We start from the raw sequence: 218297 nt of genomic DNA on the forward strand, positions 1-218297 counted from the left end.
TTCCGGTTTCCAGGAAGCACAAACTGGACTCCAACCTGCTGCTGATCTTCTACTACTTGTCCATTGACAGCCTGCTGACATACTGCCTATAAGTAAGGTACGGCAGCTGACCAGATGGGAACAGAGTGAAGCTTCACAGTGTAATCAAGGCAGCACAGAAGATTATTGGCTGCCCTCTCCCCTCCTTGGCGGACATTTATTTCACCCGCTGCCTCAACAGAGCAACAAACATCATCAAGGGCAGCTCCCACCCAGGTTTTGACCTGTTTGACCTGCTTCCCTCAGGGAAGCGCTACAGGTGCATCAGCACAAACACTGACAGACTTAGGAACAGTTCCTTTGCAAAAGCCATGAGCACCCTGAACTCACACATGAACCGACGACACAGTTTCACCCCCCAATTCAAGCCTCCCCTCTATACACAGAATATACAAAAACTACCACTACTGTGCAATATTTAATTTATGTCAAATACCCCACTGTAAAAATAGATATTGACCTGCTCATATGTATACAGTGCCACAGAACTGTGGACCTCACCCCCCTTTCTTCTTTTCCACATGTCTGCACTGGGTACGAGATGCTCTCAATCTCTTTGTACATGTGTATAGTGACAATAAAAGGCATTCTAGTCAATCAGTTTAGAGGGTCAAGAACAGCAGGGAGAGAACACGCCTATTGGGGAGGCCTTTGCTGGTAGTTTGTGTGTGGGATGTGGTGCTTCTTGGCCTCACCTGCTGCTGAGAAATGAGCTACCAGATTTTTATTTTATTTTTTTGCAACTGTACACATTTATTTCTTACTATTTAACAGATTTCTCATTTCTTTTTACTTAATACAGTAAAAAGAAACATTTTGTCATGTAGAAAAACTGATTTGCACTGTACATCTTCAGCTTCAACTTTCAATCCTTCAAACAATGGAAAAGCCATTTAATTGTACAAGTGTTAAGTAAAAACGGATTTCATGTTTGATTAAGCAGAAATTCAAAAACTGGTCCAGTTGCTAAAACCTCTGACTGTTTCAATAAGTGTTAAAGAAAAAGAGGATAAAACTGAGAAAACTACTAAAACTGCTTCACATCCATGTGGTTGTGGATCAGATTTATAAGACAGCATAATATGGCGCGGCTGCCCCTCTGTTGGTCTTCCTTGGTCTCTTGTGTTCTGGGGGCCTCTGGATGTCTGGAGTTTTGATCTCCTCCATACCTGCTTCATACCCTGGAGGACGGGGCTGTGGCTCCCCCACACTCCCTAGCAGATCGTTACATGGAGAAACCTTTGGAATGCAAGCATGCTGATCCACACAGGTATGCACACAGGTGTACACACGGGTATTCACAGATGCGGACTACAGCTTTCTTGGCTGCTGCCTCAAAGCACATTGTGCGCTGTCTATCTTGCGTGCTGCACAATATCGTTTATTATTTAGTATCTACTGATATCTACTGCTAGCTAGTTTATTGTGATGGTGCCGTTTTTTTTATTATGTTGCTCTTTGTTGTTTGCTTTCTCTTCTGTTTTTTTTCTCCATACAGGTGACCCAGGTGTTTTGTTTCTTTGTTTGTTTGCTTTTTTCTTTCTTCCCCCCTTCTCACCGTCTCTTCTCCCCTTTGGTTTTCTTTCTCTCCCTCTCTTTCTTTCATTCTTTCCCCCTGTCCTATCCCCCAGTCATGTCTGTCCCGTTTGTAGCAACTGAAAATAAAATAAATTCATAATTATAATAAAGGTCAATCAAATGGACCAATATGGCAAGGCCATGATGATCCACTTGGTAAAATAAATCCGCTTGGCATCTTTCTTGGCCTTAAGACAACAATTCTGATGGCTAAAGATCCAAACGGGACACAAAAAAAACAAAACAAAAAAAAAAACAGCATAATATCAAAATAGATTGACACTCTGATAGTGCTGCCACATCTAAAACAGTTTGTCTTTTAATCCTTTTCACATGTGCAGTCTCGACGGTGCCAGTTATTTCCTTGAACAGTAATGAGAAGAAAGAGAGTGAAATTTACAGCCTTTCTACATATCAGTGGGGTTTGTTTTGGTAATTAGGCAGGTGACCATCAAAAATACATTTAGTGCAAAGACATCTACAAAATGTAAATCATCTGGGAAATGCAGATAAATAATAAAACTTCATATCCGCTCACATCAATAGACATGTTTTCAGACAACTCCAAATAAAACACAAATTTCAGTAAAAATTAAACATTTTTTTTGGACTTATTTTAAAATGGATGTCAAACAATGGGTGTGACACTTAGCTGTGTGTGAAGCTATTTTCTGATCGAATAAAACAAAAAATAGTTCCTTTTAAAATAACAACACTATGAAATTTTTTTCTAATTTTGGTCAGTTTGAAACCGTAAATTAGAGGATTCATAATAGGAGGAATGACAAGAAATTCTATTGCTACAAAGTTTTGAAGGGTCCAAGGCAACTCTTTCGAACCCAGTCGCATACTTATAATATTAGTAAGTATTGCCACAACAAAAGTAAATAATGAGACGAGATGTGGGACACATGTTTGCATGAACTTTGCTCTGTTTTCTATAGACTTTACACATGTTTGAATGATATACATATAGGACCAAACTATAAAAACACCATGAAGCAAATAAATAATTATTGTAATATTTGCAAATATGCCATTAACTATAGTTTGTGCTGGAAAACAAGCGAGTTGAACAATAATCCAGTTCACACAGAAGAGTCTGGAAATATACGGGCTGCATAACTTCAGTCTGGATGTTAGAAAGGCATTCACAGTCATAATGCAGAAATTTGTGAACCACAAAAAACATGCAAACCTAATGACTCTTTGCTTTGACATGATAGAGTGGTACTTCAGTGGCTGACATATGGCCACATATCTGTCATATGCCATGAGTGCAAGAATCGACAGTTCGCCGCAGACAAAAGAATTAATCACCTGAGACTGAATAAGGCAACCGTAATATGAGATGAGATGAACATCAGAGAGGAGATCCCAGAGAATTTTGGGAAAGAAACCTGCTGTTCCATAAAGTGCATTGATGCAAAAGACACAGAGCAGAATATACATTGATTCCTGGAGGTTGCTGTCCAAGATGATGATCACAATGAGAGAAACACTGACGAGGCAAATGAAGCAGTAGCAAAACAAACTGAGGAAAAAGAGAACAAACCTGTGACTGACTGTTTCATTGAAACCTGAAAGAAAAAACATTGTTATTACAGAAACATTATTCATTGTGATTGAGAGATCTAAGTGAAGCCTAGTCTCTCACTGTATCTGTTCTCCTCTCTCCTCTATCAGGTACAGATAACAGCAACACGTGAGCTGGGATTTCAAACCAGCCAATCATTGATGTGGAATGAAAGCTCACAGCTTTGGAAAATCACAGGGGATTTAATATGTATCATGTACTAAACACTAGGGGTGCAACGATACACAAAATTCACGGTTCGGTTTGATGCTTTGTTATCACAGTTCGATATTTTTTCGATACAAAAAAAAATGTTCATGCCTTTTTAATTTGTCATTTATTAAAATTATAAATATATATTTTAACTCAAAAGTACAGTTTTTAAATTTAACCCTAACCCTTGTGCGTGTTTTTTATTTTGACAGCGAATGCGCACCTGCGGACCACTTATGTGCAGCCCTGGTTATTTAGCTCGTCATATTGCAGCCACAGAAATTCTTTTGTCCATGAAACCATAAAGCTGCACTTTCTTTTTGCCTTATAGTCTGATTTGTCATAACTTTTCCGTTTTGCGGTAAGCTTTTTTTGGCTGTCACTTCTTCACCCTGACCTGTCTTATTTGGCTCAGCAGAACTGAAATATATATCCTGCTGCTTTTACACACGCACTCACATAAGCTCAGCGATTCTCTGTGCGATCAACCTCTCACATGTTTAAGCTTACTGCGGGAGATTTCACTTGTCATGTTTGCATAGTAAGCTAACGATTGATAAGACGATGTCAGAGGAATTGGTGCACAAATTATCATCACTCACCAATCAGTACTGTCGCTCTCTATACACAGTTCGCGCGATTGCAAAGTGAAAGCAAAAAAACAAGCGCAAATTCAAACTCGATTTCAATATGTCACATATTGACAGTGGCTCACCGATGCCAATGACATAATTACCCAGCTACATTTCTGAAAGAATGCAAAAGCATTGATTTTTCCTTCCTACAATAGCCCGACGGGCAGGGCAGAGATAGATTTTGGTAGCCCGACTGGAAAAATCGCTAGCCCTGGGACGTCGATGTGCAGTCATATTCGTTGTGTTCCCACTAGTGCTTTCAGGTTAACCTCGTTAAAATGACCTTAACGCCACAACACGGCAAATCTCCGTTAACGAGCTACCCCCGATAGCCCCGTGCATGGGGCTAGACGGCCAACATGTTAATGAGCTAACTGCGCTAACACACTAGCTCCCACCCATGTAATTGAGCATTGCGTGGCACATCCAACATACTGTTTTACTTTAGTCCATGACGCGCTTACCTTCAGGGTCATACGTCACATGAAAACCAAAATAATTCCAAACGCCAGATCTGAATGAGGGTGGGGGAGGTTCAATTTGCCATGTTGCAAGGAGAGCTTAACTTCTGTCTCGCTAGCTTGCCCTGCGCTCTTCCTTCTGACTATGCTGTCTGTGTGGAGCGCTCAGTGGATCTGCGCTCGACAGTGCAGCCTAGGCGGAGTAGTCGAACGCAGATTCACTGAGCGCTCCACACAGACAGCATCGTCAGAAGGAAAGTTGATAAAATAAATTACAAATGTTGTATTGTTCGATACATATGCGTACCGAACCGAAAGCACTGTATCGAACGGTTCAATATCGATACGAATATCGTTGCACCCCTACTAAACACATAATAAAACAAACCTGCAGGTTCTTGAAAAAGAAATATTAAAACGTTTTACAACTTTATTTAAAAAATGCTTTCTTCATAATACTGTTAGGAATTTCTTACATTTATGCCAATTAAACATAATTGTCTAGGACTTGTTGTGGTTTTCTTCTGTTTTTCATTGTAGTCTTTCGTAGTCCAGTCAGATCATTGTTGCTTCAGTGATAAGGATCAGGCTCTCTGACGTTTGCTGAAGTCACTAGTAAGACAGTAAGAAGTTCTTGTGAATGTTGCTTTGTCTTTGCCTCTTAGTAACTCTGTGGAAAAAAGAATTGTTTGCACCTGTTACCTGCTACTTACCTGTTACTCTGCCGCCTGCTCACTCTCTACCTTTCCTATTCCACAATGGAAAGATTCCATCCCAGGTGCTTTTCCAATTTTCTGCAGAGTGATGTAACCTTATTGTTGCACCACGATCACCCCCTTTTCCTCCAGCCCAGAAATGAGTAAATCAAAGGGTTTTTTTTTGCATAAAACCATGGTCTCAGAGATCAGGTTGTAAATTCTGAGTTGCTGCAGGAACCACAACCTCTGCTGGGCCTTCTTCTGGATAGAGTCTATATGTGGGGACCACTTCAGATCATGTGGAAAGGTGGATCCTAGGAATCTGAAGTTATCCACGGTAAGTACTCTATTTTTGAGGATAGTTAGGGTGAGTCTGAAGGTTCACTGCCACCTCCACGGTTGGGTCTGGGTGGTTCTGACTGCAACAGTGGAACAGCTGGTCCACATCCTGTTTCTATGCGGACTCATCTTCATTGTGGATCAGACCAGTGATTACCAGTTTGCAAATCATGCGAACAGATCCATAGAAGATGCCATCAACGTAGCTCTCCACTCTGTGCTGAGCCACCTGGAGCAGCGGCAAAGCTACGTCAGAAAGCTCTTTGTGGGTGTTCTCAGAATCTCATCTCTACTTTGTGGTTCTGTTGGCTTCATCAGGTGATGGCCTTCTGCTCGCTTTGGAACGGTTCAAAGCTGAGTTTGAAGCAGTGGGAATGAGAATCTGCACCTCCAAATCTGAGGGCACGGTCCTCAGCTGGAAAAGGGTGGAGGGCCCACTTCAAGTCAGGGACGAGTTCCTGCCCCAAGTTTAAGTATCTCAGGGTCTTGTTCATGAGTGACGAGAGACAGACGGATTGGTGCTGCGGCTGCAGTGATATGGATGCAATACCAGTCTGTTGTGGTGAAGAGAGAGCTGAGTGTAAAAGCGAAGCTCTCAATTTACTGGTCGATCTACGTCCCTCCCCTCCCCTATGGTCATGAGCTGTGGGTAGTGATCGAAAGAACGAGATTGCGGATACAAGCGGCAGAAATGGGCTTCCTCCGAAGGGTGGCTGGCCTCTTCCTTAGAGATAGGGTGAGATCTGGGACTCTCCTCAGCTCTTACTGGAACAGTGGCGCGGCTGCCCCTCTGTTGGTCTTCCATGGTCTCTTGTGTTCTGGGGGCCTCTGGATGTCTGGAGTTTTGATCTCCTCCATACCCGCTTCACACCCTGGAGGACGGGGCTGTGGCCCCCCCACACTCCCTAGCAGATCATTACATGGAGAAACCTTTGGAATGCAAGCATGCTGATCCACACAGGTATGCACACATGGGTATTCACAGACGCGGACTAAAGCTTTCTTGGCTGCTGCCTCAAAGCACACTGTGCGCTGTCTATCTTGCGTGCTGCACAATATCGTTTATTATTTAGTAAATATTGATATCTATGACTAGCTAGTTTATTGTGATGGTGCTTTGTTTTCTCTATTATTATGTTGCTCTTTGTTGTTTGCTGTCTCCTCTGTTTGTTTTTTTTGTTTGTTTGTTTTTTTTCTCCATACAGGTGACCCAGGAGTTCTTTTTTTTTCTCTCTCTCTTCCCCCCCCTTCTCACCGTCTCTTCTCCCCTTTGGTTTTCTTTCTTTCTCTCCCCCTCTTTCTCTCATTCATTCCCCCTGTCCTATTTATTAAAAAAAAAAAAAAAAAAAAAAAAAGACAAAGGATGAACTGAAGCTCTGCCATCACGTAATGCCGCATACTGCTGTTTCTGATGTCATTTAGAAAAAAAAAAAAAAAAAAAAAAAAAAAGAAAAAAAAAAAAAAAAGAGATAGGGTGAGAAGTTCAGTCTTCCGGGAGGGGCTCAGATCAGAGCAGCTGCTCCTCCACATTGAATTGAGCCATTTGAGGTTGTTCAAGCATCCTGGGCACCCCCTGAATGAGGTGTTTCGGGCATGTCCCACCAGGAGGAGGCCCCGAGGCAGACCTGGGACACACTAGAGAGATTTTATCTCTCAGCTGGCTTGGGAACTCCTTGGTGTTCCCCCAGATAAGCTGGAGGAGGTGGCTGAGGAGAGGGTGGTCTGGGCTTCTCTGCTAGGGCTGCGGCCCCTGTGACCCAGCCCCGGATAAGCAGATGGATGGATGGATGCTCTTTGTGGATTACAGCTCAGCTTTCTATAGAATCATCCCGGATATCCTCTTCACCAAACTGGTCACTCTTGGCCTTTGACTTTCTCACCAACCGGCCCCAGACTGTAAGACTTGGCCCCCATCTCTCCTCCACTCGCATGCTGAGCACTGGCTCCCCACAAGGCTGTGTGCTGAGCCCCCTCCTGTATTGTCTCTAAACCTAAGACTGCAGTTCGACCCACAACAACAACATCATCATCAAGTTTGCTGAAGACACCACATTAGTCAGACTTATCTCAAAGATGGGAACAGAGTGAAGTTTCACAGTGTAATCAAGGCAGCATAGAAGATTATTGGCTGCCCTCTCCCCTCCTTGGCGGACAATTGTTTCACCCGCTGCCTCAACAGAGCAACAAACATCATCAAGGGCAGCTGCCACCCAGGTTTTGACCTGTTTGATCTACTTCCCTCAGGGAAGCGCTACAGGTGCATCAGCACAAACACTGACAGACTTAGGAACAGTTCCTTTGCAAAAGCCATGAGCACCCTGAACTCACACATGAACCGACGACACAGTTTCACCCCCCAATTCAAGCCTCTCCTCTATACACAGAATATACAAACACTACCACCACTGTGCAATATTTAATTTATGTCAAATACCTCACTGTAAATATAAACTATTTATTTCTTTCCAATATTTGTATATTTGATATTTTTTGATATTGACCTGCTCATATGACTGGGCGATCGTGGCTCAAGAGTTTTTTCCAATGGATAACAGGGTTATGTTGATGCAACCACGGGTAACCCAGAACTAGTAACGTGAGTGTAGCTTGAAACACATACAGGGAGTGCAGAATTATTAGGCAAATGAGTATTTTGTCCACATCATCCTCTTCATGCATGTTGTCTTACTCCAAGCTGTATAGGCTCGAAAGCCTACTACCAATTAAGCATATTAGGTGATGTGCAACTCTGTAATGAGAAGGGGTGTGGTCTAATGACATCAACACCCTATATCAGGTGTGCATAATTATTAGGCAACTTCCTTTCCTTTGGCAAAATGGGTCAAAAGAAGGACTTGACAGGCTCAGAAAAGTCAAAAATAGTGAGATATCTTGCAGAGGGATGCAGCAGTCTCAAAATTGCAAAGCTTCTGAAGCGTGATCATTGAACAATCAAGCGTTTCATTCAAAATAGTCAACAGGGTCGCAAGAAGCGTGTGGAAAAACCAAGGCTCAAAATAACTGCCCATGAACTGAGAAAAGTCAAGCGTGCAGCTGCCAAGATGCCACATGCCACCAGTTTGGCCATATTTCAGAGCTGCAACATCACTGGAGTGCCCAAAAGCACAAGGTGTGCAATACTCAGCGACATGGCCAAGGTAAGAAAGGCTGAAAGACGACCACCACTGAACAAGACACACAAGCTGAAACGTCAAGACTGGGCCAAGAAATATCTCAAGACTGGTTTTTCTAAGGTTTTATGGACTGATGAAATGAGAGTGAGTCTTGATGGGCCAGATGGATGGGCCCGTGGCTGGATTGGTAAAGGGCAGAGAGCTCCAGTCCGACTCAGACGCCAGCAAGGTGGAGGTGGAGTACTGGTTTGGGCTGGTATCATCAAAGATGAGCTTGTGGGGCCTTTTCGGGTTGAGGATGGAGTCAAGCTCAACTCCCAGTCCTACTGCCAGTTTCTGGAAGACACCTTCTTCAAGCAGTGGTACAGAAGGAAGTCTGCATCCTTCAAGAAAAACATGATTTTCATGCAGGACAATGCTCCATCACACGTGTCCAAGTACTCCACAGCGTGGCTGGCAAGAAAGGGTATAAAAGAAGAAAAACGAATGACATGGCCACCTTGTTCACCTGATCTGAACCCCATTGAGAACCTGTGGTCCATCATCAAATGTGAGATTTACAAGGAGGGAAAACAGTACACCTCTCTGAACAGTGTCTGGGAGGCTGTGGTTGCTGCTGCACGCAATGTTGATGGTGAACAGATCAAAACACTGACAGAATCCATGGATGGCAGGCTTTTGAGTGTCCTTGCAAAGAAAGGTGGCTATATTGGTCGCTGATTTGTTTTTGTTTTGTTTTTGAATGTCAGAAATGTATATTTGTGAATGTGGAGATGTTATATTGGTTTCACTGGTAAAAATAAATAATTGAAATGGGTATATATTTGTTTTTTGTCAAGTTGCCTAATAATTATGCACAGTAATTGTCACCTGCACACACAGATATCCCCCTAAAATAGCTAAAACTAAAAACAAACTAAAAACTACTTCCAAAAACATTCAGCTTTGATATTAATGAGTTTTTTGGGTTCATTGAGAACATGGTTGTTGTTCAATAATAACATTATTCCTCAAAAATACAACTTGCCTAATAATTCTGCACTCCCTGTACAGCTGTATAGTCTGGGAATGATTGCCAGAGAGAGTCAGTGGAACGGGCTCAGTGATATGAGTGATGTTAGGAAGCTGCTGGCCACTGAGGGCGGGGACTTGGAGTGGGACGATCGTGGCTCAAGAGTTGGGAGTTCGTCTTGTAATCGGACGGTTGCCGGTTCGAGCCCCGGCTTGGACAGTCTCGGTCTTTGTGTCCTTGGGCAAGACACTTCACCCGTTGCCTACTGGTGGTGGTCAGAGGGCCCGGTGGCGCAGGTGTCCAGCAGCCTCGCCTCTGTCAGTGCGCCCCAGGGTGGCTGTGGCTACAATGTAGCTGCCATCACCAGTGTGTGAATATGGGTGGATGACTGAATGTGTAAAGTGCTTTGGGGTCCTTAGGGACTAAGTAAAGCGCTTTACAAAATACAGGCCATTTACAATATGTATACAGTGCCACAGTATACACTGTGCACCTCACCCCCCTTTCTTCTTTTCCCACATGTCTGCACTGGGTAGGAGTGTTTATAGTGACAATAAAAGGCATTCTAGTCAATCAGTTTAGAGGGTCAAGAACAGCAGGGAGAGAACACGCCTATTGGGGAGGCCTTTGCTGGTAGTTTGTGTGTGGTATGTGGTGCTTCTTGGCCTCACCTGCTGCTGAGAAATGAGCTACCAGATCTTTTTTTTTTTTTTGCAACTGTACATATTTATTTCTTACTATTTAACAGATTTCTCATTTCTTTTTACTTAATACAGTAAAAAGAAACATTTTGTCATGTAGAAAAACTGATTTGCACTGTACATCTTCAGCTTCAACTTTCAATCCTTCAAACAATGGAAAAGCCATTTAATTGTACAAGTGTTAAGTAAAAACAGACTTTCATGTTTGATTAAGCAGAAATTCAAAAACTGGTCCAGTTGCTAAAACCTCTGACTGTTTCAATAAGTGTTGAAGAGAAAGAGGATAAAACTGAGAAAACTACTAAAACTGCTTCACATCCATGTGGTTGTGGATCAGATTTATAAGACAGCATAATATCAAAATAGATTGACACTCTGATAGTGCTGCCACATCTAAAACAGTTTGTCTTTTAATCCTTTTCACATGTGCAGTCTCCATGGTGCCTGTTATTTCCTTGAACAGTAATGAGAAGAAAGACAGTGAAATTTACAGCCTTTGTACATATCAGTGTTTTTTTGGTAATTAGGCAGGTGACCATCAAAAATACATTTAGTGCAAAGACATCTACAAAATGTAAATCATCTGGGAAATGCAGATAAATAATAAAACGTCATATCCGCTTACATCAATAGACATGTTTTCAGACGACTCCAAATAAAACACAAATTTCAGTAAAAATTAAACATTTTTTTGGACTTATTTTAAAATGGATGTCAAACAATGGGTGTGACACTTAGCTGTGTGTGAAACTATTTTCTGATCGAATAAAACAAAAATTAGTTCTTTTTAAAATAACAACACTATACAATTTTTTCCGAATTTTGGTCAGTTTGAAACCGTAAATCAGAGGATTCATAATAGGAGGAATGACAAGAAATTCTATTGCTACAAAGTTTTGAAGGGTCCGAGGCAACTCTTTCGAACCCAGTCGCATACTTATAACATCAGTAAGTACTGCCACAACAAAAGTAAATAATGAGACGAGATGTGGGACACATGTTTGCATGAACTTTGCTCTGTTTTCTATAGACCTGAGACATGTTTGAATGATATACATATAGGACCAAACTATAAAAGCACCATGAAGCAAATAAATAATTATTGTAATATTTGCAGATATAGCATTGATTGCAGTTTGTGCTGGGAAACAAGCGAGTTGAACAATACTCCAGTTCACACAGAAGAGTCTGGAAATATACGGGCTGCATAACTTCAATCTAAATGTTAGAAAGGTATTCACAGCCATAATGCAGAAAGTTGTGAACCACAAAAAACATGCAAACCTTATGACTCTTTGCTTTGTCATGATAGAGTGGTACTTCAGTGGCTGACATATGGCCACATATCTGTCATATGCCATGAGTGCAAGAATCGACAGTTCACCACAGATAAAAGAGTAAACTACCTGATTCTGAATAAGGCAACCGTAATATGAGATGAGATGAACATCAGAGAGGAGATCCCAGAGAAATCTGGGGTAGAAACCTGCTGTTCCATAAAGTGCATTGATGCAAAAGACACAGAGCAGAATATACATTGATTCATGGAGGTTGCTGTCCAAGATGATGATCACAATGAGAGAAACATTGACGAGGCAAATGAAGCAGTAGCAAAACAAACTGAGGAAAAAGAGAACAAACCTGTGACTGACTGTTTCATTGAAACCTGAAAGAAAAAACATTGATATTACAGAAACATTATTCATTGTGATTGAGAGAAGTGAAGCCTAGTCGCTCACTGTATCTGTTCTCCTCTCTCCTCTATCAGGTACAGATAACAGCAACACGTGAGCTGGGATTTCAAACCAGCCAATCATTGATGTGGAATGAAAGCTCACAGCTTTGGAAAATCACAGGGGATTTAATATGTATCATGTACTAAACACATAATAAAACAAACCTGCAGGTTCTTGAAAAAGAAATATTAAAACGTTTTAAAATTTTTGTTCTGATATCAAAAGTTTTTAAGGTAGACTGTTTTCTTGGATTTGGTAAATGTTTAAATATGCAATTGTAACTCTCTGGTGCCACCTTAAAACCTGTAGTCTGTAATAGGACATGATGTCGTCGGTAAACAGGATGTAAGTCTGTGAATTAAGGAGAAGGCATTTGCAGCATGGTGGCCTTAGCCAGATAAATCCAGTGGCATCCACATACATCCTATGCCTTTGGTAGCATTGTGGGTATGTATAGACTTGTTTTATATTTTATGTGCATGTATAGACCACTTTCTTTCAAGTAAGTTCATTTTTCTGTAAGTTTAATGATAAAACCTATCTTGTGCAGTTTAAGCTAGCAATCGCTTATGGAGCTAGTTAAAGGGGAATGACAAACGAATTGGAGGCATTCATTATAGTAAGACTTGTTAAAATCATAATTTGATGTTTGTATTTGACTTAAAAAGGGAAGTAATTCATATGAACATTGCATGTTGACATATTAAAAAACTGGGTTAATATATTTTCATCGTTATATATGTACATGGTGAATAAGTACAGTGATTATGCCTTGTACTGTTTGTTACAGTTTCACCTTTCCCTGTGTCAATAAACCTGTGAACCGGAAATCGTGTCATCAGAGTCTTGATGTGGGGAAGGAGTTTAGCTGACTGCCCAACCATAGCAGAGGCAGTACAGTGAAACCACACTTCCTAGCGGGCAAGATAACGTGGAAACGCCGACAGATGGTAGGGAGACCATCATCACAATCAACTAATGGACAATTAGCACATCTAAGCAGAGATTCGCTGAGAAATTGTTCAGTCCCAGTCAGAAGAAACAACCATGTCAAAAACGCATTCGCACGCTCCTTCTGTGCACTCCTATGCATCATCAACTGGGTCTGCTGCAGCCAAGGCACGAGCACGTGCAGAAGCAGCAAAGGCTCGTCTTTCTTATGCTGAGGAGGAAATAAACCTAAAACTAGAAAAGGCTAAATTGGAAGCCTCAATGCAAATGCTAGAATATAAGAAAGAAACTGCTGCAGCCATTGCGGAGGCAGAAGTGCTAGAAGCTGCAGCTAATATCAATAGTGAAAGACGTAGTTGTGACCGTGTACTAGATTCTGACCCTCTAGAAACTATTCAACGAACACAACAGTATGTTGCGGACCAAGGCAAAGTATCAGAGACAGAGCATCAGCGGCATGAAAGTGTTACGCCAACAAAATCACAGCCGTTCCCCAGCTCACATGGAGTTCAGATCTGTAAGGAAGATGATGTTCACGAGCCACGACAAGTAAGATTTGAACACAGTTCTGCTACTCCAACCCAGAATCTCAGATCTCAAAATGACTATAGTGGTGCATTTCCCTCAGCCTATCCCATATCTCCTAACGCCAACTATGGCAGCCCCAACCCAAATGATTTTGTGAGATATCTTGCACGCCGTGAACTTGTGTCTACAGGCTTACTTCAATTTAATGACAAGCCACAGAACTACAGAGCCTGGAAACGCTCATTTCTATCTGCAACCAGTGGCTTAGATTTGACTGCGAGTGAAGAGATGGATCTTCTTTTAAAGTGGCTTGGCAAGGAGTCAAAAGAACACGCAGAGCAGATCAGAGCAATTCATGTTAATCATCCAGGAGCTGGGCTGGATATGATATGGGAAAGACTTGATAGAACCTACGGCTCAACAGAGGCAATACAGGATTCTCTCTTCAAGCGCATTGACACATTTCCAAAGGTAGGAAATCGAGACTATGCTAAGTTAACAAAGTTGAGTGATCTTCTGATGGAACTTCTTTCGGCTAAGGATGAAGGAGACCTACCTGGACTTTCATTCCTCGACACAGCAAGAGGTGTCAACCCAATCGTGCAGAAGCTCCCCTTTCGTCTGCAAGAAAAGTGGGCTTCAACTGGCGCATCGTACAAGCGGCGAGAGCATGTGCCGTATCCGTCCTTTACCTTTTTTGTAGAGTTTGTTAGCCAGGAGGCTAGCATTGCCAACGATCCAAGCTTCAACTTCATCACTCAGACAGACATCAGCCCCAGGACTGAAAAGTTAGCGTGGCAGCCAAACAAGCATAGAGGAATCTCAGTCTGTAAAACGGACGTATCCTCCAGAGCTAGTTCTGATTCTAGTAAGTTCTCATCAAAGCTTGATGATTGTGATAAAGTATGCCCCATTCATGGGAAACCACACCCATTACGCAAATGTCGTGCATTCAGAGAAAAACCGATTGATGAGCGCAAGATGTTCTTGAAGGAGCACAATTTGTGTTTCAAATGCTGTTCAGCATCATCACACCTTGCTAGGGATTGCAAGGTCAAAGTGCAGTGTTCTGAGTGCAAAAGTGAAAGGCACAACACAGCTCTACATCCAGGGCCTGCACCTTGGATAGAAGTGAAGGACCCTGCTCCAGACCATGGCGGGGAGGAAGTTGAAACTTTGCCTCAATCGGACATCACAGCCAAATGCACAAAGGTTTGCGGGGGAGATCTGATGGACCGATCCTGTTCCAAAATATGCCTTGTGAAGGTATATCCAGCTGGGAACAGAGAAAAAGCAGTGAAGCTGTATGCAATTTTGGATGAGCAAAGCAACAGGTCGTTAGTTCGCTCACAGTTTTTTGAAGTGTTTGGTGACAAAAGCCCATGTGCGCCATACATACTGAGAACATGTGCAGGAGTAAAAGAATCATCAGGTAGGAGGGCAAGTGGTTATGAGGTGGAATCTCTTGATGGGACTGTCCGCATTCCATTACCCAGTCTCACAGAATGCAATGAAATTCCCAACCCCTGATGTCGCTATTCATCATGCACATTTAAAGTCACTGGCACACCTCATCCCAGATCTGGACCCAAATGCCCAGATCATGCTTCTTCTAGGGCGGGACGTTATCAGAGTACATAAAGTCCGCAAACAGGTGAATGGTTCACACAACCAGCCCTATGCTCAGAAGTTAGATCTGGGGTGGGTTGTTGTGGGCAACGTGTGTCTTGGCAGTGTCCATAGGCCATCAGCAATCAGCTCCTTCTATACAAATACCACAGAGCTGCGAAGGCCATCTATCTTTAACCCATGCCCTAATGTGTTTTGTGTTAAAGAAAGGTACAGCGCCATCCAGGTTGCAGACCATCTTCCAACATGTCCTGAGCAAGAGTCCATCTGCGATGTTGACCATCTTGGATGCAATGTGTTCAAGAGGACCAAAGAGGATAACCAAGTTGCTCCTTCAATTCAGGACGCTTCATTCATGAAAATAATGAAGGCTGGACTACAGAAAGACACAAATAACAGCTGGGTAGCCCCTTTACCCTTCAAAAGTCCACGTCAGCAGCTTCCTAACAACAGGCCTCAGGCACTGAAGCGTCTCAAGTCTCTCATTCACAACTTTGAGAGGAAGCCTGAAATGAGGGAACACTTCCTTAGCTTCATGGAACAGATGTTCAAAAATGGTCATGCAGAGTTGGCTCCTCCGTTGGGTGAGGAGGAAGAGCAATGGTATTTACCAACATTCGGTGTGTACCATCCCAAGAAACCAAAGAAGATCAGAATAGTTTTTGACTCCAGTGCTCGATTCAATGGTGTGTCACTCAACGATGTGCTGTTGACGGGGCCTGATCTGAACAACACACTGCTGGGTGTATTGATTCGCTTTAGAAAGGAAGCTGTTGCATTCTCAGCAGACATAGAACAAATGTTCTACTCTTTCTTGGTCAGAGAAGAGGACAGAAACTTCTTGAGGTTTCTATGGTTCCGTGATAATGACCTCTCCAAAGATATCGTGGACTACCGCATGACAGTCCACGTGTTCGGGAATAGCCCCTCGCCTGCAGTGGATATTTACGGCCTGCATCAATCCGTTCAGGTCAGTGAGTTCCATGCTGACCCTGATGTAAAGCATTTTGTGATGCGAGACTTTTATGTAGATGATGGACTGAAGTCTCTGCCTACAGTCGAAGCAGCTATCAACTTGTTAAAGAAGACACAGGATGTCCTCTCCAGGTCTAACCTGAGGCTGCATAAGATCGCAGCAAACAAGAAGGAGGTCATGAGAGCCTTTCCTTCAAGAGACTATGCAAGTGACCTTAAAGATCTTGACCTTGATGCAGACACAGTACCGATGCAGCGCAGTCTCGGGCTCAACTGGAACCTTCAAACAGATTGCTTTGTCTTCAGTGTCTCCCAGGAGACAAAACCTTATACTCGCCAGGGAGTCTTATCTATCATTAACAGTCTCTACGACCCTCTTGGGTTTGTAGCACCAGTTGTCATACAAGGCAAGGCCATTCTGCGAGAGCTCACTGCTGAGAATGGTGACTGGGATGCGCCATTACCTCGAGACAAGGAGGAAGCTTGGGCCTCGTGGAGAGCTTCACTGACAGAGTTGTCAAGTCTGACGATACCCAGACCCTACACTGAAACTTCACCATCGACAGCTGTCAACAGAGAATTGTGTGTTTTCTCTGACCCTTCAACAAAAGCTATTGCTGCAGTAGCATATCTTAGAGTCACAGACACTGCTGGAAACCAGCATGTGGGGTTTGTCATGGGAAAGGCCAAGCTGGCTCCTCGTCCAGAGCACACAATCCCGAGATTAGAGCTCTGTGCAGCAGTACTGGCTGTGGAGTTGTCAGACCTGATCTCAGCAGAACTTGATCTTCAGCTTAATGCTGTGACTTATTACACAGATAGTAAGGTGGTTCTGGGCTACATTTGTAATGAGACCAGGCGTTTTTATGTGTACGTAAGTAATCGGGTCCTGCGCATTCGAAGATCCTCCAGTCCACGCCAGTGGCGCTACGTGGCCACAAACCAGAACCCTGCAGACCATGCAACACGTTCGGTTGCTGCAGGCACTTTAAAAGACATCAACTGGCTTAGTGGACCCAGGTTTCTGTCCAAACCAGAGCAAGACGTCCCTGACATCACCTTTGATCTTGTGGACCCAGGTTCAGATCCAGACATCCGACCGCTTGTGTCCACATTAAGCTCTGCCACAGCATCCAAGCAACTTGGGTCCCAACGATTCACCAAGTTTTCTTCGTGGCAGTCACTGACTCGGGCAATCGCCCATCTGAAACATATTGCCAGTTGTTACAACATGATCACAACAAACAAACCTTGTAAGGGCTGGCATCTTTGTAAGACAGGATTTAGTGTTGAGGAATCCACCCAAGCCTCAGACATCATCATTCGAACAGTCCAAGAAGAGGTTTATGGCGAGGAGATCAAATGTATCATAATACACAAAGAGGTTCCCAGAAGTAGTCCTCTGAAAAGTCTCGATCCCTTTATTGATGCACATGGCCTACTAAGAGTCGGAGGTCGTCTTCACTATTCGAGTCTTGCTCAGAGTGAGAAGACTCCTGTGATTATTCCAGGGAATCATCATATTGCAACCCTGCTCATTAGACAGTACCACGAACAAGTTCACCATCAAGGGCGTCTCTTTACGGAAGGGGCCGTCCGTGCAGCTGGATTTTGGATAGTTGGTGGAAAGAGAAAAGTGAGCAGCATCATCTACCGATGTGTGACATGCAGAAGACTTAGAGCTCCAGTAAGCTGCTAAAAATTGGCCAGCCTTCCAGCAGATCGTCTCTCAACAGACCCTCCCTTCACAAATGTTGGCCTTGATGTGTTTGGTCCTTGGAGTGTTTCTGCACGCCGGACTAGAGGAGGCCTCTCACACAGCAAAAGGTGGGCCGTGATTTTTACATGTATGAGCGTAAGAGCCGTACATATTGAAGTCATAGAATCCCTCGACACATCCAGCTTTATCAACGCATTAAGGCGGTTTCTAGCAGTTAGAGGGCCGGTCAAAAGTATTCGATCAGACAGAGGCACTAACTTTGTGGGTGCTTGTCAGTCCTTGAAGATACCCTCTAACATCGACCACAATGGCGTCAAGTCTTATCTGTCAGCCCAAGGATGCTCTTGGACATTCAACCCTCCACATGCCTCCCACTTTGGTGGAACGTGGGAAAGGATGATTGGTCTGGATAGAAGGATTCTTGACTCCATGTTCCTCCAGCTCAAGGGGAAGCTTACCCATGAAGTGTTGGTAACTTTCATGGCAGAAGTAGCAGGCATCATTAATGCCCGGCCTCTTGTTCCTGTAACAACTGACCCCGACAACTCATTCATTCTTACGCCAGCTGCTCTTCTAACACAGAAGGTAAACTGTGTTCCTGCTCCTCCAGGAGAGTTTGGAGCTGCTGACCTCTACAAGCATCAGTGGAGACAAGTCCAGCACCTGTCCAACACCTTCTGGGACAGGTGGCGCAAGCAGTTCCTTCCAACATTGCAATCACGTAGGAAGTGGCAGTCATCTAACCCAAACATTAAGCCAGGGGATGTTGTTCTCCTCAAGGACAGTCAAGTACAAAGAAATAAGTGGCCACTTGGTCTGGTAACACAAACCTTCCAAAGCAAAGATGGTAAAGTTCGCCAGGTCAAGGTCAAGGTCATCAAGCCAGGAGGAGAAACATTGTTTGTGAGACCCATTACAGAAATAGTACTTCTTCTGGCTTCAGATGTCTAGGTGTTGAACTGTCATTGACAAAGTGTGGTGGCGTTAATCACGCCAGGCGGGGAGTGTTCTGATATCAAAAGTTTTTAAGGTAGACTGTTTTCTTGGATTTGGTAAATGTTTAAATATGCAATTGTAACTCTCTGGTGCCACCTTAAAACCTGTAGTCTGTAATAGGACATGATGTCGTCGGTAAACAGGAAGTAAGTCTGTGAATTAAGGAGAAGGCATTTGCAGCATGGTGGCCTTAGCCAGATAAATCCAGTGGCATCCACATACATCCTATGCCTTTGGTAGCATTGTGGGTATGTATAGACTTGTTTTATATTTTATGTGCATGTATAGACCACTTTCTTTCAAGTAAGTTCATTTTTCTGTAAGTTTAATGATAAAACCTATCTTGTGCAGTTTAAGCTAGCAATCGCTTATGGAGCTAGTTAAAGGGGAATGACAAACGAATTGGAGGCATTCATTATAGTAAGACTTGTTAAAATCATAATTTGATGTTTGTATTTGACTTAAAAAGGGAAGTAATTCATATGAACATTGCATGTTGACATATTAAAAAACTGGGTTAATATATTTTCATCGTTATATATGTACATGGTGAATAAGTACAGTGATTATGCCTTGTACTGTTTGTTACAGTTTCACCTTTCCCTGTGTCAATAAACCTGTGAACCGGGAATCGTGTCATCAGAGTCTTGATGTGGGGAAGGAGTTTAGCTGACTGCCCAACCATAGCAGAGGCAGTACAATTTTATTAAAAAAATGCTTTCTTCATAATACTGTTAGGAATTTCTTACACATATGCCAATTAAACATAATTGTCCAGGGCTTGTTGTGGTTTTCTTTTGTTTTTTGTTTGTAGTCTTTCGTAGTCCAGTCAGATCGTTGTTGCTTCAGTGATAATGATCAGGCTCTCTGCCGTTTGCTGAAGTCACTAGAAAGACAGTAGAAGTTCTTGTGAATGTTGCTTTGTCTTTGCCTCTTAGTAACTCTGTGGAAAAAAGACTTGTTTGCACCTGTTACCTGTTACTTACCTGTTACTCTGCCATCTGCTCACTCTCTACCTTTCCTATTCCATAAGGGAAAGATTCCAGCCTGCACTCCCTCCTTAGTCCATTCTGGAAAAGTGATCAAGCTCCTCAAAGCAGAAGTCCACTCATGAAGCCTCAACAACCCAGCTATTTCTCCAATTTTCTGCAGTGGGATGTAACCTTACCCTTACACAAAACACATGTTGACTGGTTGGTCAGTCACCCATGAAACCTCCAATAGTTCCATAAGAATGGAGACCTGGTCCAATGTTTTGTAGACTTTTGTAGAATCTACAAATTCTTCTTTCCAGCAATGTGATACTGTTTTTGATGCAATGATTGACTGGAAGTTTTTTCACATTTCCTAAATCTTTGTTGATAAGCTTCCAGGATAAGCTCCTATGTTTGTAACACAGTTTTCTTTACAATTTCATAATTAAACAACCGACAAACTGGTATAAACCTCCTGGGCTTTACCAACCAGTTTACGGTATAATAAAAGCAGCCAAAACTCCTTGGGACAACTTGCAGTTGTTGAAATATGAACCAACTTTGTCTTCACGAAATGGAAGGACTAGTTGAATGTGCTTTGTGATGTCAAAACATATAGAAATAGTGGTGGATGTGCTGGGATGACCACACACAGGCATGGAAACAACACGTGAGCTTTTCTCTAAGTCCAAAGCCCGAGATGCATAGCTTGCATCTCAAGTTGTTTAGTGCGGGCCTCCATCTGTTTTACACAGAGGGTTAAGCAGAGATCCTCAGTGGACAAAGCTGTTTGAGGGTCCCCAGCTGCATCATTCAATAGAAGGCACTTAGATAGAAAGCGCATAGAAAAGAGTGCCTCTGCGAATATGTGTAAATGAATGAATGTGGCAAGTTGTGTAAAGCGCTTTGAGTGCTCAGACTAGAAAAGCGCTATGTAAGAACCAGTCCATTTACCATCAGCCTGCACGCTAGCAGGGAGCATGTCAGTAGCCTCCGGCACTTTGGCATCCGGTCCCAGTTTAGTCCTGTCTGGGGGTCAGGTCATAGCAGGAATGAGGCACCTGCTCCAAGCAGGACCCAAGCAGCCACAGGAGACAATCTTCTGTCACTACATGGTTTTATTTATAGAAAGGGAAAAAAACAACAACCACACAGGACAGTCAGCACTTCAGGGTGAGCCGAGGCCAAAATAATAAACAAATAGACAAAATAATAAACACGGGGAAGCAAGTAAACCTCTGTCACAGGCAGTTCTCCAGGTACCGCAAAAACAAGTATATATGACAACGGCTATAACACTATGCCTTTATGGTATACTCTGAAATAAATATTTTTCATTGCGATTTACGATTATCCCCCTTTGTTCTTCAGACACTTTAAATGATCTTGCACATATATAAAACTGGTCAGAAAATCCAGTAAAATCACCGAAAACTTTTACAGGTAAATCTGAACAAGCAGAACAAAGATGATATCAGGTTTTTCCTCTTTTATTTTACTTATGAACATAAAATGTCAGTGAAGTTTCCACACAGAGTGCATTTTGTAATGGGTGTTAATCATTTGCCTTAGACGAATTCTCTGAGATATATAATTTGTAAATTACATGTAAAAATAAAATTTTTTTTATTTTTTAGTGCCAAAAAACTTGAAATATAAAAAGATTTAAGGCACAAAAAGCAACTTCCTATCACTCAGTGTCATGGTGATGCAACAGTTCAATAATAGTTTCTTACCAATTTAAAAAAAAACAAAAAATATGTTCTCTCTCTGTGAAATGCTCTTAAACGGTCAATGTTTAATTTTTAATTTACAGTGCATATTGGAGTCGGCCTGCATAAAATTGTTTTAGATGATTTTATATCATTTGGTCTGAAATTTAACTTTGACTCTACCAAAAGTGAACATGTGTGTGATAAATGTGGAGCTGTATGAATTCTATGTGACAGAGCTGTTAAAGTGTGTAAAATTAACAAAATGCTAATTTTATCATTTGCTGGAGAACATCACATTTATTAATTATTCCCTTTTAAAAGTAATATGTTGTCCATAAACAAGAAAACACATATAATGAATTTACACATTTTTATTAATAATATGTATGAAGCACATCACAAATGTTTGTTGTTGTTGTTTTTAACTCAACTCTTTATTTCAGTTTGTTTTTCTGAAACAGTCACAGCACAGGAACATGCGTTAATATAAATGCTGAAACATGAATCTATTCGCATTTACTCACATATTAAAATAAAGTCATTCTTAGCAGAACCATAATCCCTATTTAATTCTTTTAAGTTGATAATAAAATAACCTTTTTATTAGAAACGGCACAGATTCTTTTACACTATTTTCTTTGTCATATGATATTTATCTAATTAGGCATGATAAGTTTCTTAGGATACACTTTCTAATTTCTGCTAACTTTAAACCATACATGAGAGGATTTAAAATGGGGGGAATCACAACAAACTCCAGTGACAGAATGATGCCCAGAAATGGATTCAGCTCTTCAAGGTCAATTCTGCTGAGGGCAACATCACAAAACACAGTAATGGAATAATTGACAAAAGTAACAATGTGTGGCAGGCAGCTCTGTATGACTTTGCTCTTGAACAGTGACGAGCGCTTCCTACAAACCAGGAAAATTTGCATATATGTATACAAGACAAAAGCAAGTGGCAGAAACACTGTGGTTACGCTCACAAACATGCCAATAATATTATTGATCACTGTAGGGACACATGACAATTTTACAACAGGCCAGTTGGCACAAAATACCTTAGGTATCTTATTGCCACACAGTGGAAGTCTGGAAGCCAAATAAACACAGGCTGCAACTGAAAAGGCTGGATAGATCCATGCAAAAGCGAGCAACTTGGAGATCACCCTTGAAGTTAGTTTGCTGTGGTAATGCAAAGGCTGGCATATAGCAACAAAGCGATCATATGCCATTATGCCTAAAATAGTAAGCTCATAGGATGCATAGGTGTAAATGATATAGATCTGAGTGTAACAAGCCGAATGTGCAATCAAGTTTGAGTCAGACAGAAGATCTCTTAGAAATCTGAAGAAAAATCCACCAGAGCCATACAGAGAGTTAATTGAGAGGCACATAATAAAAATATACATAGGCTCGTGTAAGGTTTTCTCTCTTGATATTACCACTATTATGACAAGATTCGCTGAGATAATAAACGTATACAAGAGTAAAAACAAAACAAATGCCGGATAGCGGAACTTTCCTATGTACACAAACATCGTCAGATTAAAATATAGTGGATGGGAATTGTTTTCCATTTACCCCATAGGCAATGGGCAGTACCACAGATGAGCAACAGAGAACAACACAATTTAACAGAAATATTTTCAAACCAACCAATTATGTAAAACAACAGGTTAAAAATATTTGTAATAAATCTGGACAAGTTAGAAAATAAACAACTTTTAGTCTCAGTTATATTTAAAATATAAATTCAGCGTTTCTAAGCCTCACCACAACTGAAAGTCCTTTGTGTTGTCAGTGTGTGTGGTCTGTGGAACAGCAGGTAACCACTGAGGATTAAGAGCAGTGCTGAGCGCCTCTTTATGATGGCAGCTGACAGTCATCATTCCATGGAGAATCTAAAACAATGATAGTTTACTTTATTGATGATTGCACTTGTGTACAAAAATACAAATAAGTACACAGTATTATCATGATTCACTCACCAGACACTTTCTCAGTTACACCATGTTCATATCCAGTTTGAGCCTTTTTTTAACTTCAAAAATGCCTTAATTCTTTATTTTTGAGGTTCCATATTAATATGATAGCATCACAGAGTTACTGCAGGTTTGTCTGCTGCACGTCCATGATGCAGAACCTGCCATTCCACTGCATCTGAACAGTGCTCTTATGGACTGCAATCTAGTCACTGTGGAGGAAACCAACATGATCCCGTCTTTGTGACATGGCATGTTAACCTGTTGGAAATACCCATCAGAACATGAGCACACTATGGTCATAAAGGGACGGACATGGTCAGCAACAATTTGCTTGGTAAGTTATGATGGTATCAACCCTGGTCCAAGTTCCCACTGCATTAAGACTGTTTGTGACAAGGATGACGCATGACAGGTCCAGAGGTTTGATTTGAGAGCCAACTTTATTCACACAGTGCGGCCTGCAGCTCTCAGCAGCAGGCCGCACACCACACACACCAACAACCCTGAATCCCCGTGTCTCTAACTCTCCGGCCAGATTGCGGATGCCGTGCAGGTGTGTCCGCATGGCACCGCAGACCACGCCCCACCACACTGTTGTCTTTTTCTGTGTTTTGATCTTGTTTAATTAAATATAAACAAGCCTCTAAAAATAATCAGTGGTGATTGTCAGCTCGCTGGGGTTTTTGTTGTTGTTGTTGTTGTTTTTTTTAGCAATATTCGTTTGTGTCTTTAAGCTAAATTTTTAAGACCAGGGCCCTATTTCAGGAAGCCGGTTTAGTGCAGACTCTGAGTAAGTATACCCTGAGTTAACGAAAACTCTGGGTTTCCGGTTTCACAAAGCGAGTTTAGATAAATTCTGAGTGAGTCACTATGACGACACACTCCGTGAAGCTAACCTGCCCCCTAGCAGGTTTACTTCAACTAACCCTGACTTTCCCCGCCTCTTTGTCGGAAACCTGACTGTAGGAAGTGTCAGACATGGCGTGCTCCTTCCTTGAAGAGCCAGTAGATGTTGAAGCCCAAATTCTCCGCAGAGCTCTCCGCCGAGAGAGAGTGATTAGAGCGTGTTTGGACATTTTATCATTTCCTGATGATTTCCTGTGTGAACGTTACCGTTTTTCAGCACAATCTATAATTTATTTGAATAACATCCTCAGGCCTAATATTGCTCATGTGACACATCGCGGACATCCTCTCAGTTCTGTACATATTATTTGTATGGCACTTCGGTTTTTTGCAAACGGGAGCTTTCTGTACAATATTGGTGACGCTGAGCACGTTTCCAAGGCTACCGTCTGTCGGGCAGTCAGGAATGTTACAGTTGCACTGAAACGTCTCCTGTACTCGTTTGTGGTGTTCCCCGGTCATAGACCCACAAGATTTATCAAAGAGGGATGCCACAAAATTGCAGGTAGCACGATGAACAAAACTTAATTCATGATGTGGTGATACTTGAACTACTACTTAAATTTTACATTTATTTTCAGGGTTCCCAGGCGTGATTGGCTGTATAGATGGCACTCACATTCCAATCATTGCTCCTTCAGTAAATGAAGGAGACTATGTGAACAGGAAGTCTTTCCACAGCATTAATGTACAGGTACATAGTTCCCTGTAGCATTTCAAACTAACAAATTATTTCAATATAGTAATGGATGCTAATTTGTGTTCCTTGCACTGTGAAGATCATATGTGATGCTGCCAACATTATCACAAATGTGGAAGCCAACTGCTCAGCCTCTGTGAGTGGTGGTGGTGGAGGACCCCCACCTGTTTTTCGGGCCTCCGCTTTTTTTCTGTTGGCTATAACGGGTCACATTTGAGCATACAGAGTAAGCAAATATGTACTTGTAATGCTCAGATAATTTCAATAAGTGCTTACAGAGGGGAAATTAATGTAGCCTCTAACTGCAATTGATTTACATCGGACAAACAGACCAAGCACTATGGCTCATAATACAATTACACCTTACCTGTTTGGACTATATTTTTATATTTCATTTTTACTTGCTGCCAGGAACGTTTGGGGCCTGTTGGGTTGCACCTGCGCTCAAATCACATCACAAAATAAAATGTATAAAATAAAAAATAAAATAAAATATAATAAAACAACGTGTTAAATGGGTGGAAATCCCTAGATCAATGTTTAAATTAACACTCACGCATTGACTCTATGTTTTGCCATGCATGCTCCCTTTCTTTTGCAGCTGAGGCTGTGTTACTTTTTTTCCGCGGAATTTGCATGTTATCGGCATATGCTGCCATCAGTATTTTGGCCTCAAGCGCTGTGAAATACATTGACCGCGCCTTCTTTCCCTCCATCTCCATGGTGACTCGCTTAATCTGTGCTCCACTAATCAGGGCTTTATGTATCCTCGTGCGCGCGCTTAACTTGGGGTTAAAGCAACTCCGCATTGACTGAACTAATTGTTATCAGCCTTTCTGAAACCGAATATTCCGAGTTGGACAGTTTGGGGTTACTCAACCCTGAGTATCGTTTTTCACTCTGAGTTTTCTAAACCGACTTCCTGAAATAGGGCCCAGGGGTCCGTTCTTCGTACCTCGCTAAGTAAATTAGCTGGATTTGATTGTTGACGATTTCGCATGATCCTGGATCGTTCGGTTCCCCGAAGCTCATCCGGGACTTGCTGCCATAGCAACAGAGCCGTAAGCGTAAACCTGCTCGGGAGCAGGTTTACTTTATGTAAACAGGATTAGATCGCGGCCACGCAGGTATGTCCGCTTCATGTATACGAAAGCAACAGCGATATTCCACCACTGTTTCACCATAAATAAATATTATCAATGTAACTAAAGATAATGCAGCACTTGATCCATTTATTGATTTCACACAGATACATACAGGTCATTTCCTAAAAAAGGGAAATGTACTATTAACATTCTATTACATGTATGTGATTATTACAGATGTAATTCATATTTCAGAGTAGTAATTGCAAATTACTTCGTGTAATCAAGATGAGAGACCTCGGCTATAAAAGCGAAGGTGGATTTGGGAAGTCTGTCGCAGTCATATCCTGTCCGTATACGCGAGCCACCCATTGCGGAAGGTGCAAGATTGATAAGGAGAGTTTTCAGAATTCAGCGTATATTGCGGGACAGACAGGATCCTTTAGCTCAGCACGACAGTGTGCTCATAGAGAGATATCGATATTCCCGTGAGGGTATTATTTACTTAACCAACTTGTTGACGAGGGGGTGCAGGACCACCACCTGTCTTTTTTTGCTCTGCCCTTTTCTTGGTTGTTGTTATAAACAAACAAACAGATTATTTCAGGGTCTCTTTTCAAGAGACTAAAGGCAATATAAGTGATAAATATTACCATTCTGTAGAATATTCTTATGTTTCACTTTTACCTGTTCCCATGTTCTAGTGGGTCCTGTTGTGGCTCTAATGTGAAAGGGGATATAATATAACATAATAAAATATAATGTAATATAATATTGGATAATATAGTGTAATATAATAGATTTACCCTACCGCCTACTGGTGTTGGCCAGAGGGGCCGATGGCGCGATATGGCAGCCTCGCTTCTGTCAGTCTGCCCCAGGGCAGCTGTGGCTACAACCGTAGCTGCCTCCACCAGTGTGTGAATGTGAGAGTGACTGAATAGTGGCATTGTAAAGCGCTTTGGGTGCCTTGAAAAGCGCTATATAAATCCACTCCATTATTATTGTTATTATTAAATTACTTACGAGTTTAATTTGTCAGCAACTTTCTGCAACTTTCTCTCTCCTTGCTTTTGCAGCCTTTGCAGTGTTCCCTTGCGTTTTAATTAAACTCTGAAACTCCTGAAATCCCTCAATCAAGAGTTCTTGCTCTGCTGCCGAAAAATACCGAGCGCGCTCCTTCGACATTTTCGCCGACCAATCAGAGGGTTGCCGATCAATGTTTCTACTATCGATGCTGTTAGGTATTTTAGTACCATGGGAGCATTTACTGGATATTGTTTTATAGTGACATTATGCAGGAAAACTCTGTCATTCAATAAGGCCCCTTTGTTTTAGTTATTTTTCTCTTTGACCCAAGAATTGATGTGTGAGAATCACAGGCTGGTACAAGGTTGAAATACCACAGAGATCACTCCCTCAGCTACATTAGTTTCTTAATCTTTTAGGAGATGCCTGTTGAAGACCAAATGGTTTGTTTCAGATTTCACTAATGTAAGAACTCTTTGTTTTGTGCCTTGAAAATATGTCGCTGAGATAATCACAATTGTAGCTGAACTGATACACTACACAAAGGATGCTTCTTCACCCAAGGGCAGGAAGACGCTCCCTTATCTTGGTCTGTACTGGTTTAAACTGATAATCTGCTGTCTCATGAATTTTACCCTCTATATAAACTGTTGTACTTGTGAATAAAGTTGAGTCAATTTGGGAAGACAACCTGAAGCAGTCTCTGTTTTCTTGTTCTCCCAAGCTGCTCCCGAGCTCGTACTAACACGCTGAATGGCATGCTTGAATATTACTTGAGAATATATTTGACTGTGTTACAGACTAAGGGACATTCTCTGCTGATAGGTGAAGGTACATTCTCTGCTGATAGACGTCCACACCTCGAAGGAAGTCGATCCACGGATTAGGCCCTGGAAACCGTTTCCTTCAGATGCGTAGCCCCTTTTACGACACCCAGTGATCTCACATTACTTCATCCAGCTGTACTGATCGTCAACAGCAGGTGTGTTCGGGGAACCGGATTAGCGAGCTCACGGTTAGCGCGATGGTTTGGTCTTGGATGTGTCATTTGATCTTGGATGTAGTAAGCGACGTACGAAGAACGGGTCCCAGGGCCCTATTTCAGGAAGCCGGTTTAGTGCAAACTCTGAGTAAATATACCCTGAGTTAATGAAAACTCTGGGTTTTCTAAACCCGCTTTCTGAAACAGACTCCTAATGATGAAACTGCAGCCCATGGGCTCATGGATTGGAAGACATCAAATAGCTCAATGCTTCACTCTGAGGCAAAGATTTGAATTTGTACATGAAGCTTAGGATCAGGAATTTTTTATAGCAAGTAATCCAAACAACACAGCAACATATTAATGGCTAACCTCGTTCAGTCAGATGTTCTCTTGACTAAAGTTTGGTTCATTTTCAGCGACTTTTTTTGCCATATGATTGCATTTAGGCAGCACGGTGGCATGGTGGTTAGCACTGTTGCCGCACAGCAAGAAGGTCCTGAATTCAATTCCACCATCAGGCCGGGGTCTTTCTGTGTGGAGTTTGCTTGTTCTCCCCGTGTTTGTGTGGGTTCCCTCCGGGTACTCCGGCTTCCTCCCACTGTCCAAAGACATGCAGCTTGTGGGGATAGGTTAATTGGATAATCCAAATTGTCACTAGGTGCAAATGAATGTGAGCGCGAATGGTTGTCTGTCCCTGTGTGTTGGCCCTGCGACAGACTGGCGACCTGTCCAGGGTGTACCCTGCCTCTCGCCCTATGACAGCTGGGATGGGCTCCAGCACCCCCCGCGACCCTGAAAAGGATAAGCGGAAGCGAATGGATGGATGGATGATTGCATTTGTCTCTGACCATCAGGGACCCTGAAATTGACTTTTATTCAGTGGAAAGGAGATAACACTCATCCTCCATCTTTGCTGTCCTAATGTATTTATATTATCCTTAACACAGCTTTGTAGCTAGCCACCAGGTAGCACACCATTATATGCCAGCAAGCCCAACTTTAATAACCCTTCAAACATTGCTGCTGTTTAGTTTTTCCATCTTCATTTATGCATAAAGTGATTGCAGAACAGTACATGTTAGTCTCTTAGAAATCCATTAGTCAGAACATGGTACATCATCTTTAGATGGAGACCAGCGAGCTAACTTCCTGCTAACTTCTAATCAGTTAAGTCTCATAAATCCTCTTTTCATGGTTGTCTGGAGGTTCAACTTTGTTGTCACACCTGGGAGAGCAGCCAAACAGAATATTTTATTAAAGACGAAAGATTTTAGGCTGTTTAACTCACTGTTTGTTTAGGTTTGGGAACTGAAGAAGAGTTTGAACCTGGAAATGACCAATGACGTCAGAGGCCGCTGTATTTAAACACTGCCTCTGATTGGCTGACTAGAGATTTGTGTTAAAGAGACAGATTTGTGAGCGTGGGTAGCTAACTGCTGGTGATAGAAGCTGTTAAGTCAAACATGACTTTCAATAGCACCAGTTAACTTTTGAAAGGCCCAAGAGGGGGGGAAATAAGAGAGAAATATCCTGCGAAGATGACGTCACTTCCTGTTTTGCTGATGTGTGCTGTCACAATGCGATGACGTTTATTCCAATGTAGGAAGTGCCATGAGCAGCTGATCAAATCAGCAAAACGTGTTTGTGGATTGTAATGTTTTTGTTGTTGCCAGCGGTTTTTATGCGATTTTTCCAAAGTGGAAGGAAACCGCGGCCTGGGACAAGTTGAGTGCGTGATGTGTAAGTAAAACCCTCCGTTTTCATATGCAAAAAATTATTGCTTTAGCACGTTTTGGTTTCAATTCTGAAACCAAGATGAATTTATACATGATTGAAAAAAGAAAAATGTAGACAAAGGAAGGAACAGCTCATGATCTCAGCAGGATAAGCGTTTACAGACTATACTATATGCATACTGTGAAAGTAAATAATAGATGTTTTTCAATGGCCAAGTCAGTCACCTGAACTCAACCTCACAGAACATTTTCAGGTATTAAAACAAAAGTAAAGGCCTGACAGAGCCTCTCAAGGCTGATGTTCAGTAATCTTTGTCTGGGACTTTATTCCACATTTTAAAAACACAACTACTATTTAAACACAACTACAGTAAACAATTACTTTTGATCTTCTGAAATGGTGGACAGCAGTAAACATATATTATGTTGTTTTGGGATAACTGGGCTGAAATAACTGATGATGCTTATTTGGGAAGGACTTATCGGGTTCAATATTCCAAATCACATTTGAGGTCTCAGGTCCTTACTTTTAACTCCCTGTATGTGTATTTAGGTGGATAGAGTGATGCATAATGGAATACTAAAGATGGATTCACATGCATGAAGGATTTATAGGACAGACAAAATCTGTTTAATTTCAAACGTTTAAAACAACTTATCAAAAACACACACAGGGGCATGAATGATGCAAGGACACTGAAAAGAATTGCGTGAGTCCCTCGGCCCTTCTAGATGCCCATCACGGCCATGAACCCCCACGTGTATCTGCCTTAGGTGCCAAAACACAGAGCTTGGGTGATTAGTGTCAGTAAAGTGAACTTGGGTGAGCTGTAGTCAAATAACGTTTAATTCATCTCCTGGTTCAATGTTTGATGAGGCTGAAAGTAATGAGAACCCATGGGATGGCTCACTGCTCAAGTTGGAAATGGTCAACAGGTCATTACCTTCATTATCCCACAAGAGCAATTATACACACTTTGCAACGCCCAGAGGGCTGTGCTGGGTTACCAAATCAAAACAAAGATGTTTTTCAGTGTAAGTGGTCAAGAGAAGATCGCAAACTATGACAAACATAGAGTGAAACCAGCTGACTGACCTAATGAACATGTTTGTGAGACTCTATGATGGCAGCAGTCATAAACTCTATTCCATACGTTTATGCTACACTGTATATGCATAAAAGGGCCCATAGCAGTATTTACCTTTAAGGGAACAGTGTTACTACTACTAATACTGTATATGTTCCTTTTGTTTTGTTTTGTTTGTAGTGTAGTAAATGTCAGATAAAGGAAGCATGACAGATGTTTACTTTGACTATATGAACATTATATCGGCGTTGGTAATGGGTATTAATTTTTAAATAACTGAATATGAATAACTTGTATAATATCTTACTGTACTGTGCAATACTTTCTATGAAGATATAGCACATTTTGGGGTAGAAACAAAATTCCCAAATAAGATTCTAAAGTCCTAAATGTTGCCAGCACAAACAAAGTTAGTAGAATTTTAAGCAAAGCAAAAGACATTTTCTGAAAGTTTGACCTTATGTGATCTTGAAGAAGAGGTCAGAGGTCCAAAGTTATATTTAGAATCCTCATATATCATTCCCTACATATCAATATGTTGTTAATGCAAATAATGACAGTAAGAAACATAGTCTTAAATACCTTTTATAATGCATTTTTCTCACTTTGACCATCAGATGAATCTATTGACCTTAAAGCAGAGGTCAGAGGTCAAATGTGACATGATATTTTTACGAGGCCTTTTGGCAATTTTTAACCAATAAATCATTAACTGGAGCTTGAACACACTGATGAATTATTACTGGATTGTTAACATAACTTTACACTCCTACAAAGTTTCATTCAAAACTATCCTGTATGACACAGACACTCAAAAACATAACCTGCTTGGTCGAGGTTATGACAAAGCATTTTATCACAGCAGTCGGCTATAATATAATCATAGCCAGGTGTCCTTTGCTAAGATAAACCTTTTTTTTAACTGTATATCTTGAAGACATACTGTAAGGAATTTGGGGTATTAAGTGCCATCGTACAGTAAAATGGGTGACAGGAAAAATAATAATAAAAATCATAAGTATGTTTTGCGTTCTCACTTGAAATCATGCAATACAGTGACTAAAACTGTAGTGTGTTCTCCACTTTTCTATTTTGTTAATGTTCCAGTATGAGACAGTACAGTCTGTAGAAATTGTCCCATGAAAGGGTTAAGTAAGAGGCCCTGCCCCTGTTGTGCACTGTTAGCAAATCTGCAGCTGAGTTTAGTTCCTGGCTTCAGAGACACCTTTCAACTCGTAAGAAGCATTTTTTCTTCATCGGTTTTACTTTCTGCTTTTCTTCCCTCAGTGTTTTAAACGTATCTCTGCTCTCATGTTTGAGACTGCAGCTTCAGTTCAGTGATTTTTTTTCCTGTTAATGCTTTGATTAATGTGGAAAAACGTCAGTGCAGGAAAAAACAGGAGTCCAGTGTGTGTCCGGACAGAAAGCAGCTCTAACAGAGACTGTAGCAAGAAGACAAGAGAAGACATGCAGAAGCTTTATTAACAGAAAAGCAATTAAAGTCAAACAGGAGGCTGAAGGGCAATACGGGCGAACTTTGCTCCACAAAGAAGGCTGCTTTACAGCCCAGATTAAAAGGCCGCAGTTGTAAAGAGAAGAGTGAAAAGGCAACTCCATGGCATACCGGCTCTTTGAAGGGAAGGATCATGCTTCCATCTACCAAAAGTATCGCTTTACACCTCCAGCAGGGCTCAAGGATATTATTATTCAGTACTTAGATAAAAAGGTATGCTTAAAATATAATGTGCAAATTATCTTCACATATGAAGGCCTTTCCTGAGGAAAGACATTAACAAGTAGCAAACTCCTTTCTGCAACTCCAGAAGGGACAGCCACATGAGCTGGCGGTGGATCTGGGATGTGGAACGGGACAGAATTCACGTCTACTGGCACCGCACTTCAAGGAAGTAGTGGGTCTTGACATCAGTGAGTGTCAAGTGGAAGAGGCTAGAGCTGTGCCAGGGCACCCCAACATCACGTACAGGTAGGAGAGCTTCCGGGCTGCAGCCTGTAGGAGTGTGTACAGTAAAGTACTTCGAGCAAGTGATTTGCAATATCATGCCATGGGCGGTATCTGCCTTCTTATCTGGCTCACAGCAAGAAAGTAAATAAAAGTTTTCTTAATGTCAAACTGTTCTTTCAAGACCATGTCCACATTTCTCTTATAACTGCCAAGTCCACAGCTTGAGGAACATTTCTATTGTAAATCACTTGTTGAGTACTTCCTTCATGTTTCACCGCAATATATTTTCCTGAGTATTATCAAGCTGATCAGCTTTTAGCTGACTAGGTAGAAGGATCCCTTTACATGGGCAGGTTGTGTATTGTGTCTGTTGCATTTGCAGAAAGGGGACAGCAGAGGAGCTTCCATTTTCAGATGGATCTGTAGACCTGCTGACGGCAGCTTCAGCAGCGCACTGGTTTGATCAGTCGAGGTTTCTGGCAGAGGCAGCTCGGGTCTTGAAACCCAGAGGCTGCATGGCTCTGCTGGGCTTCAGCGATTATAACACCAAACCCACCTACCAGAACTGTGGAGACAGGCTCAAAAACATCTATGAAGAGGTAGGTGCAGACTGATAATCAGAGTAGTGTTAGTCCATTCCCATGTGCACCGTTGGATTCCTTTCAGTGCTCCTGGATCTCTCCCTGAAAGTGTCCTGTTCTACTCAAACATCCATGTGTGCATGAGCATCATCACCTTGGCAATCAAACATCGACTTTGCCAAAGAGCCTGCAGCGTCTGAGACAGAATCAGCTCATGAATGTGACAAAGAACACTTTTTTGCAAAATGCCAGTTCTTTTCACGTCATACAAAGCGTCATTTGTAAATTTTCTTGAAGTTTAATTACTTCAGCTGCAGTTTTTCAGTATATTTTCATGTTCAGTGAGAGAAATCTGGTCTGTTTAGAGTCAGATTCAGTGCTGTGACTGAGGATCTGTGTCTAGTTTTGTTAAACGTCATCACTGACAGTGTTTGTTCACATGTGAAGGTGGATTCAAACATCTTCCGAGCACGTGTCTTTATGTGAGAGAAGAATAAAACTCGAGCAGTGATACTGTCCTGAAGTAATCTATCTGTAGCGAATCAAAGTGCAACAAACTGTCTGTGAAGTTAATTATCTCAGTTTCAACATCAGCAACGTGGTTAATTTTTAGCGCTGACAAAACCTGGTGCAAAAACGCTGCTTTTGTTGCTTTCCAAGAAGAGTTTCAGATCCCTGTTCCTGCTCGGCTTCCATGAAGTTCTTGTATTTCACTGTGTTTCACATGATGATTCAAACTGTAATCTTTCACCACAGAAATCTGCTTTCCACAAACGAACCACACAGCTTTACTTCTGACTTCAGTAAATACTTAGAAGTATTTACATCAGTCTTTCTTTTGTCACTGTGACATCTCTCGGGGCTAGAAACTTTCAGGAACAGTGACGGTGCATTCCTTTGTGCACATCTACATACATTTTTAAAAAAAGTAGTTACTTAAAAATAAAAGCAGCAAAGTTGTGTTGTGATTTGTGACCCGTGTGCCACATGATTGCATCCACTCAGAGGCAAACACAAACATATATAGATCTATAAATAGAGATGTACAGATAGATAAGATGTATAATAACAATAAAAGTGAAGTGTACAGCAATTTAAAATTAAAGACAAAAATGATAAACACCAAGACAAACACAGCAGCCAGCACTGGACTGGCTTTTAAGGTGGAACACCCAACTAAATATAGTTTGCCTAATGTAGCGTTGACTAAAGGCTTGGGGAAAGAGCCAGCAATTCTGTCTCTTAACAAAATCGAACACTACAGCTAAGCTTTCTCTCTGTTATAAAATGCATAACTTTTTATTTTAAAATGTTTGTACTTTGGTAAATGTCTCTTGTTGAAGAATAATACTGGGCACTGACTGTTTTGAGAATCTCATATTTTTGTAAAGTCACTATTTGCAGCAGTTCCACCATTCACTGCTTTAATGTATCATTTGTTTGTCTTTTTAGAGATTTACTACTTTGACAGCTTTTGCAGACAGTCACATAACAAATGGTGCAGTAACATCTCACACCTCTATGAACTCACTTCCAGGTGAAGCAGGCGCTGCAGCCGTACATGAGCAACCCAGTAGCTGTAGCTGACGGTAAGCTGGACCCGCTGTACTCTGCCATCCCCTTTCCAGATAAAGAGAGGTAAACACAAACACATCCCTGTCTTTATGCTACCTCTGTGATGGTTAAATAAAAACCGCTTAAGCACAAAAACAGCATTAACTTGTTACTTCAGAGGAAACTCACTGCCAACAATACAAACTTAGGCTGGAATGATTTTTTTCAGCTGTGTGTAAAACTAATCTTGTGCCTTATAGGAGACATTATTGGTGCTTTTTCATCAGATTCATTGTATTATTTTACTGATCCGACAGGATTGATTGTTTTCAAGCAAAGTCCTTGATCTCAGTGAGGCATCTGGTGGGTTTCATGCAAAGCTGGTCCATGTTCCAAGCCTACGCTCTGAAAGACCCCAAAGGTGCTGAAGAGCTGCTGTCCAACACTGAGAGGAGGTCACCTGCACACACAAATTCAGATATTTAACTGGCCCGTGCCTGTTATTGTGATCTGACTCACACTTTTTGGTGTCACTGATCTTCTTACAGGTTCCTTCAAGAGATGGGAGTCACGTCTCCTGACACTGAAGTGGAGCTTGAACTGGATTATTACTGCATCCTGGCCTGCAAACCACATTAATCAACACTTCAACATTCAGTGAATATCACTGTGAGATACATAAACCTGTTGTTCTAAATAAACCATGTTTTTATCAGCAGATTCTGTGTTTTACTGATTTTCTTGAACTGGACACGTTTCATTTTGAAGTGAATAACCGGTGTCTGACATGCACAGTCACAGGTTACATAAGTGGAAAGAAAGAATTGAAGATTAACCAGCTGTGTCACGTCAGGGGGTGGAGGTGGGTGGGTGCTTAGATGAGTCTGTCAACGGTCTTGATATTGTGGGTGGCCTGTCCTCTTATTGTAACCATATCAGTGCCCCTTCCTTAATATTTCCAATAGTTAATCTGATGTTCCAGCTGAAAGAATAGCTGTCATTATCACTCGGAAATCAATTTAAGAGATTTTTCACATAATGAACTGTCAGAATCAATAGATATGTCTTAGTGTAGGTATTATTTAGGTGTAGTGTAAAATCCATCCATCCCCTCGTTTCCACTTCTCATGGTGGGGTTGGAGCCTATCCCAGCGGGTACTCTTAAAACTTTACAACTTAAAGTGGCCGAATGGGGTCAAGATTAACTCTCTGTGCCAAATGTATTTTGCTAAGTAACTGTAAATCTCTCAAGAAAAGATATCGCTGAAGTTCATCATAATTACTTCCTTGGAGGTTTTTTCATGAACGTAATCCACACACACACACACACACACACACACACACACACACACACACACACACAGGAGTTTTTATTGGTTCTGACGGGAGCACATACCATCACATGACCCGTAATCTAACCCTTTTCTCACACAGCGCTTTTGAGCTTGACCCAGATTTCAGTTTAATGTTAATATCATGGCTTAATTTTGACATTTAGAATATTAGAAATCAGTATTATGTAGGGAAAGAAGAAAACAACAACATTATTATAACAACAAGCAAAAAATAGGAGTATAAAAAAAGACTGTCTCTTTAAAAGGCTCTAATTATGAAGCAAAGCAGGTTTTGGCAGGAGTGGGACCTCCCACTCCACTGTGTGTCTTTCTTTGTGTTTGTGACTTACTGCTGATTCTCACAGTGGAGTGTAGAGTTTCACTTCTCTTATCTGATCAAAAAGAAAGATACACAGACAAAAAAACAACAACACCACATTAGGTAACTTATTACTTAAACTGATGCTGGTTCAGCTGTTTGAGAAGGCTTCAGCTCACCATGGCCTACCGCCTGTTTGAAGGTAAGCAGCATGCTTCTTCCTACTGGAGGTACAGGATCTCTCCATCAGGTCATCTATTTCAACACGTGCTCGACTTCCTGGAAAAACATGTAAGTGTGACAAATGCTTCTCCTTCGAGAATCCTTTCAACTGTAAACTGCCATCAAACATTTACAGCGCGTTAACATGTTGAATATTTTGTCAGAAAGGTCGGCCCTTTGAGCTGGCAGTTGACGTGGGCTGCGGCTCAGGACAGGGCACTCTGCTGCTGGCCAGACACTTTGCCTCTGTGGTGGGCACTGACGTGAGTCCCGCCCAGCTGGAAGTGGCTTTGCAGCACGCCAAAGAGCCGAACATCACGTACAAGTAAGAAAAGACCAAACAAGTCAGAATTCATCAAAACTCGTGCCTGTAAAAAAATAAAATACCACAGTTAATGCCACATCATTTGTTCTGTTCTAGTAGGAGAATGTTCCTTAATGTAAGCCTCACAGCATGACCAGCCTTCACAGGACAGGGGTTACATTGTTCTGCCGCGAGCTACGTGTTTTCAGAAGTCCTGCATAAACACTCTGAAAAATGATCCTGCAGTCAGTCAAAAGTTTCACTTGGCCTTTGTTCCTCTTTCATCTTCAGACAGTGTGGTGCCGAGGAGCTGCCACTCGCTGACAGCTCAGTGGACCTGGTGACGGCCATGTCTGCCTTCCACTGGTTTGACAGGCCACGCTTTCTCGAAGAGGTCCACAGGGTCCTGAAGCCCCACGGCTGCTTAGCCTTGCTCAACTACACCATTGACATGGAGCTCAGCTACGCCGACTGCTGCTCACACTCACTAAATCAAGTCTGCAAAGAGGTGCTCGCATAATATCCACCTAGAATAGACTGCTGTGTTTTCATTACCACTGTTTATAGTCTAGTGGTTTTTAAAGTAATGCAGCAAAACCATTTCTGGAAAAATTCTTGAGTGCTCACTTATACACCACAAAGTCAATATGATTACTAAAATAACTCTTTTCTTTAAGACTAAACATTATTCAAGCCTCATATTCATGTCCAGGAAGGTGATTTCAGTTAAAATAGTTACATTTAAACTAAATAATTCTTACAGAAAAGATTTATGTAAAAAGGATTAGATGTTCCTGTGTTTAAAGTCTGTTTTAGAGGGTAAAAAAAAGTCCACCTTAACTAATAAATATATAAGGAAGGAGGGTTTGTGTGCCACTCAGATGTTATTTTATAGGAATGTGAGCGGTGAATAACGGCGCTTTCAAAAAACAGCCAAAAGATGATAAATAATAATAAAGGAAGCATCTCCTCTCTGCTTTCGGTGGAGTTTTATGCACCAGGTTCATTGCCACATCATCCAGAGAAACAGCACTTGGTGCAGTGCAAACATAAGGACACAGAGTTTGGATTACTGTGTTGTTAAGAAACTAAGATGATGTGCGTTGCCATCTAGAGGGCGTTTCTGGTAAAACAGCCTGAGCTGAGGGGTGCAGTTGTTTGAGTTGATGAGTGAGGTGCACCAACTTTGAGTGGACTGTAACACACAGCTCATAGTTATCATAACTTGAATATTACCGAGTTATGTCTGATTGATGCTCTTTGTAATATTATTAACAAATTCATAATAAATACTTCTCATGGCCTTTTCTGTTGGATTTGCCAGTTTTATGCAGCGTTGCAGCCGTACCACAGCCCCCACCTTGGAGTGAGCTCTATTAACTTGTACCGGGAGGCCTTAGAAACTATTCCCTACCCTCACAAGGAATGGTAAATAATCCTAACTCTAATTGTTTCTTAATATGGAATTTTCGCAGCAGACCACCATTACTTATGTAACAGACATTTTAATTCTTTCCAGCATATACATGTTGTGTACTTTATAATTTGTAACATTTAAAAAATAAATAAATAAAAATATCACTTTAGCTATTTTAATGTTCAGCATCCACTTTAAAAAAAAAATCCCCTTGGCATGTCTGATGGGTATTTTATTTATCTCTCTCTCTCTCCACTGACTGCGTTCATGCCGCGAGTGTATTTTGTGTTACAGGCAGGAGTGTTTGTGGGACAGAAAGACCATGCCTCTGTCCAGCTACATGGGGCTGGTGGAGTCTTTCTCCAGCTATCAGGCTCTGCTGAGAGACGACCCGCAGGAGGCCTCCAGACTCTCCCAGGACATCTGTCAGAGGTGAACCGGGACCTTCACGGTGTATATGTGTCATAATGACAATAATGTGTTTTGACAGTTTAATGTTCCTCAGTGTTAAAATCTATTACATACAGTAACATGACAAACATGTCAGCAGGTTTTGTGGGTGATAATAATGTCAGTGGAAAAACCACAATTATAGGTGTAAGACTGGCATTCGTTGTTGTCTAAACGAGTCCCTCTAGCTGAATTATCATGCGCTCTGCTTCCTGTGTTTCTCTGCATAGGCTGATGTCTGTAATGAAGGTGACCTCTGCAGAGACAGAGGTGGTGGTGGCTGTCAAGTATTTCTACCTTTTGGCCTGCAAACCACAGGAAGCCTGACACCTGTCTCCTCCATTATTATTATTATTATTTTAAACAACAAAAATGAACCTAATTAAGGATCCAGTAGAAAACATGTCCTGTTTTTGTTTTCCCTTCAGTTTCTCTGTGCACAAATGTATCTCTTTGATACTCAAAATTTAGGACAAGCTCAGAAACAAATAGTGCTATATAATGCTTTAATTACATAATTTATTTCCTGTATTTTAACTAAAATTAGTCACGTGTGTACATTTACCGTACAAACATAAGAGTGATATTCATCATCACACTTAATAATCCAGCTTTTATAAAACCAGCCTTTTCATAGAGAAGTTGCACAGAAAGGTTGTGCAGATATTATCTGCTGAATACGCACTTTTCCCAATAAGCACAGAATTATATACTCAGTGTTTGCATCAGATTGCTTTAGTAAATTCTCAGAAACATGTGAAGCCTTCATGGTGTTTCATAAGTTGCCACTAGAGGGAGCCATTGATCAATGTTCTACTGATGACTGAGACCATTCCGATCAGGGTTTTGTAAGTCTGGCAAAGCACCACCATTAAAACCCGACTGCTGTGTCCTTGGTTTCTTCATCATCACCATTATCAGTGTCTGCTTGGCTTCATTGCCCAGGAGGAGATGTAAATGAAGCCCCTGTTACCTTAATGTCGGTGTGCTTGGGCCATTTTCAACCTTCAGTCTTTGAAAGTTCATCGCAGCTTCTCTTAAATTTGTTTGCTCAGAATCTCAGTGAAAAAAAATAGAATTTCCTTAACTATCACAAGGGGTTGGAGTTGCTATTGCTTCTTAACAGTTCTCTATGACCTTGTATCACTCTTGTCTACAGGGCTTTAGAAAACCTTTGAACTTCTCAGGGCCCTCATCCCATTACAGACCACAGTGGATTTATGGGCTTGTTCTCCAGACTAATCCTTTTGTATTCTTGTCTTTACTGAGCTAAGAGTAACTTTGTCATGTTTGTTATGCTTAAAATAGCCTCAATTTTGTTCTCAAACCCTGACTTTCTAACTGAGGGCCTTTATTATAAACACATTATAGTACTGGCAGTGCAGGAGTGTTAAACATTAGAGTGCCACTTGTTGCTGCTGGCATGACTTGAGATCATGGTTTGACTCAGGAGGGCCAAGTAAGCATGTTTGCCTAATCTGAAGTTGGTCTGCTTTAACCTTTAACCTCTTTAACCTGACAGGACATCCTCAAAATATGTAGTTACCTACATTTTGTTTCACTCTATATCATTTTATTTTTACAGTATCTTCTTGTCTTCCTCCTCTGACCAGGCAGAAGTATCTAACAAAATCTGTTAAATAGTGAAAAACATGACATTCTCACTTCCCGGTGCTTTTTGATTTTCTTCTTCCAATTTCTGGATTTTTAAATGATTTTTTTTACCTTTAACTTTTTAGTTTCCTTTGAACATTATTGCAGTTTTTTTACTGCTTAATGTAATTAATGTAGTGAAGGCTACAGCTGATTTAAACTATGATAGAATAATAGTTGTAAATAATATTACTTTCATGTATTAAATACAACAATTTACTACGGCACATCTGCGTCCTCCTTTCTCTCTGATGTTTCAAGTGCATGGGCTCCATTCAGATCTCATTATAAGCACCCTGCTATTATCTAAAGATATGGAAGGAAATCAATAGCTGTCTTGTCCTTTGAAATCACATCTGTTCTGTCAGGCTGCTGACAAAGCTTAGCAGAAAGTCAGCTTGAAGGGATTTATTTTTATTGATCTGCTTTTGAATTACATCTTTGCACAATGGGGTACTCTGTGCATGCATCTCTGCAGACTCCACATCTTTGGGCACAGTCGGTGTCTATGTAACAGTTTCTGATTTTAATGGGAAATGATTAAAAATAATGTGAAAGCTGAGAATAATTTGAGGACCACCTGGAAGTCAAGAACACAAACAAACCAAGATCAGAATCTTCAACTCTGATCTTAAATCAGTTTTGCTCTGTGGTGCAGAACATAGGAAGCTGAGAAAGGCTCACAGACCTTCATCAGCAGCTGTCTAAGGAACATTTTGAAGACTTACTGGTCTAACTTGATCTGCAATGACCTGTAGGAAAAAGCAAAACAAAGACCTGCAGAAGAAGAGGAGGATGAGATGGGTAGGACTCAAGGGAACACCACCACTAGACGAGCCTGAAGGAAAGGAAAAAAGAGGCAGCCCAGAGTTTGAATAAGCAAATATTTGAATATACAAATATGAGCTAGAGCTCATTTGCATCCTCCTCCATCCCTATACAATGATCAAACAGAAGCAAAGGGGCTCAAGGAGAGTTTTAGTTTCGTCAGCACACGTGTGCGGTGATTTGTGACTGAAAACTCTGTGCTTTACGTCAGAGACGCCAGGCTCTGATAGTAACTCTCATTGAATTCTGCAGAATGTGCTGGAGCAACTTCAAACCAACTGAGATATTCTGTCAAACAGTGAGCATGTCTGATGTGTCTGCTAAACACGTGTTTCCATCTGTGCAGTCTTCAATGTTATGCATTAAAAACCAAAGCAAGGATATTAATAACAGACAAATAATTTTGTAGAGCATACATCGTAAAATGAACACAAGCACAAACAGTCCTCTCGTGACTCAGTGTTTTCTGGTACTTGCAAACACTGCACATTACACATCAGCTTCCCGCATGCCCGAGGACAGCATGACCAAATACTTCCATCAGGGTCTACTTTTTGACACAATTCTTCTTTCAGCGCTTTGCCCTGTCACGTCGCATATTCCTAAAGCTCACCTACAACAATAACACCACATCTAATGGTACATGAGTAAAGGTGGATTGCTTGTAATGGGTTTGACACAAAAGGTATGCCTTTTTCTGACATGACAAATTTGAGCCTGATACACGTTCTCTGGTAGCACTAAGCTACATCTCTTACTCTGCTCAGGAATCACTACTGCAGGGAATTTCAGCTCATAACATTCTTCTACATTTCACACATAAATTAGTCTGAATGAAAAGGCAGCAAGGTTGATGGCTGTCTGTATTTACCATCAGGTATAAGCATGACTGATCTGCAGCTAAACTCTGATCTTCTGTGTGTTCAGACACTTTTCCATCAGAATCAGCACAAACGTTTTGTTTTTTGTTGTTGTTGTTTTTTTTTTAAACTTTGAGCTACAGAAGCTCGTCTGTCGGATCAGACCTTAAATCCTCATGTGCATCCATGAACCTTGGTGGTCCATGACCCGTCACTGGATTACCACTGTTCCTTCCGTGGACCACTTTTGATCGATCCCTATAAACCAGGAGCAGGGCTGTGGTTGTGATCCAGTCATCTAACATCACAGTTTGGCCTTTTGTCAAACTCAAAACTCACCGTTTTTCCAGCTTCCAACATCAACTTTGAAGACAAAATGTTCTCCTGCTCCCTGATATAGTCCACCCACTAACAGGTACCATGATGAAGAGATAATCAGTGTCATTCAGTTCACCTGCAGCGGTCAGAGCATTACACCTAATCGGTGTAAGTGTTAGCGCAGAGATGGACTGGCATCCTGTCTGCACTGTGCTCTGTAAAACCTCTGTTCCCTGAATCAAACAAGGATGGATTGTTTTGTCTCACACAATAGTAACAGATTTTTGATAGAACCTAGCTGATAATAGCAAGTTTGCAACAGACATAATAACGGTATAAAAATGATATCACAAGCATTACTCATGTTCTTGTGGATACATTTTCCTTTAAACTGAGTGGACACTGTGCCAACATCTGGGTCATTTGGTCCAGTGGGGAGAGCAAAGCCCCAAGTGTAACTTTTTGTTTCTGCATGATTAAGACTGGAGCCTCTGGGGCTGATGTCACTGCTGCTGCAGTCGCAGTGTGATCTAAATTGACAGCCAGACATGACTTTATTGTGCATTCAGAGTAACCAGGGGTACTTCTGGGGACATTTAAGAAAAATCTTTGTTAAAACTATTTTTTCTTTTTATTCTGTACTTTGGTTTCTGAAAAAATATGAGCAAATCTTTGGTTCACCCATAAACTACAGATGTTTATTGTGCCAGTTAGAAAATGAATTAGAAATAACAAAGAGCCGTTGTCCTTGGATACAAGCACATAACATACAGTGGTTTAATAAAGTACCAATAACAGTTTAACTGTATTTACATTATTTAGGTGACCTGCAAATTGTCACCAAAGAAATACTTAAAATATACAGTCATTTTAAGTGTTGCATAAATTTTGCAGAAAACAAGCAATATTTCCCCATCCTACATTATAAGTACACTGTGGAGCCATATTATTGAGTGACTTACCTTTTTACATCGTTATTTATTAAAATAGTTTTTAATCTTCCTTATATTGATGTGCATGATGGATATTCTATGTTTATTTGTTCTTTTTTGCTTACTCTGTACTTAGAAGCTGCTGAAATTGGCCGATAGTATAATAATTTCTTTGTGTTGTGTAAAAACTTGACTTTTTACTTATTGTAGGGTACTATCTGCACGTACTGGTAGGTAAATATAATCACGTTGTAATTTCAAATAAAATACACTGAAATTCCATTCAGCTGATTTTGTACTGTATGAACTTGCTTGTAAATTTTAGGAATAAATAAATAAATATAGCAGATTGTTTTTGTTTACTTTCAAGGCAGCTGTGTAATGAAGCTGGCTCGGAAGTGAATAATTACATGGAAATGTAATCCTGTGGTTTAAAGCTGGAACTCATTAGTTTTGCTGTAACTTGATAATAAAGTCACCAAAAGCGGTTAGCAGTCTCCACAGCTCGACTTAAAATGTCAAATTACTGTGACATTAAATCAAGTGAGTACTTCAAAATAGCACATGCACTGTGAGGAGCGCACACAGCTTCAGTCGGTTAGAGTTATAAAATAATAACTTGTGTAATATTTTCCAAGCAGCGTGACTGAATCTGAGTCACGGAAGGGAAACGAAGATTAAAGATCTGCCTTCAAGGACAATCCAGAGCCACCGGCTTGTAGACAACATAGCAGCAGAAGATAAATCCTAATACGTTTCTATGAGACTGTTTTTTTCACTTGGGCTGAATACTTTCCAAGGCACCGATGGGCTTCAGACATCAAAGCTGACAGAAGCTAATTAAACATTTCAATTTCAAGATGTTTCTGAAAAGATAAACAGAACTCAGAAATTCCTTAAGGGGCACTTCTGTCAGTTAATTTCCTCCTTTGGGTATGAAAGTAACAAACTTTGTTTTAAATCCCCCTCTTTAGTCTGTTTTGATCTCTGAGGCCCTGACGTGACAGTATACATAATTTTAGTAAATGTCTTGATTTTCAGTACTGGATTGGGGTCATTTAAGGACAGAAAGTCTAATTTGTCTATTTCTTTAGTCTGTGTTCTTGATCTCTCGCTCTCTCTTTAGGCTAAAACTCTCATTGATTTATGAGAGTATTTATTTGCTCGGGGTTCGAGTGTAATTTTTGCACTATTAATTATAAATATTTACTTATTTACTTTGGTTCTCGATCTCTACAATGAAGCACCAACACTCCCACAAATAAATACAGATGTACGCTTTGTTGTTACTGGACATCCTCCGAATAACAAACGCATTGTGTGAAGCGAGGAAGTGAACGTAACACAGTCACGGGGTTAGTCCTTTGGCCAGAAAGCCTGATGGCCAACACCTGTCTAAACACATGTAGATGAAAAACAGAATGCGCACCCGCTGCAAGATTAATACGCCCCTCCTGTTTTAAGACCCTTATCTAATCAGACGGGTCAGTCAAGAGCATGTGCTTGTTTACAGTGACAGCACCACCCTCGTTCCTTGTTCAACTGGCTGAGTGAATGAACAGTTTTGTCCAAATACTTTAGGGCGAACTGGGTTTGCTCCAAGAAGAATGTGCTGTTCTGTCAAACAGCAAATACTCCGGTTTATATTTCTGAGTGTGTTTGTGTGTCTTTGTGTAGACATGGCAAACAGGAGGTTTTCATTTCATACATAGATGCTTCTTCATCCTAACGTTTGAATTTATGAGCCTTTGCCCTGCACAGCAATGCAAGAGAACACCTTCACAGATAGATAGATAGATAGATAGATAGATAGATAGATAGATAGATAGATAGATAGATAGATAGATAGATAGATAGATAGATAGATAGATAGATAGATAGATAGATAGATAGATAGATAGATAGATAGATAGATAGATGTTTCATGTATATATCTATGTCTACAGAATGAGCATGCTCAGAGTAGGATGAAGTCTACACTTTTCCTGTTCCTACCCCCATATTTCAACTTTTATTGCTTACAAATCCATATTCAGAATTTGACATTATATGATCCATACATGTTTAACTATATACAAGTCTGCACTCATATACAACACATAAACATACACACATAAAACAATTTTAGCACTTAAACCAAAACAATAACAAACTACATTTTTACATAAACTAAGCACGCTGTGGTTAACACCTGCTTAATCTCTGAGCTTATTTTATATCTATGTTACAAATACCTTAATGAGCGCTTGAAGCTTGGGTTACTCTGGCTTTGATCTATAAAAAGGAGGTCAAGGCTTCAATAGAGCACAGTGAGACAACTCAGTCACTGAGAGGAATATTTCCTATATTCATGCAATTTATTATTTTTAAACAATCGTGTGAATTTGTGTATTGATGTACTTGTCTTGATTTCATCTGTACAGGTGTTCTACACACTAACTCATGTGACTGTAATGCTGTGATAGTTTACATTTGTCCCTACTGGCTTGCTGAACATAAGGATTCCTCTCAGGTCATGAGTATTTTGTCTTATTTGGAACAAGTTCTGGATGTTGTGGGGCAAAGATTTATTTGCTGCTTTGTACATTGTTTGCACAGTTCTTAAACATTAAAGTTCATTACATTAAAATTAGAAAAAGACCAAATAATATTTGAAAGGGTTACAAGGAGAAAGCCTCATCTTTCAGTTGCTTCTGAACAAACCCAAATTTGCTTTAGACAGATGAGATCAAAATGGAGATGTTTGCCTATAACATAACACCGCATGTGGAAAAACAAACACAACTCATCAGCACAAACACCTCATACCAAGTGTCAAGCCCAGTGCTGAGAGGGTGATGATTTGGGCTTGCTTTGCAAGGACAGTCCCTGGGAACCTTGCAGCAACTGATTTGACCACGAGCGCCTCCGTATGCTAAAGTATTCTAGAGTGAAAAGCGGGGCATCCAGTGCTGCAAAGTCCAGACTTCAACCAGATTAATACTGCAGAAGGACCTGTAGGTGTATTTAATTATCCACATGGCCCGAGTGTAAGTGATTCCAGCCTCCTCATAAAAAGACTGCAGCTGTTTGTATCAACAAACACATATTGAAACTATTCACTTGCACTCGTGTGTTTCTCCACTTTTGTTCAGTGTTTTCTTTTACTTACTGATATTTTACATATGTTGATCAAAGATGCTCCACTGTTTCACTCAATCCACAGAACTGCACCGTGTCCTAGTTTCCCATTGGTCACATGACTGCATTTACTCCTCTTTGTCTACAACATTTCTCCTTTTCTTTCTTCTCTTGAATTTACATTTTTCAAACCCTTTAAATGTATCTTGTACATGCAAGATACTTCAACTGTGAGAGACAGAATGTGAAAAAAAAAATCCATGAATCCACATGGTAGGATTTGTAAAGAATTTATTCGTAAATCAGGGTGGAAAATAAGTATTTGGTCAATAACAAAAATACAACTCAATACTTTGTAACATAACCTTTGTTGGCAATAACAGAGGTCAAACGTTTACTATAGGTCTTTACCAGGTTTGCACACACAGTAGCTGGTATTTTGGCCCATTCTTCCATGCAGATCTTCTCGAGAGCAGTGATGTTTTGGGGCTGTCGCCGAGCAACACGGACTTTCAACTCCCGCCACAGATTTTCTATGGGGTTGAGGTCTGGAGACTGGCTAGGCCACTCCAGGACTTTCAAATGCTTCTTACGGAGCCACTCCTTTGTTGCCCGGGCGGTGTGTTTTGGATCATTGTCATGTTGGAAGACCCAGCCTCGTTTCATCTTCAAAGTTCTCACTGATGGAAGGAGGTTTTCGCTCAAAATCTCACGATACATGGCCCCATTCATTCTGTCCTTAACACGGATCAGTCGTCCTGTCCCCTTGGCAGAAAAACAGCCCCATAGCATGATGTTTCCACCCCCATGCTTCACAGTAGGTATGGTGTTCTTGGGATGCAACTCAGTATTCGTCTTCCTCCAAACACGACGAGTTGAGTTTATACCAAAAAGTTCTACTTTGGTTTCATCTGACCACATGACATTCTCCCAATCCTCTGCTGTATCATCCATGTGCTCTCTGGCAAACTTCAGACGGGCCTGGACATGCACTGGCTTCAGCAGCGGAACACGTCTGGCACTGCGGGATTTGATTCCCTGCCGTTGTAGTGTGTTACTGATGGTGACCTTTGTTACTTTGGTCCCAGCTCTCTGCAGGTCATTCACCAGGTCCCCCCGTGTGGTTCTGGGATCTTTGCTCACCGTTCTCATGATCATTTTGACCCCACGGGATGAGATCTTGCGTGGAGCCCCAGATGGAGGGAGATTATCAGTGGTCTTGTATGTCTTCCATTTTCTGATGATTGCTCCCACAGTTGATTTTTTTCACACCAAGCTGCTTGCCTATTGTAGATTCACTCTTCCCAGTCTGGTGCAGGTCTACAATACTTTTCCTGGTGTCCTTCGAAAGCTCTTTGGTCTTGGCCATGGCGGAGTTTGGAGTCTGACTGTTTGAGGCTGTGGACAGGTGTCTTTTATACAGATGATGAGTTCAAACAGGTGCCATTCATACAGGTAACGAGTGGGGGACAGAAAAGCTTCTTACAGAAGACGTTACAGGTCTGTGAGAGCCAGAGATTTTCCTTGTTTGAGGTGACCAAATACTTATTTTCCACCCTGATTTACAAATAAATTCTTTACAAATCCTACCATGTGAATTCATGGATTTTTTTTCACATTCTGTCTCTCACAGTTGAAGTGTACCTCTGGTGCAAATTACTGACCTCTGTCATCATTTTAAGTGGGGGAACTTGCACAATCGGTGGCTGACTAAATACTTTTTTGCTCCACTGTATCTGGTTACATGCAGCTCATAATTATATATAAACATACATTATTTGTGTGTTTATATATAAGTGGAAACATTTTACTCATGTCCAAATCCTTTTAGAGAAACAGTATCAAACTCAAACTACAGCCCACTCTGATCTTTAGTTAATTGCACAATGAATCCCTGGACGATCTCAATATAAGAAAAAAGACATACACTTTTAAAATGTACGTCTCAGTTTTTCAACATGACAAAGAAATGCTGCTGTAGTTAATGACATAAATGAAATGGTAAATGGTAAATGGCCTGCATTTGTATAGCGCTTTTCTAGTCCATAGGACCCCAAAGCGCTTTACACTACATTCAGTCATTCACCCATTCACACACACATTCACACACTGGCACTGGCACGAAATGCACGTACAAATGTACAAATAATATACCAATGTAATGTTAAATTATTTCTGTAATTAATTTTTTAAATAATCATATCGTCTACTACCCATTTTAAACTGGAACTTACTAGAATGGACGAGAAGACGGCTGCTGCCCTGCGGAACTATTTATCAGCTGCACTGTCTACACGGACAGCAGTAAGGTAAACTACCCACTGCACTTCCGTTGCCCATGACACCGGAGCGAAGTTCTGACAGCTGATTCCTAAATCAGTTCATATCCATTTCGTGCCTCCAGGGCGTCATTTTTGAGGTTATTTACAGGCGCACGGAGCTGCTACGAGTCTCGGCTGGAGTTGCAGACTGCGGCCCGAGCAGAGGAGGGGCGGCTGATTATGGTGTAGCGCGGAGCGCTAGCTCTGAGACAGCAGGTAACACAGATCACACACAGGCTAACAGCAGTTAGCACACAGACTTTGCGGGCAACTTTCAGCTGTACAGCTGCTCCCATCTGCGTTTAGAGAGGAATAACCCCGAGCCGAGGCTGCGTATGAGCTTGGGCATAGTGTCCAGCTAGCCGTGCTGAGCGGTGTGAGCCATTTGTTGTTGTTATTTTACGGTAACACAGCAGCCCACAGCTCGGAGACGAGGCAGTGACTTCACTCTGAAAAGTTTTAGTACGAGTCCTGAATGTGTTTGAAGCACTTTCAGCTCTGCACAAAGGTTTAACTCGTGTACTACACCTCTGTTTGGTTTGGGTGTTATAAGAAGGGAGCCGACTCCTTCTAGTTTGGGTCACGTTGGGTTTGGGTTTTGGGGAAGTTTGGGATTTAGGGAACATTTTCAGTTGCGCTGATCGCTGGAACTGCGGTAGGCCTGACAGATGTGTCATATGTTGCCTGCTTACTGTTTGACCGGCATCCAGGTGCTATGTGTCAAGGAGGTGCAGCAGTGAGTGACAGCTGAGGCAGGTGGGCCTTGACTCAGGCGCAGTGACACACATTTCACGGTCCGATACCTTTAGTCTCTGCTTCCCACATCGCTCAGACTGGATTCACACTGACCGAGAGCTGCAGCCTGCGCTGTCTGTGAAGCAGTATCACAGTAAGAGCGCCGTGGCACATGATGTTTTCAAAAGACCATAAAGATTGAGTCTGATGTCAGATGAGAGCGGAGGACAAATCTTGCATGTGCAATGTCTCATGATGTTCCAGATAAAAAATGTAACCTGTCAGGAAAAAGGTAAGATAGACCAACTGACAGCAAGCCAGTGCTGTCCTCTGTATGCCCCACTGATGATATACCCTTAACAGTCAGGGTCACATTCGGTCTCAGACACTGTTTGTTTACAGTATATCTGTGTTCCTGGATTCAAGGTCCATCTGTTTTCTCGTCATGAAAACTTCCAGCCCTTGACTGACTGTGGACTGTACTGTACGAGTAGTGATCCTGCAAGAAATGTAACACTCCGTGATGTCTTGACTCAGCAACCTGCTTATCACACAGAAGGAATGTGTGCAGTGAGATTTCCTTCTGTTGATGGAAATGTTGTGTTGCGGTGCTCAATACTAGATCTTGTTTTTGAGTTACATTTGAATCCCCCCGCATTAAATTCACACTAAATTCACACCTTCTCTGCAACCAGATGATAGCTACGAGATCAAAAGCATGATTGTGCAGGAAATAATATTTAACATATCTATAATTCAAAACTTTTTCAGCACGTCTCTGCACATCATTTGGAATTGCAGATGAGTTGCTTATGAGTTGCAATTAAGATGGATTAAAAATGAACGAGTTTAAAATCATTTTTTCACAGTAGTTGTAGTAATGTATGTGATATGTAGTAGTACTAATTTTCTGTGAAAAAATAGAGACTTCTTACTGTTTGCCTTTGATGCAATTTACCTTGAAAGAGCTATGGTCTGTGTGTTTGCGCCTCTCTATTCTCTGTGTTACCTGTATGTGCATAATTGTAACAGCATTATGTTTTAAACCACAGTTACATGAGAAGTTTTGAATTTTTGTCCTCAATTTTAGATTGTGGGAGGAAACCAGTGTGAATGTTTGAATAACTGCAATTAACAAGTGACGTTACTACAGATGTGATACTTGTTTTGAGAGTGTTGATGGGGAAGTATAGATAAGGTCAGAAGGAGCTTCACTAAGTCTTTAATGTTCTACGTGAAGCATATGATAGGGTGTCCAGAGAGGAACTGTGGTGCTGCATGAGGAAGTGAGGATTGGCAAAGAAGGATATAAGGGTGGTGCAGGACCTGTATGAGGTCAGCGTGATGGTGGTGAGGTGTGCAGTAGGAGTGACAGATGGGTTCAAGGTCGGGTGAGTTTACTTCAGGGATCTTCTTGTTTGCAGTGGTGATGGACAGGCTGACCATCCACTGATGGACTGTGATGATTGCAGATGACTGTGGTCTGTAGTGAGAGTAGGGATCAAGTGGAAGAGAGCCTGGAGAGGTGAAGCTATGGTCTCAAGAGGAGGAATGAAAGTCAGTAGAAGCAAGACAGAATACATGTGAATGAGAGGTGAAGGAGCAGAGGTGATGAAGGTAGATGAGTTTAAACGGGGGGGTCAGCCATTCAGTGCAACAGACAGTCCACAAGAGAGATGAAGAAGTGAGTGCAGGTGGAGTGGAGTGGGTGGAGATGGATGTCAGGGGTAATTTGTGACAGGAGAGCTGCAGGAATAAAAGGGAAGTTTTACAAGATGGTAGTGAGACCTGCTAGGATGTGTAGCTTGACATGGTGGCACTGACAATTAGACAGAAGGCCAGCCTGGAGGTGGCAAATTTTTATTGCAGGTGACCAAAATGGACAAGATTAGAAATGAGTTCATGAGAGGCACACATCAGGTTGGAGTCAAAGTTGATGAGCTGATTTGGACATGTACAGAGGAGGGGCAATGGGTATATTGTCCAATGGATGTTAAATATGGAGCTGTGAGGTGGTTTATGGATGTATTGAAGGAAGACATGCAGAGGGTTGGTGTGACAGTGGAGGATGCTGGGATATGGGGAGGGAGATTATCTGCTGTGGCGACCCCTAATGAGAACAGTTAAAGGAAGTGGTAGAAATATCTATTTGTAATGAAAACACAGACTCCCTCGTGTAATTCAGGATTATTTGACTGCTGTATCACTACCTTATAATGCCTCTGCATCTGTGTGTTATGCAGTATGGTGTAACTGAGCATTTTATTCTGTATGCTCTGTGTTGTTTGCAGGCATTTGAGCAGCAGTGCATTGCAGCACGGTGCACCGTGGTTTTGACAGTCATATCACATCAGCGTAGCCATGCTCACGTTGGCCAGTAAGCTGAAGAAAGAAGACGGAGGAAAGACAGGCCGTGCCTCCGGAGCCTCAGACTCCACCCACAGGGTCTCAATCAGAGACCGCCTCCTTACCAAAGGTACCCGGGTATTTTATAATTTGGTCCATTTTTCAGTTTCAGTTTCCCTTTTTTATTACAGGAACAAAACTAGATTTCAACAAGGTTGCAACAGTTTTCCTCTTGTGAATATAATCCATCCTTCCTTCCTTCCTTCCTTCTTCTTAACTGTTTCTCCATCTTAGCTTGACGGAGTGGCTGGAGTCTGTCCCAGCATTTGTGCTCACTGGTTAGGGTGAGAGTCACTTCTATGTTAGCTCTCTCTCTCTGGCTCTGACCACAGAGACAAAACATTCACTGTGCAGAGCGCCATGAATATTAGGGATGCTCCTTGAGGCTAATTTACTAATGTTTTTAAATGGCAGCACACAGTCTGACTGACTCGTGTCATAGTAGTACACGCTCGGAAATCCGAGTCGAGCGTAATGGACGAGGTTAAATGCTGTCTCCTCTGATATTACGTGTGTATTCAAGAGTTGTTAGAAACACTTAATCATGTTCTTAAATAATCAAATCACATTTTACATTTTGGGTTGTAGCCCTTGAACTTGTAGCATCTCAGAAATAATGGGCAACAACAAGTGTTCAGTAATAAAATAGGAGAGAGGTACTTTAACTGATTAGCATTAGAATGTTGACTAGCGACAGCAGCAATTTTTAAACCTCTTGTTTAAACCTATAAGTGGGCATGCCCTGAGGTGAGACTGGCCACCTGCTCTGAGCTCTACAACTTCGTCTTCCTCCTCAACTTGAAACTCTGGTTGAATGCTTGTTTTAGACACAGTAAAGTAGATCCAGAACATCGTAGGACAAGAGTGCAAGTGGTTAAAATGGGGCTTCCAGTGAGGGCTCTGCAATAGCAGGACGCCGCCCAGAGGTGCGCACAGAGATGATCTCTCCAAAGGGATCTTTCTTTATTTCTTTATGTTACATGCATAGAATCATGGAAATCAACTTTATTAAAATATTAGTTGTAGGTAATACATCTAATTAGTCAGAATTTTTGTTTGAGCATCACGTGGAGAAATACCCAAATGCCATTCCCTTTGAGACTCCCAGCAGGTGACAGCTTTGCCAGTCAAACATGCATGAATAATGGCAGCAGCTGCAGCTCATGACAACACAATAAGACCCAAGAGATGTAAACAAATTGGTTTTTTGATCAATGAATAATTTTGTGTTTCAACACAGAAAATAGCCTCGAAATAACTTTCACACTCACATTTGTCTGACGTTATTATCAAACATGTAATCTTAGTCTTGGTCTTACACTCCTGAAGCTTTACCTCCACTAACAAAATGCTTTTCAGGCCAACTGTTGTAGTAAGACATCTCCCAGCCCTCCAACATAAAGGCTGCACATGTCCTTGTTGTATTATTGTTATTTTGGTATTTTATAGTGCAAGTATATCATGTTTACAGACGCAAAATAAAGTTGGTAAATTTTATGTTTAACTTTTGAATGCATGACCGTATAAGTTGGTGATTTAGAGCCAACCATCCCAAAAACATACTTCACACAAATGTTTTTACACGTATTAGTTTTATAGAGAGACCCACCTTCAGCCAGAAGGAAGGAGTCTCTTTTAGCTTTTCTTAGCTGGGGACAGGTGACCTAAATTGTAGGTGGTGGATTAAAAATTTTTCAAAATCTGAATAGGACTTTGCCTTTTGGCCAAAGTTTGTTACTGTGAGCTACTCTTAATCTGATAAAAGCCCATCGTTGGTCTCCTTAGGCAAAACAGTAAGCCGGCGTTATCTCCGAGGGAGCTGTTAAGTAGATTACTGTGTATGCACATTCTGTGTGGAGAAACAGATGAAACTCCAGCGACTTCCTTGAATTACCTAATTATTAGACTATGCACATCTCAAAGAGCATATTTACCAAAGTAAAAATTCTCAGCAGGCCACGTCCGACCAACAGCACCAGCTGCCCAGAGAAGAAAAATACAACGGGTATTTTTGTTGTGTATTTTTCTGGGAGGTAAAGGTGTTAAACCAGCTGACACGAATTAGGAGTGAAAAGTGTGTCAGTAGTGAGAAAACACAACAGACCCTGAACGCTTTTAAAAATTCAGCCCGACCTCGCCCTCTGGCAGCGAGAACAAAACAACCTTTTATCCTTCTTGCGTTGCTCTTCTCTCTCCCCGTCTCCTTTTTCCTACTTTGGCCCACCGTGTTACTCGCTGTGTGTCTCTGCTACACTGCGCTGTATGTAAAATACATTTTTTCGTGTATGAATTTCATATTAGACTTTATGTTTTATGCAGAGAAACTTTCCTGACAATGCAGCTACTAAAATATTACTTCATTATAAAAACACCAGTGTGGGAGTTTGAGTTCTTTGTGTATGAGGATATCACACTGTGCCTCATTCTTCAGCCTCTTTTTTTTGTGTTTTTGCTGCTGTCTCACTCGTTCTTATTTTCTGCCAACAGAAGTTGCCGAACTTGAAGCCAATCTTCCTAGTAAGTACTTCCACTTTCATACACACAGCATTTTTTTTTTCAGCTTCACGTTTTCCGCCAGTCAAAAGCGGCTGAAACTCTGACAACTGAGTAATTGGCCTAATTTGCCATAAATCCTCATAGTCTCCTTCTGGCTCTTAATTTCCTCAGTTATGGTATAAAGGAGGCAGGAAAGAAAACCAAGCCTCTGATGTGCTTCACGTTCTCTGTTTTTGACAAATTGCTTTGCTAATGTTAAGTGAAAGCTATTTGTAACCATACTTTAAGCCGTTATTACATTGCCACGAAGTTATTCAGCAACAACCAGTAACACGATCATTTTACTTCATGGTTAAAATGTTTGTTAAGTGAGTGATTCATGGAAGACTACTTAGTCCAAATGACTAGGGATGGGTACCGGTGTCCGGTGCCATGATGGCACCGGTTCTGACATAAACGGTAGTAACCAGACCGAAAAGCAGCGCACATTTCGGTGCTTTATTTCGGTGCTTTATTTCGGTGCTTTATTTCGGTGCTTTATTTCGGTGCTTTTTTTTTCCTGAGCTGTGATACACTTCTAGCCAATCATTTTACGTTTCCGAGGATAGTAGGCGGGGCCAGGTACGTACGTTCTGTTAGAGCAGAGCTACAGATTAAAAATGCCCAAGGCGAAGCGGTCAAAGTCTGGCTGTACTTCATAGCAAAATATGCAAACTCAGCAGCCTGCAACACGTGCTTTAAGCTGATACTGTCAAAGGAGGTAACACCAAGAATCCGATTAAACAGCTGGCGACGCATAGCGTTTTTTTTAAAAGCCGAGAAATGCGCCGTATTTGATAGCTTGCTGCGAGACCTCACACCGTGCACGTCGGGTGGGTTGCCAGTTATCGGACCCGGAGCAACATCCCCCAAAAACCCGAAGAGGAGAGTCCTGGCCCCTAGCCCTGCCAGTGTAGCAGAAATGATGAGGATGATGCAGCAGCAGCCGTTCTTCTCTGCGTGAGTAGCTTAATGTTGTTAGTGTGTAATTTACGTTGAGTAGGCTAACCACGTTATTACATTAATGCATGTAAGGTGAACTAGCAAACATCATCATAGCTACATGCGGCTGTCTTCTTGTTTGATGGCAGATACTCCCTTCACCCTGCCAAAAAGGCTAAAATGACCAAAGAAAAAGTGGAAAACAGTTAAACATGAGAGGTTTTTGGACAAAAATTGGTGTTTTTTCCATTGATTAAGCACTGCTTCCAGCCAAGAGTGATACCATATATGCCACATAGCTGCAGAAAAGACTAACATTGTTATCTTTTTACAAAAAAAACCAGCTGAACATGAGAGGTTTTTGGACAAAGTTTGTGTTCTCCATTCTTTAAGCACCGGTTCGAGCACCGTTTAAGCACCGGCACCGTTTCAAAAGTACCGATTTGGCACCGGTATCGGATAAAACCTAAACGATACCCATCCCTACAAATGACAGACTGGTGGATGTTTTTAAATGATAAGAGACAGCTTAGCATTATTTAGCTGCGCATTTTCAGCCAGCTCGTCGAGTTCGACCTCATAAATGTATCTGTGCTAAGCTGCAAGTGATTCATGTCTTTAAATATAAACAAAAGTGATGCAGGCCTGAAGACGTTTGCTGCTCGCTGTATTTCTGCCCTTAGGGGAGATATTTGTTTAAACAGACTTTACCCTTGGCTACTATTTTAGCACTTCCACCTCAGTATATCAGATCTTCTTTGGTCACTGCTATGCACAAGTGCAGAGTTCATCATGCTTGCTGTGGCTCAGACCAGGTTGCTTCTTTTTTTGGTTTTGTTTGTGGCCTGATGAAACTGATGTGTAGCTTGAGGGTCAATGAACAATGTGTCATGCACACGGAAACAGGAAAGTAACACCGCTGATTGGCTTTCTTAGAAGATGTTTTTGTGAGATTCAAATTTAAGACACAATTCAAAGAGTCCAAAAAAAGCACTAGTGAGTAGTTGCTGGAGGTAGGCGCTGCTGCAGCGGGTGTTCGCAGCTTATTTGATCTCTTCCTCATATGACAACCTGAGAGTTCTTCAAATTGCTTTTCAAACAATCACTACAGTTGCTGTGAGGTCATGCGGCTCTTAGATGAACAGCAGTGTGAAGCAGGAGGCGTTTATGTTTCTGCAACCTGTGCTGTACAATTAAAGAATGATAAAATAATGTTCTGTGCAAAGTGCTTTTTTTAAAGTAGTTTTTATTTATGGAAACCGGGCTTATGTGTAAAAACATATTAGGATTTAATATATGTTAGAGGTGGGAATCACCAGACTTCCCACTATACGATATTACCTCAATACTTCACTCGAGATACAATTTTATTGTGATTTTCCATCTCACTATTGGAATAACATATATTTCACTTTTTTATACTGCAAATTATTTCCCCAAGTTAAGCTTTTTCAGCATCTGTTTTGTCCAATAAGATTTTATCCAATCTGCTGATTACAAAGATCTAATTATTACATTTCCAATCAGCAACTTCAATTCAATGTAATTACATTTTATTTATTTATACAGTGCCAAATTACAACAACAGTCGCCTCAAGGTGCTTTATATTGTAAGGTAGACCCTACAATAATACTGTACATACAGAGAAAAACCCAACAATCATGTGACCCTTTGGGGACAGTGGGAAGGAAAAACTCCCTTTTAATAGGAAGAAACCTCCGGCAGAACGGAGCTTCCTGTTTTATAGGCTCCATGTTAGTATAACAGAAAAGGAAGGACCAGTCAAAACAAATCGAGGACCATATTTCTAAACGAGGGGCTACCTCTGTAGCATGGACATGGTTTGGTTATGAAAAGTCTGACACGGACCAGAAAACTGTACAAATTATGCCGAAAACCGGTCCCCACTACAGACTCAAACACGACAAACCTCTTCTACCACCTACTCAAGAGTCGCGTAAAAGAGTACGGAGCGAGTTTACGGATGAAAAGCAAAATTGAGCCGTCAGGTGCTCAAAATGCACCTTAGACTTAAACGTTAAAACAAGCTTTTCCCCGCAGCACGCCGTGTAATAAATACTCACAAAGAAAATGGCGGCCGTTACAACTTGTATCTAAAACTGTAGTTTCACGGATCGGTCAAAACACTCGACTTCAGGTACACGGCGCTCAGCTGAAAACACTTCAAGTCGAGTTGCCCGAGATTCACAGAATTTACAGAAAATTTAAAATGTTTGTGATTTATATCGTTGTCTGGATGATAAATGTTTTATCAAAACATATCAATGTTTTTTTTGTTTTTTTTTTTTGGTTTGGTTGGGTTTTTTTTTTTTTTTTTAGATGCAAAGTGCTGTTTGTTTTAGGAACTCCCGAGTGCTCAAACCTCATTTGTTAAATATGTATGGACCACTACGTATCCTTTCTTTACGTCCCAGTATGAACGCTAAGATACCTTGAAGAGTATGAATTCATTAAATACGTAAAAACAACCCTCCCGGCTGTGAACACAGTGAGAAACACCAGTGTGAAGAACAGTGACAGATTTGTGTGCACAGTCTTTCACTTTTATATTTGTGACTTTCTTGGAATCACTTAAAGCAGAGAGCTTTGCCTGTTAAAGGCAATATGTTAAACGTAGGGTGGATGGGGAAATAAGAAGCAAATCAGATGTAAAAAAAACAAGGAGCACTCGTGGCTGATGGACTTCACTGAGGGAAGTTTTGTTGTCCAGGTGAAAGCTGGGATTCATCCACCGTGCAGTGAAGACATTTTTATTCTCTATAGGTTTATGCTCATAAACATGTCTTAATTGTAGCTGTTTACTTCATCACATAATTATTATTATTATTGTTGTTATTGATCCATTTATGTAAGTTTTTATTTGCAGCTTTTAAGACATCATTTTCATGTTTTGAGGTGAAGAAAGGTTATAAAAAAATTGATGCTGTATTTAAATGCAATATGCAATCTTCTCATAGAGCAAGCAGAGCACTTTATTTCTCAAGGGCTCTTTAATGACACTGATTCAGACAACCAGGGTTTCATTAATTCTTTTCTAATCAGGGAGCAATGTGTGAAACACGTTATATTAACATTCTGATGCATTGACTGGCAGCCAGCCCGGTATAATTTGATCATCCTCTTCAGAATGAGTTTCTAGTTGGTGTGTGTGTGTGTGTCTGCATTACTCTGATATTATAACTTCCATTGTGCAGCACAGAGTAGTGTTACGGTGTGTGACCAAAGCCAATAGTGAGCACTGAGTATATATGCTAGAGCTGCTGGGGCTCATTTGCATATATATAATGTGAATGTGAAGATGGCAGTCTGGAGTCATTTTAAGACATAAAGGAATTATTTCTATCATTATTATTTAATCAAAAAGCTGGTAATTATGTAAGTAAAACAAATAAAAGGAGGAGTTATTTTATAGTTTTAAGTGTAGTACCTGTCCTTGAACACCAGGGGGGAATATGGTGCCACAGGGACTTTGAAATGCAAGGCAAAAACCCTGCACCAAATTAAGGCGGTATCAACATACCATGGTTAGAACAGATTGCAGTATGTCTTAGATTTTAATGCCTTTATTTGCCAGTAAGGCAAATATTCTTCTGTTTTTATTATCTGACTCTAATGACTCTTTTTTTCCTCTTTCCCCACATCGTTCGTGTCCAGGCACATGCAAAGCCAGTTTTCCAGATGAGGATAAGCTGCATCATTTTCAGCTGGCAGTGTCTCCTGGTAAGAAAATAAGAAAGCCTGTTTTGATCCCGCTCTAAAAACTGCTTTGGTACACCCTCAAAAAAAAAAAGTTGGTTCTTATTCTAGTTATAAAAGTTTTTAAATCTCTGTTTCACTTAAATTTACTTCACCAGCACATTTAAAGATGAAGTGGTGTAGTAAAAGAAGCTCTGACGGGGACGTTGTTGGGTTCAGGTGATTTAGTGTGAAGGAGAGGAGACTGCAAGTGTTTGCAATTTGTTTCTCAATCTCTGTGTGTCCTAAAGTATTCCTATTGAAAGGCACTTAAGCATTCTCTGTACTTTCACATTACCGCAGCACTGTCCTCACTCCCCAAGGCAGTTGTGCTTAATCAGCATTGTTTCAAGCTCAGCGGGCTACCTGTCGAATATTGTACAAACCAAACATAGTGGTGTGGGGTTACCTAAGTCTCCGGAGGCTCTCATGCGTCCCACTTCCTGCTTCCTCTCCATCACACACAAACTTTCTTCCAGCCCAAACCCAGTTTCTCCTTATCATTCTCCTCATGTAGCAATCTGTCTTCATTTTCATCAGTAAACATGCCAATCCATAGACTGAGAGAAATCTCAGTCATGTTGGAGCAATAGAAGGAGAGAAGCAAAGAAACAGAGCGGTAATAAATATATTATTTAAATATTTGTAGAATATTTCATCTAGCTAATAATTTAAGGAAGATGTCTTATTATGTTTTCACATTTCCCAACAACTACTCATCCAGTCCACATCAAAGCTGGCGGGTGTACGGCTTGGGAGTGAGTGGACTGAGGTCATGTGCATGAAGGATGGTCTCGGTTTGGAAGTTGTTTTGGAGAGTTCATTTCTGATGGTTTTTGTGAGCAAGGCTTTGTCCACATTTGCAACTTTACAAATACACGGTAACACAAGTCTTTGCATGAGTGACTCCACTGCAGCATCTCAAAGAACTCTTTATAGAAATTAATCAGATGATTATAACATTAATGACCGCGAGACTGCATGTTGTTCCTTGTATTCATAAAAATGACACCTCAGTGCATCAAAACATGGCAACAATGGGTTCTGAGTCCACCAAGCATCTGTGCATCAAAGGTCTTACTCCTACCTGTATAGTTTTAGTAACATGGGGGGTTTAACCCTAAGTGTTAAGTTTGGTCTAAGTGTTATGCTAAATTAGTTTTTTCATATGACAAGGCTTTTTTTCTTTTTCATTCACCATTCGTACATTATTCCTTAGATAAAATACATTTATTGCAGCAATCACAGACTAATAGAATAAATTGGAGGGACAAATAAATTTTGTATAAGTTAAAAAAAAAAATATTGGTGCGATTTGGTCTAATCGAAAGCATTTGAATTGAGTTTGTTAGTAGCAGTTTTAAGCTTAAACATGACTTTAGAGAACTGTTATTTAACTTTAGGAACTCATCAATATTTAAACTTTTTTCTTTTTTTTACAATGGAATTAATTGTTTAGGTTTTTGTTTTTTTTGTTTTTGTCGGGTCGGGCATTTAGAAATGAATTAATTTGAAAATTCTAAGCTGTCTCATCCTGTAATAAATGTGTGCCTTGTGTAATTGTGTGAAAGTGTAATTGTGTCTCGGTGATTCATCCACCTCTCCTCCACTGCAGTATGCACTGTAACGTTCAGGTTAACGTTCACAGAGGCCTTTGTAAGCAATATCTGCAGAGAAAAGCAAAGATCAGCAATTAGAGTAAAGCTTTGGTTTCGTGTTATTCTAAGAGGAGTTGATAAGGAGACTGAGTTCTCAGAAAAGGCTTGCTCAATTATTCAAAACCTTTGTCTCTTCTGGCGTGCACCACCTCGGCTCCACCCGCACCGCGCTCGGCTATCACATGCTCCCTTTTGCCATTTCTGTTTTCTGTCTTTGTTTAATCTTCCTTTTCCCTCCTCCTGTGCGGCTCCCTCAGCCGTCCTGCATTTCCTCAGTTGTAACCAATGTGGTGTTTAAGACAACAGCCCTGATCATTTGCTGGTCGTTTGTATTTCATCTGTGAGAACAAACAAAATATTGCCTCTCGTCAAAACACAAAATACTAATAGCCAAATCTAAAAGCATTTAAGCACAGGCACGATTACAGGAGTACATTTCTCTATAATGCATGTTAAAGGATGATACTATAATTTGTGTGAGTTTGGTTACTAAAAAAATAGCATCAAGCTTTTCAAATTAATAAATGAATAAATGGTGGATTTATAAAGACGTGTCATGTTACAGGTGTGTTTCTGGCAAAGCTGTATGAATATTTGTCTTATTTCCATTGTTAGATTTTTCCTTTAAGAATGGCAGTGTAAAAAGCTGACGTTACCCATGAAGCATCTTTAATTTGTGCTTCAGGGAAGGTAATTGTAGTCGGGCCGGAAAATGAAAAATCAAATGCAAGAGGAACTTGCCTCCGGATGCAGGCTGTCTAATATCTCTTAGCAGCGTAAGGTAAAATCAGCTTGACTTGCTATGTAGAGCATTTTTAGCTCTAGGCTAAGCGATCCTTTGTTTTGCTTTTTTGCTTTTTTCCTCATGTTCTTTCATATTTTCTTCTCTTGTTCTCTATGTTTCTCATAGACCGTGGCACCGTTTACTCTGGAACAGTTTTCATGCTACAAGGGTTAAAACGTTGTTCTATAAAACTCACTGCTTTGGTTAGAAATGCATGAATACATTGTTCTGAAGGTAGCAGAGTGTGCTCAATCACTTTTTGTACCAAATGTGGAAAAAATATTCCTGAATCCTGTATTCATTTAAATGTTGGACTCAAAGGTTGTGCATCTTGGGCTCTGTGGTCTTCATTTTAAAGTCAACTCTCTGATTTGATCAACCTGTAAAGAAGGTAAAAATATATATATATCAGTCAAGTGTTTAGGCAATGACACAACATTTGTAGGTTTGACTCTGTGTACTGTCCCTCATAGATTTTGAATCTTAGTCATTTGGTTCAAATTGCACTGTTAAACATCATTGGAGCATTTATCTGAATATGAGCAGAAAGTGGAGCCCCGTGCACTCCAGAATTCATCCTTCTGTTTCTGAAAGTGCTCACGTCATCAGTAAACTCTAATCGCAGCCATACAGTGGGGCAAAAAAGTATTTAGTCAGCCACCGATTGTGCAAGTTCCCCCACTTAAAATGATGACAGAGGTCAGTAATTTGCACCAGAGGTACACTTCAACTGTGAGAGACAGAATGTGAAAAAAAAAATCCATGAATTCACATGGTAGGATTTGTAAAGAATTTATTCGTAAATTAGGGTGGAAAATAAGTATTTGGTCACCTCAAACAAGGAAAATCTCTGGCTCTCACAGACCTGTAACGTCTTCTGTAAGAAGCTTTTCTGTCCCCCACTCGTTACCTGTATGAATGGCACCTGTTTGAACTCATCATCTGTATAAAAGACACCTGTCCACAGCCTCAAACAGTCAGACTCCAAACTCCGCCATGGCCAAGACCAAAGAGCTTTCGAAGGACACCAGGAAAAGTATTGTAGACCTGCACCAGACTGGGAAGAGTGAATCTACAATAGGCAAGCAGCTTGGTGTGAAAAAAATCAACTGTGGGAGCAATCATCAGAAAATGGAAGACATACAAGACCACTGATAATCTCCCTCGATCTGGGGCTCCACGCAAGATCTCATCCCGTGGGGTCAAAATGATCATGAGAACGGTGAGCAAAGATCCCAGAACCACACGGGGGGACCTGGTGAATGACCTGCAGAGAGCTGGGACCAAAGTAACAAAGGTCACCATCAGTAACACACTACAACGGCAGGGAATCAAATCCCGCAGTGCCAGACGTGTTCCGCTGCTGAAGCCAGTGCATGTCCAGGCCCGTCTGAAGTTTGCCAGAGAGCACATGGATGATACAGCAGAGGATTGGGAGAATGTCATGTGGTCAGATGACACCAAAGTAGAACTTTTTGGTATAAACTCAACTCGTCGTGTTTGGAGGAAGAAGAATACTGAGTTGCATCCCAAAAACACCATACCTACTGTGAAGCATGGGGGTGGAAACATCATGCTATGGGGCTGTTTTTCTGCCAAGGGGACAGGACGACTGATCCGTGTTAAGGACAGAATGAATGGGGCCATGTATCGTTAGATTTTGAGCGAAAACCTCCTTCCATCAGTGAGATCTTTGAAGATGAAACGAGGCTGGGTCTTCCAACATGACAATGATCCAAAACACACCGCCCGGGCAACAAAGGAGTGGCTCCGTAAGAAGCATTTGAAAGTCCTGGAGTGGCCTAGCCAGTCTCCAGACCTCAACCCCATAGAAAATCTGTGGCGGGAGTTGAAAGTCCGTGTTGCTCGGCGACAGCCCCAAAACATCACTGCTCTCGAGAAGATCTGCATGGAGGAATGGGCCAAAATACCAGCTACTGTGTGTGCAAACCTGGTAAAGACCTATAGTAAACGTTTGACCTCTGTTATTGCCAACAAAGGTTATGTTACAAAGTATTGAGTTGTATTTTTGTTATTGACCAAATACTTATTTTCCACCCTGATTTACGAATAAATTCTTTACAAATCCTACCATGTGGATTCATGGATTTTTTTTTTCACATTCTGTCTCTCACAGTTGAAGTGTACCTCTGGTGCAAATTACTGACCTCTGTCATCATTTTAGGTGGGGGAACTTGCACAATCGGTGGCTGACTAAATACTTTTTTGCCCCACTGTACATGCCTATACCATAACATTGATTCCACCATGTTTGATGTGATATGCTTCAGAGCGCTCTCCTTCTCCTTACATTTATCTCCCTGTCAATCTGGATAAGCCCTCATTGACTTGTCTAGGTTTCATGAAATATTTGCAATTTTCTTGACAGGTTAATTACTTTTTATTTTATTATATTTTGTTTTTATTGACAACTCTTTTGACTGTTTATTGAGTTGCAGTGAAAAGATCCCAAATGCAACACCCACAACTCCACAGCTGGCTTAACTTGTCATAAAATAACGAGGTAGCTGCCCTCACCTGATTGTGAAACTGCTCGTCATAGACTTGTCCAATTACTTTTGAGCCCCTGACAACAGGGAACTATGTACAAAAATGGCTCTTATTTCTAAACAGCTAATACAATACTTTTGTTAAGCCCCTGGATGTTTGACTTCAATCACATCTTGATTGTTTGTTTTAAAAGCCATCTGGCATGACTGGTTGGAGGCTGATGGGGAAAGAGAAAAGAAAGGAAAAGCGTAGAGACCAAGGACAAGATAAAAGTGTGTGTGAGAGAGAGGAGATGAAAGTTGATGACATACAGTGGTGGCACAAACTAAGCTGGCAATTTGACTCAGAGGGCTTTTGAAAATATTACTTTTATATATTTAAACGTGTTAAATGGTGTGATTTTTAACAAAGAAAAAAATTAAAAAGGAAAAAAGGAACTCTTGTTGGCGTTTTATTCACTTTGCTCACCCATGGTGAGGAAATGCTGCTGCACTGATACTAATAACTTATCAGGCAAAATCCTGTAGTGGGAATGTTTTAATGAATAGAGCTTTGTGAGTCCTCTGAAAAGGAGATTATTTGTAAAGATCTAACCTTCATCTGTAATTAGTTTTAAATCATCTAAATCAGCAGGGCAAAACATCAGAAAATCACCTTTCAGATAAAGTCCTTGACAGTCACATATAATAGATCTGTAGGTCATTCTGGGAATTAAGCTGTATTACTATTCACTGTTCTTTCTCATATTTTTAGTAAACAATTACTTGTAAAAACATTTTTTGAGCAGCTCAAATCATCTCATACATATCACACAAAGTAAACGACACAAAACCAAATTAAGAACACATGAATACTCATCAAAGGAAACATAGCTGGTGCTGGATTGGCTTCCCAGATCTAATTGAAACAAGGCAGGTGGTAGACAACACATTAGTTAGGTCTGTTGTTATTTAGTTGGAATGTCTGTGTACTTTTGTTTCTTTTCCCATGAAACACTCTGTGCTGTGACCCCGTGCTCTTAGACCCCTCAGTTTCTGAGGAATGGGGACACCAGCAACACGACGGGGTGAACGCATTCTCACATGTCACTGTTATTATTATTAGAACTACAATGATGAGAGAAAATTGATGTACCAATCGCCTTGTCTTTGTGCTGCATGGAAGCATAATTACAGTATTGTAATGCCCATTGTTGCTGCGTACAAAGTGTATGCGCAAGCCTGGAAGTGTGACTAAAGTTTGAATAAAGTAAAAGGGCCCAATCTTGATACAAAGTCAATTTTAAACATTTATTATGCTTTTCTAATTCGTTGCTAACTTCACTCACTTTTTGTTGCAGCCACGTCTTCAGATTTAGCCTCAGAATCACCACAGTTGGGTTTTTGTGTTTTCTGTTCTGTGATTTTTGGTTGTTAAGATGCTTGCCAGTGTTTGTTCCTTCCTGCTGTGAAGTTATTAGACTGATAAACACGGAGAACAAAAGTCCCAGCTAAGAGAGCAGTGAGAGGTGCTGTAGAGTAAACAACTGTTGTTTTTTTCCTGCTGAGACATGACCATAAGGAAGCTACAGCAGCTGCATAGTCATCAGAAGTTCAGTGATGTCCAGCTTGTGCACAGCTTTAAGTGGCGCCAGAACCATCTATAGTTTGGTGTCGCAAAGTGTCGCTCTGCTTTTCAGCATATTTTGAGTCATAGTCTCGTTCTTCGTATTACTATATTTATTTTATTTATTTATTTTTTACCGTCAGGTTTTCAACATTTAGATGATCCGTGTTTATGTCCTGTTTAAAATGCCTTTCAGTAAAACGGTAATTATCTGTAAACACAGACATGCACTGCAGAGATCACTTTTCCACACGCCGCCTTCCTAGGGGGAAAATCACAAATACAATAATTCGTCCGGGTAGGGCAATAAATTTTATGCTGCAATCAGCGAGTCAGAGGCTGTTGATCCCAATAAGGGTTGAATATTTGTATTGAGTAGGATACTCGGTGTGAAGGGCAAAGCAGACCGACCATGATGAAGGGCTGAGCTTTGTATCCCTTATTTAAATGTTAAGCTGTTTCTTGATGTAGGAAGAAAGCAATCTTCTCAGTGCCCTAAACAGGCAATAAGCAATATACATAATTATGTTAAATCATGTGATAATCATGGTTTACAGAAATTTGGAGTTCAGCTGTGAGATTATTTGTTTTAGTGTTCATGAGAAGTGTTTAGTCACAACAAATACTGATTGTTCCTGTGTACTGGAGACAGTCATGAATTATTTATGACCTCTGACTGCAGCTGTTAGAAAAAAAAAAATTCTGACTGTCATATTCTTACTCTTGTTTTTATGGGAGGCTGTGTGTTTAAAAAAAAAAAAAAAAAAAAAAAAATCTTTTTGTTACTTTGCCTTGTTGGTTTTGATTCCTTAGCTTTTTCTTTCTTTACTCCTTGCTAATGTTGAAGCTGCGTTTCTCTATGTCAGTTTCTCTGTTTGTGTCTTTTACCTTTTTAAAATACAGAGGAGGTTGTTTGCCGTCTAATTAAATTGCACCGCATTGTTGCATTGAATAGAATTTAACAATGTAATAATGTTTGAATAGAAACAAGTGATAAAAACTCTGTAAATAAAGCCAGACATGTTGACTATACTGATTTTTAGGAAGTATATTTCAGATCTCTCTTTGTTAGAATTGCATTGGGAAGGAAACTTATTGCTGATTACGTTTCTGGAACATCCCTAATTGTATTACAGTGGAGCTGATCCACAATATCAGAAAATCTTGAGTACACACACACACGCACACGCACACACACGGATCATTTAATGGTCAGTTACCAAGGGTTTTTTCCATCCCTTCTCTCTCTTACCTTAATTTCAGCAGGTTGTCAGGAGTGACAAGTCCACCTTTGTGACAGGCTCAGTAGCCATTTCTTTTTTTCTTTTTTTTCCCTTTTGTCTTTTTCCTTTTTCTTTTTTTTTTAAATTTTTTTTTATAACTTTGAATCTGACCCATGTCTCCATTTTTTTTTTTTTTTTTTTTCTCCTGTGATCCGTGATGGTACCATATTTAGTGCCTATCCTTTTCAAAGCATCTGGCCCCATAAGGTGAGAGCAGAAATGTAAATGTCATCCGGCTAATTAAAGACCCTTTAAACAGACCCTATGTCTGAACAAGCCTTTAATGAGCTTTGAAGGCTACATGAGGATGTGAGAGTGTGTGGAAAACTGGACCAAAAACTTTCCCCACCGTAGACCTCCCTGCATGTAGCTCAACTATATTTCACAGTAATTGGTCTTCCAAGAAGAAAAATCAGAATCAGAATACTCTATTGATCCCTGGGGGAAATTATTTTTTGTTACAGTGCTCCATTTTAAACCAACATTAAGACAAGACAGACAATACGCTAACTAAGAATAGTACAATATATACATATATATACATACATATATACATAAGTCACTTATAAATAAGTGTGAGATAAAGACATATGGGGAAGAAGAGCAGTGGAGTGAAAGATTGGGGGTGAAAGAGCCAAACTAAAGCAAAAGTGGACCTGGAATGTTAAACGCAGTGTGATTGCAGTCCAGGGGGTCGTGGAGGCATTCATGTGTTTCCACTGCTAAAGCTGGCATGCCCAGTATGAGGATGACCTAAGCGACTTTGAACGAGGGTTCATTGTAAGGGCATGGTTGAAATGAGCTTCAGTCATAAAAACTACTCGGCTGGATAGTTTTTCCATTAGCAGCTGTGACCGCAGAGGCCTCTGTATTTAGATTTACAGGAAGGATGTCAGTAAATGTGAACCAACTCCTATTTTTTTTGATGACCGTACCTAATTGATGTCAGAAATTGTGGTTTGGCACTGTGATCACATGTACACTGTGTCTGTGTGATGTGTTGAGGTCAGTGCAGTACGCTTCAGCAAAACTAGCCATCAAGAGTTAAATAGAGAAGGATATTTAATAAGGCTGCAATGCATAAACGTCTCATTACAAAGACAAATGCACATGTAAGAGTTTACTCCTCAGTGGAGATGTGGGGAAAGGAGATGTGGTCAGATACGTCATCCTTCACTGTGGTCCAGCATGTTTGGCCCCTACAGTGACGGGATGCTGATGGTATTTTGCTGCCATGTTTTAGTTTCCACTTGTCTCTTCAGAGAGAAGAGGTCACAGCAAATCGATACAGAGTTGCCCTGGGTGATCACCTTTATCCTATGATGAAACATTTCCATCAATGATAACTGTCCTTTTTAAATCTTTTTTTTATCACAAAGATGGTTCTCCCATCTCCAGGGCATCAGGGGTCAGGCAGTGGTTTGATGATAATGGCATGGATTGTTTGCTATATCTTCATGTTTCAAATCTGCCAGTTAAAGGTTAATGAGATTTTAGGCTGGTGTGTCAGGCAGAATTCTTAAGATCATCAAAACACCAAAGAAAGGATGTATTTTTGGAAGAATGGTTTTCTGTTAGCTCCAACCATTTAATGCAACTGTTTAATGCAAACATTGTCATGTTAAGTGTGGGCCTGTGAGAGAGAGAATCAAAATTATATCTCACCATTTCAAGGAAACTTGTGATAATAATATTTCTAATGGTCTAGGAGAAAAATACTGAGGGATTTATTAGTGATGGCAGCTTGCATTTAGCTGCATTTATTAGTGCAGATAGAATGAAGGGCATTTCCATCTTTCTTTTCCACTCCTGTCACTGATGACAGAGTCTAATGTGAAGAATGACATTATCAAGGTGGAGCAACATTAAAGTCCAATAGTACTGACACAGCATCAGTCAAGTGTGAGCACGGTAATCTGGGTAGTGTTATCCCTGGGAATTTGAAGTAAAATTATAAAATAATCGCTTAACAATACCTTACGTATCTTAACCTTAGTCTCTGCAAGAGCTGCTGCACAATATTCTCACATATTGAAATTGAAAAATATTTTTTTCCTGTTGTATTTTGGGTCAATCTTTTTAAACAGGTACTGAAAGCCCTCTTCTTTTTGTTTTTCTATCAGGATTCTCTGTCTGTCTGCTTTCCCTGGCATATGGTGCGCTGCTAGTGATGCTCGGTGGGGTCTTTTGTTTATGTTTGGGTTGCGCATCGCCAGCTGTTAGCATCTTGTTCTCGCATTCCTTCATAACCTGGTTCACTGACGCCACAAAATGTCACATAAAACTGACACTCTTATTATCGTGGACAGTGTGATGTGGCACAGCTCTTGTCACGTGTTTGCTAAAGTTCTTGTTTTCAAGGTCATTTTTACTGAAGTCTTTCTGAATTCAAATACTTCTGTTGTTGTTTTATTTTTAAGTCCTGATCACCAACACTGAATGAATGTGATCTCTTACCAAGAATCAGTATTCATGTAGATGACTGAAAATCTCCTTTCTTGTCATCCTCTTTCCAGATGAGGGTTACTACCAAAGTGGAAGGTTTCAATTTGAAATAGATGTCCCTGAAGCCTATAACATGGTGGTGAGTAGTCAAGTTTCTCTCCTGTGGGCTGGTTTGAAAAGCACATTTCTGTGCCCGTGGGTGTCTCTGTGTTAGCCTGCTCACCTCTTCCTTTTGTTTGTTCTTTCACTCATTCTTTTCCTACCAAGCATTTATTCTGATACTCTTCTGTGTAAGTGTATTTATTCTGTGTTGTTTTTCTCCCTTTGCTCTACATTTTTTCACACAATCATTATTTGCTCCACACAAGTATATGCAGCACTTCATAATAGCTTCACAAATCCTTCTGCATAAAAAAGCAATCATTTTAGATCATTTAGATCTTAATGTAAGGAATGTAGTAATAATAATAATAATGCATTTTATTTATAGGCGCCTTTAAAGACCCTCAAGGTCACCTTACATTAGTGCAACAAAATAAAAACACGAGGTAAATGAAAAATAAAAAATGTATGAAAATATAAAAGCTCAACAAGGTAAAAAGAGAATAAGACGGAATCATCATGAAGGGTATGCAATTTTGAATGGATGGGTTTTAAGAAGTGATTTAAAAGTAGAGAGTTTGTAGTCTGGGGGTCTGGTGGAAGTGCATTCCAACGTCTCAGGGCAGAATAACTAAAGGCTCTGACTCCCATGGTAGTCAGGTAAACAGGTGGAACAGATGGAAGGGAAGCTAAAGAAGAGCGGAGTGTACGAAGTGGTGAGTGCGTATGGAGAAGATCAGATAAATATGGAGGAGCGAGGTTATGAAGCGCTTTGAAAGTAAGAAGCAGGATCTTGAAATCGACACGGAGGTGAATTGGAAGCCAATGGAGTTGTTTAAGTCTAATTCTGAAAATAATACATGCAGCTGTATTTTGAACTAACTGCAGTTTAAGGAGAGATTTATGAGGTAGACCATAGAGAAGTACAGTAATCTAAACAAAATGTGACGAGCATTGGCAAGTATGGCAGTACTGTTTGGAGTGAGTGAAGGTCGAAGGCGGTTAATAATACGAAGATGAAAATAAGTTTTGATTTGGTTCCTGTTAGAATAAATTCTGGGAGCTTTTTGCCATTAAGTTTAAGAAAATTGTGAGTAAACCAAATCGAGATTTCTCTTAAACAATCAGAAATGGATGTGGGTGGGAGAGTAGCTGTGGGTGTGGAAGATAAGTAGAGCTGGGTAGGGCTGCCACAAACAATTATTTTGATCGTCGACTAGTCACCGATTATTTTTGCGATTAGTCGACTAATCAGATCATCATCCATTGGACATAAAACATACAGCTTATTGCACCAGCAGCATCTGCTCTTATATAACTATCATTAGCTTACAGCTTTAAGTGTTTAAGGTCTGTGCTAACTAAAAATAAAGACAAGATGATAGTTTATTAAATTTTAATGACATTTGCAGATTGTTTCGTTGGAGTTTAATAAACTCAGCCGTCTGCTCCTTGCTAACTAAAATATAACAGGACACTGGAGTAAATTCTCGAGTATCTCACACTTCTGATAATCAGTTGTCTGCTTGACGTTTATTTAGCTGTGTAAAAACTATAACTTTAATCTCAGCCAAACAGATTTACTCAGGAACAAATAAAATACTAAAAAAAAGCCAAACAATAACATTTTTCAGTTATCTAAGTGATTTTAATAATTGACATTATCATGACTAGTCGACTAATCGTGGCAGCCCTAGAGCTGGGTGTCGTCTGCATAGCAGTGAAATTGGATGTTATATTTCTTGAAAATATTACCTAAGGGTAGGAGATGGATAATAAAGGGTAAAGGACCCAGGACAGAGCCCTGGGGTACACCAGAGTTAACTGGAGTAGATGGGGATCTGTGAGTGAGTAATTGAACAAACTGTGAACGGAAACAGATATGAGGTAAACTAGGCGACTGTTAAGATGCAAAACTGTTGTTTTTTTTTTTGTTTGTTTGTTTTAAATGCCTACATTTATTACTGGCTTGACTCCAGCAGTTAAACTGAACTATCTTTACAAATGATATGATGCACTAAATTAATAATTGCTGTATCTTAGTAAGGTTAGCTGTGAGTCTGTGCTCGCAGGTTGTAAATATGGCTTTCTCCTCATGGTAGAGCCAGAATAAAGTCGGGGGTTAGAGACGGAATTAATGAACACATAAATACACTCATACATGCTGTTTATGGAGCAAATTACAATTCTCAAATAAAATCTTTACACATCAGTAGTATAAATTTCAAAACTTCTACGTTGCTCATTCTTGAGTTATCATGTTGACAAACTTGCATGTCCGCATCGCCCGCTCGGCAAGCTGACTATAATACTCTGTCAGCCTTTTACGGCTGAGGGCTAAACACCTGTTAATCATGGGGAAAAAAAAGCTTTTAATTTTGACATGTATCTCTGACCTGAAGCGAGGCTTTCTTATGAGCTGTGTAGCTGTAAAATCTTGCTCATGGACAGATCCTTCCTGAATAATCACCAAGAAAAATAATTTCCATGAACAGTTAATCAGATCGACTTTACGACTCAAAATGTCAGCTGTTAGGGGAATAATAAGTGGGTTTATTCATTATCAGACTGACACTCACGTCTTTTTAAAAACAAATTCTTTCTAATCTGAACTGATACAAATGCTCACCTTGCTGTTGAACAAGAAGTTCTTGATTATAGGTTTTTAAATGTAAAAAATAATCTGCTAATTTCAAATGGCCTAAAATGTTACATTAGTTGATCTATTGATAAACTTTAACTGAAACACAATCATAATTAATGGTCAGTCATTAAAGGACAGTCAGTTGCACTGTGCTTTTCTAGTCTTACTGACCAGTTAAACAGTATTACAACACAAGCAAAGAGAAGCATTTTCAATAACTGTTAGATTTGTTCCAGAAATACCCCCTCACTTTACTGTAATCCAGTTCCTGTTAGATGTGAAGTATCAATACTTGTTTATGTTTAATAGCTTTGTCGTCTCCAAATGCAATAGTTGGTTGTCACATGTAGGTACTCAAAATGTCAAGATGGGATTGACATCAGTGTAAGACTTAACTTCATGATATAGAAACAAGTAATTTGAGAAATTAAATCCATATAATTTAATTCTCATCAGAACCACATCACATAGCTGCTGGTATAAAGTTTTGCAGATATCAGGACATCAGAATGACTCTACAAAGACATAATTATAATTATCACTCAAGTCACTCCGACTTATCGGGGTGAAGTGAACAGTGTGTGTCATGCAACAGCGTTTCTTCATTTTCAAGTATTTATGAGTGCAATCTCTTTGTAATAAGCTGTTAGTCATAAAAAGTGCGATAAGAAATATTTCTTTTTTGGCTGTACTTGAAAATAGGGTGTTGTGACTTGCTGGGGGCTACTGTATATTACTCTTTTTTTCATAACAAAATGGCTCCAGACAAATAGCATTATAGGAAAAAGAAAGTAGCCATCAAGTCCAGAATGGGGAAGCTTAAAGCCGTTTAAAAAATCTGATTAGCAAAAAGTTTGTTTTTGTTTTGGACAGAAATAGAATCAACAGCAACATATTATTATTATTATTATTATTATTATTATTATTAACAACAACAACAACAAGTTTAAAAATAAGAACAACTGTGCAGGAGAGGTTAGGAAGACCATAAGGTTTTATAAGGCCACCTCCCCTATAACATTAACAGGTTAGCAGGAGAAACAGATAAGTGACATACAATAATTTACTAATATAATAAATATTCACATCATATACTATTAGAAATTAACATTGGTTTTTATTGTTTTTTGAAAGATTAAAATGCAGTTATCGACTGAAGAGCTGGTGGTGGCTTGTTCTCATATGAAGGTCCTCTGTATTTAAATCTATTTTGCCCAGTTAACGTTGTTCATAAGGGTAAACAAAAACCACCACAATGTCTTGTTGAATAAGTACGTGCATCTGAAGTTGAAAAGTAGACGATAGTGTCACAGGAAATTAGATTTATCTATGTTTTTTCTCATCATGCTGCAGTAGTGGGAGCTCTAAGCTAGAAACCTTCCTTACTGTCTTCTTTGGTTTTACTTACTTAATTCAAACACCATCTTTGAAACCACTCCTGTAAAGCTACAATAAAATTCTAATTACATGATTTTACTGTTTTTACAGTGGCCTATGTCACATTTGCTAACAAAAAAAAGAGGTCAGAAAAGTCAATAATGCTTTACTAGAAACAGCAGGATACGAGGCACGTGCACCAAAGGCTCAGACGCATCCTCGTTGCCCAGAAATGATGACTAGACCATTTTTGGACACTCTGCTGGGTTTTGTGTGCTCTGCTTTTTAACTGCTGTTTGCACAACACGATTCAAAAAAGAAACAATACTCATTTAACATGATTCCTCTGTTTTTATTTTCTGGTTGAGGGTTTTCTTTCTTGGACATTTCTCTGATTAATTAAGTTGGTTTAGAGCGTGTATGAAGTGATGCTCAGGTAACTTGGGAGACTAATAGGAAGTAGAAATGGACTGCTTTTAAAACATCACATAATGTTAAAATAATCAGATAACTTAAATGTGTCTCTTCCTAAATTGTTGGTTTGTTGGTTTCCAGCCTCCTAAAGTGAGATGTCTGACCAGAATATGGCATCCCAATATCACGGAGAATGGAGAAATCTGTTTGAGGTAAATTGTGTGTACCCTTCCCCAATATTACTTCTTCCTAGCGCGTGACATTTTATCTCATGTTGTCATTTTCTATTTAGCCTAGAAATTGATAGAAAACCAAAACTGAAAAATAATTTCTCTGAGCCCTCATTCTTTGAGAATCCTCGACAATGCATGCAAATGCAAAAAAAAATTAGTAGTCTACAGTAAAAAAAAAAACATTGTGCATTAAAAAGCTCACACAAAGCATCTTACATAAAGCGCAAGCGTTTACAGTATTGCAGATACTCTAGCTGTGTATCTCTTTTTTCTTCTGCAGCTTATTGCGGGAGCACTCTATTGATGGCACAGGCTGGGCCCCCACTAGAACATTAAAGGTAAAGTGTAACTTTTTCTTCAGTAGAATTTCCTTTTCTTTGTTTTTGCTGTGTAATTGAACTTTGGGGTCATCATCAGTGTTTTATCTGTGGGCTAGGGGTTCAATTCAAGTCCCGTTACAAAGATGTGGCTCAAAGGTGTGATGAAAGGTGCAGTTTGCTGATGTCGGCAGTCTTACTAGAATTGGACTCTATGATGAAAAAAAGTTTGGACCCTTCTAATTGCTACATCATAATATTTATGAATCTCTCCTTAGCTTTTGATACCATTGCAATGTACCCAAAACTCAACAAACTATCTGGATAACAGGTCAATTTTCTCCGTCAGAGACCAACATGTGGTGGTCATAGTCTGCCAAGCGTGTTTGAAACCCAAAGCTTTTGTTTTGCTCTGTTCCTGCTATGAAGCGCACAGATATCTTAATTTATATGTGAATCAAAATTAAACTTAATGCTATTATTTTTTTCAAGACTATTTCAACTAACTATATAACTTATATCGTGCTGAACCCTTGGAGGGAAATATTGATGCAATGCTAATTTTTAAGAAATGTGGACACTGTAACATGTAAATTAAAGCAAAATACAGTGATTTGCAAATCTCATAAAACCCATATTTTACTCGCAGTGAAATGTAGAAAACATCAGATGTTTAAACTGAAATAATGTCCCATTTTCAGAAAAAAATAAAGTCATTTTGAACTCTATGGGAGAATCGTGCGTCAAACATTAGGACGGACCCAGCATGTCTTTTTTTATTTAACAGTCTGTAAACATCTGGGAACTGAGGAGGGGCGCTGCTAGACTTTGGGGAGAAGGAGGTTGACGCAGTCTGAGCGAGGATTCTTGCTGCTCAGCCGTCCCTGGTCGTCCTTGTCCAATTTTATTTTTTTCATTTCATGACGAGCTAAATGTTTTTAAAAGGTAAAATGTCTGGAATGTAAGTTGGCCAGTTCATCGCCCAGACTCTTCTGTGAAGCCATGTTGTTGTAATAGATGTAATGCGCAGTTCTGCTTCCTCTTGCTGATTATCCTGAGTATGAATATGTAAGGTTTTGCTTAGATAAATGGGAGCATATGTTCCTCTAAAACCCATGTCACCCTATATCATCAAAGATCAAGAGTTTTGAACTGCAAGCCAGATGCCGTCAATTAATTTCAAGTCGCTTGACCACAGAACAGTTTTCCACTTTTCTTCAGTTCATTTTAAAAAGCCTTGTCCCAGAGAACATGGTAGTGTTTCTGGATCACGTTCACACATGGCTCCTTCTTTGTATCATAGAGCTTTAACCTGCATTTGTGGATTGCACGGTAAACTGTGTCCTGGACGTGTTCCTGAGCCCAGGCAGTAATTTCCATGACAGAATCAAGCCTGTTTTTAATGCAGTGCTGCCTGAGGGCCTGAAGACCACGTGTTTGCACGCAGATATTTCTTTTGAAGGCGTTACGTACTGCAGATAATAAGATATTCAAAGTCATCACAAATTTAAGTGGAGCATCGTTATTCTGAAATTGTTCTTCTATTTGTAGACACTGTGTTTTTACAGACTTGCAGACTGGTGAACCTCTGCCCATCTTTTCATAAACATGTTTTCTGTGCTCTATTGGGAGTAAAATATGGGTTCATGAGTTTTGCAAGTGATTGTTTTCTGTTTTTATTTACTTTACACAGGAGTTGGGGTTGTACATGATTTCAAACACAAAAGACACGAGCATCACACTCCTTGACACACGAGCATCACACTCCTTGACACACAGTGTCTTTCACTTTCTTAAACTAACAAAGAGGCAGAAAAAATACAGCTCAGAGCTTTGGCATTCTCTCAGGACACAATAAAGTGTTGCAGGGCCGTGGAAGATAAACTCCACAATAAAAAAGCTTTTCAGCTGCATGTAAAAGAAAGCCTTGACTTTTCATGCTTCACCCTTCACTCAATTTAGATTTTTTTTTTTTTTTTTTTTAATCTCTTAAGAAAGAGTTACTGAAGACTCGAGCAAGGACGTCCTCCTCTAGCCCAATTCAAGATTGTCTGAAATAATGTCTGATAGAAACTATGGACTGAAACATAATGTAGTTGTACTTTCTACGTTAAATAAGATTTCTCTGCAGAGATTCAAGAGTATATAAAAATTGCTGTCACAAACTGCATTGGTATGCTCTTGTAGCTTTAGAAATATGCAAATGTATGCATTTGAAGTACTGGGTGGGCTTTCTTCCTCCAGTGCAGGATTTCCGAGTTTAGAGGGTCATTCACTAAATCCTCTTTGAATACCCTCGAGTTTCCTGCAAAGGCGCTTGTCGGAAGTTACTGTCAGGATTTGTCTTACCCTTTATTCCTGTTTTAGGTTTTGTGTGTGTGTGTGTGTGTGTGTGTGTGTCAATCCAGACTAGCTGCCTTCCTTTGCCTTTTGTTTTGTTTTTTGCAGACATTGCTTTTATTCTTTACCTTCCTTCAAAGAAGACACATTCCTTTATTCTTGTACAAACACTTTGTTCATACTATTTGTCCTTGTACAATATGTCTCACATAGTTGAAACTCTCAGGCTGGTTATGTTTTCTTTTATTGGGTGATCATCATTACAGGTTTAGTATCCCCAGAGCATTGAATAAATGATGTTACATTATTTAGCATGCTCTCAGTCACAGTCGGTTAGGGGGGAAAATGTATAATGGGGTCCAATGACTGTTATGTGTCTGCAATCAGGTTTCTACTAAGGATTCATAAAGGGAAATTATAGAAATGTAGGCTTATAACTTGGAGAAAAATAACTGTACAAAAGAACTGAATTATCTACTATTCTTCCGTGTACAACATGATTGTACAAGAATTAAAGAATGTGTCAAATCTACTTTTAACATCTACGAAACAATGTACACTTTGGAAAAAAATGTGCATTATTTTATTTTATTTTTTTAGCTGCTTTTATGGCAGTAAAAGTCTGGTGGCCACCGCTGCTGTGATCCAAAAATGTCCAATGTTGATTTGCGGACAGCAGGACATCTTTAACTCCCACAATCTTAAATGAGCTGGGTCCAATAAATCCTTGTCATTGTTTCTTTGTAGAGTTATTACCTTGAATCCGTGAATGTCGTTCACTGAAAATAGTTAGCAGGATTCCTGAAAAGAGTTTCTGAGCGCACAGAGTGATTTCACCAACCACATCTTTTCCTTTTTTTTTCCCTTTATTGTAAATGCAGTGCTGCCTGAAGGCCTGGAGATCATGGCTATTCAACATTGGTTTTGTCCCTTATAACCAGGCATTTCTGTTGAATTTCTAAAACTTGAATTAGATTAGGTACCACAGTCAGTGAATTACTTGCAGTTTTAATGTTGCTTAACAATTTGAATATCTAATTCAATATTCCAGAAAGTAGTGAACACTTTCCATTCTTTACCTCTTCATATGCAGCCGTGTTACTTATGACCTGTGGTTGGTTTTAAAAAATGTTTCAGGTATTTTTTTCCACATTTGATAAAAAATAAACGTTGGGTCAGTTTTTCCACAAGCCCCGCTGGTTTAGAGACTTATTCATCATGAAGAAAACAAGACAGTCAGCGATCGATCGATTTACTTGCAAGGGAGGCCTCGTCGGTGTCTACCACGAAAATGACCCCAATGACGGCCTCCTCTCACTGCCTTTTATTGGGAAAGCAGTTCACACAATGCACATCACAGCAAGGCAACGCCCACATGTTTCTAAGACAAGGCATTGTATGTATATGTGTGAACTAGGGCTGCTCGATTATGGCAAAAATTATAATCACGATTATTTTCACGGAAATTGAGATCTCGATTATTCGACGATATTTATTTAACAACAACAATGTATTGAATAATGACTTTAAAGATTGTCAAAAAATAATATAAAATAGTGTGCAAATACTGATAACAGTGCAAATGTTTACAATATAAAAAATAAATGAAAAATGTAAACATCTGTGACAGCACTGAGCAGCTCCTTCAGTGGGAGACTGCGGCACCCACGGTGTGGGACGGAGAGATTTCGCAGGTCTTTCCTCCCCACTGCTGTCAGACTCCATAATAAAGACTTTAACTGATCAAGCACACACATCCATACATATGCAATAATACTTTCTGTCATCATTGTATTTTTACTCAGTTGTATATAGTATTTGTATTCTATTTTTATCTTATTGTATATTTATTTTATTTTATTCTACTGTATATAGTATTTTATTTTATTCTATTCTGTACAGTTGTGTACTGTATTTATTCTTATTGTATTCTAATTTTTGCCTCATAACTTTTGCACTGTCCACTTCCTGCTGTGACAAAACAAATTTCCCACGTGTGGGACTAATAAAGGTTATCTTATCTTATCTTATCTTATCTTATCTATGTTTAGTGAACTTTGCAGTGTTGCTCTGTGGAGCAGCTACAACACTGTGGCAAAGTTTACACACTATGTCTACTTGATCCACGTCTGACTCCGCGAACCCATAATGTTTCCACACCACTGAAGGTTTTTTTTACCTCCCTTTTCAACCAACGGCAGTCACTCTCCTCTCCAAATAACTTTGCTTAGCTTTCCGAGCTTCCCTCGGGTCCTCTTAATTGTTGTGACGCGAGTTCGAAATGCAGAGAGGTGCGCTCGATTTGCCACACGGAGCAGCGCGAGAGTAAAGCACGAGGGAGGTGCTAATAATCGGCGCAGTCATTTTTAATGATCGTTGAAAGCCCAGATCATAATTTAGATTAAAATTCGATTAATTGAGCAGCCCTAGTGTGAACATCTGTATGCATGTGTGTGTGTGTGTGTGTGTGTGTGTGTGTGTGTGTGTGTGTGTGTGTGTGACCTCCTGCTGACCAAAGGGGTCATAAAAGCAGGAGCAACATCACAAGAAACAGATCTTCCAGATAGGATGTATCTGCAATAAAACACTACAGCCCCCCCAGAACCTCGAGAGGCTGGGGAGGGGGACAAAAGAATGAATTCCTTTCATCACAGAGTTAAAACAATGTAGAAATGGTAAGCATAAAAATGACAACATTTAACAATTCACTCTAACATTTCCCTCCTGTTTTGTCATTTTTATGCTCCAAATTATTCCTGTGTAGTATATTCTAGCAATGCACCTCTTGCTTGACATTTTCAGCGCAGGCGTCATTTATACACAGGCTTCTCTCATGTCATTCATTTCAGTCATTTCATATTGTTGTAAAAGTACATAATTAACAAATGTATTAGACATCATTTTAGTTAGCATTGATCTTATACACGGTAAAATGCATCCTATACATAAGCAAATCAATGTCAACAGTCCAAAAACAGGAGTTAATATTTTCAAAAGAAGATGCCACCAAGGACCAGACAGTAACCAAGCTATCCAGCCTTGTGGTGCATCTACTCCTGTCGTGCGATTCATCATGCATTCCTGCAAGTAAACAACTGAATGTCAACAGTCAAACAAGAAGAATCAACATTCTCAAAAATCATATGTCACTACAATCCAACTGTATACAGACATAGGCATTCAAACATATCAGTTGACTTTATTGTCTGTCCATGTGGCTCTCAGCTAACTTTCAAAGCTGTAGCCTGGTCAACACCCTTCTTTATGACTCCTATCAACCCCCCAAATCTTCTCACTGTAGGCATCCTGTGGGGGTTAGAGTCAACTGGTGAATTATCTGCATTTACAACTCTTCTCCTGTCCTGTTGTCACCGCAGAAAAAGCTTTGTAAAGGAAATTGGATCAAGGTGTTTTGATCTTCTTGGCTCAAAACTCAAGTGTTCATGATGTAAATGTAGACAAAAGGCTTCTCTGTTTACATCCTTCTTGCAGAGGACAAAAAGAATAGGTGATGTCGCACAAATTCCATGATAAATCTCCAACTTGGACTAATCCACCAGAGCAGTTCACCTTCCCAGCTACTGGTGAATCAACCGTCCATTCAGGTTCAGAGGAGTTGAAAAGTTGGCAGTGTTCCAAGTACGTTTACTCCTGGATGTGTTGCTAAGGCAACCAAACAAACTGTCTCGCTCTCAGTGATGCTATATGGCCACAGTCCAGAAGAATGTGTAGTCAGTGGCATCACAAGCATAACAATTGGTCTCGTTGTTTATGCGAGCGGTTGTGTTCATTAACTGCCACCAGTAGTTGGTTGAAAACCCATGCGGGTACTGGGTGTGGTTTGCTCTGTCCCAGTGCGCTCCTGTCATCCCACTCAGGGTCCACAGGCTCAAGAAGGTGCACAGCACATTCCCAGCCATTCTGATGAGTACCTGTGGCTCAGTTGGTTTCTTCACCGGATTGAGACGAGGGGCCCTGGAGGCTCTCCCCCCCTTTGTACCCGGTCTTCCTGCCACTTACTCCGAGCTGGCCTTGATGTGTGTCACCTTTTAATAGTGCGCTTGATGTATCCAAGTGTTTCTTTCAGTAATCTTCACTGCTGTGGGTGTCGTCAGCAGCACCTGATAGGGACAGTATATCTCAAACTTTATTCATTTCTCCCCTGTAACATTCACATTTTCTCCAACATTACCTCAACAACACAGTGTAATTTCATCATCAACATATATCCTGTAACCACAGTTTTCTTCACACAATATCTCAGTAATCCTGTGGTAGAAAAACATCATTAAGTTGTGTCCTGCTCTAAATCACATGATCAAATCAATTGATTAACCATCTGCTGTAAAAAAAAGAAATGTAATTGTTAGCGCTGCGCAGGTGTATACACTCTTTTTCACAGTAATCTCTGTGAGCAACACAAGGTAGTGAATAACACACCCATGGTAAATTCACAGACACAGAAAATGTTAAACTAAAAAGGTTAAATTTGCATGTAGTTTTTGTATTATTTTCTAATAAATGTAGAATTGAAATAATTTCCAAATCCCTAAGTCAGTTTTTGATTACATTTTAGATGTTGTCACAATTTGTTAAGGTTATAGAGCTCATGAGTTGCTCAGCCTGTATATGCTGTGGTTATAAGCAGTTTTTCTTGTTGTGGTTTGGTGTACAATCACAGTTGATGTAGCGGACATGCACACATAGTCTTATTTTCATTTACCTTCCTCTGATTACTTCTATGGAACCCCACAAATCCTCCTCCGAAGCTCAAATCAATTACGTTACATTCGACTTTAATCTCATGTTGCTTGTTGGCACTAGTTTCCAGAACACAGTGGAAATGTATAAAGTATAAAAAATAAAACAAATCCTAATCTGTGCTGATTTTAAAAAAGCATTTTTATTTCTATAAAATGAAACTTAAAATGTTGAAAATCTGAGAAATGGAGAACACTTTACTCTGAAACCTCTTTGATAAAGTACTTCAGCTGCGGTTCCTCTGTCGTTTTCTTTTCCATGACTTTGATTATAAGAAGGCACTGCACAGAAAGCAACTTTGTATCCAGTGTGAGGACATAATTGGTTTTCTCTTTATCGTAATGTTAAAAAAAACAAGTCGTGGACAAATACATTTTTGCATATGTATTCCTTACACAATGTAATTTTTTTTTTTGAGAAGAGTATTTGAATGAATCATACAAATGGGATTTACCAAAGTTTGTGGCAGACTTGCATTTATTATACTTTAATTTGCATCTAAGGTGGTTTTGATAGTTGCTGCTCAGACTGTTAATTTACTTTGAATGACAGGAGATGTTATTAGAATGAGCCCATAATACGTATGGGTTACAGTCCTGTGGCTCCGTTCAGAACAATTAGAGGCTACTCTCACACAATCAGTCCTGTGAAAAACTTCACAAAGCTTCACAAAAATGCAGTAGAAGTGTGTGTGCAAAAAACGAGTACATCCCACAATTCGACTACTTGTAGAACTTTAAGAGTAATAACTTGAGATGATTGTTTGAGTCCACAGGGTTTCTCTCGACTTGAGGTCTGATCTTTGACTGGGCTGTTGCAACACCTCGATTCTTTTCTTTTGCAGCCATTCTGTTAGAGGTTTGCTGCTGTGTTTGGGATCATTGTCGAGATCAATTTCCTGATTTTGCCCAAGCTTTAGCTGTCAGACCTATTATACAGTAAGTAGTAGTGCTTGTTATTGACAAAAACATAATATAAGAATTAGGGCTGCCACAAACGATTATTTTGATAGTCGACTAGTCACCGATTATTTTTGCGATTAGTCGACTAATCAGATCATCATCCATTGGACGTACAGCATACAGCTTATTGCACCAACATGCATCTGCTCTTATATAACTATCAATAGCTTACAGCTTTAAGTGTTTAAGGTATGTGCTAAGTAAAAATAAAGACAAGATGATAGTTTATTAAATTTTAATGAAATTTGCAGATTGTTTCGGTGAAGTTTAATAAACTCCTTGCTATCTAAAATATAAAAGGACACCGGAGTAAATTCTCGAGCATCTCACATTTCTGATAATCAGCTGTCTGCTTGACGTTTATTCAGCTGTGTAAAAACTATAACTTTAATCTCAGCCAAACCGATTTACTCAGGAACAAATAAAACACTGAAAAAAGCCAAATAATAACATTTTTAAGTTATCTAAGTGACTTATATATCATGTTTAACCTGAGAAGTGAAAGACGGCGGTGGGTTTGAAAATGATTTGCCGGGGGTCCGGTGTTCTCACGGGCTCTAGTGAGCCTAGCCCCCGGCTAGCTATCGAGCTAGTGGGTAACAGACGTCTCCAAAAACGTCTGAGCGCTTTTGAAAATATGTGGTGTCTTGATAAACTGAGTTTATTTTGTGACCCAGAAAGAATAATAAGAGTAATATTAAGACTAACTAGCTGCCGCCATTGTTGGAAACTGAGCAGGGCCGCGCTATGAATTCTGGGACACAGCTACTTCTTCTTCGGGGTTTAACGGCAGCTGGCATCCTTGTACATGCAGTGCTGCCATCTTCTGTTTCAGTCCGTTATTACACTGTTAAATCCTGCTACTTATTCCTGCGTCTTTTGTGATCTTATAAAGCTTCAAACAACGCGTCGACTATTAAATCAGTCGTCGACGATTTTGATAGTCGACGATTTTTCGTGACTAGTCGACTAATCGTGGCAGCACTAATAAGAATAGAGAAAAATCAAGAGAATTCTGATTTAAAATAAATTTAAAAGCATAGATGTTAATGATTGCTGAATGTGTGATGATGTCTGTGCAAAGTTTCATATTGGCCCAGCTGCTAAGGAGGAGAGAGCGTACATGCCAAAGTACAAATGATTATAGTAAAATGCATAACTTTGTAATGAATAACCCCCAACACTGCTTTGGCCTTAAACTGGCTCTAAATCTGTCCAAATTACGATTGTACTTTGCATATCCAAAGCTAAGTGGTTGCTAGAACAGCTATTATAATTAAAAATGGCAACATTTAAACAGCCTTTCACTGATTATCTGGTGGAACGATTTATGAAGGACATAAAAGGCTTCGAGTGATGCTCACAGTCATATTGTTTAAGGTTTTTTGTGGCTGTCCCTTTCTATTCCTGGCCTGTCTCTCTGTGTGACCCCAGCTCAAGTTAAAACGTGGCCTGTGTTTGTTTACCTAAAGGTAGGTGTGAGTGTGATCATATGTGTGAGAGTGGTTGACTTTGGGTTGATGTGCGTCAGCAAGTGTCATCAGGTTCACAAAAGTGAAAAGAAAACACAACAAAAGGATTGTTGGTCACCGCTCTTCTGTACTTCAGCCCACACACTGCTACGTGAAATATCTTTGCTGTGTGTATTTGTATATAGTCATGCCATATTCAATATTTCATTGCTTTAAGGTTTATTTCAGCAGAAATATTGTGCCTACATGTATTTATTTTCAACTTATTCTATGTAAGTGTTTCTAATAGGTGCTTTATAGTCAGGTCCTATATCAGTAGTTCCAGTACTGAGAATCATCTTTGTGGTTTTATGAATTCACTTCAAACAAAACTATTTGCTGACTAATCAGAAATGCTGCCAGAGGTTCTTTTTGTTAAAGGATTAGAAAAAAAGCAATGTTTGTTTCACAGTTTAAATCCGATGTTTGTTTTTAAGGTGCACCATAGCTTTTAGAAAATTCTGGAAATGTTGATTGGAAAGGCGTCGTGACACTTTTCAAAGTCGTCCTTTCTCTTTTACTGACTTTTGCTGACTTCTGCTCACACTCGTGGCTCTGAGCACTGGGCTGCCGGGGTGTCCTTGCAGTGAAGTATGTAAAGTAAGTCAGTAGAGTGTAGTTTTTTGCTTCTAGGTTGATTGGAGTGGTAATAACATTGTTTTTGTTTTTCTTCAGGTAACCAGTTTCCTCACATTTTTTCCTTCTGTGTTTTGCGGATGTTTTCTCTAAAATGGTTTTTACCTACCTAACTTCTAGTTCACTCGGAGCTTGTGTTGACTTGTCTTTTTCCCTTTCTTTTTCTTGTTGCTCATAAACTTTCTTCTGCTTAGAAGGGCATATCACTGGCTGCAGTGCCTTACAGCTTTAAGAAAAAGTAAAGCAAAGTAAAAAATAATCTCTTACTTTAGACTGGCTTTAATAAAAGCTGGAAGGGATTTAGTTTTAGCTCACCATGATTTGGAAGAGAAAACTTTTGGTTTTAATATCATGAACATTGTACAACGAGAAGGCTTTGTGTTTACTTTTCTCACAAAGCATCCAGTGCACACCTTCAGAACTTTGAAAGACAAGCTAGTTGTTTGTCTTTTAAAATAATCATTACTCAGAACTTCATGTAATTATGTAAATTAACAAAATATTTTCTTATGGCATGAATGAAGGTAAACGAAACCTCTGAAAGCATTCAGTTAAATCAAAGTAATCCTTTAAAATGATCAGTATTGCAAGTTGTATTTAGCAAGTGAATGAAATGAAGATTATTTAGTCTTTTTGGTCTCTCACAATTTCTTCTGATGTACTTGTTGTCATTTCTAACTGTCTTTTTTTTCTTTACTGTAGCTATTGTGGGTGAAGATCACCCTTCAACCTTTTTACTGTGCATAATCCCAACATGAGACGGCACTGAAAAACATCTTTTTGCTTTTGAGGAAATTACTAGACGTGTAAAAATGTGTTTATGTAACAGGTTATGTATAAAAATGTTTGCTGTTTTTGACATTCTGGTCAAGGAAACAGTTTATCTTTAACGTGTTTTCAGATAGGGGAAATACACTTACACCAAAACAAAGAAAGGCTGGCCTTTAAGTGTTTTATTCAACAAACGTGTTGTTAGATGTCAGCTATTGAGGAATTCTCACGTTCTCTGCTAGTTTTGAGCACTTCAGCAGAAAATGACTTCTTATAAAAGTTTTGCATTGTGTTATAGATCTTATACATGTTGTGTTGAGCTGTTCATCAGTCTCTGACATCTGCTTGCCAAAAAGTTTGCCAGACTTATAAGATGTTTTTGTGCTGTCGTTTTGTACGTCATCTTTCATTCGCTTTTATAGAATTTAATAAATAAACAAAAATGTTTTTCTTCATTATCAGAAGTCAAAAATCAGAATGTTTTTAAAAACATAGTATAAATATGTTCATAGTATGCATATAATGTAGTAAGTGTAGTGTTTTTGTTAATGTTCTTTCATTTGTTTTTGTCTTCTAGGATGTGGTCTGGGGATTGAACTCCTTGTTTACTGTAAGTTTTTGCTAGTTTATGACCTAACGCGTGAACACATGCACAGTTTCATTGGAGAATTTTGTCATCTAAATCGGGGAAATCCAACGAAAGAGCTTCCTAAAGCCCTCCCTGAATTAAATCCCTTAACTGGAGAGTAAACCTTCACAAAGACATTCACACTATTGAAGCTGCTCGCTGTATGTAGGTTATACTAATGACATTACTCTTAATTCACATCAAATTAAACAAGGTCCTTGTTTTTTTTTTTTTATCCGCTTCTGCAGCGTAGAGAAATTATCTTTCTCCTCATGATGAACGCTTTGAGTTGATGGGGAATAAAAGCAGGAAAATTGGATTACGTATTACTTATCGAGATCCTGGGCCAGCTGGCTCTGGATGTCTCCTAGTTCCAGGTCTTATATGGAAAGATAAGGACTAATTGATTATAAATTCTTTAGGAAATGAATGAAATTGATAAGTAATCGAATTGAGGGTTATATTGAGGAAAAACATACAGTTATCTGAATGTCCTTTCAGAATTATGTTAAATGTTTAATTTTGTGAATCTAAACGTGAATTTTAAGTATGTCTGATTTTTTTTTTTTTTTTTTTTTAAATTAAATAAAAATAACTTTTAAAAAGTTATTTACTGCCATAGTAAGAAGAGATTAAGGAGCTTGAAGCATTTTGAATATTTAGTCCAGTCATTTAATGTGACCTTGAATAACCTCATCACATTTCGAACATGTCTAAACAGCATCTAACATCTTTAAATATCGGTGGCCATGCCCTAAGTCCTACCACTTTATAAGGAAACCACTTCCCAGGCGTCTGTTTTAGCTCAATTTTCTTTCTGTTTATCACAGTTGCTGCTTTCAGGGTGTCAATACAGAAAGGAAGTAATGTGAATGTGGGTTGTATTTCCCACACCAAAGTTTACAGAATTAACACATGTAGCTGATACTGAAATAAATGCCAGTTTTGAAGATGTGTGTGGTTTGATCCATCGAACGATGATGACCCCCTCCTTTGCCTCTTCCACAGGACCTTTTGAACTTTGATGACCCGCTGAACATTGATGCAGCAGAACATCATCTGAGAGACAAGGTGAGACATGTCGTTCAGGTCATCTGGTATAAATTCGGCACACTTGTTAATTATCTGCAGCATCCAAGATGTGCTCGTAGTCCTCATAATACTAGCCTGTGGCTATCGCTCACATATGTAAACACAGACTTTGTACTTTAATTTATCACATTGCCTTTTTAAAATCTTCATTATATCTCTGTATATATGAGACGGCAAAAAAAGCTTATTTACTCTTATTTACTGATATGCATGACAACACATTCCAGTTTAGTTTAACGAAAATGTATGTAAGTTTGCACGTAATGCACACAAAATGTGAACAATGTCTCCATTCATTTGAGATCAGCTACCACACATAACATATAATTCGTAGATGTGTGTTCTAAAAATAATAGTTGCATTGTTATATGTAGATGTTGATAATCCCAGTACGCTAGATTGATCTACGTGTCTTGGAGGAGAAACATACACACATTGCGATCATTACAGTGAGATTCTTACTGCTGCATATCCTGCTGCATATAAGCTATATTTAGAAACAAAATTTCTGCTGCTGTAGGTTCCAGAGGTGCTCTGTGCAAACCATTGCTTTTGTAGCTGGATTATGTGGTAACTCGGTGTGCTTTAATCTGGTATGGTGGGCTGAAGACAAAGAGCACACAGCAACCTTTTTGAGCAGACAGTGACGTTATGACTCCAGAACTGTCTGTACAGAGCAGGTGCATATGGTGTTTTTGTGCAAGACTACTGAATACACTGCCTCTGAAGCACGCTCTGCCATTTGTAAGTCAAATAACACACCATCAAACTGGATGTCTGGGTTTATATATGCTTCACTACCCTGATGGTTTGTAAGCTAATTATGTATTCTGACTATAACTTTAATATATTTAGTCAAGCTTATATTGGTAAGTGCCAGGGATTTACTGGGCTTTTTGCATATTGGGTAAGCTTTGAGCTAACATGAGAACAGTGGAATCCCAATAGAGAATAAATAAATAAATATATACACACAAGATCCCTGAAAAAATATGTTTATCCTGGCTGATTAATCTTTAAATTATTATTCCCGCTGCATCGCCTTACTTCCCTTCCATCTATGTTTAACTTGGCCATCAGTTACCTGCGATTTAGTGTCAAAACTGTTAAAACTGATCATTTGAGTATTTTGGTCACATAAGTTTAATTCATAGATTTCTGGCCAACATCTGCAGGGAGTCTGCTGACTGTTGAAATAATTATAAGGCTCAGCAGGGGCAAGCTGAAAGCATTTTGAAGTACATCACTGACCTTCTGCCCTGTGTACGTACAGTTTCCCGTGTTCACTGGAGTGTATCCAACAGTGTGTGATGATGGTTGCCATGTGAGCCCCCATTAGATATGCAGGTTTGACTGTGCGTGGGGTTTTAAAAGGCTGAGGGTTTAAAAAGTGTTTGTGGCAGAAGTTGCAGCTGTTAGGCTGTTGCAGGTAAATTTGCATGCAAATAGTTCATTTATTGACTGCTGTGTTTTGTCAAGCATCCACTGGATCTTTATTAACTGACTAAATAGGTGGAAACAAACGCCTGTAAACCATGTATAGACTTAATCTGTCATGTGAGTGTGGTTTACAGGTTCATGAAAGCCTTCTTTCTTTGTCTCTTAACTTCCGGTTTTCTATGACAAATATCTAACATGATGTAGCTGATGAATTCGTTCAATATACCCCTCTAAAAACATTATATGCTCTGCTGCCTTAATGGCTGCAGAGTTCCAGACCTCCTCTGGCATTAACAGCAGCACAAGATCTGTGCACCAGGAGCTTCATGGGATGGGCTTGCATGGCTTAGCAGCTCCTGTAGGTATAAATGTTTACTAACTATATGTCATTCTTTTCAGAATATGTGTTTGTGACCTGGGCAATGACCTTTTTAAATGTTTAACTATAAGTTATTAAAAATTCATTTCTGATTACAAAGGTAAAGGTTAATATGAATGATATTTTCTTGCATCCTGTATCACTCTGCACTATTCTCATATATTACTCATTTATTGTGCATTGTAATTTAATGCATTTTAATGCCGTTGGGATGAACACATTTCCACACAGTCTAGCCAGCTTGTGATAGGTAAGAAAATCTACTACTGGAAATGCACTTTTTATTATTCCCAGACCAGCTGACCACATGTGAGACTTAAACATTTAGGTGTCAGTTTAATTGCTAATTAACAGTCACACTAGTGGCAGTGTATGTGGTGCAGAATCTCTATATGAAGGTTTCTTGTAGTTAATGTGGTTGATGTACTGCTGTCTCAACAACCGCATCCTGTGGGGCACAGATAGAATAGCAGAAGCGCCTATGTTTGGCTGTGGCTACTTCATTCATTGCTGTTCACTTACAGCAATGAATGAATATGATAATTACACTGACAGAAAACTCTATGAGCTCACCCCCAACTGTTCCTCACTGAGCCTGTTTCTGCTGGAGGATTTTTCCTGTTAAAAGGGAGTTTTTCCTTCCCACTGTCACCAAGTGCTTGCTGATAGGGGTTGTCCATCTGTTGAGGTTTTCTCTGTGTTCTTTAGAAACTTGACCTTACAGTATATAGCAGTTTGAGGTGACTTGTGATTCGGTGCTTTATAATTAAACAAATAAACAAAATTTATTTCAAATTAAATTTTAAATTCTACTGCCCCAGTCTGTTATTTAGCACCTTTACCCGTTTCAGCTTTATAATGTGGCTTTAGTCAAATCAGTGTTCTTTTTCTAAACTTTGACTGATTACACACATTTATACTGAAACAGACTTTTGGTCGTTGAACTACAGATATATAATCAGATCAGTTGTGAAACTAAAAGCAGTTTGAATTGATAAGACTGACCAAAAGGCAGAATTTGTTTTTGTAGTGTATCCATTTAGTGTTTTCAGTTATAGTTCTGAGTTAACAAAGTTACTAATTTGATACATTAATGATAAAAATCTCTCATTTCGAAATGTGTTTCAGTAAGTTTTAGTGGTGCTTTACCGCCTGTTGTGGCTTTTCAGAGTCACAACATCTGAAAAGTCATCCAACCGTGACCCACTCCCACTGAGTCAAAGCCTGCTGTAATCAACTTCAGCAGCGAGTGGATAGAGATGTGGGAGTGCGAGTGTCAGTACACAAATATGCTTGTGAATGTGGATGCGTGTGCTACTTTGTGTTGAGGCATTTGAAGTGGGGCTCCTCCTGTGGCTGCTCTCTGAATACATTAGCTGGTTAAAGTGGCTAAAAGGAAGCATCCTCATGAGCAATGCAGTATGAGTGTGTGTAAATCTGTGTGTGTGTGTGCGTTGTTGGTTATAATGGTATTGTGCTATTATTAGTTGTGAGTGGGTTTTTGTCTGTGTACATGTGTAGACAGCGGTACAACAAACAGTTCGGAGATAACTCTAAATAGGACAGCAAGATTGTGTTAACATGTCCACTTCTTTAAAAATTATATTTATATATATTGTTCAAACTTTTTTTTTTACATAAACTGCTGTATTTGTAGTAGGTGATCAAAGCGTGGTAGAGTAGCTGACACTGAAAAAAGGAGATCATCCTATGACAGATGTTCAGGAGTCGCTGCCCAGAACAAAAAAAATTGTATTTCTCTGTATGAATCTCTCTGTGATTTATGAAGGAAGTGGATTAATAATGAGCTCTGCAATGCACACAGTCTCTGACATTTGAAGTCTTCAGCAAAGACTTGATCTATAAATACTAATTAGCTCCTTCCAGCTTAAAGAAGTGTGTGAAAGATGAGACTGACTGACTGTAATCCTTCTGAGATCTGTGTTTCAAACCAAGAACAGGGTGATTTGGGCGCTTGTTGTCAGTTACCTGTTTTTCTTGATGTGTAAACATTTTCTGTGCCCTAGTTACATAATACATGCTGACTCGAAGTAGGTTTTGCATGTGAAGAAAAAAGTAAATGTTGAATGGTGGAAAGACTTGAGGAAGGGCTATGGGGCTGGGTTGCATTCGATGATGCACCAACTATATTAGTTACTTTAAGAATATTTTGTACAGTACTGAATCTGTTAGCAAACTGAAAAGCATACAGGTCCACAAGTATCTAAACAATTACACATTTGTATTTTTTAGCTCTGTATGCCACCATGCTGGATTTTAAATAAAGCCATCACCTTGTGATGAAATGCAAATCTTCAGTTTTTAATCAAGGGTTTTAACAAGTTTTTAGGAATTACATTTTTAATTACAGAGTATCAACCAAAGATCCAGGAATCAAAATCATTGCATAAAAGTTATAATTTAAACTTTTAATAAAGTATTTGATTTCCAAGCAAAACATGGCTTAGTACTTGTTGGAGAAGTCCTTGTTGGTGATCACAGCGATAAGACGTTTCTTTAAGTTTGCACCTACAAGAAAGAGAAGTTGGATTCTATCTCATTTCTTTTTACTGAAATGCTTTAATTCAATAGAAGAAATGTAAAAACATCACATTGTTTAAAAATTGTCCTACATCTTACTTGTTCAGTTTTTTTCAACAGCAGTGGTGGAAATGTTCTGGACAGTGTGAACAGTGTACATTGGCTCTTACCATTAACACGCTACCAGAGATCACGAGCATGCTTCTATCATAAAATATCAAATGTTGTTAACATGTCAACAAGCTGAACCGTGAGCGAGCAGAAGGCTCAGAGGACTGTGTTACAGCACGTATACTTCGGTGGATATGAAATACAAACGGGAGCCTGTGTATTTGGGATACAAAGTAGACTCTCTGTCCTAAAGCGCACAGTGACCTTGTACCAGTCAGCCCTTGGAGGGTTCAAAGTTCATTCATACAATGCTAAATGTTCTGCACCTCCACTTATTGTTACTGACCAATTAAAGGGACTAACTCTCTCTAACTCTCCCAGATGCTCACTCCTGGGTCTCTCAAGTGGCTTTGCTTCTTCAGTCAATAGTCAGACGTGTCAAGTACAGACACACACTCTCTCACCTTTTGCTGCATCTCGATTGGGCTTCTCTTCTCCTCATCAGCTTTCTGTCCATGAATGACCCACAGGGTCTCGTTAAAGCACAAAAGGAGACCACATATCAAGGTTGTTTATTCTTGAGTCTCTCTTAAAAGAAGCAGTGTTCACTTCTTGTTTATAAAATACTAATATTTTTCTACTTTGTCACCCACTGAATGTCCTGAATTATCGGTACCATCCCAGTAGGCTTCAGCAGATGTTATTGCCCCTATATCTGACATGTAATAAGGTATTCCCTAAATTTGTCAAACTGCGGCACAGAAACAGAAAAAGATAAAATAACTGTCTCAACATATAAAGAACTGAATGACTGATGGATTTAGCTTGGAGTGAGTTCCATGCATAGACACGATTTCTCACTGTCTTTCAGTCCACAGTACAGGAAGTTGGGGATATGAGTGCATGTGGGAGTGTGTGGTGTAGAACAGGATCCCAAAATAATACCCCAACAACCTCTATAACAGTGAACAGTCCACTCATTTTGTGCCATCGACGTACACAACAGACTAGGTTTACTGGGGGGGGTTTAATGTCCACTCCCAAAGTCTTACAGGGGAGACTGTCCTTTGGATTTACACTGCAGGCTCTTACACGGGTTAACAAGCACACTGTCAGAGCCTTCAGCAGCTCCAGTCACCTTATTGTGTTGTGTACCTGTTCTATCAGTTTAGTGTCAGAGCTCTGCAGTGGCAGCCAGGCAGTGAACGACAACAGCATTGGACATGTCTGCTCTCTGCTGCTGTCTGTGTTTAGTCAGACCAAGTGCTGACTTAACAAGCATGTGATGTAAAGTGGTCTATAAAGGTCTTTAACTCCATTTGTTGTCATCTGAAAAGATGGTGCGTCCGGAGTGGCCAGACAAAGCGTAGGCCCTGCCTGTAGACACTGATGAACTGTAGCTGAAGTGGAAGCAAAGATTTGTGCAAATAATCAGAAAACAGTCACTGGAAGATAAAGTGAGGCACAAGTTGGCTCTAAATTTCAAAGTCAAAGCAGCAGTTGTATAATGAGCAGCCTGGCCTTTCTTAAGGTGAAAAAGCCGAGGGAATCCAGAGTGGTGACGAGTTCAGTGCTGCATGAGCCACGATGTCATCCATCGTGAGCGGCCAGAGCCTCCACCTCCTCCTTTCAGACTGTAGCAGAGTTGCTTTTGCATAGTGACACCTCCAGTATAGGTTTTTCAAACAAAAGGCTGTGGCCTCAGTATACCACTCTATGCACTCAATTAATGCAGAGCTATTCACCCGCAGCAGTGCTAATTAAGTTTCAGCTGAGCTGAGTAGGTGCAGAGAGAGGGGGGGGGATACCTGGGAGTTTATTTCACACTTCCAGGTTTTACCAGCGAGATATCAAATCACATTTACATGCAGCAAAGAATGATCCAGGGTACTGAAATCCTTGATTAGTGGACACAAGTGGATTGACTACAGAAGCTTAGAGCATGATTTTAACACGTGCCTGGTTCTTCATTCTGCTTTTCTTTCGTCTTTTTTGTATGTTTAAAAAGACGACTGGGAACAGTTGGCTAATTCGATGGATGTCATTTCTGTTTGCTGTCCTTTCTTTACTTTCCTGTTCACATCGCTCCTTACGCCGACATATTTTCCCTTCATAGTCTGCTTACCTGATATATCCCGAGGCCCTCAGTTGCTCAGTTTTTATATTTTAGCCGATTTTAAACCAACCATTTGAACCCACAGGGTTTAATTTACATTCCCCTCCCACTGATGGTGGTGCATATTTTGAGTACCTGTGCAGATCACTGGAGGAACAGAGTTAATTGCTTTCTCTAGGTGAAGCCAAGAAAAGTAAGCACCAGTCCAACAAACTTTTTAATCGACTGCAGAGTTCACTTGCAATATTAAATCTAATGAATCTCAGAGTAATTTGCAGTTCAGCCAATTTTCTTTTGTAAGAGAAAAATCGAGAACAAAGGAAGAGAAACGTATATGATCAAAGTATGTAAATGTACCCGTACTATTTTTTTGTGAGTCGTCTTTAATAGTTGCTGCTCTTATCCTGTTTCTCCTCATAGTTGTGTGATAGCTTAATTAAGGTTTTTTTGTTTTCTTATTCTGCCACTGAGAAACTTCCTAGTCTGTATTGACATCTTAATTGGACCCAATTGACAAAGAGTTTCTAGCTTAAAATCTGTGTGCACTCTATTGGTGTTTACTTCCACAGTTAATGTGTCATTTTGTCACCACATATTTGCCTTTTTTAATTCCCTCTGTGATGTCACGTCATCTGCCAAATGAGGAAGAAGAGCCACTAAGTGTCACAGGCAGGGTTTTATTATAACAGTAGTCAGAAGATGAACTGTGAGCTTAAAATTTTCAGCCTTTAGTGAATTCTCTCAGCAGTTCTTGGATAGATTGACATACTAATGTCTATACGCACGTCACTGGCCACTTCATTAAGTATATCTTACAGTACAGAGTTTGCCCCATCCTTTTTCCTTCAGAACTGTCTGAACTCTTTGTGGTACAGATTCAGCAAGATGCTGGAAACATCCCTCTGAGATTTTGAGATGATATTGACACAGTGGTGTCACACAGTTGCTGTCAGCTGCTCATCAGTGATGCAAACCTTCTATTCCACCACATCCCAAAGGTGCACTATTAGATCTGTTGACTGAGGGGGTCACAATGAACTCACGATGAGCTTTGTCCTGAAAGATGGGTACACTGAGGTCATAAAGGGGTGGACATGGTCAGTAACAACACTCGGACAGGCTGTGGTGTTTAGGCGCTGCCCAGCTGGTACTAAGGGGCCCAACGTGTGTAAATAAAATATCCCCCACAGGATTTCACCTCTACTACCAGCCCTAACAGTTTAAGTAGTTTAAGTACCATATTTTCTGCACTATGAGGCGCACTGAAAATCCTTTAATTTTCTCAAAAATCAACAGTGCGCCTTATGTATTCTGGTTGTGATACAGACCTCAAACCGATTTTATTTGGTACACGGCGCTCAAAAATCTGTCAAAAAATGCTTTAGTACGACTTTGGTAAGCTACGAAGCCGCACCGCTTTATGGATTGTCGGAGAATTACGGTTACTGTAGTCAAGAGCCTCGTGGAGTAATCTGGGTCCTAAATTCAGTTACTTCAGGTCCCAAAGTCAAACGAACACTGCAGCATCACTGAGAGTTAAAAACTGTCTAAATTCTTTCATCTTTAATAAGATGATCAGCGTTGCTGCTTTACCAGGTGTAACAATTAAGTTTAACATCCAGGCATCCATGAAAACAGAATTTATTAAATTTAACAGAGTTAGAAGTTAGCAGGAAGTTAGCTCGCTAGTTAGCTAAACATGATATAGCATGTTCTGACTGAGAGATTTGTTAAAAAATTCAAACGTACAGCTCTGCTGTCACTTCCAACATAAATGAAGACAGAAAACTAAACAGCAGTGACGTTTGTAGGGTTACTGAAGTTGGACTTGCTGGTATATAATGATGTGCTACGTGGTGGCTAGCGACACAGCTATGTTAGCATAACAAACACAGTGAAGCTGGAGGATGAACGCTAACTTTTTTCTACTCGTTAACTTGAGGGTTTCCAATGGTTAGAGACAAATGCAATCGCATGGCAGGATGCTGTAAACGGACCAAACTTCAGTCAGGAGAACAACTGAGATAATCCATCCACAATAGAAGGTTAGTCATTAATATACTGCAACAACATGGAAATAGAGCAGCTGTGAGAGAATTCAACATTAATGAATCAATGGTACGGAAGTGGAGGAAGCAAGAAGAATGAGTTGAGTAAAGTTTGACTTCTCTGACTGCTTTGTTTTGCTTAATGCGCCTTATAATCCGGTGCGCCTTATGGTCCGAAAAATACGATGCTTTCATATTATTTACACCAAATTCTGGCCCCATCATCCAAGCTCCTGCTCTTAGCTGACCAGAGTGCTGTCCAGTGAGGTCTTCTGCTGTTGTGGCCCATCTGCTTCGAGGTTTGGCATCCTGTGCAGTCTGAGCTGCTCTTAAACACCACAGCCCGTCCGAGTGCTGTTACTGACCATGTCCACCCATTTATGGCCTCAATGTACCAATATTTCAGGACAAAGCTCATTATGAGTTCATTGTGACCTCCACTCACCAGGTTGTACACCTTAGTTATAATGAGTACTACTTTGAGTTACTCTTGCCTTCATATTAGCCTGAAACAGTCCAGCACTTATCCTCTGACCTCTACCAGTGAACGGCCGCAAACTGGATATTTTCCCCTTTTCAGACCATTCTCTGTAAACACCAGTGATGGTTGTGTGGGAAAGTCCGAGCAGATCGGGAGTTTCTGGAATACTCAGATGAGCCCATTTGGCATCAACAACCATGTCACCTTCAACGTCTGTGGTGCTGTTTGGTTTTAACTTCTCCAGGCTGTCTTGACTGTGTCTACATGCCTCAATGTGCTGAATGGGACTGACTGGTTAAATAATTGCATTTAGCAAGTAGTTGATTAGGTATACTTGATGAAGCCTGGATCAAGCTGTTCAAATTTAATTAATGGAAGAGAAAAAGTTGTTTATAATTATTGTGCAGTAATTCTTCAAGTTACACCTTTTGTAATAGCAGCTTTGAAATATATTTGGCCCATTTTGATTTCCTCTTGGCTCAGTGTGTTTTGCCAGTTTTTTTTCTAATAACCAGAACTAAAAAAAAATCAAGAAAACATCAACGTTTCATGCAAAATACAAAACAGACACGAGGCTGAACAGATGTTCACCAATCAAGGATGATTCTGATCCCTGACTCATTGATTTGTGCATCACTAGGTGTATGTCTTCAGTTTCACCATTTTTACTGTAGTCTTGTCCATTCTCAGTAGCTCTCTTTGCTTTTTTTAAGCTGAGGTCACAAGCCAAGCAGTGTGACTGGCTGAGTATGTTAGTCAGTACGGTCTGATCTCTCTCTATATATATATCAATATAATAAACCAAAATAGTAGGTTCACTTAGAAACAAGCAGTTTGGGTACCCAGACTCCAGCACACTGCGCTCATTCCTCTTCTAGCATTAATTAAAGTCTTAAGGGAGTAATCTCTCAACAGAGAATAGCTGATCCATCATCCCTCCATGGACCAATTCTCAGACCGCTGTCATCAATTCTTTTATGGTTGCTGGCAACTTTTCAGCATTAATGCCGTCTCCCCTGTTTGTGCACAGACTCTCTCTTTCTCTTTCCCATTTACTCTTTATTTTCTCATGCTCTCCATTTCTTGTTCGTACTCCAGCGACCTCAGAGAAATGTGTGCGTAACCAACAGGCCGCTCGACCTGACGCATAAATAAGGGCGTTGTTGTCAATGCACGGCACATTTATGTGAAAGGTTGGACAAGAGGGGGGGACTCTGTGACAAGGGCAGGACCCTGTGGTAGTGGATGGGTTTTAAAAAAAAAAAAAAAAAAAAAAAGCAGAGGTATATTAAGAAGTGGGTCGACAGACGAGGATGCTTAGGAACCAAGGGTGCACAAATATTAATTTAGTCACAAATAAGCTAGCTAAATATTTATAGCAAAAAAAAAAAAGGCCAGTTGAAAGCACAGATGGATTAAATCCATCTGTTTGGAATGATTTGTGTGCTGTTCTTTGGGGAAAAGATCATTTACTCAAAATACATTCAGCAGAAGACCATGTGAGCCTGTAGCACATAGTTTCTCATTAGAAATTTAAATAAACAGAGTAGGATTAACCTGCTATTTAGGGCCTAAGTCAGATTCAACTCTTTTTGGGGGGCCTAACTTCTACCCCATGTCCGCATACTTGGGAAATGCTAGCAATCTGTGCAGAGTCATACCTGCATCATCATTAATACTAGTAAAAAATGTCCCCTGTGTTGTTGTTATGTGTGAGCAGCAACCTCAGTTACAGCACTTTCTATGATTTATAATGTGTGTAGCTAACAGCCTGACCTTGCATTTTCTAGTGTAGACCAAATAAAGGAAACCTTTTCACAACAGAGTAAAGCTGCTGCAGCTCAAATTAATAGCCTGTAGCCTCAAAGTGTGTGTGTGAGTGTGTGTGTGTATGTGAGAGAGTGTGTGAGTCTTGTAATGTCTCTGGACTGTCACAAAGTGCTTGCTGAAACATCTTTCTGTAATATTATAAGGTTTTTACTCTACAATGTAAAGCAAGTATAAGCTATCTGAATAAAATTGAATTGAAACAGTGTTTAAAGGAATAATGGGATTAAAAAGAAGTTAAGATGAAAAGGATGTTGGCAAGAAAAGCCAAATGGTTTTAAAAGATGGAAAACTTAAACCGTGACTAAAACTAGCGGGTAGCGGAGGAGGGGGAAAAAAGAGGATGGAAAGTGGAGGTCACACACAGCTTGGTTGGACCAGATGCCACCAGGAGATATGAGTCGAAGTAACGACAGAGGGGCGTTTACAGGACTCGTGCATGGTGGGTGGGGGTGGAACGATGTCAAGCATAACCTGAAGGGGCATGATCGAGTAGGGGGGGGGGGGGGGGGGGGACACATGGTAAGGAAAGAGGAAGACACTAAGGACCAGAAGGGATATGGCCAAGGAACGTCGACTCGATACAGACGTCGTTATTATCAAGATGTCAAGCACTCCACGTCTCGGGCACTAGATGTGCCCCGAGTGAGAAAAACTTGAAGAATTTCATTTTTAAACTATCAGACGTAAGAATTTAAACGTTTGTCTTTTTGTTTTGGGTTTTTGTGCTTGTAGATTTTACGTACATTTACTTGCAGTGTAACATCTGCATAGGACTGATACTGTGCATAGTACAGTTAAAAGAGATGTAATATTTGGTGAAATTAATATTCTAGTTTTGCAACAGTGGCTGTTATTTATCTTGTTGTTGTTGCTTGTTTAACAGTGTTTATGCATCATACTGTACCCCTATACATGTTGCATTTTTAGCAGGGTGCCTTCACTGTACATCAAGAAATTAATTGACAAATCTGCCGAAGGTCATTTGCATATTTTCAGTGTAGTAAAATTCAAATGACCCTTGATTTTTCTGGATCTACATTTGTGTAGTGTCGCCTCAGATTAGCCTAGTCCTCGTGCATACTTCTTACACTTGTTTGTCTTTTTGTTTTGTTTGTTTTGCTTCCAATTATTTGGCAAGAAGTTAACATGTGGAATGAAAAAGTGCCTTACAGCGTCTAATATGTCCAAAACTAGCATAGCGACCTAAAAAGTACATTAAAATATCTTCAGTTAGATCAGTGTTTGTGTTTTTTTGCCATTTTTGGTTTTAAATGGGGAAAAAGCAACACAGCAACATTTTTACTTCTAGTTTTCCCATCTAACTCTTTTCTTCTCTTTACCTTCTCTGTCCTCAGGAGGACTTTCGGAATAAGGTTCAAGATTACATCAAGCATTACGCCAGATGATAAAAGCATTGGTGACCCGCTGCAGCCTGCACCAACTAACCAAACTGCTCTACCTTGCCTCTGCTTCTCTTGGCCAACTCCCCTCCCACATGTGTGAATCAGCAGCTGACTCTTTGACTCGTACCACTCCCCTCCCTCTCGACACCACAGCTCTGGCGACGCCCCGCCTCTTCTGTTCACCCAATTGCAATAAACTTCACATCGCAGGAATGAAATAAAAAAAAAAAAAAAGTCACACGTTGAAGAGAGGACTTACATACACAAGAAAATAACGCTTTAGTTAATCGGCCGAGGGTTACAGTGACCACAGTGTCTGTCTGTTGTGGCAAGACACACGAATGACGCCACCCCGCTGACGAGCCCGTCGGACACGAGCCACGTGGCGATGGAATTGGATGCGATGTTTAACTGAAGAAGACAACAAGTCACGCTTGGCTATTTTTAAATTTGATGACTCAAGAGGAAGATTATCTGTTACTGTCAGTTCTCTGTTCCAGTGCCTGCCATGTTTGTGTCACTAAAGTGAAAATGCATGTGAGTTCACACACACACACACACGCAGTCACAGCCTGCAGTAAAAGGTGAGCACATGGAAAAACACACATTGGTTGGAAGTTGGAAAGCCTGCAGCCCCCAGCCCCATTAGACAGCATGTGAATGACCACACTGACCCATTTTAATGTCATTCTCTCTGCATGTGTACACACACACACACACACACACACACACACATGCACGCAGACACACACACACACACACACACACACACATGCACGCAGACACAGCTGTGTGTTTTCAGTTCCAGTGACATAAAATACTGCCACAAAAACAGCCAAATGCACCGTTCATTTTTCAACTTCATCTCTTGTCTCTGCACCACTGCCCTCTTCACTTCTTTGTCTTTTTTACTGCATCTGTCTCTGTTACGCACGCACGCGCACACACACAGCACAGGTGAGCGCACATGTGAAGTTCTGTGTTGCAGATGGAGAGGTTAAAACAGTACAGTCAAAACTTCTGGCATGCTGGCTCTTCATGTAAGCGAAACAACGACTGGTTTTAAAGAAGTGATGACATAAGAGTCTGATAACAGCACTAAGCAACAAAGTGCTAAACACGGTAAAGAATCTGTCAAAGAAAGAAAAGTTGGAGGAAACCTTAAACACGACTCCAAATGACCTCCTGGATGTACGTAGGCAACACTTGAAGAACGATCTTGAGTCATTTTGTCATCAACCACGTGCACTGCAGCTCCGAACTGTTCCAAAGATTATTGAGAGACGTGCAGCCACCTTTCAATGATCTTTAAAGTGAGCTGCGAAAAGAACAGGTGACTGTCAGGTGAATTCACAGCAAGCACTCCCTCCTGCCTGCTCTGGTAGCTGCAGAGTGTATCGTATCCCACCAGACAGTCCTGACATTCTCCAGAGTTCATGTGTGAAAATGTCTCCAATGAAGATCAATAGGTGCAAAGAAAGCCTTACAACTTTTAAACTCAGTCATTTTTTTTACTTTATAGTCACTGTTCAGTGCTGAGCCAAACTGATATTGAGGTTTTTGACTGATCTGCACAAACCCCCTCGTTCTGCTCCCTTAGGGAGATTTCCGAGCTGACTGTATCTTTCTAAAAATGGCGCTATTTCAGTCTCTCCCCCTTTGTAAGCAGACTGTATGATTTCACTATCTGAATGTGTGTGGAGAAAACAATAGCAGAGGTTCATAAAGACCACTCTGTAAATGATATCTGCATACAGACGTGCAGAGTCTGCTGTTATTGTTTGTAGCCAGAGTTCAACTGATCGGTGAGCAGGCTGTAGTTGCATGCAGGTGTAAGTCATAACTGGCCAAAAGAATATGAAAACTTGGCCCAAATATATCTCCACTGGGTGCATCAGAAGCCCAGAAGACTTGAACGCTGGTTCAAGCAGCTACTTTAAAAGGCAGGTTTCCAGATTGCATGAAAACAGATGGCAAGATGACATGCTAGCAGGATTACTAGCTAGCTAATGTAAGTGGCTTTAGATCTGTTAGAGACTGCAGGAAGGCGTCATTCTGGACATCTATGAAATCTATGAAAGTGCAGTACTTAACAAAGCCATTGGAACGCCTGTCATAAAAACAAGAATCACAAATATTTGAGAATTCTGTCAAAAATATGTTTTTTTTCTTTGTTTATGCAAAAACAAACCGATTTTACATTTTTATAGGTGAATTTGATCTGCAGCACTTCTCTGAGACATCACATTCAACAACTAAAACGAATTTTTCTATTCAGTAATGCAAGTTAACATGTAATTTGGCATCTTAATAAAAATAATAACAATAATTGCTAATAATTGTGATTTACTTTTTCAGCGTTTTTGTGAAACAGGAAATTTAAAATGTCAGGGATCATAACAATAACTATATTTTACCATTTAAAAATCCAATTTTGATTAAGAGCTTGTGTGTACTGCAGGATTAAGCATTACAGAAACATAAACAATGATTTTGGTCATTACTAATACTTTTGATTTAGGGCAGCAGTGGGGTAAACCTTACCCTGGGGGTGGGGGGATGGGGGGGTCTAATAAATGTGTGGAGCTCTGCAGGCTCGGTCACAGTCAAACACTGGGGAAAAGGGGAGGTTAAAAAAACTGCACAGATTTGGTGGGAAACACTCTTGAGGCAGTTGACATGTTTGACACTGGATTAAATTGCTACCTCGAGTGCTAGTTAACTAGTTAAACTATATTTGCGCCTCTCGGTTGACTAGAGCAGATTATGCTTTGTGGGATGGCCGCTAGGAATTCTGGACTAACTAGATAATGTCTCCATGAACCTCTGCTGCTGTGGGTTTTGGCTAGTGATTGTGTTTTTATGTGTGTGTGTGTGTGTGTGAGCGTGTGTCGTTTGCCCGGCCCTGGCTATTGCTGTGCCTCCGGTTTGAGTCTGTAAGTATCGCCTGTTTTCACCTGTTCAGCTTTGTTTTCACGTCTGCATGAGGAAAACGTCTGTGTGCGAGTGTTGCAGTCTACCGAGGATGTGGAAATGTAGAGGCAGAAGATTGAATTTTTGTGTAGGAAGTGTGCGTGTAAGATTAACAAAAATGACAGTTTGTGCTCCTGGAGTGTGTCTGTGTGTGTGTGGGCAGTTACAGTGTGACTTGTGGAGACGATGTGACTTGTTAGCATGCTCTGGTTTCCTCTTTCTTTTTTAAAATCTGGATTCATCAGCTCAGATCATTTTTATTTTCTTAGCAAACACAACAACACAAAGCACCCGACTCTGCCAAAATAAAAGACCCAGGACTTTAAAAACAGAGTGACAGCAGTCCCAGATCTGGCTACACGACACTTCATTAATTGGCAACAAATTGTCTCGGTAGTTTTTGCCTCAGCCCAACACTCAGTGCTTTTTCTTGGCCTTAATAATACTTTTGCTTGCTGTTGGAGATCTTGTTATCGGTGTCCTTTAGTTTGGCAGTTTGTGTTGTTGGAGGTAATTTGTTTTGTTTTCTCCTCTTCTTCGGATGTTTCTCTGGAAATGTCTTCGCTTCAGTTAAACTCCAGGGCCAGAGGAACGAGATTAACAATCTGTTCTTCTTCAGATCCTCGACATTTTCTTTCTCAGATTGTATATCCATTTTTTAAGATATATTAAAGAGTATATAAATGAAACTAACGTGTCTTGTTTCTTGTGTTGATCGAGCGTTTGGTGACGTGTGCTGTGTCTGTGTCACTTCACAAAGGATGATTATTTTAACTGTCTGCTGCCGCGCTGCTGTCTCCAACCATTGACTGTGACACTAGTTAAGTGGCTGCTTGAGGCTGACCGTTAACAAAGTAATTATATATGTACATAACAGCTTCTGTGTAGCGCCCATTCTGTGGTTGTAGTTCTGTTATCAGACTAATCCAAACTGAGCATGTCTGGAAATAAAGGAAGCTCTGAGGTGAGCTAAAACCAGGCTGAGAGTAGAAATTATGAGACACGGGTATCACAAGTAATTCTTCACTTTACCAATATGCAATTTTTTTTAAAGCATTGAAAGGTACTTTAAATGACTTTAAATAAAAATGTGGAGTAAATGATTAAAAGGAGTAACAAAATTTTTTGAGTGTTTACAAAAAATATTAAATGTTTGCTGCTTTTCTCCTTCTGTGCATTTGCTTCTCACACATTTGTGCATACGTGCACACGAAGTGTACATTCAGCACACAACCGTCAGCCTTTCAAAGCTTTGACTTGAATGGAAAAGGGACGCAGACAGTGCTGACGTCTGTCAGTCATCCCCACAGCCTGTCATTACGGCGGGTTTTGGAGGATGCGCAGTCGCACTGTTCCCGTGCCCTGTGGCTATGCAGCCTCGTGGATTTCCTGTGTGTGCAGTGACAGCTGACAGCCTCAACCAAATAATGAGAAGGCTGAGTGCTATAAATCATATTTCTCCAGTTCCCTGGGTATTCCAGGCCCCGCTCACCTACAGTGACTGTTCAGCCTGAATATAATCTAACCAATCGAGTCCTCTCCACCCACACTCAATTATCTTTAAGCAGATGTTTCCATATCCTTTAAAAGCAGGCTGTAAATAAATAAATACTAATGCAATAAAAACATAATGGGGAACTTGAAACCATGTGGACTCCACACCTGTCTGCTGCGTTAGGGAAGAGATTAATGGGCTCCAGTGATTGGTCGGTCTGATTCTTATTCAAAATACACTCACTGGACACTTTAACACTTTAACAGTGGTGGTAAAGTCCACAAGCAGCAGTTCTCTGGGAGAAAATGCCTTGTTGATGCCAGAGGTCAGAGGATGATGGTCAGCCTGCTTCGAGCTGGAATGCAACAGTAACTCAAATAACTGCTCATTACCACCAAGGTGCAACAAACCTTCAACAGATGGGCAAAAGCAGCAGAGGATCGCACCGGGTGCCGCTCCTGTCAGCTAAGAACAGGAAGCTGAGGCTACAATTTGTACAGGCTCACCAATTTTTGCTCCAACATTCGGATGGCAGGATCACAGTTAGGTCAGAACACCATAAAAGCACAGCTCCATCCTGTCTTACCTCAACAGTTCAGGCTGGTGGTATGGGGAAATGTTTCATTTGCACACTTTGGGGTCCTTAGTACCAACTGAGCATCACTGCTGATCATGTGCGCCTTTTATGACCACAGTGTGCCTGTCTTCTAATGGCTGATTGCAGGATAAAGCCACAAAGTGAACTCCTATCAAACTGGTTTAATTAACATGATAGGTTCACTGTACCTAAAATGCAGTAAAGCATGTGCATCAAATCAAAAATAAAGCATTACTAAGTACTGTCTGACTAAAATATCCTATAATATAACTTAACTGTACTAATTATAATTCAGTTTCAATCATTATCTCTTCCACAGTGCATCTTTTGTCCTGTCTTCCTCCCTTCAACCCAGAGATTCCTGTTAAATGGGAGTTTTTCATTCCCACTTTCACCAAGTATTTGCTCATAGGGAGGTCGTCTGATTGCTGCGGTTTTCTGTATTATTATTATTATTGCGGGGTCTTTACCTGATAACATTACCTGATATTGTGATTAAGTTCTATATAAATAAAATTATGTTGAATTAAATTTAAATACCTAACGTTTTATGAGGAAGTGAGTCGTAAAAGAACAACAAATCGGTTAATCAGCGTATAGGAAAATATATATTAATATAAATGTACACTACGTGTGAAATGAAATTCCAAATCAGAAATAATTTGTGCAGTTACTCTACTTTTAAAGATTAGAGATAACTTAAAGGATTAAACTGCATGCGTTCACTCCAGATCCAGATAATTTATAATTATCATCAATGTCTCTGTGGTACATTGGAGCGTTAAATCATTTTAGACACTTTTGAAATTATTTGTTTTTTACTCTGTGGCTTTTCAGCTGAGTGATGCTGTTGCATGTTATGTAATTGAACCTCACTACCTGAGCAGCAACTGTAGTTTTAAGGGCATTACATATTACCTAACAACTGCTCCATTTATAGTTAAAACCAGCACTGTAGAATTAAAAAGAAAAAAAAAACTTTGTCGGATGATCAGCAGTTAAACCAAGCGTCCATCACCCTTGTGTGTCTGAAGTAATTCACGCGTAAAGCCAGGAGTGCTCATGTTTATCTAAACTGAAAATCCTGTCAGAGCTTAAGTTTGATACCCTCTCTTTTCCTCCTCATCTTCAGGCATCTCTCACCCACACACACAATTACTTCCCATCTCTCCTCTTTTCCCCCTCTTCCAAACAACAACAACAGATGCAGCGATCCGATCCCGAGATGTGCAGTGAAACCAGTGTAGCAGACAAGATAATCAGAGGATGTAAATTGTATTTGCGCCCATCAGCATCCAGTGTGAGTTTCCTGTGTGTGCATTCGCTGAAGGGCACGGGAGGTTCAGGGGTTACATCAGAGCAACAGTGGTTTTTATTTTTAGGCACTCACTGAAGAACAGTCTGAACAGGATCATTATCTACCTACAGTATGTGCGCTCTCACTTCCTGCTGACATGCACATCAGGTTATCTTATGGTGGCTGTTACAGAACAAAATATCATGTTTCTCCCCTTTCAGTGGCAGTACCATTATTTTTTTACTTTTTGTTTTTTTTACCTTCTCATTTTTCTGGCTATCTGCAGCACATTACGTGCAGCAGAGTAAAAGTTTTGTCTAAATATGGAAGGCAGGTCAGTGCGGACACACTCGTATAGAGTGCGGGGAGAAAATTGCAGGTTATTGGAAATGTCAGTCAGCACCAACGCTGGAGATTAAGAGCCGATGTCAGAGAGTTGTGCAATTTTCTTTGTGTCTTAATTCTCTGTAAATGTGAGTGTTGTGCGTGTTTGTTTTCTCTGTCCATCTGTCTATTTGTGCGTTTGTGTTGGTGCCCTGGTGGGCGTTCGATGTCAGCTGCTTATTTCTCTGCTGCTTCTCTGTCTTTCCATCACTCAGCTGCGTGCAAACTTCCGTTCGTCGGCCACGCTCGCTGCTTCTAGCTGTTTCCAAGCTGTATCTCATTTCTTCAGCTATTTACCGCTCACTGGTTCTGAACAAAATTGCAGCGCTGGGCTGGAGCACTGTGAGGAAAACTCAAGTAAAAAGTCTCTGTGGCACAGACAGCCGTGATCCTCCACACCCATTAACACCCTATGTGACTTATTAGCAGTGTTGGTCAAGTTACTTGAAAAAAGTAATCAGTAGCTAATTACTGATTACTTCCCGGAAAAGTAATCCCGTTACTTTACTGATAACTTATTTTCAAAAGTAATTAGTTACTTAGTTACTTTTTAAAACATGATTTACACCCTGAATAGGTGATAAAGTGATAGATCTTTCATCCCAATTTTAATTTTTCTGCATAATCCATCATACAAAATGTAATCAAATGGAAAAGTCTCTTTTTAAAACTTGTTTTATTAGTTTTAATCTTTTAACTTTATGCATCAAGCAAAAATTAAATTATATGCAACATTCTCTGACTGGAAGAAATTTGTTTAACATTTAAACCTATTTTCTTCATATTCCATCACATAAAATAGTTCAGTTCATTTTTATTTCAAACATTTCAAACATGTGCCTTCACAATCATTACAAAATATCATTCCATTATTTGTTTGAAAAGGAGTAGGCAGAAGTATTTACTTATTTGTCCCTACCCCCTCAAGTTTTACCTCTCATTCATTTATTTTTTTTGTCTTAAATTAAACAAACAACATATGAAACATATGAAGTAAAGCAAATAAAATAGTTTTTTGTGTTTACACTCACTCTTTCAAATAGATGCAAGTAAAACAGAGCAGAAAATAAATAAAATCAAAGACTCAGCGGTCCTGTTGCTCTGTTTTCACCTGTTTAGCAGGAGTGGGGCAGGCGGAGGTTTGCCCTGGTGCAGGTGTGTCGCAGCGGTCAGTAGAAGGATCTGGGAGTTTCTCTATGAATTTCACATTCCAGCGATTATTATAGCTTTAGTAATAATAACTTGAAGTGATTTTCTGGTTGACTTGTTTATGGAAACCCTTCCTTAAAGTCCCACCACAGCATTTCAGGTGAGTCGTGTTATGAACTTTAGATCAGCAAACGTCACTTTAACACTTACCAACGATCAGTTAATCAGTCATCTGGCTGTTACTTTCCCTCCTCCTTAATATAGAAACAGTAAGGGGTGTGCTTAGTTTTTCACACATGAAAACAACAACTGTTTATCACAGCTGGTAATGAGAGAAAAAAACTGAAAGTTGCAGAGGTTTTACTTTCGACTTCCATCTTTGGGTTGAGAAGTTAACATGACAGACTGTGTTTGTGATGGAGGTCCTGTGTGAGCAAATGCATAATCCCAGTCTGAATATTAGTTAGGCTCTCATGTAGTGCTTGAGCTGAGGTCTGCATTTTCTTTCCTACTTTTCCTTTTTTAGATCAGGAATTTCCGCTTTTCTTAAGTCACACATGTTTCTGTAACTCCTGTCTCAGTAGTTTGAGCTGAGCTCGTTTTTATAAGTTGGAGGAATGACGTTCTCTGCGAAACGACATGCAGATAATACCGCATATTAATTATATGTTGCATTAGTATGTTTTTCAGTCTAGCAAATAACATACCATGCAAATCTAATTAAAGTGTAGATATAGAGTCACTGTCAAAAAAATGCATGGCTTTATTAGGCACGCTAGTACATTTTGTTATCAAGTTCAACATAGCCAGCCTCTTTTTGTATGATCTGTCTTACAAAACCTAAAACCCATCAGAGATGGTGTGAGAAAGTGTTTGCCCCCTTTCTGATTTCCTATATTTTTGTATGTTTGTCACACTTAAATGTTTCAGATCATCAAACAAAGTTAAATATGAGACAAAGATAACACAAGTAAACTCAAAATGCAGTTTCTAAATGAAAGTGTTTATGATTAAACCTAATAACCGATTGGGCCACCATTAGCAGTGTTACGGCCCTGGCCATAATTTGGATCAAGGTGGCTGTTTGGATTGTTTCACCCAGGCGCTCCTGTACCCCTAGACCAGGCTGTAACAACCAGCAACTGAGCAGCATGCTCTCATAAAAAGGACTTTTTGGCTCTTCTTTCATGCAAAATGGACCAATGGAGGGCTGCCTACTCCCATCACAGACCGATCAGATGAACAGGTGATGAAGGGCCTAGATAAAGAATATTAAAGAAATATAACAGTAAAACAGAACAGGGATGTTGCATGAAAGAACTGTTAATCCTGTGAATCCATAATCATTATAAGTGAAATGAGCTGAAAAGAAGGATGCTATATTTCTTTTACCGCTCTGCGCTGCTGTTTATTCAAACGTGACAGCTGAACATCAGGGCTCTGAAACCTTTGGCACATTTCAACGTGTTCACTGCTTACACTCTCCAACAGGCTGATGAAGGAGATGTGGAAAACACTTTCGTTTGTTGATGGCTCGAGTGTATGAATGATATATAGCTTACAAATGTAACTGATCGGTTTTCCAATCTGCGATCTATCAGCGGCAGTCCCAGCAAGTGAGAAAAACATTTTTTGTATTTCTACCTGCATACATTTAAATTCCAGTGATAACACAATGCAGTCAGGTTGTGCTGCTACAGTTTTTCAGCTGCCTTTAATGCACTGATTTTAATATGATGTGAAGTTGAATATAGAATAGAATAGAATAGAATAGAATAATCCTTTAATTGTCAAACAGGGGGAAATTTGGTTGTAACAGCAGAAAAAAAACACAAATACAAACAGAACAGGACATAGAACATCTTAAGCAGAAAATGTATTTAATATAAGCTAATTGTAAATAAAACAGCCCATTTAAAACCCAAATCTGAGCTCTGGAGTAGGTTATGTGCTCAGCAGTTGTTACCATGGTGATTTTGGTCCCAGTCACACACAGGTCTAAAAACCGGTTGGCAACCATTTGGAAACCACTGTCGTATTCGGTGACCAACTTGCAAGTGGATGCTGGTGGTTTGCTGTAAAATCAGTTGCTGAAGCATAAAGTCTGGTCAGTTACCCCGGTAACCACTGTTTGCAAGGGAAAAGCGTTTTTATTCCACAAGTGGCAGGAGAGCAGGGGAGGGGTTTCTGGAGGTTGCTGGCAGCTTGCTTTGTTAGCAGGTTGCCATGGTCACCAGTAGGTTGCATTGAAGAAATCAACTTATCCGCAAATGCAAACTACTCATCAAGCAGTACTGGGACTCTGAAAGATACAACGTGAACTGGAAACAAAGAACCTTCAATGTAAAAGTTGCAACTTTGGAAACGTGCTGTTTGCAGCAGTAACTTTGATTTGATAGTGATGTTCTCCATTTCAAGTTTGTGTCACACTTTTTTAACTTTCACTATACTTTAAAGAGTAAACAGTGAGTGTTTTTAATGCAAACTGTGGGCAGCTACGGAAATCTGCTAGCAACCAAAACAATCACAAAGAGGATTTTGGTGCAGTCGATTGCATCTGGAAAATGCCGGCAACCTCCAGCAACCACTCGCCAACTGGCCAGAGTACACAGATTTTTCCTGGAGATTCCCGTTTGTGTTGCTGACAACTCTGATTTTAATCTCAGCATAACCCACTAATGCATTAATCTTGCTTCTGCATGTAATCTGACAGGCAAAAAATCAGCAGAAAACAACATTTCACAGAATAAACTTGAACCTAAATAGGCGTGCAATCAATATGACTGATTCTGATTATAGATCAGATTATACATGAAGGAACTTGAGCTTCTCTTGATTGTAGAGTTGCAGTCACAGGGCAAATTGTTGTTGCTGCACAATCACACATTTGTGTCTAAAATGTGTGAATGGCACACATTTTAGACACCTTTGTTACACAGAGCAGTTTTCAGTGTCTGAGAAACGTCATGAAAGAACTGCATCTATTTTGAATGTAATTATGCACGTCCAGGTGTGTGTGTGTGTGTGTGTGTGTGTGTGTGAATGAGCAGATGCATATGGAGTCACACGTGTCTATGTGTGCTTCACAGTGTGTCTAAGAGTAAGTGCCTCTCTATTTCCTTTTGTTCTGTTTCAAAAGCTGCCCACACACTTGCTCCAGCTGTGGGAGGCATTTCATTGTGCTGTGAGATTAGCTTGGCAGACTGCAAAGAGTAATACATACAGCCATGCCAATTTAAACAGAAACAATGAACACATCACTGTAATTAAATAAAGCGCTATATCTCTGCTGCTTTGCTGAATCGGGACAACATTAATGTCAGATGAGCATGTACTTTTCACATTAGTGCTTAACTGCAGCTTTACAGTGATTTCCTGATCATGCAGATGCTTAAGTCATAAAAAACTGCAAAACTGATCCACTTAGTACAGGTTCATGAAATGCTGTCACACAAATGCACATCAAAGTGCTTTGTGCAGTGGGAGAAGATCAAAAAGTATGTGCCAACAAAACAAATCTGTGCAACAGCACCCACAAGCTGCACATGTGTTTATACCCATATGTGTGTTTTTTTCCGACACTGAATCATTAACTTCAGTGAGCACTGTGCAGGATTTTACATCTCTAACAAAGTATAATGATCACCCACAACATCATTAGGATCAAGCCAAACCACACTGCACACATGCTGCAGCGTGATGTGAAACCGACTGAGCTTATCTCTTGTAGGAAAAATGACTTTCAGCTGTCATTTAAATAAATCCAAACACAAAAGCTCCAGTCACAAAAACAAAATGAATCATGCCACATCGCCTGTATCTGCAGCTTGAATGCAATGTCTTTCTAATGCCGGGATATCGAGGGAGTATAATCTAAACTTTAAAGGCTGTCTGTCACTGACGTGTGCTGGAATTACAGGAATCAAGCATGTGCTCATAATTGCGTGAGCACAGCAGTTCCTATCAAGCAACGTAAATGTGAGGACAGAAAATGGCGTTATGACGGTGTCTCAAGTGAGAACACATTTCTTTCTTTACATATACATATAATTATACCATTAATTTGACTGTGCAGGGCTCAGTGAACTGTTATTATATTGTCAGCTTTAATATAAGGAAGCATAAAAAACTGTTCCTGTATTTTCTGGACTCTCTGTAAAACAGTGTTTTGCCTCAGTAAACATAATGTGGATAAACTGAAAAACCTCCCACTCTTCGCTGTTGTGTAAATTGTCAAAGACTGAAATATTTCTGCCAAGACTTTTCTTGCAAGTAGCATCCTACACCACTGACCTCAAGCATTTTCTGAATTTTCCTGTAATGTTTGGCTGCTAATTAGTTTCAAAGGGCACAAAGTTGTCTCAGCAGGTTTCTGTAAATGCAGGTGTTCATGCAGACTGGAGAAAATAAATGGATGCTAAGACGTTAGACTTATTAATTCTGTTCTCTACTACATTTTATTTCCCTGCTTCAGTTTTTGCAGTTAATTCAACCTCATCATAGAGAGTTAACCTAAAATAGAAATTAGGGGGGAACTTTAGAGGATGCCAGATAAAAATTAATGTGTCTTAAGGTGTACTCACACTGGCCAGTCTGCACCCCCTTTTCACCCCCAAAGCCCAGTTTGTGTGACTAGTGTGATGTTTGCCCCAAATAAGCCACAAAATGCATGAAATCATGAAACGTTTGCGCTGCAAGAGCGCTTTTCAAACCAGTGTTTAAAACATAGAAAGGGTAAACACGAGAGAGGAACTGAGATGTTGGAGCGTAGATCGTTAAGGGCAACATGAGCGCAGACGAGTGGTGAGGGGGACAGTGACGCTCAAGCAATCCCTGGTGTTAGCACTGCCTCACCCACAGAAAGATTTGGTGCTAATGACCGAGATGTTAAAAATGTGTTCTTCTTAATTTAAAATTCATTTTTTAAGTGATATAGTTCTCCAGGCTTGCTGAAGGTCTGTCAAAGTTTTCCTTTGGACGTTGGCTGTTTTATCCTCATTTTCTGTCCAGTCCTTGTCCCTGACAGAGGAATGTTAACTGACGTCTGAATCACTGAAGGATAAAAAAGGAGCCTAAATGATGAACCACTGTTATGTCTACACATAAGAGACAACTTAGACAAGAACTAGTTTGAAATCATGTCTTGAATTTACAAAAGAAATGCCAAAAATAACAGTTTGACAGGAAGAAAAGAGTATGAAACATGATGTATCTTTGCACAGCGTGTCATTAATAAGTTTTGAGGAACCTGGAGGACAATAAAACTAGCAGGCCTAAAAAACGATCTGCAGCAGTTGATAAATGCTGCTGTTTACTGATTCTGATCAGAAATGGTGTGCGGAGGAGTGACTCATTTTATAGCACGACAATGATGCCAATCACTGCTAATGCATTAAAAGCATAACTGGATAGAAAAACACACAGTGGAAGAATACCAGTGATGGACTGGCCTCCCCAGAGCAGCAGCATTACTGAAGCACTTTGGGAGCAAAATGCAGAAACATCCAAAGAAAACTTTGACTTTAACTTCATGAACTATTCCTGAAGATACTTGGGCAGCTTTCTGTAGTCTTTAACTCTAAGAAGGCTGAAGAATAAAGGTAGTCATACCAAATAAAGGGTGGCTCAATACTTATATATACATATACATCCTGTTTCACTTCCTCTCTCCCACCATTTTTCCTGTGCTCTACATCCGCCTTGCTGTCTCCTGCATCTCTAGAGACAGAACAGTGTAAGGCTTCAGAGAGCGGAGCGTGAGACTCGTATGATAACACTACTTAATCTTATGAGAAGACAAATTGGCAACGCATGACTTGCAGATGTACACATCAAGACCCCTACACCGAGAACACGCATTTACTGTTTCGTGTTTTCACGTTTTTCACAGCACATTCCAGATGGAGTAATTGCATCATGTACGGATTTTATACTACAGTACCCCAAGAAGTTAATTTCTTTCTTTTAGGCAGTGCTTTGTTAGGTTCAAATCTCCCAAGCTGCCTGCTGGCAGACTGAAACGTTGTATGAGGTTCCACTGGGAGGTTGCGAACAAGACAGAAATACACCAGAGCCACTTGGGAACAGACGAGCTGAGCTCCGAGCCATGAAAATGACATGCATTAACATCTCCAGCAGACATCTGTGAATGACATTAGGTGGTCTATTATCAACATGCGGGGACATCAGGAGGAGGCGAGTTGGAGCACTTCCTGACATGAGGCACTTATATACTTTTCTTTCCATCATTTCTCCTCCACGGTTCTCTTTTTCTTCTCGTTTCCTGTCCCACAGATATTTACTGGAATGGCTGCAGGAAAGTTTCTAATGAAACTGTGTTTGGCTCGAAGATGGAGAGATTCTTTGTGGTGTCATTATTTAAATGTTCGAAGCTCTGTTTGACTGGCGTTCACAACAAACCATAGTTCAGGTTCGATTACAGAGAAGTTTAATGACTGTTGACACAGTATTTCATAACTAGCACTGCCTGTGGTCACCTGCATGGCCACATGTAACTTGGTAGACTGGTACCAGTTTGGGGATGGTTTTGTTTGTGCCTCCACAGTAGCTGTGAGACACTGGATGTGACTGCACTGGCTTAGTTGAATTCAAGTGTACTTGATTACATTCATACTCAAGTCTAGTCAGTAGTTTTACTTTCTCTGCCTTGTTTGTGTCGCCGGTTCCTCGTGTTTGGTGTCTCTGACAACTGAAGCTTAAATAGCTTCAGTTGTCCTTAGTTCTTCAAACACCAGATGGATAAAAGGAAAAAAGCATCAAACAAACACGTTTTTTTTTCTTAGGGAGTTCAACCACAATCAGCTAGAAGAAAAATGGTGGAGCGGTCTCCAGCGGAGAGACCGGCGTCTACTTTTATTTTTACCAGAGCGTAACAGTAAAGTCAACTGTGTCCAGGACAGAAACATAACTTAGTAGAAACACGAAGAGTAGAATCAATTGTTTTAACGTCTGTCAACTTTTGTTCATACGTAAGTACTAAAAGAAAGCTTGTATGTGTGTCCTCATTAGGACAGGGCTTTGTGTGTGTGAGTGTGATGTAATAAGTAGTGTAATAAATTACTTTCTCCTTTTTTAATGTATCCTCTTTCATGACTGTATTTGGGTCCGCCTTCACGCTTGGTGTTGTTGTTGGTGCTTGGTGTGAAAACTGATAAAGCTCTAACATGAACAAAAAAACAAATGTGGTGAGAAACGTCTTTTTTTTATTTAGCTGAGGCAGCTCTCTAAACTTAAACTTTTATCTCTTTTAATAATAATAATGGATTGCATTTATATAGCGCTTTTCGAGACCCTCAAAGCGCTTTACAATTCCACTATTCATTCACTCTCACATTCACACACTGGTGGAGGCAGCTACAGTTGTAGCCACAGCTGCCCTGGGGCAGACTGACAGAAGCGAGGCTGTCATATCGCGCCATCGGCCCCTCTGGCCAACACCAGTAGGCGGTAGGTGAAGTGTCTTGCCCAAGGACACAACGACCGAGACTGTCCGAGCCGGGGCTCGAACTGGTAACCTTCTGATTACAAGATGAACTGCCAACTCTTGAGCCACGATCGCCCACATTTGACATGCATTAATGAACCAATTGCTTTCCAGGACCCCGAAAAGGTGAGCTTTCACCAAATTCACACGTCTTTATAAAGGCCACGTCTGTCTGACTTGGCAGGATGTTTTTATAAATACACCAATGGATATTTTCCTGTTTGTTACCTTCTGTGATGATGACAATGAGGTTTCAAGCATAGTTTTCTTGTTAATTAGTTTCAGCAGGCGCAGAAGTCCCACTTGGCGCCTAACAGCATCCTCCTATTGTACCCCTGCTCGTCAAGCATCCTGAAGTAGAAATAATGTTTCTGTGAGGAAATGAAATGGGCTGCTGAAGTCACTCAAGAGGAGGTGTCTAATATTTTCCCCAGTTTGATGACAAGGTTCACAGAAAGTCAAGGAAATAAGTTGGACTTTAGATGTCAGATAGTGATACCAGCATCGACTCAGGCTTTTTTACACACACAGTTCATTTTGCAGGGCAGAAAAACTGTTAGTTTGATCATTAGTATAATTAGTCTCGTACTATAAATGAAAGCTACAGAGTAATTTTTAATTACAGAATTAAAAGGAATAAATGAAGCTCTTCACTACAGTTATGAGAAACATCATGCATAGAAAAGCTATTCACAGTTATAGGAAGCACCTTTGCTCTCAGTGTGTTTACTTGAAATTCTTCACAGTAGCTCTCTTTCACATTTCCATGCTCATCTGCAATCGTGAATAATTGCAGGTGACATAAATGAATCGGGCATTCGGGAAGCATTCATGTCTTCATTCAAAACCTGCACCTGTTAAGTATTTACGTGCATTAAAATGTTTTTTGCAAGAAATCAGACCTAGATCTGTCTTCTTGAAAGGGTTACACAAATCTGATCTTTCTCTTCCACCTACAGCAGGTCAGCCACTCGCACTTCATTCGTGACGTTTCACTGTCCTGCAGTTACATATCTAAGTTAAAAAATGAAAGCTTTCGTGATCTGTATCAAAGACGAATGAAAATAACAAGAGAAAACTTTCACATATCACTGACATTAACTTTTAATGCTCATTTCAGCAATAGATGTACCTCAAACTCAAAAAATTGCTAGAGACCAGGTCCCTGCAGCATTCCTCGGCCAGCAGATTAACCCCAGCAGGACAGAAACAGCACAAGGAACACTTTGATACAGCTTCCACAGTCCCCAGATCCCAATCCAATCAAGAATTTGTGGGATGTGCCGGAAAAAGCCCAATCCACACGAGCTGAGGTGTGCTGCCAAACCCCCCCCCCCCCCCCCCCCCGAGGTTTCCCGTCCATGGCCCGACAAATGATGGGGACGAGGGGGAACCTGCACAATATTAGGCGGGTGGTTTTAATGTTGTGGCTGCTGGATATATGTTCCCCTCCAAGCAGAGCAATTTAACTGCAGACAGATGTTTACGTTCACCCAAACACCACACATCATGCTCAGCAGCAAACACAGAACGTTGTGTGGAGCTGTAATTTTCATCTACTGTAGATCGATTGTGTCCCGTCTTTGAAATACAGTCCACAGATCTCTAACCTCGTGGCTCATGTGCTTCTTTCTTTTGCAGCCACTCTGTTGTTGGAGTGCAAAATGTCTCTGCTGCAATTCACAAGAGCAGTTCTGTTTATATCAGGACAAGGAAAGTAAACGGAAGCCTCTCCAGCGTTGCACGTCTCTGGAGAGCAACTAAACTTTCTTGACAGAAGAGTGGCCCGAAGACTGAAGAGTGGCAAGCCCTCGTGAACTTTCAATATTTCCAGTAAGAGTTCAAACACGTCTTTTCTTTGCAACATCTGCTGGAAGACAAACCAATTTTGCAACTTTGAATATGAGCCTTCTGACCTCAACCCACTCAGTGTCCTTGGTCATTAAATAATCAAATCTGCACAGTACACATTTGTTAATGTAAGTGTATCTGCTGCTGTTGCACTCACGTGGATTTTGCACTTGAATCTCCTCAGGTTGCTATTCTCCTCCATAAATTATTCACCAGGGAGCTTTAACTCATTAATAAGGTCAGCTAGAGTGGGCGGAGAAGGTTATGTCTGATAGTGAGTCCTTGAAACTCTTAAACACATTTAAGTTTGTATTCCTGCATTATTCCATAAGAATGCACATTTGTTTGAATGTGTTTTAAAGTTAGCTTGCTAGCATTGGTTTCCTGGATCAGTATTAAATAATGCAGTAAACAAGCACAGATCCCTGTGAGACAGGAAAACAGCAGCTGCTGCAACAATGATTTCTTGGACCACACCATAAAGCTACCTCATTACAAATACATTACATATAAAGATTATAAGCCGGGGCTTTTGGTGCTCCTGCACTCGAGGATTTAACCATATCCATTTCTTCTTCCTGATTTCAATTAACCACTGACCGCATGACTACATCTCAGCACGATAATGAGCCACTCTGACAGACAGACTGCAGTTAAAAACGCACTCTCAACTACTTCATGTTTAATACAAGTGGAAGGATGCTGGTACATCAAAGAGACTTTACCTGAACACCATGTTTCTCAGTGTTAGATCGCTTAGCCAGAAATGATAATCAGGTGTTAATTAAAATAACAAAGAAGTCCTTTTATTCTTTTATTCCCAGCAACATTCTGGCTGATTAAACCTGGCTCAGGTCGAAGGTGGTTAGAACTAGAACTACTATGTGTAGTCGCTGCGTATGCACAGGGCGAGTCAAAAAGAATCATCTAATTGTAAAAGGCTGTATTTTTAAAGTAATGGACATGAAAGCTTACGAGAAATGTTTAAATACATGGCCGAATATAAAGTTTTACATACAAAACAATAGTCACGAGTGCTCAACGTGTACCCCTCTCACGGATTATGTCCATGCGCAGTCAAACTCCTCCCATACTTTTCCAGCATGTCTGGAGTCACTGCAGCTGCTGCTGGCAGCAGTCAGGTGAAAATGTGCTCTTTGATGTAGTTGCCAATTTAAACTAGTGTAAACCACAGAGATGGGGGGGTGAGAGGGGGACGTTAGCCTAGCTGATGTCCATTAAGGACTGCACTCCTCACCCCCTGCATAGTGCAGACTCTGGAGCTCCTTCAGCTGCAGACTGAGCAGCATCACAGGTCCTTCATCCCGACAGCAGTCAGACTGCACAATGCACGCATGCAAAAGTTACCTGCAACAATATACATGCAAATATTTTATATCAATCATTTATAAATAGTATATATATTACTCTTGCATAGTTTTGGGGTGTTTTCTAGTATTAAAGTCATTTTTTCTTATTTTTTAATTGTTTTTTAATCTTTTAAAGAAGTATACATCTGTAATTCACTTTTTCTCTCTGACCCTTTTGCTGCTTTTTGAATTTCCCTGGTGTGGAATTAACAAAGTCCATATCTATGTCTATGCCACGGAGTGTAGGTCTATAAAGTGTGACAGTTATCTCTCTGTGGCCAATACAGCTGCAGCAAGGAACCAAAAACACATTGTGTGTATTACTGGTGTTACTGGGATCACTTTCTGGACAAGGTCTTCAAAAGTTTCCTGTATAACAACAATGACGGGGGCACGAAGGGGAAAGCTTTTTCTTTTTTTCCCCTGTAAGTGGACAAATGAGATTCATGTGCTATTGTAAGATTCTGCTTACAGTTAAGTCGTGATGTGGCCTTAGCTATTTAGAGACTTGACTCTCAGAAAGTAAAAACTCCTCAGTCCTCACTACATGAAGAAAGCAGTAGTTTGCAGGCACCTGGAGTATTTACTTATCAGACAGAGTTGCAGTGCTAACAACTAACACAGGAAAATATCTTTCAACACTCAAAATTTTGACTTAAAGGCAGTGTGCACTTGAACAACACTCGACTTCCATTTGTCAAGCGTAGTTCAACTCGGTCTTTTGTTGATGAGATTGAATTAAGACTTGACTTGGATTTCTCTTGACCAGGTGTCTGTTATCTAATCAAGTTGCTGGACTGGAGTTGCCGTAGACGTCTCGAAACACTTGAGACTTGATTTGGTCTTTTTGTTAATTATTTGAGACTTGGTGCTGCCTCTAGTTACTCTCATCAAGCAAAAAGCCAAGTAAAGAACAAGATCTTGTGGCTGTCTTATTGGTTGGGCTTCAAGCACGCACCTGTGACAGCACCAATACAAACAATTCATATCTGGCATCTTCACAGGCTCATTTTATGTTTTCCCAGTGGTTTAGTGTGAAAACAAGATCTTGATGATATTTAATTGCTACATTTATCAGTAATTACTGAGTGAAAAACACTCTTTTCTATATAAACAGGAGCTTCTTGCTTTGTTTATACATTATTTAACAGTTTTTCCTTTTTCACGTTTCCTACTTCAGCAAATGACACATGCTTGAACCAAGTGCATTCATTATGACTCAGCATGGTGCACTAAGGCCTGCATATATTAATGCTGGATTCATGATTAATATTTAACACATCCAGGAGCATTTTGCACTATTTACATCTCATAAGAAACACAAGTGCAACTCCCAAGCGTATTAGACACATTAAGCAGACGTTTTATTGAACTTTGCTTCTTGGACATAGATATTTAAAACCAGTCAACAGAAGTCACTCCAACAGAAAATTAGACATTCCACAGGAAGCACCGCCCTTTATTTTTCCAAGAACTTTTGGCACAAGCAACAAGAAAAGATCGTGTCAGGAAAGTGTGGGTGTGTTTCTGACAGGTCAATGAATCTATAAAGGGAAGAGAGCATTCGAAAATATCAATGAGGAAACAGGTTGCACGGCACACTCTGCCACACTTGGAGATCATGAATCGATTGAAGCCTAAGATTCACGATACACAAACTCTGCTTTAGGCTATGGCAACATTTGGCAGGGGTGTTTGTTGGCTAACTTAACCCACTGCTTTATGTTCTCTGTGTAGTTAGAACTGTGAGTTTTCCACTGTGAGTTTGCAAGTCTTTGCTCCTGTTTTCATTTTTTTAATCCATGATGGAAGCTGCAAAACACAACATCATCAAAGTCCTCAACCACTGCAAGCGAAGAAAGACCGAGATGCAGTCCTGACATATGAGTCTGGATGTCTCTGCTCTTAATTGTGTTTCTTTAGCATATGCATGATTAATAAACTGTATATTATATATAAATATAATACACACGTCTGTTAAAGCGACTACAAGAAATCACAAAATTTAATATCTGACAGAAATAAATGTATTGACCTATAATTTGTTGTCTCGGTTATGTTACAAAGACAATCTCACATTGTATATAGTGTATATATTTATGGTATGCTGCATACACACACAGTTCATTTCCCTGGGTTCCCTAACAGAAGTCTAAACTTTGTCTCCTGCTGTATCCTCGTCGTTTGAGTCTCTGTTGATGCGTGAGGTGATGCTCATGGTTTCCAAGAATAGTTGTAAAATTCCTGTTCGCGTGTGTGTGTGTGTGTGTGTGTGTGTGTGTGTGTGTGTGTGTGTGTGTGTGTAAATTGATTAGCATCAGATCCAAAATGATTTGCAAGCAATTTCTCTCAGCAAAGAGATTTTGGTGTTTACGATGTCCTTTTAGCCGTTTCCTGTTCCTGGTCTGATGGAGGTGACCTTTGTGCTCTGTAAACTAAAGAAATGACTTCAATCCATGTGGAAGGAGCAGGAGCTGTAAAGCCTTCACTCTGGTGTGGATACAATGAAGCATCACTGAAGTAGTATATGGTTTTTAGTCTCATTTATTTCCTCTTCTGGGTCCATGATATAGCGATACTGGTCCTTTGTGTTTTACCCAGACACTGACACTCAGGAGAAGAGAGTCTTTGGTCACTGAAGGTGAGAGTGGCGTGACAAAAAGCACCTCTTGTCTTGAGTCTTGTGAACCGCCTCTTTCCTACACAATCCCCTCACTGCGCTTGCTCCTCCACACCACCAGCGCCGTCATGAGAAGGGTGACCAGGATGGGCACGACAATAAACGGACCCAGGATGCGGTTGGGAGGGTCCATGGGAAGCCGTCCGGTCAGAGAGCAGTCGTGAAAGTAGTGCCTGTGGACCCGGATGAAGAACTCATCCACCAGCCGGTTGGGCCAGAAGCAGTCCATCTTCAGCGCTACCAAGTACGTGCAGTTTGTCAGCTCCTCGTAGAGCCTGCAGAACAAAACAAAAAAAGAGAAGGCAGCAAAGTGAGACGCAGAACAAACTCGCTATACACTTACCCAACAGGAAGTGTCGCTACATCCTGTCAACACTCAAACTTCAATCATAAACTTCAGGCAAAAGCAGATCCCGATCATCGGTAGCCAAGCTAGCGCCCAGTTTTCTTGCTAACGTGATAGCTGATGCATGTAGATTTTATTGGCTGTGTCAAGTTAATTCGTTTAGCTAACAGCAGCTGTCACCAGGTTTTATAAAGAATGAGAAGGAAAAAAACGGATGGCATGGCTTTGCAGTGGTTAGCACCATCGCTTCACAGCAAGAAGGCCCAGACTCCAGTCTGGGGTCTCTCTGTGCCTGCCTGAGTACTCCTTCCTCCCACAATTCCTCCCAGTTAAAGAGTCACCAGTTAACCAAAATCCATACACAGTCAGGTTAATTCTGGGTTAACTGGCGATTCTAAATCACCCTACGACAGCTGGATGAAGCTCCACCCCTCTTTTGGATAAGTGGAAGAAAATGGATGGATGGAGAAGAAAAATCAAACTTTTATATTAGAATGTTTTTAATGAAAATGATTTATTATTATTGACTACTATAATTTACTTTGTGATTCAAATGAATTTTCTATAGTTGATTTAATCCAGTATGTTTCATTCATAATCATTTGTGCAAGGCCTGGAGACATCTGAGGATGGCGATGCCCTCAGCGAGGAGACAGGATGGCTAGACAGCCCAGACTGATAGTTAAGAGTGTTTCTACTCAGGAGTGACTCGGGGACATTTCTAGGGTAGAAGGAGGTTGTCATATCAAGTACAAAGCTGTTCTGTCTCTTTGTGCAAGCAGCCGTACTGACGCAGCCGGCCTCCCCACATCTTTGTGGAAATAAAGGAGCCCGTTAAACTTGAAAACAGCACAGCGCTGGTTCTGTGCGGGCTGCTCTGATTCCAAATCCATTACGCTTCTGAAACCACATCTAGGACCACCTTCCACACTGTGGGGAATTTACACAGATAAGATGTGCTGGTTTCTGTGCCAGGCATTTTACAAGATAACCTTCAACCCCCCCCAAGCTAATGGAATTATCCAATGGCATGCTAGCACTCAGGAGAGCCTCCTGTCAGAAGCTGGTTTGGGGAACATCTTTACAGGTGCGGCTTGTGTTAGTGCAGAAAAATATGACTGATCATTTTTTTTCTTACAATCAGAAAAATAGAAAGCACAGGCTAACATCTTTAAATGTTCCTGTCTACTTCTATCACTTTAGCATGTAATAAAATATAAAAACAACCTCTTACTGTATTTAGTCTCGGGAGTCAGGTCTCCTGTAGTTACTTCATTCATGTGTCTTTGTGCTTCCTGTTTAATTATTGCACTTCCTGTTTTACTTTGAAAGTCGCATTTAGTTTAGCTTCCCTTGTCTCATCTTCTGTGATTTGGTCCAGCTGTGTGTGAGACGCTGTCCAGTGTCAGTCTGTTCTTCCTGCCTCGGTTTTTTCTACATGTTTTGGTTTTATCAAATCAAATCAAATCAAATCACTTTTATTGTCACATCACATGTGCAGGCACACTGGCACAGCACATGCGAGTGAAATTCTTGTGTGCGAGCCCCACAAGCAACAGAGATGTGCAAACACAACAACACAATTTCCTGGTCACAATTTTATTTATACTTCTCAGTTTCCCTTTTTGTGTTTTGCCTTTTACCATCAGCCACAATAAACAGCTCGCTTTTAATGCTCCACCTGCTCCACCTTTGACCCCTCAGCGCTGTGAAAAAGCCAAACTGTGTGGCTTTATCTCATAAAGTAACTTTTTCCACTCATATATGAACCAAACCATAATATTTGTGTTTGCACATTTAGCCAACATTAGCATTCACCCAGAGTGGCCACCTTCCACTTTATTCTCCTTTTAGCTCTGTCTTTTAGCCTCCTCCTGAGGGAAACTTGCGGCAGCTTACTATTCCACTTTGTTCACTAACTAGTCGCTCACTGTTATTGCCATTTCATGCTGGGCGGGTAGCGTGCAGCAGCTTTATCTGAGGATTTTGCTGAAAACAGCTGTCGGCTGCGACAAGAAATTTGGTTAATGAGACCTCTGAGACTAAACTAAAAGAGTAAGGACCATAAAACAAGAAAGAGGCTTAAATGCGCTTACAGCTCTGCGGGGAATTAAAAGGTTAGATGATGATTTTCTGTGGATGGATCGCTACTTCTAATCAGCGCATCAAGTACTGAATATGTGCTCTCTGTTTTTAACGTGTTAGTTTAATATTGAAGCGCTTTTGCCGATGCAGCCCCAACACGAGATCTTATTTGTGGAAGGTTTGCTGATGCAAACAGCTCAGGGCAGCTTGGCACGGCACCAGCGCTACAAAGCACTGTGTGCTGCTGTAGGTAGCAAGTTCACTTTTTCTGGGTGTATACCTCCTTCCTCGACTGTTTCCTTGAAGTCCTGCAAATCATTTGCAGCAGAGATTAAAACAAAGAACATTGGTCCTGCTGCTGGCCTAATGAGCACTGGGGTTTTAGGGGATGCTTATGAGTCACTGAGCGAAAGAAAGCACAACAGAGTCGAGGCAGGCGCAGTGCACACACAGAGATGGAAGTGGTTACCAGTTCACCCCGCGTCGCTGAGGTTAGCGTCAAATTAAAGCCGACAGTATGGAGCGTGTGTGTTTGCATGTACGCGCTTCAGCAGGCTGCTAAATGCAGCTCTCGGTGTAATTTCTGTTAGGCACCATTTCATTTGATCATAAAATCTTATGCAACAGAGAAAAGAGTGATTCAGCCTGTGTGTCAGGAGGCCATTTGGCTGCTATACACACTGCACTTTGAAAGTAAATGGTATACTATTTCAGTTTCAGCACTATCTAAACTCGGCATACAGGCTGTGACATTTCAAACTGCTCTAATAGGGTAAGTGCAAGGTAAGTTTTGCAAGGTGCTTTGAACGCATTTATGCTTCTATTGCAGATTAAATGTTTTCCAACTCAAAAGGAAGAAAAGGTTATTATCTTGTGTCCACGGGAGCAGCTTAGGAGCCTCTGTTTTCTTGTAGGACTGACCAAAACTGCAGTTCCCTAGACGACCACTTGAGGCTGACTACAAAGTTAAAGTCTGTGAGGTCAAAGTTAAAATATCTCCATGTCCCCTTTAATCACAACTATACATCAATTTCAATTGTATTTTGAACCATATTAAGATTGTACTAAGATATGCGTTGTATATTGACATGGGCAACTTTCTCTCAATATATATTACTTTTGTGCAATATCTGTAAAAAAAACTGTCACAGAGTGACGCTGAAAAGCTAGTTCATGCATTTATTACTTCCAGGCTGGACGACTGTAATTCATTATTATCAGGATGTCCAAAAAACTCACTGAAAAGCCTTCAGCTAATCCAAAATGCTGCAGCAAGAGTCCTGACAGGGACTAGAAAGAGAGAGCAGATTTCTCCTGTTTTGGCTTCCTGTTAAATCCAGAATTCAAAATCCTGCTCCTCACATACAAGGTCTTAAATAATCAGGCCCCATCTTATCTTAATGACCTTGTAGTACCATATCACCCTATTAGAGCACTTCGCTCTCGCTCTGCAGGCCTACTTGTTGTTCCTAGAGTATTTAAAAGCAGAATGGGAGGCAGAGCCTTCAGTTTTCAGTGGAACCAGCTTCCAGTTTGGATTCAGGAGACAGACACTATCTCTACTTTCAAGATTAGGCTTCAAACTTTCCTTTTTGCTAAAGCATATAGTTAGGGCTGGACCAGGTGACCCTGAATCCTCCCTTAGTTATGCTACAATAGGCGTAGGCTGCTGGGGGACTCCCATGATGCACTGTTTCTCCTGCACTCACTGTGTATTTATACACCTGTCTGCATTTAACCATTAGTTAATATTAATCTCTGTCTCTCTTCCACAGCATGTCTTCTATCCTGTCTTCCTTCTCTCACCCTAACCAGTCGCAGCAGATGGCCCCGCCCCTCCCTGAGCCTGGTTCTGCTGGAGGTTTCTTCCTGTTAAAAGGGAGTTTTTCCTTCCCACTGTCACCAAAGTGCTTGCTCATAGGGGCTGTTCGATTCTGTATTTTTGTGGGATCTTTACAGTATAAAGTGCCTTAAGGCAACTGCTGCTATATAAATAAAATTGAATTTAACTGAACTGAACTGCTCACCTGTGTCTCAGGTGTTGATCATTCTTAATGCGATTATATAGCAAACATTATGGATTACCTTTTGGTTCATTGTAATAACAGTCAGTCCAAGAAGTACTGTGAGTTTCTTTCCTTTCAGTGACTGCAACTTTTGTATTTTCCTTATACATTAACACTAGTTAGCGGGCTCCTAACCTAGCTTGCTTTTACTTTCCCTCTAACCTTTTTTGGTAAATTTTGGTGACCAACCCTGGTCTGCTTTAAATAAAGCTTATGTGTGAGTTCAACATGGAAGATGTGCAATCTCTCATCTTTCTCCTTCCTTGGTGTTCAGCTGCTAATCTTTTCTTTACATCACTTTCATTTTCTTGCCCACTTTCTGCGAGCTAATCAGCCTGTGTGCTTTAACTCTCAGTGCTCCTCCGTCAGTCTGTACCTCCTCCTCATCTCCACCTCACCTGCTCACTCAGAGCTCCATCCAAGCCTCCATCTTCATCTTCACCACCACTGCTGGGATTCTGTTCTGCTGGGTCATCAGAGTGTAATTAGCAAGTAGCCTAATTTAATTCTCAATAAATCATATTCAGTTAGTAAACAGTATTCTTAAGAGTAGTCTAAGTACGGAGACACCGAGCTGAGGGCCTCTCGTCCTGGTCCTTGCTTACAGTGAATCACACATTTAAATTCAACCCAGAAACATAAGCTCCAAAATATGCATGTAAGAGTTTTGTTTTCAACACAGAGCTTAACCAATGTGAGGGTATCGAGTTTACTCAGAAAATTAAGAAACACAAAAATAGTCCGCTTCCTCGAATTCAATTTTCCATTTCAGCATATATCCCAGGACTGAGAGGAGAAGGTTTACAGAGATGGTTTGCCTCATTTAAACAAAGAATTAAGATAGCTTCATGCAAGGCTTGCTATTACAAACAGTAACGAAGCCTCTCGCTCTTGCTGCTATTTAAAAACCGCTTCACAATTGGCACTAATCACATGCTAAACTTGTACAGGCGGCATTTTTCTTTAAAGGTTAAAGTATTCTCTGAAGTCAAACGTGGGGAGGTGGATAAAAGAGAGAATGGAGTTCAGAAAAGGTTGTCACGTTTTATTTGTTGTTGTCTAAGACAAACAGATGATGAGACCGGAGCTTTAGTCGACATGCCTATCAGCAAAAACTGAATTCGTTAATATTGTCATTTAGTTTCTGTAACAACAAATTTCAAACACGGGTTTCCGAGGAGGAGAAATCAGCTTATGTAGGTTATCGACAACCTTTAATTCTTTGTGACGCCTCGAGCACGCGCACCCTCCGCAGCACTGCCACAAGCACAATCCTGCAGATACGACTTTGCTTCCTTTGCCAAACGTTACGCAACTTTTTAACCTCCCTACACATCGGTAAGGGGTTTATGTGGAACACAAACGAAGCACTGCACATCTAGATGTTTCACTTTGATCCGCGCTGTGTAGGTGTTGGTGTGTTGGTGTATAAAACAAGCCAGTTGTTTAGTTCATCAGCATAAATTAAAGTATGCATGGTCAAACCTCAAGTGGTTTTTTAAATTCATTTGATCCATTTGGATCCCCTGAATGTGTGAGACAGAGAGAGAGACAGACAATGTGTCCAATCTCACTCATAACAAAAGGGTGTGAGATTGGAAAAATATGTCTAAATGTACAATAATTTCACAGCTTGTGCTTATGTAACCTGCTTCGGTATGCAGAATCGTATTCTCTGAAACATCCCGCCACCGACCATCTGTGAACCACATGCAGGGAAAGGTGGAGAAAAGGCGAAGGACACAAGATGCAGACGGAGGGTCAGGCTGTTAAACCATGAGGGCGGCTGAATTAGACACGACTCTGCTGTTTCAACTAGTTTGATCCGCTGACAAAAGAGCAGTGTGAATAAATAAAACCAAAGATGATGAATAAGTAAAAAAAAAAAAACACACAGACGCTGCTCCGGTGACTTGCCGGCTCAAAACTGGTCCTTTATTCTGCTGACTGGAATACGAGGAGTCGGGCTGGCAAAATGTCCAGGTACGGCGGCAGATTGATGGGGCGTTTATGAAAAAATAATGGCGCACTGCACGCTTGTATTTTGTGAGGGACTCTGCTGTCATGTTGAGTTATTCACAGTAACTGGAACAACAAACATCGTTATCTCGACCATGGAAGTCATGCTGTCAGTGGAAAATTAATTATTAGCTGAGGAGACTTGTTGGTGGTGCAGATCTAGATGGATTATTAAAAACGAAATAGTGACAAAATAATGACACACAATCCAGGGAAAACCTCCCCTCAGTCTCACAGCGTGAGGTAAGGGGAGGGGTGATGCTTCCTGCAGAAACGCTCTTTTATTCTCTGCTGACTTTCTTTTTTTTTTTTTTTTTATCTCAAACTGAAAATGTCACTTGGGAAATCCAGTTAAAGTAAAAAATATACCCTTGGTTTCCTGTATAATGTTGCACTCCCCATGACCTCCGAGTTATATTATATTTAGGAGTAGTTTATATTTAGTGGCATTAAACCACTCTATGAAATTACAATCAGAGTGGCGAGGGTCCCTGGAGTCTCGCTGCTGTTAGTTCAGGTCGACTGTAACCACGCATGAAAGAAATGCAGCTCCGTTTTTCATGTCTGAAGCGAGTCCGGCCGGCAGTAGGTGTGTCAGCACAGCGGGGAGAAAAATAACTGAATCTGGCTAAACCTTGGCTGCAAATCAACTTGCTTCTCATCACCGAGCCACATGATGAATGGCTCGGCCAATCAAATCTGTAGAAAGGCACTTCCCTGGTATTACTTTGTAATGGGAATGCCATATTCTTTCTGCTTAAATTGCAATCATCACGACAAAAGATATAGCCTAATAACTGCTGAAGAAAATATTATGAAACCCTGTGCAGTGTTCAGCCCTTAAACTATAACAGGAAGTATCAGCCCACACCGCTGCAGCTGTATTAAAACGATGACACATCTCTCATGTGAAAGTCGACTCCTCACGAACAATTTTATAAACTCTAAAGAAAGCTGAATGCAGCTTTCTCACCACCGCAGGATTTGGGACATTTGTCTTAATGCTTGATGCTCCTCCTGATGCAGCTCTGAAGGGATTTTGTCTCCTGGGAATGAACTGAGGATCAGTCACTTGTCAAAACCACTGCACTAAGAAATCATACATTTTTTTAGCACTAAATTATCCAAACATGATCAATGGACACTTTGTTGCCATGCAGCATATCTAAAAAGCCAATCAGATGGCAGCAACTAGGCATGGTGAAGATCAGAATAGGAAAGAAGGTGATTTAATGAGCAGCAGACCAGTTGCCACTCCTGTCAGCGAGGGTCTGGAAACTGAGGCTGCAGTTTGGACCTGCTCACATAAATCGGACATCACAGGTTTGGAAATGTGTTTCTTGGTCTGATTCTGATGGTAGGATCATAATTTGGTGTAAACAGCATGAATGGATCCATCCAGCAGATGTTCAGGCTGTTGGTGTTGGTGTAATAGTGTGGGGAATCTTTTCTTGGCACTCTTTGGGCCTCTTAGTACCAACTGAGCATCATTCAGACTCCACCTCCTGCTTCCAGCAGGACGACGCACCAAGTCACAAAGCTAAAATCAACACAAACTACTTGAACGTTGAGTTCACTGCACTCAAATGGGCTCCACAGTCACCAGATCCCAATCCATTCGAGGCCCTTTGTGATGTGGTGGATAAAGAGATTCGCATTGTGGGCGTGCAGCTGACGAATCTGCAGCATCACGTCAGTGTGAACCAAAATCTCTGAACCATGTGCCACAAAGAATTAATGCAGTTCTAAAGGGAAAACAGTGTACCTAATAAAGTGTCTGGCGATTCAAATGAGACACCGTTCTGACTCCTGCCCTTATTCATCCCTTGCTAATCACATTATGAAAGTATTCAGATGTCGCTTGTGGGCAAAGATGTTAATAAAGTCAAGAATGAGCTTCTCTCTGCTCATCAGAGTCAGGCCGTTACTACGTTTTTAATTATTTATATTCAGAGAGTGTTTATCATCTGTTTCACTTCCATTTTGTGGAGACGAGTTAGTCGAGATGCCGTTGTGTTGTGAGGAGATCAAACAAAAAGAGCACGCTGCTGTAACAGTCTTGATCAACAGCGCCACGGTCACATCTGATGAGATATAAGAGATCCCTTGAAGAAAAACTGGGATGACAAGCATCAAAGAGCTAGAGCTGAAGCTGAGGACGGGGAAATTAAAGGTTTTACACACAGATACAAATCTATGAGGACCTCAAACTGTATAATCTCGGGAAAGGAGTCAGCTGTCAACCAGAAAAACCTCCTCATCACTCACACTCATTGTTGAAAATATTCCTGCTATGAATTCTTGGAGATATTGTCTTAGAGAAAAACGGAAGAAATCCATCCAAACCAAAGAAATCCAAAGAAAACAAGTCAAACACTCTACAAGGACATCTGACAAAAAGTCCTACTTTTTCTTCCTACTTTGTTATTTTGTGGACCTCCAGCGTCTTTCTTCCTCCTCTGTGTGTAATTTCTTTCCCTCCCAAGAGGAAAAGTGATAAATATTTAGCAACGTTTGAAAGGTGTGCTTTGTTCTGGTAGTGCAGTGTTTTCTGTTGCTTTTGGCACCTGAAATGCGCACATGCCGTCACATGGTTTCTCCCTCATTTATATATGTTTTTCACTTTTCTTTTCTCTCACCCGTCGTATACATTTCAAATCAAACATCATATCATGGGGTGAACAGATGGAGCTTTGAGTGTGTGAGGATGTTTATTTTTGACATGTGTGTGTGTGCATTTGTGTGTGCGTGTGTAGATAGAATCGCTGCATTTGTGTTTGTACTTGTGTATGTTTTCTGCTCAAGTATAAATTACTCTGTCAGCTCTGTTTGCGTGAAAGTCTGTGAGTTAACATTTGCATGCGTGCGTGTGTGTGTAGTATGTTTATAAATCTTTGTGGGGACCAAACGTTGGACGTTTACTACACTTGTGGGGACCAACAGCTGTTATGGGGACAAAATCCCCGTCCTCACCAGTGTAAAGGCATTTATGTGACTCCAAATGTGGTTTTAGTGTCAGGGTTACAGTTACGTTATGGTTAGGTTTAGGGTAAGGGTCAGGGTTAGGAATGAATCTTTGATGGTTAGGATAAGCGGCTAGGGAAAGCAATATGTCAATGAGATGTCCCCACAAGGATATGAATACACACATGTGTGTGTGCAGAGGTTCAGACATCACTGCTGGATTTGGACACATAAACAAAGTCAGATGCTACGAAGTGGTCATTGCACTCTGTGAAGTCAAGATACAAAAACCCAAAGAATTATTGCAAACAAGCATGAAACCTGCCGATGGTGCATGTGTTCATACACAGCTTACGCCTCAGGTCCAGTTCAACACTGCATTACAGTGAAGTTAAGCTAAAACACACACATGCAGTATAACCTGGGATTAAAGTGGATGTTTGGGATTGTTTGCTTTTTCAGTGGCAGTTACTGTACGTCCTGCGTTCCACACAGCTCACCAAACATCATCAAACACAGTTTTGTGCAGTTTGACCCCCAAAAATATAAAAAGCTAATCAAAGCTTCAGTTACTGCATTCACAGACTGGACATTTAACCCTTTAAAGGCTGAAATATGATATATAATTATATTTTAAATCTACAAAGTAAACGTCAGCTGATTGCAGCCTGTACACAAAGAGACAAATCTACTAAAGCGCACAACAAAAATGATGTGTTTAGTGAACCTTCTGACAAGTTTTTAAAATAATATTAATTTGCAAATATGAGTTTAATTTGTATTGCTTATAAATGTGCAATTATTTAGGTTTTGCACAGTAGGTCAGGGTCAATTTAAGCAGATGATGTTCTTTTCTAACGCGTGCTAAATTCCACCTTTTCATTTGGACAGAAGCCAAAACGGGTCACATAACATCTGCCTACATGCAGAATATTCCAGGAAGTATTTGGTTAAATCCACAAAGTAAACGTCAGCTGATCGCAGAAACAAATCTACTAAAGCTCACAACAAAAATGATGACATGAGTGAGTCATTTTCTTACACTACACTGCTCTGTCGTCCTTCGGGGTTCCCCCATCTGCCGAGTGCTGCTGAAAATCCTGAATATATCAATATGAAACAGGTTGGGATGGAGAGACACAAGTTCAGAAACAAGATAAATAAAATATATATATATAAAATTTATACTCTGCACCACTTCCACTTCCAGATTCTGTCTTTGTATAGTTCCATATGTGTGCTCACTCATATGGATTTAATCCACTCCTCAGAGGCTTTTTTTCAGCTAAATAAACCTGCAGCCATTGTTCACATGTTATAAATTTGCCATTGGGTTTAGTTTCCGGCAACGTTGCCTAATAAGTAGTCTTGTGATGGGAGGAAGCATCGGAGTTAACACAAAGTGTCAGAAGTCAAATTGGTATTCCAAGCTGAGAGAAGATTTCTCGACACTGAATCAAGACTAGATTGAAGGTTTCTAGGAGGGCGGTGCATGTAATCAAAGCACGTTCAGGCAGGTCAAAACTGAGCACACTGTTCAATACATCAGGCGTTGTTCACAGAAAGATAGAAAGTAACTTCACCACAGATGCAGAACTTATAAAAAACAAAGGAAACAAAAGTCAATCAGCAAAAGATCTGTGAGGAGACGTTTGGTTTGATGTGAGTCTCTGTAAATAAGGATTCTTACTGAAATCAGATCATGTCTCAAAACTCTGAAAGAACTACTTATTTAAACTAAATAAGCTCAAGGTGGCTATCAGATTTCCGTCTTATGGAGGCACTTTGATGATGCTGGGATAACAAATCTCAAGTATATGCTATCAATAAATCAATTTGTAATTACACATATTTACTAGTGAGTATGGAAAGAACTTGAAAATTAGTTACTTTGTTCCTTTGAATAATAGTCTGCAATAGACTGGTGTCTACTCCAGGTGGGTCCAGCCTCCTGTGACCAGCAATCCATCCATTTTATTGTCATAAACTTCTAGATGTCCACATAAAGGTGTGTAGTGATGGTTTATCTTCAGGGAAAGATCGATGTATTGCACTAAGGCCCAGTGCTTCCTCCAGCTTCCTTGCTGTGGATCTACAATTTCACTTTTCCACTCCTGTCACTCACATTTGCCTAAACCCACATGTGGCCGGCGCCACTATGAAATGTGAAAACTATGGACCATAACAAGCTGACTCTTACAGTCCATAGCTCACAGTGAAAAAATACAATACTATGCTTGAGAGCACGCTGTAACGTATTTGCAGTAATGACACAGATAGAGGTGAAGACTTCCTGTCATATAACTGCAATCTGATTTCTTTTTTACCTGCTTTTGTCGCAGGAGCAACAAAGGTAGCAGCAGGTGACCACAGTGAGTACATCAAAGCTTTTCTCCTTATAATGAGGCACAAACTTGTAAAGGCAGACGTGTTATTTATGATACCGTTAGAACGCAGATGAAAAACGTGGCAAATTAATTGATGGGCTGTATAAACAGGCATGGTGTGTTTGTGTTTGCTTATCTGAAAAGATAGTGTATCACTGAACAGCGCTATAACGACAGAACAGAGAGAATGAGAAGCAACGGTGCACAACAGCGGGAGGAAAATATTCTCATCTTTAATTCCTTTCCAGCTTCAGCAGAAACCTGGTGGGACCAGTGAATCGTCAAAGTGAATGTTTGCAGTATTGATGTGAAGGCACAGAACAAGAAGACGGCTCAATTAAAGCAGAAAACACCTTTTGTTGTGTGCTCCTCTAAGGGCTTCTATATATGCACATTATTAGCTTACACTATATTGGCATCTGCACACAGTGCAGTCCTAAGAACTCCTGAAATTACATTTCGAACTAAGCGAAGAAAAAGATTATAAAGATGCTGACTTAGAGCAACAATGGGAGAGAAAATGAAATTCTACGTGGGGTTTTTTTTCGGATTGCAAAGATTTCTTCTTCTCACAGCAAGATTTCTTTCTTCTTTTTTTACAGTGTGGATATGATGTGGTTTGACTTTTTTTCTTTATGGAAAATAAATCAGAGCTTAACAAAATGTAACTGGAGTTTTCTTCCTAAATTACAGTCTGCATAAATGATGCTACTGACAGGCTGCTTCCTGTTCTGTCCGTGTTTGTGTCCAGCTATCACATATCAGGCTAATGCGAATGAAAAACCACCCTTACTGAGGCAAGTATTCGAATCATCGTCCTAACGCTATTAAAGATTTATTGCATAACAGCTGCAATCATGCAGCAACGCAGCCACTGCTGGACGTTATCTAGTCATTAGAGTTATGAAAACATAAGCAATCCATTTCTAATCACCAAGTAATCAGCTGTTTAATCACACAGGTCCACAGAGAGGGAACTTCAGTAAGCTTTCCACACTACTGAGCTCACTAGATTTATCTGGCCCGGGTTTGTGCATAAACCAATATGAACTCAGCTCACCCACAAAAGGGTTTTTAAATTATTACAGACGGCTTACGAACATGCATGACTGACTGACCAAAATATCCTCTAACAAAAACACAGGCGGAAAAATCTCGCAGAATCACAGATGATGGTTATTTTCAAACGTGTGCAGTCTGAAAATGTATTTAAGGTCAAAGGCAGAAAACATCAAATCATTCTTTGTATTCTAACCCTTTACTTGTGTCCAGCTGGATGCTGAGTTCAAATAATGGCTTTTTCACCTGACAAACAGGTAACTGTAGCTGAAATGACACACATCAGATTATTTAGTAATTTTTAAAAAAGTGTTTCAACCCAGCAACTACACCCAAAGGCCATGTTTGATTCTTATAACATATTTCTGTTTACAATTCTCGACCTGGAATGGCTTAAAATGAAGTTTCTTTCATTTGGGATCATTAGCTGTGTCGGTACAGAGAAATTAGCTCCAGCAATCCAAATATTGGCAAGAAATTTTTAATTGAGTGAAGAAAACCAAAGTAACGACAAGCCGTTATTTCTAGTGTGTAGCAAACAAAGTCCAGAAAAACCTTCACAAATGCGGAAGTGGAGAAGTTGATCAAAGCTCCAGAAACCAGTCGTTAAGGGAAGATCAGAGATTTTATGAAATACTGCTGCTAAGAACCAGCAGTGATGGAGACTGATAGGAATAAGAGAACTGCATGAGCCAAGAAAGAGAAAAACTGCCGGCACAATGCACTTTGCTCTCATGCTTTTTGTTTTGAGAGCTGTTTGTGCAGAGAACATCAACATACGGTATCTGCACGCATGGTTCCCAACGTGGGGGAGAGCCCTTCATCCCACGGCCGGACCACCGCAGCCACCTTACCCAAACCCCACTCACATGACTTTGGATGAATTCGACCACAAAGTGAAAGAAAAGCAGTCAACAAGTGCTCAGCATATGTGTCCTGTTAGACTGTCTGACAGGCCAATGCCAAGTGTGCAAAGCTGCTATCATCCTCTGAAGGATCTAGAACACAGTTTTTCATTGTTTCTGGTGCATTTTTCTTTAATGAACAAACAGAAACAAAAAGAATTCCCATTTTTCATCACTAGTATCATTTTACACAGCATTTAAAAACCGAATCATGTGATATAGCATGCTGTAAAAGTAAAAATGAATACCTGTAATGAAAGCATGAATCCAGGCTATAATGATTTCTAATGAATCACCAGAATTGGCCTTTTGGGATTCTTTAAATCAGTTCACCTTTGAGGATTTCTAATTATTTCCTTTTCACAGCAAATCAAGACTAAAACAGAGCAAAGCTTAAGTGGATTTCAGAGCGTTTATGGACTAAAGCTGGAGAAGTGTGTCTGTGCATGTGTCGGGAGCTAGAATAAGCTACTTCCATAATGAGCGCAGTAATGTAATAATGTGCTACAATTAGCTGACTAACCCAACAGACGGTGTAGATAGATGAGCAGACACAGCCCTCAGTGTCTTGTGCTACTGAGGCTGGCAGATGGACTGACTAAAGCGAAAGCGTATCTAATAGACCCCATAAATATTTATAGGCACGCAATTATCTCGAGTTGTTGGTATTTTTAGAGGAAAAGATGCACCCAACAAAACCAAACTTCTCAGGATGATTCGGACTCAGCTTCTTATATCTGGTCACTGATTAGACGTTAGTGGGACTTAATTCACAAACACTGGCATGTTTTATGTCAGCAGTGCCTGAAAGAACCACTTTAAATGTCTTTACATGTTTACAGCAAATAAAGGGATATTAGGCTTTCAATTAGAGAGGAAGGACGTGGTTAGAACTGCGAAGCATTTAATTGAACTTTTCCATGATGTAACCTAGTCCTCACTGAAAGCTGCTACACGAGGAACATAGGAAGGAGTCTGAGTCAGCAAACTGGCTCAGACTTGGCAGTTACATCGATTGAAAAATTGCTAGCATTAGCAGGAAACTGTGGTGACTTTCCAGAGTGAATGTGAGGATGAGCCTGTTATTTCTTCTTGTAAAGGTTGAAAGGGTTTTAAAGTGGAAGCATATATTAAAACTTTCAAACTAGTGTTAATTCATGTTTAGATACTACCTTCGAGGTTTTGCTTTTTCATTAAATATATGTTTTTTCTTTTTAAACATGATTAGAATTCAGTTTATTACTCATTTTATCACAAAACATACACAAAATCCGAAATGCAGGATCCGGGACGCAGACAGCTAAATAAAACTCTAAATGAAAGTGAAGTGAAATGAAAGCAAAGCAAAAAAAATCCAAAGTGACAGGTGTACATGGATGAAAAAAATCTTGGTAAATTAACATACACTGTGACAAAGACAGAGGGAAGGACCATTTATACACATGGGAAAAACACATGTGTATAAATATCTATACACATTGTTTTTTCCCCACCTGTCTCCACTTCCCGATGAGGTGAGGTGATGAAAAATACTCAGCAAAAGCAAGGATGCAAACAATATTGTCAAACACAGGGGAGGAATTAAAACAAAGCAAAACACCAGAGACAGAAACTTTCAAAGTAAAACAGGAACTAAGCTGCAGGAACAGACTACACTGATCCAAAGGAACGCTGGGCAAACTAAACATAAAGGACAAGCTGCATAAAGAATAACTAGAAGTCAAGTAAAAGCTGAAACAAAAACCAACTGGGGTCACACTTATTATTTGGATTGATGCTTTTATGGCATTTCTCTACGCTTGCTGAGTGTACAAAGAGCTTTCTGCTACAAATTTCATATATACAACATTTATTTACCTTTACTGTGAAGCACTTTGTCTAAAATCTGTGCGAAAACATGCAGATGAGACAATCAAACCACTGACCTTCCAATTAGCAGGTGACTCTAGTACAGATTGTGTTTTTGAGCAACTATTACTGAATTTAATTTCATCACATTATCACTGGAAAAATTCACAACTGCCACGAAACACTTTATGGCCGGTATGGGGCTTGAACCCACAACCGTTTTAGTAGTAATAGTTGCATAGCTTCTTCAGCACTTTATTCTATTTAAATAGTTGTAGTCAATCATAAACTGAATCACTGTTTAACATATTTGGTTTGCTAATGTCGCTCAGTCCCAACTAAACATAGCACCATATAGTATGGAACTAGCTCAGTAATGTCTGCTACTCAAAGCAAAACCAGATGAGTGGGTAAAACAATGACTTCTGGTGTAGACAGGAGGATACATTTTTCTTCTTTAAAAACTTACACAGCAGTTTGGCTTAAAGTGCCAAGTTACATTTAAGCCTTCAGGCTAGTCTTAACATGATGATAAGTGTCTGTTTTGGCTGAAAATACAGTTTAACTGTGACAGTGAGCCACACGGATAATGAATTGTGGGCTGTGTAAGCAGTGACGTTCAAGAGTTTACCGGCCTCCCTAAAACCAAACCTTCATCATGCTTTACTTGACAAGGCCTGGAGGCTACATGGTGATTCCTTGATTCCTAGCTGAAGGAAATGAAAGCACTCAGAAATTATATGGTACTTGCAGATGGATTCATAGATGCGCAGTTTAAAAAAACAAGGGTGAGCTCAAAGACGGCCCTTCATATGTTGATTTAGATTAAGAGATAAAAACAGACTGCAGACGACAGATTAATACTTAATACTGCAGGTTGATCATAAACAACATGTTCTGTGTTTTCTACACAGAAAAGAAATATGCTAATCTGTCCTCCTCGTGTAACAGCATGGGCGCATACTTTGTCTTACATTTCAGCAAGCTCGTAAACAAACACATGGCGTCTGCCTCAGGTTGTGATTAATTAACCCTCCCTGCTCAGCTGTCACTCAAAACCATTTACTGTTCTCGCACTTAGACGCTTAGAGGATAAACACACTCGTATTTTTTAATTTGCCGCCAAAAGGCCTTTAAACGGTTCCTTCATTTGGTTTTGGACTGAGAAAAATGAACAGCTAATCCTGAGAGGGATGCTTGCATTCAACAACCAGCATTCTAGAAAACCTGTTATGGCACTCAGATGTCATTTATAAAAAAACGATTACAGTGTTTATACTGAGAAAGTGTGATGTGGATAGACATATACAGCTTCTAACAACACAATCTTGTTGTTAGTGTCTTTATTGCTGTAGTTACATTTCTTATATTGTTGTGAAATTTCCAAAAGGACAAATAAACATAAATTGCTTAAACTGTGTTGTAAAATCACTCTGGTCTTTGGATTAAAACACTTCTGTCATGCCTGCTGAGAAGATCAATGCCAAGTTATAGATGTTTAATAAAGAGTCGTCTGCCTTGTGACATTAAACAGTTCTTCTGTTTTCACTTGAGTAATTTATAACAATCCTATTATCATCGTAGTAACACGTCATTCTGATTAAATTGTTTAGGACGTGACAGACCAAACTCCACTAAATGGCTCTTTGGTGTGAAATACACAGAGTATAATCTGCAGCTTACAGTCCAGCCTTTACAGGTGAAGACCTCGTAGCTGCACATCTCCTCTGTGTAGGCAGTGACCGCTGTCATGTGTATTATTAAGGGGTCTGTGGTACTCTGACCTCACAGAGGCTCCGGGGCTCTAACAGCTATGAGAACTTTAGCGAGAGCTTTCACAGCTGAATGAGATGGAAGTGAAATATGAAAAATAACAGAATAAACCTTCGTGGCTCAGACTGGGCAGCAGTGTGGGATAATTGGAGCACATCTGGCTTTAAAGAGTTATCAGAGCAAACACTTACAAGTAGTGTGAGCTGCTTTCTCGTAGAGCATCTGTGAACAGCTGTTTTAGTTCTCCCGCCAGGAAGTGAAATACTCACCACTTGCATGTTGGATCATCGTGACCTTAAACTGGAGTTTAATTTTAGGGAGGAAGAAAAAGTTGCAGGAAGCAAAGTCTGGCAATTGAAAGATAAAGTTGTGACTAACATAAGCTGCCCTCGTGCGACAGCATGAGCTACAGTCCAGGTGGCTGATACAGCACAACTGTGCGACCCTGAGGGGACGAATCCACTGTGCATACTGTCATGAATGTGGGAAAAACAATGAAGAGGCTCCAAGTTATAATCTCAATTTCATGCAACATCTTTATTACTGCACACTGCAGACCTCCTCCTGTAAAAACAGCTGTTTGGTCTCTGGATGAAAGCCAGAGATCCAGCTCTCATCGCCAGTGACGATCCTCAGCATCAGTGTTTTGATCCGTGGTGAAATTACAGATGCTGACATGTAGGTGGTCAAGATGAGACTTCCATGGAGGGGTCTAAAAATAGCAGCTCTGCTGGAAGCAGTTCCGTGGCACACCGAGAGATGACCTCAAAGAGGCGAAATTTGAATCAGATATGGCTCTCAGTTTTTACAGATGCTGAGCCTTTTGATCGCAGCTCATATGATGGGACTGCTGTAAGTGTTTTCTGTGGAGACACAACAAGCAGCTCCAGCAGGGCCACAGGCTGAATAATTATAAAACGCTGTCATAGCTTTAATTTGATTTTTGTGCAAGGATTAATGAGAGAAAGAACAATGACATATGTAGTTTCATTTATCAGAGCACTCCAAATAATAATCAGAACGATTTGCTTTTTTTTTGCAGTTGTTTATAGCATTTAGAGAATCTTTTAGTGTCTAAATTTTTAAAGTGGTGTCATCAAAGTGTTTGAAAATGGAAAAAACTGAACATGGATGGTGACACGTTATCATTCGTGTCTTCCGCTGGTTGTCTGTCTTCCCATCAGCCTCCCATCTGCAATCGTGGACGTGTCATTTTTTTCCATCTGCTAAGTGTCTCATTCATACCTGAGTGCTGGCAGGCCAAATGATTCATTTCATCAGCATTCTGCTTTTCAGTTTGCCACAAAACCACCATGACAGCGACATGCACAAAACCACAGCAGGGCATCACGTAGCACAATAAGTTGATTAGTTTCAATTAAAGATCCCACTGCTGATAAACTGGCGGTGCCGCTGACACTTCCTCTAGTTGTGGGGACATTAAAAACGCATTGTTGTTTTTGCATCTTCCTGTTGTCGTTCTGGATGTACAAATAAGCATCGGCGTCTTTTCCTCTGCCTCTGAGGAACCAGGTTGCCTACTTTCCTTTTCCAATTCTTTGCTCTGTTTTATGCAAGCTGTAATTCTTTGGGGGCAAAGAGGCGTTACAGTTTTTTTGTTTGTGTTTTTAACTTTCAGCAGTGATGAGATGATTGTGTTCTTTTTCCTGTCCTCGCGCAGCGATGCTGAAAGTGTCTAAACAAGCTCGACAGCGGATGTTAAATGGACTCACTGAGCCACACGTCCTGCACTTAACATTTAAACGTCATTACCGTGCACAGGCTCGACGCTCACATTTGACCTCGTGAATTTCACTCGTGAAACTTGAGCTATAGATTCGATTAAACACGGTGAGCAGATCCAAATTATGAGGCAACATTTAAACTGCTGCACATGAATGCAGCATAGTCAAAAATTAGCACAGGCCCTGACGTACGCTGTGAGAGATTAGACAACTCTAGCAAAATAAATCAATTATCAGAGTGTTGCAGAACAAATGTCTGCACAGTGAAAGAAAGAGAGTGTGTGCACGCTGGGGGCTATGCTAAGCTACACTGAGCACAGCAATGCATCAACGTGTCACGATTAGCTGACTAACCCAAGAAACACAGCAGATGGATGGTAGGAAGAAAAAGAATATTAATGATGCTAAACATTAACAGCATTAATTCAAAAACTGTAAAATATTTACGATTTGCCAGCATGTAGATAAAACTTGTAGTTTTATCTCTAGTACACGGGAAAATCTCTTGAAATGCATGCAGAAGGTTTATCTGAACGCTACGATGCTGGAGGGGAAAAAAAGTAAAGGTCACATCATGCGAGCGCCTCAGATATTTCAATTATCTCGTTCTTTCTTGCAAAGGCTGCAAAAGCATTTTCTTGCTGATTGGCTCTGTGGCAGTGTTGTTATCGTCACTCTCACAGAATCAAACTGGCTCCTGTGGAAAATACGCTTATTTAAGCACACCTCCCTAAAAAGTCTTGTGTCAGGAGGTCATCTTATTTAAAATGATCACACGGTGACTGCTGCATCTCACACACTGCAGACCGATCAGGAATGCAAAGATGTGACTGGATTTTCTGCTGATGAGCTTTACAGCAGCTCGGTGATTAGTGCCGTCACCTGCGAGTCAAACTCATATCGGTGCAATGGATCGTGCAATGCACCTGTTTCCTCCACCAGCCTCAAAATGTCTCTAATTTATGGTGTGTTATTGAGCAATGATGCGGTATCTGCGCAGGGCGTCACTCTGGACGAGATGGGGGACGTTACAACACACTCTCTCGACAGGGGAACAAATAGTGCTGTGACACAAAAATAGCTGCACGAGGGACTCGGGGATACCAAATGTATTTGAGATGTTACTTAACCAAAAGAGGACGTGCAATATAGCATTAGCAACTTTGCAGAGGGAAATAATACAGCAGAGGGGAAAAGGGATGATAGGGAACAACGGAAAACACATTAAAATATGGAGCAGAAGGGATTGTGGAAGAAGCAGGGGAATGAAGGAAATAGAAAAACATTTGACTGTAGTTATGAGGGATAAAAAAAAAAAAAAAAAAAAAAAAAAAAAGAAGCTGTTCCCCTTTCCAGCAGATGAAAGAGGAGATAGCTGTAAAGATAAAATAAAGATGAAATACTGTATTTAATTAAATTTATGCCGTAATGCAGAAATAGATGGGCATGCAAAGTCAGTTAGGCGGCCTTTGAGCCTTTTTTTTTCCTGTGCGAAAGCTTCAGACATCTAATAGAAGTATTGTGAGGAAAATACGCAGAGGCATTTAATAATGTATGCTGCAGTGAACATAAGGACAGTGTTAAGTATTCGATGCGGTGGGAGCCGCGTATAAACCCCGGCTGATGTGATAGTTGTGACAGCAGAGGACAGAAGTGAGACAAGATAGCTGAGGAACGTTACTACTTTTAACAGCTGAGGCACACTGAGTGGTAGGAAGGAGCCCCATGCAACTGCCCCCACACACACACACAAAATGTCATTGGAACTGAATTAGAACTCTCCAGAGGAATCTTTGCCCGAACGCAGCACTTCCTCGAAGGGGAGCGACTGTCCTGATATTTGACCTTTCTTACTCAGCTGGACCGTTTTTGACATTTCGGTCCGTCATTCCCTTTTTTTCCTTTTCCTTTTTTTCTTTTCCCGCTTCCTGTTTTGTTTCAGACCAAAAAATATATATAAATTATGGAGAAATTAAATACTACATACATTTGATAAAACCTTTTTTTATTTGGGATTTACAAAGTTGTCCAGTATTTGTACACAAGCGTCAATGAACTGATAAACTGCACGTGTGGAAGTAACCTTTGAAGTGTATTTCTTGTAGAGCAGCAAGATGATGTTTAAATGAGCTCAGATAGTCTACTAAACACATCATGGTTCTCGAGTATGTGGAACAAGGTCTACAGATTAAAGAAATAAGGTTATTTTTTAACTTAAATTAAATGCTGACATGATATAACACATAAATCATTACTGGCAAATAAACCCTGCGTTTACCCTTGAAGGAAAAGTTATGCACATTTAATCACGACAGAGCAAACCTTTTGAAAAACAGAAGTTTGATAATTACATGCTTTTTATCTGGTTTTTAAGTCTCCCTGAGATCTTTGATAATGCACGCACTTAAACCCTACGGTTTAATGACTTCTACATCCAGATACATTTGACCAAATTTATTGCTAGGACCTTGGAAAGCAGTGATATCACTAAAAAGACCCTGCAGAAGGGTTAAACTAACATTTATCTGAATATATAAACATACAGCACTGCATAAAAGTCACCACGCATTTCTCTAAACTTTGCTAGAAAAGTGGCCAATAGGTGCAGCGATTTATTGAAACATTTGCAAACACATGGAATATAAGGTCAGTAAATATTTGCTGTGACCACTTTTATTGTCAAGTGTTCCTCTGACTGTGAGGTGTCCACACTTGAAAAAGACCAGACTTTGAATTTCACTCAACTTTATTTAGACCAACTAGTTTGATAGCTGGTAGGTAGCAGCAGGTAAAAAACCTTTCAACACAAAAATAAAGAACATTTCATTAACCATTCAGATAAATTACACAGAAGACAGATGAAATAACAAAATACACTTCAGTAAAGCCATTTACCATGTGGTTAACTGTTAATTTAACTGTGGTTCTTAAATAAATATACACAATGTGTCTTCTTTGCATTTAACACTTTTTTATAAACAATTGTATTTTAAAGTATACATTTTAGAGTTCACAAACATTTTAATAGACTTTAACTAAGGATTTTCTTTACAAAGAATTATTTTCTTTAAATCAAAACCAAACATTTATTCACTAGTTTTACGATCCACCCAAGGATTTGGGGTAACTATTTTTAATATTAATTAACATAAATATGTGGGAACACTAACTGCACAAACAATTTATTCAAACTTAAACATTCATTTTTGTCAATATAATTAAACTTAAATGCAGCAACTATTTCCCTAAGCGTAAAACATTTGCACAACTGAGCTTCCATAGTCCCAGATACATCTGCAAAAGCAAAATGTGAACTCAAGAGCTTACCGATAGCCTGTCTTGTTCAAAGTCTTCCTCACAGTGGAAAAGTGCTTTGTTTGCCGTCCTCTCAGTATGTTGCACCCGGGTTAAATGACTGCTGCATGCATTTAAAGGTTTACTCGGCACGCCCACCCTTGATTGCTCTAATGTGGCTCACCTGGCAGGGCGGCGCACACCAGGCCGTGCTTAGTTGTTGATTGCACCCAAGGTCTAATCAGCGGCCATGGGTAAGCAGCAGCACCGAACAGGTAGAGGGCAGGAGGAGGAAAAGAGGAATAACAGCCACACCTACTAGGTCAGCGCGACACCTCCCACTCGATCTTTGCTCAGCACTGTCTGGAAAGATCGCACTCAGGTGGGCTGGTCCCTCGCTTGATCTTCCACCAGTAAAAGGACCACAAGACGCTGGATGTCCCGATGTAAGGTGGTGCCCAGCTCAGGACTTGTGGTAGCAGGTTTTGGACTCTTGATCGCAATGCTGGAACTTGGAGTGACCCTCACATGCACATCTCGAACGATCCCTTTAGAATCAGGATTCATGCTGATGACTTTTGCGAGTCTGAACTGCCCTCTAAGGGCATTTTGGTCGCAGAGCCAAACTATGTCTCCAACAGCAATGTTTCTCTCTGCAGTATGCCATTTACTGCGGATGAACAGGTTTGGTCCAGCGAGTTGGCTCCAGGACCTCCAGAAGTTGTTGACTATGGTTTGTATTTCCTTCAGCCTTTTGAAAGGATAATTTGTGAAGTCAACAGTTTTGAAGTCCCCACTTTGTGTGGCTCGACCAAGCAACAGATTATTCGGCGTGATGTAGTCAATGCGATCTTCTCGGCTCTGAAATCTGGCATCAATGGGTCTCTCATTTGCAAGGTTGGCGGCTAGCTGGAGTGCTGTCAGAAACTCACTAAAGGTAAGAGCCTCTGTATTGCCGAGAGTATGGAGGGCTCTCTTGGTAACTCTGACAGCAGCTTCGGCGGCCCCATTTCGGTGAGGTGAGTCAGCGGGAAGAATCTTCCATGCCCAGATGGTCTCATTTTTGGCAGAGTATTCTTCAAGCGACTCCTTGTTTTGTCGTCTCAGGTAAGCATACATTTCTTCCAAGACAGGTTTGGCGCTGACCTACTAGGTCAGCGCGACATTTATACTTTTTATATGTCCAAAACTCCTTCACAAATCCTGGAGAACTATTACTCAAGACCATCAGAAGAAAGTCTGGCTCCTTGGAAGCAAAATCTAATGAAATGAGGGATTTTTCAAGACGTTTGCACAGTACTGAACATGTTCCTGGATGTGTTTAGTTTATTATTTTAATAAAAAACTACTTACAGCGTCCTGGCACAGTCTTCTCACTACATGTCGTGCAAGTGCAAATGAAAATGCAGCATCAGACACGTACTCAAATGTTATTCGAGATCTAATTGTTTGAAAAGTTTTTCCGTTGTTAAACTAAATTCTATTTCTAAGATGCCAGATCTCAGCAATTACTCAGTGTTATCGCAGGTACAGACGGATGAAGGTATGAAAATAGAGTTTATTTGTGCAAAGTAAGGTCAGACCTGATGGAGACAGCTGACCGTTTTAAATACAAACATGTTCTTAAAACACAGTCAGGTGGGAGGTGTGTGTGTGTGTGTGTGGGGGGGTATTTATGTGATTACTTAATTGTAATTTATGTTCTCAAATTGTAAAAGCAAATCTGAAAAGCTGTGACGATGCTGCCGTTTTTTGCAGCGAGCACAAAGATAATATTTGCTCACGCACAAAAAGATCTGTGTTTATGCCAGAGGCGTGCTGCTTTTGTTCAGACTGTTTCTCTGAATCCCTTCTACCCCCCTTTTTCCAACTCACTGTCTTTCTCTGTAGTCTCTCACTCAGTACATAATCAGCCTTTGGACTCTAACCAAAGCTGAAAAAAATGCAACAGCTCAAGTGAGGGATGAACAAATATACAGATTTTTTATGTAACGATGTATCGCTGCCTTATTGTTTCGATTAAAAAAAAAAACACAGGAGGATTATTAATTTAAAAAAATCATGTGTTTTGTGTGGTGATAACAGAATGAAACCAAGGCTTTTTGGAAGACATCACAGTGACAATTTAAGCATTTTTATTGCTCTAAGTGCATAAAACCTAACAAAAAAAGGATGAAATTGCTTTTTAATGCCTCACCAAAATGTCACCATGTCCTGTTCGTGTTAGTGTGAATATAAAACAGATTTCATTCATGTCTGGCTGCTTCTCTCTCTCTCTTTGTGTGCATGTGTGCATGAGACTGTGATTATCCCACTCACTCGACTGTGTCCTCCCAGTTACACCAGTGTCTCTGATCCAGCTCTTGCATGTCCAGTCTGAACTTGCCCAGGCAGAAATCCTCAATAGCGTATTCGTAGTGAGGTCCGCAGCCCAGCGCTGACACACACTGAGACGCTGCTGAGAGAAAGGGGAGGGAAGAAAAGGGAAGGACGGCGTTAGAATAATGAAGGAAAGTGGGCTGAATGTAAGTTGGATCGCAGCACAATGCATAATTCAGTGCAGGGCTAACAACTTTTTCCAACTTTTAAAAAGTGTAATGCAAAGAGCTCTGGCCGCAGCGGGATGACGGCAGAGGGCAACACTCAAGAGAGTGTCTGTAACTGCTGCCACCTTTTGTGGATCAATGCAAACTGATCCATTTCCCCATCTGTTGAAGATGACAGTCTGCTGACACAGTGTAAGCTTTATCACTGCCGTACAAGACCTCCAAAACCACAAACAGACAGATGAGAGACAGACGAGACAAACTGAACACCAACGTTTCCGGTAAATTCTTGGTGGACATGAGGGAGAGTGCTCCAGATGCTGAGAGGGACACTTTGACATATTAACAGAAGGACTGTGTGACAAATGATGTAACGCAGGTAAGAAAGTATGTGATGGCAAAGATGTTTGGTAACACCCATTCAAGATACAGTAGTATCGGTTAAAAACGACATGTCGTAAAAGAATAATGCGAGAAGACTGCAGCTGTGGTAAGCTCCACATAAAAGCTCTGGGCTTAAGGAAATTGGTAATTTCTCTGCATTCAGAGTATCAGTGCTTTTACACCTCACTAGTTAACTTTTCAACCTTTGTTTATTTCCCTGCCCGTGTGGGTGTAAATGCTCAGATTATTCAGCCAAATTACTCAGAAACAAACAGGGTGAAGAGTCACAAGGTCAAATATAAAACCTCTCCTGCAGTGACACGCTGCATTTCAGAAACGTTAGGCTGAAAATGCAAATGAGATGCTAAATATCAGCATTTTCACAGATTTGTAAATTTTTGTAATGCAAGAGTAAAAAAAAGAGTTTCAATTTGTTGCAACGTTGTTGCAACGTTGAAGCCCTAGCTTTTTATTTTTTTATCAGTCACAACAGAGACGAATAAAACTGGAAGGTTTGTTGAATGTAAGTATTAGGAATTAAAAACAGACTTTAGAGTTCGGGCGTAAAAGTAATTATGTATCGACCAATGAAGGCCATTAAAGGTAAAAAATGTAGAACCGACAATAAATCGATAACTACATTAATTTATAATATTATATTTTTAAGGTGTTCTTCTTACATATCTGACAGCTTCAGCTTTCTTTTTTCATCACAGTCATAAACTTGACAACTTGAACTCTTTCTGACCAGTGTTGTAATAGTAATTAGTTACTTATTACTGATTACTTCTAAAAGAAAGTTATCGTTGCTTTACTGATTTTCAAAAGCAGTTAGTTACTTTATTACTTAGTTGCTTTTTAAAAACATGACACACAACCTCAAGACATTTCAGGCCAATTCTAATTTTTTCAGCATAACCCATCATATAAAGTTGAATCAAAACTTGTTTTATTAGTTTTAATCTTTTAACTTTAAGCATCAAGCAAATTCTGCAAATTTTCCAGCAAACTTTCAAACAGATGCAAATAAAACACAGCAAAAATAAATAAAATCAAAGGCTCAGCAGCACTGAGTCCTGTCACTCTTAAATCTATTTCCACCTGTTTAGCAGGAGTGGGAGGTTTGCCCGGTGCCGCAGCGGTCATGTCAGTGGGGGGATCCGAGGGTTTCTCTGTGAATTTCACATTCCCGTGGCAGCGTGCATGGAGCTTGCTCAGATCTGAAGTTAAATTTTTCGTTGTAGAAAGAAGTTTTCTTCCCACGCAGAGTGAACAGGGGACTAATGTTTTTGTAGTAATGTCAGTACTTCCACACATTCGGCTTCCTCCATATTATCTATTGTTGATCTACACACGTCTGTTGCTGCCACGGACGTTGCACGCTCATACGTCATTGTCATGAGACACTCTCACAAACAACATCACGGTTTTCTAACGCAGCGTGCTTATGGGAGAGTAACAGTAATCTAATTATTTGCAATAGTAATCCCTTACTTTACTCGATACTCAAACGCATTACTTTTAACACGTTACTGCCCATCTCTTTTTCTGACACTCTCTACTGATCTTCCAACCTGTATGTGACACCCACATCACTCTAAAGCACATCTTACTCATAATTACTCATAATACTAATTATTAGTGCTCACTCCCCGAAAATAACAAATGCATAATTTAAACACGATAACCTTCTACTTTGACCAGCATATAGAGACGTCTCTTTTTTAAAGGTAGACACTACCAATGAAGTCATGTCTCAGGACGGAGATTTTCACATTAAAAGGTCTCCCACAAAACTGCACAACTAACTGTTAAAAAAGAGAAAACAATATATATTTCTACAATAAATTCCACGGCGGTATTTTGCTAAAAGGAAATACTGAATTATCACGACACAGAAATCAATCTCTTTCATCATTCTTCCTCTTCCTGTTTCCCTCCAGCGTTTACTCACTCCCTAAGCCTTTTATCACCTTTTGTCTTGTTTTGCGTTCTTATTACAACCGCCTTCATTTCTATTCAGCTGTTTTCCTTTTCCCAGTGAATCTTCTATATTCGTCTCTATTAATCCCTCCTTTGGCAGCTTGCTGAAATCTTATTACTTCTGGAGTCTTCTGGGAGTTTTGTGAAGTGGACAAACCATTTTGTGAATTTTAGTGTACTTATTAGGACTCATTAGTAACAACAATATAGAATCTTGAGATATATGCAAACACTTTTTGATCTTACATCGCTGTGTGCTTCAGAATATCTGAAATTAATAAATGGAAACTATATTAAGGTCAAGTCACAGCTTTAATTTACATCTAGTGTTAAAATATCAGAAAGTATCACAATTAAACACATGATGTTTTTGGGAAGCTGGTTGTTGTTTCGGTGCTAGTTAATGCAAAGGAGAGCCCACAGGTGATTTAGACTGGTGACTGGTTGTATTCTGCTAACACCAGGAGTGAAACTGGTTTATTTGTAAGAGAATAAGTTCCATTTTTTCAAAGCACTCAAACAAACACTGCCACAAAAATGAACAAAAAACATGAAGATGAGCACAAGCCTTGTTGCTTATCTTAAAGAAACACCTTGATGGCAGCACAACAAATCAGGATTGTTCTGTAGGAGAATTCACTGCATGATGCAAACCCCCAGCAACCCACACAAACAAACAGGCCAGTTGTACAGAACGTGTTGTAAAGAGGAACGTTGTGTGTCCTCAGAATATCCTCAAGTGGCAGATCTTTGGGGAAGCATTTGACTCAGCGTTCTCTTAACAAAGTCTCTTTGGAGCGTCTAAAGGTTGGTCACAACAGCGCTGCGAGTCGTCTCAGTATTCACAAATCACACCTTCGCTAATTCAGCTACCCTGGATCCCCATCGAGTTCAGGGTCCACTTTAAGATTCTTTGATTATTTGACTTTTAGAGCTCTGTGTAGCGGTGACAGGCCTGTTGCAACAGAGCCTTTCCCAAAATGTTACTACGGCAGAACAAAAATGTCTTTTTTCAACTATTTCAAGTTCCTTCCATCACAGGAGGAGCTGGGTTGACATGATTTAGTAAGCATCTGCCTCTGTAACAATGTAGGATGCTTTCTGGCTGTCTTTTTCCCAGTATAATATTAGCTCATCATCTGCATGAATGATATGAAGTGAAAATAAAAGAGGCTCAAATAAGAAACCCCTGTATGACTGTTTATCTTTAAAAGCCTTCAAGGTAAAAAGGTCTGATAATGGCAGTAAATACATGCTTTACACAGAGGCGATCTATTCCACAGAATAGCTTCTTCAGAAGAAACTAAGACTTGAGACTTTAATTATTTTCTATCAAAAATGAGCAAGTTTACAAATAAACTTAAAAAGTAAGTCAATTGATTGGTTGATTACTTCTTTGTTGTAACAATACTCTTGGGAATAAATCTTACACTGCTGTAAGGAAAATGCAACTGTGGGTTGCGCGCATGACATTTATTACAACTACACGTGTCAGTGTTTGTCTGTTGGTGCAGAGCAAAGGGACTTTGGGGCACTACACAGTATCATCATTAGGATGGTTTAAAAACAAATCTGTACAAAGTGGAGGAAATATGAGCAAACAGCTTGTGTACATTCACACTAAAAGTCCCGCTGTGAGGAAAGAGGATGAAAAGGCTCACACGACCGGATTCAAAGATGGTGATCAAAGAGTAGGATCAAGTGAACATGTTTGCGAGACAGAAATGGTGTAGAGAGAAGAAACGGAGGCTGAAACAGAGAAATAGAGATTTTTCCATATTTTTTTCTCTATCACATCCTGACAGTAATTCCAACACTTCAAACTGACCAGAACAGAACACAAGCATCAGAATGCAACCATTTCAGTATTTTCTGCACAGAGTTATTGCTAGGTTTATAAAACAAAACCAGTTTGTTATGGTTAAAAATAGATTAAGCACAAATATGCACTGGATCACAAAGTCCTGACTCCCACATGTTGGACTCCCTTATTTTCCACTATGATTAATAAAGGTGGCTCTACTCCCTACTCCCGTTATTAATGATGAATGCTTTCGTTGGCCATAAATTGTGTTTTCCACACTTGCCCAACATCTACATAATTCTTCATGATGCCGTACTGAGGACGGGGTTGCTACTGATTTCCACTGAGGAACTGGCACAACAAGCAAAACTGTGACCATTTACAGTGGCTGCCTTCATTGTTTAAACAAAAGTGAGGTGTGAATCCACACAAGTGCCTGTTGAGGATAACTAGTTTGAGTAAGTGCCCCAAAATGATTCACATCCAAGTGATGGGGAGTTTGAGTGTCTGTAGTAAATATGAAGGGATGAAAGGATGATTTTTGATGATGTTATTGTAGAATCAGGTCTGTGCAGGGAGAAGGGAAAATCATTTTTAATTTACAACACAAAAAATGATCCGTTACATCAGCCATTGGTTGGTTATTGTTTTCATCATAGCTGCCACTGAATTTTGAAACTGAGACAAACTGGACACTCGTGAGCTAAAGATGATGTTCCTTTTCTTCTCTGATGGCAGATGGCCCCGCCCCTCGCTGAGCCTGGTTCTGCCGGAGGTTTCTTCCTGTTTAAAGGAAGAATTTGCTTCTCACTGTCGCCAAGTGCTTGCTCATAGGGGTTCGTCTGATTTTGGGGGTTTTGACGCAACTGTTTTTGTGATTTGGCACCAGTAGCGTTGTATCCTGCAGAGAATGCAGCTTTAAGGGGCTTCTGCATTGGTGTTGTTAGCCTTTTAGCCTTCTCTTACATAAAATGTATGTTTCCACACTCCTCAAACCTTCACCTGAAAGCAAGCGTCTGCAAATACTGAGCACAATAAGCCTCATAGTGCATAAATTGGTTGGTCTCTCTGTTTAAATTTACATCCAGCAATCAGTAGTGGTTGCAAGACCCTAAGACCATGTTCACACGATAAATTCCACAGTGAGTGGGCTAACTGAGCTAACTGATTTGTGAGAAAGCCTAAGAGAAGCAAGAAATTACATACTGATGTGTACTAAATAAATTCTGTATGGATCACAAGTATAGTATGAGGTATTATTTGACCACTACAGCAAAATTAGCCAAATTTGCACACACAGTAAGAAAAGGGCCATATTGCACATTTGTCACATGCAGACTCATTTTCAGCGTAGACCTGTCACGTTTTCGACCCAGTTTTGCTTCATTCTACCAGTTAATTTATCGGGTATTTAAATACAGGAACTGCTGCCAGTATGAGACCTGGGGAGGCAGCAGCACTGTGGCCAAAAACCTTCCATTAGGTTGTCTTCAACCAGAAACAGAGTGGTTGGTAATGTAGCAACAGAAGATATCAGCATTTCCTGGTCGTGTGGAAACTCTACATTTATCTTCCAGTCCAATGGAAAAACAAACTCAACTTGGAATAACATTTATCTGCCTGATCTTTTCTTGGGTAACTTGACAAATAGTTGGACTGAAATATCCCAAAGTGTCTTTGATAAAAAGTTTTTTCTTTAACACGAGATGCCCTGTCCTGTTGCTCTAACATGTACCTCTTCTTGTCAAATCAATTTTATGTTCCAGACACACAGAGCAAAGGCAGAACATGATGAATCTGAAGGAAAGGTCGTGATTGACTGAAGGTTTTCCCATTTTCTCCCGCGACCACGTATTGATTTCGAGCTGCAACTAAAAATAATGCCACCTTTAGACTTTCACATCTGCACCTTATCCTCCATCCTCAGACAAGAAGCAGACGCTGGAGACAAATTTATTTCTAGAAATTGATTTTCTGATTGTAAAAAAGCTTTTTCTTCACCGTGTTGACTTGCCCTTCCTTCCTGTAATTTCCTCCTGTTTGATGGAGGTAATTACTTCCTTCAATCATTCCTCTTGTTTAAGGGGAAAAGTTTGTCTCTTCTGAGTTGGGATTATTTAAAGTGAAGCGGCCTGAAATGTCTTTTCCCATGAATTAAGGATGTTGTTATAGGTGCAAGTATGCTGTTGATCTTAATTAGTAAGGGTAACTAATACATACGAAGATGGCATAGTTTTCCATGTGCATGCCAGTGTCTTTGATCTTTAACACTCCACTATTTCTTCTTTGTCTCTAAGAATCCCATGCTGCTTCAGGAGGCTCTGTTTATGTGTGTTATTATGTGTGCGAGAGAGATAGCATTGAACTATCTATCTATTTATAATCTGTTTTGCGTGCTCATCATCATGCAAGCTAAATAAGTGACTAAATTCAGAAAGACACTAACAACAAGCCTTGCAGCGAGACAAAGGAGCTGCATCTCACAAACTGACTGCTGAAAGAATGTATCTGTTTGTGTTTGTGTTTGCGTGCTTCACAGTTATGATTTTGACCATCAGATTTCCTCAGAGCAGTGAATTTTCACATATGAAATGTTAGTGAATGCCCAAACACACAGGTCCTGACGTCTAGCTTCACAGTTCACAATCTGCTGTTGTTCCATCACACTGCAAAATATTTCAGTGTTTGAAGCTACGCAGAAACAATATGTGAGAATCAAGCAGGAAATTAATGCAACATTAAGGCAGATAGTTTAACACAGAGCAGAACATCAGTGAAAAATTCAGGTACTTCATTCAAAGCAAACACAGAAAGAGGAGTGCAGGAGCAGATGACGATATTCTAGTCAGATGAAGTAAATGTCTAAATATAGATGAAGCCACACTTCAAAACATGTTGTCTGTGGAATTGGACTTTTTTTTATTTCATTTTTCTGCTCTGACTCATTCCCAGAATGTAAAAGATGTTGAAGCTGTGGAAAATTTCCTTTTTGAAACATCTAATGAATGGGAGAAAGTGGAAGACTAGTTTTTCACTGGGATGTGAAAAATCTCCGTGCAGTGCAAGATGTTTCCAGAACATTACACAGAATCCTCTATGATCCCATTTTAGTTTTAGACACAGTTTGCAAATAGTTTTATAACAAACCACATTAGAAACCATGAACACCAGAAACCACCAGCCACGACAAATAAGCATGAATAAAAATGTAATCTGTAGCATTTTGTTAAGTCAGAGGTTGTTTTCTCATGAATTACTAACATGTTCCTCAGCAGCATCCGGCAGTGGTACACACAGCAGCAGAGCTTGGCAGAGGAAGCAGCTCCTGGGAGTAAAATGCAAATTCAGTGCAATGCTTGATGATGGCTTGATGAAGCAGATTGGGGGCATTTTCAAAAGTTTCAGCTGTGGCCTCTGCAGCAGACAATTTGATCTCCTGTGATTGGAAAGCATGCCTGTGAGCGTGGGAGGCAGACAATACTAGCCCCGCAATACTTCCTTCATCTTATCGCCATCCTGTGAATTTTATTTGTGACAGACCAAAAGTTACTTATGTATCTCTGTGTATTTGTCAGTAATAATGTGACTGTCATCATCAGCCTGTTAGAGCTAATGTTTCTGAAACTTTGTCTCAGGCTACGTCCACACGCATCGTTTTCTCTCCGTTTTGGCCTCTCGTCCACACTGAGACGGCGTTTTCCCCAAGGAAAAACGCAGCGTTTTGAAAACGCTCTTGAAAACGCATACATTTGAAGACGGTGCGTTTGTGTTGCAGCGTGGACAGTGAAAACGCAGACTTTCTAAAATGATGACGCATCATGTGATGCAGTCATGTGACCAATTAAAAAAAGATAGCGGAGGACATTATACAGCAGTTGTTTTGTTTGACAGTCCTATTAAAGATTAATATCAGTCTGTACATGCTGCAGAGAGCTTTTCTTCAAACTTATTTAATTCTCACTCACTTTTGCAACTTTGTACTTTTGTGTTACTCGCAGCAACAACTCCACCTCATTGTTAGTCCATTTAAAAAACTCGCTGCATGCTTTTCCTCAACATTCTGCAGCGACGTTTCAAAGAGCCGGAAAGTAAATAAGCAGCAGACAGAAATGAGGCAGGCCGAATCTTCTTGCGTTTCACGCATGCGTAGGACTGGAACGTAAGTGTTTTCGGCTGTTTCAATGTGGACGCACAACTCTCTGAAAACGACTAAAAAAGCGCTAGTGTGGACGCGGAGTGTTTTCAGACGAAAACGCCGTTTTCAAGTCTATCTGGCCTAGTGTGGATGTAGTCTCAGTCACCCCTCAGCTGTTCTGCAAGTTTTAGTAAGTGTTCCCACATGTTTGTGATGCAAATAAGAAACTACAGCTGACAGGAACAGTGCAGGTAAACCTGCGGTGTAAGAAATCAAGAATAATTATGAATTTATGGATTTTTTTTTTTTTTTAAATGAACCAAAACCCCAGTTTGGCTGCAGAAGAAATTTCACAACTGTGAAAGTTGAAGCAAATGGATGGATTAAACCAGCTTGTTTCAGACTCTGAATCAACTGAAAAGCTGCACAAAGGCTTGGTATAAGATAAATAATGATTATTTTTTAACTGTTAACCATGCAAAGCTACTATAAGGGTCAGCATTTTGGTTTTACTTCCAAATAATCTGTGCAAAGAACCTCTATATTTGATAGCTCTGTCACTTAATCGTTGCAGTCATCAATATTTTAAGTGACAGACGTGATGAGCACAGCTACAAGGACACAGGTGGTTTAAAGTCCAGCTAAAGCACTTTGTGAATGATGGACTCTTGATACACCGGCTATAGCAGATGTTCTGCAAAAGATTCCTCGAGGACAGAGTTGAGTCACGGATGAAGCCGTTTTCTTCCCGTGTGGAAGTGACAAACAGGCATGAGAGAGGCAGCCAGATGTTTGCTGTCAACAGCCTGAAGACTAATTAGATCGCGAGAGCTGATGTTCACAAATGGACGGGCATTCTTCTCTCTGTCACTCCTGTCTGCTTCCTCCTGTCTCATTTTCATCATTTTCTCAGCGATGATTCATGGAGAAGGAAGTCTTTATCTTTGGCCTCTGTTCAGAATTTTTGTTTTGACCAATGCTGCTTCATAACCCAGCTTAATAACAAAACACCCACTTCTTTGACTTTAAAGCACATTATATTCATGAATCATCTCAGTTCAAGGAGCAGTGGAGGATAAGAGGAAAACAGAAGCCTGTTTCTCTTCCCACCTATCTGACGGCTCAATTTAGATTTTATAAAGTTAACCAGGTTTTATACATATTTTTATAAAAGCACACACATTCAACGGCTCCTGTGCCTTTGTTCTCACTAGGAAAGTTTAGAGAATGTTTCTGGTAGCACAGTTCAGTAAACTTCTAAGAAAAATCAATGCGTGTTCCCTTTTCTGCAGGCAGAAACATGACCAGAACCACAGTGATACAGCAAATGGAAAAGTAATATTAAAATCACAAGCCAGTTTTTAACAGCTTTGAATGCAGGTCTCTGTATGTGGACGGTGAAAAGAATGTTTGCTGAGAGACTAAAATCCCACAGAGACGTCTCACACGTCACTAATTAGTTGTTTTATGGCCACCGTTCTGACATGCACATATTTTAAAAACAACCAGCTTATTTAATTAAGAATCATGTAAAAACATGTGAGCCCTGCTGTATTTGGACATGGAAGTCATGCATACACGGGTAAATGATAAGTAACCGAAAAAAAACCCCAAAACCTATTTAGTCAACAGTGATTGGGTATTAAAAGATGACTGTGACATCACTGATTAGAAAAGCAAAAATTACAAACTTTGTTTGATGTTTTGCAAAGTTTGAAATAGATGCCACTAATATATCTGGTTTTGCTTTGTTTGTTTTAGTCTCTATGTCTCTCAGTTAGTTACTGACCTCATCACAACTATCTGCAGCAATCTGCAATATGTTTGCACTGAAGCAGCAATTATTTCTCCTCCACTTCTTGATTTTTTTTTTACTTTGCCTGAAATACAGATAGTTGAACAGAAGTAGGCTAGTTTATGAACATGTACATAAACCCCCCCAAAGACAAACAAACATGTTCCCACAGGCCAAACTTGTGGGGGGGAAAAAATCCCCTTCCCAGTCATTAAATTAGCAGTGTGTGTGACAGATAAAGCATTGTATGGGTGGTGTGATGTTGTTGTATTAATGGCAGCCCATCTATAGCTTTACCACGCTTTCATATTTCCATTAAATGAATATGTGATACATCGTATGAAATTATATATACAACTAAGAAGTCCCACAGCTAAACTTACTTATCTCACCTCTACAACAGAAATACAGAAATGATCTACTTGATAATATGTTATACAGAACCAATGACTTGTGGAGTCCACAGTTTCATTACTGTATTCCTGTGATATAAATTATAGGTCTCAGAGAGCAACAATGAAATATGAAAGCAATTTTCCACACGTTGGCCACAGTGATGTGAAAATTCAAAATGCCAACCCTGAAGGTTGTGCGCTTATGTGCTACGAGGTGTGTAATTTCACCTACCACTTTATGTTCGACAGCTGATCAGCGAGTGCTTTTTGAGACCACACAATAGGGCGACAAAGCCAGCGGAGTACTTACATGTATAAAATTGGCTGTTTACCACAGCTGGATACAAATGATCTGGATGAAGTGAGTCATCGCTGCTTGCTTGTTTTCTGGCGAGCAGTGCGTGAAGTATGTGACGAATTAGCAGAAAGGAACGCCGGTAGCGATACATCAGCCGCCGTCATTACATCTTGTTACGGCCTCGCCTCTAGCCCTGTCACTCACACTCGCGTACACACAAATTAGTCCTTTCCTCCACCTCTCTGTCCTAATCAGACAGCTGGAGACCTCGAGGGTAGGAACTAACATCCTGGAAAGTTCTCAGATAATTGAAGTGAGAGACAGAGAGAACAACAGAGGAATGATTTCCTTCAGAGAAACCTCGAGCGTAGCGCAACGTACACACAACCCCATTCACAATGCAGTGACTTGAGATGACCGTGAAGCTCAACAAGCCCCTCTTTCTCTCCCAGGTACTCTTATCGTTATTATCAATGCTTGAAGCTGCCACAGCAGCAAAGAAAAAAAAAGAGCTGAAGAATCAGAAAAATAGATGCATACACACAATCTCACCCACTCCCACACCCTCCTACACACTCACACACACAAAGGCTACAAAAGTGGCTTCGTACAAAGTGCTTTCAATTTTCACATCAAACAATTACAGCTTTTCATGAGTGCTTTCAATTTAGGGGTTTAATAAAGGCTCTGGGTTTTTAACCTAAAGAGGCTGAAGTGCTTTTTTGTTTCTACTCTATTGTTAAGTTTGAAGATAATTTAAGAATTTTACGACTGGTTCTACTCATTATTTTGCATCAGTTGTTACATCATTACTTTATTTTATGCATTTTTATGGTTGTTAAAGTTCTTCTTATAGTATTAATCCAACATTTAGATACGACATTAAACCTGAACGTTTGAATTTAGATAAGAAAACTGACGCCACGATCATGGACGATATGTAGCAAACCAGTTAGCTGAGCATAGGAAAACAGAACATTTATGACAAAGAAAAGAATATAAATGACCATTGTCCATTTCCATATTCATATTTAAACTATTTTTCTGCAAAAGAAACAGGAAATCACTGAAGATCTGTTACTGTTAAGCATCACACTCAGCCTCCAGCTCCAGTAAAACACAGCGTGCTTGTGCTTCTCAGTCACTACTCTGTGTAGAGAGCTAACAGGACCCTACCCCGAACTTACTGTCAGAATAAAAATAAACAGCTCAAACACGTCGCCTGAATATTTTATTGGTGTTCTTTTCGGATGTAATAATACGGCATAAACAGGGGAAAACTAGCAGTAATAAATAAATGAAAATAATCAGACAAATGTGCTTGTTATCGTTACACTCGATGTGATTAATGTGATTAGATAACCCCTGCCTGGAGATCTATATGGATTTGTGGTTCATATGAGCGCCGATATAATGAAGTGGATTCAGGCTAAGCTCTCTGCATCACTGTTTTGAACATCATGAAAAGTGGTCAATAAATTAGATTTATTTGTATTTATGCTCCCTCACTGTAAATAATAGTCCCCCATAGATTTATCAAACCATATTAAATGCCCAGCAACAGGCCAGGCAACAAGGCACGGTGATAAATAACTGCATGGTTTCCCTCATAACAACACGATTTGTGAAGGCTAATGAGATTTTTATCACGGGGATTAGGCTTCAGGAATTGTTATCTATCCCATGTAAGAACCGCTTTGATTGCATTTAAAGTAGTCAGGTGTTGAATAAACACTAATGCGTGTACACACACGCACACACTCAGAGAGATGGAGGGAGAAATTGGTTCATATCCCTCTATCAGAGCAGGCCTTGTACGCTGCTTCCATGAAATGCTTATTGATTTTGCATCTTCTGCTTTTATAGATTTTAACAGTCTTGTTAGAGCATGTTCACAGTCTGCAATCAGGCCTACATCTGACTTCTTTGCCTATGATCATTGTCTTCTTTCATTTTGATGTTGAAATGTGTGATTAGCATCCACAGATGTAAAAAGGTGCTTTAAAACTACCAGATAGCTCCTGCCTGGTCCTTTAGACAGGCTCTGTGACCTGCTGGTTCATTTCTCGTGGTATCCGCTCTGGACTTACACTTGCTGTAAGGAAATATATCAGTTCTTCTTTCACGCTGCCAGCTTCAACACACTCTGTTACAAAGGGTTAGTAAGTGGGAAACTATTGGGGTTAAGTATCCATCCCCACACAGTTTTAAACACATTCTTGGTGTAATCGATGTAATGCCGACAGCTGGCTGAGTGCTCTGCCAGGTGTCAGGCTGACACCTTCATGCACACCTTGCAGTGTTGCAATTATTTAAAAGGCGTGCGTGTCCTTGTGTGTGTGTGTGTGTGTGTGTGTGTGTGTGTGTGTGTGTGTGCATTTGCCCATCACATTTAGCTCTGTCAACTTGAGTTCCATTTGTCACCAGCTAGTCATTACAGTGAGCCGGGCTTTCATCACAGATAAAGGGCTGCTCAGACTGGCCAGGCCTCTTCGGTAATAGCGCACAATAAATACTCTACATTAATGAAAAACGGCACACAACAATCGGATGAGCGGATGAATGCTACAGTAACACATTAACAAAAACAAAGGGCAGATAACAGGAAGACATAAGAATAAAGACATATTCTTCTTCCTTGGATCGACTTCTATTTACCAGAGCAGTTATACACAGTGCAGCAGTGCATGAGGGGTGTGGCGATCATTTTAAAGCATCCTGTAAGAGGTGGCTTTAAAATGAGTGGAATTTGGGGAAATTGAGTTTGAATTCATATCATTTTTGCTACATTTTGTATTCTGTGCATTTTATTACTCACAGTTTACTTATCTTAAACAAACGGTAACATATAAAGGGTTCAGGGCTGACAGATCACACTGATAATCATTCTGTACATACGATCATTTTTAATCCTACAACTGTTTATAACTTGCATAGTTCACATTTCTGCATAACTGTATATCTCATATTTCTGTATAGTTTTTTATTTCATATTTATATCCTGTACATAGCTTGTACTCACTACAGCCTGTACATACTTATAGTTATAGAATATTCATAACATACTTCATACCGTGTACATTTTAACATACCATAATAGACCCATTTCTGTAATATACTTACATATCTATATTATTGCTAATATATATTGTAATATATCTATATCATGGCTAAAGCACTTCTGGATGGATGCAAACTGCATTTTGTTGCCCTGTACCTGTGCATGTGCAATGACAATAAAGTTGAATTCTATTCTATTCTATAACATCAAATATGATACCACTGGTGCTCCAGTTACATATATCTGACACATTGCAAAGAAACTGAACTGAATTTAAGGGGAAAAAACTGCAAAAACACTGCAACATTGTAACCTCACTGCAGAGCACGCTGGGAAATATATGCACATAAGCTCACAATGATTGTAAAAACAATCTGTTTTGTCAGTGAAACTAATGAGCATATAATGAGTCACAGTTGAATATATTTATGAAATGTATTAAAGCTCCGGTTTGCTTGTTTATTTTCATTGAAGCAGTGGCCGCGGCTGATGAGCAACAAGCAGCCACACAAGGACATGTTTATAATGACCAAGGTCTCAGAGCGAGTAAGAGGAGAATCGGGAGTGTTAATCTGTGTTTTGAGCCTCGGGAGGAATCGTGCCACTGAGTATGAGCGAGAGCGAAGACTGCCTCTGATGCGCTCGAGAGGAAACGTTGACAGCAGACACTGATGTGACTGAAAAAACTCAAAAATGAAGCCCCTTTGAGTTACAGGTTAAAGAATAGATTATAGTTTGGGTTTTTGATTGAAAGCTCGGTGTGGCTGAATCTACACAGTGTGCATGTGTGTGCGTGCGTGTGTGTACTGTGGAGTGATTTAGAGAGGCTGTCAAGAGAAAGAGACACAAAAGGAAGCACCAAGAGGCAGAAAGCATTTAACAGCCAACAAACAAAAGAGAGCAGGCTTGTAGTGGATGAATGCAATTATACAACACATCAGAATGACTTTAGAGAGAAAGGTGATAAACACACACACACACCTACACACACACACACACACACAGTGAGTGTCAGAGAAGGTTTGATTAGAGGTGAGCAGCTGGTGAAGCCCCGAGGAGGAGATAAAGGCTGTAGCCCTGTCACGATAATTTAGAAGGAGGGGGCAACAAAAGAAATGAGCTTTTCTTTTTTAGCCATCAACACACGTTCATGCTACAGATCTCTGTGCGGTGTGAAGGTGTTGTAGCAGAAAGTTGTTGCAGGCTGCGAGCAACAGCCGCAGTTTTGGTAACCCTAGCCTTTTGTCCTCACATATTCTGGGAGCTGGTGGGTTAGGTTTAGGGCACGGCTTTGAGTGATTTCTCAGCAGGCAAGTCAACTTTGAATTTTCAATTTCAATTTCAATTTTATTTCTATAGCACATTTAAGAGTCACAGGTACAACAAAGTGCTTCACAGACGAGCCATATTTGCAGATTTACAACAAAATAACCTGACTCAGTGTAAAGTCGACCGTGCTTTCTCGCCGTCTAGTCTTGATCGAAACTAAAACTACTGTTTTGTATCATTCTTTAATAGATGAGGACAAAATCACACTGGGCTAAGCAATCGAAACTCTGAAAAGTCTCTCACAACAACAGGTTAATGGTGCTGACACGTCACTGTGACACTGCAGGCAAGTTTAACATGCAACAAAAAGACAGAAATTCACACACCAAACATACTGAAGCATAAAAAACATAAACTGACCCCGTGTGGGTGTCTGTTCACTGATAGTTAGCAATTAAATTAGATGACAATAAAATGTTCTTGTGTTTTAAAACATTAATAAAATGGAGAGCACCAGTGTTCCTCGTCCCGCGAGACGTGCGTAAAGCTCCAAACATTTAATAAGCTGATTAATACATCTTTGGACTTCTTAATAAGATCATGTAAATCTCATCATACACCGAGGTGACGGGTCCATAGTCGCATCTGGCTTAGCACACTTTTCCGTACCGATATCTGGATTACCTACGGCATCCCCGATTCCACCTACTGACTCAGTATTCTGGCATTTGTGATGCCAGAACATCAATTTAAAGTTGGAAAACTACCGCAGCTTTGAGTGGATAAAAATAGGTGCAAACGCGCCCAAAGGCATGAGGTTTATTCTTGTCTGTTTTTATCAAAATGTTTATTTTCCCGCTTTGAAATGCAAAGCAGTCGATTTGGGATTTGAGGGATAAACTCGCTCATGGAAAACTGCTATCTTTAGTCTGTAGTTTATAGACTGATTGGATTTTGTTTCTCTTTTTTATGGGGCAGGGGTTTGGTGTTGGCTGTTCACGCTGCATCTGAGCAGTGGCTGCAGATTGCAAAACCAAACCACTCTTCCACTCCAGTGCTGCAGTGGAGGATTTATAAAGTGGGCAAAAGCACAAGTTAAACCACAGAGCTGCTGCTGCTATGTGTGAGTCCTGTCGCGCTATTTTTATTCCATGTTTCGCCTTTGGAAAATATTTCAGGATTATTTCCTCATGTCGATTTAACAGATTAATAGTTGATCACACACAAAAAAATTTATCCAAAATCTTCTACTGATATTAGTCTGATTTGCATTTTAAATAATTCAAAATTTTGCAAAATATATTTTTAAACTATTTTAGTTTTAAAAAAAAAACCCATCTGTTTCTGACTGTGTAACCTACCTGAGGTGAATGTGGGTGCTTACAGAGGCTGTAACATGTACAGCTGTAGATTATGTTGCAGTGAAGGCGATGAAGAAACCTCCACAGAATTGTCTGTTCTCCTGCTCTGCCCTTAAACCAAATTGAGGCATAAATCTTCTGCCTTTTGTTGTTTTGTCCAAGTATCTGTTCAACACTGAGACACAGAGGAAAGTAAAGACATTATGTACTTGGAAACAAACTCGTGCCCAGGGGCCTACGTTTCAGTCTCTCTCTGTTTTTCCTCTCTTTGTTCTTTAAGCTTTGAATTAAGTTCAGTTTTAAGTAAGTAAAAACAGTCCATCCCACACTTAAACATTGATTATTTTCCCTACATATATATAAAACACACACACACACATATGTATATATATATATATATATATATATATATATATATATATATATATATATATATATATATATATATACACATATATATAAAGCACACAAAACACAACGCAAATAGGAAATAACTGATTTCCAAAAAGCAGAAGGGAAGTGTTTCTGGGGAGATAATAACCCGATGGACCAGTTGCAGGAACCAAAATATGCTAAGAATTGCGCTGGGAGACACTTAGACGAAGTGGAGGATCTTGAACGAAAGAAAAGATGAGAGGTAAGTGTGTTAGCCTAACTATTAGCCTAAAAATCCATCATCAGTATTATATGAATCATGATAAAACACACATAGCATGTTTTGGTTTCCTGCAACTGGTCCGTCGGGTTATTGTCTCCCCAGAAACACTTCCCTTGTGCTTTTGGAAATCTGTTTTTTCCCATTTCCGTTGTCATTTTTCCTATTTCTGCTGTGTTTTGTGTGCTTTTGCAGCGTTTTTCTTATTGCTGGTGGTTTCTTAAGTTGCAGTCCATTTGGCCTCTCAGGGCCACCGTATGAAAGTGATGTTTTGGCACGCATTGTTGTGGTTAGTATTTGGGGAACAAGTATGAAGTTAAAGCATTTCAGCCTATGGATTATTTTTACCCCAGCTTAGTAAAAACATGATGCTCTCTGCATTAATTAATCCCTGTCTGAATGCACTGGTGATCCCATCAAGTGATCCAAATCAAACATAGCTACAGTGTTGCAAGTTCCTAAACTGTAACAAGAAGATGGACGTTGCCACTACTACATCACCCGCTGATTTGGGAGCTACATTTCCAACTGTTTTTATGACGACACCAAAAAGGAAGAATAAGGCTACGTCCACACGTACAAGGGTATTTTTGTAAGCTGAGATTTTCCGTTTTCGTTTAAAAAAAACAAAAATCTCGTCCACATGGAAAAACAAAAAACAAAGTCAAACGCTGTCAAGAACATGCCAAAGCAACAGGTGGAAATATAATTGTAACCGTGTAGAAATGTTGGCCAATCAACTCCGCCCTCATATGATACCAAGTAGACAATAAATAACAAATGAAATAAATACAATAACACTGCTGCATTTTTCCTACACTGAACGCAATCATTTACAAAACTGACATCATAAATAAGATTTCAGACTTCAGATTATACATGTTGTAGGGAAAGGATTTGTTGAGGTAATAAATGAAGCGTGATGTAGGGTCTGGCTTCATCGATGGCACCGCTGCATCACTTTTGCCATTTTTGAGCATCTGCGTCACTGCAGACTAGAGATGGCACGATACCACTTTTTTATGTCCGATACAGATACCGATATCATAAATTTGGATATCTCCCGATACCGATATGAATCCGATATAGTGTTTTTTAATCAACAAAACTGTTTTTTAAAATATCTTGCTGCATTTTGCAAGTCTGCAAGTTCATACTCAAGTTTAAAACAACAACTACACTAAAGCTATTCTGTTATACCTGTATACAAAAAAAATATTTCATAGTTCAGCAATACTGATCAATCTAATAAACTTAGACCTACACCATCCTCCCTATTCTGGTATTTTAAAGAGTACTTAGCGTAAATATTAAGCAACCTAACTAATAGGGTTCCAACTCCCAGCAACAACAAAAATAAATAAATAAAAAATAGGGAACCACCCCTCACGCACCACCTCATGATGCTTAATCGACGTAATCAACCTTAATTTGATGCAGTGTGAAAAAAAATGCACAGAAATATTAAATAGATTCAACATCTTTCTTCAACAAAATTGCAGACTGCACAGATGGTACCTTCCCAAAGGAAAAAGTACTATAGCTTACTAGGGTATATATATTAGACTTAATAGTCACTATATACAGTAATTGACTTCTATTCGTTTTACATCAAATTAAAACTTTGGGTGTCAGATAATTATTTATTAAAAGCTAGACATTTTAAATGAGAATAAGAAAGAAAAGTATGTCTTTGTGCCCCCTTTTCCCAGTTAATGCCCTATCGGCCCCCCTGGCTAAACTTTGCTAGATCCGCCCCTGCACAGTTACCAGCGTCAGCTACGTAGAAAAAGATCCTGGTGTAGAAAGTAATATTAAATAAATTCTAATAACAGCTTATCAAGCTTAAACGTGCTGCTGTTGTTCAGCCGCTGGTTTCCTCTTTCTGGTGCAAAGTGGGCCAAAAACAAACAAGAAAGACGGAAAAGCCGATCAGCTGATCATTTAAGCAGTTTCACGATTGAAGTAGCAGCCGGAGAGCGAGAGGCAGTCGCTCGTTAAGCTTAACGTGGGAATGCTTTACAAACATTCAGAGATGGACTTACACACTTGCTTTACTTCTCTCGGGGATAACTTTGTCGGAGATGAAATGCCAGGTTGCTAGCGAAGCTCCACATGCTATCCAGACCACCGACAGGTCCCGCATGCCACAGCCGCTCTATCACGTGATGCATACTGCTCCGACGTGCTAAGGTTCTGAGGCGAGTTACGGCGTGTTGCAAGTTTTGTGAGGTGCTTTCGTGATATTTAATGGATCGGATTACATTTTTTATTTTTCTCCGATATCCGATCCAGTAATTTAGGTCAGTATCGGACCGATACCGATACGTAATATCGGATCGGTCCATCTCTACTGCAGACTGCAGAGACTCTTCCAGACTGCACTATAAACAACCTTTATGTGAACGAGTACAGTCTTGTGTTTGCTTATAGATGAGTTTTTGGAGATCTTTAGCAAATCCATTGAAAAAGTACGCAGTAATATTTGTACACAGTGAGTGAAATGTGGTTTTATTCTCAGTTGTCAGTTTGTCTATAGAGACAGGATTTGTTTGACAGTCTTGTTTCTGGTAATTGCATGATGGTATTGTCATTTATTTATGCCCTTAATAATATCTATCATATGACTACGAGTATGTCTAAACTGCTTCTTTATTTTTATTTTTGCGCATGCTTGTTGCTGTTGCTTCATCTGGTTGGAATCGCAAATTTGCTTTCCTTTAATAAAGTACAGGCAGCAGGGTTTAGCCAAAATATTCAAAGCAAAATATGTAAAGTTAAATAAAACATTGCAGAGTTGTTGTATTTTTCCTCTTCTGTAACCCCATCAGAGAGCTGATACTAAGCCAGTTCTGCTGTTCTGCCCGCAGCAGAACCAGTGAAGGCCACTGCTGCTCCTACAAACAGCTGAGATCTCTTTCTTTTTCAGTGGAAATGATGTGTTGCCACAGTTTCAGTGAAAAAATAATAAAAAAATGTAACAAGTTGTCTTTGTGATATGAAAGATGGCTGTAAAAACACCGGCGTGTCTGCTCAAGCATGTGGCCGAGTCTGTTTCACAGACAGAGCGAAAGCTGATTATTGGAGTTAAATATTAAATTCAGAGTCAAATAGCTGACGATGTGGCACCAAACAGCACCAACGCAGCTGAGCACAAGGCCAAGGAAGCCGTTTGGTCAAACTAAAGAACGAAGCAAAGCTGACACGAGTTCAGAGCTCGCATTATAAATACAAAGCTTACTCTTTCTGTTCTAACACTATCAACGAACGGTAAAAGAAAAAAAAGAGGGTGTATATGAGACATTCGATCCAGTCACAAATAAGCGGTAACAGGAATACCTATTACCAGTTTAATATTAAGTTAATGCAAAAGCCTGGGATCAAATTTCATCCATATACATACAGTGCATCCAGAACAGGAAGCATATTGAGCATTAAGTGTCAGCAGACTCACTTCACAAAACTAATCATCTAAAATTAAGATGAGAGCTTTGGTGGTAAAGTGTGTGCATGCTAGCTTTCCTTAATTTCATTAATTTGATTGTTCCTGTGTTTACGCAGAGCATGCAAAGATCCTTTTCTGCACAGCGACAGATTAAACGTATAGGTGGTTCAGTGAAGCTGCTCTAAGGTATCAGTAGTCTATTAGGAAATCTTTGGTGAAACATTAACTGAGGAAAAACAACAGCAGAGAGAAGAGCCTAATTTTACGCAATGGCCACTTAATGACATCCAGTCACAAATAAGTTATTCTGATGTAACACATTTGTTTAAGTTTCTACTGAGTTAACGCAAAAGTCTTTGATGAAATGCATCAAGAACTGAAAATACAGTATGAAACTGTGCAAAAATCTTGAGCCACCCATCATTTCTTTCTAGTTTGTTTCCAAGGAGCCAGACTTTCTTCTAATTTAAAAACTATATATTCTCGAGCAACAACTCTCAGGCTTTCTGAAGGTCTTCTTTGGACATTAGCTGCTTTTTACCTTGTTTTCAGTCATGTCCTTGCAAGTGATCAGTGGCAGAAAACGGAACAAAAGGCAGCTAAAATCCAAGGACGAGCTCTGAGTGTCCTTGAAAAAGCCTGGAGAATTATTCCTGAAGAATACTTAGAGAAATTATGAGAAAGCTGCCAAAGAGAGTTCAGGCTGTGCTGAAGAATGAAGGCGGTCGTAGCAAATATTCACGTTCAAGCTCCTTAAAATTGTAACTTGTAAACTGTATTTCCATGCACGTTTCAGTAAATCGCTTCTACCCATTTCCCATTTTCCCAGCAAAGTTTAAAGAAATGACGGGCGTCTGCGCAGCGCTGTACTTTTGTTAAGTGTTAACATCTAAACCATAAGCAGGAAACTGGCATTATTTCCTTTTGGATATGTGCAACGGTCTCAGGCAGAGCTACTTCGGTCGTTGCTGTGCTTTTTTTGGAAGTCGAATTTCCCAGAGGAACACACCCGAGGGATTAATAAAGTTCTATCTTATCTTATCTTATCTTACTTTTGTCTGATAGGATATGTACCGTATAATGTGTGTTTGCACGCCGCCGTTCGATTCCACACTTATGAATGTATTCATGTTGTTGCACCATGTAACAGTTTATGTCAGGATGTTGGCGCTGAATAAATTTGAGAGGTGCAGTACTTTAAGATATTTTATGATCGGTGTAAATTTTTATGAGAATAACTTACACACGCTTCCCGAGAGTCTTAATGTTTATAGTTTAATGGGAAGACACATCCAGTTCCACCAGCAGCATCTATCACTTGGCACATGGTAATATAATTCCAGTCAACATACGGCTCTCTCTCTGAGGTAGTAGGAAACACATCATAACATAAGCATTTCCTGTTTTTAAGGGGGAGAACTCGTTTTTAATATCTTCATTGTACTTATAAGCATTCAAAGGCTGTTAAAGCTGACAGCTCACTGATTTTCTCCAAAGCCACGAGACTGGTATAGTTTCTTTATCCCACTCATGTTACTTCCTTAAATACGCTGTAGATGCACAACGACCTGTTGGCACATTAACACAACTGAGCACTGAGTGTTTTGCTTCAGGGCGCTGCTCTGTTATAAGGGAGAGCATGGGTAAATATGTAAAAATTGTGTATGTTTCTGTTCTTTGTCTTGTGTACTGTTTGTTTGTATATGTGTCTTTCTTGCTGCTGTTACACCCAAATTTCCCCTTGTGGGACAATTAAAGGACTATTCTATTCTAGTCTAATACACGAACGTGTTCACACGTACGCGAGGTGGACGCTGATCCTTTTGAGTTTTGTGGGTTTGTGGGTGTCAAGCATGACAGCATGAGCTAACACGTGTGTGCATGTGGCACCTACTGCAGCTCATACCAAGGTGCTGAAATACTGGCTCCATGTTGCAAGACAACACAACACAACCGCAGACACACAAAGACACGCATGCACACTCGGACACGCTTCGTTTACTAGCGGCGCCTGAGTGATGCTCATTAGCTGCTGAGGCGTAACAGTTAAAACTGGGTTGCTGCTTTGCAAATGCGCAGATGTATATCCAAGACAGGCGTAAACAAACACGCACACAAATCCATAAGTGCACACACACCCGTCATGAACAACTATACAACAGACAAATGTGGAGAGGTAAGAAAGAAGACAGCTTCATGCATTTTTCCCCCTGCGGTGAAAAATTGCATCGTATCTTAATGCTATTTTTTCCCCGGTGTTGGATTTATCCAAAGATGTTCTCCATTTTCACAGCAGTGGGTGTGTTGTTGCACTCATGTCTTCATGATTAATGTCAAAGCAATCACTTTCATGTTCCCCAGAAGTACAAAATTATGCCAAACAAAAGCTGAGCTATGTATGCATGTCTCTGTGTATGTCTTTCACAAAGAAACAAACAAAAAAGCAAGGTGTGAAACCAGTTCCAGCATCTTTGGTGGAGTTTTACCTGAGAGAGAAAAGCACCGTTAGTTTGTGCTTCACTGTATTTATTGTGTGAAATGTGCACATTCAATTCTCTCTGCCATTTTTCATTCATCTCACTGCAGAACACCTAGGACTGATTGCCTTAGAGGATGAGTAAACATCGTCTAATTTTGTTTTTAAGTCTCATTATATAAAAAGAAATTAGCTTTATTGATATTTTTGTTTACAGTTTTGTGAGAACCTTTCTCTAAAATCACTAAGAGGATGGGGTGAGTGCTTTTATCAATTAAGCTCATTTCCATATGGCAAACTCTGAATGACTCTAATAAACTAAAGGTGAAGGATGATGAAGGTAATGTTGTACCTCTGTTACCTGAAGTAAAAATGATATATGAAGCAGGGGGATCGCAGAACAGATGAGCTGTTAAATCAGGTGATCACTGTGGAGCAGCGGGCTATTTGTCCAGATTTACCAGCAGCCGCAGAGCTACAGCGTGGCGTGAGATTAAACTCATCTCACCTCGTCCGAAGGGATGCTGGTTTTATTGAAACTGCGGCTTAGATCTGCCTTGACTTGATCACTCACAGAGAAGAAATTTACACCCTCTGGATTTGGCTTTTTATTACTATAGCTGGTTGATGTGGTCTTGTGTGAAGTAAAGCATAAATGTCTCCCATATATAATCAATATTCATTTCAACACTGTGTAACCGTTACAGTGGCGTAAGGATATTTCTGCATCTTGATTTACTTTCATGTTTAATTCCATTGCATGACAGGCAAATTAGCTGCAATTACATGTCCAAATTCCAAAATGTGCAAAACACGTTGCTCTCATTTGGTCCAATTTGGGATTTTCTGCCCTGACTCGCTCAATTTGACATTAAATCCCCTTCAGTAAATCGGTGAGTTATGCATCACAAACACTAAAGAGGGAAACAGTTTAAAAAAGGGCTCATGGAAGGCGATTCATTTGAGCTCCAGCGTGTAATTCAACCTTAATAGAGTTTTTTTTCCCAGTTGCAACCTTTACGGAAAACCCGACGTAAATTTCTAACGTGGGTTATTTTACATTTTGACCTATGAGAGAGGATTTTCATGGATGAAATGGCTGTAAAAATCTAATCCGCAGCGTTAACTGCAACACTGCAAGGCTGGGAAATCTGAAGCCATTGTCACAAACAGAACTGAGGAATTAAAGGTCACAGATCAAACGATCTGTGCGGAAACCAAACGCCACCAGAAATCCTCACCCCGAAATGCTACATGTATTATTTAAAGCCTATTAAGGTGGAGGAAGACTGGCCAGCAAAGCTCTTCTCAGCAAATGCAAACCCACCTTTTCTATACCTGTATGTGCACCTGCACTGTAAAAATGTACAAAATATAAATGCAATAAACATACAGCATCAAGATTACCACATTACTTCACATCACATTACTTAAAAAAAGTATCAAATTCAAATTCAAATTCAAATTTTATTTGTCACGTACACAGTCATACACAGTACGATATGTAGTGAAATGCTTGGACAACTGCTCGTGACCTAAAGAGAACAAAAAAGGAAAAGGCTATGAATAAGATGGGAAATAAATATGAAAAATTAAAAAGGGTAAATTTAACTAGGAAGGAATAAAATATAAATTAAGGTTAAAAATGAAATAACTGTACAACACAAATTAGAATGAAGGGTAAATTTAACTGGGAAGAATAAGATAAAATATATAAATTAAAGTTGAAAATAAAATAACTGTACAACAAAATACACAATACACAATATAGAACTATATAAGAATGTATGAAGAAATCTAAATATAAATAAATATATACACAATAACAGCAGCTGTACAAGTATTAACTGGAAATGAAGAATATAGTGACCAGTGTTGTGCAAAACCAAAGTCCAGAAAGTCCAGTGTGTGTGTAAGAACCATATGTGTGGGTCAGTACTGTGTGGTGGTGTGATTGAGAGACCGTATCGCCTGCGGGAAGAAGCTCCTCCTCAGTCTCTCTGTGTTGGTCTTCAGGGAGCGGAATCGCTTTCCTGACCTCAACAGAGAGAACAGTCTGTTGTTGGGATGGCTGAGGTCCTTCACCATCTTCCTGGCCTTGGTCCAGCACCGCCTGCTGTAGATTGAGTGCAGGTCAGGGAGCTCGGAGCGGATGGTGCGCTCAGCTGACCGCACAACCCTCTGTAGAGCTCGTCTGTCCTGCATGGTGCTGTTCCCGAACCAGGTTAAGATGTTTCCCGCCAGGATGCTCTCTATGGTGCACGAGTAAAAGTTCCTGAGCACCTTGGAGGGCAGTTGGAAGTCTCTCAAGCGTCTGAGGTGGTAGAGACGCTGTCGGGCCTTTTTCACCACGGTGTTGATGTGACAGGACCATGACAGGTCCTGCGTGATGTGAACTCCGAGGTATTTGAAGCTGTCCACTCTCTCCACTGGGCACTCGTTGATGACGGGGGTCTGGTAGTTCCTCTCCTGCTTAGTGCTGAAGTCCACTATCAGCTCCTTTGTCTTACTGACGTTTAGAAGGAGGTTGTTCCTCTGGCACCAGTTCTCCAGATTCCTAATCTCCTTCAGGTAGGCCGTCTCGTTGTTATCAGAGATCAGGCCCACCACGACGGTGTCGTCAGCAAACTTGATGATGGTGGTGGAGCTGGTAGTGGCCACACAGTCATATGTGTACAAAGAGTACAGCAGGGGGCTCAGAACACACCCCTGGGGGGCTCCAGTGCTGAGAGTGGTGGAGGCTGAGACATGTCCGCCCATCCTTACTGCCTGTGGTCTGCCAGTTAGGAAGTTGGAGATCCACTGACACATAGATGAGCTGAGTCCCAGATGCTCCAGCTTGGTGGTGAGTGTGGGGGGAATTATGGTGTTAAATGCAGAGCTGTAGTCTATGAAGAGCATTTTAACATAATTCCCCCTTCTAGTGTCCAAGTGAGTGAGTGATGTGTGGAGGAGATGAGAGATGGCATCGTCTGTGGAACGATTTGGACGGTAAGCGAACTGTAGTGGGTCCAGTGTGTCTGGTAGTGAAGAAATGATGAAGTCTCTGACCAGGCGTTCAAAGCACTTCATCACTACTGAGGTGAGGGCTACAGGGCGATAGTCATTGAGAGAAGCAGGGTGGGGTTTCTTCGGGACAGGAACAATGATGGACTCTTTGAAGCATGTGGGGATCACCGACTGAGATAAAGAGATGTTGAATATCTCAGTGAACACAGGAGCTAGCTAGCTAGGCAAAATATGCATTTCACTGACACAGATCAGTGTACTGTGTTTTCAAAAATCATTTCTTAGAAAGTAAAGGAGATTATGTTTTTTCCTTATTATCTTTGGTCTTTACTGACATGACATGATTTCGATGTCAGTGGCACATCCACATCCAGTCTGGTCTTCTGCTGCTCTAGCTCATCTGCTTCAAGGTTTGCCAGGTTGTGTGTTCAGAGCGTTACTGTTGCCCTCCTATCAGCCCGGAGCTGTCTGGCTTTTCTCCTCCAACTTCTGGCATCAACAGGATATTTTCACCCACAGAAATGCCACTCACTGGATATCTTGTCTTTCATGGATGATCCTCTGTAAACGCTACAGATGGCTGTGTGGGAAAATCCCAGCTTTTAAAATAGACCAGTTAGTCTGGGACTAACAGCCATCCAGTTCAAAGTCACTTAAATCACCTTTGTTTATTTATTCAGATGCTCTGTTAGTCTTGACCACGTCTACATGACGAAAGGAACTGGGTTGCTGCCATGTGATTGGCTAATTCGATCAGTGGTCAGTGAGTGAACACACAGTTAAATGTATTCACATTTAATAGCTCATATTAAAAATGGGTAAAGTTTCAAATAAATCCACTACATGTGCGAGTTTCCCTGAGAGTCAGTAAGAATTAGAATTAGAATAAATTATTAATCCCAGGGGGAAAAACTTTCAATAATAGTAAGCCGTCTTCAGGCTGCCCTAAACTCTTGCTTTCAGATGTTTTTTATTTCTGCTTTTGGCTCATTATGATGTTCCTAATACCATCATCACAGGCACGCAGCACTGACTGGATCCTATTGTTCATGAACTACTGAAAACTCTGACGTTTGATAAAACAGTTTTATATAGCACCCTTATTAAAAATAAAAACATTATCTGGACTGAAAATAAGAAAATACTGAAAGTAAGTTCTATATGTACTCTGCCATGTGAGATAAAGTTGTAACATTAGCAGCAAACTAATCCTCAGCAGTGATAAGACAAAAGAGTTATGGATTTAGATCAGGGGGTCGTAGGATCATTCAGGAAGGACCGAGCAGCGTGTCTCTGACTGGTTCTGTATCTGATGAGCCATCTGTCAGTGATCTGGAGCCTCAGAAAAAGCTTCACAGCTACCAGAGGTGCTTGTAGTGTTCAAGCACATCTGTCCTGTATTGAACAATTTTAAGATCCTACAGATGTTTTTTTTACAGCTGTCCAAACTGACAGACTAAAGTGCATAGACACGATTTTCTCATGTCCACCGTCTCAGCTTTGTGAGTTCAAGTTTGCTTATTTGCCCATGGAATTGTCTTCAGCCTCACATGAATGCTGGGATAAACAAAAGCACTGTGTATTGGGAAATTTAAGCGGATAATTAAAGTTGTTGTGATTCATTCTGGTCACACAAGAATGTCCAAATCAAACGTGTATTTCAACATAGACCACAGAAAGAGTCAGAGGACTGTCAAACAAAGTTGGACTCCATGGTAAAAGATAATTCTGTGTGAGTGAAGTCCAGCAGAAGATTTTAGTAGAGCTTCTTAACCCCAGAAACCATAAAATGTGCCAGCAGCTCAGCAGTTTTCCTGTAAGAGAGCTCCTGAGCACAAAAAGCATGCACTGCGTGTCCCATCACTCAGCCACTTCTACCTCAGGTCATTACTATAAATACCAATGTGTTACTATTTGACCAGCCTGGTAGGATAAATGTTTGGAGAAATAGCTTTCAGGCTTGTTGGTGGCATTACATGACTGCTACGTCTCAGGCGCTTGATGCCGTGGGCTTGGATCCTGCACACGACCACTTTGACGTATCGTCATGTGAAGCAGAAATGCCGCAGAGGGAAAAAAATCTTCAAAAGAAAGCTGCAGCCTGATTCACTGGCTGAGTGAGCCGCTGCGACAGGCTTACTATGTCACTGCTCTGTGAGGTTAAATGTAATATATGAGAGTGTTGGGCCAGACAAATGGGCAGTGAAACCTGCTCTCTGTTTCTTAGTTCGAGGACTAGAAGAGGAAGAGGAGTTATGTTCACACTTTCTGATTCTTTTTCATAATGGATCGTCTGTCAGCGACACACTCAAACCCCTATGACGCTTCTCAACACAGATTTTAGTCTACAACACCAAATGCAATTAAGCCTTGTAAATGAAACTTGATTAAAAATATAAATGTTAGTTTGAGAAATCAAAGTAATCTAATGCAATGCTCCAAAAACTCTTCTTGTTCACTTTTCAACAGTAATGAATAAATGTTGACTAAAATTGGCTTGAAATTATAAATATGTTCATTTTATAATAATTTGCAGACATCTAACTCTAAATGAATGCGGATGTTGATTTGTGTCAGATGTACAGAAACCTCATTGTTGTCTAATAAACCAGCTAAAACCACATTATTTGTGGATAATATGATATAATAATGTTGTCTGCCAAGAGCTCACAACAGCATATTTTTCCTGACCACAGCGATTTCTACACACGCACTGACATGCACATGATTCATGATGTCCTGCACACGTTGCCCAAAGTTTGTCCACTGTATTGGATAACGACACAAACTAAATGTGTATTCTCAGGCTAGCCTGCAGTGGCTCCTGGAGGTCGACTGCAGAGAAAGTGGTGCACCAAAAACCTCCTTTGGTTGCTAACAGATTTCCACGGTTGGTACAGTCCTCACTTCCACTCAGTTGGCGACCACAGAAATAGTAACCAAAACAATTGCAAGGTTTTTGACAGCCAGTAGGGCAACATGTTTTCCCTAGTGAAAGGTGGGTCACTTATCGACCCATCTGGAGCTTTGACCATCAACCCCCTCAGCTTTTTGCAACTGCTCAGCGAATACTCATTTATCCCTCACAACGGGTGATTGCAAAGACTCCAGTCCAGCCCACTGGATGGTTTTGGAAAATGTGAAGGCGGACATAGATTTGGGGATTTAAAGGTATTTTTATATGTTTTACATCTTCTTCTACTGATTAAGATCTTCTCTATGGCCATTCATACTACACGAAAGTAACAGATAAATAGTTAAATGACAGAAAAGTCTCCTTTTTTTCCCACAATGGGTCAACGGTACAGGATATAGAGAAATCTGGCCAATTAGCTGCCAGAACCTTTCCTGTAATTCTACCCATTAATTTCTTCATTCTGACAGATTTCATTTATTTACCACAGCAGCATTTTTTTTATCATGTAGAAAAACTGACACGTACTGTTGAAATTGGCCTTCTTTTACCTTCTACAGTTCTGACCTCAGCTATATTTTGCTATAGCAAAAGAATAATCAGACAGAAATGCCAACACCTGAACTTTCAAAAATCATTCATCACTGCGTGTCATCGGCCAGCTTTATGGAAATGCAAAACAGAATCGATACCAGCATTCGGTTTGGAGAGTGGGTTCAACAACTGAATTAAATGGACTGTGAATGCTCGCTCACATACACACAAACAGGCAGCCTATTCATTAGAAAAGCACCCCCGACCAGAAAGATGGCTGCTCTCTTGCATAACCACCGATCCTATAGCTAATTAAGAAGATCTGATCGTTAGTGATCCTTGACACTTTGCACCTCTTCAGATCCCCTCTCGTAAAAACTGTAGGCAAACACGGATCTGTTCCTACTGCTCGCCAATCATGGCAGAGCCTTTAGGCTCACTAATCCTCTCAAACGAGTGTTAAATGGGCTCTCGAAAGAAAAGTTAAAAATAGGCCTTCCATGGGTTAGCACATATTGACTCTGGTACAGTAAACTGCTTTTGCTGCAGCTTTCTGTACTACAAGGAGATTTGAAAAGCTAAATACTGGAAACACTCATATGGAGTGCATAAGAGGGGCCTTGGGCTATTATCTGTGTTTCCCATTGTGAGTAGAGCAGGGCGATATGACCAAAAATATTTATCACGATATACATTTGAAAATTTGCGATAATGATATAACTGACGATATAATTGACACTAGACAAAACACTTTACAACTCCACAACTTTATTAGTGCAAAGAAAACCCATCAATGTATTTTCACTTAAACAAGCAGCTGTTTTTTATGTGCATTAAAGTTATATAAAAATTTAACAGTGCAAATGCAAATTCCTTGCTGACAGTTTAACTAAAAGGCATTTCCAGTGGAAAGTGGCCGACATATCCTCAGCATAACCATGTATAATATCCACAAAACTTAAAAAGAGGTTATACACACACAATACGGTAATATTATGTTGAAGCACAGTACGTATCACTCCGCGAGGCTCCTGCCTACGATAGCCGTAATGCTCCGACAATCCATCAAGCGGTGCGGCTTCGTAGCTTAGCAAAGTCATACTAAAACATTTGACAGATTTTCCAGCGCCGTGTACATAAAATCGTTTCGAGGTCAGTAAACACAACCAGAATTCATACATAAGGCACACGGGATTATAAGGGGCTCTGACGATTTTTCCAAAAAACACGGTAATAACGACGGCCTGCTAGTATGCTCTACCAAAAATAGTGCTTTGTTTTGTATCTGACGGACGAAAGCTAAACCAGTTCCACAAAACTGAAGTTGCAACATTTTTACAAACCAATTCTGGTTCATCTTTTTCATTCAACGATCCGCTTTCGTCCTTCTCATTCTGCGTCGCCGCCATGCTTTTTCCACCATGTGCATATGAAAACAAAGGCACTGTGCATGCGCGTTTTACCCATATTCTATCGCGATATTTCATTTTCTTGTCGTTGCCGAACATTATACCGGTATTACCGTGAACAGTATGATATGGCCCAGCCCTAATTGTGAGCTTTGCTCGCTTGAAGACATCCCACTGAAGCGTGAGGCAGAGTTATTTAATCAGAAAGAGGATATCTTAACTTTCCTTATAAATAGAGAAGCCGCAGAAGGAGATGAACTCACACAGATGAAGAAGTGCACGAGGGAAGTTATCTAGTATTACGCATGATTATTAGATAACCGTATGAAAAACAGCTCCATCAAACAGGGCATGGCTACTTTTGTTGGCTGTCTTTGGCTCATTCACCATCTATCTAATTAGCTGAGGTCCAGTGGGTGGGCTTGTTGCACAGGATGCACACAGACACACACCAAACGCACACTTTACAAAACAGACACAATTCTAAATCAGCGCGATTAAAACTTTCACAGCCGGGCCACACCTACCTCGCTTATCTCTTTCTGTCTCGTTAAAGCGATTCGAGCTCTTGCTCGCCTCCCCCGCTATCTGCTGCTCTATGAAGCTTCTTAAAAATGCTCCCTTGAGTCCTTCATATTAGAAATACGCACCCTGTCCAAGCAGAACGGAGACAGAAAAGCTTTTGCACAATCTATCCAGATATTTGATAGCTCAGCTGAGGAGCGAGGCGAAAACCTGACAGAAATATTATCATTATTGTCTCTGGTGGCAGCATCACAGACTGCTGAAAAGGTGTCTGGAGCAGTCGGGTCGAACTTGTGCTCTTTCTGTCTCTCACCCCCTTGTGTTCCCTTGTGTTCACACTCTTGCATCAAAAAAGATCCGTGCCTGCTGGGGCTCGTGGATGTCAGCCAACCGAACACAACATCTCACTGGACGGATAAACCTTTCCACACTGATGAAGCAAACTGCTTATCTGCTGAAGAAAAAGGCAGAATTTCATCATCTAAAAATTCTGCTTTCTCCTTCAGGTGGTGGGATAAACATTTGCTGAAATCATACTAAAGAAAATGGTTTCTTGTCAAAAGAATTTACATCTTTTTTAAATACTAAAGATTTTCATATCAGGACTTAATAAAAAACCATCTGGTTCTGTAAGAGGTTACCGTGTCATTTATTTATTTGGGAAAAACTGAGCCAATATGTGTGGAAAACTAAGTGCACCCTTACTGCTTCTGTAGGAATTAAGAGGGTGAGTACAGCCAGGTGCTCCTCCTGACATGCACTTGATTCGTTGATCATCAGCAAGTGTGAGCATCAGAGGTTTTGGGTAGTTTGCTGGTCTGGAGCATTCAGGTGTGCGTAAACACAATCCCAAGAAAGAAACACATCAGCAATGACCTTACAGAAGCAATTGTTGCTGCCCATCAATCTGGAAGGGCTAAAAGGCCATTTCCAAACAATTTGAAGTCCATTATCCTGCAGTGAGAAAGATTATTCATGAGTGGAAAACATTCACAACAGTCATCAGTCTACCCAGAAGTGGACGTCCCAGCAAACCGACACCAAGGTCAGACCATGCAAAGCTCAGAGAAACTGTATAAAACACGAAACACATCTCAGACTCCACAGGTTACAGCAAGCATGCTAAATGTTAAAGTTCAAAAACAGCACAATTTAAAAAAATAACAAGTATGACTCATGTGGAAGTTTTGCCAGGAAAGAGCCTCATCTTTCTAAAAAAACATGACAGGGCGGCTCGGACCATCACGCACAGCAGCACATATCAGCACAAACACTTCATACCAGCTGTCGGGTTTAAGTGAAGACTGATAACTTGGCTGGACGTTGCTATTGGCCAATATTGGCTCTGTTGACCGATATGGGCCAATCGCCAAGCAACGATGCATTTGGAAATGTCAGCTGTTGACGATTCTGTTGTTCACGTCAGCGTAGAAAGAAGATTTCTTTATTTTCTTGGCACGAGACGAGAAATAGTTATAAAAAAACATGATACACAAACAGAAACGATATCAGTGTCTGCATCTGCTATAGGCCAAATTCATACTTAAAACAATGGTAAATGGACTGATTCTTATCGAGCGTTTTTCTACTTGAAAGAGTACTCGAAGCGCTTAATACAACATGCCGCATTCACTTTTTTATGATTTTAAGTGCTTACTAACTTTCATACTTGGATGCATGCATTGGAGAACTTAGGGTTAATATCTTGCCCAAGGATATTTGGCATGCAGAGCTGGGGGGATGGAACCACCAGCCTTCCAGTAGATGACCTGCTCTACCTCCTGAGCTACAGCCACCCCACTAGCTTTTCAGTACTATCAATTACTATCAGTAAAATTGCATAATTAGCATATCCGTCTTATTAATTTTGCTTAATGACTGGACAGTATGTGGCAGCACAGTGGTTATTGCTGGTTATTGCAGTTAACGTGTCATTTATTTATTGCTAAATTGCTCACAGGTGCAAATGGATGTCTATGTCTATATGTTAGCGCTGCCTGCCTGGTATAGATGGACTGGTCCATCCCCAGCATCACTTTTAAACAGTCTTTGCAGATTTAAAAACAAAATATGCAAACTATCAAAACAAAGAGCAGATGCACACATTTGAAATTGTTCGCAGCGTTTAGCAATCATGATGAGCCACAAATGTTCCACAAGATTTAAGCGAGTTGTTATCCAACCACAAACAATTGTCGTGTTCCATTCATCATTTTTACGAGGTAATAAATTAGTGTTGAGTTCATATCTATTTCAGCTTCTGTGTCGCAGTTTCATTTTATCTTCCTCTGTTTTTACAACCATTTTAGTGAAAAAAAAAAGCTTTATTATGGTTCCCAGGACTGTTATGTTGTGTGTCCTTGGCGTTCCCACGTATGCTTGTTGCCTGGACACAATAACACCAATAAACTGTGTAAACAAGTAACTGCTCGGAAAGAGACAGCCATTATTTTTGGCTAACTCGTGCTGCTAAAGTCTCATAGCAGCTTCGGCTTGGGACCGCTCTGTGGCCAGCAGGAGAAACGGTTGCAATGGCCAGCAAGATGAATCTGAAAGACCAGTTGATTCTGAATAAAGCCTCCAAAATGAAATTCATTAAAACTGGCTTCTCCTCTATTATAATTATATTTAACTTTGGATGAAGAGTCGATTAAAAACTCGCCCGAGACCCAGATTTATGAGAGCAGCTCCCACAATCTTGGTTACGGGGACCTGACAGGCGGCGTTCTTTGATCCAATCTGAGCTTCATACTTCAGTTTGTGTAAACTGTGTCAACCATTTTGATTGTTTATAAAATATTCAGTGAATATGGCCAAATTGTCAGAGACGTTTTCCCCCCTGAGTCATTCTATAAAGTGTTTACCTTTTGTCATTTCACATTTCACTGTGACTGAGTTGCTTCTGTGTGCAAAATGTTTGAAAGGATTCAAATCAAATCCTGAGCCGTCAGATGAAAGACGATCACGTCAGAGAGAGAAGATTAAAGCTTCTCTCTATGTGCCAGGCCCTTTTTGAACGAGTGACAGACTCCTTCCCCTTCATCCATTCTGCACTCTTTGGTGAAAGAAAACTAGCATGGAAAATTAAAAGAAATAAATGCTTCTGTCATGGCACAAATGACTGTGGCGAGTTCCACAGCAGGGTTTGTTTTGATTTGCCATTTCCAAGTGTTCTGTTAGATATTAACAAAAGTGAGTTTTGGGAGGAAAACTTTCGAAATTCCCATTTTAGACAGAAATGTTGTGGAGCAGTAATGTGGCAGTTCAGCGGTACTGCGATGATTCATAACTTTCTCTTTCTGTAAATATAAAACACCTACACAGAGCATTAGTTACAGGAAACAAAAGACAAAGAGTAGAGGAAGCTTGCCTGAATGCTGCTGTTAGACTGTCACAGTCTGAGCGTGCATACATTTGCCACATATTTCCAGTGCGTATTTCAGCTGTGCAGATGTTCATTTTCTTTTTCCACTGACAAGCTCATAGCTTCAAAACACCCGAGGAAGGGACAGCGACCACAGTGTCAAATATTTAGTTCAGGGTTAGCAGACAGGTTTCATATTACAGTTCAGCTAAGGGTGAAGCATTCAGTGGTTAGCATTATGTCTCAGACTATGTCAGCTGAATCTGATGATAAGTCTAAAATTACGAGTGCCGTGAACATGTGAGTGCTCTCAGCGAGAAAGAGGGAGAATGAAGTTAAGGGGAAAAGTGATCCATATACAGAATGAGATGCCCATAATCTTTCTGCCTCTAACAGGACTCTGCTTATTGTTATTTTGCTCTTGATGGGCATATCTCGTCTTTGCACGTCCCACTTTTCCTTCATGTCTTAATTCTGCTGCACATGATCGCCCTTAAACCCCATTCTGAACCTCACCAGGCCTTCTTCAGACCATTTCTGAGAATTGCTAGCACCAACACTTGTGTCATACCTCGCCAGCTGTTCACTAATTCTTTGTCACACAACTGTTTGTTAAGCTTTTCCGGTCCTGTAAAAAACTGAGTCCAACTCCACGAATGTCTGTCTGCAAAGACTGTTTAAAATATACGTGCACAGTCGTCCCACCTGTTTGAAGAATATCACCTCTCAACTGTATCGTACAACAACCTGTTCTCCACTCGGCTTGGACGTGTGGCCTTTCAGATCAAATATAAACACTTTTAAAAACCCATCTTAGGCACTAGTTTTGACAAACATAGTGGCACTTACCGAGAGCCTAACCAGAGGTTTTCTGGTTAGGCTCTCGGTGGCTGTCTTTGCTAAGATTATTTAAGTTTCCAAAGCGAGCCGCTTCACCAAGCAACAGGTTTGTACCAACAACTTTAAAGAGCTGCAAACGCGATGACCAAGCACAACATTAAAACCTGGCGACAGGTGAAATTAATAACATCGATCATCCTGTCACAATCTCATCTGCAGGGAAACCTTGGGTCCTGCCATTCACGTGCACGTTAATTTGATACCATCAGCCACCTAAACATTGTTGGGAAGCCAAAAGCAATGGTTTTAATTAAGAAAGTAAAATACATTGTGCCCGCTACAGAGGCAGATGGTGTCACAGTGGTTTAGAGAAATACACTGAGTGGAACACAGTAATAGAACAGTGTCGTTCCTTCGTTATGAGCACGCTGTGACACCTAAAAGTGGGATTCACTGTTGTGTTCGAGTCAGATTTGCAGCTTTGCATTCTCTGCTGTGTTGGCCAGTGTTTTGTTTTATGCAAATATCATGTGTGTGTTGTTGTGTGTTTAAAGGAAAGAGCAGAGCGTCGTGTCCTGCCTGAGCTCATCTTGGTTTTAGTTGATAAGCATCCAAACAAACAGTCACCACAATTAAAAAGATAACTTGTGAGATTTGTTGTGTAGAGAATACACTTTTATTCAGTGCATTATTGAGATAAAAAATTTTTTTTTTACAAATTATTATGTTAAAAATTTATTAATCATTTGAGAACAAACCAAACAAAGGAAAAGCTGCCCAAACAAAGTCAGTTCCGCACATCTAAACCGTTTATAAACTTTAATAAACCTCACTCTCACTAATCTCACTAAAGTCTCACTCTCTGGGTTGTTTTCAAAAAAAAAGGAAAGTTTTCAGCCAACTGCAGTCTCCAGCGCGCACATCTATCCTGAAACATGCCACTTCCCAACATCGCTGCTATGCTTTAGTTTAAACAGAGATTATCGTGTTTACACACCACTCAGCCTCCAGTAGTCCAGTAATAAATCTCATATCATGTTATGAGAAACACTCGTCCTATAATTGATATAAAACTGTTTGAAATATTTTATATTCTATTCTTACAATTAAAAGCAGTTTGAGAAACGCTGGCATGATTTCGTATTTTATGTTGAAAGGAAACAAAAACTTCTCATTTTCCTTCACATGTCTGAGGTAAGTAAAAGGCGTGAATGGCACCGGGTTGGAAGGCGAGTTCAACAGAAGTGCATCCAAACCCGTTTCTTTTACACTGTTCTGGCAGGATGCGTCTTTTTCTTTCCGTTTTAGGATCTTCTTTGTGATATTTTTCAAACAAAACTTATAGTTTAGCCCAGAAATATTCGAGTGCCTTAATCAGAAGAGCATCCGTTAAACCACGGTGTGTGGGACTCACCTATAACGAACCACAGGAGCGCCTGTTTCTGCAGAGCTGTGCAGGTTTGCGAGCCCATCTTGTCGCTCTCAAAACGATCCACTGACTGAAGTTTGGAAGCGAGGAAGTGAAGGGAACGGCAACTAACAAGAGCTCAACGAGTAATTGGTAGCATCATAAATAACTGCTGTTTAAGAAGCCCATGTAATCCGGCCGCACGGTCAATCAGCCCCAATAAAAGCTTCACTGTGTCACCCTGCGCAAACCGCTCGGGGGAGAGCCGAGGCTGCTCCTTGTTCCTGCTGTAGGCTACCTCAACTCCCCCGAGTCCTCCTGTCACCGAGTCATCCAGACGTGAAACATAATGAGTCGTAAAGTTGCAACTCTCTCTCCAACAAGCCGTCCACAGGTCTGAAGAAATCCGAAAAACGTCACTGGAAGCGTGCGGTGTTTGGTTCAAGCGCTCTCGTGCGCAACGGGACGCACCAGTATGGAACCAGTGGAGCTGAGCGACTGTGTCAGGGTTCACTGCTTCCCCCCGAGGACATGGGTCCCGGTTAGTGATGGGGACACCGGACAGACCCAAACAGTGCGGGAAGGGGGAGCGGGGCTGATTTGGAAGAGCGGAGGGAGGGGGAGGGAGCTGTACTTCTTTTCTCACTCTTTGATTGGTTAAATTAGAGAACCCAGAAGTCTGTAAAAGATATATCTATTACTTTAAATAAACAATAAACGATATATCCAAATAATAATAAAAAATCCTAAATGATCAAAAACTATGAAGAGAACTCGTGAAAATAAACAGGTGCAAATAAAAACTCGACTAAAAGACAGAGGAGTCTGCAGAGTTCAGAGTTCCATCTGAAGAAGCTGCAACAATAAACTTTAAAGTCCAAAAAAACAAGAAATGTATAGTTTTGTGATTCTATACAAAATTATATTCTCTTCACTATATTCTATTCACTGTGCATCCGCCTGTGGTGACGCGATGAGGACAGGTGCAGCGAGTACGGATTCAAGCGTGGCACGGGTTCAGAGCAGTTGTCCAACAGCGACATCTAGTGTTCATATGGAGCGTTACACAGCGATTTACATCAAATATCACAACTCCAGTCCTCAGGAGGTAAAGTTGGTGAAATAAGTGTTTCTTTTTCTCCTTCATAATTGTATATTTGCACCTCTTGTGTAGATGTAGGCCACTGATAAAAACTGTTTCACTTTAAGCTGTTTTCATAGCCATTATCAGATTCAGGTGGTTGCATAGTTTAATTTGCAGTATTTTTTTTTTTCTATAAATTTTTTATATGTACAAGTAAGAATATTTTTTAAAAGAAATAAAATTAATAGAAGCGACAGATTTTACTTTGCAGCTTTAGCATTAATTAATATAACATTCAGAAGCTGCAGAAACATAAACCTACTCATGTATTTATTAAAACTTCATATTCTATGGAAAGGCACTTTAAAATTTACTGAAAGTTTTTTTCTTTATTTGTTTTCATTTATGTTTTATGTATTTTAAAGTGTCAAAACAAAATGTCATCAAAAGGTCTAAAGCTGACTCATATATGCATTTATACAGGCCTTCATGTCATTCCCTTAGGTGTGGCTTTGTAAAATCATGATATCAGAACTACAGAAGAAGCTCAGAGACAATTTAAATTCAGAAAGTGGCACGACTGAAAGGAAACCTGAAAGTGGCCAAATCATCTCCCACTGACAGAGTCAGGACCCAATTCCCTCACCGCGGGCTCCACAGATAAGGTCAGACAGGAGGATAAAACAGAAGAAAAAGAGTTTACACAAGGTCAACGATGCCACTGCTGTGCTGCCAGCGCAGGGACTTAAAGAGGAGACAACTGGAGTCAAATGCATTAATTTCAGGGAAAAAAGTCACATCCATCTGTTCAGCTGAAATGCAAAGGTCCAGAGGAAATGACATCACAGAGCAAACATTCTGCAAAAACAAAGTGAGAGGACACAGAATATGGTCTCTGACAGAACCAAAGTCAGAGTTCAAAGGAACAATGAAGAGTTTCTCAGACTGACCTAAGAGTCACTTATTGACCTGTCTTGTTTATTTGTGATACACAAATGACAGAATAATAGGAAAGAAGGAGGAATTAACTGTTCCATCCAGTTTGCTGCTGAAACTGAAACCAACACAAAGTTGCATCTAGAAGTTAAAAGCAGAGACTTTCACGCTGCTGTGGAGAAGTAATACAGCGTTAGATTATACCTCAGTTTGGTGTGACTGTCATTAAGGAAGCTCACACCTGAACATTCAGCTGTAATCGTAGGTACTCTCTGAACATACAGACTAGCATGTTTTAACCATGTCAACAAAATCCAACAACACAAGAGCAGGTTTGGAGTTTAAAACAGCACCGTGTGCACAAGCAGTCATCCTGAAGCCTCATTTAGAGAATATGTTAATTATACAGTATCGTATTTATGGATATAAAGACTGGATATATATATATGATCGTGCTCACTTATAGGTTTCTTCAGCCTCCCTGTTTAGTTGAGCTTGATGAGTTAAAAGATTGCTTGTGCATTTCTCCCCTTCTCCAAAAACAAAGCCTGATCATGCGCAGAAGCAAACTTTACTACATGCACAGTCTAACTGCGTCGAGCACACTAGACAGAAATCATATTCGTGGTTTCACTTAGATTTAATGCATCAGGCAACAAACAGACTGAAAGCATTTAAAGCCACAGCTTGTCTGTCTGACTGTCTCCAAGGTAACCAAATGTAAACGTACAGCAGAAGGCATGCAGGACAAAACAGAGGAAAGTGGAGGAAATACTCGAGTGGAGAGTGCGCAGTAAAGATCAAAGGTTCACTGATCAAACGTCCACAGAAGGTTTGAGAAGATATACAAGTGGATTCAGACAAATGAAACAACAGTAAGTAAACAATAGTTCATTTTAGCTTTTTACTCCAATTATCATCGTCTTCCCTTAATGCTGCTCACACAGATGAGCACCACTTACAACTGTTTAATGTCAGGAAATGTGTACAAGGCACTTTTTCTATTGTACTTTTAAATTAGCCTTCTCTCAGCACTCGCTTTAGACACTTCATCCATTTTGACTGTTACTTTTGTCAAACATTAAACCAGAGGGAGTTCAGTCCTCACAGACACATTTCTACTTTACAAATATACAAACACTTATAAAATGATTTCACATTACATTAGGGGGGAGTGTTAGCGTGCGCGAACATGGTCAAATAAGGTGGTTTACTAAAAAAACACACACTTTTTGTTCATGAAGTAGTCAATCCTGAGACTTTGGGCTATTTTGTTCTTCCTGTCGTGGTGACACATAACCACACAGAAACACAGAAGTGTTTCCAGATCAACACAAGTTGAAATATTATTATTTAGCTCCACAAACTCTGCGTTTATGTAGTACCATAATGCACTAAGATGTGTATCGCTAGCAGTAATAATGAGACATAATACTTCATACTCTGCCCTGAGTCTAGTCTCTGCGGGGAGCACTAGATCACCAGAGACTTACATCACAAGGTTAATGTCACACTAATAATCGCACAGACACAGAGACTGCCAAAGACATCTAGCTGAAAGTGCTTGGTAATATCTATCAGCGGTGTGTTTACAATAATTTCTCCACCTCGTTTGTTTCTCTAAATAACGATGAAAGTAGCAGTCTGCCCTGACTCACAGCTCAGACACTGTGCTTTTCTTTGGCTCGTGTTCACACAGGTCTGACTGGGAGATGGTGAAAGGGTATAAGAAGGGTGAGACTGATGATGGGGTGCAGAAAGGAGAGCTGAAGGAAGACAAGGAACAAGGATGCACTCCCCTTATCGCTGCCTGCCGCGGTGCCATGAGCGAGGTAACGGCGTGTGCATGTGTGCGGTAGAGAGAGTTTGGCAAGTACATGTCTATTGTAACCATGCTTCCTCTTTGGTAAGCTGGCTACTCCAGCCCTGGAAAGCACCAGATGGATATGATTGGTTGGGTAGACGAAACCAGTTTCTGTCACGTAACACGTCGTACTTTTCCTTTCAATAACAACAAAGTGCTGTGATCACATGAGATTATGCAACTTTTTTTTAACATAGCTCCTCTGCATCCTCTGAGGGAGACATTCAAAACAGGCTTGTCTGGAGGGAAACTCTCCAATTATAACTCAAACTTATGTTTTCTTAAAATACACCCAACCACAAGGTGTTTACACTAAAATGAGCAACAACAGTCCTTTTACTGACAGAAACGACACATCTACGCTTCACATTTTTTTGAGATGTTTCAGGTTTTTTATGTGGTGGGTTTAACAGGTGGTTCAGCAGCTCCTGAGGACAGATGCTGACCTGACCTTGTGCAACTTCAGCCAGCAGACAGCGCTCCACATAAGTCCGCCAGAGCTGCGGGAAGAAATGGTGAGGTGGATGTCAAGGCCTCATCTGCCCCCCCAGGCGCAGCTACTGCAGGCTGCCTGGCAGGGAGACCTCCACTCCTTACAGCACCTGCTGGTAAGCTCACTTCACACACACACACACACACACACACACACACACACACACAGACACACACACACACACACACACACACACACACACACACACACACACACACACACCTGAGAGTCAAAGGATTTCCCAGATGAGTAAAGACAACACAACAAGGGCAACAATCTTCTCCCATTACAAAAGCACATGCAGTTGTTGCGCACTGTGTGGCTTTGGAAAAGGATGACATAGATTTTGGGCTTTTAACTGTATTTTAATAAGTTTATTTTATATAAGCTTTTCATACTAATAAGGCCCGCCCCATAGCCACTCACGCGACACCAAAGTAATTAAGTAACTAATAAACAATTAAATGACACAAATGTTTCAGATTTTTCATCTACTGTAGAATCTTTTTAATGAGTTCACAGTAAAAAAAAAAAAACAACAATAAAAATGAACAAATAAATACAGTGGGGCAAAAAAAGTATTTAGTCAGCCACCGATTGTGCAAGTTCCCCCACTTAAAATGATGACAGAGGTCAGTAATTTGCACCAGAGGTACACTTCAACTGTGAGAGACAGAATGTGAAAAAAAAATCCATGAATCCACATGGTAGGATTTGTAAAGAATTTATTCGTAAATCAGGGTGGAAAATAAGTATTTGGTCAATAACAAAAATACAACTCAATACTTTGTAACATAACCTTTGTTGGCAATAACAGAGGTCAAACGTTTACTATAGGTCTTTACCAGGTTTGCACACACAGTAGCTGGTATTTTGGCCCATTCCTCCATGCAGATCTTCTCGAGAGCAGTGATGTTTTGGGGCTGTCGCCGAGCAACACGGACTTTCAACTCCCGCCACAGATTTTCTATGGGGTTGAGGTCTGGAGACTGGCTAGGCCACTCCAGGACTTTCAAATGCTTCTTACGGAGCCACTCCTTTGTTGCCCGGGCGGTGTGTTTTGGATCATTGTCATGTTGGAAGACCCAGCCTCGTTTCATCTTCAAAGTTCTCACTGATGGAAGGAGGTTTTCGCTCAAAATCTCACGATACATGGCCCCATTCATTCTGTCCTTAACACGGATCAGTCGTCCTGTCCCCTTGGCAGAAAAACAGCCCCATAGCATGATGTTTCCACCCCCATGCTTCACAGTAGGTATGGTGTTCTTGGGATGCAACTCAGTATTCTTCTTCCTCCAAACACGACGAGTTGAGTTTATACCAAAAAGTTCTACTTTGGTTTCATCTGACCACATGACATTCTCCCAATCCTCTGCTGTATCATCCATGTGCTCTCTGGCAAACTTCAGACGGGCCTGGACATGCACTGGCTTCAGCAGCGGAACACGTCTGGCACTGCGGGATTTGATTCCCTGCCGTTGTAGTGTGTTACTGATGGTGACCTTTGTTACTTTGGTCCCAGCTCTCTGCAGGTCATTCACCAGGTCCCCCCGTGTGGTTCTGGGATCTTTGCTCACCGTTCTCATGATCATTTTGACCCCACGGGATGAGATCTTGCGTGGAGCCCCAGATCGAGGGAGATTATCAGTGGTCTTGTATGTCTTCCATTTTCTGATGATTGCTCCCACAGTTGATTTTTTCACACCAAGCTGCTTGCCTATTGTAGATTCACTCTTCCCAGTCTGGTGCAGGTCTACAATACTTTTCCTGGTGTCCTTCGAAAGCTCTTTGGTCTTGGCCATGGCGGAGTTTGGAGTCTGACTGTTTGAGGCTGTGGACAGGTGTCTTTTATACAGATGATGAGTTCAAACAGGTGCCATTCATACAGGTAACGAGTGGGGGACAGAAAAGCTTCTTACAGAAGACGTTACAGGTCTGTGAGAGCCAGAGATTTTCCTTGTTTGAGGTGACCAAATACTTATTTTCCACCCTAATTTACGAATAAATTCTTTACAAATCCTACCATGTGGATTCATGGATTTTTTTTTCACATTCTGTCTCTCACAGTTGAAGTGTACCTCTGGTGCAAATTACTGACCTCTGTCATCATTTTAAGTGGGGGAACTTGCACAATCGGTGGCTGACTAAATACTTTTTTGCCCCACTGTAAATACATTTAGATTTTACATTTATCATGTCAAAAAACAGTTAAAAGTGTTTAAAAGTTAATACTGTTAAAAGTGCACTTCTTTTTCTTATGTTAAGCTATTTCAGGGATTTTAAACATGTGATGTTTAAACACTGGCACAAAGGGAGAGTTTCACTGGTCCAGCCCTCCTCTGATCAAAGTGAGCTGCACGTGGCCCACAACTGAAATGAGTTTGCCGTCGTTGGATTAAACAGTGGTTGAACCAAAAAAAGTTTTGATTCTGAGACTGAAAATGTTGTTAAACCTCTAAAATCATGAGAAAATATATATGTGATTCTGTAATGTAATAATAAGGCACATTTAATTTGGCATTTCCAAATGCATTCCTGAATTATAACCAGCTCAGAGCAGCAAAGAGGCCTGCCATTGTTAGTGTGTCCTTTGGTGACTTTGTGTATCTGGAAATGTGATACTAACGCTCAGGTGCTTTTGTAAAATGACTGGAAATAGCCCACACTGTTTGGGTATGCTGACAGCTGAGTACACAGGTTTATTTATTTATTTATTTATGAATTAAACATAAACTGAATGAACTAATAACTTACATATATCACCTTGGTTATTTATTTATGAAGCACACAGGTGTTTGGGGGTATTTCATATGCAGGATTCTTTTATATTTAAAACGTCGGTCTGTTGCTGCTTATTTAATTCATTTTTCCAAAACTCTAACTTGTTACAAACATTTCCAGCACAAAGTACAGCTCACTGAATGCAGGGTACGGTCTGAGCCTCGTGGCCTCATTTCACACTGCAGCACTTTGTTACTCCGTGTGCAGTTTTAATAAAGAGAGATCAGTTGGAACAAAAGGCCAAAATCTGTTTTAAGAAATGTGAACATGCAAGATGAAATGTTTCTGTGGTGTTAGGGTCCATCGTGGAGCATTATCTGAGACAAATGTAGGAGATAGAGTCTAAAAGGCTGGAGTGGAGAAAGCAGATGGTTGATGAATATTTTGAATTAGATGCCATGGACAACCTCGATGAGGCAGAGATGGGGAGAAAGAGGATTGAACAGAGTCTGAATATGAACACGATGCATTTATAGAACAGGGACTGGGGCTGATGGCTCTGGATGGGAAAAGTGATCAAATGTTGCATGAGGTGACTACATGAGAAAATGGAAGGAAGACGAGGAGAAAACAGATCTTCATTAGTGTTTAGTTCCCTATAAAGCATCAAATTAATTCTCCCATAGCCGTGAAGAAGTGTCTGTTTGCTAACTAGTACCATCTGACTGCTTCACAATAACTAATTCACACACATTGAGGCCAGTAACATCTAATGGTGGAAATGGATGACACTAAAGTGTGCTGCTTGTTATATCAGCAGTTTAATTTAGAATTTTTCCCCCTGTGTTTGTGTTTGTGTGTGTTTGCACGTGTCAGCTTCAGACCGACGGGCTGGATGTGAATGTTCCAAACAGCGACGGTGTGACAGCTGTGATGCTTGCTGTCAGGGACGTCGACCTGTTTGAAGACTTAGGAGCACATCTGCCATGGGAGCACAAACCCGTGGAGGTCATCAAGGAACTGCTGGGAGTTTCTGCGTAAGAAAGCACAAATACATGCTCATATTTATACAGTAGACAGGTAACATTAAAGCCTTTTGTCATCGAGCAACATGCTGATTTAAGTATTAAATATGTAAAGTTCACTAGAAGTGCAAAAAAATATATTGAGATTTGTTTCATCTGTCTTTTAACTTCATCAGTGATTTGATGGTACGAGACCATAACGGCTGCTCTGCTCTCCACTACGCTGCTAATACCAACAGCTTTCTGACAGAAGACATCATCCATGTTCTGATGGAGGCGCTAAGTCAAAAAGGTACACACACGCACACGCACACACACGCGCACACACACACGCACACCTTAACCTCATTTGTCTCACTCTTTGCGATCAGTGTTCATTCAGCCAGCAGCTATTTCACCAACAAGTTCTCTTTAACTGGCAATAAACTGATCACCCGACCAGGTAAACTGAATGCCACTGATGATTTTGTCACAATGGCAAGTCCTGCTGGAAATCATTGTGCCTTGGCATTCACCTCCCACCTACCTACATTGTGCAGTCCTCGCACAATCTCCATAGCTACAGCATCCCCGATGGCAGCGGTCTCCTCCATACCACACAAACTGCTCAGGAACAGCTTTAGAGATATGAAAAACTGACCAATCTTCCAAACTCCATCAGTAACATACACGGGATTTCCCTTAACCCGTGGAGGCCCCATCCCACAGGATTCACAGGATCAGAACATCAGCAGTTCCTAAAGAGACAGATGTTCCTCCGAAAGTCAATGGAGACCAAAAAAGGAGGTAAAGGGACAATAAAAAGGTTCAAAGGAAATAAACGTCCCTGCTCAGCTGTGCGAAAATCATGAAATTCCTTATTTCAACAGTGTTTTTAATCTTCTTTGGAAAAGTAAGGATTATCATTTCATGCTCTTTCAGAACGATCACAAATCGGATCATGTCATGCAGTTTGTAAAGGTTTCTGTAAAATGTAAATGATCCTGTCTACAAGCACTTTAACACTGTTGTCCAGCACTACGGCACTCTGGGGTGTGAGTGTAACATCACAATGCATGACTTTGATCTGCAGATTATAAACCAAATCAGCTGATATCCCTGTTTCTTATTCTGTGACACTGCCTGTAGATTATATTAGAGTACTCTTATTGTCGAGTGAGTTATTTGCTCTTTACTCTGGTTAGTGTTTAATTGATCAGCTACTTATTAAACTTATTAAAATGAATCTAAAGTAAGCATGTGCCAATGTACGAAGTATAAAGCCTCAAATTCTCCGTTCTTGATCTTCCTGGCTTTCTTATACGGATACAAATAATCGGCATACCAGATTCATTCATAATCCTGTTTATCACAGTAAAACGTCTGCACTCATGTGGGTATAAGAAAGACTTGTTTGTTAATGTGTGAGGGAGCACTTTACTAAGAGCCTTTACATGTGACGGAGTCTGCGTCAACAAACTGAAACCATGTGACAGAGAGAGCATGGATCAATATGGATGAAAACATTGTTTAAGCCAAAAATAAAAATAGCTTTTTTTTCCCTTTTTCTTTTACTGTTTCTAACCTATCAGACGCCTGCACCCCAACCCCAGGAGTGTGGCCCCAAACAGGGATTTGCACAATTTATGCAGGAAGAAAAAAAGTGGACTTATTTTACTTTACACTTTACTACTTCTTTCTTTTCCTGGTTTTGTGTAGATGCCGTTCCTATTTCACAAACACGGGATTTGGTCTCAGAGATTGGAGATTCAGACGGAGAGTTGGACATTGAGAGCTTTTATCCTAACCAGTCGATAGTAGCCACGCCCACAATGACAGCAACCCGTCAAGATCACTTTCTTCAGTACAGCCACACCAGGGTGAGTTTTACGTCTGCAGTGTGACCAGCAAGCTGTGTGTTTTTCAGTGCAGTCAGTTCAGTTAACAAACACACAAAGAGACAGTGTGGTCACCCAGAAGACATATATATGGACCAGTAATTGGCTCTCTGTTTGAGTGTACACGTGCTCTGTGTAGCTGACACCGTACTGCCATACTACTGTATTGTGGGTGTTCTTATAGGAAAAGTAGATGAGCAGACAGCTGGTTAGCTGGAGGAGACCAGCAGGTGGTTTACAGGGAAGATCTGTAGTGTATGTACACAGGTATAATGTCTGTGTGCACAACACATTTAGAGTAATACATATATAGAATACAGGGCGAGTCCATAGCAGCATATTAGACTCAGTGTAGAATGAAGAAATTCAGCTTACAGGAAAGTTCAGAGTCATATATTTAAATTATAACGTTATAAAGTTTTACGTTTTTGTGTCAAAGTCACTTGTGGACATTGATGCTACAAGTACATTTAATCTAATTGAAATGTATATATTTGTTTTAAATTATTTTAAGCATTATAAACATAAATTCCATCTGGAAGATCTTTTATGAGCCTCATTTTTAAGACTGGAGCATGTATTGACGACCTCACCTTTGTTCTTGGTTCCAGGAAGTTCCAGAGTCTCCAGGGAGCCCCCCTCAATCTGACCATCATAAAGACCTGAGCCAAGGTAAGGGAGCTTTAAGAGGTTTTAGCCATGTTTACTTGAAGTGTTTGGTGAAAATGAAGCGGCATTCCTTTTGTGGACTTATTAGATTGGACTAAAATTGTGCCCTAGTTAACCTAACCTTTTAACCTAAGAGGTCAAAAGGGTTAAAGACAAAGTTAACATTAACTTGCAATAAAAATGCCTCTCAGTTCACGGGTCCTGGATGGCAGCTAACGCTTCAGATTTTGAAAAAGGAACATAATCAGCATCCCAAATAGGCCATGAGATCAAATCACCTTCTAAAAGGAGGGGGTTGGGGGGGTGACTGGATAGGAGTGGTCTCGTACTCAACCCCAGACGGCATGGTTTGGACACCACAGAGGGAAAGCGAGGGTGTTAGACAGGACACCAAAAGCATTTCGACTACAGTGAGAGAAAGAAACTACTGACCAAGAAATCGGGATAGAGGAGTGATAGTTTAAAAAAGAATTCTTTAAAGTGGCCTCATCATGGGATCAGAGACCAACAGGCTCAGAAACAGGTAAAACCTATTATTTCCTCTGTGATGAGCATTAGTGCGGTAAATATGAACGCTGTGCTGCTGTACGTTTAATGTAGAAAATAGTAAGTGTGAACTTAAGTTGAACTTGTTCGTTTGTATGGTTATCAAGGCTCTTTGTGGAGTTAGAAAACTCTTTTCCTGCTGACTGTTACAGGAGGTACAACGTGGCTTTTCTGTTTTTGTACCACTGACAGACTGTTTGGATGGTACGTGTTTGAGTTTCAGCTCAGCATTTTACTACGAATACTGAAAGAATAAAAATTACATTTGATGAACGGGTGTTACGCTGTGTGTTTGTGTGTGTCCGGAGCAGATAAGGGAATCCCCCCCTGTTCCCAAGAATCCATGGAAACACTGATAGACATGAGGGAAGCCTATCAGGAGGCAGGCAGGGGAGGCAGGTGGGCACGCTAAAATCTCTCTCTCTCAAGCACACACATTATCATGTGCGGTCTTTTTAAGTGTGCATTCACTGTATCAGGATAAGAATATAATTTACAAGCTGGTGATCCTGCGCTGACTCCTGTGAACGCATCAGCATCTGTTTATAGGTAACCACAGACTGTTGTGTACAGACAAACATCTTTGATGTGTACAGGTAATAGCCTGCAGCTATAACACACAGTCCTGTATATACAGCATACACTCTCAATGGGCTGGTCAACAAATCCCCCGTCCTTTAACACCAACAGCAGAAAAGTGTCTGGTTACACCCACAGATCTGCGCACAGGCACCTGTCACCGTGTCCAGAGGACAACCTGTTCTAGCCAAACAGGTTAGGAACAGGGGGAGAGGGGGCTTTGGTGAATCAGCCCATTGTCTGTTATGAGCAGCTCTCACCACTGAATCAACTCCAAGCTCTCCAAGGAGAACAAAGGTCTTTAAGCCGGTCTCTCCTTTCATAGCGTCAGCTTCCAGAAATGTGAGCAAAGTGAGGCTTTACATGCAGTTTGAAACAAAACAAACTTCAAATGCATCTGTACATGTCTTTCATTAATGTTCTTCTTTATAATTTCTCAGTTCAGACATTATAGTGTGTCCACAAATAATAATGAGTTTCTCCATGACAACCATAAAGGGTTTTCCACTCTTTTCCTCAGTCAAGATGTGTCTCTGCCCAGTTTGCACAAGAGCAACAACAGCAGACACCGGGGCCATGCAGACCATCCTCTGGCATCTGGCTTGCTGAGTGTGAGAAGCCCCTGCCAGCCAGTACCCCCACCACACAGGTATACATACACGTGAACTATCAAGCAGCAGATAGCTAACTTGTTACGCTACTTGTTACCATCACAGATGAAGAGAAGCAGGTGCAGCAGTGCTGACAAGAAAAAGTTTAACAAATCACTGGCACTCACAAAAACTAAATATTGCTTCTTCTTTTTTCAGGAGACGAAGAACAAGAAGTGTGGTTGCTGCATCGCCACCGTCCCACTTGTTGTCTGTGCCAGAGCCCAGTCAGCTCAGCCAATCGGCTCCCAGCATCATGGAACCTCTGCTGTGTCCAAACACTATGATGCAGGCCAGAGCACACATCCAGACCCGTATGTACTCTGCATTACACGTTATATTTCAATGACGTTTGATGGTTACAGCTCTTTCTATCTGCAGGGTTGGGTTCTCATCATACTATAAATGAACAAAAGGTATGTTTTAATTACAATCCTTCCATTTTCCCCAATACTTTCATTTCTTTTTCATCCACATAATGTTTTTATAATAAATAATTCCTGTATTATTAATTTGCCACGGGTTTCTCCAGGGTCTCCTGCCCCGAACACCAAAACTCTTGGCACCCCTGGACAAACGCTTCAGAGACGGCACCGCTCTGCCTGTACTAAAGCAACATGTTCCCCTGAAGCCCATCAGTCAGAGCCCTATTTCTACAAGGACCAGGTTGAAAAGAGAGAGACTGTCCTGGGGCAGCTCATGCATTGACCCTTCAACGACGAAGGATGGCAGTGTGGAGAGCGGGTCCAGCAGCAGCCACAGCTCAGTCGATTTAGAGGATGAGGACGCTGACAGGGATCAAGATGCATATCTGACTGTCAGTCACGACAGGATGTTGGAGCTTCCGAAGGATGCGAGCACCGCTGAGGCTGATAGGACTGGGAAGACAGCGCTGCATTTTAAAGTTCAGTCAAAGATTAATCATGTTCCACTGATCCGCAGATCAGGACATAGCCTGAAGGAAGACCTTATCAATCATACAAGTGATCTTCACAACAGTGAAATAGCTTTGAACTCTCAGAATGAAGGCAAAGTGAGCCGTATGAATATTACAAAAGAGTGTGCTGACAGCGAGTCATCAAAAGCATATGACTCTGCAAAAAATGGAGACACTCTGACTCAGGATGAAGGCATTTTGAATAATGTAATAGTTTTCACATCAGAGTCAAAGGACGAGAAGAACAACGTGGGGAACACTTCTGAACCCGGGACTGAGATTATCCACGGAGTTGTATTTAATGTGAATAATGATCTAAATGAATTGAGGAATGTGAAACAGACAGAAAAAACAATAATGAAGTATTCCTGTGATGAAGAACACCAGGTAGACAAAACATTAGTTTGCAGTCCAGTAGATGAAACGTTAAATCCCAGAGCTGCTGTGGGGAATATTCAAATTTGTGCTTCACCTGAAAACATTCATCGGAACGATGGAGATCACAAGAAAGATGAGAAGCTTACACCGGATAAGGAGAAAAGAACCAATGTGAACTTTGAACTGAGAACAAGCAATCACACTAAGCAGCCTTTCAACATACTAGCACATAAAGACAGAAGCATTTTAAATCGGAATAAGTCCAAAAGCAACTTTAAGTACTCCTTGCTGAATACTCAGGTCAAAGATAAAACCAGGAAAAGTCCCGAGCAAACTGGTAGCAGAGGGGGTACTGTAGCTAAAGCCAAGTCAAAGATGAAATCAAAATGTGCTCACTCTAATTCTGACACTTCATCGCCACGGAAGAAGGTTATTGATTATGCACAGAGCAAAATAATACATCCTGTCACTACTCAGCAGCATGCACAAGGGAGGGAGCTGAGAAGTGCCCAGCAGCTGAGAAAACCCTGTGTAGAGGAAACACCAAGGTCTAAATCTGCCGTTGACCTCATCACCTACAAGGATATGTTTCAGCAGATACAGAGTCAGAGTCAAGAAGGGCCAGCCATCTATGAGATGTTTGCCGGTCCTGTCTATGAAAACCTCAGAGTTCCCTACACCTGTGAGAAACTAAACGAGAGAAGCCCTCCCCAGTGTGCTCCACCTAAGAAGACACAACAGGGCCATAAAGCAAAACACAGGCAACTGAAATCAGCACACAGTAAACCGAACAGAAGCCCAGCTGAGACAACAGTGGTTTCAGCTAAAAGCAAAGCAAAGCCTGTGCCGTCCAGGATAAAAACTCCAGTCACACCTGTCAGGAAGGGCATCCACAAAGGGCGAAATAATCCTCAACTAGACACTGAGGTAGTTCTTAACAAAGGTGTCAACATTTGTCAAGACAAGGGTGAAAGTCACCTGTCTACAATAGAAGAGACCTTTCCTACACATGACTCTGAAACGATCAAATGTGATGATGACAGCACTCTCACTACACCAACATCTGCCTCTCATGGTGCAGATTTCAGTCACACACACAAAAATATTCAAGACACAACAGTAAGTTCATTAACAGGAAATCAAAACGGACCACTTCCAGAGCCCGTGTTATCAAAACGTCCTCATCGGCCAAAGATGGACACATGGACATCTTCAAGTAGCAACAGCTACACAATTACGTCCCCTGTTTACCAGAAGTTTCTGGATGAAGCAGGTGACGGGCCACTTACAGACGATCTGCTGCAGTGTCTGGCAGAGGAACTGATCTCTTTGGATGAGAGGGATGCATCCATAGGCCCGCTTAATCCAAATAAGGAAAAGAGCAACCAGGAATCCAGCAGAGAAGATGATCGTGTCATGGGACTAAATATGTTTTCCGAGGTAACCGTTTCGGAAGTCAAACTGTCAAATCTTTATCTACTGATAAATACTGCTGGTTGAGGAGGAAACAATAAGGTTTTCAGTTCTGGTTAGAGAATCAGGGTCTGGAGAAGAGATGCTGTTAGATTGTTTATTCTTCAAAGAAGTGGAGCAGCGGAGAGTACATGCAGAACTGGTCACGGGGTATACGTGCCATGTGTTAATTAAGCACCGTGATTCTCCCAGGACTCTTGAAGTAGGAATGTATGTGTAATTTGCACAATACGTATTAGAGAATAAACAATGCAAACAGAACTGGTAAATGTGAAACAAACAACACATTCAAGCAGATGCTGTTTGTGATGGCAGGAGAGGGATTACTTTCAGTTCGGTGGTATGTCTGCTGTTAGATTTCACTGGGCAAGCACTGCTTTCCTTGCTTGTCCTGACAGAATAACGTTGCATTCATTAGCTATTTCTGTGCTACGGTGAACTCTAAATCTTGACTGAAACTATTCTAATAATCATCCTTTTGCAGAAGATCACCCAGCTGTTTTACAACTATTCTTTCAAGAATTTTTAAATGAAGGTTAAACATTGGCCTGCAGTTAACTAAGACAGGGAGATCAAGTAAAGGTTTAAGTAATGGTTTAATTAACATTGCCTTTAAAGCCCATTTAACAAAGATAAACTGATCATATTTAAAACTGAAGCATTACTAATGCATAACAAAATGTTGAATGAGCTGATAATTAAGTTCAGTCACTGTGATAACGCTTTCTTGTAGTGTAATTATCATTATGTGCCTTTTATTGAAGATTGCTTTAAGAGGCAGTGGCACTGTGCTTGGCTCTGGGTTGGTCTTGGATGACACCGTCACATGGAGAAAGGGTGAAGTACTCGGCAGGGGCGCCTATGGCACAGTATGTATCCTAACTTTTGATAGCACATAGCAAAAAAACTGAACAAGAACTGAGCCGAAAATTGTTAAATTACTCAGAATGACCTACTTTTGCCACTGTGTTCATTTAGGACTAAATGAACTACTAGAATTGACCTTCTTTGACATTTTCTCTGACATGAAAATTTGCTTTTCATTTATTAAAACATGCACTCCAGAATATTCCAGAAAAACCAAAATCATTTACAACAGCAGGTCTTATTGCCTCACATTACCAGGTGTACTGTGGCCTGACCAGTCAGGGTCAGCTAATAGCTGTGAAGCAGGTGATCCTCGATTCCTCGGACGCTGATGCTGCAAATAAAGAATACAGTCGTCTGCAGGGGGAGGTGGAGTTGCTTAAAACCCTCAGACACATCAACATTGTTGGCTTCCTGGGTACCTCGCTTCAGCAGCATGTGGTTTCCATCTTCATGGAGTATATCCCAGGAGGCTCCATTGCAAGCATCATTCACAGGTTAGTCTGAAATATTTTGTCTGAAGCTATCACTTCTGGCAAAATAACTGTTCTTCACAAGAGTCCCGAGTACAAGTTATTATCTGATGCCCTCAGATTTGGTCCACTGCCAGAGCGAGTCCTGGCTCTGTACACTCAACAGATACTGGAAGGGGTGGCTTACCTTCACATGAACAGGGTGATTCACCGAGACTTGAAGGGAAACAATGTCATGCTAATGCCAACTGGTGTCATCAAACTCATAGACTTTGGATGCGCACGTCGACTAAGTTATATGCATCACACAACTTGCAACAGTGTTGACCTGCTCAAGTCTGTTCATGGCACGCCTTACTGGATGGCACCAGAGGTACACTGGAGTTCAGTCATTAAAAAAAAATTTAATCAATAATCTGCAAACATTTACGCTGCCATGAGACCTCAACTTTACTTTTTAGACATTTGTCTTCTCACTTCAGATTATCAATGAAACGGGATATGGGAGAAAGTCAGACATATGGAGCGTGGGGTGCACGGTGTTTGAAATGGCCACAGGGAAACCACCGCTGGCACACATGGACAAGATGGCTGCCTTGTTCTACATTGGGGCTCAGAGAGGGTTGATGCCTTCCTTACCAGACAGTTTCTCAGAAAATGCAAAGGAATTTGTAAAAATCTGCTTGACAAGGTGAGATGTAGTGCAAAGATTTGTTTTAAAAATGTATTAATTTATTTCACAAGCTCAGTTGCATGCCAAAACAATTTCAGATTTACTATATCAAGCAGGTATGAGACCTGGTGATACTGTGTAGGTCTAACACAGAAGCAGAAATCCACTGTGTAAGTCTATATACTTGACTGTTTTTATTTTTTAACTATTTCAGTGTAAGGTGACATTAATGGTTTGAAACGTGTCTAAAATATAAGGTATCCTGTGCAGAGGTTTCAACATGGTGGGCATGTTGTCCGTTTATTATGTGCAGTCTGTGGTTACATGCAGAAGGCGTTGCATCTTTTATTTCGTTTACTTTGATCTAATTTCATTGTCTCTCTAGTGACCAGAAGCTACGTCCATCAGCTGACCAGCTGCTGAAGCATTCATTCATCCCCACAAATGTGACGTGAAAGAGGAAATATGCACCGCGATCAGACAGGACTGTTTTCAAATTACAAGATTTCACTGAGTTTGATTTATACAACTCAAAACATCAAATGGTCTTTTGTGACCCTGTGAGAGCTTACCATCTATTCAGCACTATAGCAGTAGTGCCAATGATGGGCAGGATGAAGAAGAAAAACCATAGTTATGAGAAGCACTTTTGTATACAGTGATATGATCTATAAAATGTGAATTACATGTAGGATTTTTCCTTCCTCATACATGTGCCATTTAGTTTTTATGGTATTTTCAGTTCTAATAAAAAGAAAATGCATCATCTATACTTCAGTCCAACCACCATTTTTCAGTGACCCCCATACCTTTATATTGAATCACAAAGAATTCAGCATTTAACCGTGTTTAAATATCATGCCACTGGAAAAAAACAGCATGTCTCCTCAAATGTAACTACAAATCAGTACAGTATGTTTTTATTTTGCATGAAATGACAAAGACCACCAGGACTTATTCTGTGTCAGGGTAGTGGCAACATTAAAGTTTATTTGGAATTTTGAAATGAAAAATGGAGAAAAAGGATGTGAAGACTAGCTTATGTTCTACAACTGCAGTAATCCTGTGTGCCCGAATGCAAATCCCCAATCAGGGTACAATATAGCCTCAGCCTAATTTGTATTTTGCACACGCTTAACATAAAACAAGTAACCCAGTCAGAAACAGAGAAGATTGGGTCATATCAAGAATCTACAACGGAAGAGTGTTTAATGTATGAAAGTGATAATAAAGCCGTGTCCAGACACGGACAGGGCTGCAAACATAATAAAACCAACTGAATAAAAGAAAGTCAGTGATACACAAAAACTATGAAGCACGTCTACATTGCAGATATTTGAGGTCACCTACATATCAGGCAGGTCAATCTGCCTGTGGCCAATTATTCACAGCTAAATGAAAGCGAGCCAACAAGTGTTTCATCCTGAACAGTACCCTGTGAATCAGTGACTGAACAATGGGCATCTCCATTTTTATCTAAAGGGCTACAACTTTATGAAATGTCTGATGCAGTTAAAATAAAAAGGGTTATGTAAACTTTAATAGCACAACTACTGTCCTTGCCAGCTTTATTTTTTTTTCCTTGTTGAGGCACAACCTTTGGCATCCAGCTTCAAGTCTACTTAAGAGGTCCAAAAAAAATTATTTTTTGGTACAAATTGCATCGCTCTTATGTGATAAGTAGGTGTCGGATGTGCCAGTTGCTGAGGGAATCAAGTAATATTCTCTGATGGAAACCTACAGTACATCACTGTCTTATAGCAAGGCTGTAAGAAGCACTGGAATGCTTCGATCATTTACCCGATGATACCCACTCCACTGATCAACAAAATAAAACTCTTTTATAGGTATTACAATAATCTTGTTATACTTACAAGCAGCTCCTAACCTGAGTAGTCATGGTATAGCTTTTTTTCTTTAAACATACAAAAACGTATGTACATTTATCTCCATTTTTGTAAACAGCAAGTTAGCGCTCTCCTTCCAAATCCCTTTGATTGAAACATGCAAATCATACGCACAGTACTTAAGTATAAAAAGAAACCAAGACAAGAAAGTAATTTAGGAGATGAATTTTAAACACCTAAAAAATTGCATCCATCAACAGTACTAAATGGAATATCAGCAAACTGAAGGCATCTCCACCTGGCCACCATCTTCCTCCATAAAAACCACAAAACTGTGATTCAATGAAAATAATAAAAAAGAAAGAAAAAAAAAAAGAAAAAGGAAGAAAGCAAGGAAAGTGCACCTTCCTTGCTTTTTATAGAACTTGTAATACTTGTGTTTTCTCATATGGAGATCTGACATGTAGGGAAAGAACTTCTCCCCCTGACGGAAACAAGCTTTCCCAAACACACAACCACCTTTTACACGTTCCTAGACCCATTTGAGGAGGAAGAATAACAAAGCAACAATTCAACACAATAACAGAAAGAGGACTGAGCACCAAAGCCCAGAGATGTGACAGTCAGGAAGCATAATTTTTCATCTTTCACATCTCAGAAGCTGAGAAGTCCAACAATACTCTTTTTTTTGCAGATAACTTTCTGCCTTTCAATAAAGGGTTTATCATCACATAGAGGTTTTTTTTTCTAGGGCACTTAACAAAGAGGTGAGCATAGTCTTTAAAGTTTGAACTGTGTGTAGTTTGTTGCCATTTTCATGTGCTGGCCATGGCTGCAGAGGGGTGGACTCAGTGTCTCTGCTCTCCCACTTCATGTGGCGATTCACTAGGAGGAGGGTACTGCTGAGAGGTCCGCAGCCCACCTGGGTGTGACAGGAGGGGAGGAGGAGAAACGAGAATAAGGAGAAGGAGGAGGAGAAGGGTGGGGTGGAGGTAGGGAGGGAAGGAGGTTAGCCATAGAGCTGCAAGCCAGATGAGACACACTGCAGTACAGGAGAGGAGCAAGGAGGGAAAGAGGGGGAAGAAAAAGATGAAGTACCTGCAGCACTAGAGCCACCCTTGGAGATTTTGCTCACTTTGGAGCTAGCAGTGAAGGATGGGGCCGAAGGGTGGTGGTTGTGGCTGGGCTCTGGATATGCCCTCTTGCGTGATGAGGAGGTGGGCCCAGGAGGCCCATGTGTTGTTCCTTCCATGCTGATGAGTCCAGGAGGACCTCGCAGCAGGCCTATCCCAACGCCTGAGCCCTCTGTAGCTCCGCGGCCGTTGCCACTGTGTGTGGGGGCGTGACTGTGTTTATGGTGGCGATGGGGGTTGTGCTCTGCCCCACGATGTTTCTCTTTGCTCACCATCGGGCTGGAATGTTTACTTTTGTTGTTGTTGGTGCCCATGCTTTCATCTGATGAGCTGTGACGCTCAGAGGACGACACTTTAATCTTCATTTTAAGCTCATCTTTGCTCATCTGTTGACTGCTTTTATCCAGCTGGGAACCACTGCTGGCCCCCGGCACAGCTAAGCGAACTTTAAGCGAGCTTTTGTCCCGTTTGTCACTGTGATGGCGTCTATCTTGGCCCGAAGATGAGGAGGGCACTTTCATTTTCTTTGGGGAAGCTGTAGCGCTGCCACCACTGCCATGGACTGTTTGTTTTCTGTTGTCTCCTTGGCTCATCACGGATGGTGCATAGCTAGAAGAGGAGGACAACAAATCCTCCCTTACATCACAGTCCATTACTCCACCATGCTGTTCCTGCCTACGTTTCTGCCCGGAGGCAGCCAGCTCTGCAGCATGTTTCTCTCTGTATTTATCCAGTGACAGCTTCTGAGCTGGAGACGGCTGAGCTGGTGGAGGGTAAGCAGACTGAGGTGCTAGTTGATGCTTAGCAGCTCCACTCGCACCAGCTCCCTTTTGTTCTTGTTTGACTGGGTTGAAATCTATTTTTTCAGTCTTGTATACCATTGGATGCTGAAGCAAAGAGGAAGTAGAAGTTTGCAAAGATTCTGGGATAGGGATGCTGAGTGATTCTTGTTTTATACAGGTGGTAGAGTATCCTTGCTGGCTCTGGTTGCCCTGGGGCCATTCACTGTGGCTACCTGGATTGTATGTGGTGGCTATGGAGTCTAGAGCCAGAGCTACTCCACCGGACTGGCTGAGCATGGGCATAGGAAAGGTAGTGCCTGCTTTGGAAAACCCTGGGTTGGAAGAAGGAACGCCAGGAAATGAGGCATCAGCTTGGTCCTGGGCCAGTGAAGGTCCAGGAAATGAGTTGTCAGTCATCTGGGCGTTTTCAGTCTTAGGCTTTTTGGCAGCTTGCGTTGCCTGCAGGACAGAAAATAAGGCTGGTATGACTTTGGTTTTTGTAGCTGTAAGATGATGGCAAATGTAACCCACGTCAACTACACACTGCCACATGACCTACGTCAGCTGATATGAGGTCCCTCTCCTGATTTGCTGCATAAGATAAGACCTGGGTGTGGAGGAAAACTTTTCGGCTTCTGCTGTGGCTATAAGCATGAACGGCGTCGAAAATGGCGTGGGAAACACGGCTCTTTCCTTCTCTTAAATGAACCATAAAAATTGTAGTGATTCAGCAATAAGTGTCTCGAACCTTTGGCGGTAGCAATGGCAGCTGGTCAGTTGTTTCTATAATTGAATTTGCATTATTCTTTATACTTTGCTTTGAGAACGATTGTTTCCGTACACTCTAGCTTATTTAATCACTTAAACATGCTCTTTTTGAAACAGTGTACACTTAATTGATTATTCTTACTTGTTGGCTTAAATTCGGCTGTGCTGTCTGTTAGACAACTGCCTTTTTTCATGCTGTTTCCGTATGCGTTTGTTGCAAACACTACCTGAACATAGCCTGAAGTGTACAGATAAAGCTATGAACCTAAAACAATGAGAAATTTAAGTGAACTACTGTACTTTTGTGAAATGTCATAATGTAATGTTCAGAGTCACATTATTGTATGGAACAGTGGGATCATAGATGTGTTTACCGGTAAACTGAATTAAAATTGAAATGTTAATGGACTTGGCCCTACAGGTCCTGAATATTCAAGCAGTGAAATTAACGTAAGCAGATTTATTTATTTTGTGGTTGTACTTATTTTGTTCCACTTCCCCTCAGGTCTTCAGCAGCTACGTGATTTTCGCCTACATTGTTCTCTTAAGAAACTTTCTGTCTCAAGTCTCATCATTCACACCACCTGGGCTCCATAAATAACCTTTCCTGCTGCGCATCAGTCAGTTATCTCTACTTAAACTAGCCCTTTAATAATTTACACAAACTGGCAGTAATGCTCAATGTGGCAAGATTTCGACTACAGTTCTCTAACAGCACCTACGTGAGGTATTTGCAATTTTAAAAACCTGCTGCCAATACTGCAAAAATAAAATATAAATACATTAATGGCTAACAAACAGGGGAGTAAATCCAGCCTACCCTCCAGTTGCGTATCCTCTTTAGTCGGCTGGGCGTTTTCTCCAGAATCTGCAGAAACTCATGGGTTAACTCTGAAAATGCAGGATATGCATGTTGTTAAAATTCTGATGTCACTTTTAAAGCTGTTAGTTCTATAAACTTGTCTTGGTTAAGTATGCCTACAAAAGAACCAAGAAAAGGACTTAACGCAAATTGCAAGAGATTACTCTGAATTAAAGGTAAAATTCTGTCTCACCATCAAGCAGCTCCAGAGTGACAGCGTTGTCCACATATTCCCACCAGTGTTTCCCATCAGTAGAAACCGGGATCTCCCAGTTGGACCACTTGCACGCCAGATGGATGCACACACAGGCAATCACTGTGGGCTTGTACTGGAGGCAGAAGGTAGTGAGGTGCAGACTGCACGTTGTGTGATGGTAAAGGCACATGAGTCAGTTGATTCAGTGCAAGTGTGGTCAGGATTAGTCCCACATGTGGACAAAGGAGAAAAACAAGAGGGGGCCGACAGCTTTAATATAATGTTGGAACAGGTTTCAAGACTCATTGTTTTCTAACAGTGTTCATGTTAAATAGATTTTATGAAGTAAAGGATTTAATACAAGCACAGCTGTATGGTTGCAGGTATGATAAGGAGATCATTCTAATCGTGTCTAAAAGTAACAAACATCATAAAAATGTAATAAATCAATTCAACAAACAAATGTAAATATCAAGAACAACAAAAAGGTAGTGAAGTAGGGAATGACTCCACTCATAGAATCATAGTTATGTCTTTGCAAAACACAAGGATGAGGCCACCCATGCAACAATGACATCATCATACAGTTATCTGACAAGAGTACCTTCCTACAGCACCCCCTGCCCCCCCTTCTCTCTCTGAACTGTGTTTAAATTGCTTAATCAGGTGGCTCAACATCAGGGCAATGAAGGCATACAACTTAACAGCCCTGTTGTATAGGTATGATTGTACTGAATGAAATTTAAAACCCTAATTAAATACGTATAACTGCAGTTCAGTTTGACATGTATCTGTAAAACTCAACTGCAAACATGAGAATACTACGGTGGCCACGAGTTTAAATGTACTGAAACGTAAGTAAATGCCAGCAAATAGGAAAATGTTGCTAAGGCACACAAAGCACAACAGAAGTCGAACAAACAAAATCTAACTCGCGTAATGTGATGGACCAGCTGCAGAAGTGACAGAAACCAGAAGATATGAAGCAGAGACACTCAGCGGAAGCAGAGGGTTTTTCAGTGTTAGAGGGAGAAAAAGAGTCAACGTAATGTGTGTAATTAAATAATACTGTGGCCGTTTACTGTTAGGACTGTCACTTATGCAGCTGGTCCATCAAGTTATTGTGTTCCAAAAATCACTTTTCCTGTGTTTTTGAATTTTTGTGCCATTGTGCTCAGTGTGGTTTTGCACAGGTTCGACCTGTAAGGGTCACTGCAGAATACAGACTAACTACTATTACCAGTTAAACACTGACAGCTAAAATATAAGAAAAACAAAGGTTAGGTTCTTAATTATTGGGGGGTTCACTTTTTTTGTAGGAGCTATCATTGGAGATTTCAAGTGTACCAAGGCCACGATTTAGATCTCTGCACAACATCTCACTGCTAATGGGACCTTAATCCATAATCAAAAAGCCTAAAGGAAGACAGTCGACTTCATAGTTAAATTTAACAACATTTTAATAAATTATTAATGCCGTTGTAGGGAGAAAAACAGCTTTCAATAACTTCTGCATCAGTACATTTTAAACACTGCAGAGAGTACAATGCCTGGAATATGTCTAAATGTTGTGATGATGACAGTTATCAAAGCCAATGCTTTATATACTCGCTCTCTAAATGTATGTTTAACCAATTTGACTGAAAACAAATCTAACGTAATCCTTATTACTGAGTCAAAATAAATTTGAGTTACAAGTTTTCTACATTTGAAGTTCCAACACATCTCCACCACTCACACTCAGCATCCAGACACTGTAAACTGAAGTTTCAGAAGACAAAAAGACATTGGTAATAATTTCCTCTACCACCTACATTAAAAGAAACCCGTTAAGGACCCGGTTTTTCACCTCAGAAACATGGCATGTCCTTTTGCCCTTACATTCAAAAAACAAAAACCACACGCACACTAAATGATTTGATGAAATTAGTTGCGCATCATATTTGGGTTTTTCCATAGCAGAGGTAAAGTTGTGCCAAGCCATGCAGTAAATGGTACAACTGTTTTTCCACTGCACCACACAGCAATAATAGTCATTTCCTTGAACCACTGATAAAGATCAGTAATGCAGCGATAAACACATTCCATTTGCTACAACTTATCTGCTTTTCATGGAAGAGAGCAGTTTACCACTGAAGAGCTTTAAAAAAAAAAAAAAAAAGCATCCTACAACAGCTAAGGTTTGGTTTTCAATTGCAGAAAACGAGTTCAACTATTGTTATTGGGGCGATCGTGGCTCAAGAGTTTGGAGTTCGTCTTGTAATCGGAAGGTTGCCGGTTCAAGCCTGGCTCTGACAGTCTCGGTCGTTGTGTCCTTGGGCAAGACACTTCACCCATTGCCTACTGGTGGTGGTCAGAGGGCCCGGTGGCGCCAGTGTCCGGCAGCCTCGCCTCTGTCAGTGCGCCCCAGGGTGGCTGTGGCTACAATGTAGCTTGCCATCAGCGGTGTGTGAATGTGTGTGTGTGAATGGGTGAAGGACTAAATGTAGTGTAAAGCGTTTTGGGGTCCTTAGGGACTGAGTAAAGCGCTATACAAATACAGGCCATTTACGAGCAGCTAATAACTAGTAAAATGAAACGCTAAAAACACAGGAGTCAAACTAAAGGCTCTTTTCCATTAGTACCTACTTGGAGCGAATCGCCACAGCCTTCCATTAGTTCATAGTACCAGGTACTAAAGTAGTGCCTGCTAGGCCGAGTTCCAAGCTATCTGAGCAGGTACTAAATTGTGACGTCGTCAGACTGCACGGCACCGATTGGCTGGTCAGTGGCGGCACTTGAGTCATGAGAGCGCCTTGTTCACAAAAATCAAAAACAACCGTTTTTGAAACCTGGCAACGAAGGAAACGGCCACCAAAAAAACCCAAACAAAACAACAACAACAGATCCTATACTGGAACCCAGTCGATCTGTGTTGAGCCAATCTGAGTAGGTACTAATGGAAAATGGCCTTAAAGTCCAAACCAGAAGGGTGAGAAAACCGGCATTCAAGTAGCAAAAACTTCAGTTCCTCAACTGGCCCCTTAAAATTGGCGCTCTCTGCATGACATGTGTCACCTCTCAGACAAACTGTTAACACCAGCACTGGTATAGGAGAAGAAATCAAAAGCAGAAGCAAAGAGATCATCTCCCTCTGCACTCTGAATCAGAGTTTCTGTGTGGATACATATCATTAAGTTTTGGCAAAAACCAATATGATCCTATACTCCCGATTCACTTACACAGTAGAGAAGCAGGGCTTTAACTGGGTTACTAAAAAGAGCTCGAGCCAAAGTAAAACTAGAAAAACATTTTTCACAGCACCGTCACAGTTATATGACAAAATCGTGTAGCTGCTGAAGACCTAATTTAGTTATTAAAGTTGTTTCAACTTTAATTGAAAAGTCACTTTGGCAACTCTTGTGCTCTCTTCCTGCCATTGCAATATAATGCAGCATTATTTATGTAACCTGTCATAAATGACAGCAGCTCACTGGAAAAGAAAGATGGAAAACGTCCTTCATTTTATCTGCACTAAATGTTGCTGCCTGCAAGCTGCAATAACCGCTAAACATGATCTCTTTCTCTAAATTGTCATAAACATCAGTATCGCAAATTATGGTGATATATTGTTGAGGCTGTGTCACTCACTCCTATCCTGCTGTAGGGCTGTAGTGGAAATGTATGTCAGGATTGCTTGACTTAGCATGGTGTGGCTCAAGTGGACCAACCTGGGCTAATGGTAAAACCCTGATGTTTTTTGCAGGTCCTTAATGGGTTATAATTAGCTTTTTCTTAAGCTTAAATCAACTTTGAACTAGAAGTGCATTTAATGACAAGCAAACATTACAAAGGCTGAAGATATCTAAAGAGATGATACATTTTGAACAGATTCATATGAAAAACAACATTTTAAGAATTAATCTGCGGTACTTACCGAAGGCCCTCTATGAGAAATGTTTACATCTGTGAAATCTTTAGCTGCTATTCAGGCTACCAAAGTGTCTTTCTTTTAGAATTATGCACTTTTTCGCAACCGAACAAACGTGTGGGTTTCAAGCGCACCACTACACTTCACATTTTGCATTCAACCCATCTGTGCCAACACATGGTCCCTTGTACAATACACCGCACTGCAACTGGGGCCGGTAACGCTACAAGCCACCACGTCCCACTACCTTGGGAAGAAGGGAGGGGAGCTGAGGGGAGGAGGCAAGCGTCCCAACAACCACCAGCGCAAGTAGGGCCGGTTGGACACTGAAAGGGTACCCTGCATTACAGGAAGCTATGGTGTGCAGTCAAAGTGCAACAAAGAGGGGCAGGATAACAACCTGTTGGTAGCCATGAAATAGGAAGTCTGTGCCAGATCCTTGCTTGCTGAAAGAGAGGGGAAAAAACAGAAGGAAAAGAGAAATCAATTTTTCTGCAAATCAAAATTATTTTATCATTAATATAAGGACAGAATGTCAAGTTTACCATTTAAGCAGATTTCCAACGCAATAATTAAGGCAAGACCGAGACTGGATAAAAACTGAGCTAAGCTAGTCCAACATTTTGGAAACTTAAAAGCTGTGGTACCTTTTCTGAATAGAGAAACATTAATCTCAAAAAAGGGCTTATAGCCAATTAAAGCCACTTCCAAGGTAATACAACAGGGCAACAGGGAATGTAAAGACGTGTTTGTAACCGGACATGGACTGTAAATTTGTCCTTAGTCTACACCACAAAAACAAACAAATTTAATACTACCCCTTATAGACTTTTGTCTAGTAAACAGTGAAATTAATATTTTGTTCATTTTCAATTGTATTCATAAACAAGTGCGATATATATGTCATGTGCACAAAGTAGAATGGTAGCAATACATTCCTGGATGACAGAAAATATTAACGTTTTGGTAGTTTTTTTCCTGCACAGAAGAATTTCTGGCAACCTAAATATAGTCCTTTTGTTAAGGGTTTCACTAACTCAAGTATAATAGGAATAAATGTCAAACGATCACAAATGCAATGAGGATGCATATATCATTATGAATTAGGGTGCAGGCTAATTCTGAGACAGCAAAATAAGTATGTGTAATCTGAAATTTAAATATATATTTTCAGCTCATAATTATGTCTTATTTTAAGAATATTCCAAACTCAGAACACTTAAATGCACAGCTCTGAGCTGTGATTTCTCTCTCTTTGCTCTCATCTGCTCTGCAAAGGCTGCATGGACTCTGGGTTACAGTTTAGTCAGGCAGACAAATCATGCATGAGGGCTAACACAAAATCCACCAATACTGGAGCAATTTATCAATAACAAAGGCAGCTCCCATTTCTAAAACAAACAAACAAACAAAAGTTTTAGACAATCAGTAATTTGTATGAAGGAAATTTAAAGCTACCAGGTTGGGGTTTTTTTTAGGACTGTAGCTGCCGGTAATCTAGCCTAGCAGTATTAAGATGGACAACGTTTTTTAAAAGCACACATTCTCTTGCTTTTATTAGAAACAAAGATAAATCTGAAAACAGTTTCTAGCTGAATTTTTGTAGCCATTGGTTTATTAAAGATTACAGTTATATTCTAGTTATATGAAATAGTAATATCTCAAAACTAATTTCATCTCAGTCTTGCTTTAATAAGCGTTTATGCTATGTCAAAAACAATGTGAAGGAAAAAACAAAAAACAAAACACAAGGTTAAGTGTTTTCACGTAAGCATTAAATCAGCAAGGTTTTCTTCCCCCTCCCCACCCACATCTGAGGTGGGATAAACAAGAGCAGAGGGCACAAAGAGCAAAGAAGGAAGCCTCTACCTCGCACTAGCTGGGTACATTTCACCACATCAGTGTGTGGGTGATCAATAGTTATTTCAAAGCCTGGAACAAAATACATGACAGGTGAGTTCAACACAGACATAGCTGGGAGGTGACATGTCATTTTGTGATTAAAAAAAAAGGTAAAAAAGCAAGGGAATTTGCAATCAATTAATATTAGTACACATCTGTGTACTGTTGTTAAAAGTAGATTTTGGAGCTTGATAATGAAATTGGGTACATTTGAAGTGAGACTTAATTAACTTGTATAAACAGATTTTCCACGATTGAAGTAGGAGAGCACAAACTGTTCTAGTCAAACCAGAGATGCATCAATCCAATACTGGGATTGGTATCTGTCCAACTGTGACTCAAAAAGCTGGCGCAATATCAAGGCTAATGACCAAATCTACACCCGATCTATTTGACTCCATCTCGTTCTGTCTCACAGACGTGTGATGTAGAAGCCAGAAGGATGATTGTTCTGGGGCACTTGTGGGGAAGCTTTTATGTAATGTACAGTATTTGCAGTTATATAACACTTCTCTAGTCTAGGAACAAAAGGAGAAACAAGCATGACTGTAACATAGAGCTATGTGCATTTTGAGCTCAAATAGTGCTATAGCAAATAAATGACAGAAATAACACTAATAAATCTATTTACCCACAATAAATAATGGAATGTTTTGTGTAAGTTTTCATGTAACATTTTACTAATCACTGCAGATCCACGAAATGTAATTTATCTAGGGTACTCCTTTCTTAGCTCTTGTTTTACATATAATCTAAGAAAGTGATGTTTAAGATTAATCTCATGTTGCCTAACATTACATTAAAAACAAACAAAAAACTATCCCAAGTCTCTTCCTAGTGAAGAATACATATTTCAACACTGGTATAAAATCACTACAAAGTATCAGCAGATACGCTTTAGGTATCACAAATGGGAAAAGTTGGATCGGTGCATCCCTCGTTGCAACATAGAATTTTGCAATTAGATGGAGAAAAATAAATAAATAAAAATCAGTGCCACATTCGTAACTAGCATTAGCAAAAAGAGAATGACATGTCACCTTTACATGATTCACTGAAAACATGTATGTGAAAACAACCATATGCAAATAAAACATTTCAGTCAGCAGGCTGTGATAAACAAAGTCATCAGTAATCAATAGCACTACTCCCTTACTTATAATTAACCAATGATATTGACAAACAAACCGCTCTCAAGTCATCCACTCCAGTCACCACTACTCACCCAGGGTCTGCAGCACTATGGATTCAAGTATCACCAGCTCTTGAGCTTGCTGGAGGTATGCCTGAAGTTTGATAGACAGTCATTACAACACAACTGTAATGTGTCTATTAATCTAAACCCCTAACATCTGATTGCAAATGGCCAAAACTCCAAACAGAGAGGCTCATTACACTATTACTGCAAGCCTTGATGGGTGATTTGTTTTGTACACACCAACTGCAGGCCAGTGCAGAATAATCAGAACCGTTTTACAGCGTAGGGAAATGCGGCCCAGCCGCTTTAACACAGGCAAACCATGACCACTGAGACAACAGGAAAGAATTTTTTTTTAAACAATACAATATGCACAGATGCCGATACTTACATTACTTTTTATGTCTAGAGGCGGTTCTTGGGGATTTAGGCAAGCATGTGCAACTTTGATTACATGTTCGAGTTTCCGAGGTTGCTCTTCCACTTTTGCAGCCAAGAATAGGGTGGTTGGAGAGATTATCTGTATAAAAAATTAAAATGCAAGTATATCTGTCAAATCTACTCAACAGGTGGCTGGTGGTAAACAAGAGAGCTAGCTATATTACTACTTACATTCCTATGGAATTTGCTGAAAGAATGGTGCATATAAAATCTATGCATGTAAACGATTGCTGTGTTTATTGTTAATTGAGAGCTGAAGGGAGAGTCAAGGAAATATTAAGCTTAAGGTCAGAGCAAAACAAATGCTCTTATATTTATGTCAACATACACACAGTCTTAACCAGCTGAAGGAGCCGATATACGTCAACTTTTTCAACAAAAACGGCAATTTGACAGTTTATAGAGTCACGATTCGCATCTTATTAGCTTTAAATAATGGCCTAAATAACAAAAATCACTGAGCGTAGAGAGAAATCTAAAGTTTGTATTTGTGTCGGTACAGTGACATTAATATAAACCAGAAGAGGGAAATTAATGGATTTTAAAAAACACTTACTACAGACCAAACTATGGAAATATAACGTTATCCAGTAAATAAATGATTTTTTTGTGAAGCTGTGTATTTCTGTGGGCCAATCGAAGCTACAAATTCGCTTCAAGGCCTTCAACACGCGAACTATTAGCTAGGGAAATAACTAGCATGCTACATTAGCGCGAAGCCAAAAGGGAAAACAATTAAGAGTGAAATGCATTACTGTTCTTAAAGGTAAACGACTTAATAAGCTAAAATATTTTTCAAGAACATAACAAAACAAAGCACACCAACTGAAAAGTCCCGCGCCAAGCTCCCGAACCTCAAAAGCGGTTCAAAATCAGCTAACGGGCATAGCTAACGGTTAGTTAGCGCCATGTCTCCGTCCAGGCTGCTGGAGGAGGAGATATTTACAAAGGATACACGTTGAGTCTTTGACCCATATCTTGGATCAGATTTGCCGCTTGCTGTCGGTAGGAGAGTTCTCGATCTGCGTCTACTCCACTTCGGCGAGACGGCGTGTTTTCGAGCTGTTCCCGGGTGAAAAACCATTTCGACGAAGACCCCCGGCACGCCGCCATTACTCTCCAACGTTTGCTTGGGCATCAAGAAAGAGGATATGACGTCAGTGTCGCACAGGAAACGCAACTTTTCCGACTTGTGTGCCCGGTTTTTAAATAAATGAAGACTGCTTTATTGCAAAGGTTATATTGTCACATGCACGATAGAAATAAATATAATGCTTTACAGTTTTACAGTATTACACAGTATAATGAAACTTTTGTTTTCCCAGCCTCCCTTCCCACAAAACAATTATATAAATGCAAAAAAAAGATCAAAGAAATGGACAAAAGAAAGTGCAAGTAATACATAGAAACAGTGAAATGAGTTTAAAAAATGTTTAAGCTTGAAAGCCTTAGTTGTCCCTTGCATTGCGCAAGTCTAGTAACAGATCTTAATTAGTGTAATAATGGATAATGGTTTGACCTGACAAAAAGCCGGGAAGCCTAGTTGTAGATGTTATAAATTTCATTGGCAATAACCACAATGGACAGGATTCTTAATGAGCATATCAGAGGGACGGCTAAGGCTAAGCAGTTAAGATACAAGATTTGAGAAGCAAGGCTTGAATGGTTTGAACTTGTGCAGAGGAGTGAATGTGGATATATTAAAGGATGTTGAATGTGGAGCTGCCAGGCAGGAGGAAAAGAGGAAGACCACAGAAGATGCTGTTGGTTCTTATATAGCCCTTTTTTCTGCCTCATTCACCCAAGCAATTTTGTTTTCTATGCTATGTACATTCTATCAAACATTCACACCCCTACAAGAGCATCTTGGGGTTAGTATCTTGCCCAAGCATGTTTGGCATCCAGGGATCAAACCACCAACCTTCCAGTTAGTAGATGACCTGCTCTACCTCCTGAGCTAAAGAACAGGCTTGTGGATGTAGTGAAAAAGGACACGTGGAGGGTTGTTGTGGCAGAGAGGATGCAAGGGATACAAGATGGAGGCAGATAAAATACTTTGGCCACTGCGGCAAACCTTAAACAGACTAGCCAAAAGAAGAAGGAGTCAACAGTAGCAGTGGGTGAGTGTATGTCTTGTTCAGGAGTCTGATTGCTTGTGGAAGAATATTCTGGGGTCTTTTAGTCCTGAATTTCAGACTCTTTTAACTTCTGCTCAAGAGAAGAAGCATAAACAGACTGTGTTATGGGTGTGTATTGTCCTTAATGTTGTTGTGGGTTCTCCTAACAACCCTTGTGGCTTAGCTGTCCTGTACTGATGAGAAGGCTGCTCAAGTGATATATTGGAGCTTTTGAACAGTCCAGCTTCCATGCCACACTGTGACTGAGGACCTGAAGACACTCTAACACTAACTGTATCTGTAGAAGCTGCTGAGGATTGTAGTTGACATGCCAAATGTCCTCCGTCATCTCAAGTCTTTCCTCAAGTACAGTCTTTGTCGTGTTTTCTTGAGTAACCTCTAGGTGTTATGAGATCAGGTGAGATCCTCACTGATGTGTTTCCAAATAAATTAAAGGTTTTCAACCTCTCTCCCTGGGTACACCAATGTATATTGGAGTTATATTGAGGTCTTATCACGGCCTGTTGCTCCTAAAGTCAAAAAAGATGCTTTAAAACTACATTGTAATTTACATTTATTAATGTTTTAAAGACTGCTAATGATTTAAAATTGAAGTTAATACATTTATCTTCTATTCCTCAGAGGCCGGAACCACTGATTGCCTACAATAATCTCCGCTTTGGATGGCTAGATGTCCTACTTTTTATGGAACTAAACAGGATTTTATCTCTCGTTCCTTTGTCTCACACACCTGGACAGTGTCCCACATTTCGTAAAAATGAACATGTCAGGAATGCGTGGCTCACAAACTACTGATATGCTCATCTATGAATGGCTCACTGATGAGATCCAGAAAAATGAAGAGACAGAAAGCAGTTAAAATAACAGTCCTTCTGAGAGAAAGGGGAAATACACTGAACAAAAATATAAACGCAACACTTTTGTTTTTGCTCCCATTCCCCATGGGATGGACGTAGAGACCTAAAATTCATTCCAGATACACAATATAACCATCCCTCCCAGACAGTGGTCACAAATCAGTCCAAATGTGTGGTAGTGGGCACATCTGCTATATTGAGATAATCCATCCCACCTCACAGGTGTGCCACATCAGGATGCTGATCTGACATCATGAGTAGTGCACAGGTGTACCTCAGACTGCCCACAACAAAAGGCCACCCTGGAATGTGCAGTTTTGTCTCACAGCAAAATGCCACAGATTCCACAAGCAATGAGGGAGCGTGCAATTGGCATGCTGACAGCAGGAATGTCAACCAGATCTGTCGCCCGTGCATTGAATGTTCATTTCTCAACCATAAGCCATCTCCACAGGCGTTTCAGAGAATATGGCAGCACATCCAACCGGCCTCACAACCGCAGACCTCGTGTAACCACACCAGCCCAGGACCTCCACATCCAGCAGGTTCACCTCCAAGATCGTCTGAGAACAGCCACCCAGACAGCTGCTGGAACAATTGGTTTGCACAACCAAACAATTTCTGCACAAACTGTCAGAAACCGTCTCAGGGACGCTCAACTGCATGCCCGTCGTCCTCATCGGGGTCTTGACCTGACTCCAGCTCGTCGCCGTAACAGACTTGTGTGGGCAAATGCTCACATTCGATGGCGTCTGGCACGTTGGAGAGGTGTGCGCTTCACGGATGAATCATGGTTCACATTGTTCAGGGCAGATGGCAGCTGAGAATGTCCCAGTTCTTGCATGGCCAGCATACTCACCGGACATGTCACCCATTGAGCATGTTCGGGATGTGCTTGACCGGCGTATACGACAGCGTGTACCAGTTCCCATGAATATCCAACAACCTCGCACAGCCATTGAAGTGGAGTGGACCAACATTCCACAGGCCACAATTGACAATCTGATAGACTCCATGCGACGATATGTTGCACTGCACGAGGCAAATGGTGGTCACACCAGATACTGACCGGTTCTGGGTCCCCAGACCCCCAATAGCGCAAAAAACTGCACATTCCAGGGTGGCCTTTTGTTGTGGGCAGTCTGAGGTACACCTGTGCACTACTCATGATGTCAGATCAGCATCCTGATGTGGCACACCTGTGAGGTGGGATGGATTATCTCAATATAGCAGATGTGCCCACTACCACACATTTGGACTGATTTGTGACCACTGTTTGGGAGGGATGGTTATATTGTGTATCTGGAATGAATTTTAGGTCTCTACGTCCATCCCATGGGGAATGGGAGCAAAAACAAAAGTGTTGCGTTTATATTTTTGTTCAGTGTACATAAAGAGACACAAAGACCATTGAGCCATAAGAACAAACTTTAGCTTCCATTGAGTAAGTAAAATTGTATTTATACAGCACTTCTTAAAATGAGAACAGCCACAAATTGCTTTAGATTCAGTA

At 40.4% G+C, this 218297-nt stretch overlaps 8 protein-coding genes and 2 long non-coding RNA genes across 19 annotated transcripts; 4 read left to right on the forward strand and 6 right to left on the reverse strand.

Moving 5' to 3' along the window:
* Positions 1 to 7393: 7393 nt before the first annotated feature.
* On the reverse strand, positions 7394 to 12092 carry LOC106674658 (olfactory receptor 2K2-like). The gene is made up of 2 exons (XM_024805394.2): positions 11194 to 12092; positions 7394 to 7577 (listed from the first exon to the last, which is right to left on the reverse strand). Exons 1-2 carry the CDS (start codon positions 12090 to 12092, stop codon positions 7394 to 7396), a joined length of 1083 nt encoding a protein of 360 aa, XP_024661162.2.
* Positions 12093 to 22262: 10170 nt separating this feature from the next.
* Positions 22263 to 23192, reverse strand: LOC101485589 (olfactory receptor 4B13-like). Its single transcript, XM_004566074.3, has one exon. The coding sequence runs from the start codon at positions 23190 to 23192 to the stop codon at positions 22263 to 22265; it is 930 nt and encodes a 309-aa protein (XP_004566131.3).
* A 9121-nt stretch (positions 23193 to 32313) lies between these two features.
* Positions 32314 to 35945, forward strand: zgc:162396 (putative methyltransferase DDB_G0268948). The gene is made up of 6 exons (XM_004565998.3): positions 32314 to 32855; positions 32953 to 33113; positions 33475 to 33691; positions 35211 to 35311; positions 35545 to 35682; positions 35776 to 35945. The coding sequence occupies exons 1-6, from the start codon at positions 32745 to 32747 to the stop codon at positions 35864 to 35866; spliced, it is 819 nt and encodes a 272-aa protein (XP_004566055.1). The 5' UTR covers positions 32314 to 32744; the 3' UTR covers positions 35867 to 35945.
* Positions 35946 to 36860: 915 nt separating this feature from the next.
* zgc:162780 (putative methyltransferase DDB_G0268948) lies at positions 36861 to 41153 on the forward strand. The gene is made up of 6 exons (XM_004565999.6): positions 36861 to 37171; positions 37267 to 37427; positions 37698 to 37914; positions 38731 to 38834; positions 39118 to 39255; positions 39504 to 41153. The coding sequence occupies exons 1-6, from the start codon at positions 37061 to 37063 to the stop codon at positions 39598 to 39600; spliced, it is 828 nt and encodes a 275-aa protein (XP_004566056.3). The 5' UTR covers positions 36861 to 37060; the 3' UTR covers positions 39601 to 41153.
* Positions 41154 to 41341: 188 nt separating this feature from the next.
* Positions 41342 to 43049, reverse strand: LOC143413094 (uncharacterized). 3 transcript variants are annotated; one of them, XR_013093668.1, is made up of 4 exons: positions 42954 to 42968; positions 42780 to 42872; positions 41615 to 41764; positions 41342 to 41506 (listed from the first exon to the last, which is right to left on the reverse strand). It is a non-coding gene; the product is annotated as an uncharacterized LOC143413094 (long non-coding RNA). The 3 variants fall into 3 exon arrangements; XR_013093669.1 differs by lacking the exon at positions 42780 to 42872 and having other exon boundaries at positions 42954 to 43049; XR_013093667.1 differs by lacking the exon at positions 42780 to 42872 and having other exon boundaries at positions 41615 to 41703; positions 42954 to 43035.
* Positions 43050 to 49283: 6234 nt separating this feature from the next.
* On the forward strand, positions 49284 to 103765 carry ube2f (ubiquitin-conjugating enzyme E2F (putative)). Its single transcript, XM_004566000.3, has 10 exons — positions 49284 to 49521; positions 52332 to 52516; positions 54934 to 54963; positions 59600 to 59665; positions 70038 to 70105; positions 74645 to 74715; positions 75017 to 75074; positions 86612 to 86644; positions 87671 to 87733; positions 100056 to 103765. Exons 2-10 carry the CDS (start codon positions 52402 to 52404, stop codon positions 100104 to 100106), a joined length of 555 nt encoding a protein of 184 aa, XP_004566057.1. The 5' UTR covers positions 49284 to 49521; positions 52332 to 52401; the 3' UTR covers positions 100107 to 103765.
* Positions 103766 to 120198: 16433 nt separating this feature from the next.
* On the reverse strand, positions 120199 to 184094 carry ramp1 (receptor activity modifying protein 1). 2 transcript variants are annotated; one of them, XM_004566002.4, is made up of 3 exons: positions 183512 to 184094; positions 146215 to 146350; positions 120199 to 121679 (listed from the first exon to the last, which is right to left on the reverse strand). In XM_004566002.4, exons 1-3 carry the CDS (start codon positions 183567 to 183569, stop codon positions 121424 to 121426), a joined length of 450 nt encoding a protein of 149 aa, XP_004566059.1. In that variant the 5' UTR covers positions 183570 to 184094; the 3' UTR covers positions 120199 to 121423. The 2 variants fall into 2 exon arrangements, with proteins under 2 accessions (XP_004566059.1, XP_004566058.1); XM_004566001.4 differs by having other exon boundaries at positions 146215 to 146353.
* A 2261-nt stretch (positions 184095 to 186355) lies between these two features.
* map3k19 (mitogen-activated protein kinase kinase kinase 19) lies at positions 186356 to 201618 on the forward strand. 4 transcript variants are annotated; one of them, XM_004566075.6, is made up of 17 exons: positions 186356 to 186400; positions 187225 to 187357; positions 187803 to 187997; positions 191480 to 191640; positions 191805 to 191920; positions 193327 to 193487; positions 194117 to 194177; positions 195032 to 195119; positions 195820 to 195948; positions 196109 to 196263; positions 196331 to 196365; positions 196482 to 198704; positions 199502 to 199606; positions 199863 to 200101; positions 200198 to 200450; positions 200560 to 200768; positions 201136 to 201618. In XM_004566075.6, the coding sequence occupies exons 1-17, from the start codon at positions 186390 to 186392 to the stop codon at positions 201203 to 201205; spliced, it is 4344 nt and encodes a 1447-aa protein (XP_004566132.3). In that variant the 5' UTR covers positions 186356 to 186389; the 3' UTR covers positions 201206 to 201618. The 4 variants fall into 4 exon arrangements, with proteins under 4 accessions (XP_004566132.3, XP_076731479.1, XP_076731481.1 ...); XM_076875364.1 differs by lacking the exon at positions 201136 to 201618 and having other exon boundaries at positions 200560 to 200772; XM_076875366.1 differs by lacking the exons at positions 186356 to 186400; positions 187225 to 187357; positions 187803 to 187997; ... (2 more) ...; positions 193327 to 193487; positions 194117 to 194177 and adding an exon at positions 194309 to 194924.
* LOC143413095 (uncharacterized) lies at positions 187868 to 194273 on the reverse strand. Its single transcript, XR_013093670.1, has 4 exons — positions 194099 to 194273; positions 192155 to 192365; positions 191488 to 191636; positions 187868 to 188006 (listed from the first exon to the last, which is right to left on the reverse strand). It is a non-coding gene; the product is annotated as an uncharacterized LOC143413095 (long non-coding RNA).
* Positions 201619 to 202807: 1189 nt separating the features above from the next.
* Positions 202808 to 214964, reverse strand: ccnt2a (cyclin T2a). 4 transcript variants are annotated; one of them, XM_014409190.3, is made up of 10 exons: positions 214745 to 214954; positions 213961 to 214042; positions 213740 to 213868; positions 213376 to 213436; positions 212118 to 212180; positions 210649 to 210694; positions 206336 to 206499; positions 206101 to 206171; positions 203696 to 204971; positions 202808 to 203519 (listed from the first exon to the last, which is right to left on the reverse strand). In XM_014409190.3, exons 1-10 carry the CDS (start codon positions 214900 to 214902, stop codon positions 203446 to 203448), a joined length of 2124 nt encoding a protein of 707 aa, XP_014264676.1. In that variant the 5' UTR covers positions 214903 to 214954; the 3' UTR covers positions 202808 to 203445. The 4 variants fall into 4 exon arrangements, 3 of the variants coding, with proteins under 3 accessions (XP_014264676.1, XP_014264675.1, XP_076731482.1); XM_014409189.3 differs by having other exon boundaries at positions 202808 to 204971; positions 214745 to 214955; XR_001341773.3 differs by lacking the exons at positions 202808 to 203519; positions 203696 to 204971; positions 206101 to 206171 and having other exon boundaries at positions 206360 to 206499; positions 210255 to 210694; positions 214745 to 214964.
* Positions 214965 to 218297: the final 3333 nt, after the last annotated feature.

The sequence above is a fragment of the Maylandia zebra genome, linkage group LG16 (genome assembly GCF_041146795.1).
Source record: "Maylandia zebra isolate NMK-2024a linkage group LG16, Mzebra_GT3a, whole genome shotgun sequence".
In the NCBI taxonomy this organism is placed as follows: domain Eukaryota; kingdom Metazoa; phylum Chordata; class Actinopteri; order Cichliformes; family Cichlidae; genus Maylandia; species Maylandia zebra.

Coding starts and splice junctions, on each gene's coding strand:
- LOC106674658 (XM_024805394.2), bottom strand. CDS start 12,092: ATGAATAATGTTTCTGTAATATCAATGTTTTTTCTTTCAGGTTTCAAT. Junction 7,578..11,193: donor ACCAAAATTCGGAAAAAATT/GTATAGTGTTGT, acceptor TGGTGTCTTCAG/CAAACTTGATGATGATGTTG.
- ube2f (XM_004566000.3), top strand. CDS start 52,402: ATGCTCACGTTGGCCAGTAAGCTGAAGAAAGAAGACGGAGGAAAGACA. Junction 74,716..75,016: donor AATGGAGAAATCTGTTTGAG/GTAAATTGTGTG, acceptor TTTCTTCTGCAG/CTTATTGCGGGAGCACTCTA. Junction 87,734..100,055: donor AACATCATCTGAGAGACAAG/GTGAGACATGTC, acceptor CTCTGTCCTCAG/GAGGACTTTCGGAATAAGGT.
- LOC101485589 (XM_004566074.3), bottom strand. CDS start 23,192: ATGGAAAACAATTCCCATCCACTATATTTTAATCTGACGATGTTTGTG.
- zgc:162780 (XM_004565999.6), top strand. CDS start 37,061: ATGGCCTACCGCCTGTTTGAAGGTAAGCAGCATGCTTCTTCCTACTGG. Junction 37,915..38,730: donor TAAATCAAGTCTGCAAAGAG/GTGCTCGCATAA, acceptor TGGATTTGCCAG/TTTTATGCAGCGTTGCAGCC. Junction 39,256..39,503: donor TCCCAGGACATCTGTCAGAG/GTGAACCGGGAC, acceptor TTCTCTGCATAG/GCTGATGTCTGTAATGAAGG.
- ccnt2a (XM_014409189.3), bottom strand. CDS start 214,902: ATGGCGGCGTGCCGGGGGTCTTCGTCGAAATGGTTTTTCACCCGGGAA. Junction 214,043..214,744: donor ATGGGTCAAAGACTCAACGT/GTATCCTTTGTA, acceptor CTCTCCCTTCAG/CTCTCAATTAACAATAAACA. Junction 204,972..206,100: donor AGAGGATACGCAACTGGAGG/GTAGGCTGGATT, acceptor TCTGTCCTGCAG/GCAACGCAAGCTGCCAAAAA.
- map3k19 (XM_004566075.6), top strand. Junction 187,358..187,802: donor GCCGCGGTGCCATGAGCGAG/GTAACGGCGTGT, acceptor TGGGTTTAACAG/GTGGTTCAGCAGCTCCTGAG. Junction 194,178..195,031: donor TCATAAAGACCTGAGCCAAG/GTAAGGGAGCTT, acceptor TGTCCGGAGCAG/ATAAGGGAATCCCCCCCTGT.
- ramp1 (XM_004566001.4), bottom strand. CDS start 183,569: ATGGGCTCGCAAACCTGCACAGCTCTGCAGAAACAGGCGCTCCTGTGG. Junction 146,354..183,511: donor GCTCCTGTGGTTCGTTATAG/GTGAGTCCCACA, acceptor CCTTTCTCTCAG/CAGCGTCTCAGTGTGTGTCA. Junction 121,680..146,214: donor AACTGGGAGGACACAGTCGA/GTGAGTGGGATA, acceptor TTTGTTCTGCAG/GCTCTACGAGGAGCTGACAA.
- zgc:162396 (XM_004565998.3), top strand. CDS start 32,745: ATGGCATACCGGCTCTTTGAAGGGAAGGATCATGCTTCCATCTACCAA. Junction 32,856..32,952: donor TTCAGTACTTAGATAAAAAG/GTATGCTTAAAA, acceptor CTGCAACTCCAG/AAGGGACAGCCACATGAGCT. Junction 35,683..35,775: donor CTGTCCAACACTGAGAGGAG/GTCACCTGCACA, acceptor ATCTTCTTACAG/GTTCCTTCAAGAGATGGGAG.